At 41.0% G+C, this 249,913-nt stretch overlaps 3 protein-coding genes and 3 long non-coding RNA genes across 16 annotated transcripts; 3 read left to right on the forward strand and 3 right to left on the reverse strand.

Annotated features, from left to right (window-relative positions):
* Positions 1 to 1,296: 1,296 nt before the first annotated feature.
* On the reverse strand, positions 1,297 to 19,381 carry LOC120722833. Its single transcript, XR_005693608.1, has 3 exons — positions 19,365 to 19,381; positions 16,011 to 16,015; positions 1,297 to 1,689 (listed from the first exon to the last, which is right to left on the reverse strand). It is a non-coding gene; the product is annotated as an uncharacterized LOC120722833 (long non-coding RNA).
* Positions 16,153 to 28,902, forward strand: LOC120722838. The gene is made up of 3 exons (XR_005693613.1): positions 16,153 to 16,363; positions 18,850 to 18,851; positions 28,892 to 28,902. It is a non-coding gene; the product is annotated as an uncharacterized LOC120722838 (long non-coding RNA).
* A 40,300-nt stretch (positions 28,903 to 69,202) lies between these two features.
* Positions 69,203 to 74,923, reverse strand: LOC120722826 (mitotic spindle assembly checkpoint protein MAD2A-like). The gene is made up of 5 exons (XM_040013968.1): positions 74,739 to 74,923; positions 74,294 to 74,440; positions 72,646 to 72,766; positions 69,803 to 69,906; positions 69,203 to 69,729 (listed from the first exon to the last, which is right to left on the reverse strand). The coding sequence occupies exons 1-5, from the start codon at positions 74,800 to 74,802 to the stop codon at positions 69,557 to 69,559; spliced, it is 609 nt and encodes a 202-aa protein (XP_039869902.1). The 5' UTR covers positions 74,803 to 74,923; the 3' UTR covers positions 69,203 to 69,556.
* A 27,944-nt stretch (positions 74,924 to 102,867) lies between these two features.
* arsj (arylsulfatase family, member J) lies at positions 102,868 to 116,877 on the forward strand. Its single transcript, XM_040013969.1, has 2 exons — positions 102,868 to 103,737; positions 114,879 to 116,877. The coding sequence occupies exons 1-2, from the start codon at positions 103,427 to 103,429 to the stop codon at positions 116,266 to 116,268; spliced, it is 1,701 nt and encodes a 566-aa protein (XP_039869903.1). The 5' UTR covers positions 102,868 to 103,426; the 3' UTR covers positions 116,269 to 116,877.
* A 5,633-nt stretch (positions 116,878 to 122,510) lies between these two features.
* adam19a (ADAM metallopeptidase domain 19a) lies at positions 122,511 to 213,276 on the reverse strand. Of its 7 annotated transcripts, XM_040013961.1 has the most exons (23): positions 213,066 to 213,276; positions 198,446 to 198,525; positions 185,634 to 185,710; positions 172,797 to 172,878; positions 164,482 to 164,558; positions 159,945 to 160,128; positions 158,298 to 158,363; positions 157,560 to 157,631; positions 157,083 to 157,249; positions 154,245 to 154,329; positions 152,725 to 152,867; positions 150,715 to 150,892; positions 148,927 to 149,016; positions 147,955 to 148,150; positions 147,407 to 147,515; positions 143,093 to 143,297; positions 141,701 to 141,778; positions 137,930 to 138,038; positions 133,657 to 133,798; positions 132,218 to 132,317; positions 125,609 to 125,833; positions 123,977 to 124,182; positions 122,511 to 122,876 (listed from the first exon to the last, which is right to left on the reverse strand). In XM_040013961.1, the coding sequence occupies exons 1-23, from the start codon at positions 213,190 to 213,192 to the stop codon at positions 122,831 to 122,833; spliced, it is 2,844 nt and encodes a 947-aa protein (XP_039869895.1). In that variant the 5' UTR covers positions 213,193 to 213,276; the 3' UTR covers positions 122,511 to 122,830. The 7 variants fall into 7 exon arrangements, with proteins under 7 accessions (XP_039869895.1, XP_039869897.1, XP_039869899.1 ...); XM_040013963.1 differs by lacking the exons at positions 172,797 to 172,878; positions 185,634 to 185,710; positions 198,446 to 198,525; positions 213,066 to 213,276 and adding an exon at positions 164,675 to 167,131; XM_040013965.1 differs by lacking the exons at positions 159,945 to 160,128; positions 185,634 to 185,710; positions 198,446 to 198,525; positions 213,066 to 213,276.
* Positions 213,277 to 221,734: 8,458 nt separating this feature from the next.
* LOC120722839 lies at positions 221,735 to 224,542 on the forward strand. Of its 5 annotated transcripts, none has more exons than XR_005693615.1 (4): positions 221,735 to 222,016; positions 222,720 to 222,877; positions 223,305 to 223,362; positions 224,312 to 224,542. It is a non-coding gene; the product is annotated as an uncharacterized LOC120722839 (long non-coding RNA). The 5 variants fall into 5 exon arrangements; XR_005693616.1 differs by having other exon boundaries at positions 221,735 to 222,009; XR_005693617.1 differs by lacking the exon at positions 221,735 to 222,016 and adding an exon at positions 222,020 to 222,038.
* Positions 224,543 to 249,913: the final 25,371 nt, after the last annotated feature.

Below are 249,913 nucleotides of genomic sequence, written 5' to 3' on the forward strand. Positions count from 1 at the left end.
TTGTGTTTCCGGAGAGTCCAGGATGTGGACTTGAAACTCTGAGGTCAGTCAGCATGTTTTAGTTGTGCTGAGATGAATATGATGTGAGTTTTGCTGACACTAAACTGCAGACATCGGCTGATATTATACTGATCCCACCTGAGGATCTTCATGGTAAAGTCTGTTTTCTTCTTCTGTGTTTAGTCCATTGACTGCAGCAGAACATGTTCACATTTTCAAACAGTGAGACTCAACGTATTGGCCCGCGGCCCGCCACGCGGCCTGCCCACCTTTCCTGATTCAGAGAGGGGGACCCTGATTAACTGTGTAGTGTTCTTCCTCCACGTTCTAGTATCAGACACAACAATGATAATCCACAGCTGACTGTCTTTAGAGGTCAAAGGTCACGGCACACCACCTCTCTTACATTGTTGCTGCAGGTTCATTACTGAAGTTTAGAGGTTTTTCTTTGGACCAGTCACTCCTCATAGACACACAGCTGGATGCTGCAGATCCTGCTCCATCCTCTTCCTCCATCTTCTTGATGTCAGGGTGGAGTTAGTCTGAGAGGCAAACACACACACTCAGAGGTGCTGTTGTACTGGAAGCATCACACTGACGGGTTTCTAAAGTTCTCATTGATCATTTCATGGAGTTTCTGTGGTAAACACTGTCCTGTGACGTATGTGTTATGGTGAGGGTCATGAGGGCTAACCAGCCCCACTCCTTACTCCTCATATTTCAGCCTGAAGCACAATAACAGCCTAAACCTAACCAGGAGGCTGTAACCTCAAAGGGACTTCATGGTTAGAAATAAAGGTTCAATGAAATGAAGCAGATCATAAAGACATGAGTTCCAACTTTAAAAGAAGCATCCACACGATGACGGCACAGCAGAGGAGCACTTTCTCTAACACACTGATTCAGTTCCACTGACACAAGGACACACACAGGAAGGCACACACACACAAGCCTTTATAAGAAACAACACAATCATGTGCGCTTGACTTGTCAATCCAAGTCCTTAGCCCATGAGCCCGCGGTATCAGACCACAGATATTCCCTTACTTTGAAAAAATAAAGCCAGTTTTCAGAACAGACCTGATGTTTATGCTACAGCCTGTTTACCAATATAATCAATATCAGATATCAGAGCAACAGAAACCTCGGTGATCAGGACGCTGGGACTGAGAACAGGAAGTGGCTCAAACGTCACAGTTTCATAAGGTCACCTTGAACTCCACTCACGGAGTTTCTGTCGCCATTGTAGTTTTTAAAGTCCCGTGATAAAGGCGGGTCTTTCTGTGAATCCGCACGCTCATTGGCTAATAACTTGAGATTGACACATCGTTATCCAATGAGCGTGCGGGAACTTCCGACATAAAGTTGTTTCCTCTGAAAAACCAAAGTCTGATTATTTTTGCCTCCACTGACGGAGCCTGTTGTTCCCGCCACAGAGACACAGTAATGTCAGAGCGGTGTTAACACTCACCCTGCCTCAGCACAGCTCTCACTCTCCTCCTGCTCTCTCACACTAAACGGAGGCTCAGCTAAACTCACTTCCTCTCTACTTACAGGAAACCAGCGCTCAGAGGAGCCGACCGGCCTCACATTTCACCCACAGACACGAACAGCGTGGAATTATTTTATGTCATAAGAAGAAACATATTCATGTAAACACTCACCTGCCTCAGCTCCACCTTCCTCCTCCTGCTTTCACTTTCACTGCTGCTCCCTAAACACAGAGGATGCTGGGACTTGTAGTTTTTTCCTTCCGGTGCGGTCTTCCTCTTTGTTTGTTTGTGTTCAAGTTATTTCGATCATGTAAGCATCAACAGAACACGTGAGGCCACACAGAGTTTGTATGTCGAGGTAGGTAGGAGGGTTTGAGGGTTTGGGGAGGGGTCAGAGGGAAGAGGTCTCTGCAGTTGCAGGACCTCTAACATTAGAATCTAAAAATGTGTCTCATATAGGTGTTATTTTGGTACTTTACACATCACAGTTTCAACAACTCCTTATATGGTACAAGTTCCTCTTTTCTGTCTGGCTTCCTGTATTTATTAATATGCTTGTATATTTCTACACTAACTTCCTGTTTTTCAGTCTGGCTGAGCACTTAGTTTGTGAGTCAAAAGTGGCCTTGCTTTTCAAACCTTCATTATTAAAGTACATAAAACAATATAATCAGAAAATAAGCACTAAGAATATATTAATTACATGACAGTTCTCCCCCTTTTTGTGTTTCCTAAGAAACACGACATAATTCCTAATTTATCCCATTAAGTTTACTTGCATGTTAAAAGGCTAAAATATAACAAAAGAGATTATTAAATTAAATGAAACCTTTCAATTGCCCAACCCTGTCTGTCCCCTCAACAGGTTTTATGTTTTCAATGTTTCCTTATTATTCCATCATAATTACTTCTGTCCACAACAAATAAATCAAGCTCTAAGACAGCACCTGTGAAATGTGAAATGTCCTAAATCTACTTCCTACACCCCCTTTTTTTTACCCAGAATCCCAGTTTAAACCCACTTCTGACTTCCCTCAGTGCTCACTGTAAACTCCAAACAGATACCATTAGCTTTTCTGGTAAAAGGTCCTAGATTATTTTGTCAATCTTTGGAAACTTCCTCTATAGAGTTAACCCATTTCATCTTCAAAACGTAGTCCTGGTTTCTTCGCCCCCTTTAACGGGTAGAGCATATCCGGCCTGAAGACTGTGTTTGGGCAAGTTACATAACATAGAAATCCTGCAACTATTCCTAAAGTCCCTCTCATTACTCTTCATTACTTTTATGCTCACATTTAGCCTGTTTCTAATGAGCTTTTAATTTCCTAAACAACACATTTTCTGGAACAATGGTTCTCTGTGCTCTGTGTTTCTTTTGGTTCCCCTTTCTCTGGTTGGTTCCGTTCGGTCTGGGGCTTCCAGGATTCTCGCCACCAATGTGGTCGCTGTGGTCCTGAAATCTTCTCCTGTAAAGGATCCTATTCTAAAAATCCTTCTATCCTTTATATTAACTTTACTTAATCTTTAATTAATCTTAATTTACTTGATCTCAATGTTCTTTATGTGTGTGAGCAACACTTTTAATTTTATTAAACACACCCAGGGTAAGATATACACCATCACCATATCAGCATAAAAACAGACAGAGACGTTCCTCTTTCTGTCACATTCTTCCATAGCTGGCAATTTGTTTCACCCTCCAGATGATTCCTGGGGACTTACAATTTCTAGATTTCTTCTGTCATTTGTTACTAGGCAGCTCAACTGCAGTTAGAAGCTAAATGGATTCCAGGCCCTCGGCCTGGCCTATGTTTAAATCATTTGTGTTTGTAAGTGTGTATGCGGTTTAACCTTCTGCTGCTCCAAGTCACTTACACAATAGATCCTCAGGACATCGCACCCAACGAAGCTTAAGACCTTGAATATACTGAGCATCAACTCTTTCATGAGCACAATATGCAATGTGTGTATACAATGATTATAGCTGCACCTTTAATAAAAGTTTTAGGCTAATGCCAGTAGCTTTAATAAATGTCGGACCCAACTGTTCTGTGAACCCCTCCATGGCTCCAGGTTAGAGAGTCTCAGCACATTATAATGGACATAGTTTATGCGATCAACATTCTTATTTGGAGTTATCCATATGAACACACGTTCAAATCCTGAAGCTAGTTGGTCCACTAGTTTATACTTATCTGGAACTCCCCTGGGCCTTCCTATTGAGTCAATCCAGGTAGGCGAGTTCATTCTAGGGTCATAAGCATGTATCCCCTGTGTCCCTCTCTTTGCCAAAATGTGTCTCTTATGTCTGGCCACCAATGTGCGTGTGTTGCGTTGTGGTATGGCTTTTACTTTGTTCCCGATTAGCATGAGTGGAGCTCCGAGTCGCACCATTGTGCACGTCCCTTCACTTCCCATATGGGCACGAACCAAAAGGAGTTGTTACGTCCACAATAATAATAGAGCCCACTTCTTGCCCATGTTCCAAGTAAAGGGTTCGTTTGGCTTACATTGTTTGTGGTTTTCCCCGAGAGTGTGACAGAGCACCAACTTGGGTCAATCTCTCCCAACTTGTACTTTATCTTATCCGTTGAGAATTTAAAGCATGTGTAGTTGTTTCGTTTGGGCATGAATGGTCCTACTTGTGTTTGCTTGTGAATTAGGGGAAATAAGCTGGACAAGATAGTCCAGTTGCCAGTACTCACCGCTTCTCTAGTCAACCGCAACATGCAGTCATAGCCCCACTTGTCCTGTGGATACAGTGGTGCGGGCTCCGTGAACAATGGTCTAGCTGAAGCACAGGCAACACAATCAGATACATGTTGTTCTTTAGCATTTTGAGCCAGGTTACTGTCACTGAAGCCAGTGACATGCTCAATCAGGTCCTCAGGCTTCAACCTAGTGTAATCCACCGTCAGGACTTTTCTCCCTTTTGTTTTCTGCTTCTCTTAATGTAATGGTACATTTTATTTTACTTTATCAGACTTACCCAAAATATATATGCTTTCGTTACTTTGCTCCTGTCTCCCTCCAGTACCAGCTCTTTTAATAATTTACTGTTTTAAAGGAAAAAAACTTGGTCACTTGGACAAGTCTTTGTTATTCTATAACTGCATTTTATATGAAAAGTCTAGCGATCCCCTATGTGACTCATAAATATTACTTTGGTTGTAATTATTTTCCTCTATCAAATTTAATTGACTTCTAAAGTGGCCTGCTTTTGTTAATAGTAACATGAGTAACATCCAACATTTTCTCCTCTTTAGCATTTGGTATTTTCCCCACTATATAATGTACTACCATAATCTTAACCCAGTCAATAAAACAGAATTTTCTCAAAGCAAACATCAGCAGCCCCAGAATTAAGTCTTCTGCTCCTCCTGCTCATGGTAAAAGTAAAGCAAAGCAAAGCAAAGCAAAGCATCCCCTTTCTCTTGCCAGTGTGGTGAATTGTTTGTCAACATCTACTCATCCTACTCTTGGTCCAGTCTTTATCTCAGTGTCCAGTCAGTCCAACATTTAGTCCACATCGTCTGTCCAGTCACACGCATTCACACCAGATATTCCTGATAGTGGAGACTCCCGCGCAAATAATCAGATTCTCCACCCTCAGCAACGTGAGCTCATTCATGTGTTTTATTTTCTTTAGTTTTTTGTTATTTAGGAAAAGAGTTCTTTATGCTTTTGGACTGGATTGACTCGCTGCATTCATTTTAGACAGGGACTTACAACCTGATCAGGTCCCCACAGGTCGGCTTTTCCTCAGCCCATTGTAATCTGGAAAAGCTCACCTTATATTTGTTCTCCCGAAAATGTTTACAGCGCTGTTAATTCAATCTTGCAGGCCTGTTTAGAACAAAAATGAGAAAAAAAGAGCTGATTATTAGCTCATCAAAACACAAAACATCATCACCTGACAGGTTTTTTTCTTAAGTGCACTGTTACAATTTTTAAGGGCCCAATTCTAACCATGTCCATGTTTAGTAAAACTCCCTCTACTGCAATAAGAAAACTGTCTGAGGTCAACTGACATAACTTCACCTGCTAAATACACAGAAAATCTTGTTTAAGGCCGCACAGTTTTCACACCATTGATATTCTCATTAAGCCCTTTCTAAAGACGTTATTAGGGATGGGTACCGGTATCCGGTGCCATGATGGCACCGGTTCTGACATAAACGGTAGTAACCAGACCGAAAAGCAGCGTACATTTCGGTGCTTCTTTTTTTTCCTGAGCTGTTTTACACTTTAGATTCTAGCCAATCATTTTACGTTTCCGAGGATAGTAGGCGGGTCCAGGTACGTACATTCTTTTAGAGCAGAGTTACAGATTAAAAATGCCCAAGGCGAAGTGGTCAAAAGTCTGGCTGTACTTCACAGCAAAATATGCAAACTCAGCAGCCTGCAACAAGTGCTTTAAGCTGATACTGTGATACTGTCAAAGGAGGTAACACCTCGAATCCAATTAAACACTTGGCGACGCATAGCGTTTTTTTTAAAAGCCGAGAAATGCACCGTATTTGATAGCTTGCTGCGAGACCTCACACCGTGCACCTCTACTGCGGGTGTGGTGCCTGTTATCGAACCCGGAGTTTGCAACATCCCCCAAAAACCCGAAGAGGAGAGTCCTGGCCCCTAGCCCTGCCGGTGTAGCAGAAATGATGACGGATGATGATGGCAGCAGCGGCCGTTCTTCTCTGCGTGAGTAGCTTAATGTTGTTCATGTTTAATTTACGTTGAGTAGTGTAACAACCCTTTTGGGTTATAGCAAGTAGGTTACCCTACTATTGTAGTAGTTGTGTGAGTCTCCTAGTGAGTGTGTGTTGTTAGCGGCAGCCATTCCATGCTGCTCATGTTCCATTCTCCGAGGAAACACCTTACTGTTGTAATGGCCTGGCGCCGGCGACCACCGAACCCCGCACATGTATGTACGGACAGAGTAGAGCCGTGGAGACCTGGCTTGTATGGTCTTATGTTGCTGATAATGAATAAAGGTCTGTTGTTTAATTTAACTGACTGGCTTCGAGTTATCCGGCTAACCTCCACACCACATGCCCGCTGGACCTACTAGCCGCTCCTTCCTCGCCAGACTGCTGTTACAGTAGGCTAACCACGTTATTGACTATGTGCACGTTAGCATATGCTACTTCCGGTGCGGAAACTCCTGTGGGGAGCTTTTTTTCCGGTGTCCTATTCGCTCCTTGTTTACGGTCCAAAACAAGTTAAGCAAATGAATGAATCAAGCGGCGATTTACATTTCTATAGATGTCTTGGGCATTTACCCAATATATCTGTAAATGATGTTCATCGACTTGTCGATATTTTTTCCCCGCGCCCCAGAGCAAAAGAGAAAATGGATTCAAATGTTATATTTCTCAGCTGTCCCTCGTTTATCGCGGGTGTTATGTTCTAAAAATAACCAGCGATAGGTGAAATCAAGTAGCCAATTTTATTTTTTGACGGTGCAAAACGTTTGGTGGACATCGTGGACATACAGTACTGCACTTCAGAGTCACACTGCTAGCGATCGATGCAGCGATTCTGTACTGTACAGGAGAGACGTCACGGAGGAGATCGTCTGCAGCGATCTGGACGCAGGACACAATGTGATGTAAAAAAAAGCATGCAAACTTGCACTAAAAAATCTGTGAAACAGCGAGGTGAAATGTGAACCGTGTTATAGTGAGGGACCGCTGTAATTTTGAAGGTAAGTCACAACATACCCTTCGTGAATACTAATGTATAGAAACTGTTACCAGCAATCATTCATTTTTTGTGTGGCTTTTTTCACGGTTTGTTAACATGCTGTGTGGGTGTGTACCTGACTTGCTGATATCAACATAACGGGGGAAACATCTGGTTTGACTATTCTTCACCTGTAGTTTGAATGCTGAACATTTGCCTGTTTAGTCAAGTCAAGTCAAGTCAAGTTTATTTATAGAGCACATTTAAAAACAACCAAGGCTGACCAAAGTGCTGTACAGTAAATACAGATAAAATACAATAGAACACAATTTCGTAGTAACACCTCGCTGATAAAAATAAAATAAAAATAAATAAAACAAATAAATTAAACCTTTCTAAAAGCCAATGAAAAGAGGTGAGTTTTAAGAGCGGTTTTAAAAGTTTCTAGGCTTTTGGAGAGTCTGACGTGAGGAGGTAAGCTGTTCCACAGTCTGGGTGCAGCCACAGCAAACGCCCTCTCTCCCTTTGTCTTTAATTTATACCTGGGAACATCTAAAAGCATCAGGTCGGCTGACCTCAAAGATCTCCTGGGGCGATAAGTACTAAGGAGTTCTGACAGGTAAGAAGGTGCAGTGCCATTTAAAACCTTAAAAACCAGCAGTAAGATTTTAAAATCAATCCTAAAGGCAACTGGGAGCCAGTGGAGAGAGCAGAGAACCGGAGTGATGTGGTCTCTTTTTTTTGAACCGGTCAACAGGCGAGCGGCAGCATTCTGCACCAGTTGAAGGCGATGTAGACAGGAACGATCTAGGCCAGCATAGAGGGAATTGCAGTAGTCTAGCCGTGAAGTAATAAAAGCATGGACCACTCTTTCTAGATCGTTCCTGCAAAGGTAAGACTTGACTTTGGCTAAAATCCGCAAATGATAAAAAGATCCCTTAACTACAGAGCTGATTTGTTTATCAAGTTTAAAAGCATTGTCAAAAATAACACCAAGACTCTTAATGGAAGAAGTGCAATCGGAGGTTAGGGGTCCCAAGAAGTCAAGGGAGAAGTTGGGATCTTTGGGAAGCCCAAACACAATGACTTCAGTTTTGCTTTCATTAAGGTGTAAGAAGTTAAGAGTCATCCAAGTCTTAATGTCAGACAGGCAGGAGAGTAGCGGCTGCAAAGAAACATTGCAGTTCAACCTCAGAGGGAGGTAGATCTGAATATCATCGGCAAAGATGTGGAAGGACACATTATGTTTACGGAGCACATCGCCCAGAGGGAGCAAGTACAGAATAAACAACAGGGGGCCTAGTATGGACCCCTGAGGTACGCCACAGGTTAAAGGAGCTCTGGGAGATGACAGTTCACCAAGGTGAACAGAAAAACTCCTATTACTCAAATAGGACTGGAAAAACTTTAAGACAGTGCCCTTTAAAACCGACACAATGTTGAAGGCGGGATAGCAGTATGTTGTGATCAACAGTGTCAAAGGCTGCTGTCAGGTCCAGGGTTACTAGGACAGCAGCACAACCAGAGACAACAGTTAAAAGCAAATCATTAAAAACTCTCAGTAGGGCGGTTTCTGTGCTATGCCGAGCTCTAAAACCAGACTGGAACTTCTCATAGAGATTGTTATTGTCGAGAAATAGCTGGAGCTGCATGAGGGCGGCTCGTTCCAGTACTTTGGACAGAAAAGGGAGGTTGGAAATGGGCCTATAGTTAGAGAGTAGGGATGGATCTAGATTAGGCTTTTTAAGGAGAGGTTGAACAACAGCGTGCTTGAAGGGTGTTGGAAAACAACCAGAACTGAGGCAGGCATTGATCAGGACCAGAAGGAAAGGTCCGACTGAGTCCAGAACCTGCTTCAGAAGCCGAGAGGGGATAGCATCGGTGGAACAGTTTGTAGTCTTAACCTTGCAGACTATTTCATGCAGCTGAGAGAGAGAGATTGGTTCGAACTGATTAAAGGCAGAATGGCACAAAGATAAAACACAGGGATTGGAAGGTTTAAATCATAAGACCAGTCACTATACAGAGATGTGCTTCTGAATGTGGACGATGTGTCTTCTGCTGCAGTAATGCAGTTCTGCTTGTGTTGAGTGATGTAAACAACTGATCGATCTAAACTCTTTAAAAGTCAAAATTGATCATTAGATTTTTTTTATGACACAACAGCGGTGAGTATTCCCACCTTCTGCTCTTTGTAACTTAACGCCATCTTTCCGTTTTCGAGTTTTGGACATGATTTTGGAGTATATCTTCGCAGTAGCGATTGACTGCAAAGTAAAGCTACCGGAAATGTACAACCCCACATCCGGTGTCAAACCAGGAATTTAGCATTTTCTCGTGCACAGGGTCAATTACATTAATGCATGTAAGGTGAACTAGCAAACATCATCATAGCTACATGCGGCTGTCTTCTTGTTTGATGGCAGATACTCCCTTCACCCTGGCCAAAATGGCTAAAATGACCAAAGAAAAAGTGGAAAACAGTTAAACATGAGAGGTTTTTGGACAAAGTTTGTGTTTTTTCCATTGTTTAACCACTGCTTCCAGCCAAGAATGATATCATATATGCCCCATAGCTGCAGAAAAGGCTAACATTGTTATCTTTTTACAAAAAAACAGCTGAACATGAGAGGATTTTGGACCAATTTTGTGTTCTCCATTCTTTAAGCACTGGTTTGAGCACCGTTTAAGCACCGGCACCGTTTCAAAAGTACCGGTTTGGCACCGGTATCGCATAAAACCTAAACGATACCCATCCCTAGACGTTATAACCATCTATCATCACTAAATTCTAAATTTCTTTTCCAAATCTGGACTACTGCACTTAGTCACAGACCTGACCACTTTATTTAATTATCCTGTCTGTTACCAAGCCTTTCTCCTCACACAGTCACAGTGTGTCTTTCAGTGCAAGCTTCACTCATCCAGTCAGACAGGAAACTCAAGTTCTTCTTTTTCTTTTCCTGTCCCCAGTCATTCAACTAATTTGCATACTGAGTCATATCTCAAGAAGTTGCCGTGACAAGAGAAATGCATATTTAAACATCACCACATTATTGAATTATTTTTATTTTCTTTCTACAGTAATCACTTGTTTTGATCAATCTGTACAGGAGCACTCCTAATTCACTATTCTAAAAAACTACTTTAAGCTTTAATCACTTTTTCCTTTTCACAAACATCACTCTATTGTCATGGAAGTTCCCTGAGTTATTCCTCAACTTCAGGGTTTAAGTGTGTTAAATTCACACTATTTTAACACTAATGAGAGATAACAAGCTGATTTTCATTGCATGTGTGTTATTAATCAGGTTTAATTGATGTCTGTGCAGTGGAGCTGCAGATCCACCAGGGCATGTTCTCAAAGTTGCCTTTCCTACACATTTCTCTGCTATAATTGGATCATTTTTAACTACTTTGCTATGAGTCCAATGATCTTTGTATCACTTTTTCATCACACTAAGTGACTTGGACAAGATGATAAACAGACTCACATGCTGAAGATGCTGTCTAATCTTCATGAGCTCTCTTGTATTTGTAAGTGTTATTAAGGTTAATACATTTTCTGCTTGTGTGTGTGATTTTGTGTATGTTTCTTTTTTCAGTGTTTCAGACTCCTTCACAATTTTCCCACTTAAGCAGTCAGTTTTCTTTTCCCAGGTTTGCTAACCCAAATTTAGATTTCCCACATTAAATAACAGCGTTCCTCTGCGTTCTCACCTCCTGCTCCCACTCCGTTGTCCTCTCCCACTTCAACAGTCCAATAACAGGAAGTTCTCTTTCCGCTTTGTCCTGCATTCTCCACTGTCTCTCTTTAACTGCCATGTTATTGCTCTTTGGAACTGCATTCCTTGTCTTCAGCCAGCAGTTAGAGCTCGCTTGTCAGGTTTAGTGACACATGGCGCTGTAAATAATTCAACCAGAAACTTGGCCTGAACATTTCCAGTGATCTTAACCTATAACTTTCTTCCGACTGCTACATGTGGAAAATTGATCCAGATCTGCTTTGCACCTAAAAGTGACAAAACTAAGACATTTTCATTATTATCATCACTGTTTAAACAACACACTTCTCTCTCTCCGGCCAGAAACACCTATTTATGTCATGTATTCACATTCATGAGAGTAAGCGTGTCTTTGTTGCGTGTATGTTGTGTATTCATATTAATATTCAGTGTAAGCTGATCTTCATTGCCTCGATGTGTTTTTATAATCAGGTTTAATTCATGTATCTTTGCACTGAGCTGTGGATTCAAACTGTCTCACTTTTGATTCTCTCCAAAAATAATTTCACATTTAACAATTTGTGTCTGTGTGTTTTCTATTCATTCATGTAATTATTAGTTTATGTATTTCTTTCTCTCTCTCCTTTTAAAAAAACACCTTTCTGTTATGATGCTCTGGACATTTCTAAACCTCCACCAGTTCAGCCTCCATTTTCAATCCAATTCCCCAATCCAACGAAAGAACTCGTCCGGGCTTGACCTCTCACTGGTCCCTGTCCGTCTTCTCACAGTTTCCTGTGTGGACTTCAAATCTCCAGCAAACACAGGCCCAACTCAGCTGTTTCTTTTTCTCTGTTTCTTCTCTCTTAATCTTTTCAGGCTTTTCTTCAAGGTTAACTTCCAGCATGGCAAATATCACGTCCAGTGCCTTCAAACAGTCATTTCACTGGTTAAATTCCCAGCTTGTAATTCAAAGCTTATGTTCCATCAGTGGTACTCATACATGCTGCTGCTGGACCATTCAGTGTTATAGGTCAGTTGCACTGTCTTTTGCCTGCTGTTAACTCTTCAAGTCCACGGTGTTCTGTCTGTCTTCCGTCTTCTCTCTTCATCAGGAGATTAACTGTCCTTTAAGCTTCTTCTCCGGATATGGACAGAATGAGAGGTCAAGCTGTCAAATTCTAAGCCAAAGCGTGGCCTGTTTGTCGTCCCAATTCTGTTAATCTATCATTTTGCCGCTGTACTCATGTTTTGAGGTTGAGTAAGTCCATGGGCAGCTGTATTAACACACTAAAACACTTATTTAATATCATTTTCCCACACATCAGCCAGTTCCTTTTATGGGCATGCAAAGTTGTTCACTTCCAGCCAGACACACACACACTCTCTTCTCTCAGACTTCCTCTTTTCACGCACTCTGCTATGAACCCACGATCTTCACCCCAGTAGTGTTATTATTACTTATTTGTTATTTTGTACAAATCACACAGAATCACTCAGAGGCAGTACCCACAACATTCACACACTTAGAATCACCCAAAACATGCTTGTGATAAACTATTTTCATCAAACATGCTGTTTAGAATCGGAAAGAGGAAGTAGACCGCACCCTGTTAAGTGCGTATACGACCTCAAACTGAAAGAAAAACAATTAAAACCTCTAATCAATTCTCACATTACACACCAAAATCAAAAAATAAATCACACCAGCATTTATTACTGAAATTCTTGCCTAGTTATACTTGCTATTTAAACAGAGATATTTGTCTTCAATGCCTCAGGGTTTAGGCCCGACACAATATCTGCAGTATGCACAATTCATCGACTATAGACCAAAAAATAAATAATTTCATCAAAAGTCACTAAAAGAAACCCAAACTTTATTTATTATGTTCTAACATGCATAAGCCAGCGTCTAAAAACCCACAAATTCAGCGATGTTCACAACAATATATTTATAGAATCACCAATGATTAAAAGGATTTCACAACATGCATACTTTCATTTCAACACACACTCTCAGCATCCTTCCAGCCTTAAATCACTGTTAAATTGCAAAGTCTTTAAATGTAAAAATGTTTATTTTATATTACAAAGACGTCTTATAATCATAACAACAAAACAGGGATCCCTGACATACTCAACACAAAATCCTACTCAATTTTGACAAATTTTAGCAGCGTCCACTTGGAATCTGACCCGCACTATGGCAGCGTCTTTCACCAGAGTCTGACCTACTGTACGAAGCGTCCACCACTAGGGTCTGACCTTCTTTGTGATCAATTAACCAGTATCAGTCCCGGACTGTGGCCCGATTTCTAAAACACTAAGTCAATTTAAAAGCGTCAACCAACCCAAACTTCCACGCCCGAAACCCGGTTTCTCTCAGTCAAACAAGTGCATAAAATCGTCCCAGATGACAAGAAATGGTCCTGTGACCACTAGCTATTAACGAATGCCCCCAGTTTTTGCGGTGGCTAACCAAACTAACCCTCCCCGGAGGACTCTGACCCGCATCCGGGCACAGAGTTGAAGCGAAACCTTCTGAGCAAATGCACTTCTTAGAAAAATTTTAATCTCTTTGAAAACCCCACACAAAACCACACAAGCAATTTTATTGATGTCCAAGCCCGGCTTTATACTCAATAGGGACTTAAATCCCACAAACCAATGACCAATTCCCTATTATGCTATATTCTCTTAAACACACATTGTTTCTTTTTCTCTTTTACCATGAAATACCATATTACCTTTAACTCAGTACTGTCATTCTCAAAGTTTCATTATCATTACTTCAAAGCTTTACTTTATTCTTAAGAATTTAGTTCTACCACTACTGAGCCAATTTAATAGTTAAGATCATCAACTCAGCGAACAGATAATTTAGAATTCATCCAATATGCACAAATTTGCTTTTTCTTTGAACAGGTTTGTGCCTACCTTTAAATCTTTTTAGACCGGTCTCCTGTTCGCCTCATATCACATCCAACCTTCGGCCACATTTGTTCTCTCTGTTGCAAAGGGAACTGGGCGGAAACACCAAATATTCAATTCAATTCAATTCAATTTTATTTATATAGCGCCAAATCACAACAAAAGTTGCCTCAAGGCGCTTCATAGATACAGAGAAAAACCCAACAATCATATGACCCCCTATGAGCAAGCACTTTGGCGACAGTGGGAAGGAAAAACTCCCTTTTAACAGGAAGAAACCTCCAGCAGAACCAGGCTCATCTGCTGCGACCGGTTGGGGTGAGAGAAGGAAGACAGGATAAAAGACATGATGTGGAAGAGAGACAGAGGTTAATAACAGATATGATTCAATGCAGAGAGGTCTATTAATACATAGTGAGTGAGAAAGGAGACTGGAAAGGAAAAACTCAATGCATCATGGGAATCCCTGGCAGCCTACGTCTATTGCAGCATAACTAAGGGAGGATTCAGGGTCACCTGATCCAGCCCTAACTATATGCTTTAGCAAAAAGGAAAGTTTGAAGCCTAATCTTAAAAGTAGAGATAGTGTCTGTCTCCTGAATCCAAACTGGAAGCTGGTTCCACAGAAGAGGGGCCTGAAAACTGAAGGCTCTGCCTCCCATTCTACTTTTAAATACTCTAGGAACAACAAGTAGGCCTGCAGAGCGAGAGCGAAGTGCTCTAATAGGGTGATATGGTACTACAAGGTCATTAAGATAAGATGGGGCCTGATTATTTAAGACCTTGTATGTGTGGAGCAGGATTTTGAATTCTGGATTTAACAGGAAGCCAATGAAGGGAAACCAAAACAGGAGAAATCTGCTCTCTCTTTCTAGTCCCTGTCAGGACTCTTGCTGCAGCATTTTGGATTAGCTGAAGGCTTTTCAGTGAGTTTTTTGGACATCCTGATAATAATGAATTACAGTAGTCCAGCCTGGAAGTAATAATTGCATGAACTAGTTTTTCAGCGTCACTCTGAGACAGGATATTTCTAACTTTAGAGATGTTGCACAAATGGAAGAACGCAGTCTTACATATTTGTTTAATATGTGCATTGAAGGACATATTAAAACCTGATTCTTTGATCCCCATGATAGAACAGAGAAAACCCGACTCATAGTGGTCAAAACATTTATAATTCTTTTTATTCAATCATCTTCCGGAAGAGAGAGCCCTGCACAGCCCAACGGCAGTTGCAGGATCTCTAACATTAGAATCTAAGAACGTCTCACATATAGGTGTTATTTTGGTACTTTACACGTCACACAGTTTTGATACAAACACTCCTTATATGGTACAAGTTCCTCTATTCTGTCTGGCTTCCTGTATTTATTAATATGCTTGTATATTTCTACACTAACTTCCTGTTTTTCAGTCTGGCGGAGCACTTAGTTTGTGAGTCAAGAGTGGCCTTGCTTTGCAAACCTTCATTATTAAAGTACATAAAACAATATGATCAGAAAATAAGGACTAAGAATATAATAATTGAATGACAAAAGCAATGACCTGTTTGTATTCTCCTGCTGCCTATTTAACCCACTACTCCTCTTAACTTCTAATGTGTTTTGTACCCCATGTCTCCCTTTTGTTCCATTATCCTATGCCATTCTCCAGAAGTTCTTACTTTATGTCCAAACTATACTTTTCCCTCAGATTTCAACAATGGTATCTGCACATCTATGTCCACTTTTTTAACAGCTGCTTTAGCCAACCTATCTGCTCTTTCATTACCCACAATACCTAGGTTGAGGGGGTCAGACCAGCACAGTGTCTTTCAGCATACATGGATATTTCATCAGTCTCATAGACACTGAGAACAATTTGTGTATGAGACTAAAGAAACAGTCCACACATAATTGAACAAAAGGCCTCTAAAGTTCTGTGGTTGCCACATTTCCGCATGACTGTTTAATTACAGCAAAAACCATCATTATAATTATCTTGATTGATATTGTAATCTCAGTTTTCAACACAATTGTTCATTAACTTAAACAATGTTACAAGATAAATATATATTCTTAGTGCTTATTTTCTGATTAGATTGTTTTATGTATTTTAACAAGAGAGGCCTTTATAAACCAAGCCCAGACGTGAGACAAAACCTAGGTCAGAGGGTGACAGGTCGCCTAGCAACGGAGGCTTTAGTAAGGGGAAGTTAAGAAACAGGAAGTTTAGTGCAGAGCTGCAGAGGCATATAAAAAAAATATAGGAAACCAGACAGAAAAAGCAGAACTAAGTAACACACACACACATTAGTCTGAGCAGAAGGAGTTGTTTTGATGGAAACTGTGTGTGTCTGTGTGCGACCTATAGCAGAACTATGTATACCCATTCTGGCTTCTAATGCTTTCAGACCTGAGCGTGTGTCAGTGGGTACAGGTCTCCGTTTCTGGAAATGTACAATAAAGATCATTTTTTGAACTTGACCACTCTGAGTCGGAAGTCTTTCTCTGTCGCCAAAAGAATTCAAAAGAAGGGAATTTAATAGTCACATAGCATCGATTTGTCACATGGCATCGATTTGTCACATGGCATCGGTCTGTTAGGTTTTGGGATGAGAACGTGTTGGATGGTTACCTGTCTTGGTCTGGTGGAGGTCTCTTCCCATAAGAAGACTGATGACTTTTTCATTAACACTGAAGTGTTTCTTTCTTCTCTCTCCCCTCAGATGACTTCACACTATAACCAAGGACACCTCATAGAGGATCATCTGATTGTGGCTTCTCTAATAATCTTTCTAATAGTAATATTGTTCACTGTTATGTTACAGAGTGAAGTGAGATTAGTGCTGTAAAACTTCCATAACACTGAACAGATGCCACCACAGATATGTTGAAATCTCAGTCAAAACTAGCAAAAACAAATGAAATCCATGAATCAGAAATGCTAATTGTTGAACAGATAATTCAGTCTGTACATGAGGAGGATCCACTTTAGACTAAACTACATACAGAAACACAGGAACCAGGGCACAGTGTAAATCCAGGACCTCTGTGTGCAACAGCTGACCTGTATGAACACAAAATTGAAGTCCACGTTGATGCTTTCTGTCTGTTTAACTTTTACATTTGAAGCAACACATTTTACTTCAAACACACAGATCAGGTAGAAAACTGTGGATTAGAAAACAAATTCATCAAGAAGGTCCTGAAGCAAGAAGTTCATCATTGCATAGAGTAAGAAAAAGGACATGAATCATCCCACGGGTCTGTGCAGTCGTTATGTTATCATCACCTAAATCATGTCTGCATACTGTGTGTGTGTGTACGTGTGTGTGTGTGTGTGTGTGTGTGTGTGTGTGTGTGTGTGTGTGTGTGTGTGTGTGTGTGTGTGTGTGTGTATGTGTTGCTTAAACATGAGCAGATTCTCAGGCGATTTCTGTTTCCTAACCATTGTTTCAGTGCACACGTCCCATCACTACATGTGTGTTAAAGATTTCTTTGGGATCAAAATCATCCACTGACAGTTATCAGTTCAAACAGAATGCAAATATCAAAAGTTCAGACTTCAGAGTTACTAAAACAGAGATCTGAGGAAAACTGGTTCTTCACACGACATTTCATGTGTGAACAGTAGAGGTGGTTTCATTTTCAAATGTAGGTATTGCAGTGAGGATTGCAGGGAGACATTTGCTGAATAGCTGCAGCTCTGCTCCTGTAGACTGCCTCTAAATGTGTGTGTGGTAACAAAGTCACTTTAATTAAATGTCACCTGTCAGGGAAAACTTTGTGTTAACTGAAGAAAGTTCACTTCTCTTTCATTGCAGCTCCACTGTTATTTTTGATGCACTCATTTGTTTAATAAATGATTGGTGGTTCAATCCCTGACTGCTCCAGCTGGCACGCAAAGTATCCTTGAGCAAGACACTAACCCTCTCCGATGCATCCATCAGAGTATGAACGTGTTAAACAAGAATCAGTCCATTCACCATGGAAATATCAAAGTAGAAAGTGATGTCAGTTATGATTGGCTGCACAGCTGGATCACATGATAAAAACTAAAAAAGCCCTTTGCATAGCGGCTGATCCCACGCACCCAATGCAAAGCTTCTTCAAGCTGCTGCCGTCGGGGAGGAGACTGCGGAGTCTCCAGGCCAGGACCAGCAGGCTGAAGGACAGCTTCATCCATCAGGCTGTCAGGAAGCTTAACTCCCTCCCGATTCTGCCCCCTCTCCCCTCTCTCCTCCACGGTCTCACTGAACTCTGTCACACACACTCACACACACACACTCTCTGACTCACTCACTGGCCTGCACCAGTTACCAGTCACTTTGTGGAGCATTGGACTGCCATTACCTCATAAGACTTTGTTGTTACACTATCTCTTACCGTACATTACTATATCTCCATTTGCACTATTTGCCTATTTGCACTACTCTGCCTGGTTTGCACTCAATGTCATTTACCCTTATATTGTATATTGTATAGCTTTCTTGTTATATGTAAAATTGTATTATATTATTTAATTTTATTTAATTTTTTTTTTTTTTTTTTTTTTTTTTTTTTTACTTTAAAATATTTTACTTGCATTTTTAATCACTCTTATATTTAAATGTTCATTTTCTATTTTATCTAGGGATTGAGAGTAACGAAGTTTCTATTCTCTGTATGTCCTGTACATGTGGCAGAATTGACAATAAAGTTGACTTTGACTTTTGACTTTGACATGACCAGGTGAGTGGTACAAATAACAGGAAGCTTCTCTTGTGGCTTTAATAATCATTTGAATTGATAACTTATGATTTACAGACTGTTCTTTATCTTTTCATTATCGTCTGAAACACAGAAAAATATCAATGTTGGAAAATATGACATTTATATCTAGTTTCTAAAGGATGGTTTAATTCTCCAAAGGCTAACCAAACTAAAAATGTAATGATTTTTAAATATATTTAATGAATCACTTATTGACACATTTAATTAATTATTTAAGAATCTATTTATTTAATTCATTTGGCCCTTCTAGCCCTGCAGCTGTGCCTGTGCTTACATATCCACTGGTATGTATCCTACAGGTATTCTCACAGCAGTGCTGCTGAACATTAAATGACCAGCAGATGTCAGTTCTTCATAATAAGCAGTTAAACGAGGCTTTGTGTGATCTGCCTTTGGGTGAAGCAACAAAGCCGGAAAATTGGACACATTCACAGAGCTTTACCACACCATCACTAGACAACAATGGCATTATTTTAACTAAAAACAAATAATCAGAAAGTCTTCTGCCTGGTCGCGTACCTCTGTGTTTCTGTAACATGACTAATGAGCTGAAATTCTCCTCACGACACCACCAATCAGCTCAAAGGGCCCTCGAGTTTACCTGCATGCATCTGTTGCACCTTCAGAGAGACATTACTCCATTCTCTTTTTTCTTGCAACTTTATTCTCCTCAGTTCAGGTTTGGAGTTTACAGGCAGCATAGCGTATCATCAGCAAAACATCGCTCCCTCACGTCTCAGACACTGTTTTTTTTTTCTGTGCTTACTGATGACATCACACGTCTGAACTCTGACCTCCTGGAGCCTGTAAACTACAAAAATTAACTAGAAATTGTCCAAAAACAAAACACAATTAAATAAGAATAGTCTTTAAAGATTTTCCCAACAATTCAGAAAAATGTAAGTTTTATAACTACTTTTAGAGTGCAGCACCCTCCCCCACAAAAGAAAAATGTTGCCACACATTTTCTTTCTAATCTTTGACAATTTACCAAAAATAGAACATTTAACTGAAGATGAGCGAGCAAACAAGTATTTCCACACATATTACACATTACTGGGTGAGAGGCTATACCATCTCTTAGTATCTCAGGACAAGTCTCTCATGGTCACGATACCAAACTAAATGTTCATAGTCCTTTTGTACTGAAGGATGGGTTATCCCTCAAAGTATTGGTGGGCCCGCCGAATCTTCGCAGTGGGACAAGGAAAATGCCATTTACACCCCAACATCATGTGATTACACACTTCAAAACCATGAGTTCATTAAACCCATATTGTACCCACATCTTAGCTCTTTGACGCTAGAATGATAAACCTTTTCTCAATTTATAATAGTAATAATGCTCAGAGTACCTGTTTTTCTTTTAACTGTAACATGTGTCAACACCACATCAACATGAACTGCAACTGTAATGTTACGCTTAGATTAAACTCTCTTGTGAAATTGACTCTGTGTTTTCTGTTATATCTATTCATACTGTAAAGGATACATGAATGATGGTGGGACAGAGGAATGATGGATGGCACTTGAAGGGCTGTTCACACTGACAGGGCGCGTGCTCCATTGCTGGACCGTTGGCTGGCCTAGTTTTTCATATGTGTAGACACGCCGGGGCTGTCTCATTCTCTTTGATTTGTGCCTCCATGTCTCAGCATCACTCTGCTCACTCTCGGGTCCAACAGCTGGAGCTTCAACCTCCTCCTCCAAACTGCGTCTCTCCTCCACCTGTTCCTCTTCAGGATGCCCCTCTGCTCTGAAAGCAGGCTCAGACTTCATGCAGGAGCTCTCCTCTCTTCAGGAGAGATACAGGAGAGGTGGAGGAAGATCTCAGCCTGGGCGTCTATTGTCTTGTGCAGTCTGGAAGATAAGTGGATGACGGGGTGGGTGCAGTTTTCTCTGTGGAGGGGTCAGGTGGACTGTCCCGGGCTCTGTGGGGCCGGGCTGCGCTGCTGTTCTGGGCCCCCGGTCCGGATGGGCCTGGGCCCCCTTTCCCTGGTGGGTTGCGGAGTGTGGGGGTGCCTACTGGGGTCAGCGGGGGAGATGGCCCCAGGGAAAGGTCACTTGCCCCTCCCTTCCTTCCTCCCCATCTCCAGCTGCCTCCCTCTTCCCACTCCACCGCAATCACCCACACATGCAGGGCCTTGGGGTAAAGGTGTGTCACCAGGGTGTAGGGGAGGCATCCCCCCTTCTCTCCCCTTATGGCTTCTTGTGCCTCAATTTTATCTCACAACTTAGACATTCACATTACTCACACTCTCATAACACATACATATAGGACCTTGGGGGTGGGCACGCTACACGGACTCCAAATTACCATCAGGGTGTAGACCTCACCCCTGTGAGATTTTTCTGTTATCATATGTTATCTTACACCTGTAGTTAAAGTAGTTGAATTATGTTAACTGCTGTAGGTCATATATTATCATTTAGTTTAGATTGTGTGCTGTGTATGTAGTCTAGTCCTTATTATACTTTTGGGTTAAAAGAACATAATCATTTGTAGTTCATTAGATAAGTGTGCATCACTCTGTATCCTTGATCTGCTGGGAATGTGTTACACTGTTTTCTTGACATCCTTTATTGTTGAATCATAAAAAGAAGGTTGTAAGCAGGAGACTTGGTGTCTAAGACAGGGGAGATAGACCACATTCCCTACCCCCACCTTACAGAGAGCAGAGAAACAACTGCCGAGGTCATAACTTAGGAGAAGGAGAAAGAATGTGAATGTTTGGGCTTTTACGACTAGGTGGGGGCCACTAGCGGCTATAAGAAGCTGAGTAACACATCACCATTTCGAGACTTGCGGTGACCCTCTTCAGGCATGTCTCCCCATCATGATGGTCCTTGTGCTCTTAAGTGTTGAATTGTATGGAAATAAAGTATTGTTGATTGAGCATAAATACACCGAGTATTGTCCTTCCTTCAGCCCAAAGATTCAAAGAATTGGGAGATTTCAACACCCCTGGCGTCGTTGCCCACCTCTCAATTTTAAATACATGTAGACACTGAGGGCTATCAGGAGGGGCTATGCGCTTACCTGCTGCTCTCTGTGTTAAGAAATATATTCTAAAACACTTCTTCAGTAAAGACTCATAGAAGAGAAACACACAGAACTTCTTGCTAGCAAGGGCAGCCTCCAGATTGAGAGACTCGCGCTGAGAAACTGCCCCGGTCTTTTATTTATACTTCAGTGGGTGCTTGTGTGTGTGTGTGTGTGTGTGTGTGTGTGTGTGTGTGTGGGGTCAGAGTGTGACCCCATAAAGACTTCCCTAAACCTGCTGGTCTCGAAGTCCAGCAGTTCATCAAACCAAAAAGCACTTAGACTAAGACAGATATAGCTACGTTAATCCTACCGTAAAACAATAAAACAAGGTACGACCTCTCCCATGCTCCTAGGATGTGGGGGTGAACACCCTAGAATGTTACAGACCTCCTAGGATGAGACATTCTTTCAATATGCCACCAACTATATACTTCTACACACAAATAATTACATGCAGCATTCTACCATATGCAAACTTATATCATTAAAAGATTATACTGACTACTAAGTACAATTTTCCTATTAACATTCCCTCCTGTTGTCAGTAAAAACTTTAAATGAGATATCAGTATATAACATCTTGCTGTACATTTTCTGTCACATCGTCATTAATCACACAAAGTCTTCATGTTCCAACAGGTCGGGATCATCATCATCACTTGTCATGGCTATGTATGCAGCAACAGCAGAAAATATTATGCGGTTAATCATGAGTTTTAGACATGGCACGTTACAAAGACACAAAATAAAAGTAAAAATATCCCAACTCCGATGAGTAGTCTTTTTAGCACCTGTAACCAGGAGCCAGTGTAGAGCCAAGAAAATCACTTACATAGTCCTGATTTTGGGCCTGCTGGATCTGTCTCAAAGCATTCAGGGCGTCAGTCATGTTTAATGAGTGTGCGTCTTCTTTATGTAAATGCAGCATGTGTTGTTGAAGAGGACACAAATTCCCCTTTCTCTGCTAGTATCATAGAGTAGTTCTTCCCTGGGAGTTGGTCCAGGAACATATATAGTGTGGGGTGTGTTGCCGTGCTGGGTAGATGGGAACAGACATAATAGTCTGTATTTGCCGATTCTGCTTTTGTTCTGTCGTGGATATAACGGTACCAGGCATTGTTCATCCACGGATGGATGTGGTCAGACACAGGTCAGACGCAGGTCGACAGGTTCCAGAGGTGCCATAAAAACACTATAAAGTTAGCCATCCATAGCTGTGGAAAGAATGTTATTCACATCACCAAAGTAACCTTCACATTTTCCCAAAAACACAGTGTAAAAGCATCACCAACTCATAACCTGTAAACACAGTTTCCTTCACACATAAACCCAGAAATCCTGTAGTAGAAAAACATTAACTAATCCTCTTATAAATCACATGATCAAACACATGAAAAACTGTAATGCTGTAGAAAAGAAAATACAAATGTTAGCGCTGCGCAGGCGTATGCATACTTTGTCACAGTTACCTCTGTAAGCAACACAAGATAGTGAATAACACCCCTGGTAGATGCACAGACACAGAAAATGGCATTTAAAAGGTAAAACCATCACGCAACCTCGAATGTTGCTGTCATCTTTCTGCTCCTGTAACAGAAGACATAAATTCATCCACCCTTTGTCCTGTCTAGATGGAGGTTAACCTTGAGTCGTGGTCAAGTCTTGTCAGCTTTTACCAGTCAGTCAGTTTTTTTTTTTTTTATTTCCATTCATTCATTCATTCATTCTTTCTTTGCTGATAGTGGAAACCATCGTCGCATTTAGTTTCCACTTTCAGCAAAATGACGTCATTTCAAAAGAAAAAGAAGAACTTTTAGATCGGATTTCCTCGCTGAATCCTTCTTAGGGAGGGACTCTCATTTTCTAATTGTCCCAAATAAGTGGCTTTCTCCTGAGCCCATTTTAATGTGGAGAAACTCACTTGTAACGGTTTTCTCGACATGTCGTCTGTGCTTTTCACTCATTTAAGCCACAGATCTATTTTATTCAATTTTCCTTTTTTCCCGTCATCATAAAACGTGTGACATGTTGTCATGCACTTCACAAAAGAAGTTTATTCTTATGTATTCAGAGTTGTGTATCTGGGTACAGGATTCACTCGCACATCAAAACAGGAAACTCAGTGTTTTAGAGTCTCCACTCTAACAAACTCCAACACATCTCATTCACTCGTGCTAGAATTCAGTCACCTTTCATTAATCTAAGAACGATCAACTAATTTGCATATCAGCTATTAACCCACTAGGATGACAGGACAACAGAAATGCATGTTCAAAATGTTATCACAAAAATAGAATTTCCCTCATACAGTAAATTACTTGTGCTGCATCAATCAAGCAGGAAGCATCTCCCAATTTACTATATCAACAACTAAATTTATTGTCTTATCACTGGTTGGTCAAACCAGAATCTTTTTTCCCACAAAGTTAAACTGTTGTCCTGCAACCTAGAGAGTCAATTTGTTGCATTGGATAAATTCAGTATTTGATAAAAAGTGTCTGCTAAATTGACACTATTTTAACACTGATGAGAAATAACAAGCTAATTTTCATTGCATGTGTGTTTGTGTTATTAGGCAGGTTTAATCAATGTCTGTGGAGCTGCATATCCAGCAGAGCATGTTCTTAAAGCTGCCTGTCCTACACACTTCTCTGCTATTATTTGATCATTTCTTAACTAATGTGCTATGAGTCCACTGGTCTTTGCATCACACTAAGTGACTTGGACAAGATGGTAAACAGACTCACATGCTTAAGATGTTGTCTAATCTTCATGAGCTCTCTTGTGTTTGTGTTAGTAGGGTTAATGCATGTTCTGCTTGTGTGTGTGATTTTGTATATGTTTCTATTTTTGCAGTGTTTCAGACTCCTTCACAATTTTCCAACTTAAGCAGTCAGTTTTATTTTTCCCAGGTTTGCTAACCCAAATTTTGATTTCCCCACATTTAACACCAGGACTCCTCTGTGTTCTACTTACTCACTCTGTGTCCTCTCACTCTGTTGTCCTCTCACTCTTTTGTCCTCTCCCACTTCAACAGTCCAATAGCCGGCAGTTCTCCTTCAGCTTTGTCCTGTGTTTCACTGTCTCTTCTTGCCATTTTCTCCAAAGGTGGCAAATGTCAAACTCCAACAGTCTCCTCAAAGGTTTTCTTCACATGCACAGTGAAGTTGCAGCTTGTTGGAAACACAGTGCCATTCATCCGATCAGGCAGGATGATGGGTTTGCTCTTCTTCTCTGATGCTGTTTGTCCGCATTGCTGCTGCTTGCTGGGACTCTTTGCTCAGGACTTGCTGCTGTCTCTTTATCTGCCATGTTATTGCTCTTTGGAGCTGCATTCCTTGTCTTCAGGGAGGAGTGAGAGCTTGCTTGTGAGTTTGAGAGACACATGGTGCTGTAAATAAGTCAGCCAGAAACTTGGCCTGAATGTTTCCAATGATGTTATACTATGACTTTCTTCCGACCGCTGCATGTGGAAAATTGATTCAGGTCTGCTTTGCACCTGAAAGTGACAAAACTAAGACCTTTTTATTATTATCATCACTGCTTAATCAACACACATTTCTCTCTCTGTTTTTGTGAACAGTCCTTTCTTAAAAGCCGAAAATGAGATTGTAGTTGTTCTTGGCTGATCAACACAAAACCTTTTTCCTATGATTATTTCATCTACAAAGTAAATTCTCTCTTTTTCACTCTCTTTTTTTCTTCTTCTTTACAATAGCTGGTGACCTGCAGAATCACTGCTCTCACAATCAGAGGCAATTACTTTTACACAGCGCACAAAAACACTGTGACGTCAAACACATTCACACTCACTTTGTCATCTGCGTAAATAAATCACATGGCTGATGATATGTGCCATGGTGATCCATAAATATGATCACAAGCTTATTTAACTATTTTTCAACCCAACAAAACAAATAAACAAAAACATAATGCTGATGCTATGAACACTCTACACACATGAGTCAAGATGCAGAAAAACTGCTCACGGAAACTCTGCACACTCCAGTTATCACAGTTATCATAGTTCTGTTTCCCTCTCTTTGAGGAGTTCTCAGACAGCTCTCGATCTGATGATGTGTAGCTTGCTCATCAGCTCAGAAGAGACCACAACGCAACCTCACAGTGGTCGTGTGCTTTGCCCCACACAGTGGCAAAGTCTTGCACTTTCATATTCAATTCGGCGTCTCCATCATGTACCTTTAGATGTTTCATACAGGGTTCAACATATTAGTTGTTTTCACAGGTGTGCTCTATATCTCAACCATGGCTCATAATAAGACGACAGTCTTTCAAACAGGTCAAGTGCCTCTATGCACATCATTAGTTTAAATATTTACCTATTTTACTTCATCTCATATGTCATTATACTGAATTTGAGCAACCCTAAGCTTAATGCAGATTACTATTAACAACTGGTTAAATTAATGGTCTGGAGCACCGGCTGTTGTTGATCAGGGCAATCTAAAGAATCTGCGTTTTTTGTTTTGTTTTTTGCTTTTTGTGGATTTCTCCACCTATTTGCACTTATTTTACCTGCTCCGGTTTGTTGTTTTTCTAACCATTCCTCATCAGGTGTTAATTTTCCTTGTTTATTCCCCATTTTCAAAGATTTTGCTGGGCCGTCGCTGGCACGCTTGACTTCAGAGTGGTTTACTGATACGGCCTTCGACTTCACCCTAACGGTGAAGCGGTATCAGTTTTATGAGATGAAACTCAACCGTTCTCCTTTGTCACCAGTACGTGAGCCTCAGCAAAGAAAACAAAAATGGAAGTAGTTCAGCAGCGTATTGTGCTGTAAAATTAACTTACTTCCAGACACATACACACACATATAGACATTTGCGCGCTTTTACAATTTGTTACGAAGTAATTTTGGCTACCTCTAAAACCTAAGTCTAATTCAGCTCCTTTTGGCGAACCCAACCTATTTTATCACGTTACTTTAAACCTTTGCGGCCATTTTATATACCAAAATAGTGTTTCTCACCCCCGACGTCTCACTGACGGTTCGGATCATCAGACTGAATCCCACCGCCGTGGACCAGGCACCGGCCCAGACCCGAATTCAACGTCCTGGGGCTCTCTCCTCGTCCAAGAGGGCTGTGCACAGGCTTCGGTGCCGGCTCCCCACAGCGTCAGGAATCAGTGCTGGATCCTGGAACAGAGTCACAGATAACAGTTCTGATATTTTCTGCTCCGGCTACGAAGGACCAAATAATGTTAAGAAATATATTCTAAAACACTTCTTCAGTAAAGACTCAGAGAAGAGAAACACACAGAACTTCTTGCTAGCAAGGGCAGCCTCCAGACTGAGAGACTCGCGCTGAGAAACTGCCCCGGTCTTTTATTTATACTTCAGTGGGTGCTTGTGTGTGTGTGTGTGTGTGTGGGGTCAGAGTGTGACCCCATAAAGACTTCCCTAAACCTGCTGGTCTCGAAGTCCAGCAGTTCATCAAACCAAAAGGCACTTAGACTAAAACAGATATAGCTACGTTAATCCTACCGTAAAACAATAAGATAAGGTACGACCTCTCCCATGCTCCTAGGATGTGGGGGTGAACACCCTAGAATGTTACAGATCTCCTAGGATGAGACATTCTTTCAATATGCCACCAACTATATACTTCCACACACAAATAATTACATGCAGCATTTTACCATATGCAAACTTATATCATTAAAGGATTATACTGACTACTAAGTACAATTTTCCTATTAACACTCTGGCAGGTAGCTCCATGCCCTCCTGGGTTTTAAATGCACCTTAGAACACACATGCATCAACACTACATATCAGCGGGCGGAGGGAGGTTTGGAGTCTTCTCACACCCCCGTTCTCTACGACCTGCTGGAGCGGGGGGCCAGGAGGAGGAGTTGGCCGTCCGACTGGGGTCTGGAATGTGGGGCCTCCCTGCTTCTGCGGAGTCGGGGCGGTCTGCTTCTCCCCACCGCAGGGAAAAGGGTAACACCACCTGGGTCTGGGTGCAGTTTCCCCCTCCAGGGGCAAAGGTACCTAGACCCGGTTCTTAGAGTACGCTTGGGGAGTTTGATTGTGTGTACAGTGTCTCTCTATGTCTGTCTCCACGTTGGTTGAGTGTGGAGTAAGTGCATATGAGAGCATGAGGGTGGAATGGATGTTTGTATCTGTGTGTGCCTGTATGTCTGTGTCTATATGTCAGGTTGGGTATCAGACGCCACCTCTCTGGGGACATCTCAGGCCCTCTAAGGTATGGAGGCCTATCTCCCCCCACCACTCCCCCTGCCAGTGGCAGACGCCCTCAGACATCGGTGCATTGGTGGTTCTTTGTGTCCGGGGATGGGCGTCCAGGTACACACCAGCTCACTCCTTGGTGACTGCTTATTGGGGCCTGGAGCCTGGGGCTCGCTTGGGCCACTTCGGGGATGGGGTGCCCTCGGCCTCTCGGCCTGGGGCTCGGTTACTAGGGGCGCAGCTGGCTGCCGACGGAGCTCACGTGCACGTCACTGCAACCCCCCCTGGCTTCTGCTCCGCGGCTGCTGAGTGAGCCCTCATCTGGGACTCTCCTCAGCTCTTTCTGGGACAGTGGCGCGGCTGCCCCTCTGTTGGTCTTCCTTGGTCTCCTGTGTTCTGGGGGCCTCTGGATGTCTGGAGTCTTGATCTCCTCCATACCTGCTTCATGCCCTGGAGGACGGGGCTGTGGCCCCCCCACACCCTCTAGCAGATCATTACATGAAGGAACCTTTTAAAAACAAGCGCATTCATGCTCACAGGTGTACACACGGGTGCTCACACACACACAAACTACACCCTTTTTGGCTCCTACCTCAAAGCACACTGTGCGCTGTCGATATTATGTGCTGCACAATAATGTTTAATATTTAGTATTTACTGTTATATTCCCATATATCATCGTGATGTTGTTTATTGTATTACTCTCGTTTTCTTCTGCTTGTTTTCTTTTTTCTTTCTCAACAGGTCATCCAGGTGAAAAGAGAAAAGAAAGAAGAAGAAAAAAACAATGAAATGCAGTTTAATAAATTGGAATTAAAAAATGTTTTTTGAAATTCCGTTTTTAAAACGGGAATTCAAAAATGAATTTACAAATGCAGAATTGATTCTACAATTCATTATTTAGGCACAGAATTCATTATTTCGATGCGCGTGGCTCTTGTGGTCCTCCATACAGGAGTAGCAACGTCAATTAAATAAATACATCCCTCTGGTCTTGGTCTTGGTTTAGGCGGTCTTGACTGCAAGTCTAGTTGCACCAGTGGTGCCATGAGCAGTATCTATCTGCTGCTCATCAGCTGCTATGCTGTGGTTATTGTCACAATGTGGTGTATTTGGATCACTCAATCCTAAGTGGATATGATCCAGGACTGGATGTTTTGTATAAAATTTGAAAGGAACAATTGTTCCTTTCCCCTTTGCTGTGTTGTTACGACCCGGCTCTGCTAGGCGGCAGCGGACGTAACATAAACGAGCCCAGAGACCAAGGAGTTAGATAGGAGGACAAACATAAGGTTTATTAACACAACTGAAATCCGTTAGTGAAACAACACACTAGGCAGCAGAGTAACTTTAAACAAACACCACGATTAATAACACCAGTAGAGCACTGCTCTACTAAACGTCTCGCAGGAGGCAACACAAAACAAAGGCAAAAGGGAGGGACTCTCTGTACAGTCTGTTCGAATCAACAAGTCCCTCGACGAATGAAGACTCCTCAGCCTTTTATACTATCAGGTAACTGCAGTCAGCTGTGTCATAGTCCTAACTGCAGATAGCTGTGTCACTTGTCCGTCGTACTCCAGGCTCCTGCAGCAGCCAATGGTGTGCGCAGTCTGACAGGCTCGGATCCGGATGAAGGTGGGGCGGGCATATGTCCGGGCCAGCCAATCCCCCGTGAGTCCTGGAGCACCGTGAATTCCATGGAGGAAGGCGGGGCCACCTGAGGCCAGCGGCCGTAACATGTGTACTCTGCTGATGCTGTTTTCAAAACCTACCACACTCATGTACAGTATCAGTGTCACACTGAGATATTTCAAAGATAATAATAATACATTTTATTTGAAAGCGCCTTTCAAAACACTCAAGGTCACTGTACACATTAGAATAAAAAGCAACATAAAAGCAAGCAGTTCACACAATCGTAAAAGCATAAGACATAAACTAATAAAAGAGCAGAGTGGGAGGTTATGTGGGATAAGCTATTTTGAACAAGTGAGTTTTGAGTTGGGACTTAAAGAGAGAGAAGGAAGAGACGTTTCTTAAATCAGGAGGTCGGGAATTCCAGAGTGGTGGAGCAGAGCAGCTGAAAGCCCTGCTCCCCATGGTGACAAGACGGGGGGAGGGAACGGAGAGTGAAAGGGAAGAAGTAGATCTGAGACAACGAGATGGGGCGGTGATCTTAACCAGATCAGAGAGATATGGAGGGGAGAGATGATGAATAGCCTTAAATGTGTGCAAGAGTATTTTGAAATTGATGCGATATTTGACCGGGAGCCAGTGAAGCTGCTGCAGGACAGGAGTGATGTGGTGGACAGAAGGGGTCCTGGTGATGATACAGGCAGCAGAGTTCTGGACGCGTTGGAGCTTGTGGATGGATTTTTGAGTATAAAAATAACCTGAATAAATACAAATAAAGGGAAAGAGCTGTCCAAACCTCTGTCTCTGACCATCTGTGTTAACACTTGAAATCGGAAACATGTAAATGTAACAAACATGTTAAAACATAAGAAATCAGGAAGGGGCAAAAAAAGCATTTTGCTAAAAAAAGATTTAGAGCAGAAGTTTTTAAAATGAAGATATATTGCATTTATTTACAAATAAAAACACACAGAGCAGAAAGTGTGTTACTGTTTTACATCCACAGACACACAAGAAAAGAAGCAGGCAACATGAGGTCAAGTTATGGCAATTTTATTTTTGTATGTCAGTACATGTATTCAGAATAGAGTTTTTAAAAAACAAACAAAGGTCCCAAGTAAAGTTTGGGGGGATTTTTGTGAAAGAAAGGTTGAGAGAGGGGGGAGGAGGAAGATGCTGCTGGGTCAGTTCTTTCTCAGCAGTCTGCTCCAGAATTCCCTCCTGTCCTCGGCTTGCTTTTCTTTTGCCTTCAGCTCTTTTAAGGTTTTGTTGAGCTGCTCCTCGGCATCTTTAAATGTTTCTTTCAGCTGCTGTTTGGCCAGTTTCACTTTGTGTTTGAGGAGCTCTTTAGCTTCCTTTTTGTGCTTTTGTATTTCTTTAAGTTCATCTTTGCAGCCTTTCTTGGTCACCGTCGTTTCTTTCTTCAATACCTTCAACTCAATTTTCTCTTCTGCAAGTTCCTCTTGCACTTTCATCAGTTCCTTCTTCATGTTTTGAGTGTAACTCTTTGTATCTTCCATTTCTTTCTTTGCTTCCTGTATTTTAATTTTCTCTTCCTCCAACACTTTTTGAGCTTCCAACAATTCTTTCTTCATATTTTCAATCTCATTTTCTGCCTCGTCTTTACATTTTTTCTCCTCTTCAAGTTGTTGCTTCACATGCAGTAATTCCTTCCTTAGTGTTTCAGCTTCAGCCATTACATTTGCAGCTTCTTGTGTTGCCAACTGCACTTTCCTTTTTTCCTCTTCAAAAGCTTCCTGCACCTCCTGTAATTCCTGCATCACATTTCCTGCCTCCTTCTTTGCAGTTTGATATTTATTTTTGGCTTCTTGTGCTGTGCTTTTCTCTTCCTCCAATGCTTTTTGAGCTTCCAACAGTTCTTTCTTCATGTTTTCATTCTGGTTTTCTGCCTGTTGTTTTCTCATCTTCTCTCCTTTAAGTTTGAGACCCACATCCAGTAATTCCTGCAATACTACTTCAGTTTCAAACTTTGAATTTTTAGCTTCTCCTCTTGATTTTTCTGCCTCTTCTTTTAATTTGACATTTTCAGCCTGTATCATTTGAAATTTAAAATGAATCAGCTGTACTGTATTGTGAGGTGAAGCACTCGCCGATCCTCTTCTCGATCTCCCTTGATTCATTTTGGCCTTTTAAACAAAGGAACCAACGTTTTGTAGAGGAGTGAAGTGAAGTTTTCAATGTTTCTTCGTCAGCTGTCGTTTGTCCTGCACAGAGATGCTGCTGTAGATGTGTCTCTAGCTGTGTCTGGATACAATGAAACATGCTGTAACTAAGTGCTTGTGTTGCACAGTTCTACTAAACATTCCATTTCATGCATGCTCCGCCCACATGGTCAGGAATGTCAGGTGCTGCATCTCCAAATGCTGCTCCCGTTGCCTAGCAATAACAGCTGTTTACTTTTTGGGGTCTGGTTCATTGTTTAATAAAGAAAACATGTCCAAGTATTGGGTGCTGAGGCTCAGCGCATATTCTAGCCTGCTGTGTGGGTGGGCAGCTAGAAATCACTGGTGGGCAACATGAGTGAGGAGAAAACTGGAGCAGCCAAGCAGGGAGCTGCAGGTTGCTGGTTTGAGTCTCTGTTCAGATGCTGGTGTCTCCTCTCTCTGAGATGTCTGCAAACAGTCCCAGATAAAACAATAAGGATAATAAACAAACACGTGACTAAAATAACAATTATGACTCTGATGTGTTTCATGTGTAGCAGGATGGCCTCTATACAGCAGTCGCTGCAAGCATCCACATCGCCACACTTACTATTCTTTAAGCAGGCGTGCTGGGCTCCTCCTAAGGAAAGTTTGAAACTTCATTTCCTTCATGCTGGTGAACTTTTTACCAAATATTTTCATCAAAGCTTCTCCATCACTGACAGGGATTGTTTGGATCTTCACACTCATCTCCACCAACCCTAAAAAATGAGTCTCACTTTGCTCATATAATGCCAGGAGTGTCTCCATATTCCACAAAAGTCTATGCAAACATGTAACAGTATCCCATATTCATAGAAATATTATTGATATTATAACAAAAGCTGTCACCAACACAATTGTCCCAAGTGCGTTTTTTAAACAGGATTTTCAAACAGAGGATTTCCCTATAGCTTAATTTTTTTAAATATTTTGTACACAACAACAGAATCATTTCAGAAAAACTCAAAATGACTGGTGTCAATATTATTTGCCCCACAAAAAAGGTCAAATATAAAAAAATATTGCAAACATTGCACAGTGAAAGGCACTACAGCTCAGTTGTTCCCACTCGCCTTTGTCCTCCTGTCTCCCCTCCCTCTCCCCTCCAACGAGGAGTTAAACAGTTTGATGGCGTGTGGGACAAAGGAGTTTTTAAGCCTGTTGGTTCTTGACTTTGAGAGAAGCAACCTGTCGCTGAATAGGCTCCTCTGATTATTTACGAGCACGTGCAGAGGATGCCCAGCATTTTCCATAATGTCCATCAGTTTCTTTAATGTCCTTTTCTCTGCCACTGTCACCAAAGTGTCCAGCTTCATGCCAACCACAGAGCCAGCCTTCCTGATTCCTTTTTCCAGCCTGGATGAGTCCTTTGCTGTGCTGCTCCCCCAGCACACCACAGCATAGAACAGTACTCCTGCAACCACCGACTGATAAAACATCCTCAGGAGCTTCCTGCAGATGTTGAAGGACCTCAGCCTTCTGAGGAAGTACAGTCTGCTTTGGCCTTTTATGTACAGGTGCTGCGTGTTGCATGACCAAACAAAACTTTCAGTGCACTGTGAAAGTAAAAAAACAAACAGACAGGAAGGCCTAGTTAGGACATATCTAAGCATGCTCTTCATCTTGGAAGGGTAATTCAAACCAAAACTAATTGGCAGGTTCAACTTGGTGAACCTGTTGAATGATAAAACAGAAACGCATGCTTAAGATGTTATCTGGTCTTCATTGCATGTGTATATGTCTTAATAGGATTAATGCATTTTCTGTTTGTGTGTGTGATTTTTGTGTGCCTCTCCTCCTTGCAGTGTTTCAGACACTTTTCAATTCTCCACTCAAAGGCAGTCAGTTTTCCTCCCCAGGTTCCTTAGCCCAATTTGATCTCCCACACTAAACAACAGCGTTCTTCCATGTCTCCTCCCCCTCCTTCCACTGTAGTCTCGTCTCCCCCCTTGCAGCAGTCCATTGCATCTACATCCATCCAGTCATGATGATGATGTTTTCTCCTTGCTGATGCCTTTTGCACATACTGCTGTTGCTGCTGGACCCCTCGCTGCTCAGGATACTGCTGTTGTCTCTTGACCTGCCATGTTGTTGCTTTTGGATCTGCATTTCTTGTTTTCAGGGAGACGTTAACATCCTTGGAGCTTGCTTTTCGGGATGAGGAACACATGGAAGTGAAGCTGTAAAACAATTCAGCCAAAACTCGTCCTGGGTGTTTCTAATGATGTTAAGCTATTATTTTACTCCGACCGCCGCCTGTGGAGATTGATCCAGGTCTGCTTCCCACCTGCAACTGACACACTGAGACATTTTGATCATTCTCATCACTACTTAAATCACACATCTCCCCTCACTTTTGTTTTTGAGCCAACAGAACCACGTCATCTGCGAAAAGCAGAGATACGATTCGGAGATTCGGAGGCCCTGGGGCAGACCCAGGACACACTGGAGAGATTATATCTCTTAGCTGGCCTGGGAACGCCTTGGTGTTCCCCCAGACAAGCTGGAGGAGGTGGCAGGGGAGAGGGAAGTCTGGGCTTCTCTGCTTGGGCTGCTGCCCCCATGGTCCTGGATAAGCGGGAGAAGTTGGATGGATGTATGTTATATTTGAAGTGCTTACAACTCATAAACAATGATGTCTGGAGACCAGAGCTCCCTCACAGGTAGAGAAGTCTTAGTGACACCATCACACTCCTCGGGGTCCCAGACCAGGAACTAATTGTGCCAGTACTGCCACAGAAGTAATTGCAATTGTTTTTAAATCTCCAGTGTAACATTTAAATATGTGAGCAGCTTTTTACAGTGTCCATGGTTATTCCTGTTATAAATGTTACAGTTAGTGAGTACTTACCAGTCTCAGCCACAAGAAAGTAGTGAGTATCTGTGTTTTGTCATTCTGAAATACAGTGAATATTAGTAATCCTGTTACAGATTGAATTGAGCCTGGTTTGATGGAGATAAATGAGTAGGAAGCAGCCTCTCTGTTGCCAGAGAGCTCTAGCTTTAGTATTATATTAGAATCTCTTTAATTTCATCCATCTCTTTGAGGGGACTCCTGCAGATGGGTGAGCTGTAGCTAACCTGTATACAGTCATGGGGAGTTTTTTGTCTGGCCGAGGAGGGGAACGCCTGCCGACACCGGAGGCAAAATCCTGGGTGTTTGATTCCCCAGGCCTGTGTTCCAGTCCACTGTCTGGAACCATTTCTGCGTACCACAATGTTCGTGGAGTGGCGGTGTTCAAGCAAGGAACCTCACGGGGGACGCCTCGTGTAGCAAAATGGGATCTAGATCCAGTAAAGCGGCGGACGTTCCACTGGGCAGCCGGATGACAAACTCCTGTGTGACTGTATGGCAAGAACTGTGGGTAAAAGTATGTTGTGTTAGATGGCAGAGAATGGTTGTGTGGGAAAGGGTTCACTCAGCATGAGTCAGTTGAAAGTTAGAAGAGCAGTTGGAGAGAAAGGAAAAGAGATGTTGAAGAAGTGAGTTAATAGGTTGACGTGTGGTAGAGTTGGATGTCTCGAGACCACTTTTACGTGGTCTTAGTGCTGCAAAATCAACAGTAAAAAACTCTAAAGGATCTTTGCAGTTTTCTCCTGTTTTGGTTTCCCTTCATTGGCTTCCTGTTAAATCCAGAATTCAAAATCCTGCTCCTCTCATACAAGGTCTTAAATAATCAGGCCCCATCTTATCTTAATGACCTTGTAGTACCATATCACCCTATTAGAGCACTTCGCTCTCGCTCTGCAGGCCTACTTGTTGTTCCTAGAGTATTTAAAAGTAGAATGGGAGGCAGAGGTTTCTTCCTGTTAAAAGGGAGTTTTTCCTTCCCACTCTCGCCAAAGTGCTTGCTCATAGGGGGTCATATGATTGTTGGGTTTTTCTCTGTATCTATGGAGCGCCTTGAGGCGACTTTTGTTGTGATTTGGCGCTATATAAATAAAATTGAATTGAATTGAAATTGAATTGATAGTTGGAACTATTATCTGAGTGTCTGGGGAATGGAGTGATTTGTTACATGTGAAAAATATGTTTCAACTGGATTTTAATTACTATGTGTTAATCGGAAGTAAGCCAAATATAAAGTAAAAAGTAAATCAATAGTATACTTGTAAGTTTAGTATTGTGTTAGAGTAGAGTATATTTTAAGTATACTCTTATAGACTGGAAAGGACATTATGCTAGTACAGTTATAGTGAACAAAAAGTACATCTAAAAGTTAATTTCACGTATACTTCTATATACTAAAACGGGGGCCAATGTAGTCCCAAGAAGCATTTGTAGTATACTTACTAGGTAAAGTATACTTAGACTGATTTCCTTTCTATATGTTACATTTAGAGTAATGTTTAAAAGTTACTGCATTTAGCAGGGTGTAGCTTTTTCTCTTCTTATTCTTTTTTATACTGGAACTTCATTTTATTTTTTATAAGGTGGTACTTTTAAGACACCTCTGCTTAACTCCAGTGAACTAACCAGAAATCCCGGAATATGCTCTGGTGGTCATTTTACACAAGTTCAGGTGTCACATCCATGAAACCTACACCACTAACCAGCATCAGTCCTACAACTTCACTCTCAAATTTAATAAATTCTGGGACAAGCAGAAACTGTATTTTTAGCGGTGCATTTTGTGGCAGGACAGACTGCTATTAAATGCTCTCCTATAGAAATAATTCCCTTGTAGCACCACTTCATCTCGGTTCAGAAGAGATGTCCTGGATATACATGATAATGTAACACGGGTGTTTTTGTTTGTTCGTGTTTAGCGCGTTGGGTTGTGTTTTTAAAGCGAATGTTACGTTTTTAAAGCGTTTTATGCGACAGGTGTGTGTAGCACTTGTTACACATCTCAATGGGAGAGCCATAGTCGACACCACACCTTTACCTGACGTACAACGTGACGTATGGCGCACACTTTCAAAACAACAATGGCGGATAGAAGATATTGATCGAGGCGGTTAATGCTCCTTTCGCTGGTTGCCAACTACCATTAAATAACAACAAGAAGAAAATATTGATCTGCTTTTCTTAGTTGTGCGTGTTTAAGACGCGATTCAGACTCAAACAAAGCTGCAAAGCAGGAGAACAACATGACCATCAACTATTCTGTGCCACAGTCCCAGTTTGCTGCAGCACATAGAGATGATGAGATGGTGGAAGAACAACAGAGACAATTTACGGACCGTTAAGATGTGCAACTTAGAAGCAGTCAGAGGTAACTGGATGGAGTTCAATCAGGTCAAATGCACAGTTGGTTGGATTATATCTGAAGATCGTATGCTATTCGTGCTAACTCTGCTAGACTCCAAATTTCTCATCCAATTAATGCGGGAGTATCTCAAAGTAAATGAAACATCTAAACTTAACACTTTTTCCCTAAGACTGACTGACATGGGAAACATTGAAGTTGAATTGGAATCAGCGAATCAGTCTGAAGGTAAGTGTTTTTCACTTATTCCAGAGAAGTCAGAAATTGTCATGATCCTGGGCCATGTTGGCCCAGCAGTCTTAGTATTCATGTCTTTTTGTGTATTGTTCCTTATTTGATTTCCCCTTGTGACTTTTATCCCCTGTGTGCCCCTCCATGTATCTGTGAGCCCTCGTCTCCCCCTTGTGTTTCATTCCATGTTTCCCCAGCCCACTATGCCGTGCTCTCTCTCTCTCCTCCTGTCTGCACCTCTGTGTACTTCCTGTTTTACTTTGACAGTCTCCCGTCAGTGTTGTTTACTCCTGCCATGTCTTGTTATGTTTATCTGTGTCAGCTGTGCTCCCATGTGTGGCCACTTCCCCTGATCATCCCTCTTGTGTATTTAGTCTCTGTGTTTCATGTAGTCTGTGTCGCGTCGTCTGTGTTCCCACCCTCCGTGTTTCCATGCCCAGTCTTTGGTATCATAGCCATAACCATGATACCATAGCATAGTTTGTTCCCAGTTTAGGTTTGTTTAGTTACTGCTCTTGTGCTGCCCTCATTCTTGTTTGTTTCTTTCCTGATCATCAGCCACAATAAAAGGCTCGCTTTTGTTTAAGTGCACTCCCGTATCCTCACTTGTGTTCGCACCTGGGTACTCAACACACTCTCCACACGGTCTGCCACTGCGACCGTGACAGAAATGTGTTCTCATTACTGTTTGGTTTGATTTTTCAGCTACCGTGCCAGGTTATTTTCCAATCAAATGCTAAGACAAAATGTCCCCAAACGGTAAAAAAATATATTTTGAAATATATTTCAAAATATACAAAAATTGGCCAAAAAATATATACGCTAAAATACATTTCAAAATATATTTATATATTTTATATATGCGCATACTCTGCTCCGCTCATTAACCTTTACACTTTCACACAACCTACAGATCTAGAACGAAGACGCTGCATTTTTTGAATAATCTCTGGTGAGCATAGATTTCATAGAAAAAACATATTATATTGTTTTAAGTACCTTTTTTAAATTTAATCCTGTGACGTACAAAGACGGACGTTTTTGGGACTTTACGTTTAAGTTTTTAAAGTTTTTGTTAAGGTCTCCATTGCGTGTGCAGACGCTCGCGGAAGAAGACGCTGCAATTTTGCGAACTCCCTGGAAAACTGCTCGGTAAGCATATATTTCACAGTAACATGCTATATTTATTTTATATGTTGCAGTTTCTGTTTTACAATCCTCGATGTTTTCTTCAATGTGATTTTAATGTCATCAACAGGTCACGTGTGAGTCAAAATGAGCGAGCCTCCTGAAAGGGTTTCGTATAAACGTTATCTAACTGATCCTGAAGAGGAAATTCCTTCAAGAACCAAATGGAGATGGGCACAAAAAGAAAGGTGTGTTGGTAATGTAATATCCCTCACTCTTTAACATTAACGAATGCCATAGGGCCGCACAATCAATTAATCTAGTGGCAATCACTAAGGATGCCACAATTATGTAATCGTTCAAAGTGGCAAATAATCGTCCACTGCATGCTTAAGATGTTTGTTTGTTTTTTATCAAGAATAAACAAAGCCAATGTGTAATAGACATTTGGGGCTTAATACTCCAGAATAGTATTGAAGGATTTTCAATTAGTGTTTTCAGCTTATGTTCTTGTAAAAATAGGACATGCAGTTGCTTAAAACAATGGTATAAACATCATTCTAAGTAAATTTTATAAAATGTAATTAATAACCACAATGAAAATTGTAAGGAAAAAATGATCTTTATAAATTACCATACCATAAGGTACGATAAATGTACTCTGGCTCCCAAATGAATGATCTGGAGTTGGCTCTTTTAAACAGGGAATGTAGTGAGGCTATGTCTAATCTGCTTATTACTGATCAATAAACATCTTTATAAGTGATCACATCTTTATCGTGTTAATAGCAGTTCACTTAGAGTTCAAATATAGCAATAAGCAATTTCTATTTTCTTTATTGTATATTTTCTTTTTCAGAATTAAGGTTGCAGAAGAAGAATTTCAGAATGTTATCAAGGAATGTGAAAAGGTATGCTTTATGATATAATTGGTGGTTCAATTTGCATTTTTGTAAATTCATAAATGAACAGTTCAACCAAAAATGTAAATTCTCTAATCAATTGCTCACTCTTAAGTTGTTATAAACCTGTATGAATTTCTTTTGAACAAAATAATGTTGATAACCAAACAGTTGCTGGTCCCCATTGACATAGTATGGACATAGTATGAAATAACAACACTATGGAAGTCAGTAGGGACAAGAAACTGGTTATCAACATTCTTGAAAATATCTTCTTTTGTGTTCAACAGAACAAAGTAATAGGTTTAGAACAACTTGAGGGTGATGATTACCAAAATAACATTTTATTCCTTTTATCTTATCATCCATTTTATCTTATCTCTTAGCATAAAATACCTCAGTTATACCAAATAATAAATGCTTGATTCATATTAATATTAATAAATGATCTTATTGGTCTCTTTTTAAGGTTAGTGTTGGAACACAAACATTTTGGGTTAACTGTAATGAAAACGCTTTTAATGCATAAACCTAAATTAAATTTATTCTGAATATTGGACTATAGATTTGTCGAAATAAGTACACAATAGTTAGTTGAATTTTCAAGTCAAGAAATGAAATCAAGAAGATCATTACATTTCTAGACATTATTTTTTAAAGAATATTCATGAATTAGTGCATTGAACAAGAAAAAATAAAACAAGTAATCATTGTTCTAATTATGATTTTTACGGTAATTTCTACTTTCCACTGCAATCATATATTCTTACAGAATTTATCATGAAAGAAAGCACTAAGCATTCATTTTGACAGCCTAAGCACACTTACATTTTGGCAAGACTGAATGGACATGTCAAATAGTGCACAATTAGTGAATGAGACCAATTTCAAATGTCTGCTGTAATGTTAAAAAAAGAGATGCATAAATACAGTAGAGAGAAGACGGTTACAGGGCAGATCTCACCGATATAGACATAAATGCGTCTATGAGTCCACTAGGTTAATGCTCTTACACTGAAGATTTGTTTACATGACCCATAATTCTCTCTCTCGCTTCTCTTTTCAAGGAAATCCCAGACACCCTTCCAGAAGACAGAACTGATGATGACTAATGATGAAGAGTGCACTGCAGGTCCTGTTCAGATAGAGGTCCCAGTGGATTCAGGTCAAACTAAAGAGCAAAATCAACTACTACTTCTGGCACTTAAGCTCAAACACAGTTTGACCAATGACTGTCTTGAAGATATCATGAAAATCCTTAATGTTGTTGGTGGCAGTGATGCAGCATGCAGGACAAAATATTCATTTTACAAAGCTTTTGATGATACAAAAGACATCATGAAACTCTGTTATGTGTGTGAACAGTGCAGTAATATAATGTCAGCTGAACTGGACCAAGTTCATTGTGTTCAATGCAACAGCACCTATGACAAAGCAAGTAGGTTTACCAATAACTTTTTCATATACCTCTCCTTGGAAGATCAACTCAAAAATCTCTTGAGAATGCCAGGAATTACAGATGAATTAATAGGAAGGCAAACAGAAACATCTACTTCTCTCAGTGATATTTGTGATGGTTTTTTGTATCAGAAAGCTTTAAGTGGTTCAGAAACGGCCCTTCAAACCCTCAGCTTAACATTTAGCTGTGATGCTGTGCCAGTTTTTAAAAAGTCCCCTTGTAGTATTTGGCCCCTTTTTTGCACCATTAATGAATTGCCATTGAAAACAAGACAGGATAATGTACTCCTTTGTGCACTATGGTTCGGGGATGAGAAGCCTCACATGAGAAGTTTCTTAAAACCTTTCATTGATGAGTGTGTGGACCTACAGGACAGTGGTTTCACATGGGAAGATGACAAAGGCGTTTCTGTCAATACAAAAGTAATCCCTCTAATTCTAATGAGTGACTCAGTTGCCAGACCTCTGATCCAAAATTTTAAACAGTTTAATGGTGAATATGGATGCTCCTACTGCCTTCATGAAGGAAAGGTAGTTGACAAAGGCAGAGGATTCACTCGTGTATATCCTTTTCAGAAGGACATTCAGCTCCGCAATCAGGAACAAACTAATGAATTTGTAGAAGCTGCGCTACAGTCTGGTAAAGCTGTTATGGGTGTTAAAGGGCCACGTATGTTGTGTAGACTTCCCAGTTTTGATATTATCGCAGGGTCTGTCCCAGACTATATGCATTCAGTACTTCTGGGTGTTGCAAGAACTGTAACAGGGCTGTGGTTAAACAGTGAAAACCATGAAAAGCACTGGTATATAGGTAGGTCTACAAAACTGTTAGATGAAATGCTTTTAAAGATTAAACCGCCATGTAATGTACCCTGAAAGATGCCTCAAATGAATGCAAGGAGATATTTGAATCTCTAACAAGACCTAAACAGTTAAAAGATGTAACTCGCACACATGGTATCACTGCACTTAATCATCCTAAAGTGCGATTAATTCGGAGGGATGGCTATATGGCACTGAGTCGTTATGGGGTACAAAGGAGCAGAGTAAAGTACTTTCAACGAATCATTACAAATGGTGAGGTGTTTCACTCAGAAGATTACAGTCGTGTACTCAAACGTAATTCATTCACTGTTATGTTGAATGATGATGATCAAAATTTCTTTAACATTAAACGATTTGTAATATGTCAAAATGAAAGTGGAGAGACGTGTTATGCCATTGGAAGATTCTATGAACGAGCAAAGCATAGTCTCTGTGCCTCAAATCCAAGTTATTTTGAACCAGTATCAAAACGCCTTGGGCATCTGACAGGTATTCTTGCTGCAGAGATCAAATGCAAATGTCTGATCATTCACACTGAAAAACTAAAAGTCAGTTACATTTTTAGAAGCATTAATCAGTGTGAATTCCTTAAATAAGGTTAAACACGAGAAAACATGATTTTCTGCCATGTGGTATTTTTCTGAAGTGATTTTAAACCAGTTCATAAAAAAAACACACATAATTAAACATTAAATGGCAAAACGTCAGATATACATTACATTAAGTCATTAAGTGCTATATTATATTGCATCATTAAAGGAACACTCCCTCAGAGTTAATACGTTGAGTCTGACCATTTTGGAATCCATACAGTTGATTTGTATGGTGATAACACTTTTAACATAGCTTAGCATACATCATTGAATCCAAAGGGACCGTGAGCATCGCGTTGAAAAATGACCAAAGACTTAATGGTCAAACTCAACTTTTTAACTCTGAGCGAGATGGAGAATGAGCCTATTTCCAAAAAAAGTGGACTGTTTCTTTAAGTACTATATTGTATATATTGTCAAAAACTAAAGTGTACATAGCAGTTGTTGTATTTTGTGTACTGTATCAATGACTATTAATTTCAAAGTCAAGTGAATGCTAATATTGTGTAATGTGAAATGCTGTAAGCAAATGAATAAATAACCTAATTCTTGCTAGACCTTTGACTCTGTTTTGTTTGAATCCAACTGTTTTTGCAGATGTGATTAGATGCAGATGTTGTTACTTTTATTATTATTATTATTGCACTAAATACATTTTAACCTCCTAAGACCCGAACTCTTCCACGACATGCATTTTTAATTTCTCTTTGATATTTGGGCTGATTGGGACCCGATGAATGTAAAAACAAAGAATTACCAGATTTTTTTTTTTTTACCTTGTTTTTGTTTTTAAGAAAAATAAGAGCCACATATGAGGATATTTCTTTAAAATTTTGATAGAACAGTAGCAGTATAATGTCCTCGGAAGTGGATATCAGGCCCTTGTAGAGCAAAATTGAGTATTTTGGTCTAAATAACCCAAAATGTGACGTCAGCATATGTGGACACCAGGTCCTAGGAGGTTAAATAAGGGATACTTTGAAATATATTCTACTGAAAGGTTGGAAATGTATTTTCTTGAACGCAAATATCTTTTGAAATGTATTTTGGTTTGAAAGAAATATATTTTCAATTTCAAAAATATATTTTTTTGGAGCATCACAAGTACAAAATATATTTACCATATATTTGAAATATATTTTGGCCAGGAAAAATGTATTTTTTTTTACCGTATGGGAAAGTCTGAACAACACAAGAAGTCCAGTTTTCAGAAATGAGTCCATCAGCAGACAGATGTTCAGTCGTACTTTGTACACAGCTGCTCTGACTGGCTGTCTGCAGTCCAGCTGTGGTCCTGGATCTTTCTCCACACTGGGGACAGGAGGAGTCTCCTGATGAAGCAGACTGGTCCCAGTATGAGGAGATGCACTGTCTGCAGAACCAGTGTCCACAGCTGGTAGAGACTGGATCCTTCAGGACGTCCTGACACAAAGCACAGCAGGACAGCTGCTCCTCCTCACAAACACCACTCCTCTTCCTCTCTCTGTGAACACATTTCTTTATCACTAAAAACATTTACTGTCAGTGAAAAACATCCAGATGTGACCAAACTGCAGTTCCTCACAGTTCCTTTGATTTCATCAACACTAATGAGCTGCTCTTCCTGTCTGCCTGTCTCATTAAACACTGAGTGATGAATACAACTCAACACTTCCTGCAGACTTCCTGACTTCACAATAAAAGCTTTCCATCAGAGAGAGACAGTTATGACTTTCACTGTTTTACAGCCGCTGTGTGCAGATTATCTGGGTCAGTTCACTCTGAAGCAGCTTAGAAGTGTCCGTGTAGAGCCGTGGTCTGACACACAGAGACTTCTGATTTTCTCTATTTAAACAAACATGATGAAGATGAGCAGGTTTCTCTTCTAGTATAAACTCTGTGTCTCTCTGGCTGGCTCATGATGGCTTTTCAGGTTTTATGTTTTGCTCTCTCCTGCTAGCGTTTTGCCTGCCTGGGTGGAGCTTGTAATGGCCTTTCGCTCTTGGTCCACATAGTTATGATGATTACACCACCTGTTGCTGATTCACCTGGGCTTACTGGTAACCATTTAACGCTGCAGCATGGAGCAGTTCGTCTGTATGAAAAGCCTCTCACTGCCAGCATCCTTCCAGCCCCACGACAACAAGACCAACTCACATCTTCACAACACCAAGAATTTTTCCCCTTTTCTTTGGAGAAACTGAGAAGCCAATAGGATTGTAGCTCAAACTTGCCCACAGTCCTGCTTCATCACTGCTCACTCCTACCTGTGTTGGTGCTCAGTGGACAGTCATAGCCTGCTGCTAGCATGAATGCTAAATGTGCTGCTGTGGATGATCAGCAGAAAAAGATGTTGTCAGTTTGACTGTTTGCTGTATTTAAAGTGTTTTTCTCAGTTCATCTGTATTCAAAGTGCATTTGGGCTTTAGCTGACAGCTCTTTGTGCTAACAAACTAAACTCTCGTAGTTTAAGCCAACAGACAAAAACACTTTGATGTTCTCTTGTCAACTAACAAAGTCCAAACCCTGTGAACCATTTTAGCTTTAATAATTGTGGATTCAGGTATCCTGAACCCATCTTTGGACATTTGTAATTAAATATTTTAAAACTCCATCAAAGACTCCTGATGTGGCTGTTTGGAGAAGGAAAAGAGGGACAAAGTGGAGCGTCGAGCTGAGGCTTCATTCACTGCAAACCTACAGTTATGTTTTCTTATTTCTGCTGTTTGCATGTTCACAGCTGAAATAAAGCTGCCTCTTTGAGAAAACACAAACATGTAAAGGAGTCATCACAGTTCTCTGACCTCGTTGGTTCAGGTTCAGCACTGAAGAGTGGAGGGTGACCTTTGGACCAGTCACTTCTCACAGATGGACAGCTGGATCCTGCAGACTGTGACCTCTGACCTCTGCAGACACAAACATGTTTTATTCAATGATCAATTCTCTGATAAAGTGATTGAAGCAGCTGTGATCACACAGACTGCAGATAATGCAGCTGTTTCCTGTCAGTAACAGTCCTCTTAGATTAGAGTTCAGCTTTTTACAGGAAAACAAATGTCCCTGAATGCAACAGTGAGACACAGTCTGCCTGTGTGGCTGTGATAGCTGCCGTTAGGAGCGCTCATGTGTTTGCAGTTAGACGAGGAGATGTTACCATCATGGACACGTTAACAAATCCTGCAGCATCACGTGGCACAAACACTTTGTGTTCCTGTCATCTGCAAGCAACAGGAAGTTCATTAATAAAGGCGGGATGGAGACGCGACTGTGATGGTTCTCCTTCATCCAGCTGTTACACACATCTGGGCTCACACGACGAGCCTTTGTCTAATACAGCAGCTGCTCTCTGAACACTTTTCTGAAGAGGAGCTGCACAAACCTTTGTTTGCTTTCTAGAGCAGCGTATCAAAGTCAAACTACCCACTGCTAGCAGCTGTTTCTATCATAGTTTAGGACCCAGATGTGTGAGGTCTAAATTTACACCTCTGATTAAAATACATAGTTAAAAACAGCCAATTGTGTCTAAATGTGTCTTAAACCAGATAAACTGACAGTTACAGCTGAGCTTTAAGTTTAACTTAAAGAAATCCAGACGCTTTTCTTTTTGTCTCCATAATGTCTCCATAATGCTGCAATGTTATCTGCCCCAGAAACACACTGTGCAGAAGCTCTGATGGTGACACAGAAAAGTCACAGTGGAGACACTTCTGTCCACCTTTGATTAGACTCATTATAAAAAGGAAACAAAGTTTGAACACAGTCATGTTTCCAGACTGTTCTTCCCATTCTATGCAAGGCCACCTGGGTTGGCTGGAAGACTGTTTACTTAGCCTGGCAGGGCGAAGGACACTGTCTCAGCTGAACTCTGGACACACACACACACAGACACACACAGGCATATACACATGCTGATATACACTCATCCCCCCTCCAAACGCCTTCGATGCTTATTCCCTTCCGATGCTGACGGTGGATCATGGAGACCAGCGCATAGGCTGCAGGCCCGGATGTACTGTCTACACTGGCTGTCTCTCACCCTTTACCCATCCCTGTTGCTTGTCATGTGTTTCTTTGGTGTATTAAGAGTTTTTTCATGTGCAGAGGTGTTTTTTTCTGTTCTCAAACTGATCTCCCTGTTGGAGCTCAGTCTGGGGGGAGTTATTTTTTTCTCCTTATCTTTCCTCAGTGCTGAAACGTGGCTGTGCTTTTCCATGTTATAGATTAGATTAGATTAGATGAAACTTGAAGGATGAGAGTGATTTAAATGTAAGCATGGGTGAAGTATTGCTTCTTTCTTTCTTCCCTGGATCGCTGTAGTTGCAGGTTTACATCAGTTTCATTAAGGATTAAGCACACATTGAACTCCAGGAAATCATAAATTAAAATGTGGATATTACCTGTCCACAGATTCATGGTGACGTAACTGCTCTTTTAACTGTTTGGTGACTTTGCTTTGTTTGGCGATTGTAGAAATGGTTTACATGAGCTTATAGCTGAGATTCAGAGGTTTCTGCAGCTCTTATATTTCTGACCTCTTGTTATAACCGATTAAATGCGATCTCCTCCCTTTTGCCCCCATTTTTGGTGGTGTGGGTGCAAATGATCAGGCATGACATTCTCAAAATAAATCAGATAAGATACTGCAAATAATTATTTCTGCATTTGTGCGATTGAAATGAATTGAAAATGTGTATGCAATGACACAGTTTTAAAGATTTGGCCTAAATAATTTTTCGAGTGAATGAGCCTAAACATGATGACCTAACCAGTGACATCGTGTCACCTGTGACACACACACACACACACACACACACACACACACACACACACACACACACACACACAAACGTATGACTTTGCCGGTTTCAGCTGAAACAATTTCAGTGTTTCAAACCATGTTCCAGGATTTTTCCTTCACCATTTATGAGGTTTCAAGAAGAAGATAAACGACGGATATGAATGTTTGAAAAAGTTATAGATGAAAAATACTCAAAGGATAAATTCAATTGTTTATTGTTTTATAAATAAGTTGAAAAAGAAAAAGTTAACAAGTAAATAAAGAAACAAGGTAAAATGAAGTAAGAACAAAAAGTTAACAAGTAAATAATGAAACAAGGTAGAGGAGAGAAAACCCCAACAATCCCCTCTGAGCACGCACTAGGCGACAGTGGGGAGGAAAAACTGCCTTTAAACGGGCAGAAACCTCCGGCAGAACCAGGCTCAGGAGGGGACAGTCAACTGCCGGGACTGGTTGGGGAGGTGAACAGAGGTGGAGCAAGACGAGGCTACACCAGGTGAGGAAGCAGTAGAGTTCCTCCTCCAGGGCCAGCGGAAGCGTTTGTTCTTCTTTTTCATGCAGTTTTCTACAAGAGCTTTTTTTTCCAGGATGAGGGTTCTCAACTCATCGATGGTTTCTACGTTTTGTTTCTCAAGCTTCTTGCATGTTTTCTCCACCTCTTCCAATGTTGCTTGTTTTTCTTCAAGCTTTTCCTTGAGCTCTTTGGATGTTTCCTCCTGCATTATCTTGTCCTTGTGCATGTCTGCGTTTCTCTGTTGTACTTCTTTGTACATGTCTTGTAGCTCCTCATTTCTTCTGTGGATATCTTGGAGCGTACGCTGCAGGTCGTCATTTATGTTGTCTTGTTCTTGCTTTTGCGCCTGCATTTCAGTGTGTTTGCGCTTCAAGTTGTTGTATTCCAACAATATCCCCTTAGTGAGCTCGGAGTTGTTTCTCGCCATTTGATCCATCCTTTTCTGCATGTGTGAGCATTGTTTGTCCAGTTTTTCTTTTCCCCCTTCTAGTTGCTTTTTCTCTTGAAGAAGGTCTTTATTTTGGCGCAGAGTATCATCCACCTTTTCTTTCAGCATTGTGTATTTTTCCTCCGTGACTTTGAGTTTGTGCTCCATGTCTCTTTGCTTTTTCTCCTGTTCTTCCTTCTGTTGGAGGATTTCTTTATTTTTTTTCACAGCTTCATCGAAGTTTGTGTCACGGTTCTGGGTCCGTTGGACCCAGTATTTTGAGTTCATTATGTTTTGGTACTTTTGCATCATGGATTTTCCTTTATGTTTCTCTGGTACTTGGTGTTTCAGTTATCTTGGTGTTTTTCTATATTATGATTTATGATCTGATACTGTTGTGATTATGATTATCATTTAGTAGCCTTTGGTCAGTGTCAAGTCTGTCTCTGTCTAGTCTGTGTCTTAGTAAAGTGTGTTTTGTTTCCTGTTTTACTTTGAGGGTTCTTGTTCCTGTCTGATGTTAGTATGTGCAGCTTTGTTCCCCCTGTCTCGTTAGCCCTGATCTCTCCCAGCTGTGTCTCCCTCCTGTTGCCGATTTCCCCGTTACTACCCTGTGTATATAAGCCCTGTGTTTTCCCATGCTCAGTGTTGCGTCGTACCATCAGTTTATGCCTGTGTGTTCTTGGTCTCAGTGTTCCGTCCTCACTTTATGTTTGTTTTCCTGCCAGCAATAAAGCTGAGGTTTTTTGAGTTATATTCCATTTTCCGAGTCCTGCATTTGGATCCTCATCTCTGCCTGCCCGCACACAGAGCCTTGACAGAACGACGCGACCAGTAATGGATCCAGCGGACTCACCGTGGAAGCGCAGCTCCCGTTTTGACGGGACTCGGCTAGCGCTTGGAGGGCCTCCGTGCTGCCGTTCCTCGCTGGCAGCCTACCCTTCGGCCCACTCGTCTGCTTCCTCCCCGCGGACGCCCAGGTCTCGCAGAAAACGCTCCAGCCGGACCCAGGAGGATTACTACGAGCCTGCAAGCAATCAGCTCACGCCTGCACAAGCCTTTTACAAGATGTTAGGGATTATTATCGTGCCACCTGACTCACCCAGCATTTCCACATCACAGCAGGAGCAGCCACAGCAGAGTCCTCCCTCGTCACATTCCGCCAGCGCCGCTCCCTCTTCAACAGGGAGACAGCGAACACGCAGCCAGCACTCACAGCTCCAGCAGGAGCCTGGGATTCAGCTCAAACAACCGCCTAGGGTGAGTGACAGAGTCTCCCTTCATTCACCTTTTTTGTCAAGGGATAGACAGACTGTTTCCCCCAAAGCTGCGAACGCCAGCTACCTGAACACTACAGCTCGTGTTTCTCCGGTTCGGGAAAATAAGAGTTTTCGTTTTAAGAATGACTATTTTCCCATTGGTTCAGAAGACTGTGCGCCTGATGTTTTTTTAGATCTAGGAGTTAAGACTGTTCCGTCAGGATCTGTTTATTCTGGAGCTATGTTTATTCAGTCAGCTGCCCGTCCGCTTTCAGCTCAGTCTCCAGTGTCACCTGCTCAGCAGCCACCTGTAGCTCAGTGTCCTGTGTTTCCTGCTCAGAAGCCGCCTGTAGCCCAGACACCAACTCCACCACCACCACTTTCGCCTCAAGCTCAGTTAGCCGCCCGGGATCAAGCTCAGTTAGCTGCCCGGCCTCCTGTTCAGCAGCCACTAGCCCTGCACCCTGTGTCACTTGCTACTCCGGTACAACAAGCCCAGTCAAATCAATCTAAAAGGAACTGTGTTTCATCCGTTTGTTCTAAGCAGAGCGTCAAACCTAATGATAATGTCAACATTCCTCAAAGGCTGGCCAGTTCTGAGACTGAGATGCACTCCAGGGCCTCCCCAGAGGCTGGGTTTCAGCCCCCATCAGACTCTGGACCCCTGGAGTTTAAAAAGCCAGCTGAGGACTGCACCCGGCTGTCGCTGCCTGAGCAGGGTCAATGCTCTGCGCAGCTGCAGGCCGCTATGTGTTTGCCAGAGGCCTGTGTGCCTGCTGGTTCTGTTGCATCCCTGCCAGAGGTCTCCGCACCTGCTGGTTCTGTTGCGTCCCTGCCAGAGGTCTCCGCACCTGCTGGTTCTGTTGCGTCCCTGCCAGAGGCCCGTGTGCCTGCTGGTTCTGTTGCGTCCCTGCCAGAGGCCCGTGTGCCTGCTGGTTCTGTTGCGTCCCTGCCAGAGGCCCCCGCACCTGCTGGTTCTGTTGCGTCCCTGCCAGAGGCCCCCGCACCTGCTGGTTCTGTTGCGTTCCTGCCAGAGGCCCCCGCACCTGCTGGTTCTGTTGCGTTCCTGCCAGAGGCCCCCGCACCTGCTGGTTCTGTTGCGTTCCTGCCAGAGGCCCCCGCACCTGCTGGTTCTGTTGCGTTCCTGCCAGAGGTCTCCGCACCTGCTGGTTCTGTTCTGTGTGTGCCAGGGGCTCCAGTGCCCACTGGTTCTGAGACTGTTTTTGCTGGGGGGCCCGAGGAGCCCGTCCAGCCTTCTGCCTCGTCAGCTGGGGGGCCCGAGGAGCCCGTCCAGTCACCAGCTGCGGCCTCATCACCAGCTGCGGCCTCATCACCAGCTGCGGCCTCATCACCAGCTGCGGCCTCATCATCCTCGTCTGGTCCAGCTCCCGCATCACCTGCAGTGGCATCCTCACCAGCTGCTGCTTCGCCTGGTCCAGCTTCAGCATCCTCATCAGCTGCTGCCTCGCCTGGTCCAGCTTCAGCATCCTCATCAGCTCCGCCTGGTCCGGCCTCCTCATCAGTGTCATCAGCTTCGCCTGGTCCGGCATCCGCTTCAGCATCCTCCTCGTCTGCTTCAGCATCCTCCTCGTCTGATCCAGCCACTGCTTCATCCTCGTCTGGTCCGGGTCCAGCCTCCGTGTCTTCATCCTCGTCTGGTCCGGGTCCAGCCTCCGTGTCTTCATCCTCGTCTGGTCCGGGTCCAGCCTCCGTGTCTCCACCCACGCCAGCTGCAGCCTCCGTGTCTCCACCCACGCCAGCTGCAGCCTCCGTGTCTCCACCCACGCCAGCTGCAGCCTCCGTGTCTCCACCCACGCCGTCGCCTGGTCCGGCTCCGCCTTCAGCATCACCCACGCCTGGTCCGGCTCCGCCTTCAGCATCACCCACGCCTGGTCCGGCTCCGCCTTCAGCTTCGCCTGGTCCGGCTTCGCCTTCAGCCTCTGCCTCATCTGATCCAACCTCCGCTTCGCCTGGGGCTGCAGGGGCCACGCAGCCTTCGGGTCCCCTCCTACCACCTCCACATTGTCGGTCATCTGCCAGGCCGCTTGTTGGGCATCATCACCACCGTGGCCGCCCTCCGGACTTCTGTTGCCGCTGCTGCCTTCTGCATGGCCGGCCTCCAGGCTTGCATTCCCGCCACCGTTGCCGTCCGCACGGTCGGCCCCCAGAACTGCTTCCTCGCCGCCGTTGCCGTCCGCACGGTCGGCCCCCAGAACTGCTTCCTCGCCGCCGTTGCCGTCCGCACGGTCGGCCTCCAGAACTGTTTGCCCGCCGTCGCCATGTGCACGGTCGGCCTCCAGAACTGTTCGCACGTCGCCACCATTGCCGTGTGCACGGTCGGCCCCCTGGACTTTTTGTAGACTTTTGGTGAGCTCTGGTTTCGTTTTGTTTTTGATATGCTTTCCTGCGTTTTTTTGGACTCTGGTGCTCCTTGTTTTTTTTTTTGTTTTTTTTTTTTGCTTGGGCCTGTCCCTCCATCCTGGACCCCCTCCGCCCGCCCTGGCCTGGTGCTTTGTTGTGCTTTTTTTTGTTTGGGGCTGTCGGGAGTCAGCCCTTGGAGGGGGGGTACTGTCACGGTTCTGGGTCCGTTGGACCCAGTATTTTGAGTTCATTATGTTTTGGTACTTTTGCATCATGGATTTTCCTTTATGTTTCTCTGGTACTTGGTGTTTCAGTTATCTTGGTGTTTTTCTATATTATGATTTATGATCTGATACTGTTGTGATTATGATTATCATTTAGTAGCCTTTGGTCAGTGTCAAGTCTGTCTCTGTCTAGTCTGTGTCTTAGTAAAGTGTGTTTTGTTTCCTGTTTTACTTTGAGGGTTCTTGTTCCTGTCTGATGTTAGTATGTGCAGCTTTGTTCCCCCTGTCTCGTTAGCCCTGATCTCTCCCAGCTGTGTCTCCCTCCTGTTGCCGATTTCCCCGTTACTACCCTGTGTATATAAGCCCTGTGTTTTCCCATGCTCAGTGTTGCGTCGTACCATCAGTTTATGCCTGTGTGTTCTTGGTCTCAGTGTTCCGTCCTCACTTTATGTTTGTTTTCCTGCCAGCAATAAAGCTGAGGTTTTTTGAGTTATATTCCATTTTCCGAGTCCTGCATTTGGATCCTCATCTCTGCCTGCCCGCACACAGAGCCTTGACAGTTTGTTTGGAGTAGCCGATTCTTTTGGTCCATATATTGGAGATCCCATTCTGTCTTCTCAACCGTAGCTTTGCTGTCTTTAAGCTGGTTGGACATCTCCTTTAGTTCCGCGCTCTTTTGCTTGTTTTCCTTAATTAGGAAGACAATCTGGTCTCGGGCTTGTCCAAACTTGATTCCCCAACCCTCATTAATAATATTTATGTCGGGCTGGCGTTGTTGTCTTTCTTCCAGGTTTTTATATTTCACTTCCATCTGTCTACACTTCTCCTCCAGTTGAAGTTTCTCATCTTCAATCTGTTGAATTTTATTCTGGAGATGGTAGTTTTCCTTCTTACTGTCATGTAATGCCCTTTGGACGGCTAAGAGGTCATTTGGCCGGCCACGACAGGAAGGAGAAGCGGCGTAATCTTTTTGCCTTGGTTGGTGTCTTGTTGGATACATGTTGAAGATTGTGCACGACAACTCTGCAAAGGTTTCCAAAAGTTTCTGTGGTGAACGTGTGAAGGCTGCAAACACAAATGCTGCGAAGACACGAACTAAAAAACTGCTGTTTCTCACCCCTGTTTAAGGAAAAACTTCAAAGGATCAAAGTGTAGTGACATCATAACTCCGTGAGCCAATGAGATTGTCATGTGACATTTTGGAATGGGGATATTTTTTTTTAAACCGTTTTCAAATTTAACTTAATATTTGACTGTTTCTTAACTGACTTGTTTAGCTGATTAAGAAATGAATTGAAACGAGCATCACTAACGTTATATAACAGACAACAGAAAAAAAACAGGGTTTTTTTCTAAGTGATAGAGGTATAATACTTTTTTTTTTTTTAATTTTTAATTATCCTACTTTTTATAAGAGGGAACATTATTTAAAGAATATGTATTTAATTGGTGTGGAGCAGGGAAATTATTTTACTGCTATTGGTAAATAATCATCATCATTACCATTGCATTAATAATATAATCTGCAGCATTGATATTGTATTCAGAGGTTTAAACAGTGTGTGTGTGTGTTTCAGAAAGACCAAGTTGCAGGAGTTGACAGGAAGTTGCAGAGAGTTTGCAGGACTGAAACCGAAAGTCATTCTGAGGAGCAGGTTAGACGAGGCTATTTGAATTATTAGGTTATTCAAATTGTCTGTTATACTTTTATATTCTTTTACTAAGCTCTTAGTAGAGGTTCTTGATTAAAACATTTATTCAACATAGTACATATAGTTTCAGTTAGGTTATTACACATAAGGATGAGCCTCTGGTCTGGTAAAAGGTCAGAAGTGCAACGGGTGAGATGAGAGAGCATTTGAGGACGACACACACACACTCAGTTAGAGAGAATCATTTATAGGTGGAAGTTTAATCATGTTTTGCTTGGGGTTGCAAAAGAGCAGTTTGTCGCAGTACTGCTGCTGAGGTGTCAAGATGACAAGAGAGCATCCGGCAGTGACAGGAAGTACCGGCCATGAAGATAGAAGACAACGTTCCTTTAAACTGTGTTAAAAGTCATTGTGGTTTTGATTTGACGTATGTATATATTCTGTCTGTGACGTATGAAGGGGCGTCGTTAATTCAAACCCTGATGCTATAAAAATCTGTGTATGCTTTGATTAAGTTGAAGATTAATTCCTGTCTGCATACAGAATGGTCTTCCCACGCGTGTATTCATTAAAATCAATTGTTTGACCAAGATCTTCTGGACCTGGTTGTTTGTACTCTCCTTCCTCAATCATGTGAACCTTAACATTTGAGGGCTCGTCCGGTGGTTGAGGAGGGAGAGAATTGGAGGCGTAGACGGTGAAATTCGGTGGTCCGTTGTGGTCAGACAGGCAGGCGTGGCCCGGCAACCAAACTGAGGGGACAGGCGCCTTTAAAGAGAGGTAGGCACAGGCCTGTTGATTTTATCCGAAGTGTGCTGAATTGGATGATAAAATTAAATGTCTATTCAGTAAAAGTTGCCGGTAAATGTCTGCTTTGATTTTGATGAGAATCTCATGACAGTACTGAGGATTTAAAGCAGTTGGACTGCTGGAAATGATTTTAGTATGTTAGGGAATTTGGTTATTTTTTGGTTATAAGGTTGGACCTGCTTCAGTCATACACTTGGTTGGGTGTTTTACTGTTGTTCCAAAGTAGTATAAATTACTCAAGAACGCCAGTTGGACTGGTAAGAAGCGCATAGCCCGGAGTTTACGCTCCCTCCTTGTCGTGGACGCGCGACATTGTGGGGTACAGGGCATCCTGGAATAAGCTAGTGGTTGGACCACTTTACCGTTTGGAACGGTAGTCTGCGCTTTTTTGGGCAGCAAAGGTTGGACCTTGGGTGTTGGACACTCTTAAATTGATTTAGGGACTTTAGAGATGAGGCCAGAAACTGTTGGACAGATACTGGTTAATTGATTACAAAAAAGTTGGACTTTATCGGTTAGACCGTTAACTAAAATTTGTCGAAATTGGTTAGGCGCTAAAGCTGACAGATCTGACAGTGGTTGTAAATATAAGACGTCTTTGTAATATAAAATAAGAGAGTTTGGTGTGAGAGGAGGCTGTGTGTCGAGTCAGCAATGCACTGACTGCCTGCTGCTATTTTTTTTTTATTTTTATTTTTTTTTGCCTGCAAATGACCCCTCCCTGGGGCCAGCTCCCCCGCTGACCCCAGTAGGCACCCCCATACTCCAACACCCGCCAGGGAAAGGGGGCCCAAGCCCATCCAGACCGGGGCCCAGTGCAGCAGCGCCCCCCGGCCCCACAGGGCCCGGGACAGTCCACCCAACCCCACCACAGAGAAAACTGCACCCACCCCACCATCCACTCATCTTCCAGACTACATAAGACAATAAACACCCAGGCTGAGATCTTCCTCCACCTCTCCTGTATCTCCCCCTCCTGCAGAGAGAGCTCCTGAAGAGAGGAAAGCTCCTGCAAGATGTGACAATCTCCCCCACCAGTTGAAGAGCCCCCCAGGTGACTCGATGCACCGGCGGCACCCTGCTCCAGGGCTGGGCCCCCATGCACCCACCCGCCCACAACCCCGGCAACACACCAACCAAGACCCAAGCCCCCAAGGCCCGGCCCGGGCCCCAGCCCAGAGACGGAGCGCCCCCAGAACCTCACGCCCATCCCGGACCCATGCAGGGGCAGCCAGGCTACCAGGTCAGTAACCCACGTCCGTCAGCACAGACCCTCCCCTAGCCCCGCTGCACGCAGCCGCGAGGAAACAGTCACCTGAGAGCCAACAGAGCCCCTAACCGGACATGACCACTACCCCGGGTTGAGCCCCCCAAGGAAGATGCCTCCAGGGAACCCCCCGACGCCCTAAGCCTGTCCCTACCCCCACACCAATCACAACAGTGAAGGCGGGACCAAACTATGACCCCCCACCCCCACTAGGTGATGGAGCTGATCAAAGGAGCCCAGAGCAGTTGATCTGATGTGGTGGCAGAGGCTGTATCAAGACTAATGTAATCTAATAGATAATTTCTATATTGGTTAGAATTAAGATTGTTTTTATTTTTCCAGTTCATGAGGACTGTTTTCTTGGCTATGCATAGGGCAGTGAAAACCATATGGGCGATATTCTTTTCTGAAGTGACATTATCTAAGCTGCCCAACAAACACACTAAGGGGGAAGTTGGAATGTTACATTTCAGACACTTCGATAAGTCTTCACATATCTCGCGCCAAAACTTCTGAACTGGTGGACAGAACCAAATAGCGTGGATATAATTGTCCGGTGAATTGGTTTGGCAGTGTGAGCAGTTATTGGTAGACGTAAAGCCCATCTTGAACATCCGATGACCTGTATAGTGCACTCTATGTAATATTTTGTATTGAATTAATTGAAGACTGGGATTTCTAATTAGATGAAAGGTTTTTAAGCAAATCTGAGACCAGAAGTTTAGGTCTAAGTTAACTGATAAATCCGCTTCCCATTTTGCAATAGGAAGTGATATTGATTCATCTGTTTTAGAAAGCATTCTGTATATTTTGGATAGTAATTTGGGGGTTTTAAGAGTAAGAAATTGAACCACACTTGGTGGTGTTTGTAGTTCAACTTGACCCGGTTTAAATTTCTTTTTTACTATGGATTTAATTTGTTGATATTCTAAAAATCTTTTCTTGTTGATCCCATATTGTGTAACTAGTCCGTCAAATGAAATAAATTCTGTTCCTTCTAGTATATGTTCTAAATATTTGATTCCTTTACCACTCCAATCTGAAAAGTTTATCATATTATTGTTTTGTAATATGTCAGGGTTGTTCCAGATAGGTGTACGTTTGCATGGGATTAATGAAGACGCCGTCAATTTTAGAAACTCCCACCATGCTGTCAGAGAAGAGCTGATGTTGATGCTTTTAAAGCATTCATGTCGTTGGATGTTTGAGCTGATAAATGGTGTGATAATTGGTGTGATAAATGGTGTGATAATAAACTGGCACATCAATTTTATTGGAATTCCACGTGAAAGACCAACACAAAGTGGTGTACACGTGAGAAGTGGAACGAAAATCATACATGATTCCAAACATTTTTTTACAAATAAATAGCTGACAAGTGGGGTGTGTGTAATTATTCAGCCCCCTGAGTCAATACTTTGTAGAACCACCTTTTGCTGCAAGTACAGCTGCCAGTCAATAAAATTGATTCATGTTTGTGGCTGTAATGTGACAAAATGTGGAAAAGTTCAAGGGGGCCGAATACTTTTGCAAGCCACTGTATATATATCTATTATTTTGTGGGGGGTAGTCCTCCCCCCGCTGCAGGAGATGTTCACACCTATGCGTCCAAACTGCAAATGACCGAAGCCGCTGCTCCCACTCTGACTGTAACGCAGTCAGTTCTTCTTTTACTGTTATGCTGATTACAAGGTTTAAAACTACTTATAAACACGCACACACAAAGTAACTCCACCAGAGTGCCTCTTTCAGGTCACTTTTGCCGTTCCAAGCCCGGATAAAGGAGCAGGGATGGAATTGTGACATTAAAAAAAATTGCTAAAAGAAATTTAATTTGTTGATGTTACCACTTTGCGCCAGAAAGAAGAAACCAGCGCAGGTCGTTTAGGCTTGATCAGCTTTTGTTAGAATTTATTTAATATTAATTTCTAGTATCAGCTGATGTTTGCTGGAGCCACAGCTGTAAAAGCTGCTGGTCATGATGTCGGTTTGGATATGTGGTGAGAGGGAAACATGAGGATGAAAGCAGGAGATGTCCTTACTGAATCATCAGAGCTGAACAGGTGATGGAGAAACAGGTTTGCCTTTTAGGTGACATGAATGAGTTGAAGGGAAGTTATGAACCGTTTCTGAGAGACAAATAACACCAGGATCCTTTTTTACGCTGACAGCTGGTAACTGTGCAGGAGCAGGTCTAGCAAAGTTTTGCCAGGGGGGCCATGTAGGGCTAAAAGGGAAAGGGGGGCACAAAGAAATACTTTTCTTTCTTATTCTCATTTAACATATCTAGCTTTTATTAAATAATTATCTGAATCTCACAACCAAAGTTTTTATCTGACGTAAAATGTACAGAAATCATACATATACCAACAAGTCAGAACATTGCAGAGGCCTTATTGACAGTATTTGGCTCTACATATCTGTGTGAGCACATTTTCTCTCACATGAGTGTCCTCAGGTAGCCGTCTGAATGCTGGACACTCGGAGACCTGTGTCTCTGAGTGGGAGACCAGAGATCAGATTAACATGTGTATCCCTGTATTAACAAACATGCCATATTGGCCCAGTTTATTTTTCTTATCATTGTTGTGAGGAGACCATAAACAGCATTTGTATTTTCTGTTGTACAGTTCATTTGCTGTTATGGAGTTTTTATGTTTAAAGTGTCTTTTTTTGTTTCAAAATAGCTGATAACTATTCGCTGCTAGGTGACAAAATCTGCGAACGAATATAATTCTATAAGGGAGTTTTATATAGTGTGTTACTGTTAATATAGAACGTAAATAAATTTATTGCTAATGTGATCATATGGTAAATGGTAAATGAAATATGGCACACTGACTTCTGAGGAAATTTTAGATGGAACTCATCATCAGAAAGGTTGCCTACCCCTGCCTTAAGGAATTGAACCAGCAATATTTTGCTTGTTAGGTAAATGTATTCCAACAAGACAAGATTCCAACAGCACTGGCTGAAATTAAGCCTCAGAGCATAATGGAGGCTCCACTGTGTTTCACGGATGTCTGTAGACGTTGCACCTCTCTCCTGACATCCTCCACACTGACATACGAAATGATCTGACCCACTTCTTATGTAATCTGGAATTTTCTTTTGTCCTCCACAGTGATGATTCATCCTTTGAGTTAAGCACATTTCTAATGCTTAAACGATACAGAGGTTAGTGTTAGGTGATTTAACAAACAAGAAAATGCTCAGGCACAAGGACTGGACTGAAGTAAGTGAAAAAGCAGCCAAAGGTAAATTCTGAAAGACCTTCAGAAAGCCTGGAGATCTGTAGGTCAATGTTACGACCCGGCTCGAAATGACCGTAACAAGAGCGGGGTGTCCCGTGACTTCCCACGCCCAAACAGACACAGCCACAGCATCGGACTTTTAACAACAGTTTATTGACAACAATGGCACTCACGGTAGTGGGAGTGTATGATTTCGGGGTGAGCTAAGGCCAACACAACAAACAAAACTCAACCTAGGCTTCGGTTCCCCTCTGACCTGTTTACGGAAAAGAAAAGAAAAAAATAACACAGTCTGACCTTCCTGGTCTAAAAACACAGGAGAAAAGAAGGCTTCCCAAAATAATCGGCAGCTCACCCCTACTTGCCCCGCACTTCACACACATGCCCGACCCTTTAACCAAATAGCTATTGCTACGGCTGCTCCGTCTGGACCTGAGGTAAGTACACAGGAAGTCTGCCACACCCCCCGCACCGCAGCTGTTCGGTCGCCCTTTTATAGTTCACGTCCACAGCAGGAACCAGTTACATCAGGCCGTTCCTTAGGTCCACCAATCACAGCCGAGCCCCTGCACAGGTGAATTTGCATACACACATTAAGAAACAGATAACCCACCAACACTGGCGTGCACAGATAGAGGTGGTGCTGAAGCACTTGCCCTTTTGCCCTCAGTCCAAAAAAGTGCCCTTTTGAAAGACGTGATTTTTTTTTTTTTTAAAGCTGCGCGATTTAAAAAGGTGTGAAAATAATGGCTTGATTTGTGCCCCTTCTTCAAAGACACCCGAACCCTGTCGCTTTTTCACTGTCACCGTGTCATGTGAACACGCTTGCAGTTCATTTGTTGTGAGGCGTGTAGCAGCGGCATGACATAGGACTACTTGGAGTAGGCATAGTAGGCTAACTATAGCGACTGGGAGCCACGGCGGACAACACGGCAGCTCTTTCCCTTCCCAACCAGTCAGGTAACCCATGAATCGAGTGAAATTATTCTGTTTGCCCTCTAAGACCAACCTGCAATTGTTTTGTTGTGAAGTAGCCTGTCAGAAACTGCACATGACAAACTTTGCCAGCTTGCCCCCTCCATCCATCCATATGGATAAACAAAAAAACGACACATTTAAAATGTAACCTAAACCATTTAGGCAACCCCACTCTCCATCAATTCCGACCTTTTTGCATACACTATTGAAAATATCACGTTATGCTATAGGCTACATGCCGTTAGGCAGAGGGCTCTTTTGAGCCCATTTTTCGTTACAAATTTTAGGATGATCTCACGGAAATCTGTGAATAAATACAAAGTTTTCAAACTGAAGTCAGTGACGGGAAGACATCACACTTTTTAGAGATGGAACTGCAGAAAAACCTAAAACCTTGACATGATTATGAATAATAGAATTATGGACGTTTTCTCCGTTTTTGTGGATTAGCCTTTCCATAACTAACGTCAACTACTGTCCTACTTTGGTAAGATTGAAATTAATGTCTTTGACTGTCTTTAGTAGGTGTCTCCTGTGAGAAAGTTAGAACACCGTCCAACTGTCTAAAGATGCAGTCTTTAGCCTAACTGGTTGTTACTGACTCAGCGATGCTCGCAGACATTTACGCACTGTGTTGTGACCTGATTGTGACAGAACAGTGACGTTGTTATTGGTAGTTTGAAGGGTACGGTGTTGGGAGTGGTGCATGTTAAAAGTTTTGAGAAGCACTGGTTAGACATGTTAATTTTTTTTGGTGTAACATATTGGCAACATTAACACATTAATTTGCTAAAGGAAAAATAGGCAGTTCCCAATTGCCTGTGAAAACGACCATTCTGCCCTGTTCTTGTAATGACCACAGTCAGTCTTATTCGTTCTCATACATTTTGGTCTATTTATTTACTAATTTCAGCAAGCATAATGCCTAGGAAAGAGAGGCTGAGAAAGGAGAAAGAAAGGGATCTACAACAGGCAGCCCAGGGAAGCAGTTTTCTGCTCTCCTGGATGAAAGCAAAGGAAAATGAAGATGAAAGGTCAGAGTCAAGGGCAGAGTCAGGTTCTATTTTAATGTTTTAATGTAACCTGCTCCTTGCAGTTAATTCTATTGAAAAATCTTAAAAGCTGTTCACACTTAGTTTTTAATGAACTTAATCAGCAGGCATTGAGCTAACTATTATTTTGTACCTACGAAAGTTATTTCTATGTTACAAGACTTGCAGTATGGGTTATTATTAAAACTATCTGTTTAAGCTTATTATTATGATAAATAATAATACTATTATTATTATTATTGTTCCATTGTAGTCAGTCACAGCAGGGAAGCAGCTCTATGCCATCTACCAGCATAGCAGAAGAGGGAGATATAGAAACAGATGAAGCCGCGACCAATGCAGCAACAGGTTCAGTTAGGCCTACAGACACTGATGTAGTGCTCTCTGAAGACCACAATGAGGAAGAACAGATCGATCACATAATGTCAAAGTTAGCAGCTTTACAATACCCAACAGATCCAACACACATCCATACATTTAAAATAAAGCGCAATGACAGATACGTTTCAATGTGCTGCAATGTGGGCCCATGTCAGCCTGATATACCTTACCCAAAAACTGAGGGGAGATCATTCCAGAAACAGTGGTTTTCTGCTAATGTGTGGCTGGAATACTCACCCACTGCTAATTCAATGCATTGTTTTAGTTGTCGGCTTTTCCTCTCGGATGAAAAATATAAAAGCAGAACAGCCTGGACAACTGATGGCATCAGAAAGTGGAGTACTGCTCTTGAAAAAATCAAACAACACTCCAGCGCAGAGATGCACATGACAAGCATGGTTAGATGGATCAATTTCCAGAAAAAGGCCCTTCAGTCTGCATTTGATGTTTCAGACGTAAAAGGGGTGGAAGTTGGAGAGCGAGAGAGGCAGACAAACAAAGAAATCCTGACAAGATTAATTGACCTAACAGTGTATCTTGCACGTCAGGGACAAGCATTCCGAGGTCATGATGAGAGTGAGTCCAGTGATAACCGTGGCAATTTTCGTGAATTAGTCAATGTATTTTCCCGCTACGATAGTGTGCTGAAAATGCATTTGGAAAAAATTGCCACAGTTAAAGCCACCAAGACAAGGCCCCAGGTGTCACTGCTTTCCAACAGAAGTCAAAATGACATCGTTGCAGCACTAGGAACTTACATCAGGAAGGAGATACAACGTGAAATAAAAGAGGCTGAAATGTATTCCATTCTACTTGATGAAACCTCTGATGTTTCACACAAAGAGCAAGTGTCATTTGTTGTGCGATATTTTCATCATATGCAAATAAAGGAGAGATTCATCGAAGTGTGCAATGTTGATACAACTACAGGCCAGGAGCTGGAGAATACAGTGTTCTTGCTTCTGCAAAAGAATGGCCTAGAGATGAAGAACATGTATGGTCAAGGCTATGATGGAGCAGCCAACATGAGTGGCATGTATAAAGGTCTCCAAGCTAGAATCCGTGCACACAATGAGAAGGCCCTCTATGTGCACTGCAAAGCCCATTGCCTCAATTTGGTACTAGTGGAGGCATCAAAGTCCAGCAAGCATTTTGTGACATTTTTCAACTTGGTGGAGAAATTGTATGCCTTTTGCTCAGGCTCCCCAAAGCGTCATGCTGCCTTGGTCAAATTTCAGGAGTCTCTCTTTCCTGGACAACGTGTTATGGAGCTCCAGCAGCTGTCAGATACTCGATGGGCTTGCAGGGAAAAAGCACTGAAGGCACTTCAGAGAAATTTGAAAGCCATTTTGATGCTCCTTGATGACATCAGTGACAGTGACCCACCTAACCTGGCCCAAGGTGATGCTCAGATGTACAGAAATGCCATTAATTTTATGTTCATTCTCTGCATGGAAATCACCACACCAGTATTCGAAGTCACTGCTTTGGCATCAGATTCTCTGCAGGAAGAAGGGTTGGACCATTCCACTGCCTACAAGGTAATTGATGGTGTGCTTCACACATTGCAAACCATGAGGTCTGAGGAGAAATTTGGAGAGATATTTAGATGTGCATCAGAGAAGGCAGAGAGTTTCAACATTCCAGTACCTACCGTGGTGCCTGGTCAGGAGAGAAAGCGGAAAGTTCCAGTGCGTTTCCAACACAGCACCACAGTGTCTCAAGTAGGTGCTCAGTTTGAGTCAGTGGAGGCATATTTCAGGAGTGGTGTATATTTCACCTTTCTGGACATCATGACTGGGGAACTGAACAGGAGGTTCAAAGGGGACAATACTGGAAGCCCAACGGCCAGAATCATTCAGTCCTTCCAGCCCTTAACTGTGCATGCTAATTGGGTAGGCCCACCAAACCCAGAAGCCATTGAAGCTGTGCACATCCTCTGTGAATTCTATGGAGAAGATGAGGACCAGCTCAAAACAGAATTAAAGGTCTTCCACTCCAGCTTTAGTTCAAAAGACCTCAGAGAAATATTTCTGATACTGAGGGAAAACAATGGCCAGCTGATCTTTCCTGCCTTTGTCAAAATGATTCAGATCTACGCAACACTACCAGTGACAACTGCGACAGTTGAAAGATCCTTTTCAAAGCTAAAAATAATCAAAAATAAACTAAGAAGTTTGTGTGGAGAAGAAAGGTTGTCTGATCTCCTCTTGTTGGCCATTGAGAAAGATGTGGAGATCAATTACAACGAGGTCATCAACATCTACAAAGACATGGCACCAAGAAGGATGCTTCTTTAGAGCAGTACACTCCATTTAATGGACACTTGAGAATATGTATGTATGTAGTTTAGAGTTGGATACATATTTTATCTTTTTGTGGTGTGATTTTTGATTTTTAGAGAATGTTTTGAAATAAAAGTCAAATTGCATTTAACCTGTGCGATTTTTTTATTATAAAAAGAAAAGGTTTTCCACATATGCAAAAAGTGCCCTTTTTTCCCCCTGGAGCACTTGCCCCCCAAAATGTCTGTGCACGCCACTGCCCACCAACACAGGCACGTAACAGTCAATAACACTTTAAAAATAACAAGAGCACTCAGAAAGCACAACTCCTCACAAAGGTCAAAGGCTAGACTAAAACTTTGAGTCCTAGGAAATAAGGTAATAAAGACTTTTAGGCTGGCTTAAGGCTTTTTCACAGTACATTATCTTTTCATCCTCGTTCCTTTTTGTCAAGATGTTTGCCAAGATGCGATTATAGTGCAGACTTACACCTTGTTTTAGTGGAGCTGAGAAAAATATTGGAATGACTGAGAGTTTTTATACAAACCCATTTTCAGAGCCTATGATCAGGGCTGCAGGTCAACAGAGTCGTTCTCTACCAAATTTGACAGTAAGTGTGAAAATAAGGCACACACACACACACACACACACACACACACACTTCTGTCTAACTAACTGGCTTTTGGCAGTGTAGGTGTGAAAAACCACTGCCATCATCAGGTCAAATTTGAAATTGCTACATTTATGTTAAAATAAACCGAGGCTCTGTGATGACATGGCGTGCTCTCCTGGGTGCACCTACAACCATGACTGAATATGTTGCTAAGAAAATTAACATTATTATTATTTAATTATTTATTAAGTGGGTTATATACCCTGTAATGTTTATGGCTCTGAAAGAGGGGCACGTATCCAATATTCAGAAAATCAGTGGATCAGTCCCAGGTTCCTCCATTCTGCATTATAAAGTGCTCGTGGGTAAGACAGTACACGCCACCTAGCCCCCATGTTTGAAGCATTGAATGAATGTTTCATGAACACTTTAAGTGCTTAATATTAGAATATATATAAAGAAACCATGTCCTTGTAAAATATTATGGGTTAGTGCTGAAAAATTATGAAATGAATATACTACACAGTTGATTTGGGGTTCCCTGGTTTTTGGAGATTTGACTTTCATTTATATTTATATGTGATCAAGTTTGTGTGAAATAATTTATACTTTTAAAAAAAATAATTTATACATCATTTTACTACATATTGAAATACTTTCATTTGAAAATGCCCTAAAATAATTCATTTCAACTAAATAGGTCTATCTAGTTTCTAAACAATCCTGTAGCTGTCATAACATCTTTGTCCCAGCAGGTGGCAGTGTGACCATGGTTTGGCCAGATGATAGCAGACAGAGGCACATGCTCCTTCTTTTCTGATAGTCTGATCATTTCTCTCCTATTTCAGCATTTTTTTAAAACCAAAACAGAAGCAAAAAGGGGTAATGCCTGATATATTATATAGATTACTTATTTTACATTGGAACCTGAAAGAAATTAATTCTTATTTTCTCCTTAAATATTTAAATACCCACAGAAGATATAGTTGGGTTGTAAACTTATGGACATAAGGTCATTCATGTCATTCATTGAAGGAAACGGTTTCCAGGGCCTAATCCGTGGATCGGCTTCCTTCGAGGCGTGGACGTCTATCAGCAGAGATTGTACCTTCACCTATCAGCAGAGAATGTCCCTTAGTCTGTAACACAGTCAAATATATTCTCAAGTAATATTCAAGCATGCCATTCAGCGTGTTAGTACGAGCTCGGGAGCAGCTTGGGAGAACAAGAAAACAGAGACTGCTTCAGATTGTCTTCCCAAAGTGACTCAACTTTATTCACAAGTACAACAGTTTATATAGAGGGTAAAATTCATGAGACAGCAGATTCTCAGTTTAAACCAGTACAGACCAAGATAAGGGAGCGTCTTCCTGCCCTTGGGTGAAGAAGCATCCTTTGTGTAGTGTATCAGTTCAGCTACAATTATGATTATCTCAGCGACATATTTTCAAGGCACAAAACAAAGAGTTCTTACATTAGTGAAATCTGAAACAAACCATTTGGTCTTCAACAGGCATCTCCTAAAAGATTAAGAAACTAATGTAGCTGAGGGAGTGATCTCTGTGGTATTTCAACCTTGTACCAGCCTGTGATTCTCACACATCAATTCTTGGGTCAAAGAGAAAAATAACTAAAACAAAGGGGCCTTATTGAATGACAGAGTTTTCCTGCATAATGTCACTATAAAACAATATCCAGTAAATGCTCCCATGGTACTAAAATACCTAACATTCATGAATGACCTTGGGGCGACCGTGGCTCAGGGGGTTGGGAAGCGTATCTGTAACCGGAAGGTTGCCGGTTCGATCCCTGGGCTATCTGTCCTGGTCGTTGTGTCCTTGGGCAAGACACTTTACCCTACCGCCTACTGGTGTTGGCCAGAGGGGCCGATGGCGCGAAATGGCAGCCTCGCCTCTGTCAGTCTGCCCCAGGGCAGCTGTGGCTATAACTGTAGCTGCCTCCACCAGTGTATGAATGCGAGAGTAAATGAATAGTGGCATTGTAAAGCGCTTTGGGTGCCTTGAAAAGCGCTATATAAATCCAATCCATTATTATTATTATTCAGTTTCTCTCAGCAGCTCTGCAGCTCGTGATGTTACAGTGACACAACAGCCAAACACTCCTTACTGAGGAGATCAACATATGAGATATCCTTCTGGTAATGCTGGTTTCACTATTTATATCTAAAAACATAGATATCTATTATCTGTATCTATTATTATAGGATATACTGTACAACATAAAGCACCTTGAGGTAACTTTTGTTGTGATTTGGCGCTATAAATAAAATTGAATTGAATTGTGTGAATGTTAGTTAGAAAGCACTAAGGAAATGTGCTTGTGCGAATGGGTGTGAATGGGTGAATGCACAAGTTGTGTAAAGCGCTTTGAGTGCTCAGAAGAGCAGAAAAGCACTGTTAAGAACCATTTACTGCCATCTCCTCCAGCTTGCCCCGGGGAACACCAAGGCATTCCCAGGCCAGCCAAGAGATATAATCCCTCCAGTGGTCTTGGTCTCTCCTGGGGCCTCCTCCTGGTGGGACGTGCTCACGTAGGAGCCAAGGATTTAGGCCCTACCCACATCTCATACCCATAGGTGAGGGTAGGGACGTAGATTGACCGGTAAATTGAAAGCTTTGCTTTTACACTCAGCTCTCTCTTCACCACGTACAGGCAGCAAGCTGAGGGGAAACTAGGATACCCACTCCAGCTCGCCTCTCACCAGGGACAACTAGACTGGGACAGAGTCCAAGCCCTCTCCAGGGGACTGGTTCCAGAGCCCAAGCCGTGGGGTTGGTTGGTCTACAGGATGATGGGCCCGTGTCACTTTTTCGGGCTGTGACCGGACAGGCACCATGGACTAAGGTCTGGCCACCAGACTGTCGCCCGCGGGCACCCTCCCCAGGCCTGGCTCCAGGGCAGGGCCCCAGTGACCCTATCCCGGGCAGGGTGAACTGTTCCCTTGGTGTTCTGCTCATAGGGGTCTTCCGAATCGCTCTTTGTCTGATGCCTCAAAGTTCAGATTTCTAAACTGAAAACTATGCAAATAAAGAAATTTTTCCATGTTAAATTCACCAATTTCCCTATAAAATATAACACTTTAGAAAATTTTTAATTCAAAGAAATGTTCCTTATCTTCCTCATCATTTTGGGGCTACGCTGACAGATAGGCGGGCAGCATCAACATCCAAATTTGTGAATCAGATAACTTGTGTAGGATTCTGAAATTGATACCACAGGTGCAGCTACCTAAAATAGTGTATAAGTCTGAGTCCTGTGACCTTCTCAAGTCAAGGTGATCTCAAGGTCAGAGGTCAAGTTTCCTGTAAAATAAGAACAACCCCCAGGTTTCTCTTCAGTATCCGTAATTCTTGTGAGTACTTTTCACAACAGATAAACTATGAAACAACATCAAAGTTGTACCTTTCCACCCCCACTATCAAACATTCGTTAAAAAGTTGTATGCTAGTTTTACAGCTAAGCCCTACCATGAACAGAAAGGAATGAAATGTGTCCATAACAAGAAATCATGGTTTCTGAGGTCATGGTCATTTTATCCTGTCACCACCATTTTTTCTCACTCACCAGAGATAATAACAAAGTCAGCACTAAGCTATATTTATTACCATAGACATTGTTATTTTTGCATAGAGTGGCTTTCATATTGATGGTCTCACCTACACTATCTGTGACAGGTAGTGAACTTTAGGGAACACTGAATGGTTAAGCTGTATACACTGGAAGCTCTACATATTTACTTCCAGTTCATATGTATTCTTTATTCCTATTGGTAGTTGCTTCGGTTAAAAAAAGAAAAATCTTCCCTTAGCAAATAGGAAATGGTAAACGGACTGATTCTTATTTAGCACTTTTCTACTCTGCCTGAACAGTCAAAGAATTTGCCTGTGGTTATTTCATCTGTAATCACTTGAAGTTGTGGGATGTGATTCACTTTGAATGGTCTGTATTCAGTATGTCACTTCCAGTGTTCATGGAGCTTTAGCACCATTAGCACCATTCTAGTGGGATGAAAACAATGCAACTACTATATACTTAGTAGTATACTAGTGTCACAATAATCTTATAGACTTGTTATATGTCTTCACGGCACACACACACACACACACAACGTGGGTTTGAGTCTTTCGTACATTTTATTCACTGTCTTAACTATTGCATATTTATTTTTGTTTTATATATTTATTAGAGTCTATATTGTAAGGTCATTCTTTTGTCAAAGCACACAATTATCTAGAAAATGTTATCTAGAAATGCAGGTTTTTGCTGATCCGGCAAGAAGGAACAATTACTCCTCAGTAAAAGTGATTTCAGCATGTCCACACTAGGAATAAATAGAAAATGCAACATTACTATGACATTTTTCTCTACACCTAGAATGTTTAATATCTAGTTTTGAAGGATGCTACTGTTACCCTTCAGAACTTTTTTTTTTTTTATGCAGAAAAGAAAAAGTTCTGAAATGTTTTAGTAAATGAAACTGCTGAATCAGCAGAACTGGTAAAACAGTTAATTGTCCAGCCAATAAACTGTTGATGAGGAGTCACAGAGGTCTGGAAGCCACATAGGTTCATTTAATGAACAGCTTACTAATGGACATGACAGACTCATTTAAACTCAAGCACTTTTGTAGATGTACATGCTCAGAAAGTTAATTTGTGTCCGTGGTTGTCATTTGTACATTGAATAAGTCTCCAGGACTATTTTACTTGTGCCTGTAGCTTAGCCTCTGTGCTCTCTGGAGAAAAAAAAAAAAAAAAAAACCCTCTCTGCTTGGTTGTCAGTTTTTTCTTTTGCATGTATATGAGAGGGCATTACACGACAGATGGATGGATTTTTTTTTAGGTAAGAGAATTGTGGGTTTTCTTTTGCAAAATGTAATATGCTGATACGGTACTATGATGGTGTTACACATCTGCAACTGTCGACACCTTTCAACACTGTGAGCGAAGTGAATAGTATGTCCCATTAAATAATACTTATTTACTATGTCTCCTGTGTGCTGTCTATGATTTCTCAAATGTACTAAACAAGCAATGAATGAATGGATGGATGTCAGTGTGCTTTCCAGTTATTAAAACACATTACTAAAAGAGTGCATTCCAAACTAACTTCTCTTGACCTTGATGAAAAGATCAGCTTATACTATTGAAATGCACCCCAAGACGGCATCGTCTCAAGGCTCCAAAAACCATGTGATATCTTTTATATAATGCTCCAAAATAAATAACACGATGAAAAACCTTGGCACCTCCTGAACAAAAGAAAACCACAGAATCACTTCTTTGGGAAAAAGCAAAATGCATTTATTTATGTCATTTTATAAAAGTTCAACATATATACCACTATCTTCTAAAACAGACTGAAAGAATGAAAGAAAGCAAAAGACTAAAGAAAAGACAGTTGTTTTCTACAGACAAATGCCACTTGGCAGAAATATTTACATCAGTGTAGAAAGAACACATTTCCTTCATGTCCTTATCATATTGACAAATAAGACACAGTGAAGCTCAAAGGAAAACAGGTCCTCGTTGTCCAGTCACGCACAGGCAGTGAACAAAGACACGGCAGTGTTAGATCTACTGGTTTCTATGAGAATCAGTGGTCGGTGCTGTAACAGCTCATGTGGTTTAGAAGTTTAAGCTGACTCAGTCTTCTTGTACGCCACCATGCTGTTCACCTTGTGGATTGAAGTGGTAAAGGAATGCAAACGCACCTCCTCTGGCTGGTCAATGGTCTGCGGCCCTGATTCTTCCCATTTATCTGGAACCACCAGGTCCTTGTCTGTATAAACCAAGAGGTCAAAAGCACCTGAGGGGAGGAGTTGAAATTATTACCCAACCACCACATCAAAGGCTCAAATGTCAAAAGTCTCATTACTCACATGGCGTCTCCAGCAGGGGCAAGAAAGTAACAGTGGCTGTTATCTGTCTGATAACTGAGCGGATCTCATGCTGAATTGTCTTAATGGACTTCTCTCTGGGTGCACTGGGTGACACATGAGAACTCAGTTAACATGCATCATTTATTAGTCAAACAATAGTCAGTTGAGTGCAATGACAGATGCTCATTTAACCAAATGACATAATCTGTTGTAAAGACTCTTCTAAAGTACAAATTTCATGTCATTTTATTGCAAAAAACCAAAACAAAAAAACGAATCCACTGCAAACATACAAATTCAGATCTGTGTTGACAAATCAGCCAACCAACCCAAAGTCTGCACCATTCAACTCCTGTCAATAAGTGTAAGTAAACAGATCTGTCCAGATGCCTTAGAGCAGGGGTAGGCAACCTTTCTGATGATGAGTGCATCTAAAATGTCCTCAGAAGTCCGTGTGCCATATGATTGTATTAGCAAGAAATTGAATAACGCTCTATATTAACAGTTACACACTATAGAGAACCACTTTATAGTTCGCAGCTATCAGCAAATAGCTTTCAGCTATTTTGAAACAAAAAAAATAAAAAGACACTTTTTCATCCATAACAGCAAATGAACTGTACAAATGCTATTTATGGTCTCCTCGCAACAATGATAAGAAAAATAAACTGAGCCAATATGGTATGTTTGTTAATACACTCTGATCTCTGGTCTCCCACTCAGAGACACAGGGCTCCGAGCATCCAGCATTCAGACGGCTACCTGAGGACTCTCTTCATGTGAGAGGAAATCTGCTCACACAGATATGTAGAACCAAATACTGTCAATAAGGCCTCTGCAATGTTTTGAAGACAGTTAAACTTGTCAGGTAGTGATTTCCAGCAGGTGAAAATGCAGCTCCATGAACACGCACATATATGGATTCCAGCTGCTTTGACGTTGCATTAACTGGCATTAACTCAGCCAGTTAATGCGAGACAAGTCTAGCTGCTCATTAAAGCTTTCTGGTTTGATCAGAAAATAAAACATTGGTCCAAACACCTGAAAGTCCCAAAAACACACTGTGAATTCTGTCTCGAATCTACAGATGTATCTGTGTATTTCTTCCTTCCCTTATAACTTCCCTTCAACTCATTCATGTCACCTAAAAGGTAAACCTGTTTCTCCATCACCTGTTCAGCTCTGATGATCCAGTAAGGACATCTCCTGGTTTCATCTTCATGTTTCCCTCTCACCACATATCCAAACCGACACCATGACCAGCAGCTTTTACAGCTGTGGCTCCAGCAAACATCAGCTGATACTGGAAATTAATATTAAATAAATTCTAACAGCTGATCAAGCTTAAACATGCTGCTGTTGTTGTTTAACGCGACATCCGGCGGTTTCCTCTTTCTGGCGCAAAGTGGGCGATAAAAACAAACAAGAGAGACAATCAGCTGATCATTGATCAGTTTCATGATTGAAGTAGCAACAGGAGAGGGAGGGGGAGAGGATGAGAGAAGAAGAAACAGCTGTGCAGCGTAACGACAGAATAAATCCAGCTTTGTGTGTTTATTTTTTCCATTGTAGCTGAAGTACGGGACAAACTGTGGTCCTTTTCAGCTCAACACGAAACGGGGGACGATTCTCTAGATTCTCTAGACGATTCTTTTTTTTCGGGGCGTTTGGCAACTCTACTAACTAACCTTATGAAGAAAATAAAGTTCACTATGAGTAACATCATAGCATCCACCCAGCTGTATAAACTCCGTCATGCTAGCTAGTAGCAGTACGAGTTATTCTGATTTAAGAAACTAAACTACTGATCTAAAAGATCCAGTGCTAATGGAAGAGGTCAGAGGAGAATTACCAAATTGGGTGAAGTTGACTGAATGGCTATATTAATTCTATACAGTAGTGCCAAGCATAAAAGCAGTCAGACTCACAACACACCTAATGTTGAGGCTCATGGGATGCAACCTAAGAAGCCAACAATGGATTCTCTCTTGCAAGCCATGGAAATCTGACACTGCAGTGGAAAGGGCTTATATAAAACTGAACACAACCTGGTCAGATTGCTACTGAGGCTGCAGATGACACACAGCATGAGTTCATGCTGCTGCAGGGGTTGACCTTAATTTGCCAAATACCAGTGAGTTAAGGTTTTAATATCATTGCTTGAGTAACAACAGCATGAATGTGCATCTAAGAACTGTGCAACACAATCATGTCAAGATAGAGCAGATTCTCAAAAACTGTCCTTAAAGAGGAAGACGACTCCAGCAGAACCAGGCTCAGGAAGAGGCAGTCATCTGCTACAACTGATTGGAGAACAGCCTGGCAGCTCCTTCTCATACTGATCACACCAGCATTTGTTGTAAGTCAGCCAGCTTAATTGTGTTGATCACTTTAGCACAAACGGCACAAAACTAAACGACAATTGGTTAGACTGTAGGCAGACCATTGCATCCTCCCTACTCCCAAATTCTGGCGGTAGTTTGATAAACCACACTCTTCGGTGGGCTGAGCATTATCATCTTTCATGTCCCAGATTGCCACTGGTTGCAGAATCTCATCTCAATATCTCTCTGTAATGAGACAAGCTAATCACTGTTGCAGAGTCCATGCGCACAGGTACTGCCAATCAGGAACCTGATAGTCCACACCTGGGGTACCTGAAGCTCAAAACAATTTATATAATATATCACTCCACTCAAACTGACGGTGGGGGAAGTACAAGTGCAACATGCCAGGTGTTGGAATTAGGAGACAGCAAATTAATGACCATTAGCATGGAGCCTTTAAAACAAAACAAACAAACAAACAAACAAACAAACAAACAAGGTAATAGAGGTCCTGACCTGCTCTCTTTAGCAGACTTGTCACACTCAATGTCAAACTGCCATCTCTCGAGCACCTCGTTGGTTTCCAGACACGTGATCACCAACACCAGCTTTTGCACAGTGCACTCAAACAGCCACTCTGCAACACCAAAAGAGCAAACAACACTTATTAAAGTTTGTTATGCAAAGTGAGAGGTAGTTAAACACCCTAAAAACATAATACAAACATGTACAGAATTTTGTATCCACAATAGTTGTGGATACAAAATTGTGATCTCTTGGATATAGTATCCAAGAGACCACAATTTCTGTGAGAAAAATGATGATTGATTTGTATTCTGTAATTTCACTACTCTTAGCATTACACAACTGAGAGCTTGAGTGATTTGACATATGCACCCAAAAATATGAATATTCTGGTACGAATTACATTAAACTTGAACTGACAAGCCAGAGATATTTACTCCATTTAGCTTTATTTACATTGCACTAAAAATCACAACAGTTGCTTCAAGAGACTTTATACTTTAAAGTAAAGACCCCACAGGCTTAAAAAGAAAAACAATCAGATGATCCCAGAACAGCAAGCATGGGAATAAAAAAACAACAACTTCTTTTTAACAGGAAGAAACCTGAGGAGGCAGCCATCAACAGTTGCGGGCATTGGATTTAGGAAAAAAATAAAATAAAAAAATATTACAATGGCATCACCTTGGACAGAAAAGGGTGCACCGATCTCCTTCCTCATTCACATACATAAGTATTTATGGCAAAATCAAAAATTGGTGAATCAAAAATTAAAAATCCAGCGTTTTTAACCAGAAATAGCTTGTAGTTCACCTGACAAGAGCTAAGAGTAGCTTAACACAAATTTGTGTAACATGGGAATGGAAACTCACGTGTGCTGCTTTGTATGTTACTTAACATTGATCATAAGATGCCAGGTCATACCAATTAAAATCTCAGGCATGAGTCTCATAGGCATCTGAGTTCATCTTCAACATCATGCTGCTCTGCTGTACGTTAATTGCCCCTTGGGGATAAATAAAGTCTTTCCGATTCTGACTCTGATCTAATTCAACGCAACAAAAAGGGGAGGGGGAAATGCACCACCACGTGGCCCTACTCAGCAATCGCAACTAACAAGTTACTATTTATTGAGTAAAGACGATCACCGAATTAGCAAAATAAATTGACAAAATCATTCATTGTTCACAAACATCATCTTATTTTGTACTTCACTACGGCTTTTGCCTTTACTTTGTCTTCTCCATAAAAATCCAAAGTCACTCCCCACCAAGCTGTGAGCTCAGTTCTCACCAATTACGTTTTTTCTTTTCTATCTGCTGTTCAAGGAAATCCACTTAAAGTAAAGTAGACTGAAGTTTTGTTTGTTTTCTTAAGTACAATATGTCCACATTTTTTTCAAGGTCTAAGAGTAAATATGTAAAACGAAGGAAAAAAGCATCTCCATAGTGACCAAAATAACCGTGAGTAAGATTTCTTGCCGTAAGCCAGCAGCCTTGTAGATATAGCTACAGAACTCGAAGCCCAAAACTACAACTGGAGTGCCTTCAGACCGCAGTTGGTTAGCTCACTCAGTTCCACAGTTATTCCACTTTCTCCTTAGTTGTGTCACGAGTGGGGAAGCCCACTATTGAGATACCTTTAAGTTGAGACACCACGTTAGTCAGATAGCTCTTCAGCTTGGGGTCGGTAGTTAGTAGGAGACTCAGGTCATAGTGGGTAACTCTGGTGAATGTCTCTGGAGGATAGATGCCCCGTTGGTACAAGATGCTATTGATGCCGAAAGCTGTGAATGACAATGGGGAAATCAAAGGCTTCAAATACGCCGGAATTCCAGTATTCGTAAACTTTAGAGGCTTATATGATTCAGACTTGAAAGGCACAGAAGAGTACAAAAACAACTACACAAGAAAGGGAATAACACGAGAGAAAACTAACTGGGAATCAATTAGCTCGGTAGAATAGAAACGATGTATGGTGTACGTTCACGATTCTCAATACAAGGGCAGACAACAAGACAGTCTTTACAAATTATTCGGTGTCGAAAACGAGCGACTAAAAGACGAAATAAGAGAAATACTTACAAAAGAACTCGGCTACTAACTCCGCGCTTCCTTTGAGAGTAATTCCCTTCAACGTGCTTGTCATTTTCTTAACGCTTTGGTCTAGCTCTCAACAGTAAATATATTGTACTCTTTATTTTCTTCTTCTTCTACGTCTACCGACTTCAACTACCCGCCACCCAGTTTGAATTTTGTCAGCTTCCACACTATTGCGCATGCGTGTGAGATTGCGTCGCGATTTTGATGACGTTTTAGGTTACGCTTACAATTACAATTTTTTCGACACTAGAGAGCAGTGTAGAATAATTAAAAACCTTTCTATCTTGTAATTGACTGTATATTAATATAATGTGTCACTGCACAAATGACTGAATTAAAAAGTTAATATTGTAGATACCACGTTTTGTTAATCCTAAAGGGGTCCAAACAACCATTGTATGCAGACTTGGAAAAGTCACTCTGCAAAACAGAAAATTGCAAAACAAAAGAAAGACAACTTCAGTTAATGTTAGCTTTTAAGTCTTGTTGGCTCTGTACTTCTCTTTTTGCTATGTTTGTCTATGTGCTATTTTTTTATTATTATTATTATTATTTTATCATAGTTGGTTTTTTTCTCAGTCAGTAATTGTCTTTTTCTTTCAGGAGGAAAGCCATGCGGGACCTGCACGCCTCCAGGACCACTAAGTGGGCAGATGAGATTTGACAAACTTCTTCCAAAATTAATGAAAAGCTTCGAACCTTCTTTGGGAAACTTGTGATTCATGAAAAATGGCTTCTTTTCAGCTGCAGCTGGTGTCATTAACAAGGTCCCCAGACTGACACAGGATATGAACACCACACATCAAACTGTCAGAAAGTATTTTTATTTACACATCTTTTAAAATGAACTGTGGTAACTCGTGGGGACCAGCCAGGCTCCAACTGAATTATCCACATGGGCCCATCTTTCTAGTGGGCCCACCACCTGTAGGAGTCAGGCGCTATTTTGCTAAGGGAGGGGGTGGACTGGTTGTAGGAGGAGGAGAAACAGCTGGAACTTACACCACAGGTTGCAAGATAGGAAATACACATGTGTGGCCTCACCTCAGTGGAGATATTAGGTTCTGAAACTAATCTTTTTGTGAAGTACAGCCCACAACTAGAGTTCGTTTTAATGGAAGATAAATGCAGAAAAGTGTATGCTCATATGCCAGCAGTTAGGTGCCTATATGTTAGGGTTCTCTCCAGTGAATAAGACATTGCTTCCTGCATCTTCAGGTTGGGGAATGGGTCCTGACTGTTTTGGACATTTGCACATATGCTAAACAAACAAGTTGAGCTGCTGCTTTTCTACAGTTGAGCCATTTGAGGTGGTTTGGGCACCTGATCAGAATGACTACGTTCCTCATTCTGATCAGAATGAAGTTCCCAAAATACCTCCTAGGTAAAGTGTTTTGGGAACAACCAACTGAGAAGAGATCCTTAGGCAGACTAAGAACATACTGAAGCTGGCTTGAGAAGATCTCAGTGTCCCACCCAGAATACCTGGAGGAGATGGCCAAAGAAAGGGAGGTCCCAGGGTCTCTGCTTAGACTGAAACAAAGGCTGCAACTGGGACCCAGATTAGCAGGAGAAAATAAATTATATTCTCATTACTTGAGAATAGAATTTCTTGAAGCCACACAACTCTGCATTAATTGCAGTCACAGACTATGAGCCACAGACCCTTGCATGCATCCTCACATAAAAAGGCTCAAGAGGATTAAACACATTCAATGGACCCATAACAACACATCCTTCCATAAACGACCTTTTTCAAGTTCCCTGTAGATGTTCTAAAGCACTTCTTAATGCAATCCCTTCAGCTTTCCTCCTAGCTATAGGAAGTAACGAGTGTGTAAAACCACAGGAGTGAACTCATCACACATGTCATAGCCTGATGTCTTTTCCTCAACCACAAGCATGTTGCCATTCATCACTGGACTCTCCAAAAGCTCAGTAAAGTCTTTTTCTCTATGACACAATGTGCAGTATTCAACTTGTATATCTTGCATCAGCTGATTCAGCATCCAAAAAGTTGTGACGCAGTGTGAAACCAAAATACAATGATTTGAAACCCATATTTTATTCATAATAGATGATAATAGACATACAGAACCTGTAAACAGGAAAAAAATGAGAACATTTTGATTTTGATAGCAGCAACAAATTGGGGTGGAGAAGCAGTGATGACCTTCTTGCCAGTGAAATATTTATCATATTTAAAATTGACAGTATTTTGTGCTGTTGACATCTGATATTATTTTATAATTGTGGGCAGCTGTGTGTTTATGTTACACAAAGGATTACCGTAATGTTAGACAAAGCGTTAGAATAGCAATACTGTGTGAAAGTTAGCATTTGATATGTTGTTTATCATAAGTTAAATTTTGGGTTAAATTATATCCAAATGTTTAATTTCATCTTTCTTTATCTTTTCAGTTGTTACTCTGAGATGGTAGGATAAACGATCAATCTATATTCCAGGTTTGAATTAAACCAGTTGCAATCACAGTAATTAGCCACATGCAGGCAGTAAATCTAGAGACATAGTGTTAGGAGAACTGTAATCTCTCAAATAGTGTTGGTTGGCTTGAGGTCATTTGTAACTTCAGTCCAGCCCTCATCTTCGAGAGCCAAACTGGTATCACTTGCAAAGCCTCTGTTGGTCTGTATTAACAGCTCTCTGGTTTTGTATCAAAGGACTACAGTCCCAGTCATGTTTCATAATAGAGACTGTGGGTGCTGGCATCAAGCCCTCTCAGGAATTGTTCTGGCGCCATGAAACTCATACACTTCACTTGTTCTCTGTGCTTAAACATGTGATCAGACCTTAACCCTTAAGTCCCTACAGAACTGAAGAATCTGGCAAGAACACCAACAGATACTGGACTTTGATCAAAGCCTGTTAGCCATTTCGTTAGATGCGATCAGACAATTTAGCATTTTATAACTACTCTAAAAAACCTTACATAATCTTTTAAATGTAATGCAAATGTGTTAACAACTACACCACAGAGTCACTGATAATATTCAGCTCAGTTTTTAGCTAAATAAGCCAATGGAGAGACAATATTTTTATTGCTAAAATGAACATCTCTTAATTGAAAAAATATAGTACATTATATCTATATCAGATCTGCATCCGCTGAGCTGAATGCACTACGTTCATAATGGCTGATACCTGTGCCCAGCAAACCATGTGGGGCCTGTTGAGCTTTTCAGTCTGTTACTATTTTCAGAACCTGGTGGAGTAACTAGCAGATGCAGAGAAGGCCAGACTCAGTGGGGATGTCTGTTTAAAGGTCACCCCCACCTCCTGCATGCTGGTTGAAACATTTTTTATGCTAGGCCTCATTTCAGCTCAGAAACTATAACACAAACAGGTAATGACTTAAATTAATTTCAGAATTAGTAAATGTATAAATAAAACTGAATTGAAGTTTAGTCTATCACAACTGTTTGTTTATTTTGTGTTTCTACAAATATAGGAACACACATCCCACTGTGTTGTGAGTTGTGTGAGGGAAGGTGACTACATCCACAAAAAATGGGCCGTTCCTATTGAGGAAATAGCTTTCTAATAACCAGGTGTTATCTATCTTTTGCCTCCTAAGCTTCATCTGGTGGTTCTGGAACAAAGTCTTCACTTCTTAAATGAGATTAATAAACACCACAGTGAACAGTGACCAGGAAGTGCACATGGAATACATATTGTATTGTCTTTCATCAACATTCATAAATCCCATTGTTTGTGTGTTAGACCAGGCATACAGCCAGTTTCTTCATTTCAGTTGTGTTGAGGTACAGCTTAGCACTGAAGCACTGAACAAGATGACAAGGTTGTCTGGATCTTTACTTCTGAATTAATCACAGAAGTAATGCTTGGCTTCTATGGGGCACGCGAGAGTACAAGAAATGAACTGTTAGTCTCTGGGAAGGCTAACTTTAGACCCACTACAAAAGGATTTTTGTAAGAACAAAACACAGAAAGTTTAAAGAACCCTGAACTGTGCCTGCTGATCTAAGCTGTAAGTAGTTTTAGAAGTGATATCCAGGAGAAAAGAAAGTTGGTGAAATTGCTGCACTTTTAGAAAGTGAGTGTTTTGGTAGGCTTTTATGTACAGATTCTCAGCATATTTACTGGCCAGATCAGCTCTTACACTGGAACACACAACACTTTTTCACCTTTTTCACATTTCTCCTCTCCTGTAACCTGCAAGGGCATATTCGTTTCTTTGTCAAGTACATATTCACAGCAGAGAATATGATGAAATACTGCATAGTGTAATAATTTACCTTCACATTCTTCTCCTGTGTTATGGTTGTCTTACCTTAAAAGACTGGCTGCAGCAATTGGTGTGCAGCCCTCAGTGAGGCTGGCTCTGTGCCTCATATTTCTTGGCGCTCTTTGTGCAACAGCTGGAGTTCTGCAAGTGACATTTCATGTCTCATTCACACGCAGATGCACACATTCCTGTATTTCCTGTAGAAACCAAATGCAAGCATAGTTTTTACAGACACACAGTCAAGGTTGTTATAATTAGCTATAACACTAAACCGAAAACTAAATGTGAAATAACATTTTAGTTAACTAAAAAAAAAACAAAACTAAATTTCTGGAAAAAATGTAACCAAAAAAGGTTTGTTGAAAATAAGACCCTGTGTATGTAAGTTTATTTCTCCTTATCTACAACTATGGGTTCTGGTTTTTGTGCCAAGATAAACAAAGGTACCATCTTTCAATTAAAACCTTTCTTGTCAAGCTGGAGCTCCATCTTTCAGCTTGTTTATTTAGTCCAAGTGTCTTAAGTATATCCATTTGACCATTTAAAAGGTATTTTCTTGTAAAATCTGTGGTTGAGATCTTCTTTTAAAGATGCATAGTTCCTTGCTTTTACAAACGAGTTCATATGTTGGCCTACAGCCTTATTAGAAACCACCTGCACTATATCCAAAGACAATAACTTAGCCCTAAGCATATGTATATCGCCCCAAAGATGATTAGGTTTCAAAAATACCTCAAAGCTTTGACATTAAGAAATGGTAAACATGCACAGTTTGGTGAAGCATTTTTATTCCTGTAAAGGAATCACAAAGTTTCACTATGGATTTGTAAATTGAATCATCACCAAGTCTGAGTTGAAAGTGAAATGCTGGTAGGTGCTTGCATATGCATTTTTTAGTCTACATGTAAATGTTCTCACCATGCATGGCATGGCAAGCTTAGTTGTCCAGGGCTTATTTGTCAGTTAAGTACTACACATGTGTGTGTTTGCAGACTGAAACCAAATGAGAATTAGACTTGACAATGTGACAATGTTATCTTCTAGCTGTCCATTCAAGACAAGCGTGAACCACACTTTCTACCTATTTTTTCCCCCTTTTTTTAAAAAAAAACTTTTACTGTCCACTCATATGACTAAATTACAGTTTTAATGCTGCCTCGTCAATAAACTAGCTTTAGGATCCAGTCTGGCAATTGTCTTATTTATAACAGGTGAGAGAAAATATTTAATTGTCAGGGTAAACAGTAGGAACAGCAAACTAACATCTGCCTTTCCCAGCATCACTGTCTTATTGGGGTTAAGCCCTGAAAGTTTTCCCACAAAGTCCCAAATCTTTGACAAAGTACAAATACGTCTTTGCTTACTTTATTAGAGTTACTTGATTATTGAATGCTATTATTATTATTGTTGTTGTTGTTGTTGTTGTTGTTATTTATCCTACAGATATTTTTAAAGTATGTGTACTTTTTGCTCCTTACATTGTCAAAAATGCTCTCTACTTTAGTTTAATTTGAGTTGTTGTTGTTGTTGTTGTTGTTGTTGTTGCACATCACTGTGTGCCATCAAACATTAAGCTAAATGGAGAGAACAATAACACATAAAAGCTTATCACATCCACAGGGATAAAACAGGCACAACCATACCATATATTTACATATCATTTATAGGGCTATACTGAGGGGTTTTAAGCGAGCTAGAAAAAGTGCAGATGTCCCAAAATTGTCGCTGTGGTACTTCAGCAAGAGCTGCAGAAAAGCAGCATGCATAAAGGGAGTAAAACACTGTAGCATGTAATTTCAACATATCTAACAGCTCAACAAATATCAAAAATCACTCAAACGGTTTCTGTGCACTTTCACACAGTGTGTCTGGGAGAGGAAAGAGTGAGAAATAACTTTACTGGTGAAAGATGTAAGAAACACAGGGCAGGAAGGGAAGAAGAGGGGTAATATTTAAAAGTAAGGCACTTTATTGGTGGGAGCCGGTTTAGTTCGCCATCTGATCAGCCGACCATATGGCGTAAAGCAGCCACCCCGGGTTTGAATCTGACCCGCAGCCCTTTGCCTCATGTCTTCCCCTCTCTGGCAAACTGAAAATGACTCAGATTGGGTCTATATGAATTATTTTGATAAACTATGTATTTTTGTTTGTCAAACACCCTGCAGAACAAACTGAGGTATACTAACTAACCTAGCCTATATACCTAATAACTTTGTGGTAACGTTGGAAAAGCAGGTTAGCTTGCCGTACTGTAGTTAATTTATAGCAATCCACTATGTTGGTGTGGTGCACAGCAGCTGTGGTTTTCATGGTCAGTGCTAGATTCATTCACTGAATTCTACTTTATACTGCACTGTACTTTATACTAGTATAAATACTGTACATGGTCACTGAAGGGAACGGAAATCTGCCAATATAGCCTGGGAAACGTTCACTCTAATCTTGTTGCTCATTGAAATATTTTGAAAGCTATCAGCTGACACTAACTAACTTGCTGAGTGTTTGTGTTTTTGCAGGTAAAATCATTGTTAATCTTTAACTGTTTGGGGGGTTTATTTTAAGACTGTGTTAGAGGGTGTCAGGTTTTGTATTGTTGATTATCATTTATGATTAGAAATATCTACTTATATATGCTTAGAGTTTTGTAATTAGTATTAGATTGGTAGAGGTTTGATCCTCAATAGTCTGCAAACTTTGTGTGCATTCCAGAGCACTCTGGGAGCATGGGAGAGGTCGTACCTTGTCTTATTGTTTTATGGTAGGATAAACTTCCAGACCAGCAGGTTTAGGGAAGTCCTTATAGGGTCACACTCTGACCCCCCCCCCCCCACACACACACATACACATGCTTACACAACGCACAGGCAAGGTACTCTTTGTGTGTATGTATACGTCATATGTTAATGAACCTATGTATATTCATGTAACCTCAATAAAAGAGCAGTGTTACGGGAGAGCGGACAAGAGCAACTGGGGTCAAGTGAAGGAACGGCGCTTGTCCGGTTCTCTCCCGTGCACGAGAAACATGAAGAACTTTACCTACTCGTGTCTTGCTATGCAGTGTAATTATATTGTCTTCAACGTTCCAGCGAATAGGTTTAAGCTACAAACCTATCAGAGGGGAGATAAACTATAAAGACTAAAAAACAGGAACACTAGTTAGGTTCGGTTAGAAGATTTTGGGAGAATCCACTACAGACAGGTAAATGGTTTCAGTTCTAATCATCCAATCAAAAAAGATTATAGTAAAAGTCATCAACTGCTTCAACTGCCCAGGTTTGAACCACCTGTCTGCTGAAAACAAACCCACCAGTGAAAACTAACCCTGAAATGAATGTGCCAATCCAAATGCTCTGTCATTCCCGTGCATTTAATTTCACCAACAGCTGCCAACAGCTTTCAGTTGGACTGCAGCAAATACTGACATGCTGATACTCTGTGGCCCACCTGCTGAAAAACAGCTTCTAAATCCAAGACCGTAACTCAAAATACTTTTTGAATCACGAGGGTCTCAAGGACTTGTTCTACACAACAGTGTGTGTTTTATGTTCCTGGTGTAGAAAATGTGGTCACAGGAGCAATTTAAAGAGTGCAGTCTTTCCTGCTGTTGGGATGAACTCCTAACTGAAAATACAATGTATATCAATGGGTCTGTTAGAAGGTACTCCCTCCACTTGGATCCACACATTTCAAATAATCTCTTAGCACTGAGAGACATGTCATTGGAAAGACACAATGGTGGTTACGTTTTGAGGGTACAATGATGGCTGTAGAGCGAAAACTGTGGACACAGCAGCCCTGAAATACAAATGAATTACATTATAAATGTTTGTTGAATAAAGTTGAATATTTTAAAAAAATATAAAAGTTAGAAATGAGAAAAATACAAGCACACATTTCGAAAAGAAGAGATATCTAATGGTGGTTTAGTGGTGGCTGGACGGTATTGAAGGAGACAGCCGGCGAAAAATGTGTGAAATAAAACTAGAATCTCAGTCAGTGAATGCGGAATAAGCTTAATCAGCATTCACATTACTGAACAATCCATTCTATGTTCAAAGTCACTTAAATCACCTTTTCTTCCCACGATTTTGATGCTCAAGTTGGAAATCGGTGGGTCATCGTGACCATGTCTATACTGTCTGTACTTCCATGTGAGCCATGTTAGCGGCTGACTAGATATTTGTGTTAATGAGCACTTGAGCAAGTGTGCTTAACACGGTGGCCAGTCAATGTTAGTCATTAGGCCCTTTAATATTTTCATTTGTCCTCCAGCATTTGCAGAAGGCCTGCCTTTGGGTCTCTGTTGACTCTGGAATTGCCCCTGTAGCAGCTGCTATTTATCTTTCAGCCTGCAGCAGTTGAAAGAGTTCATTCTCAGAGTTTCCATTGTGTGTTGTCAAGACTCATCTAGGCTAGTGAGACAAGAAGGTGATATTTCACCTAGGTTTCTCTCTTCATGCACATTTCTCATGTTTTGTGGCCCTGGTTTGATAAATCCATATTTTTTGTAGAAATATATTCCTCATCTTTCCATCAGTCACTCTCTAAATCAAGCTATTCATGTGCGCATCTTGGTCTTCAAAGACTTTTCTACACGCCTTAGTAGTCACACTTCCCATGCATGGTTACACTCTTATATCGGCATTCTTCCCGGGGTGAACAAATCTGATTTATGTATGCTGCCCTCTGTTCTGTTAATGAACACAATAAATGTTTCATGAGAAACACATCTGTTGACCTCTGAGGGCATGGATAAACAGAGGGAGGATGAAATCGCCGGGCATAAGGAGCACAGGGGGAGGGGGAATGGGGAGGATCTCTGAAGGAGACAGAGGAAAGGAGGTTCCTTAACTTTTATGGCACATCTGTCTCTCTTCCGTCGCTGCAGCAATGATGCAACACACTCACACAAAAACATACTCAGCTGGCTCTGGTTTAGCCACGCAACTTGCATGTGGATCACTGCAGCTCTCATTGTGCTGCCATTATTTGATAGTAGGTTTGGTGCAACACAAAGTGACGTTTATGTGGCTAAATGTATCCTGGAACAGCAACTAATGAAATCATGCTTTGGAAAAAAAACGAGTTTAGGTGTCATTTGGGGGAGGCTTTTATCCAAGACTTCTAATAGAACAAGTTTTTACAAAGTGTCAAACACCCCCATAAGTAAAATGATTCTGTTGCTTATTATTTGAGATGTGCACAGACCTCATTAAGGTCACATGTCAGTTTTTCCTCAGTTTTAACAGCACATTACTCAACATAATGCACAACATGTGGCTCCACTGCAACACAGATTTTTAGCATTACTTGCTCAAAGAAGAACTGAATGACTAAGTGATGTGGAGCATTACAGCCACTATGACTTTGTCTGTTTTATTAAAGACATGTGTGGTGTTTTAGCATCACAAAAAACCCCAAAGAAACTTCAGTGTCAAAGTAGTGACATAAAAGAGAGAAATATCTTATCAGTTTTTAATGAAGGAGGATGCTACATTGACCAAAGGGACATTTGTAGTATTGTTTTGTTTTTTAACAATGTTGTTGTTATTGTTTTTACTTTTTGGTTGTTTTTCAGACCCCTTTTTTTTTCACAGCAAAATAAAAAAGTAGAATTCAAAACTGTCTGAGATCATGTTATAGAGACTGAAAACCAATTGGCATTTCAGGCACAGAACTTAAAAGGCTGTATAACTAAGAACATTTCACAAGCAAGCACCAGTCTGTGCTCATATTCTAAAATATATTAGCTATCCTAACTATCCTGCTACACTAACAAAAGATTCTTTGTAATGAAAGTGTCTTCAGGCCCGAAGCTTCTCTCTACTGCTCTCTATTTTACCATCTGTGCACTCTGCTGAAATGAAATCACCTTGCTCAATCGTGTTGTTTTTCATTTCACTTACAGTCTTTTAACATAAATGCAAAGATAATCAACAGCAAATGCAAATATGACAATATCAAAAACATATGAAATAAAGTTCATACTAAGACAGTACTCACTAGTCTAAAATGTTAAGTGTACCACAAATGTACCCCAATCAAAATTGTGTATATGTGTTTGTTTAAATTCAGGGATCTGTGTTTTTTCAGGAATATGTCATGCTCATACTCCGGTCTGACCAGAATCTCAACCACACATCCATAGATCCATCATAACCTGAGGTAGGCATATACACACAGAGCCGTGGTATCGTTGCAGTTTTGTGTATCCAGTGCGAGCAGGTGAGCGGCAATGAAAAAGCTCTTTTCAGCACAGTTCATGCATGGTGAAAGAAAGTCAGTGTGTTGCTTGAAACACTCCTCATCTTTTTTGTGTCAACGTGGGCTCACGCACACACATACCCACACACATCCATATATATAGCTATATGTGTACTGACTGCAGTGCCAAGTCCACTTCACACAACTCCAACTTCGACCAGCCAGCAAATAAGACTGCTAAAAATAACTGAGCAGGGCTACTGTGAGCGTCCTTTGTGTGAGTTTGGCTGGGATGTTATTAAATTGTGTGTGTGTGTGTGTGTGTGTGTGTGTGTGTGTGTGTGTGTGTGTGTGTGTGTGTGTGTGTGTGTGTGTGTGTGTGTGTGTGTGTGTGTGTTTGGGAGGGGTTGATTACCGACCAACCCTCAGACCTGTCTCAGTTAAATGCACCAGCAGGACTTCAAGAACTATCCCACAGAAAAAAAGAGTTATGTTATTAAAAAGTAATGATAAAATACTGACAATGCATCTGCAACATCAAAACTGGAACTGAAACTGAAACATTACAGCTGTTGTCATGCTGTCCCCAGAAAAAAATAAAATACCACTGGGGTTTTTGTGACCGGGTCCCAGATGGATGGATGGATTTTCTTTCATTCAAGATTTATGGAAACAACCAGAAATATAATCTTAATGTGAACATTAAGCAGCATTTAAAGTAGAATAAGAAAAGCAAAATAAAATAAAATATAGAATAAGAGTGATGTAATATTGTTTTCTTTTTCAAAATAATATAAATAAGTAAAGCTTTATTTACAGTTTCCAGTGCCCAGTACATAGTCGATATAATCTAAATGTGAGTGAAAAGTACACTGAATAGGTAGCTTTTTACTTTGCTTTGTTATTTACACAAGTTTAACTTCATGTTAGACTTGTTTAATGTAGTAACAAGCAACGTTCCCTCTAATGTTTCATGTGTCTGAGTGAACACACAAACTCCCTGAGCGGCCCCTTGGACCACTGTGAGCGACATCAGACGTGTGCACTGTGGTCACGCCGGCATCGAATCCATCCAAGTTTCATGGTTTATTAAAATAATCAAATTACAGTGTTTACATTTATGTTAGACTACTTTTAATTAAGTGCTTTAGCCCACTTACCATGAAATTTAAAAAAAATCTTGTTCATGACCTGTGTAGTATGTTAACAATATTGGAAGTAAAAATAACTTGAACTTCAGTAAAGCTCTGTCTTGTATTATGAGTCTGTGGTCTGGGAGAGAGTCCTGTAACTCTCTGTCTGCAAAATACAGTATATAATGACCAATGTTGGGTAATTAATTATATAGTTACTTCTGCATCAAATCTGATGCCACACAAATTATTTGTGTCACTCCAAAAAATAATTTCTGTCCACTATGAGATAAAGGAGAACAACAGCCTGATACCTGCAGGCCTGACAACAGATGTATCACTGCTGTAACACCTGTAACATTCAGCAGTTGCCTCATTGTTCTGACACACACAACAAAACTATTGACTACACTACACACTAACTACACAAGATTTGCGCTAAACGTGGCAAATCTCTCATCTCAAAACACCGCCGTCACTCCTAAAACTTCCCCCTTTCCTAAACAACTAAATGCCATGTTGCCATGTCATTTTTTGATTGGTCATCAGGGTACTTTTTCCAACGAATAGGAAAGGGTGGGGGGGGGGGTTTGGTTTTTCTCACAGGTGGAGAGTGTTTTCCTTATAAAATGCAGTTTTTACCGTTTCTTACCACAGTAAATATAAACAATAGTATTCAGGAAAAACAAACATTGCAGATATTTTTTTATCATAACTCTGGTTTTACGTGGCCGATCAACACAATTTAAAAACTGGTATAAAGTCCACACTTTTTCCGTCAATTTCCGTCTGTCCTGCTCACATCTCCAATGGTTGTACACGTTGCCATAAACTCCACATCAGCCACGCCGCTTTGCTAGCTAAAACACCGGTGTCGCACATAAGGACGCTGTCATAGCCTGTCAACGACGTTAATTAACTGCTTATATACGAATGTGAATCGCATTATTGGCTGGACTACAGGATAAGGTGGCTTCGTTCTAATCCGATGCGGGAGCAGCCAGTCACTTACTGACTAACACTGCAAAACAGAATTGTTAAAGTTTTATTTTCAAATCAGGTTAGATTTTTTTTTTCTTTTTTTGTGCGCAACGCATATTTTCTGTACGCAGAGGTCGTGCCACCAGTGCGCAATTGCGCACGCACGCAGCTTAGAGGGAACATTGGTAACAAGTTTGTGTGTCAGGTTCCTCTCCTGTTCACTAAATAATAATAAATAAATAATAATAAAAGCAGGTTTCATAATAAAGGCGTTTAACACTTGATTTCGAGATGTAATTCTCAAGTTTCTGCAAAAAACAAACTTATTTTACAATAAGAAGTGATTGCAAGAAAACAGGGACCTTTAAGAGACACTGAATCACCATCAAACTACTCTATGATTGGGACAATTGCTGATATGAAAACCTAGAAATGTAAAAGTCCACAATGAAAAGGAATGAATGTAAATAGAATATAAGCATAAAGAGTGTTTAATTAGAAAATCTGATGAAATGAGAGAATTTCTTGAAATGGCATATTTCAAGCTTAATGAAAATTACAGTGATTTAAACCCATACACTCAAATTAAAATGACTATGCTGACACCTATATTTATTTCAGTAAAGTAACACATCTAGCTTCTGAATCTTTATTTGGAGTCCTGTATGCAACTGAGCAGGGCTAGCTCAGTAGGTAGAGTGTTCGCCCCATGATTTGAAGGCTGGGGTCAGGGGGTTTGAATCCACCGAACGGCTACCCTGAGGTATGAGTTACCCTTGAGCAAGGTACCGTAAAGGTACCGTCTCTACACACTGCTCCCCAGTGAATGGGTTAAATGCAGAGGACTACAAAATTTCCCTGGCGTGGGCCTATAAGGGTTTAAAAATAAAAAATAAAATAAATCAAGTAAAAAGAAAAACTCAGGGACTCGGGATGTGTTAATGTCACTTTCCCAGTCTACACTGCTAAATTAGTGCTTCCTTTGTGAGGGACGATGTCCTTATTTCAACTCCTTCTCCATTTCCAAGCTAGCAAAATCCATTCTCCTCATCTATGGCTCCGAATCCAGAGCTGTCAGGTCAGCTTTTCCATAGCCGTATTTTAAGGTGTTCTTATTCCGAAATATGATCATTTGCAAAATTACACAAATACCCTTTTTTTCACTGCACATGTTGTTTGCCCACCATAGTGTTTTTTAACTATTCTTTTTCTTTCCTCTGCATCATATTTCACTGGCATTACAGCAAAGTTTTTCTTCTGACTGAATAATATCGACATTCACGTCATGTCAGCCAGTTACATATGTTGCTTTTGTTTGGTTGTTTGGTTTTTTGATTTTGATGCAGTGTTTTTATATTGTCTCTTTTAAATTTTGTTGTTTTGAAGTTTATTTTATTGTCATGTTTGAATCCATCTTGTCCTGTCTTTTATCTCACATGAATGCAATGTAGGATAAGAGTGAATAAGAATGTCTTAAAGTCAGCAATCTGACTCAGTAATGCCTCAGTGAATGCAGACTGACTTTAAAGGTTATCTATACTCAAATTCAGCTGTTTAAAACTGGAGCTCTAGGACATGTTTTGGTGTGACACAACAGAGTCTCTGTCTCTGTAGAGTCTTTGACCTCTGGCAGTCAGGGGGTGGAAGGAGAGGGAAAATGAAACTTCCCAAGAGACCAAGCCACTGCAGAGGACACCATTGTCTATAATGCTGAGCAGTAATTAGTTTCTTGCTGGCTGAACTATTTAAAACTCCAGTACCACTCTCCAGACTGCCTTCTTTTGTTATCAGTGCATAATTTGAGTGTATTTGCATTAACTGGAGCAAGACATTCTGTCAACAAATAGCCCCAAGTCCAAGTTATGACTAGGACATCTCATTACTTATAACATAGCAAGCACTGTAGCAGCTTATTTTTGAGGTATTTGGTCTTAGATGTTGGCCTTTTTATATTTTTATGTATTTAATATTTTTTTTTATATATTTTTCATATTTTAAAAATAAAATTGTGTGTTTTTCCTTGTTTTTGATCGCCACCATGCCCTGATAAATGTACTTTGTGGATAAAAATAATATCAATTTCTAATTAAATTTACTACACAAGAAATGTGCAAACTGTGGAGTGAAAATGTTACAGTCCAGAGGGCCCAAAATACACAGCCCTGTGCTGTGTATTTTGCTGTGTAAGGGCACTTGGTTCACTCTCAAGAGGATTTTTTTCTGTTGGACAGGTGGCATCAAAGTATAATTTTTCACAACATAGTGTAGTCATTCTGATCATAAATGTCATGCCGACTGTAAAATTAATAAACAAAAGGCAGCAAACTTAACACCAACCTTCAATTCTATTTTCAATTCATTTTATTTATATGGTGACAACGGACATCAACAGTCCCCTCAAGGCGCCTCATACCTTTTGATTATTAGATGACCTACTCTACCTCTTGAGCTCCAGTCACACTTAAAGTCCATGAGGCATATGCATAGTTGGTGTATTGTAATGTAAATTCTTTGCAGATGGCTGGGATTATACTTTCTGTGACTGCAAGTCCAGGGTTCGAACCCTCGACAGTGAGCATGAAAATTGATGCCAAGGTAGCTAAAGAACAGACCAGAAAACAGCCAACAGCTGTTGGAGACCCCCCTGGAACAGCAGGGGTGGAGACCAGGCTACGTCCACACTAATGGGTTTTCGTTTGAAAACACATCGTTTTCTCTTCATTTTAGCCTCCTGTCCACACTGAGACCGCGTTTTTGCTCTAACCCTATTAAAGATTAATATCAGTCTGTATATGCTCCAGATAGCTTTTCTTCAAATTCTTTAATTCTCTCTTGCTTTTGCAACTTTGTACTTTTGTGTTACTCGCAGCAACAACTCCACCTCATTGTTAGTCCATTTAAACAACTTGGTGCTTTTCCTCAACATTTTGCCGCAGCGTTTCAAAGAGCTGGAAAGTAAATAAGCGGCAGACAGAAATGAGGCAGGTCAAATCTTCTTGCGTTTCACGCATGCACAGTACTGGAACGGAAACGTTTTCGGCCGTTTCAATGTGGACGCGCAACTCTGTGAAAATAACTGAAAATGCTAGTGTGGACGCTAAGCATTTTCAGACGAAAACGCAATTTTATAAATCTATCCGGGCTAGTGTGGACGTAGCTGCAGTGAAGCTGACAGGCACTGCAGATTTAGTGGGGGGCCAGCAATGAAGATGTAGAAACCCAGGCTTGCTGGAGGCAAGCAGAGGAGTGGAGAGGGCAGCAGACCTGAATCAGGCAACATTGAACCTTCTCCCTCAGGTGACAGGAACCCTCAGGCCCCCACTGGTGGTGCAGGACCACAGGCAGAGGCTGTTAGAGCTGTACAGAGCACAATGGTTCCTCAGGGCCTGGCTGGAGCTCCACAGGACAGACTGGATTTACTAGCTGGGGCTGTGCAGGTCATTTTGGACTCACTGGGTTCAGGATAGTCCCGATTAGCAGGCACAAAAGATACAGTTAGCTGTCTCAGTAGAAGAGTCAGAACTAGGAAACTCAGAAGTGTCAGAACACTCAGTCATGGATGTGGCAAGCTCTGAGGAAGCAGCTTCAAGGTTAGGCTAATCTCAGGAAGCAGAACCTAAGGGGCAGAACTACAGTGAATGGGGTCTCAGGGGAGGCTGCATAGTTACCCTGATTGCTACCCGGTGCTGCACCCAGTGTGTGGGTGTGTATTTGGAGAATGAGTTGGATTAGAATCTAGGACAGCAAAGAGGTTGTTCCTAAGTGGGGACAGGTTAAAGAATAATGAAAGCAGATGTTTTTCTGATCAACCCTGCTGACTCATCATTCTTACTTGCACACAACTTGCAATTTTGTTTTTAGCTACAAAGGTAAGGAGCCCACAACTATTCATTTGTATGAATCTAATCACAAGGATTCAGCATCTGGTCAATGCAAAGGCATTTAAAAACTCAATTGACAGATTTGTCAACAAAGTTCATTTTAAGACACAAAGTTCTTAAAACTGAATTGAGAGTTGACTCTGACTGATGATTAGCAAAACAGTTATTTCACTTCACTTCCAGCATCTGATTTTATACCTTCATACCGTTACTTTCCATCACTCTACAGAAAACTACTTTCTGAAATGGCAAAATGATGAAACATGGAGAGAATGTTATGTTGAGCATAGTAAATATGCAAGAAAAACAAGATTATGATTAAGATTATGGTTTGCTCAAATCAAGGGATTCCATGCAATGATCGATGCAAAATGTTGACACAACTATCTGCAGGAGTCAGCCTGGAACCTCGTCCCACCTGATGGTGCAGCATCTTAAAGAGAAGTAAAATAAGGAAAATCTCAGTGCAAATCTCAGTTTTGTCCTTTACCAGTTGCTCTGTCTCATGTTTACTTGTTCACACATAAGGGATCACTAAGGGTTTTCGCTTAGGCAGCAATTGTCCTTCACTGGAGCTTTCTTTCCCAGCTTTGAAAAATGTCCAGCTGGGATAACCACTTTTACTCAGGGCCTTCTTGATGTGATCTTGATGCATTCTCAATCATTAAAGTAATTAAATCTCCAAAGGTTGTTTCTGTTCATCTGAACGTAATGCTTTCAGTGGGAGGGAGAATCTCTCTAAATGCTTCTCAGCTTTTAAGGAGAGATTCTCCCACTGAAAATCGTTACGTCCAGATGAACAGAATCAACCTTTGGAGATTCTTGATGTGATGTCCTTCTGCTTCCCTGGCCACTGTGTCTGTGGGGATGGTGTTCGCTCTATGTTCTAGTGTCCTGATGGCATCCAGTGTGTGCTCCAGTGGACAATGAGATTCAAATCTTAAATACTGAACCGTATGCCTAGATTTACAGTACACATAAACTTTTAAATGTCCCCCATTACCCGTGTTGGGACTAACGCGTTACAGTAACTACATTATTATTGTGGTAACGAGCACGGTAACTAGTTATTATTCCAAAATCAGGAACGCGTTAGTCGTTCCTAGGATTTAGATAGGGTCGTTACTCGTTACTTCGTGTGGTGACTATCGCGGAGCTTCCACAGATTCAGTGACATTAGCAAGTGGTGGAGGCCAGCAGGTGGATGAAGGAAAAGGGACGCAGAAGGAAAAGAGACCCGAGGCGGCCGGTGGTCCAAGTGTGAACTGAACTTCAGGTAAGAAGTTTCTACTATCAGCTGATGTTTGCTGGAGCCACAGCTGTAAAGCTGCTGGTCATGATATGGTTTGGTTATCTGGTGAGAGGGAAACATGAAGATGAAACCAGGAGATGTCCTTACTGAATCATCAGAGCTGAACAGGTGATGGAGAAACAGGTTTACCTTTTAGGTGACATGAATGAGTTGAAGAGAAGTTATGAACTGTTTCTGAGAGACAAATAACACCAGGATCCTTTTTTAGGTAGCTGACAGCTGGTAACTGTGCAGGGGCGGGTCTAGCAAAGTTTTGCCAGGGGTCCATGTAGGGCATTAAAAGGGAAAGGGGGGCACAAGGAAATACTTTTCTTTCTTATTCCCATTTAAAATGTCTAGCTTTTAAAAAATAATGATATGAATCTTACAACAAACGATTGATAGATTGATGCATATATACCATCAAGACAGTGTACATCACTGTCACAACAGTGTTTGTTTTCATTCAAAGGCTTTATGATTTTTCCTATAATGGTGGGCCGGTCTCTAGTCAAAATGCCCGGGCCAATTTTTTGTCCCAGTCCAGCCCTGTATGCAGCTCATCTGCAGTCTGGTGTTACCTACATCTTCCTATTCAGAAGGCAGAATTTCCGAGTTCTGAGTACAATCGAAAGCACCACGACTGCAGTTTTTGTGTTGGATGTAAAAGGCGCACATGACGCTGTGACGTAGGCTAGAATCATGGCAGCAGTCAATGACGGTCCAGGCGTGGGATTTCTCTCGTGGAAATATGCACATTATCTTTTCCTTTCTATTGGTAGGTGGCACAGTGCACTTGTGGCAAGTAAGCAAGCTAGAAGACTGGCAAAGTTATGGAAGCAACACATTAACAAGAGAATTCTGAGTAAAACCAAAGTTACTTTCCCTAGTAACTAGTTACTTTGAAAGTAACGAGTAACTTGAAGTAACTGGGTTACTTTTGATAGAAGTAACTAGTAATGTAACTAAGTTACTAATTTAAAGTAACTTACCCAACACTGCCCATTACTGATGGAAATCTCAAAGTCTAAGAAGGCTAACCTCCCACTTCATATCCTCCCTGGTGAATTTGATGTGTTGGTCCACCGAGTTGATCCGTGGTCAACTCCATGAATTGTTGTACATCATGAAATTTGATGTTCACCCAGGTTTTATCCACATCCGTGAACCATTGACTTGGTGGTGTTCCAGGGTAGGATAGCAAAGCATTCTTTTCCACTTCTTCCATGTACAATGGGTGAAACTGGGGAGCCCATGGCACACCAATGTTTCTGCCTCTAGTACTGACCCTTGCATGTGAAATAGGTGGAATTAAGACACAGTTCCAAAAGCAAACATACTTGGTCGGGGCTGAGAGTGGTCCTGTTGCTGAGGTTGGGGTCATCAGCGACTGGAACGCAAGTGAAGAGAGATGTAACATTGTACGAGATCATTGTTTTATCTGCCTCCATAATGACATCTCTCACCTTCTCAACAAAATCCAGGTGTTCTGGGTGTGGTTTTTAGAGCTGCCCACCAGTGTTGGTCAAGTTACTTGAAAAAAGTAATCAGTAACTAATTACTGATTACTTCCCCAAAAAAGTATTCCCGTTACTTTACTGATTACTTATTTTCAAAAGTATTTAATTACTTAGTTACTTAGTTACTTTTTAAAAACACGATTTACAACCTGAATAGGTGATAAAGCGATAGATCTTTCAGCCCAGTTCTATTTTTCTACATAATCCATCATCAATCAAATGGAAAAGTCTCCTTTTTTAAAACTTGTTTTATCAGTTTTAATCTTTTAACTTTATGCATCAAGCAAAAATTTAATTATATGCAACATTCTGACTTGAAGAAATTTGTTTAACATTTAAACCTATTTTCTGCACATTCCAGCACATAAAATAAAATATTTTTTGTGTTTACACTCACTCTTTCAAATAGATGCAAGTAAAACACAGCAGAAAATAAATAAAATCAAAGACTCAGCGGGCCTGTTGCTCTATTTTCACCTGTAAAGCAGGCGGAGGTTTGCCCTGGTGCAGGTGTGCCGCAGCGGTCAGTGGAAGAATCCGCGAGTTTCTCTGTGAATTTCCCATTACGTCGTAGCGCACTCGTGCTTGCTTTGGGTTTTTTTTCGCTGTAAAAAGAAGTTTTCTTCCCACGCACAACGGACGCTAATGTTTTTGTCACTTTTTATGGAATCAAACTCAAAGTAAGGTCAGTACTTCCACGCTTTAAACGCTGCATGCTCATACTCTCTCCCGCACTCGATATATGATCCATTGTTGATCTGCACACAGCTGTTGTCACTAACGTCGCACTCGCTTACGTCATTGTCATGAGACATTCTCGGAAAAAAATCACGGTTTTAGTAACGCAGTAACACAGCGTTCCTACGGGAAAGTAACGGTAATCTAATTACCGTTTTTGCAATAGTAATCCCTTACTTTACTCGTTACTTGAAAAAAGTAATCAGATTACAGTAACGCGTTACTGAGATGGGCAGTAACGCGTTACTTGTAACGCGTTACTGCCCATCTCTGCTGCCCACCAAGGGGTTGAGAACAGAAGCCAGAAATTTTGAAATGTTATAGGTGACCGAGTTTATCATACAGACAATTGGTCTTAAATGTACCAATTGTCTGTATGATAATTGGTACATTTATCATATGTGTATGTATCTTCAGTAAACCATACAGACTTGGTGTTGATTCCCCTGGGTATAGCCTGTGGTATGAGGTCCGATCAATAGCATTGTCTTGTTCTAAATGCTTCAGACAATCTATCACCCACTTCCTGGGTCTCGTTTCAGGGGCTCATAAGTATTTTTACTTGACAAAAGTTTATAATAATAGTCTTTCTTGTGCACCTACCTTTGTCTGCTGGAAGGATGATAATGTTATTGTAATTACTAAGTGATGTGAGTGCCTTCCTCTCCTCCATGCTGATGTTGGATGCTGGGGGCTTTGCATTGCTGAGATAGGCCGATAGTTGCTGTAGTTGCTCTGCTTCCACGTCTGTAATGATAATGTTTCAAATCACTGTTTCTGTAAAATAATTATACCATGAGGCCTCTGCCTTTCTAAATGGAGGGACAGTAACTGCGTGTGTGTGTAAGCATGTAAAACCTGAAGATAGAGACAAAATAGAAATATCCAAAATAAGACAGAATCTGCAATTCATCTCATGTAAACAATAATGTAGCGCACAGCATGACGTGAAAAAAGGCACATACCTTTGACGTTGCGTGACGAACTCTGTATTCCTCGTCCACTCGTAAATGCAAAAAAGGAGTTTTAAAAAATCTGTGTGTGTGTGCACGCGCGCGTGGGGGGGGGGGGAGATTTTTCTTGTAAAACAAAGGGGGGCCTAGCAAAAAAAGTTTGGGAACCACTGCACTAGCAGGATTTGGCTCAGCATCGAAGTGGCGTCGTTTTTCTCTGCTTGGGTGACTGGTGTGTCAAACAAATTTTTAACCCACTTGTCCCCATCCTCAGTGTGGCATCCTCCGCTCTCGTCTGGCCGCTTTGGACACTCTCCCTATATCACTGTGGTTTCTGACGCACAACAATTAAGTCAAGCTTCCTTTGTTACTGGGTCTTAGACTTTTCATACTGTTATAGACAAGCCTTCTCAGTGAATTCAACCACCTTTTTAAGAGTATTTTCATCTAGAAGCATGGTAAGTCCATGTTAGATCTGCTGCTTAGATTTTAGACTGTATCACAACAATTTGCATATTAATGATCAAGAAACTGACCTCATAGCCCATTGTTCATTCAGTGGGCTAGTTTCAGTCTTTGTGGAAATGTACTGTTTACTTGCTAGGTGATTGAGTAGGCATCAAGACACACTGTTAAATGTTTCCTGAATTGTACTTTCTTTGTTTTATTTAATTAAATACTAAATGAGCACCATGCAGGGGACCAGCCATACATAACAAATAGAAACCACTGTGGAATAATAGCAAAAGCTAAGACTGACAGAGATTACAGTCCCTGTTCTGTACATCACTGAGACACTAATTTATCGATTATCAGTGGTCTTGAAATATTGCTGGTTTTGTAGGACATAAGTTAGTTGGGGTTTGGTATGAATGTTAGACCATCTTTTGCCATAATGTCTGGCCAGAAAATTTGGGATCAAAAGTTAGGTTTAGGCTGGTTCCCGATTCAGATCGCTGCCGTCTTACAACTCTAATCTCCTGCTCATCCTTAGTGGGTTCAAATAATACAAAAGAACATTATATTACTTATGTGTAATTATTTCCTCTTAATCCACACACAGTGAAAGTACAGGTGGATAGCAAATTACAGTAGCAAGGGAACAGTTTTTTTAAAATAAATATTGTAGAGACCAATGAAACCAAAAAGATTAGCTGAAAACACAGTGTATCAAAGCATTTAAGTTGAATCTTCTCTTTCCTCTCTTCCCCCTCATCAACATTCCATGTTTGGATGAAGACTATCTTAACTATCTCTTTTTGCAATACACTATCTGCCTCACAATCTGTTTTGTCTGCCTTTGCCCTTGGCCCCAGTGGCCTGTGTGTGTAGCGTCTTCCCTCTAGCTGTGTTATGTACCTGAAAGTCAAGAACGAAATAAGGGTTTCCACTTACCATGCATACCTTTGCATCAACACTTGCCCACATTTCAAAAGGCAACAGGTCTGTGTGGAGGATTTTCTCAACAGCTCGTCCTTATCTGTTCTTCATCTGAACAGGGTGTCAAGGCCACCATTACAACTATCATCGTGTTCATCTCTCCAGCCTCTTTTGTGGCTTGGAATGTCCCCTTAATTTTAGTGGTTTTCACAAGTGAGTATAAGGAGACAATGGCACAGATCTTTCTTCTTGCTTCTTGCTCTTAGGGACTGTGTAAACATTCCTGGCATTGACCATGAAACTTGAATTTCAAAAATTAAATTAAGGACAAAAACTTCCTGTCACTTTTATTTTGTTTGGATTCATACATTACGTTTCACCTGTAAATTTAAGGCACACATCCTGGTATAAAACTAAACATAGTGGTATTTACTGACTGTTTTGGTCTGTGTGAGGAAACAAGCTTCGATCATGACTCCCCAAAATGATCTGAATAGAAAGCATTGAAACTGCTAAGCCATCTAAGCAATCTCCAAAAATTAAAATAAATTAAATATCGGGGGGAAAGTCACTTTACAATTACATGGTAATTGTATATGCTAAATGGTGACAGTATTTCTATGCTCTTTGACTGCTCTTGTGCTTTAAGAATTTTCACTCTGTCTTTTGTTCTCTGAATTTGCTTCACTTCAATCTATCATCCATCTGCATCCGCACAGACTAAAGCTGTTCAAACATCTGTACCTGTGGGTGACAGGTGAGAATTCTGATTCTTGTTCACCTGAGCAACATCATGGAAACCAAGCAGATAGCGATTGTATCTGAACAGAAGAGTATGTCTGAAGTCAGCCAAGCAGAAACAAACAGGGCCCCTTCTGTTAACCCAGTAAGGTTTCTTTGCTGTGGCTTGTCTGACGTGCAGACAATGCAGGCAACAGCAGGTTAGGACTGTGGCTTTGATGGAGCAATACACTGAATATCATTTTAAGATTGTGTTACAGCCATCATCATTTTACTGAATCTGGTTAATAAACACAACAGAACCTACACAACACAAGCTGGAAAAAGTGATCTTTTAAACAACACTGTCCTTTGTGTAAAATGGTGCAGCTTATTATTAAACTAAAATGGCTGGTAGACACGAAATGTTAGCAAGAAACAGCTTGTTTCTGCCCAGTCAGTCCCGTAAAACCCAGGAGCCTAGAGCTGAATACTAATTTATTGTGGAGGCGTCTGCTGTGTTGTTTTTCCTAATCACTCTTTATTGGGATCGCCTGCTGTTCATTATAACTTTTAACTCACCCCAGATTTGGAGTGGATCTGCTGAAAGGTCAAAGCATTGCCTTTAGCCTTTTAAGATAAGCTGACTCGCTAGATTGTTGTAGGGGAGAGAAAAAATTTCCAGATGGTGATAGATGAAGAAAATGAAGAAGAAGAAAATGCATCAAAGGTTGTACTAAAATATTGCAGAATCTCTCTTTCTTGACCATATATAGATGATCTCATTAAAACCCATCACTCAGCGCCCACTAGTGTCTCTGAGAAACACACAAAAGGTCCTCTGACATAGTTCCCTTGATGCCATACTTGTGACAAATTTGAGCACTGAAAGCAAACTCTGGTTTTAAAGAGAGACAAAGTTCAAATAAGGAGATAAACGGGGGAGGATTAGTGCAAATCACAAGGCTTCTAATGGTGTTTCCCATCCTTGAAGCTTAGTTGACTTGGTTTGTTTGTTTCTTGCTGCTTACTTTTGTTTAGATTGTTAACCCAGTACATTTAACATCGAAAATAACATTAAAGCGTGCATAACAGGTTCATATGTAATGCCAAGGTATCCTGACAAAAACAATCCTTATCCACAGATTTCATTTTATGATCAGCAGTTTCACTGTTTTGACGTAACCTAATTTACACTGCTGTACAAAGTTAAAACTCAGCAACTAGCCAGTGGATTATACTGTATAGTTTAAAAAAGTTAGCTGAAAACACAGTGTGTACTTCTAAACATTGTGTTTAGAAGTAGTGAAGACCAAACAGAATTAAAAGCAAAGAGTATATTAAAGCCATTCTCAACTTTCTAGAAAGGTCACTCAAAAAAGACTGACAACATTATTTATACATTTTTGGTTGGAAAGCCAGTCCAACCAGTCTCCACAGTTGTAGTGTGAACACAGCGTACCTGTTTGGATTATCCCCAGTGGCCCAAAATTGCTAATTCAGATTCTCCAAAAAGAGCTGAAAGTCTCTGTACAATGTTTTGCTTTTCAAACAGTTAATAAAGTTTAACATAAGTTAAATAGGCCAAAAGCTGAACTAAGGCAGCTCTCAGCATTGCTGACATTTCTCTTCTATCAGCTAATCATGGGTTCTCTCCACTGAGACACAGTTGCTTTGTAGACTCCATCTGGTTCACCATCAACTCACTCTGGAATGTGTGAGACAATAACAGAGCTGGGGTGGGAGCTCATATGGGTAATCCACTTCAGATCTCATTCTGCTCACACAATGAAATCATCCACTACATTGCTGTTGTATACAGGCAAAAGCACTCTAAAAGGTTACAGTTTTTACATGTGTTGGAAGTGTTTTTTTTAGTATTAAAATGTGGTTGTAGTTCGCACTTGGCACAAAAGGTTGCAGCTCCCTGACACCCCGCCACTCTTGATGAAAACACAGAATACATTTTACAAGATCTGACATTTGCTCTGATTTTACTTGCTTTTTGTTCATGGAAAAAATAAGAATAATGTTTTTCAGGAGAAAATGAAATAGCTTGGCGGCCTATATGGCACATGACCTCTAGGTAGGCATTTCCATTTGTAGGGTATGAGTACATTATGCCATGTTAATCCTTCCAAAGCATTATTTCCCATCAAACGATCGAAAAGTCACCTAATTTATAAGACTGAACACCTGTGCTATTGAGGTTTTGGTTAGACAAACTTAAAGTCAGCAAACTGCCTAACAAACTTCCACTTGGAAAACATAAGCTATGACTTGGTTGAACTGGGACGCCAGTATCTTCATTTTCATTTTCAGTGCCTGCAGCGCTCCAGGCTACTGCACTAGTGTTCATCGAATGGTAGTTATTTTAACTTAGTCATCTATATTTTCTTGGTCAGACTCCTGAACTATGTTCAAAGATAAAAACAACTTTCTAAACTGAACATTAAAGTATTTAATATCTGACTTCTCAGTGCTTTGTTGCAGTATAGATTATAAAGCCTGGTTAGATTTTCGGGGAAGAAGCAGTAAGTAAAAAAAATAAATACTGCATCTCAAATGCATTTATCATCATAATTAATAGCTGTGTCTGATAGCTCCTAAGCATAATGCAGTTGCAGAGACTCATGAAAACTTAGCAATTGCACATAATGTCCATTTAATGTGGCGAGACTGTTCTTTTTTGTAATCATTTATTATTTGTTTCAGACTATCAAATGAGGTGTTGCTTGAAAACTATCTCACCACATAGTAAAAGTGACTTTTGATGAGCTCAGTTCTTAAAACATTCTAAGAACTTGAGGTCACATCCTGTTTCTGAATCTTATATTCATCTCTTTGTAATAGCACGACTAAGTAATTGTACCTCTTTCAATGCTGAACATTAAGTTTGTGAATTGTGTTATTTAGGAAACTGAATACATTTGATTTTTATCATGGACTGATGATTCATAAATCATTTCTATTCTAGTAACACGTGCAGACATGCTAAATGAACTCTCCTGCACAATCTTTGCTCTGGATGCTTAAATCTATCAGCTTTTTTTCTAACAAGAAAAATAATTTGTCTACACACTACTCTGTTGACTGGTGTGTATGTGCATGTGAATATAATAATAATAATAATAATAATAATAATAATAATAATAATAATAATAATAATAATGGATTGCATTTATGTAGCGCTTTTCAAGACACTTAAAACACTTTACAATCCCACTATTCATTCACTGTCACATTCACACACTGGTGGAGGCAAGCTGCACTTGTAGCCACAGCTGCCCTGGGGCAGACTGACAGAAGCGAGGCTGCCATATTGCGCCATCAGCCCCTCTGGCCAACACCAGTAGGCGGTAGGTGAAGTATACTTTGTATACTTAAAGTTACAGAATGTGAGGGCCTTTCACAGCAGCTCCAGTCTTTCCTAACACCTCTGGCCCAGGTCATTGACTTACAGCAGGTTTCTTTACATAGCACAATTGGATCATATGGAGAGATTTAGGTCAGCACCAGATAGAGACTGCTGTATCACCTGGGAGCAAACAAACACCTTAAATGAGTCTCATATTTAGAAAAACGGTTTTAAAAAAACCCACTCCTATTTCTGTCAAGGTTACATTGAGGCTAAATTTATTCTTTTAAGATTTTTCAGCTTAGATACCTAAACATTTCTTTCTGGGATTTATGAGGGAACTATTAGCTTGCAAAGCTGCAACCTCTATTCAATTCGAAGGCCTTCTACCAACTTGTATGACATTTCTGCTTTTAATTCAGGTCCTGGTGACAGTGAAAGCAGGAAAAATCTTCATCCCCAACCTAACTTAACTGAGAGTAAGTGAATAATGTTTGAAGAACGCTACATCGCAAAAAATTTGATTGCACAAGCACATTACATGACAGTGCATCACCATGTGTCATGGATAATGGATTTATGGATAAGTTTAATGGCTTTTATATTTGGCAAATGAACAATTGCATGGTACAGTTAAGACCTTCTGCCTGCATCAGCACAGTCCTCACTTTTCTGTCAAACTCACAGCAACAATTTTACAAATAAACATATCAACTATTAGCCAGGTGCTTGGGTTTTTTTTCTTGCCTTTCTATAAGAGTGTTTTCAAGGTTCAGCCTCTTTTGGTTAGTCTAAGGTTACCGTACAAAAATAACTTTATAACATTAGAATGTTTTATTTTCTAATTAACCAGGCTGCCAAGTCCCACCTCATTTAGATGTCACAACACTATCGCACATTTTTCATAGAACTTTGAGCGCCTGCTAAAATGCAACGCTATTTCAATACCCTACTAGCTTGTTTTCTGAAAAAGGACACAGCCCTTTTCTATAATGGTCTTAATACAGAGATAAGAAATGTAAATGTAAAAATCATGTATTAATTTCAGAAACCTATCAGCAATTTGATGAAGCCAGATGTAACTGTCAGTGTAACATATTCACCATCTAAAATGTTTTTTGCAAGAATGCTGGCAACTTCAATACATCCATCAGAGTTTGAATGTGAGAATGTTAGACTGGAAGGATTTAAATAGAAAACCATCAAAACGTGCTTGTATGAATAGGTGTGAATGAGACGAGTTGTATCAAGCACTTTGAGTGCTCAAGAAGAGTAAGTAGAAATGGGTTGTATAAGAACCAGTCCTTTTATGTTTATCCCAGAATCCCAACAGTAGATGTTGCATGTGCATAAACATATTGCAACCAGACAGTCTCAGAACATTTTGATCGTATATTGTTGTTTCTGTAAGTGAAACACGGCACTTCAAAACCATTACTTACTTTTTTAGTTTACCTACAAAAGTCCTTCAAGTTATCAAATCCTCATTAGCTGTAGTTATACAGCTGAAAATACTGGTATTCATCAGTTTTTCTGTCGTCCTCGTGCCCTCATCTTGCTAGTCTCACTTGCATGTGATTTAACAGGGTTGAGCATTAACTTAAGATATAATTATTAATTATTCTTTGGGAGGGGGGGTTAATTTTTTCGAGTTTTAGTTCATCTTTAAAGATGAGTACTACGAACATAATTTTTGTAGTTGTGGCTAACACACACGGGGGTTAAGGGCCGCTCCTGGATGTTTCTTGATAAAACGTTGCTCTGGGAGCTGCAAAGAGAGAAGGACCTGCCTCCTCAGCGTGTGGATTCAGTCCTCAGAGCGCTGACAGCTTGGAAACGCGGCTCAGTCACAGGATGGAGAACATCTGCAGTGGAGCAGCTGTTACACGCTGCGAGTTAGCTCTGGAAGTCCAGCGCGTCTTCTGACAAAAACTACGCAACCGGAAGAATGACTAAAGCTGTGCTGCGACAAACCTCAGCATGGGCTTGTGTGTCTATCACGGTATGAACGTTTTCGCCCGCGGTAAAAGGAAAAAAGCAGCTACGCCAGATGTGTTTGTTTTCTGGGACCTTTCCTCAAATCCTGGAGCTCTCAGAGGATTGTTGGCGTGGAGAGAAAGACTGAACCCGATTTCCAAGTGTTGCCGTTCCCCCTGAACATGTGCAAAACGCCGCCGCCCGCATACACAGCGTTATGGGCCAACAGTTAACGCCGACTTGAATCTAAATCTGCCTGAAACATGTTTATCTTGTGGGTACCGTTAAGTTTATTCTTCGGTTGTATTATTTCGCAGACCTGGAGCGTTCAGATGTCGTGGGAAAACTGGAACGCTGAGCTGCACAACCAAGGGAATGAGTTTGGGAAATCGAGCTCTCAGCCACATATCATTTTTATCCTGGTGGATGATCAAGGCTTCCGGGATGTCGGGTACCACGGCTCGGAGATCAAAACCCCGACCTTGGACCGGTTGGCAGCAGAGGGAGTCAAACTGGAGAATTACTACGTCCAACCTCTCTGCAGCCCGTCCAGGAGCCAGCTCATGACGGGAAGGTAGAGTGCATTATAGAGACTGTTCTCTGCTCTGTCCCGGTTGTAGTAACCATGCGTCGTGGAGTTTAGAGGAGAAACTATTGGCGTCTGGGAAGATCAAGGACGTGTTTGGTCAGAAATAAATACACTAGAGGAAACGATCTCCAGGCTCATGTGCTGTCCGTGCCCTCATACAGATCTGTCACGCGAAAAGTGCACTGAAAAAGTGCTTTGTTTTGAGTGAGCGGTGATAAATACATATACACATTATACTATATTTATTGTTATAATCTTTATTGTTTTTATTACATTGTTGCTGCAGCTGGGGATCAATATAACTACTTATCTGCAGTGTAGCTTTAATTTATAATATTACAGTGTCATATTCGTATCTTAAAATCTGAAAAATAATAACTGACTAAAGCTTAAACATTGTGTGGGGTACAAAGTCCATTATTATAGTGCATTAGAAGCATATATCAGCATAAGAGAAACACCTAGAGTACATTATATAAAAAATTAAAGTACCTTAAAGTACCTTAAAGTACATTAAAGTTGTACCCCAAAACAATTACTGAAGTTACATTCATGCACTGGTCATATACATGCTCTTATCCAATCCATGCCTATGGCAAGATTACTCAAGTACTGTAGTCTAGAGACAAATCATCTTTCAGGAGGAATTAGGCCACCTGACCACCCCTTTCTGGGAACAGCATTTTCCCATTCTACATTTTTCTTAACTTTAAAGTGAAGTAAGTTGCTTCCAAGTACAAGATTACAGTAAGAGTAAAAAAAATTTATGGCATAAATCTTTTATTTCCAAACATTTTTAAATTTACAAAGAAGACACAAGGCAGGAAATTAAGCATCAGGAAATTAATCACACTTTGAAGAGCTTTGAAGATTAAAAGGATATGGCAAACAATTACATAGTTTGATGCTTTCTTTGAATTGTAACAATTTCATTACTACTCAACTATAACACTTTTTCAGACTTTCCACCTAAACATTGATTTGCAGATCTAACTATTGCTGTCTTTGAAGGCCCTGTTGGGCCCAAACCAAAAGAGCTAACAAAAGAGTTTATACAATGTTTTGCATCACATTGATGGGTAGCACCCCTGGCTGCTGCCCACTGCTCTGATCACCAAGTGGAGCCACGACCTTAGGATCCATCTAGGTGTAAATTCAGTTATGGTTCCATGCTTCTGATAATGAGCAGGTGGTCACAGATAGATTAGATTAGATTAGATTAGATGAAACTTTATTAATCCCTCGGGTGGGTTCCTCCGGGAAATTCAGTTTCCAGTAGCAAAGCACCGAAAGAAGTTGCATGTTACAGATACATTAAGGGGAATGAGAGTAAGGATATAAGCACAAATACACCATATATACACATATATAGATACAGAATATACAATATGGATAAATAGGATTGCTCATTTGAGTGAGTATATTGCACAGCGATTATTGCACAGTCAAATATAAGAAAAAAGACAAAACAAAAAACAAAAGACAAATATTGCAAATATTGCACAGTGTAGAAAAGCACCTACAACTCAGTTGTTCCCGCCCTCCCTTGTCCCCCTGTTTCTCCTCCCTCTCCCCTCCAGTGAGGAGTTAAACAGTTTGATGGCGAGATAAGCATGATGAGGTTGAATATGGGTGAAAGAAAAGCATCTCTTCCTGTGTTGAGACTAAAACATTACATGTCTGTGTAAACTGGATATTCACAAAAGCTCAGAAAACAAAATTGTCTCAAGTCTCACTGGCATACTTGGAGAGACTTGTCATGACAAATTTAAGTCACTAAAGGACTGAATCCAAAACATAAGACCTTCTTAAGCTCCTGACTGAGTTTTTACAGGTTGTTTAGACTGGTTACCTTGGCTACCAGCTGCATCTGAACCATCTTCTTGTTCACCATACTCGCATTATACACTATCAGTCAAAAGTTTGGGCAACCATTTAATGGTTTTTCCTTATTTTTATGACTATTTACATTGTAGATTCTCACTGAAGGCATCAAAACTATGAATGAACACATATAGAGTTATAAAGTAAACAGAAAAGTTAAAAATTACTCAAAACATTTTTTAGATTTTAGATTGTTCAAGAGAGCCACCCCTTTGATTACTGCTTTGCTCACTCTTGGCATTCTCTCAATGAGCTTCATGAGGTCGTCACCTGAAATGGTTTTCCAGCAGTCTTGAAGGAGTTCCTAGATATGCTGAGCACTTGTTGGCCCTTTTGCCTTCACTTTGCGGTCCATCTCATCCAAAACCATCTCAATTGGGTTTAGGTCAGGTGACTGTGGAGGCTAGGCCATCTGGCGCAGCTCTCCATCACTCTCCTTCTCGGTCAAATAGGCCTTATACAGCCTGGAGGTGTGTTTGGGGTCATTGTCCTGCTGAAAAATGAATGATGGTCCAACAAAGAACCGCCACACCACCACACCTCCTGCTCCATGCTTCACAGTGGAAACCATGAATGCAGTGACCATTCGTTCACCTTTTCTGCGCCACACAAAGATATGGCAGGTGGAACCAAACTCATTAGACCAAAGCACAGATTTCCATTGGTCTAATGTCCATTGTGTTTTTTGGCTCAAACAAATCTCTTCTGCTTGATGCTTTTCGTTAGTTGTGGTTTCTTAGCAGCTGTTTGACCATAAAGGTCTGATTCACACAGTCTCCTCTGAACATGTAGAGATGTGTTTGCTACTGGAACTCTGTGTGGCATTTATCTTGGCTCTAATCTGCGGTGCAGTTAACTTGCGATTTCTGAGGCTGGTGACTCAGATGAATTTATCTTCAGCAGAAGAGGTGACTCTTGGTTTTCCTTTCCCTTTCCCTTTTTGATGGTTTTTGTGACTGCACTTGGGGACACATTCAAAGTTTTAGCAATTTTCCTCACTGACTGACCTTCAGTTCTTAAAGTAATGATGGACAGCTGTTTCTCTTTACTTAGCTGATTGCTTCTTGCCTTTTGAATTCTAACAGTTGTCGAGAGCTGTTTAGAAACCTGACTTCTGCATGACACAAGAAGCTAACACTAGCTTACACTAGCTGCAGAGGTGGCCGAGTACATTGAATAGATTCGAAGAAAGCAGGGAACAATCCACATCACTGTAAAATGCTGTCCGTCTTGTCAGCCAAGGAGGAAAGTTTAATGGATCATGGCACTGATGTTATAATGCCAATGGATGATCTGTAGGTAGAGATTGCAAGTATTCAGGGATACCACGACCATAGTCTTGCATGGCAAGCTTGCACCAGTAGATTAATTCAGAAGGCGTGCAAATCTACGAGTGTACAGGGTAGTGATGCAAGTTCAAGTTCACTCAGGTCATCAGACAAACAATCAGTTATGTTGCTGATAGAAAAACAAGTTAGCGGCATGAATTCTGGTCTCAGTATAAAACAGTTATTCATAACAGTGATGTACTGTGTAAATGGGAGAAGCTATCTGACTGGAACATTAACAAGAGCGCCAACAGAACCTCTTCAGAACCAATAAACAAAATTCAGTACCCCAGTGAAAAAGTCGCCCTAAGGGCATACATAGAGCTACACACAGCAAATGGAGTTTATCACACTGGATATATTGTGCAAGTACAAACATGAAAGAGAATATTATCCAGAACATTCTGTGACTGCTCACAAAGAGGAAGCAAGAAAACTGGCATAGTGTTATGTCTGCCTTAACACATAGTGAAATTCTGCAGAGTTGAGTGTTTCACCTCCTGACATCATCAATTAGTTTGCGATCAAAAAGAAGTACATTTGAGTACTGATAGTAGCAGAACAAATGCTTTGGTGTCATTGCTTGCCAGATGGAGGCAGCCAAAAACGCATAGTTCATGAGAGCATAGTGAAAGAGCTAATGCTATCATTGCTGAGGCACAACTTCGGATCATCCACTCATGTGGGAGTGTCACTGGAAAATGTGGTGAATACACAGCAAAGAGTTGAAAAGGACAGAGCAGCTTGTTTGTTTCACAATAAAAGGCACTGAACTCTTATTATCAATAGGAGTGAATTATTAATGGCAAGTAGTGTGTTGCAAGGTTGAGAAAATAACAAAATCACTAATAGCTGTTGAAAGCAGTTTAGGATGTACATTGCTTGGACCACTTTCAGCATCAAGTGAGACAACTGGCAAACAGCCTGACTGTGAAATACTACATGCCACATTATGAGATAAATTAAGAGTGGTGTTTGATGCATCATTCTGATGTTTTAGGAGCATTACAATACAATATAAAGTATTCTGATTACCGCCCATTTAAACGGTAACTGTAACAGAATACAGTTACTCATATTTTGTATTTTAAATCCATAATGCCGGTACATGTATTCCGCTACTCCCCAACACTGGATTCCAGTGACAGTGCTGCTGCCTCAACATTGTGACTCAATTACAAAGTTTCACAAATCCAGAGCTGTGGTCACACTGTGCTAGCAAAAGCAATCCTGCTGAGCTAAACACCACATGACAGTGTTCAGAACCTTATTCAAAGTAAGCTGTGGTGGAATACATGTTTCACTGATGAAGTTAAAAAGGATTGATGTGTTCAAGATGAGGTGAACTCTGAGCTAAGATCTACCGTGTAGGCTACAGTATAGCTTACCAGCACTGAATGAGCTGAACCACAGCTAGACCTAGAGAAGTACAGAAGGTTAAAAACAGTACTGAGAATAACTATGGGTTAAAAGGCTCATGGTCAATTCCCACTGTAGTCAAACAATAAAAGGAGCACTAACTCCAGAGTAGCTCACTGTGGCAGATGTTTTTTAGAGGAAAGTTACCCAAGAACATAATTTCAGCAAAGGAAATCTTAAACCTGAAATACGAGCAAGATGTCAAGAGAGACTCAACAATCAAAGATTTGAAGCCATTATTAGATAAACACAGATAGTGGGAGACAGGCTGCAGTATCCTGATTTTAGTTTCAGCCAGTGGTACTGCCTACCAGTAATAGATACTCTCAGCTTCTTATTCAGTAGTGTATTGTGTGATGGGGGTCAGAGATACTCTTTTGCAAGTGAGGGAGATGTACTGGTTGTTAAGGGGCAGATGGTTAGTGTCATGTTGTTAGATTTGCAGGTGAATGAAGGTGAAACTAGCATAGCAAGTCTCCATTACCGAGCGACAATGCCAAAACGTTTGCTTGAGCAGACCAAGTTTTATGATTTAAGTTTTTGGAAGTCAATTAAAGAATCAGAGATTACAAGATTTTTCAGTGATAACAGGATCACCTAGAAATTTATTGTCATGCATGCTGCTTTGTGGGGCTGCTTGTGGGAAAGACTTTTGGGATCTATAAAAAAGTCTAAAGAGGGTCCTACGGAGGGCTTCACTAAACTTTGAGGAGTTAAATGGTAAATGGTATTTGTATAGCGCTTTACTAGTCCCTAAGGACCCCAAAGGGTTTTACACATCCAGTCATCCACCCACACATTCACACACACTGGTGATGGCAAGCCACAGCCACCCTGGGGCGCACTGACAGAGGCGAGGCTGCCGGACACTGGCGCCACCGGGCCCTCTGACCACCACCAGTAGGCAATGGGTGAAGTGTCTTGCCCAAGGAACAAGGCGAACTCCCAACTCTTAAGCCACGATCGCCCCTGATAGGATAGGATCCCCTGAGTTTGCTGATAGGAGGAAAGGCAGTTTTAAATCCCAGACCTCTGTTCTTTGTATACAGTGAAGCGTCAGAGCTCCAGTTACTTATACCCTCTCATTTCCTGGTTGGTGGGAGACTAATTTCTCTTCTGCCATCTCAGGTGACCAGCAAAAGCCAGGAGGACATGGGTCCAAGATGGGGGTGGAACTGCTGGTGGAAAAACTTCTTGATGGATGTAAAATCTAGTCACAAGTATGAAACTCCTACGCCTACTCTGGTGAATATAGGAGATGTTGTCCTAATTGGACAAGATAACCTACCCAGGCAAACTTGTAAAAAGGGCAGGATAATGGAGTTGTTTCTAGGGAAAGATGGGTGCATTTATTGATTTAATGTTCACATTTCTACAGAAAGTGTGCCGTCCCTTGGGCTGTATCGCTGGATTAAAAACATTCTGCCAAGGTTGACAGAATGTTTTTAATCCAACAAAACTGCCCAAGGGACTGCCAGCCATCACAGCTTTGCTCAAGTTAATCAAACAAAGGAAGTTAAATGATAACTGGGGATCGACTGGTCTGGAGCAAATATACAGCGTATGGGCAATATTAAAACATCGTCAGTGCCACAAGTTAACACTTTCAGTATGTGACTGTTATCTATGATAGTGCATGGTACAAGTGCATGGAACGACTCAGCAATGTTAGTTCCAAGAGTAATCTAAGATACACAACATAAAATCCAAGCCAACGGAGCAATAGAACTGCAGAGATAGCAAGGAAATTAACAAAGAAGCTGCTATAAGGAAGAGCAAAGTAAGATGAACTACTCGAGGCTGACTTTGATTAAATGCAGATCATTAGGCTGAGGCTTCTTATTTGAGCCATGTTTGATGAGAAAGTTGTGCAGAAACACTAGGAAAAGCTCCCAGTTTGGGCAGCTAGTCTGTCCGGGAACCTCCTCAACCTCAGTGGTTGAAGGAGTCACCAATTCACTTGCCATGTGGAACCTTAGCGATTGTCAGGGCTCTGTGATTCAAGTTTAATGACGTGTATGATTTGCTGGCGTTTTGGCTTAGTGGTTGTGTAAATAAACCAGAGAGATAGCATGATTATAGCTGTGTTTGAAAGCAGAACTTGCATTTTCCTGGGCAAATACAACAGCTGTCTGTACATGATAAGAACTGGAAGTCAGCCACTCTTTGCTGGAAATATTTTTCTGGCTATGTGAGGCTTGAGTCCAGGCTAGATAAAAGAGCCAGCCCCCAAAGCTTTAGATCCTCGGCTTATGCCCTGCTGGTCTCAAGAGAGCAGTAGTTACTGCAGTCATTATTTAAGTCCTTATAAACACTAAAGACCTAGAAATGTCCTTCAGGTGCTCCAAAACCTATAAAGTCAAATCATATTCACCCTCGTGTATGTCAAAAAGAAACAACACAGACATACTTTGAAAGTCTTTACCTCCACTCTGTAGCATTTTCCATCAAGACCTCAAGCTGGTTTTACTGATTTGTGGAGCGAGCCCAGGCTGCTCTTAGCATGACATGCCAATTACACGGCTGTAACCTTTTGGTATGTGAACACCATCAAACCTGCAGGAGCTGCTTTGGGGCTCTTTAGGGTCAAGTCTTAACGCACATGTATATGTCTAAATACATTTGACATTGTTGCTGAACATTCTTGTTCTTTCTTTTCACCTTCTAAGCTGTATCGCCCAGTTTTCTCTTTTGTTCTATCGGGACTGATTCAAAAGGCAGAAGGAGAAGAGTAATCTTTATTTAAATAGAATTAAAAGAGATTGAAGATAATTTAGAGTATTAGATCCAAGTTCTCAGTTAGTTTTTAACAATGCTAATATGATTATTTTTAGCTTGTGGAAAGTATTACAAGACTTTTGAGAGCAAGGTTTATAGGTTCTTGCTTTTCAGTGAGTTAATCATGTAATACAGATGGCGTAAACAAGCTTCTTTTGTCTTTTTTTGACTGTCCCATTCCAGGCTTAATTGACTTCTCATTGGTGATGTTATCTAACCCACAAGCCTACGCACCTCTCTCTCTGTTCAGTGTTTACTTTTTAGAGTATAGTATTGTTTTATATTCATTTTATTTTGTTTGTTCTTTTTAAATGTACTTTTACACTTAAAAGTTTCCAGTGTAATAAAAATTTGATAATGGTAGCATAACAGCATAACAATAACTGGATATGAATGACTTGAGGTTATATTACATGACAGTACATTCCTAAATCTTGGAATCTTGGAAGCTCACTTCTCTTGACAACTTTAAAGAAAAGCAGATGTGAAATAAAATGTGTGTGTATATATATATATATATATATATATATATATATATGAAAGAAATACCACTGTACTTTGGGGAAATACCACATATCAATCAATATATTCCTATATTTTCTCAATACAATGGCAGTAGGAAACATGGTTTTAATCAAACTTCAATAGCACTGTCAATATGCTATTTAAGAGCATAATGACAGTGCTATTATTATTGTTATTATTTTTTTTGACCTTCAGATTAATTTGTGACAATATATTTTATTTATTAGGCAGCAAAATGAATTCACATTTTATACCCAAATTTAAACTGGTACACTGGACTTCTCTGAGATGTCAGAAAGTATAACACTCAACCACAAATTTTTCTGTTTATTAATGCAAGTAACTGTATTTTGGCATCTAAGCAGTAAATCTGAAAAGTCACAGATAACAAAAATGACAAGGACTGTTTAAGGGAGTGGTTGCATAAATCATACCTTATGCAGTCGGCTGAACACTGAATGTAGCTGGGTTACAGTTACAGTGCTTCACCTGCCTAGACCACCAATTGACAAGAAAGTCGACCCATTGCCATATTATACAATAAGGTCTGGTATGGTCTCGTTTTAAATCCACCTCAAAGACTTGCAATGCCTAGAAACATCAGATTCAGATATGGGCCTTACTATTATCCTGTAAAGTTTGAAATTTCAAAAGTCATGGGAACCAGCTTTGGATATGAGTCAAAAATATTTTCTATGTTATAAAGATTGCATTTGCAATCCCCAGTAGTTTTGGAAAAGGGCCAAAAACACATTTTGAATTAGCAAAGCACAGTGTAAGGCCAAAAGCATAATTCTGCCAGCTGCAGCTGGCACTGAAACACTGGTGATGAGGTAGGTTAGGATTTCCCAGGAACAAGTTAGCAGAGATGGTGAGAAATAATCATACAAATATTCTCCACTTAAGCAAAATCCTTAGCATCTGAAGAGTATTTACTTCAGCTGTTGGCTCCATGAAACTGTATAACAGCTATAATCCCATCAATTCATCACACATGTGCTCAGCCTAGAAAGCTCTGTGCTTATGATCAAATGGCTGAAAGGTTACACCCATATGCAATGCAATATGCACAACTTTTTGTTTAATGATAAAATGAAAAGATCAGACAAATTTGAAAAGCAGTTCTACATAATACACAGAATGCTGTGTCGCAAGTTAAATGGTGTTAGATACAAAGTCAGTTTTTCATTGTACATCTGATTTAACATTTCTCTTTAGAACCACACCAGTTTTGCATGTAGGTCATGTAATAGTTTGTGTTCCAGTTGTGCTATAGCCAGCCAGAAGTACATTTTTATACGAAAAGGTCTGGTATTTTATGCTTGCAGGGAAGTACCATTTTTTCGTCCAACCATATCCCAGAAATCCCTTCATCCCAATCAATTTGCTACAAATATTCACTTGGACTGGTAGAGTAGTGCAGTGGTTTGTACTGTCACCTCTTCAAATCCACTTCCAGTTCCGTCACAATTAATATGATTGTGAGTTCCGTCACAATCATATTAAAGACATGTTATGGTTAGTTGCATGTTGCTTGTTAAGGTTAATTGTGACGCTACGGCCAAATGAACAGAATCGCTTTTGGAGATTTACTTACCTGGATGATTGAGCATGCATCAAGACATCTACAGTAGTGAAAGCCTAGCGATCTGAACAGACTATAATAGTGAACAGTGTACGCACTATGACAGAGACTATGCTATGCCAGTGTCCTAAAACTATAGCAGTAACCAGTGTGAGCATACGGTGAATGATTAGAATAAATGACAGTCATGATTGTGGTCATTGGGAGGGATAGGGGGGAGGAGCAGTGTAGACGGGTTAAGTTGAGTGTGAATGGAAAGGTTCAGTGGGGGACTGAGTTCAGTAGGGTGACAGCAGTTGGGAAGAAGCTGTTCCTAATCCTGCTGGTTTTAGTCTGTGAGGTCCTGTAGCGCCTTCTAGAGGGGAGGAGCTGGAAGACTTCATTGGCAGGATGAGAGGAATCCCTGAGAATGATGCGTGCTCGGCATAGACATCTCTTCTTGTAGACATCCTCAATGGCAGGAAAGTGGAGTCACTGTGATGTGTTAGGCAGTTTTCACCACCTGCCGGAATGCTTTGTGGTCAGCGACAGAGCAATTACCATACCAGACTGTGACATGCTCTCAATGCTCTCTATCGCACAGCGGTAGACATTACCCAGTATGTCAGTTGTTCTTCTTCAATGTCCTCAAGAAGAAGAGGCACCGATGGGTCTTCTTGACCAGGCTGGAGGTGTTAGTTGACCAGGACAGATTCTTAGAGATCTGGGGGTTCTGAAGAACTTGAAGCTGGGAACCTATTCAACAGCTCTGCTATTTATGTACCTGAGAAGAGAAGTACAAACTTACTGAAACTACATAGCAATAATAAGTGATTGCTATTTAAGCCATTGTCTGCTGAGTGTACATTATTGAAGTATACTGGAATGAAGCAATTATGAAGCAAACTGCTTTCATTTAAGGTGGAGTGTAGCATACTAAGGGAATTCAGATATAATAATTTATAGGACATATTACAATAACACTTTGTGTTTTCACTTATTTTTTAAGTGTATAAAGAAAGTGTTTATGTCACTTTGGAAACTTATGTCAAGCCTCCTCTGTTGTGATGTTTTCAATTGTTGAGTAACTGATTGTGTGGAGGCATATGACTGGGACATTCTTGGAAGTTCTGCACGTGGAAAATCTGTGTTTTGAGTTAGAACTTATAAACGATTCTATAAAACTCCTGCAGGTCCAAGTTTTTGCAAAGTAGCATTAAAAGTCAAATAAATCACCCATCTAAAAAAAATGAATTCCCTTGCACACCAAAATTAGGAGTTTATATTTGCATTTAGTATAGTATCTGTTCTTCATTTATCAGATGAAGTACAGGGTGACCTGCTGCCAAGTTGGCTGCAGGTCACCCTTTGCTACAAATCATAGTTTACTGTCTGGTCTTTGGTCTGTTATTTTTGCCTCCCATTACCCATCAACTTCTTTTCACTGGACTTCTCAACATTACCCTGCCCTTGCAGGCCTATAAGCCCTCTTCTGCTTTGGATAATAACATATTGGTGTAAAATTTTCAGTACAGAGATCCTCTCTGTGAAAATTCACCCTATTGGGGTGTGTAGGGCTACTGTGGTTAATATATGACAATTTATCTCTTTTTTCTTTTTTCCTTTAGATATCAGATCCACACAGGCCTTCAGCATTCTGTCATCCGAGCTGCTCAGCCCAACTGCCTACCCCTGGAAAATATCACTCTGCCCCAGAAGCTAAAGAACGCAGGCTACTCCACCCACATGGTAGGGAAGTGGCACCTGGGCTTCTACAAACGTGGATGCCTTCCTACCCAGCGTGGCTTTGACACGTTCTTTGGCTCCCTGCTAGGAAGTGGGGACTACTACAGTCATTACAAATGCCAAGGCCCTAGCATGTGTGGCTATGATCTGTATGAAGGGGAAGAAGCAGCTTGGGAACAGGACCGCGGCTTGTACTCTACTGTGATGTTTACACAAAAGGCTGTCAGTATTTTAGCAAATCACAACCCTCGTAAGCAACCTTTGTTTCTGTACTTGGCTTACCAGGCGGTTCATTCCCCACTGCAAGTTCCTGCTCGCTACCTCGAGCGATACAAGGGCATCCCAAACCCGTACCGTCGTAAATATGCTGCCATGGTTTCCTGCCTGGATGAAGCCATTCATAACCTCACATTAGCACTAAAACACTATGGTTATTATGACAACACAGTTATAGTGTACTCTTCTGACAATGGGGGTCAGCCTTTAGCAGGAGGAAGTAACTGGCCCTTGAGGGGTAGTAAGGCCACATACTGGGAAGGGGGGATCAAGGCAGTGGGCTTTGTTCACAGTCCCTTGTTAATGAACAAAGGAACAAAATGTCGATCTTTGATCCATATTACTGACTGGTTCCCTACACTGGTAACCCTAGGTGAGGGAACTTTAGATGAAGATCTGAATCTGGATGGGTATGACGTCTGGGAAACTATTAGTGAAGGCCGCCCATCACCTCGTCATGACATTCTCCATAATATTGACCCAATTTACATCAAAGCCAAAAATGGATCGTGGAAGGCTGGGTACGGCCTATGGAACACAGCTATTCAGGCTGCACTCCGAGTTGGCCACTGGAAGCTACTAACAGGTGTGCCTGGTTACAGTGACTGGGTGCCCCCACAAACTTTTTTGAATCAGCGGCTAACCACTCGCTTGCATAATGAACGTGTCCGCTGGGACCGAGGTAAGTCCATCTGGCTGTTCAACATTACAGCGGACCCCTATGAGAGAGTGGACTTGTCTCAGCGCTACCCGCATATAGTAAAGAAGATGCTAATGCGGCTAGCTCAGTACAACAAGACTGCTGTGCCGGTGTGCTACCCAACTAAAGACCTGCGTTCTAATCCTCAGTACAACGGTGGGGTGTGGGGACCCTGGCACAAAGACATGAGGGAGCAGCAGGAAGAGGATGAGATGTATAATAACTTATTCACCAACCATCTCGGTAAAAAAAGATGGGAAAAAAAATCAAAGAACGCAAAGTTGAGAAGAGAGTAGAAGAGTAGCACATTACATACCACGTTTGTGAATGCCTTAAGTTATATTTACTCAGGGATTAATGCTTCCTCTTACAGGATTGTGCTGTCAGACATTCTAATTCCAGGTAGTTTTAACTTGACTCCAGAAAATACTGTATGAACAAAATGCAGATGGACATTTTCAGAGTTCCTCGAGAGAACAATTAAAAGATCAGTTGTTCAAACACTACTGCTATGCCCAGACAAAACTAAGACCTCATGTAAGTGACAAGGGCATTTAAAGAATGTTTATTTTTCTAGATTCTGTTGCATGCTTGACCTGTTGTCAGATTTTTCTTATAGATTGACGTTTCACTTAGAGTAGAAAACAAATTTCACTAGACAGTTGCCATATATGTTTGGTGACAGACAAATAAAATAAAACATAGTTCTATTGTGTTGTTGATTGTAGCACTAAGGTACTGTGGAAACAGATGTGCAAGTAGATGTGTGTTGTTTTTTATAAGCATAGCCAGTGTGAACTTTAAGATAATAGCATTTGTTCCCTTATTCTTAGATGATATCTGGTTGAGCACAAACCAAACTGAATGTGAGACAAATAAACAAAATAAAAGCCCTAGACACAACATTTCAAGTTCTGTTTTACTTGCATTTTACTATATCCTGATTTTGTTTATTCTGCTAACAACTACGTTTGTAATTTGAAAACCTTGTGTATGTTTTTCATGTTTAGAAACTGAAAGGCAGCTTCTGGGTATAGTTATTTATAGAAAATACAGTAATTTTGGCTTTTACAGGTGAGTAAAAAGTGAATTGCTTTTGTGGAGTCCTTAAAAAATCTCTCCCTCATCACTTAGAGTGTACTGTACAAGAAGTTGGGATCGAAGAAAAACGAAGAATGCAGCTATTTATATGAAGTGAACACACATACATACAACCTTTACAGCAATATTTTCTTATACATCTGTTGCTTGGCACCCATGGAAACAGTTGGAAGTCTTACGACTGACTTGAGCTGATTGCAAGCTTTGCCAGTATATGATTGATCAAACTTTTATGAGCCACTTAACTATTTTAATAACAAAAAATGACCTCGAAGTACACCACTTCCTAGAAGATCCTCTGTTAACCAGATGCATGGATCTGGTACAATCTGAGGGATCAAAATAGGGCTTCCCCCAAGAAAGGCTGCCAGGTTGCTTTGCACATCCCCCTCTCTCTGCAAGCGCCAACTTGTGACCTCAGACTAACTCAATTTTTACAGCAGCATTTGTGTACACAGCTTATGCTGATATGAGCATGGTTCTTTTGATTCTTAATCCCCATAAATGTGAAGAAGGTGAGGTCAGTTTCAGTTTATGATACTGTTTTTCCTCAGCTCATTCACAGTCATTTATGTCTACAGGCAGATTGTACCCATGGGAACAGAATTTACCTGGCTAAGCTCAAATTTATTTCTCACCATAAAACGCAGGTGATGGCATCTCGAGTATCTCGAGCTACAGCTGAGAGTATAGAAAATCAGATTCTTATTTTCTCTGCAAAATTTCCCCTCCTGTGGGCCATGGGAACACTTAAACCCTGGATTCTCTTGGAATTCACATTTGCTTTCACTTATGGGCATTAGCATCCCGCTTATGGGAAAAAGAGCTGTAACTAAGCTATAAGGCAACACATCAAGCTGCTATCTCACTTTAAAAATGCCCATCAGTGCTCATTGGGAATGATAGGAGAAAATAAACCTTATGGATGGCAAAACCACAAGGCTTTGATCTGGCTGGAGTGTGGCAGGCAATTTTGCCTTATTGTGATGGTTTCCTTTCAGTCATGGCACTGTGTGAAACACACGGTTTAGGTTCTCGTATGCTTGATTGAGGTTCAAATTAGCTGAATTATGTGTAGCCAACTGGAGCTAGCTGACCACACGGCTGCCAAGAGCTACATGTGAAATACTATGATGCAGCCAGGCTTACATTCCCAAAGACATGAAATGAATGAATGTAATGAAAAAGAAGACTGATATCAAGCAGCTGTTAACCAAAAGAATCAGGATTAACACAAAATTTATGAACAATCTTGTTACCACTGCCCCATGTTTTCACTTAGACACCCAAATAACTCTGGAAAAAAAAAAAGAGTAGCTAAAGAATGTGGTTTTAGAGGTTGCTAAAAATAAAGCAAAGAGTTACTGTGCTTGTCTTACATGAGGATAAACCAGTAATATCATCTGGAGGCTAAATGAAGTAATTTGTGTACACAGGTTTTATTCTAACTGCTTTTTTTGCCAGGTGATCATTTTACAGCTGTTATTTTGCTCAGCCTCCTTGTGGAAGACATTCTTCAGTCCAGCTATTTATTATTTATGATTCATTTATTTTGATAGTCCACCACCAAACTATGTCATATAAAGCTGTTTTATTATTTAGTTGGCTCTGCTTTGTTCATCAGGGCCTTGTTTTCAAACGTTTCAGAAAAAACTATGACATTAAAGGAATCTACATGGAAATGGGTTGCCATCTTTATTTTATTTGGAGTGTGGTCTTATGTTCAGGTTCAAGGTTTCAAGGTTCTTTATTTGTCACATGCATAGTTATACAAGTATAACACACAGTGAAATGTAGCGACACACAGTGAAATGTAGTGAAATGAATGTAAATTAAATATGAGCCACGCACACCCACACCCATGCAGAATACTTGCCATTAATTACAGCTGAGCTCACCTGTGCATACCTGTTTGAAAATATTCCTGTTCTTGTTGCCACAAAGACTTTCTTTAGAGTTTAAGTCTGAGTTCGCCAGAATTAATCTGAACAAATTTTAGCTATAGGATCACATGAGGTCTGAACATGGTTACTCCAAATAGAAAAGGGATTCTGAAATCAGACTGGATTACATTCTACAGTCTCGGTTTTGCTTCTAATTAAAGCTTCATGATGTGTTGTTCACTGTGAATTGCATTTGGTTTTTATCTCCATTTTACTGTGCCCCAGCTTTTTTGGAAAAGGAGTTGTAATCAGTGCATCTCCAGCTGATTTCAACATTATGACAGACTGATCATAATATTAAATATTATCAGAGATGAATCAGTTTCTTTTTCATGGCAATCCATCTGTAATGAGTTCAGTGCAATGAACAAATTTTTACAGGGTAATTCACCAACTTTAGGTAAGGATTGTTAACTTTATGTGACCGTGTTAGCGGCCCTACTTCTGTTACTGTTATGTGATGTTAAAGGGTTTTCATTTCATATTTTATGTTATACAAGTTTTGTGGACGAATATAAAAAAAAATCTAAAAAAGACTGTTGCAGAAACCTGAAGAGAGAGGTTTAAGACTGCTGAAGGACCTGCAAATAAGGACACTGAGCAGTTGAGTGAATTGCTGACAGGAATAATAGAGAACCAACAACCTTTGGCGAACATATCCAATAATGGCCATCTAGACAGTTCAGATGAGGGATCAAGCACACCTGATTTGAGTATATTAGTGCATTGATTTAGCTATTCTCTCATTTCAGATTATTGTTTTTCATCAACAGGTGTCTCGTTTAATGTGTTCATTTGATCATATGAACTGTTCTTGTGTGTAGGTGGAAGTGAAATGGACAGAACTGCAGAGTTGCAAGGCATAGCTTCCTCAGAAGCTATGATGTGTGCCAGCACTGCTCACAGGAACAGAAGACTTACGATGAATGAAAAGCTGGCTATTGAATTTCATGAACACAAGTTGAAGTATCTAAAGGAGGAGCATGAAATGAAAATGAAGATACTCCAAGTAGAATTAGAAATGAAAATGTGAGATGCATCAGTCTCAATATACCAGCAATGAATAAAAAAAATACAGAGTAGAATGCAGCAATTTGACCATGACATGTTCAAGTCCTTGTCTGTGGTTTGTTGGAATTGAAGGCATCTTCTCGGCATGAATCAAAGTATATTCCAAAGGCACTGAAAATGACTCTTTCAAACACCAAACATGCACTCTACTAGACCCCTTGTGCATATATAAGCTTGGATATAGCACCTTTGATTAGGAGTAAGTGGGTACAAGCATTGTGTAAACAAAAATTTCCTTCCTTGTACTACCTTGACTGAGGAAGCAGATTTATGTTAGTCTCAATTAACGCTTCTAATTATTTTTTTAAGTAGACCCTACTACTAATACTTCTCAAAAGACTGGAGCTCAATGGACTAGCCAAAGACCTTACCCTAAGATATAAAACTCTGTATTCATACACTTTTTCTATGGGATTCTATTAACTTTTCCTGAAATAAAGCTTTGACAGCAGTGGTTATAAATATGTCATCTTGCTATGTCCTCTTCTGCTGCTAAGCCTAAATGACACCTGACTGCCATCAGCAGTTTATAATAATTACCTGATCCAATGGGAAATGTGTAAACATGAGAAACACTACATTGTATTTTCTTTTGTTGAACTTTGGCATGGTTACACATCTCAGGATGTGACAAAAGACCTCAGTGTTAACAGTCTACCACAATAGGAAAACAACCAACTTTCCTGTTTACTAAGCTCTGATCTTTAGGATTAGGATTCAACTTTATTGTCATTACACATGTATAAATACAGGGTAACGAAATACAATTTGCATCTAATCAGAAGTGCAAGAGAAGTAAGTGCAATAGGAGCAGATTATATACAGATAGGGGTAGTATAAAAGCCATCTACACTATATTTGGATTAGGCTGAAACAGAAGTAGATTTTGTCTCTGCATAAGTTTGAGGGCCATGGGAATTCGTGAAACAGATCTTACAAGCAGACAAAAGAGAGAAAAATCCTTTGTAATATTTCCACAAAATCTTTATTTTAGATTCATGAAAGTTAAAAAAAAAGGAGAAAAATAAACCTTGATAGTTTTGTAAAAAATATTTTATGTAATTTTATGATAGGAAAACAAATTTAAATCAAGAAAAACCACCCATGTGTGTCCTGCAGGCCTCATCTACCCCTCCAGCATGTAAACAGTGTTGATAAAAAGCTGCTGTGTCATTAGCTTTCCTATCAACTCATGTGCCAGTATTTCTGAATTTAGACCTCAAACATTGCTCTTATGATAGAATAAATTAGAAAACCTAGAAGTATAGATGAGGTGACTCATAGTAAACTATTTTTCAACTTATTTTCAAGCTTTCAGGACACCTCAGGAATAGGGATGGGTATCGTTTAGGATTTATCCAATACCAGTACCAAACTGGTACTTTTGAAACGGTGCCGGTGCTTAAACGGAGCTCAAACCGGTGCTTAAAGAATGAAGAACACAAACTTCTCATGTTTAGCTGTTTTTTTGTAAAAAGATAACAATGTTAGCCTTTTCTGCACCTATAGGGGATTTATGGTATCACTCTTGGCTGGAAGCAGTGCTTAATCAATGGGGGGAAAAAAACACCAACTTTGTCCAAAAACCTCTCATGTTTAGCGGTTTTTCACTTTTTCTTTGGTCATTTTAGCCTTTTTGGCCAGGGTGAAGGGAGCATCTGCCATCAAACAAGAAGACAGCCTCATGTAACTACAACTGTGTTTGCTAGTTCACCTTACATGCATTAATGTAATAACGTGGTTAGCCTACTCAACGTAAATTACACACGAACAACAATAAGCTACTCACGCAGAGAAGAACGGCTGCTGCTGCCATCATCATCCTCATCATTTCTGCTACACTGACAGGGCTAGGGGCTAGGACTCTCCTCTTCGGGTTCTTGGGGGATGTTGCTAACTCCGGGACCGATAACAGGCACCACACCCGCAGTAGATGTGCACGGTGTGAGGTCTTGCAGCAAGCTATCAAATACGGTGCATTTCTCTGCTTTTAAAAAAAACGCTATGTGTCGCCAGGTGTTTCATCAGATTCGAGGTGTTACCTCCTTTGACAGTATCACAGTATCAGCTTAAAGCACTTGTTGCTGCTGAGTTTGCATCTTTTGCTGTGAAGTACAGCCAGACTTTTGACCGCTTCGCCTTGGGCATTTTTAATCTGTAGCTCTGCTCTAAAAGAACGTACGTACCTGGGCCCGCCTACTATCCTCGGAAACGTAAAATGATTGGCTAGAATCTAAAGTGTATGACATCTCAGGAAAAGAAAGCACCGAAATAAAGCACCGAAATGTGCGCTGCTTTTCGGTCTGGTTACTACCGTTTATGTGATACCGGTACCCATCCCTACTCAGGAATGACGAGATCTCTTTGGTGGATATAATAAATCATACCATGTGACACGAAACAAACTGTAAACAAAACATAAGTCAGTACAAAATGCATTTTTATAGACGGACATTAGCAAAAACAAAACAAAATCCTAAAAATTAACTGGGTAAATTTGACCATCCCCCAACAATTACACTTGTGTTAGTCTGCAAGGCCTATTTGCACAACCACTTGACCACTTAATCATTGTGGTTAAGTTAGTTTGCTCCTCTGTCTCTCCATTTTCAGTTTTGTGTTTTGTTCTCCTCTAACTTCTGTGAGATCTCTGTGGTTCAACAGCCAAAGTCTCTTTAGTGCAAATAGGCTGTCAGCTACTGCCACCTCAAAACAGAGAGGAGAGGCCAGAAGAAGATCATTTTCATGCTGGATGTGAAGCTGTGTTTAATTTGGTGCCTGGAACCGGTCTGAAAAGAGCAGAGAAAAACAAAGATTGTGGTATAACTGATTATCTTTAAATTAATTTTTATTAGTATTTAAAGAAAAATAAAAACCTTTACTCCGTGCATTACTGTACTAACTGCCACTCTAAAATCGTGTACTGCTCAGTCTGCACTGCTGCTCAATCCTGCCACTTTATCCCATTTGTAATACCACCCCACCCACACCCAAATACATGTCAGCAGTCACATTTCTATTTAAGATTTCTTTATCTTCTACTTGATCCATTCTCAATCATCCAGGAAAGTAAATCTCCAAAAGTTGATTCTGTTCATCTGGACGTAGCATTTTGTGGGAGAAACGTTTCGTCATCATCCAAGTGACTTCTTCAGTCTCAGCTGACTGCAGGTTTCCCCAAACCTTATAAACAGTACATTTGCATAATGACTGAAACCAGCTCACTGAAGGGACAATGGGCTGGGAGGTCAGTTCCTTAATCATAATTATGCAAATTCTCATGACCATTGATCAACAACCACTGATCAATGGCCATGAGTACCATTTACAGAGAGTTGGGGAATGGCTGCAATCACAGCATGTAAGATGGTGACAGATGTACCCTTAGGCCCCCTCCTGGATTCAGAGATGGTCTTTCCTTTTTCACGTAAATGCCCTCCTTGACTCCGCCCTCAAACCAGCGTTCCTCCCTGTCCAGGATGTTACATACTCATCATTGAAAGAGTGTCCACTGGCCTGTAGGTGTAAATAGACTGCAGAATCCTGGCCTGACGAGGTGGCTCTTCTGTGTTTTACCCAGAGGTTGTTTGGTTTCCCCGATGTATAAATCCTGCCAATCCTCCTGCACTTAACAAGTGTACGCAAGTGTAAAACTAAGTGTACGCTGTTAAGCGGCCATTTACGTGAAAAGGGAAAGACCATCTCTGAATCGAGAGAGAGACTTTTTTTGACATTCAGTCTTTCCAATAAAATAAAACTGGATACAAATTAGAGACTGAGCCGCTGATTGTAAGTTTGCTCACTTATAAGTGGCCTGTATATACAGAAATGAACAAATAATTATTTTCCCCACTGTACGTGACTCTGCAGAATCATTGTGTTAACCCACCTGATAGCTCTCAAAGGTGGGATGGCAGAGACTTTGCCCACAGGTTTCGGTCCTGCTGCTGAGGGCATCATGACCAGTAGGCCTGGAGGGGCTTTGGAGAGTGAGGTCGGGACTGGACTCACTTGGGGGGAGACTGCTCTGGTAGGGCTCAAGGGGAGAGGCCTCTGAGGAGGGAATTTGGGTGTGGGCTGCAGCTCAGACACCAACTAAAAGAAAGATATTAGCTTTATGTACATTACTGAACAGTGACATGCAAAATGTTTTTGGAGGTTGGTAGCTTATATCCACTTATAAATCAAAAAAAATTACTGACTAAAGGTAAACATTATATAAAGTATATTTCTGTTCTTCTAATATGCTTTAATGCAGCACTATTAGCTCTTGCACTTAAAACAGCACTAAGATCTTCTCTCTCTCATATACATACATACATACGTATGTGTGTGTGTGTGTGTGTGTTTGTGTGTTTGTCTGTGTATGTATATGTACACGAGAAGCTAGAGAAGTACGAAGGGCTCAGAGAAGAGCTCGAGAAGATGTGGAGGGTGAAGGTAACAGTGGTCCCAGTGGTAATAAGAGCACTAGGCTCAGTGACTCCCAAGCTAGGTGAGTGGCTCCAGCAGATCCCAGGAACAGCATCCGAGATCTCTGTCCAGAAGAGTGCAGTCAGAACATCTAAGATACTGCACAGGACCATCGAGCTCCCAGGCCTCAGGTAGAGGACCCAAGCTTGAAGGACAGACCGCCCGCAGGAGCGAGAGGGGAATTTTTACTTTATGTGGGTTACAGTTGCTTCAATATAGTAAAACAGTAACAGACTAAACTATTTAACAATATAATACAATATGTTACAGCTTTACAAATTTAAGAAATAGCACAACATATACAAATCACTCAATAATAAGGAATCACGAATTGACGGAGGTGATTATAAATAAATATTCAAGAATGTTTACAAGAATATTACTGAGCAGAAAAGAGCGTGTGCAATAAAGGGTGTAACGATGTAATGATTTCCTGTTTCGTTCAGTGGTGCTTTTTTGGAATCTCAGTGTCCCACTGAATGTGCTCCTGTGACTAGCCGGCGCGTCGTGGAGTGGGTGGGAGGTATTATCAGATTTCAAACATATTAAAGTCGCAAGCAACAACATGGATGCCCTCTGGGTGCTCTCTCTGCTAAACAATGGTAATTATGGCTACTGTTAGCTTCCGAGGTCGAGAAAAGGGCCTGTACTGAATAGACAAAGCTTTTAAGTCCAGTGAGCAGTAAGGGTCTACAATTTTACTGTTAATACACCAGTCATGAAGCACAGAGCCCACCGCTCCTTCCATTGCCGGAGTTTTTATTGAGATTGCAGATACATGCGGCAGAAATTAGCTCTCTCCAAAGGTTGATTAGACACTCCCTTAGAGAGAGGGTGAAGAATTCAGTCATTTGAGAAGGCTACAGAAAAGAGCTGCTGCTCCTCCATATCAAAGGAGGCAATTGAGGTGCTTTGGGCATCTGTCTAGGATACCTTCCCTTGTCTAGGTAATTTTGCATTTTTGCTTGTCTAAAGCTCCTGTCCTCTGTAGACTATTTTGAGTTTATATGCCCTGACTTTTTCCTTACACTCTATAAAAGGGCCTTACCAGGGGAGATCGTGCTGGAGTAAGGGGTAGAGGTTTCTGTGGCGGGCTCAGTCTCTGAGGTGTTGATGGGGATTTGGGTGGTGCTACTGGATGCTTGCCAGTTGGAAGAGACCGTGGACCACCCTTGGCAAATGAGGCAGGTCTCAGAGGTCGCACTATGTTGACTGGGTGGGTGCCATTTGGGCCTGGTCTAAGAGATGGGACCTCTTTGCTGGTGTGAGAAATCTACAATTACAAGAAATTCAGTTAAATCCCATACATATATATATATACATATATATATATATATATATATATATAGAGCACCAAATCACAACAACAGTCACTTCAAGGCATTTATGTTAGCAAATGTTAACAAACCTAACAGAAAAACAGCTTCAAATCATTTCACAGAGAGAAGAACTCATATGGGCATTCATTTCCTACTTTGGTCATGAAGAGAAAGAATGCATACTTTACCAATAGGAGAATCTTATTCATAAAACAACAGTGAGATAATAGACTTCACATTAATTCATGACATTTTTTGGTTCTTTGCTTTTTCTTTAGACCTACAGTTATAAATAAAACTATTAAGAGATTAACTAGGATCTGTGAAAACACTTTTATGCAAAATAAGTCAACACAGAGACGTTTTTGCTTGTTTGATGAAGATAAGTGATCGATGTAAATTCCATTTCAAAGCCAGCAGAGGTTAGAGAATGAGCTTGTATGTGTGTACCAATGGGCCCCTGGACATGTTTCTGTCAGAGGCATTTGCTACATAATGAGATATCATCATGTAAGTAAAGTGTGCAGATTAAATTCATGACTTTCATGATAATGGTAATATTAATTATTTTTTTCTTTTTTTTTTTTTTACAATATTTTTAGTGCTTTTGCAACCACATGCAAAGATTTGTTTTCACAGTAATATGCCGCAGTAGTAAGAACACTTTTACCCCCTCAGCTCCCATCCCTGCTCTCACCCAAGCATACATCAAATAAAAACACATGAAATGTGCACACATTAGTATATTATGTGGCATTTATACATATTGAAGGAAACAAAAAGAAGGAAAAAAACCAAAAACAAAATAGAAATAGCTAGCACAAACTAAACAATGTTCACCTCATCCACACTCCTGCAGGAGTTGTCCGATGTTTGCTTCTTTTATAACGTTTTTAAATGGCTTCCAAATATCATCAAAATATGTTAAATTATATTTGAGAAAATACGTTATCCTTTCCATTGCCATACATTGTGCCAAAGAATTTATCCAAGCACCAGTGGCAGGAGGATCTGATTTTTTCCAGTTTAATGCAATTATACGTTTTGCCTGTAATGTACAATAATCCATAAACTGAATTTGACGGGCTCTTAGTTTAAGATTTTTAGAATAAATATGTAGTAGCAACATTTCTGCATCTAAAGCATTCTTTGTAGTTAAAATTTGGTTTATTTTGTTCATCACCTCCTGCCAAAATGCGCGGACAATTCTGCATTCCCATATACAGTGGAAAGATATCCCACAGGCTTCTCCACATTTAAAACATGTATTTGGAATTTTGTTGTTATATTTATTAAATTTCACCAGTGTTACATATGTCTGCATGATCCAGTTGTTTTGTAATAGCTTTAGGTTACTATTAACCGATTTTGTGATTTTAAGCAAATTGACTTCATGTCTCCTCAGAAATATTAATATTTAGATCATTTCTAACTGAGAAGCTGATGTTTCTGGAGAGGCAGAGACAATCCAGTTATAGAATGTTGAAATTAAGCCTTTGTTACAACATTTTTTCACCATTAACTCCTCTAAATTAGTTAACTGGGGAACATGCATGGAAGAAATGAAGCTTCTAATCTGTAAATACTTAAAGAAATGTTTTGTTGGAATTTGAAATTTTGAGACTAAATCCTCAAATGAAACCATTATTCCATCACAGAAAAGATCATTTTCCTGGTACAAATAAAGCATTTCCCCAAATAGGACTAAACTGAGAGAGATTATTCTTAATATTCACCATTTCTTTTATTGTAAATCAAACTTCAATCATATTTCAGACTATAGGATTATTTGTTTCTTTCTTTAATTGTTTTGGCTGTGCAGAGTATAAGTACAAGTTCAATGGCATTTTAAGAGAATTTGCTTCCATCCCCACCCAAGAAGGGATATTTTGGGATGAAAAATAACACATTATTGTCCTTAGTTGAATAGCCAGATAGTACCAGTAAAAGTTGGAGCATTTCAACCCCCCTGTATCGAAGGGAAGATACAACAAAGACAAGCGAATGCGGGGACGCTTCTTGTTCTAAATAAACTCTCTGATTAATCATGCTACTTTGGTAAACAATTCAGTCTGAAACATATACAAGAGTTTAGGTCAGGGGTCTGCAACCTTTTACACCCAGTTTCCATGCAAAAGAAAACACTGGGAGCCGCAAATACTTTTTAACATCTATAATGAAGATAACACTTTATATATTGTTTTTTACCTTTATGCTTTGTGTGAACAACTAAGGTGTGCTGCTTATGAAATCCATGAAGTGCTACAGAGAAAATTACATTTTATTTATGTAATTAACACATTTTGAACTCTTAAAGAAATATAACAAAAGAAAAAAGACACCCAGCTGAACTAAAATGATCCGTGTAGCAAACAAAAACTGTTGTGAGCTGCCACCCTTATATCGCCTTTGGGCTTTTGGAGCTTTGACCTGACTTTTAAAAAATAATTGGAAAAAAAAGACACTATGCTGCTAAAAAATGAAAAATAGATATTTGCAAAATTCTGCCTAAATATGTATTTTCCCTGGTTAATGTGTGCGGCGGGGCGTGGTCTGCGGCGCCGCTGCAGGGGAGGCGGACGCACCTGAGTGACAAAACGGCAATCACGCCTCGCTGCCTTTACGTCTGCGCTATCTGTGCTGTTGTGTTGTTGGTGGTGTATGTCGGCTGTGAGCTGAAAAGCTACAGCCGGCTGTATGCGTACAGCAACCGTGTGTGAAAAGTGGTCAGTATAGAGATGCTGAAAAGCGTGTTCATGCAAACATCGTCGGGTCTGCTGTGATATGTTTACAATGGGACTTCTGCTCCTGATCCTCTGCGCACAGCGTCTGCAAATGTACAAAGTCAGTTTACGCAGGACTGTAAGCTGTCATCTGTCAGGCTTCACGCCTGACAGATGACGGTGTTTGTCTTTAACATAGTTCACGGTGGAGAACAGCTACTGACATAATGTGGATCCGAAGATCCATAATTGGCCTATCTGTGGTTGAAAGTCTCGATAAATGCACGGCGTTTCGGCGGGTATACCGGCTTCCGTGAGTGTGACTAATTTTGAGCTATGAAAAAATAATAGAATATAATTTTATGTTTATATTTCAATATCACAATAATCTTCCAATTTAGAACTACAAGTTAAAAAGAACTAACATAAAGAAAATACACTTCAGCTAAATACTTCTAACTTATTTTCCCAAACCACGCGGGGCCGCAGTATAAGGACTAAAGAGCCGCAGGTTGCCGACACCTGGTTTAGGTAATACATTCATTTTAAGAATGTCACGGTCTGCAGAGGCAGGCCGTGCGGTGGTGTGTGTAATGGACCCAGGAGCGTACACAAGTGAGTAGACGGGAGTGAGTTTAACAGAAAGCGAGCCTTTAATATGACTGAAGACCAGGAATACAAACACAGCAGGGATAGCGTGGCTAAACTATAACTAAACTGGGAAAACTAATACTGTGACAAACTAAGAGAACTCTGAGACAAAGATGATCACAAAAGACTGATCGTGAAAACATGGGGGTGAGAACACAGACGACGCGACACAGACTACATGAAACACAGAGACTAAATACACAAGAGGGATGATCAGGGGAAGTGGCCACACATGGGAACACAGCTGACACAGATAAACATAACAAGACATGGCAGGAGTAAACAACACTGACGGGAGACTGTCAAAGTAAAACAGGAAGTACACAGAGGTGCAAACAGGAGGAGAGAGAGAGCACGGGCATAGTGGGCTGGGGAAACATGGAATGAAACACAAGGAGGGGAGATGAGGGCTCACAGATACATAGAGGGGCACACAGGGGATAAAAGTCACAAGGGGAAGTCAAATAAGGAACAACACAACAGGACAACTTAGGAAACATGGCCTAAATAAGGAACGAAATACAAAAATACAAGAAACTAAGAATACTGGGCCCACATGGCCCAGGACCATGACAAAGAACACTTATCCTTCCAATAATAGATAATGGTAAACTTATACAACGCTCCAGATAGTTGGAAATTTTCTGTAGAATTGTATTATAGTTAAGTAGGGCCACATCTTTTAGTGAAGGAACTATTTTAATGCCTAGATAAGTGAATTCAGAATTAACAGTAAAGCCAGTTATATTCTGACTTATGTTTTGACTATATTCTTGTTTAAGTACCATTAATGATGATTTTGTTACATTTATTTTCTACCCTGAGAAGGCCCCAAACCGGTCTATTAAATCCTTTACTGCAGGCACAGAAAATTTTAGTTGCTTTAAAAATAATATGACATCATCATCAAATAAAGCGATTCTATGGTCCTTTCTACCAATCTTAACACCTTGTATTTGTCCACTGGTGCTAACACCAATTGCCAAAGGTTCAATAGCTAAAAGGAATAAAAGTGGAGATAATGGTGAACCCTGCAGACACCCTCTTTTAATGTCAAATGGTTCAGAAATTATCTCATTAGTTAGAACCTGAGCAACAGAATGACAGTGCAGTAGCTTGATCCAATGCAAACATGATTTACCAAACCCAAATCTAACAATGACATCAAAGAGATATGGCCATTTGATTCTATCAAAATCTTTCTCCGCTATGTCAAGCGAGGGAATGGCTGTATCTTCCTGTTCACTTTGATTATGAAGAATGTTGAGGACTAGTCTTACATTATGAAAACCCTGCTTATATTTAACAAATCCATTTTGATCATCTCCTATAATAACTGGAAAAACATTTTCTAATCTTTTGGAGAGAATTTTACAGAGAATTTTATTATCTGTATTGACTAAGCTTATAGGACGCATGTTTTCACATGTCAACATTTTTTTTGCCTTCCACGATCTCTGTAACTTAAGCACTTAATTATGAAAGTTCTCGATCGGTTTGCAATAGAACTTTGACTTGTGGTTATCCTGTGTGCTCTCTCAAGGACAGGAGGGGGGATTTTCAAAATGTCCGCTATAAACTTCTCCATGAAAGTACACGCATCTGTACCTTCTTCTTTCTCAGGTTATATTAATTCTATGTATTATTGGGAAAACAAGCCAAAAATAATTTTGTTTGGCGATTTTGATTGTATTAACATTGTCTGTACTTTGATGTGCCCTGAATAGCAAAGCACAGAAAAACCAAAGTTGAACTTTTTTTCTCAAAATCTTAGACTTATATTCTCAATTGATATTTTTATTTCTGTCTACTGCCACTTGTCAATTCGTAGTCCTAGAAACACTCTGGAAACATAATTCCAATAATCTTAAATTAAAATTTGGATCACTAAATGATATCTACCATTCTGCTGCAAAATTTGTCCCATGATTCAGGAGGTTTTTTAATCTTATAATTTACTAGCTGCTTTTTTTTGCATATTATTTTTATTTATATATTGTTTTATGCACTCACTGGTGCCCTATATGTAATTGATATTTGGTTTATGACTCTTTGGTTTAATTTATACACTCCATGCTAATGTTTTTAGCCTTTCAGAGGTTAAAACTCCTTTTGTTTTTAGTCACTACTGGTATTATTGGAAAGAAATTGAAAAGTTTGCAACATTAAAAAAAAATGTAGTCATTTTAGTAACAAACCAAACACACGTTTGAAAAATAATTATTTTCATTTTTATTTTCTTGCTTCTTTTTCATTAAAGCAGTCCTTTTTGAAATGTTCTTTGTAGCTCCATCTCTTTCGGTGATGAATAATGCCACTGTCCTCTTTATCTACTCACCTTTGACGTTCTTCTTCACATCTCTCATGTAATTTTACCATTTCACCATTTTAAAGTATTTTTTTGTATACATTTTTGTGTTAGTATTTCCTAAGAGAAATTAAAGCTAGATAAAAGCAACATAAAACATAACAAAATGAAATCCATGCAGTGGAAGCTTTCATCATCAATCTTCTACTCACTCTGTATCAGTAAGGGAGTCTCCTTCTCCACTTTCCTATTTGAAACTCTTATACCACCTCATTCTCAAGTTACCACATTCACAAACTTGGGTGTTCATGCCGCCTGTTCATCCACCAACCTGACAGGGTGATGCCAAAACTCCATCGGCTATTTATGGCTGAGGGGTAAAAACTCTGAGATACCAATTTGTTATGTGTGCAGTACATGTGTGCATTTTGTATCTTATAAGTCAGATATTAAAATGTTAACTTTAGGCTGATATTAAGACATAGGATGCTTAAACAATAATTTGACAAACTGAATATTTAATTCAATATGAAGGTTAACCTCATGAACACTCAGTTATTCATTCACAGAAAAACAGTCATCACCCTACTCTCATTTCCTCCTTCCCTTTCTTTTGCTTTATTTTGTAACACACTAGAAACACACATATCACTCACCCCCTTGTGGCCATTAACTGTGTTGATTGGTCCTACAACTTTCAGGTGAAAGGCAGGATTAAGATGGCCATTCTTTCGCTTATCTGCTGATCCCTCCATCCTGAGCACAGAAAGACAAAATAATAAACAAGAGCCTGTTGCATGGAAGATGTACAGCTTCATCACTTCGCTCATTCTGACATTCTGGTTTTATGGCCCAAATTGAGAAATAAGAAAACTAGAACGGAACACGAAGCTTTTTATCCAGCTGATGTTAGTGGAAATGAAATTAAACAAATGCTTCCATCCAGTGATTAGACAAGTCTAACTGAGTGAGATGGTTCTTTGACTAAGCTACCATCTTAGAAATAATTTGTTCTAACCAGTCTATGGAATTTCTGTTTGTGTTTGTGATACTTTTACTGTTTGTTCATACTGAGCAACAAAAAGAGAGAAAAAAACCTCATTCTTAAAAATGCCCCATGCTATGTCACACTGACAACCTTCAGCTTACAAGTGAGACATTAGCGATTGATAAGTACGCCAATGGAGGGGGCAGCACTATGGTCTGTTACAAAGACAGAGGCGAACCAATCAACAAATCATATTAAAATGGTTTACTGGCACCATTTTGCCTCTCATTCTGTACAAGTCATCGACCCTGGATCAGCAAAACAGCCCAGACCATCACACTTCCTCCTCCATGTTTGTCAGTTGATGCCACACACTGTGGAATCACCCTACTCGACGGTGTACAAAGATCCTGTATGATGAATTGAAGACTACAAACTTTGATTCATTAGCCCATTATACTCTGGTCTTCAGTAGTCTAATTGCAGTGTTTCATGGCTGAGGCAAGCCTCTTTGTCTTATTCTGATGCCTTAGCAATGGCTTTCTTGCCGCAACTCGTCCTGTGAAACCCACAGCTTGAAGACCACTATTAAAGTGTACTTGAAGCTGTTTTCCTGTGAGCAACCTATTACGCAAGCTGTTAACTCTCAGAAACTTGTCCTCTGATTCATTTGTGGTTTTGGGTCTGCAGATCTCTTCCTGTCAGTTTGTTTCTGAGTGCCTTTTGATGGTGAAAGAAACCACAGTGTGTTCCAACACTACTTTTATGCAGACAGAGGGGGTTGGAAGTAATCCAGAAAAGTTGCGAACACCTGTAGGAATTAGTAGTACCAGCTTTTAACGCTCAATCAACCTCCACTGCTGCAGAACTGCTTTAAATTGGTAACCCATTTTGTGTTCCCTGAAAAAAGGCACTTTTCTGTCATTCTAAAATGTACATTATTTTTCAGTTTTGAGCATCATAATACACCAGTGCATATTATATAGTTTTACTTGCTAGACCCCAAAATGAAAATGCTACTTTTTTAAATTCTAGGCTTTCCTCTTTTTGTTGTATCAAGAAAATGTAGTGTTAAGAAACAGACAAACAGTGAAAGACAGACAGTACTTCTTGCATGTGTTCTTTTTTCTTTGGGAAAGCCACGTATGGTAATAAGAAGTCTTGATCCTGTGGCAGTAGAAGACCAGCAGCACTGCAGGTAAAACCACCAAGAAGGCAAACAACAGTCCAGCCACCAGCCCCACCTGACCTGTTGACATACACAAACACATATATACATACACACTAATGTGTTTACTAGTATATTTATATGGCAATTGAAACACTTTAATTTAGATCAGCAAGTATCAAGGAAAAAGGGCCATCCATGTCAAAATTTTCTGTTTACTTCTAGTGATCGAACATTCTGAGCCTGTCAGCGAGTCAGAGGGAAAAACAATGTTAACTATAAAGTTATGTTTTGTTTATTTTCAGAGTGAGTATTAAGCTGTAGCAGGCAGCGGGTAAAGCCCAGGCTTGTGAAAGACAGGAGAAAAAGGAGGAGGAATAGAAAAAAGAAATGGTCATGACAGAGAAAGAGAAAAGGAGAGAGAGAGAGACTTTGACTTTTAACACAACTTTATTTACACCACATTAAAAAGAAAAACCACGAAAAAGTCAAACCTAACACAAAGTTGCTACTACATCATCAGCAACATCAATATGCACTAACCATTTACTAACCCCAACCAAACTCATACACACATACTTAAAAATTAAGGACAAATGTCCCATCTGCTCCTATCGAACACAAAACCTGTCCAATCCCCCGCATAGTTGTAAAGGAGTCCAGATCTTTAGTCAGAGAGTTAAAATCATGCTGTACTGTCAGACGCAATGCCAACAATTTTTATCCTGTCTTCCTTCTCTCACCCCAACCAGTCGCAGCAGATGGCCCTGCCCCTCCCTGAGCCTGGTTCTGCCGGAGGTTTCTTCTTGTTAAAAGGGAGTTTTTCCTTCCCACTGTCGCCAAAGTGCTTGCTCATAGGGGGTCATATGATTGTTGGGATTGTTGGGTATCTACTTTGCAATATAAAGCGCCTTGAGGCGACTTTTGTTGTGATTTGGTGCTATATAAATAAAACTGAATTGAAATTGAACAATCCCTTTAAACTATGCACAGCATCAGTCCAACCCTGACCTAACTTCTGGTTCTTCCTAGTCTTCTATATTGCCAGCTTGGATGTACCAAACAAAAAATTAATCCGAACCAGAGTCCGTCCTTTCTTCACTGAATACTTAGGACCAAAGACAAACAAGGGTACAGAGAATTTCTCCTCCAGAGATTCCACCCACTCCTGCAACAAAGAAAATAAACCCACTAGCCGCAGACAACGAACCACTAAGTGCTCCAGCGTCTCCCTTTGTGAACAGAAAGGACATCCCTCCCCAGTGCTTGGATCCAGGTGGGCTCTGTGTCTGTTTGTGGCTATTGCTCAATGTATAATCCTCCACTGGAGGTCAGCCATCCGTTTTTCAACAGGAGGCTTATATGGACCCTCCACCTGCAGGTAACACAGCTGTAATATAGCTGCTTCTTTCCACAAGAGCTGAAACTATCTAGCACTGATGTTCTCGGGGAGAGAAGTAGGCTCCCCTCAGGCTGCTCCTTAAAGACAGGACTGACCATCAAGGAGAGAAAAACATATCCGCTGTCATCAGCCCATTGATCGGCTAGGACACAGTTTCCAGTAAACTCTCCCAGTGATGCCGACAGGGATTGCCAAGTTTCCTCCACAATCCTTCCCAGCACTCTGGAGGCCTGTGACACACCCAAGAGTTCCCATTGACATCCTTGTGAGATGGCCCAGTTTGATAATACCAGTCTCCACAAACTTGCTCCTTATAGTGGCAGTAGAAAACACAGTACTTGGAAAAAAGTCATTAAAAAACAGCGGCTCTTCAAAAAGCCACATCCCAGGTCAGGAATCAGTGAGAAAGTCATCACTCCCCAAGTAAAACCCAAGAGTTTTAATAGCCCTTTAACCCCATCAAAGATTCCCAGGGAGTCTAGTAATACATGCCAAACTCCACTGCCCCACTAAACACACCTCACTCTTCTCCCAATTAACCCTGGCTGAAGAAGCTTTTTCATATAAAACCAAGATTTCCTTTAATTCCTGAACATCATCTTGATCCTTAACAAAAACATTAACATCATCAGCGTATGCTGACACAATAACAGGAGGGCTCTGAGGCAGATCTGGCAAAGAGAAACCCCTCAGCTTGTTCCTCAACCTGCACAGAAAAGGCTCAATAGCAATGCCATAGAGCTGGCTGAGATAGCGCAACCCTGCATAATCCCTCTCCTAACTGGCACAGGGCAACTCAACCCTCCTCCCACCTTCACAACACAGCAAGTGTCGCTATACCACAGCTTCACCCATGTCTGGAACCCCTGCCCAACAACAAAGGTCTTCTGGGTGGAAAAAAGAAAAGCATGGTCTACACGGTCAAAAGCCAACTCTAGTATAGTATAGTTTACATATGTCAAATACATCTCTCATTAAGAATAAATTATCTATCATAGACCTATCTGGAATACAATAAGATTGATCCACACCAGTCAACAGTTAAATGACCATTTTCAGTCTATCTGATAGGACCTTGGAAAGTATCTTATAATCTGTACCAGGGCCACTCGTCTCCAGTTTTTAAGAAAGGTTCAATCTCCCTTTTTTGGTATGAGAGAAATAACTGCATGCCTACAGGAAGCTGGAAGTTTCCCTTCTTTAAAACATTCCTTAAACACTTCTAGAAGGTCCAGACCCAGAAGACTCCAGAAGTGCTTAAAAAAGTCTGACGGGAAACCATCTATTCCTGGAGCTTTGCCTGAAGCCATCTGAGATACAGCAGCAGACGGCTCATTCAAAGTTATATCCATGCTTAAGATGTCCCGATCCTCTGGACCGAGTTGAGGAAGCCCCTGCAGAAGTTCTGAAGCAGAGTCTACATCGCTGCTATCTGCCCTGAACAAGTCTGTGTAAAAGTCCACCGCATGCCTTCTCATCTCAGCTGGATCTGTGATCACATTTTCATTCGAAAGACGAAGACACACCATTTGTTTTCTCTGGGCTACAGACTTCCCCAAATTAAAGAAAAGGTTGAGGCGTCCATGTCCTGGAGTCTGGTGAAGCATGCTCGAACCAAAGCTCCTTTAGCTCTTGTCTTTTAGAATTTAAACAGTCATTACATTACAACAGTCATTATTCTGCTGATCTAACTGTGAACCAGAGACATTCTTTTTATGTTTTATCACTTCTTTAACTCCTGCAGAGTTCTCTTGATATTGGCTGTCAAATTAAAACCATATTGCTGCTGCAAAACACACAAATCTGGGCCTTTCCTACTTCCCACTATTGAGTAAGGGAATTAAAATCTTCCCTCCTTGATCTCCAGTAATCCCTCCCAAAAACTGAAATTTTCACAGAAAATCCGATCATGAAATAATTTTACATTAAATCGCCAAAAGGATTTGGATTTGTTGGTGGGAGATAGAAACAGCTCCATTAAAACTAAGTGACGATCTGTAAAAATAACAGGAAAACAGTGACAGTTAACAATTCGAGCAGTAAACAAAGAAGACACATAAAACCTGGCCAATTTCACTACACTAACTCTGCCATCAGTTACTTTCACCCATACTTCAACCCGTGGTTGAAAGATGCTTCATCCTCAACGCATCAACCAAGTTAATTTTTTGTAGAACATCTGATAAAGCAGAAGACGACTGAAGATGCGGCTCCTCCCCAGTCCCATCCAAAGTAAAATCAAGACAACAATTCCAGTCCCCACCCAATACAACACAGTCCCCTTGATCAGCACCTCTTAATTTCTCTTTTAATGTTTAAAAACAAAACCTTACGCTCAGACCCTAAGTTTGGTGCATAGACATTAATCAAAGTAAAAATAAAAACTTCTATTTCAGCTCTGCGCTTTACTCCATGCTGAAAGTAATATTTGCATTTAGAGAAGGAGAAAATAAAATAGCAACACCTGTGCTAAAATTTGTCCCATGGCTAAAAAACTGCTACCCCACCACAGACCCGTCTACTTCATTTGTACTGTCAGTATGTGTTTCTTGAAGACTATATCTAGTCTCTTCTGCTTGATTACTTCTTATTTGCATCCCTGCACCCATTCACATTCAAGGAGGCTACCCTCAACCCCTGCACATAAGAGGAAGCCATCAAGAAAGGAAACAGCAAACAGAGATGAAACACCCAGTGTTGCAGGATCATGGCGATAATGCTTTTTACCATCCAGCACACCAAAAATGTTCAAATATATTGAAGGTGAAAAAACATTTTCTTTAAGGCATAGGTTTATGTTGTATACTCACTGCCATACTGAACCGGCCCACTGTCCACACTGCCACCAAGTCCTGGCTTCTCACAGAAGGGTGGTGCCCAGCCTTGATTACAGTGGCAGTTCCCATTGCTGTTACACACCTGAATATTATACACACAAAAGAAATGTCTTAAGTTGGTCTCTGACCCCTTTCTCTCCCTTTGTATACATGTCTGTGTGTGTGATTGTGTGCATGCTTGGATGTTTGTGACTACCTGGAGGTGTATTAGTCAATGCATTAAGGCATTGTGTGCTTGTATTTATTTATATGAGCATTTATCTCAACACTATGAAATTTTCATACTGGAGAAAAAACTGCATATTGAATATTTTAAATATTCCTGACTTCAGCTAATTTCTAATATTTTCACTGACAGCGGGGAAGAAAGAGATTAAAGGAGACTCTATGCTTGCATTTTCTTGTTACTCATATTGTTTCAAATACTAATTCAATCCTGATATAATAGACTCTGTCAGGTAAGACAGGATCCACTTCGAACAAGCTGCTGAGCAGTTCAAAACACAAACTAGGCTGTGCCAACTAGGGTTATTCTCATAACATATGTGTAAAACAGGGCATTGGAAAAACTTTGCCCTGGTCAAGACACACCAAGCTACAATCAAGCACGGGTACACAAATACCAGCTCCAGCCTCCATTCTCTGCCAGATTGTCTGCTAATCACTGGCAACTTGGCCTCCAAATGATTTTGTTTTTGACAAGTCTGGACTAAGCTACCTTGCAGTCACCTATTTGCCTGCCCTCTGGACTCAATTCACCTCTAGGCTCGCTAACAAAATCTATCAAACACCTTCATTATGCAACCATAACACACCAGACAGAACCTGTCCACTTGGACCTAGTCTCTGGCAATCACAGGGAATCTGTCACCTTTGTCACCTTTTCTGTTTCCAAGACTCCTTGGTTAGCAAGACATAACCCCCATACTGACTGGTCAAAAGGGCGAGTGCAGAGCTGGAGTTTGTTTTGCCTGGCTCACTATTTAAAATCAGCTCTGCCTCCTGCTTTAAATAGTCCCCAGACAGAACCCGAGCCTAAGCCTGATTTATCCTCTGTGCCACTAGCATATCATGACTTACATGAGGTTTTTAATAAAGATAAAACATTATTTCTTCCTCTGCACAGGCTCTATGATTGTGCCATAGACCTCCTCCCTGGTGCTCCGTTGCCTCCGTCCTGTAAAGACTGAAGGTGCTGCCTCCCATTCTATTGTACTTTTAAATATCCTAGGAACAACAAGTAAACAAGTGGTCTCCGAGAGAAGTACTGTATTGGGGTGATATAGTACTTGAGGTCTCAAGGATAAGATGGGGCTTGACAATTCAAGACCTTGTATGTCAGGAGAAGAATTTTTAATAAGATAAGATAAGATAAGATAAGATAGAACTTTATTAATCCCTCGGGTGGGTTCCTCTGGGAAATTCGACTTCCAAAAAAAGCACAGCAACGACCGAAGTTACAGTTACAGAATTGTTATATATATATATATATATATATATATATATTAGGGGTGCAACGATATTCGTATCGATATTGAACCGTTCGATACAGTGCTTTCGGTTCGGTACGCATATGTATCGAACAATACAACATTTGTAATTTATTTTATCAATTTTCCTTCTGACGATGCTGTCTGTGTTGAGCGCTCAGTGAATCTGTGTTCGACTACTCCGCCTAGGCTGCACTGTCGAGCGCAGATCCACTGAGCGCTCAACACAGACAGCATAGTCAGAAGGAAGAGCGCAGGGCAAGCTAGCGAGACAGAAGTTAAGCTCTACTTGCAACATTCAGATCTGGCGTTTGGAATTATTTTGGTTTTCATGTGACGTATGACCCTGAAGGTAAGCGAGTCATGGACTAAAGTAAAACAGTATGTTGGATGTGCCATGCAATGCTCAATTACATTGGTGTGAACTAGTGTGTTAGCGCAGTTAGCTCGTTAACGTGTTTGCCGTGTAGCCCCATGCACGGAGCGATCGGCGGTAGCTCGTTAACGGAGATTTGCCGTGTTGTGGCGTTAAGGTCATTTCAACGAGATTAACCTGAAAGCACTAGTGGGAACACAACGAATATGACTGCACATTTACGCCGACATCATCCTAGTGCAAAGACAAAAACAACAAGCATGCTACTAACTTTAGCCGAGTCATTTAGACAGCTGTTAGCACATGATTCTCCTTATGCTGCTGAGAATATAGCCCAGAAGAAGCGGATAGTATAGCTTTTATTTTGGAAAGAGCCATTTCTCTGTAATAAACTCTCTTTTCCAAAGATGAGTGATTCCTCAATCAGATACAGGGCTTGCAATATCGCTAGCCCGACGTCCCGGAGCTAGCGATTTTTTCAGTCGGGCTACCAAAATCTATCTCTTCCCTGCCCGTCGGGCTATTGTAGGAAAAATATATGTCAATGCTTTTGCATTCTTTCAGAAATGTAGCTGGGTAATTATGTCATTGGCATCGGTGAGCCACTGTCAATATGTGACATATTGAAGTCGCGTTTGAATTTGCGCTTGTTTTTTTGCTTTCACTTTGCAATCGTGCGAACTGTGTATAGAGAGCGACAGCACTGATCTGTGAGTGATGATAATTTGTGCACCAATTCCTCTGACATCGTCTTATTAATCGTTAGCTTACTATGCAAACATGACAAGTGAAATCTCCCGCAGCAAGCTTAAACATGTGAGAGGTTGATCGCGCAGAGAATCGCTGAGCTTATGTGAGTGAGCGTGTAAAAGCATTTCAGTTCTGCTGAGCCAAATAAGACAGGTCAGGGTGAAGAAGTGACAGCCAAAGAAAAGCTTACCACAAAACGGAGAAGTTATGACAAATCAGACTATAAGGCAAAAAGAAAGTGCAGCTTTATGGTTTCATGGACAAAAGAATTTCTGTGGCTGCAATATGATGAGCTAAATAACCAGGGCTGCACATAAGTGGTCCACAGGTGCGCATTCGCTGTCAAAATAAAAAACATGCACAAGGGTTAGGGTTAAATTTAAAAACTGTACTTTTGAGTTAAAATATATATTTATAATTTTAATAAATGACAAATTAAAAAGGCATGAACATTTTTTTTGTATCGAAAAAATATCGAACCGTGACACCAAAGTATCGAACCGAACCGAACCGTGAATTTTGTGTATCGTTGCACCCCTAATATATATATATATATATATATATATATATATATATATATATATATATATATATATATATATATATACACACACACACACACACACACACACACATATATAAATACAGAGACAAATATAAATAAAATATACAAAGGGGATAAATAGAATAAATAGGAATAAAAAATAAAAATACAAGTACAATAATCTTACTGAATTTAACAGGGGGCCAGTATGGGTGAAATATAGTCTCTCTCTCTAGACCCTGTCAGTACTCTCGCTGCAGCATTTTTTTAAATCAAACTGAAGGCTTTTCAGGGAGCTTTTAGGAGTGCATGATAATAATGAATTATTAGAAGTGCAGGAACTAGTTTTTCAGCATCAGGATGTTTTTAGTTTTAAGATGTTGCACACATGGAAGAAGACAGTGTTTCATATGCACACTGAAGGACAATCAAAATTGACTCCAAGACTTCTTACAGTGTTACTGGAGGCCAAGGTAATGCCATCCAGAGTAAGCATCTGTTTTGACACCATGTTTTGTTGTGTGACTCTGTGTGATTATTGTGTATATATACATTTATATTGGTGTGTGTGTCTGTATGCTTACCCCATTGTTGTGACAGCGTGCAAGGCAAGTCTCTAACTCAGTAAAAGAGGCATTTTGGCATCTGCGGTCTCTGCACACCTTTGGCAACAGAAGGACAAAGATTACATAACGATTACAGAGCAGGTACACGCAGAGTTTAACGGGGCTCCTTGGCTAACTCTTGTGGGGATACTACAGAGAGAAAGCAATATATACAGAAAGACAATTTGCAGATGGGTACATTTTCATCCATTTGTATCTCACACATAATTCAGCTCTTATTTTGTAGGGTGTATGTGGGGGATTTACTTACAACTTTATATTCCATTCGACAAAGTGCCAAATAAACAAGATACACAAACAGGCCTCCTTAACCCCCAGTAGCCCTTTTTATTAGATCAATAATATGCATTGATCGAATGATCAGTGCATTATATTAGATCAGTAAATTTTGACAGAGGGAACAGGTGACAACTATAAACCATGCTCCTTTACACAGTAAATAAAAGCCGCAAACAGCTTATACTTAAAGAGTCAGAGATATCAAACTTTCCTTGAAGTTTCAGTTACATTCAGACCACATCTGAATGAGTCTGTTAACTTAGGCCTATAAGGGAGCCAGGAATGACAAAATGATGAACTAAATATGCTACTTACTAATTAATTACAATTTTATTAACTAATAAAAAATGGAATTCATTAATTAAATATTTCAATAATGATTTAAATGCTCGTTAATTTCATTTAAAACATTTAATAAATTATTTATTACCTAATACCGTTATATTATATCTGGGTATAAAGTGTAATCTCGAAATTACAAAATATTTAATTCAGTTCAATTCAGAAGCCAACATCAAAGAGATGTAAGTGACATTAAAGCCATATTAGTCAACGTGTAGGCCATTTGGGGCCAGACTAACCGGCTCTAAACATTTAACTTTATATTTGGCAGGAGGTTATATTAAAACTGATAAATATATGGCAATTTACACTTATTTCCTTGTTCTAACAATGCTTCTTGGCAATGAATCTTCTACCGTTGGAAAGCCTGTTTATTTCTTCTTGAATGTTGCCATATTCTTAAGGAAAATACATCTATGTATTAAGGAATAGAGGTGAGTATGTGGTTTGCCAAATCTTTTGTGGTTATACTAAACAACTTATCCTGCTATTGTTTTGGGCTTCTGGTACTCTAGGTTGTGACAAGTGGGTGCATGCTTGGCACCTCAATAGCAACACCACAGACCATGACCCAGTGATCCGTTGATGTCTGCTCCATGCATGCCACATTTGACTGATCTGGATAGGGCCCCAGCCACAGGGCAACTTCAACATGCAGTAAGTATCAAGTTTTCATGTTTTCAATCAATATTTGCCTGACCACAAAATTCCAGCTTGGTCTGAACCCACCTTGCCCTCTCCGCACTTGGTGCCGGTCATGACAAGACCCGGGTCAGGCAGGTCACCCTGGCCATCCTGGGTGCTGTAGACGTATGTGCCACGACATTTCACCTCTGTTCCTCCAGTCTTGATGGTAGTGTCAATTGACACAGCATTGGTGCCTTTTGGCTTTGTGGCAGCACTGTGGCACTGAATCTTCCCACACTTGGCATCGCTAAACAAAGATACAAGCACATAAGACTTAATTTTTCAATGGCTAGTCATTTAACCACTGAGAAACCATTTCAAATAACCTCTGAATGTTGATGAACAGCCACAGTAGCGCAGTTGGGTTCAAAAATACATCAATTATCCACTGCCTGAGATATAATGGTAGGGGAGATGCCATATGGTACGAATAGCTCTGTACATGGGATTAAAACTAGCCCTGGATAAAAAAGTAAATATAGTGGAAGTAGTGGTGAGAACTAGTTTCTTTTAGCAACAAATGAGGAAAGGCTCAGAGTCTTTCACCAAAGGACATGGTTATAAACTAAATGTGACAACTTGGAATAAAGATTAAGACACAACCTATGAATAAATGAATGAATATGTCCTCGAGGGATTGAAAAAAAAAAGATATAGCGGTACTTGTGATTAACTTTACTTGCTCATCACTGTAAATTTATGATGATGTGGATATCTACGTATTGAAAGTGTATAATGTTCATAGACGAGTTAACCCAAAGAATAAGCTCCACCATGTGCAATATTGTTTACTTTCTAATCTAACAAATGGCAGAACATGTTATCCAAGCATGGAAAGGAAACATCATCTATGTAGCTTATTGCTCCTATTGTTAGCACATGGCATTGAAGAAGTTATACATCCTCTCTGATTACACAGAATGACTTTGAACACTTATGGTAAATAACACACTATTAGCAAAACACAGTGTGAAATAATTACTAGAGATGGCACGATACCACTTTTTTATGTCCGATACCGATATCACAAATTTGGATATCTGCCGATACCAATGTGAATCCGATATAGTGTTTTTTTAATCAATAAAACAGTTTTTTTAATATCTTGCTGCTTTTTATATAAGTTCATACTCAAGTAAAAACAAACAAAAAAACCACTAAAGCTATTCTGTTATACCTGTATGCAGAAAATACACTGCACCCAAAATATTTCATAGTTCAGCAACACTGATCAATCTAATAAACTTAAACCTGCACCATCCTCCCTATTCTGGTATTTTAAAGAGTAAGCAACCTAACTAATAGGGTTCTAAACCCCCCCCCCCCAAAATAGGGAACCACCCCTCACGCTCCACCTCATGATGCTTAATTGACGTAATCAACTTTAATTTGATGCAGTGTGAAAAAAATGCACAGAAATCAATTATTTTTGAAGAATAATTAAATAGATTCAACATCTTTCTTCAACAGATTGCACAGATGGTATCTTCCCAAAGGAAAGAGTACTATAGCTTACTACGGTATATTAGACTTAATAGTTACTATATACAGTAATGGACTTCTATACATTTTACATCAGATTAAATCTTTGGGTGTAAGATTCGGATAATTATTTATTAAAAGCTCGACATTTTAAATGAGAATAAGAAAGAAAAGTATGTCTTTGTGCCCCCTTTTCCCTGTTAATGCCCTATCGGCCCCCCTGGCTAAACTTTGCTAGATCCACCCCTGCACAGTTACCAGCCGTCAGCTAGAAAAGGATCCTGGTGTAGAACGTAAATAAATTCCAACAACAGCTTATCAAGGTCAAACGTGCTGCTGTTGTTCAGCCGCTGGTTTCCTCTTTCTGGCGCGAAGTGGGCCAAAAACAAACAAGAGAGACGGACTCACGACAGAAAAGCCGATCAGCTGATCATTGATCAGTTTCATGATTGAAGTAGCAGCAGGAGAGGGAGCGAGAGAAGAGGCAGTCGCTCCATATATCGTTTGTTAAGCTTAACGCAGGAATGCTTTACAAACATTCAGAGATGAACTTACACACTTGCTTTACTTCTCTCTGGGATAACTTCCTCGGAGATGAAATGCCGCATTGGTAACGAGGCTACAAAAACACACAGCCGCTCTATCACGTGAGGCACACTGCTGCAACGTGCTACGGTTATGAGCCGAGTTACGCCATGTCACAAGTTTTGTGAGGTGCTTTTTTGATATTTAATGGATCGGATTACATTTTTTATTTCTCTCCGATATCCGATCCAGTAATTTACGTCAGTATCGGACCGATACCGATACGTAATATCGGATCGGTCCATCTCTAATAATTACAGATCAACATACAAGTGAAGATCGTTAACTACATTTAGTGTTTAAAGCAGATGCTGTGCAGGTTTGAGATCAGCAGCTTTCTTAAAGAGTCCAAGGATCCTGTTGACCTTGTAAAGTTCAATGCAATCTAGTATCCATGCGTGGGGCATTATGTCATAGGCTTTCTTGTAATCAATCCAGGAGGCGCACAGGTTGGTCAATCTGGTCTTAGAGTCTAAAGTAACTGCTCTATCTACTACTATATGCTGAAGGCCTGTGCTAGCCAGCTGTGTGGAATACTTCATCACCTATACAACCTGAGCATGCACCTCCAGAGAGTCCCAGTGCTATGGAAAACATCACGAGTGGTCCCAGAGCCTAAGAAAATCATCCAGGGCACTAAATGACTACAGGACTGTAACACTAACCTCTCATGTTATGAAAGTTACAGAGAGCTTATCCTGGAACACCTCAGACTCCTTGTGAGCAAGACCCTCTGCACTTTGCATACCAGCCCCACTTAGGGGTGGATGATGCAGTGATACATCTGCTGCAGAGAGGGTATTCCTCCCCCGACAGACCCAACACCACGGTTCGGATAATGTTCTTCCACTTCTCTAGTGCCTGTAATACGATCCAGGCAGGGCTGCTGAGAGAAGTTGGAGAACATGCAGGTGGAGGCTCCACTGGTCCAGTGGATCACCGACTACCTGACAGGCAGACGACAGTTTGTGAGACTGCAGAGCTGTGTGTCAGAGAGTCTTAACAGCAAAATAGGAGCATCCCAATCAACTGTTCTGTCCCCTTTCCTCTTCACCATCTACTCGGCCAACTTCAAGTACATCACAGAAACTTGTCTCCTCCAGAAAGCCTCTGATGACACGGCCATTACTGGACTGGACACGGAGCTGCCCACAAAAAGGGTCTGAGCCGGCTTTACTTTTTACGAAAGTTCAGCTCCTTCAATGTATGCAGCAGCCTGCTCTATATGTTTTATCCGTCTGTTGTTGGCATGAGGAGGAGGTGATCAGTGACAGAATGCTGGCAATCATGGACAATGACTCCCACCCCCTCGATAACACACCTGACAATCTGAAGAGCAGTTTCGGCAACAGTTTCCTTCAACCTCGCAGTCTCGCAGGAACATTACAGGAGTTCGTTCTTCTGCTGCCATCAGACTCTTTAACTCATCCACAGATCCACACATGTGGAACAGTATTAATGACACTTTGATGCACCCCGTCACTTTTGTACACCATGACATATTTGCCCACATGTTTTTACCTATATTGCTATATTCATCTATTTATTTTAATATTTATCTTAATATTCATCATAACTCTGTTTCTACCCTCATATCTGGCTTTGCACCCATTTAAGTTCAAGATGGTCCACAGGTCGGGAAGGCAGATGGTCGTGGCCGATTTCCTCCCGGTGGGGGAGTAGGTTCGGCAGGATCTAGCCCCAGCCTCAGTCAGGTGGTGGGGGTGGGTGGCAGGGGTGTGGTCCCTGGCTCTGCTGCAGTGGAGGCGTGCTGCAGCAGGGAACAGGAAAGCTGAGGGCCAGGTAGAGGGGATTTCACTAACGAACGCTCTCGCTTTTTGTAGTGATGCTGAGGACCAGAGAGGAAGTGTGTGTGTGTGTGTGTGTGTGTGTGTGTGTGTGTGTGTGTGTGTGTGTGTGTGTGTGTGTGTGTGTGTGTGTGTGTGTGTGTGTGCAGAAACAGCTGGAAAGCTGTCCAAAGGCGTCGAGTTGCCGACCAGGAAGCTATGTGGCTGAGCTCCCAGGACGAAAGGCTGTCTGAGGAAACGTTACAGCAGGTTGTTCCTTCTGCTGCCATCAGACTCTTTGACACACTAAAAATAAACTGTTACACTACATTTGAAAGCTGTGTGGCTCCATGATGTGTCAAAGTATAGTACTGTAAAGATATGTTCAACAAAAGCATTTCCAATATTAGTTGTATCTGTTATCAGTGTGGATAACCCTACGGTAAATAGCTGATGCTATTTAACACATGCGGTGATACCTGATATGTGAAGCTTCACTTACCTTTTCTTACACTTCACATAGGTGCCATATTCATCTTTCCCACAATTTCCAAAATCATTTCCTGCTGCATTGACATCTTCAAAGCAGACATCATGGGCCGGTTGAGCTCCTGGAAACACATCATACCCAATTAACTCCATTTTCCCAAAATATCCCAAAGGCAAAAGTCACTACATCAAAAGTTGAGTAACATTAGAAATGTAAGGATATGTGAATGTGTGGTGCTTTGAGTGCTTTGTGAAAGTAAGGATAGACCTTTCCAAGTACCAGGCTATTTACTATGTACTAAACTTCCTAAGAAGAGAACACAGATGTTTGGATGACTAGACGGAAGAGTTACAAGAAATTGAAGACATCACTTTTAGGAAACATAAGTTGGAATACAATGTCAACTAACTAACCTTGGTAAGCTGACAGTATAGACATTTCATTTGTAGTTTTATTAAATACTGACCTTCAACAAAGACTTAGTGGTTTATAGGTATGTGCAGTAAATTAATGTCATATTGAGGGAGGTGATGAAGTGCATGTAAAACCATTTTCATTACCGTAGCCCCAGAGCTGCAAGCACTGCTGTTCATGGGTGAGGCACATGCCATTGTAGCAGTAGGCCATTCCGTATTGACAAGAGGAGCCATCCAGCAGGTAAACGTTGGCAGGGCAGTAAGGAGAAGCCCCAGTGCAGTATTCTGGAAGGTCACATGCTCCTGCTGGGCGCCGGCACATGGTACCCGCCTGCTTCAACTGACACGCATAGGGAACAGAGGGTGAGGACGGAGGAAAGGAGCACAAGACATGGAGCATCTTTAGTTTAGTGATACTTAGCAAAATGATGCACACTGAAGCCTTCTACATATAAGGATTAAAGTGTAAATATCTGCCTACAAATACTTCAAATTTGATTTCTGATGCGTTTAACTAGAATTTTCCCAAAGCAAACAGATTTTCCCAAGCAAATGACAGCTCTACCTCCCATCACCATAGGGGTAGGTAATATACAGAAGGGTTATGAAAGCTTTTTTCTAGAAAATATCTTTGTGTGTTCATTGTTGATATAAAAAACAAAATCCTGGAGGTGGTTTAAATCTAAAAGCACACTTACACATTACAAATAGTTATTTGAACCAATGTTTATATGAAATACTCTTTAGTCTAAATGAGAAGAAAAACTAAAAACAGTATTAAAAGAGTTTTTAAGTAAAACCATTAGGTTTAAAATGCAAACGTATAAAGGAGAACAAACAAATTGTTGTCACAATGGATGGACCAGCACATCTGATTTGGACCTGATTTTTAACCCACATCCCCTGACACAGCCCTACCATTTATCCAACCTCGGGACCTGCACTTGGAGTACACGAGATTATCTTGCAACACTAATCCTTCACTTGTAAGGCGAGTGTGTTAACCATTATACTCACAAGACAACAAATATATAGAATAATATTATTTATAACTTATTTTTATTATAAAACACCCCCACTTTCTTGCTTTTAGTGACAGCAAGGGTTGTCTCTTACTTTGCACCCCTCGCAGCACATTCCATGGGCACACTGGACCGCCTCCTTCAAGGTACAGTTATTGGGATTGCAGCAGTCGTTTTCACATTCCTGTTGACAATCATACAATAACACACAATATCAAGGTTTAAACACTGAAGCGTACATAACGAAAAACAATAATAATAAAATAATAACCTCTGCTTTAACTTTAATGATTCAAATAAAACGGACTTCATAAATGATTTGAAGGTTATGTTTAATCACCTTTTTTACAGAGTAAGCTCAGTTATCTAAAAAGAACTATATTTAACCAATAAGCAAAAGCAACTACACACACACACACACACACACATACTTCTCTGTTCAGAGTATCTGTCTGAGCTGCTGCCTTGTCCTGCCTCGTTCTCTCAGGTCAGCAGACCAAATGCTTTTCCTTGTTCTAAAGACATAATGGATACTCGAGGGGACAGGCCTTCGCAGTTGCGGCTCCAAAATTGTTGAGCAATGTGTGACTGCAATGTGTATGACAAAAGAATTTCCCTCGGGATAAATAAAGTTCTTCTTATCTTATCTGCACATAAGGAAGGCTTAAAAACGCACTTTTAATCCACTCACCGAAATCAGGACTCGTGTCTTGATTTCCACTTTGACATTCAGATGACGGGATCAATATTTGGTGTAAATAACATGAACTAGCTGCATTAGTACTAGCATAGTGGTGAATAAGTATAGAAGTGTGTGTGAAGTCTCCTTATTTTCTTTCAAGACTGTCAGTGGACCACCGCTTTTGGCACCAGTAGAAAACAACAGTGATTGCAGTACATTCATACTCCCTAACAAAGGCTTGTATGCTGAATCACAATGGGCACAAGCACTATTTCTATGCAGAAGTGCTTTCTATCTAACATTACTCCTTACTCCAATGGATGCATCGGAAACAGACTTGGGGTTAACCTCATGCCCAAGGCATGCCAACTTTAGGGTTAGGGATAACCTAACCCACCAACCTTCTGGTTAGTAGATGATCTGCTCTACCTCCTGAGGTACAGCCACCGCAGTGGGCGTCGTATCACAGTCTCAAAAAAGTGCTGTTTAATTTTTTTAAACAATACAGTAAATAAATGCATCTGAAATGCAGTGATGTGAAGTCATTACTTTCATAATAAGAATACTCTGGCTTTTCTCTTCTATTTAAACCTACATTCGACAAAGATGAGAACTCTGCACAGTGGTATGACAATTAAAAATCAGAGTATCTATAACAACATAGCATAGCATTTCATCTGTTTTTAAAAGCTGAAAAAACTACAGAATGGACATGATGATGAGATGGTTTTGTCAAAAGTTGGATATTTTCTCTTCAGCTAAGTTTTGTGTGAAAATCAGCTGATAATTGTCTGCAAAATAATTTAATAATAGGACAAATAAATCATAACCAAGGTTTAAAGCTGTTACAAAAAGTAAATGAGCATCAAAAAAGTTTTTTAACTTACGAGAATTAAACATAATGCATTACTTTATTGCAGGGGTCAGGCCTGTGTCCTGCAGGTTTTAGATGCGTCCTTGGTCCAACACAGCTGATTCAAATGGCTAAATGACCTCCACAACATGTCATGAAGTTCTCCAGAGGCCTGGTAATGAACAAATCATTCGATGCAGGTGTATTGACCCAGGGTGATATATCTGCAACCTACAGGACACCAGCCCTTGAGGCCTGGAGTTTCCCACCTCTGCTTTATTGCTTTAATGCCCCTTTTATCTGGTAGGGAAAGTTAATATAAGTTCAAATTGAATACTTGTCCTCACATCTGGTTCTCCACAATCACACTCTTCTCCGTCCTCCACAAAGCCGTTGCCACACTTCTTGCCCCCCACCAGATTGTTCATGTTGGGAATGTTATATAAGCACATGCCCCCTCCCTTCTGGAAATAGCGGTCCAAATCGCGTTTGCTGCAGTGACTGAAGACTCGAGGAAATGGGTGCCTGGACAGGGACATTATCATATTATTAACATTGAACAGAAAGTAAAAGAATATCAATGTTATGCATGCATTTGAACATTTTACAATTATTCAATCTGTAAGTATTTTGACTGATATACTATTTAAGTCATTAGCAATTAGCAGAGGGAGAGAGAGAGAGCATGTGAGAGACAGAGGTTCTGAATGAGCTGTGTGTTACTGCTTTGTATAACTTGAACTATTTTTTTTTCAAAGATAAAAAAAACAAAGGTGAAGCTGTGAATGATGAAGTATTTTAATATATTTTGCAGTTAGGCTTAAACATGGCTCTTTACCATCCCTGCTCCCATCACAGAAACCATTAATATTGAATGTACGACAACCACAGTAATCTTGGACATGGGTGTAAGAAAAAAAGAAGGAAAAAGCTTGCGTGGGCAAAACACCTTCCAAGTACTATTCAGCTACCTCCCTCTTCTCAACATAGATGCTCATCTAGAGGCTAAATCCATGGTCATCATAATCATCAAGGTGATATATAAAGAAGATGCACTGACTCTAGAACAGTTCTGCACTTATCTTAATCCCGTGGCCTTCTCAGCTATTGCCTAGACTTTTAAGCCACTTCCTTTGTAAACTAGTCACGTGTATAAGCTGACAGACCAGGGATCTCAAACTCAGAGGAGCTGGGGGCCACTGCTGGCACTGTCATCTCATCAGAGGGAAAGTCCACAAATATTTCCAAAAATTTAGTGTTTTTGTTTATTTTAAATATGACAAAAAAACCTATGACTGAACGTTATTGGAAAACACAAACAGTGTATAGACGAGTCTTAACAGTTTACTTACAACTGGGCTCGTCAGGCGCTCTACACTTGCAGTGGTTATTATTATATTTACATGCTTTCATCTTCTGTTTCTCGCCAGTAGCAACTTGTACTTTTCAACTCTCCTTTTCCTCCGTGCCTCGCACACACACACACACACAAAGGGAGGGGCAGTCCCACACATTCTCGCTGCAGCACGGACTACACTGTCCATACACTGTCACAAAGGGCTATGCCTGTAACGCTGCTCATATTGCCTTCATGTTAAATCTTTTTTTTTTAAATAATATATTTATATATATATTTCTTCACCTCAATATGCGGGCTGCAAGTAGGGGTGACGTGGGCTGCAAATGGTCCCCGGGCCGTGGGTTTGAGACCCCTGTCTTAGACAGTGCTGGAGGAAAGCAATCCTTAGGTTTCAGTTTAGCTCCACTATAGCCACTGCTACTTATTGTAAACCGTGAAAAGCTTACATGATATTTTGATTCTACGCTTTCTGTCTGATATTGTATTGTATTATGTCAGTATGTTATATTGTAATTTTTATTGAACCAAGTTGTTTATCATGTTTATCAAGGAACAAAGTCTTTCACACAAATACTTGTTTTCCTTCATTCAGATTTGTAGTACCTATTTACAGGACAACACAAGAAAAACAAATTCAAAGGCAAAATATAAAACTCTAATAAAAAATTATCAAGGGAATAGTTTGTTAAACAGCCATGCTAGTATTTCAGCAGCTAGAACTGTTTTTCATGTGTCAAGTAATGTAATGTGTCAGTGTGTTATGGCTGCTTCGTTCTATCAAACATTTCTTCCTGTTAAAAGGTTTTTTCCTTTCGTTGTTGCCACGTCCTTGTCATGTTTACTATATTATTGTAGGGTCTTTATAAGGAAGCTTGAGGGAATTGCTGTTGTGGTGCTATATAAATAAAATTGACTTGAGTTGAAATCAAGGTGTTAGTAACAACATCTGAGGGTGACTAGGATGTTTCTTTAGTCCCTGTGCAGAGCTCAGGCTAACCCGGTGGCAGCAGCCATCACACAGCCTCCTTGATCGGCAGTGGCCTCCACACAGCAGCTGTCATGGTCATGGCTCATCCCAAAGTTGTGGCCAATCTCGTGGGCCATGGTGGCTGCAGCACCAATGGACAGCTCTGAGTGGTCCTGTAGAGGAATAACAAAAGGAGCTGTCACTTATGTGATGCAGTCTATCAACAATATGTTCAAACTAATTTAATATGGTTGTGTCAAAGTAAGCTGACTTAATGGTTGGGCCAGGTTATTATGGTTATTGTTAAGTCTATTAAAATGATTTTAGTGCATCTAAGTTAAAAGTTGAACTGTGGATTTGTATGTTGTATCTCAAAACTCCTGGTTATAAATTTGTATTTGTTTGACTGATTGTCTAACTTTGTGTTCCTTTTTCAGTGATATATAATTTTTTTGATTGTTAACTTTTCAAACTGACATGTTTAAAGAATGAATTTGTTACTTTTAACATACATTAAATTATATGTTTATTAAAGTAACAAAATGAGTGAGTGTTTTTCCAGCATGGCCAGAGGGGTGCTAAGCCTAGAAGACTCACAACACACAGAGCTCTTGATTTTTTTAAAACTTCTATATTACAGTTCGTTAATACCAAAGAACCATCTCCAGTACTTTCTCCTGTCTCAAAATTTCATGTCAGAAAATAATGTAGACATCAACAGGCATAACACGCACATACTATTTACACACGGTTTACACATGCCTCAATTCGTGGGCATGTCCATGTCCCATTAACAATAGCTTGATAAACAAAATAAAATTATTTTTCTAGTGTCTAAATGGATGCTCAGTCATCCAGGTACGGAAATGGTCATGACAATTTGCATATTAATGAAGAAACTGACCTCATAGCCCATTTTTTGCCAGTTGTACTAGTTTCAGTCAGTATGTATGGTTTAAAAGGTTAGGGAAACCTGCAGTCAGCTGAGACTGAGCGGCTCATTTATCATCACTTCGATGAGTGACAAAATGTTTCTCCCACTTAAAACGCTACATCCAGGTGAACAGAATAAACTTTTTTGGGATTTTTATTCCATTATTTCAGACTGCAGTGATCCCAATAATATGTGGGGTACATCAACAACATTTATTTTGAGTCAAATACTAAAGGCTTCTCTAGGAGCAGCGGCTGTCTCGCTATCTCAGCAGTACAGCCAGTACAGCAAGTTTTTCTTTTGAATTCAGCTGTTGCTAGAAAGCAGAATGATGTCAGCTGTGAATTATTATAAGAAAATGAAAAAGCTAAAAATTAGAAAAAAAACCCCTCTGGATTTGTAATTTACCTGTTTATATAAGCCTGTTAATTAGTGGGCTTTTAACCTGGATCATTGACCATCTGATAATACAAATAAGATGGTCAGTGATATTTCAGTGGATACTCTCCATGCCCAAAAACAGACAGTGAAGTGAGCAGGAAAAAATTACATGATGTGAAGACAGAGAAAAAGAGGAGGAAGAAGGAAAGAAAAGTAGAAATGTATTTCCACATACCACATTGATGCCTCCAGAGTTTTCCAGGCTGCACATCCCCTCCAGTGGTGCCATGCCGATAGTTGTCCCCTTGAATGTCACACCCCTTTCACACAGAGAAAAAACACGAGAAACAGAGTGAATTATGACTTAACCTCAAACTTCTTCCTGTTCACTTCGGGGTCCACAGTGGATGCACTGAATGCAGTTGGTCTCTTGGCATGCTAAAACAGAATCAAGCTCTGACTGAATAATGAAAACAAAACAGATCCTAATGTATCAGCACATCTAATCACAGAGTCTACATTTTTCTAAGCTCCTGCTACTATTTTGAGTTTTTTGCTCTATTGGAAGCAAAATCTTTTGTTTGTTTTATAAGCATTTGTTAGTTTATATATTAACCAACTGCCAGAGGCTCATCATACAATGGTGAGTGCAGAGACACATGGCACTATGCTAATTATCAGCCCAGGTCTAAACATCACAGAGGTTGAGCGCAACTGCTTTAATACAATTCTCCTGAGCTTGATATTCAGTGAAACAATTACAGATCAATCCTGTTACATCGGATGCTTTCACAGTATAATGCATGGATGGGTAATTCATTTTCCCAAGTAACCACATGGGAAAGTGGGAGTGTTACACCAAGGTTACACCAATGTTATGATGCTTAGGCAGCAATTGTCCTTCTCTCCTGGATCACCTGGTGCTTTCTCTGGTGCCAAGCAACGGGGCTGTGACAGCCGGAATAGCTCTTTGGGTCCGGCAGCAGGTACCTACCAGGTGTAGACCGGGAAGGAAAGAGGCGATGAGCCAATCCATAAGCAGACGAAGATGTCCACTTTCGAGCTTACCACTGCGTTTCCCCCGTGAATGGTGATCCAATATTATTGATTTTACAATTTGAGTAACAAGTGCCAGAAACAGCACAAACACAAACACAAACGGCAGTGACAGACGGCAGGCCACTTTAGAGTCGCTGTGAAAATGCTTAACAACAAAAATGTAATAATTAAATGTATTACATTCAGACATGCTGCTGAACCTGCACCTGCTCAACTTCCCTGATTTATTGGACTGAACATGGTCAGAGATGCCATCACCTCTCCATCATGATTAAAGTTTTGCTTGTGTTTTCTAATCTGGTCTAAAGACCGACCTTTTCGGTTTGGCTTTTAAACCCAGTCTAGAATGTTAATTTTGATATTGATGTTCTATAATTTTACTGGGGTTTTTTTTACTATGTATTTTATTTATAGTACTTATATTTTATTAATCTTTTGGCTCTCTTCCACAGCATTTCTTTTATCCTGGCTTACTTCTCTTGAACCTTGAGGCTGCTGTTGTTGTGTATAAATAAAATTGAATTGAACTGAATTATGTTCAGCACTTTGGTCAGTACTCCCTGTTTTTAAAGTGCTTTATAAATAAAGTTGGCTTGGCTCAATTGCTCAATACTGGCATCCATCCATCCATCCATCCATTCGCTTCCGCTTATCCTTTTCAGGGTCGCGGGGGGTGCTGGAGCCTATCCCAGCTGTCATAGGGCGAGAGGCAGGGTACACCCTGGACAGGTCGCCAGTCTGTCGCAGGGCCAACACACAGGGACAGACAACCATTTGCACTCACATTCATTCGAACATTCACACCAATACTGGCATGTTGAATATAAATAAAATACATAAAAAATAAATATGTTGAATTAAAAATGAAGAATAACAGTGATTTTAATCACAGGCCTCACTGAGAGAGCCTCTACAGAGTCTGAGTCCTGGATGTTGTTTTTCTCCTCTTGTTTTTTTGTTTTGTCGTCTTGTGATAGGAGCAGTAAATTCTAAGAATACTAAAAATATAATTTGCAGGTGATTGAAATAAGAGATATTACTTCCTGCCATTGCAGTATTGTATCACAACACTGTAAAGCCTTGCTGGAAATACTCCACTTAGTCTGCTGACACTGTGACCCAGTTTCAGATAAACAAAAGATAAACGTTGGAGCCTAATCAGTTTCACAGCCACCCCAATTCTTGACTTATTTGACAAAAGAAAGTCACACATTCTTTCATAGACCTTTAACAAATAATTTTTTTTTTTAAACTTCTCGTCAATGAAAAAAAGGTCACATTTTCTGTCATGCAAGTCCATGTAAAGTCACTAAGAATATGAAAAAGTGAACAAATGTCTATTATGTAAACCACTTGAATGGATTTATAAAATAAATTTAGCATTTATTCCGCAGACAGCAATGAAGCCATACTGAATTTGTATACTAAAGTCATGAAAATGTGTTTTCACGGGACCTTATGCAGAGGCATATATGTGAGAAACTGAGTACACAGGAATTTAAAGGATAAGTAACAGCCAGGTGCTGATAATCATTTCATTAATTCTTTTTGAGAAAATGTAGTCACCTCGATAGAAGCTGAATTTTTGGCATTCAGTGGTATGTTAACAAAATGTCACAATCTTCCTGAGTGACTGTAAAACATTTCTTCACAATGATGTGAGAGTCATTCAGAAAGTGATTACTGCAAGTTACTACTTGCTACTGGTTTTACACACTGTTAAATCACTGGGTATACTTGAAACATTATTTTTCCCTTGACTGTATAGTATAACTATTTTTTTAATGAAAAACCACAGTCGGCATATCCACTCTGCTTCCAACTGATCACTGAAAAGGTAGCTGTGAACTGACAAGAAAAATATTATTTTGATTCCAACAGGTATGAAAATGATTTAAAGTTCCTGCTTGAAATACAAAAATGCTTCAGACAGAGGTGAAAGACCCGATGTAAACAACATGATTTTGTTTTCTACATGTCTGGTGTTGGCTCAGTGCTGTGGTATGTTTCTTACGTAAGCAACTGGGCATTGTCATGCTTCTTGCGTGATTTTAGCTTCTGTCTCCATTGGAGGAAGGACCAAAGGGTTGCATTTGGCTCCTCGGTGATGATGCACTGATCTCTTTCAGTCCAAACCTCCAGACCAATGAGAGGCACACGGATGTTCAGAGCCCTGTAGAACTGAACATAGACACAACAGATATTATTTTTCTACATTTTCTACATTTTTCCAAATGGCAAATAAAAAAAAAACAACAACAACTATTACTAGTGACTGTCACAATATTAAAACTACTGACAGGTGAAGTCATATTAAGTACTGTATTTGTGTGTTTTCAATCACTACGGATTTAGAACATAAAAGTTATCTCAAAGTAGATAACTAATACATGACAAGGAAATATATGTGGAGCCAGCAACAACAGCTTGTTGAATCAAACTGTTTGTTCTCTGGAGAACAGGAGTGAACAGCAGAAGCCCTCATCCTTACCTTATCCACATAATTAGCAATTTCCATTATCCTCGCCTTAGTCTTTTCATAATCTTGATTCTGCCGTTGAAACTGCACGATTACATAAATGAATGTTAGCCATGAGGGGAAAATGTAAAACATTTTAGAAACAATTAATCCCGACTGATACCAATTAGAGTGGGAGAGGACTTCAGTCTTCTTATTGGTAAATATATTTTATAACACTTTGCCCAACTTAGAATCTCTGAACATTGTATACACTGCTGGATCTTAGTAAAAGCTAAAACAACAAGCATCATGCTGATGGTGGTTTACAACTAAAATGTGTTTTTCCCTTTAATAAACATCAAGAAGAATACTGGCGAGAATACTGTCAGTATTTTTTTAATGAATTGTGTTCCAGTTGCCTTAAATGTGGCAGGAGCCCAAAGTGTACTTCAATTGAGACATAGTATTTAATTACTGCAGAACAACCATTTGAAAGTCCGTCCACCTGGCAATTCAACCCAAATCTATCCCCACATTAAGCAGACAAATACTAACTCCACTTACTTTTGCCTCAGTACAACTACTAGATAAGCTTAGAATTGTCCATATAAAAGAGCCATATTATCTTGAATTACATAATTGTTTAGTATGTAACTGAGTGTCCATCCTGCTGTGTGAGTTTGATCTCAGCAGACAAATGTAGTAGTTTGACTGTGCACAGGAATAATCGGCTTGGGCATGAATAAGGCAGGTGATGAGTCATCTTACCAATGTATTATCCGCCACAATGTACAGTTCGATGTACTTAGTCGTACCCAAGGTATTCCTTTTAACCTGCCATTAAAGAGAACAAGGAAGGAGCAACATGTTTATAAATACAGTAACATAAACTGATGGGCTAAAACACTCAAACAAAGATAGGAGATAGGGAATACCTAAAATGTTAAGAGACACATACTTGTCAGTCCATTAGAGTGGACGAATGTGCAGAAAAGGTGTAAAAAGGCTGTCACAGACTTGACATAAAATATTATACATATTTAGACAGTGAACTATGGGAAAAACACTGGATGAAGATATAACTGCTCAGCACTAAAAGAGATCCTTTAAAGCAGTAAACAAAAACAAAATATTGAATCAATCAATTGTATTTATATGATTATATTATATTATATTATATTATATGAAATAGCAACAACAGTCAACAGTTAACCCCCTATGATCAAGCAGTTGAAGGCTGCCAACTGCCCTGTTGGGGCTGACAGGAGGATGACAAAACTAAACATAACATACACTGTGGAAGAGACCCAGAGCCCCGGCCTTATTGGGCAGTGGGGGTGTGAGGCAGGGGTGTGGTCTCTGCATTCCACATTTCTCGTATTAGTCTCGTCTCCGTGTTCCATTTAAAGTTTTCCACAGCAAATAAAACCTGCCTCTCTGCCTCTCTCAGTTGAACCGTTTCATTGGAGTCCTGTATTTAAGTCCTACCTCTGACTGCTACACAGCACCTCCATGGTAGCTTTAGAAATGTACAAAAAGACAACATGGTTTGACAAGAACAAAATATGATTGAATCTAAGCAAAACTAAAATCATGTTATTTGGGAATTTTCAAATTAACTCATAAGCACAGATTCACAAAGATGGTGTGGAAATAGAAAAAGATCATGAGTTTCTTGGTTTCTGGTTCATTTTTACACTGAACAAATTATGTATTAAGCAATATACAACCTTCCTGACAATATTATAAATCTGTTTTCTAAAAGGAATGTGGGATACAATTTGAGGGAAGAATTACATTTAAAATATTCCTGTTTTCCTTATGCTTTGTTTGATTGTGTTTTTTCTTTTCTTTGTTGTTGCATCACAAACAAACAAACAAACTTGACTTGCCTGCAGTGAGTCCTGGCCTTAGTCCAATGAAACATCTTTGAAATAAATTAGGTCTTATTGTCTAACATCAGTGTCACACCCCTAAACCTCGTAAAAAGCTTTCCTAGAAGAACTGAATCTGTTATAGCTGCAAAGGGATGGCCAACGTTTTATTAGACCCTATGGATTAAGAATGAGATGTCACTCAAGTCATTCGTGTGTGAAGGCAGATAAGTAAATACTTTTAGCAAGAGAACATAGACGCCAATGGTACCTTTAGAGAAAGTGCTTTGACACAGACATGAAAGCTACAAAATAGATTGAATGGTGGTGGAGTGGTTTAGAAATTCGCTCACAGAGAGAAGGTTTCTGGTTTAAATCCTGTTTGGCTACACATATTCTGGTTGTGCTTTCTCCCTTTTGGGGGAGTAATTCATTATTTTTCTCTGTTCCAGATCTGTCTACATAAACCTAATTTAATTTTTGACTTAATCAACCCAATTTGGTTTAGAAAAGGTGTACCACTGATTTCTGGAAGACTCACCCTTGAATGAAATGATGAGAGCAGATTAGAGATAAGGTTGGGCTGTGTGGTGTGATGCGTGTGGTAGCAGTTTCCACCCTTAATTGGCAGCTTCATGGTACTCAACAGTGAGTGGTAGACTGGATCTACACTGCTGATTGGCTCCAGGTAGTAGGTGTCACTAGAATTCAGTGATATCAGCCCTCTGTGTAAAAGGGGAAAAAAGTGTTGCAGTTTGAATTGAAGCACAAAGATAGACAAAAAATACAGACTTGTTTTGCCTCCCATAGCAGTCTGACTGCTGAAGACCTGTGTGAGTTACAAAATGTGATCCCCAGATAACACAACCAGCAAATGCAAAGCAGGGGCAGGATTCACATTAACATGTACATCCCTGTATTAACCAATGTCATATAGGCCCAGTTTATTTTTTCGTGTCACTGTTGTGATGAGACCTTAAATAGCATTTGCATTTTCTGTTGTATACTTCCTTTGGTGTTCTTGTTATGTATAAAAACGTGTTTTTTGAAAATAGCTGATCTGCACTTTGCCAACATGTGTCAAAAAATATAGTTCAATAAAGTTGCTCTATATAGTGTTTAACTGTTGATATGCAGCGTTATTAAATTTATTGTTTATGCAACTGTTGATATAGCACATTTGCTTTTGAGAATATTTTAGATGGCACTCATCATCAGAAAGGTTGCCGACCCCTGTTGTAGCCAAAAGGATTTTAATTGCCATATCTTCACAACAGCTGCTCATATCACAGCCACGGGAATAAGGATTAATAAACTAGTACGGCGTGAAGCAGAACAAATTAGGATGAAGTATCTGTGGCTCTCTTCAGACCTCCCTCCAATCTTGCCATTTAGGAAAAGAAGGATATCACATCCCAGACTAAAGACTAAAGCATCACCATACTACCAGCAAATAAAAGGAGATGCATCATCGTTCTTAAGGCTAAGCTAATTTGACCTGCTACTAGCCTACTCAGTTAACTTGGGCTTGTAGCCAGGTAATGCATGCAAGAAGTGAAGCAGTTACATGTGAGTGAAACTTCCAGCCAACTCAGACATTAAAATACAGACATTTATCACTACATCCAATCCAAAAGATTGATATAAGTTTCAAAATGATTAAAACTAAGCTTATTATTAATCTTAGAAATATGGTATCTAACCAGATTCTTACTCTTGATGGCATTACCTTGGCCTCCAGTAACACTGTGAGGAACCTTGGAGTCATTTTTGACCAGGACATGTCCTTCAATGCACATATTAAACAAATATGCAGGACTACTTTCTTTCACTTGTGCAAAATCTCTAAAATTAGAAATATCCTGTCTCAGAGTGACGCTAAAAACTAGTTCATGCATTTATTAAGTCTATGTTGGACTACTGTAATTCATTATTATCAGGATTTCCTAAAAACTCCCTGAAAAGCCTTCAGTTGATGCAAAATGTTGCAGCAGGAGTACTGACAGGGACTAGAAAAAGCAGATTTTTCCTATATTGGCTTCTCTTCATTGGCTCCCTGTTAAATCCAGAACTGAATTCAAAATCCTGCTCCTCACATACAAGGTCCTGAATAATCAGTCCCCATCTTATCTTAACCCTTTAAACCCTAACCCCTTTTTAGCAAGGGTGTCCAACTCCAGGCCTCGAGGGCCGGTGTCCTGCAGGTTTGGGTTTAAAGGGCTAATGACCTTATAGCAGCAGTCCCCAACCTTTTTTGTGCCACGGACAGATTTAACATCAGACAATATTTTCACGGACCGCCCTTTAAGGTGTCACGGATAATTACAACAAAATAAAATGATACGACCAAGACAAAAACTGTGGTATTTTGTAAATATAATAATAACCGCGAAATCACTGTGTAATTGTGTAACTCCATTAGCAGCGTCCTCCTGAAATGCGGCAACAACATTGAGAGTAACATCCTCTTCTTGCCCTTTAATGCTCTCTGGTTGCTATGGTAACATGCAAATATTTCTTTCAAAATAAGACACACAATTACAACATGGGAAAGACCCAGGGAAACCAAGTTAACGATAAAAACCCTGAAAACCATATATTTCACACTCGAGCCTCAACTTTTGCGGCCCGGTACCAAACGACTCATGGACCGGTATCGGTCCTTGGCCCGGGGGTTGGGAACAGCTGCCTTATAGTACCAAATCACCCCATTAAGGCACTTTGGTCTCACACTGCAGGGTTACTTGTTGTTTCTAGAGTATTTAAAAGTAGAATGGGAGGGAGAGCCTCCAGTTTTCAGGCCCCTCTTCTGTGGAATCAGCTTCCACATTGGATTCAGGAGACAGACACTATCTCTACTTTTAAGATTAGGCTTCAAACTTTCCTTTTTGCTAAAGCGTATAATTAGGGCTGGATCAGGTGACCCTGAATCCTCCCTTAGTTATGCTCTGGCTCTTTTCCACAGCATGTCTTTATCCTGTCTTCCTTCTCTCACCCCAACGGGTCATCGCAGAAGGCCGTTTTTCTCTGTATGAGTTATTGTAGGGTCTACCTTACAATATAAAGTACCTTAAAGCAACTGTTGTTGTGATTTGGTGCTGTATAAATAAAATAATTTGAAAAATTGAAAAATAAAATTATTAGACAATCATTCACTGGACCTAGAAGAAGCATTCTGTGCAAAAGTAAAAATCTGTAATCTGCCCTTCCTCATCTCCAGTATTAAGCAGCATAACTACTTTAAAAGCCTCAACATAAACACTTCTCTGACAGCCTGGTGGGAATTCCTAAAAACAACTAAGTCTTCGCTTATTCCATGTAAACTAACACCCTTTTGGAACAATCCAGTTATTTATCAGAAAAAGGGTATACTAAGTTTTTTATCATGGTATGAGAAAGGGATTTAAAAAATCTAGAACGTGTTATACAAGATGGAAAATTCATTTCATTTGAAGAACTATCAAAACATAGACTGAGCAAATGTGACATTCTTGAATATCATCAACTGAAATCCATCATAGAAGAAACATTCAATCCTGGTCAACTGAATCAAGAAATACCTACTTGGGTAACAAAATGTTTTAAATACCTGCCCAAACGGTGATCAAAAATGCTATAAGCTATTGTTTAAAAATGACTAAATGCCCCAACTTACAACTTACACAATAATCTCTACAGAACACACTACACGGGACAAAGGTTGTTCCCAATGGGTCTTACACAATCGAACATATGCACCTATTGCAAAGACAACTCTGTTGAGAGCTATGTGCATGCTATATGGTTCTGCATGCCTGTCCAACAGTTCTTGCAGAAGATATGTGAAGACCTAACCACATGGTTTAGTTGCTATATCTCAACCTCACTGTGCAACATAACATAGTTAACATAAGTGAACTAGATATGGAAGCAAATACATCATGTATACTCCTTACTTCCTTATGCATCACCAAGAAAAGCCTGATGCTTATGTGTTCAATATAAAGATTTAGTTCTTGACCACATTGGTCTGGAGAAAATGTCTGCCTCCTCAAAACACCAACTGGATGAATTTGTCTCTCTCTGGTTCCCACTGATCAATTCCATTACTTAGTGGGGGTGATCTGCTGTAGTCTCGTTTCCCTATTTGAATTGGAGGTGGATGGTGGTGGTCTCCTGGGCTGCAGGTGACTGGCGGTCTTCCTGAGGGCTGGAGAGCTGCGGTTGCTGTTTGGCCTGTGCATCTACCTCAGTTGGTGGTGGTGGAGGACTGGGGTGGGTGCTGCTTGACGGTCTTGAGATGTGGCCCTGGGGTGCTAGTGGTGGTCTTTGGTACTCTTGGAAGCTGCGGATAGCGTGGTTGTACTGGTTTTATCTCTGTCTGCCCCAGGTTTCTGCAGGGCATTGCTGCAGCTTCTCACCCTTATTATCAAGTACATTTGTCACAAAGACACAGGCATTCTCACACTCACTCTCTCCCTCTCACACACACACACACACACACACACACACACACACACACACTATAGGAATATTGTAGATTTATGTATCTCTGTATTTTTTTGTGTACATTTGTTTTGTTTTGCTTTTTCTGTCTCTTACAGGTGCAGCAATAGGCAATACAATGTGCATTCCTATTTGTGGAATACATGATTGCTTTTGTAATTGTATCATCGGATCTATACCCATAAGTTCTGGACACAGATGAAGAAAAGAGCTGAACTGTCAGCTGATCCCAACCAGGTGGTGAGTTGGATCAGGTGGCGGATAGTATGCCAGCACGCCTAAAGGTGGAGGTTATCCCCACTGTTATGTTTTCCCCTGTTTGTGTCATTAACTAAGCAGGAGTTATACAGAGCCAGACAGATAAACACGTTAGCTGTTTACATTCAGTCTTCTTCTTTTTATTCATTATACCTCAGGAAGATACACACACATTACATGGTGACCACTACTGGCGATAGCTTGTATAACACATATATAACACCAGTGACGTGGCACCAGATAAGTGAAAAAAAGATAGATTAATGTTTGTTTATGTTCACCTAATAACACTTGATACAGTGTAACAACAATTAATCATGAGGTAGGGACAGTACCTGAATCCTGAGCATGTGCGGAGTGCAACCCAGGAATCTGGATGTTTTCTTACATGGCCATGGTAAAAGCAATGATCCTGAAAGAGAAAAGATTTAGAAACATTATCTCCATCTTTCATTAGCAAAAAAGCTCTACAAAAATACAGAATTGTTTCTTCGGTGTGATGGATTGACCTGTTGGAGATTAGATTACTTTTGTTAGAGAGACTTCTGGATGTTATTCAGGATGTCACCATAGACAAAGTTGAACAGCTCCTCCTTTCACTTGGTTGCATCTGGCTGCACAACATCAGAGAAGTCTTTTAAGTCTTCACTGTTTTGAGTTTTGAGAAGTCATTTATGCTTGTAGTTTCTATAAATATAATTTGTTTTCCTTGTGGTTATGATTTTTCCTGATTCCTATATTGTTCTATTTCTGTATTGTTCTGTATGATTGATTTTAGGTTTGTTAGTTTCCTTTAACTCAGAAAATTTGCAACCTCGCCCATTCCTGTCCTGTATATGGACATATTACCAGTACAGTTAAGGGTATCTTTCACCAGCTTCCATCCTCACCACTGCCAGCCAGCTCCTGTCCGCAGCCATCCTTCTTTCTGTCTGTTCAGGAAGGCAGGTCTCACAGCAGTGGATTAAGAGTAGCAATTCCTCACCTGAGCAAGTGTTTGCTCCCATTCTCGTAAAAAAACTGTTCTTGTGACGCCACAGTTTTCCCCAGTGTTTTCCATCAACCGGAACAGTTTTCCCTCTGGTTACGTCTGGTTTATGTTGATTTCCCTTCAATACTTTTTCTGTCATTTCCTACTATTACACATTTTTACAGATATCTATGGTTTTGTTTGGGGTTTTTTTGTATGTGTGGATGTATGGGTTTTTTACTTACATCTGGTGAGAATTTAATACCAATAGCACATTTGGAAAGATATATACTTAGACAATTGAAATACACACACACACACACACACACACACACACACACACACACACACACACACACACTCTTAAATAAATACATATTGATTTATGTATGCCCACAAAAATTACAGGAAGTCCTTGTCTGACTTGGACATAATTGACATTTGGCAAGTTGGGAGGGTGTGTTTTATTAATTTACATTAAACTCTGATCCAGATCATGCGAAACATTTCCTGTATTTCCTGCATCTTTTCAACAATTCAAATCACGTAACAAGGAAGTCACATCAACCAGGGCCTCGTTTGTCTTTACCAATGACTGTAGAAAACATGGATGACGCGACAGCACCTCCTCCCATTGTGCAAAAATGAAGCCAAAATATCCCGCATGGTGGATTTTTGAAGCCAGAGTCTGTGCAGCAGTGACTTGAGTTGGAGCGACTGTGTCATGCTCCCGCCCACACACCCGCTGGATGTGACCGCAAACACGCCCCCCTACACTTTTTACATAGCCCTGTTGCTCCAGTATATGCTGATGGGTATAACTGCGACTGACGACTCGTTCAATTAAGGTAAATACAACCATGTCACTGTTATGAAAAAGACACACAGTTTAACATCTTATAGACACAGCTTTGACTAAGAACCCTCTTTTTATTCTTACTTTATGGCTTTAAAAAAATATTGAGATATATATCATATGTTGCCATCCAGTTAAAGAATATCAAGATATGATTTTTGGGTCATATCGCCCAGTCCTAATAGAGATTAGTAGTGGATTTCCAGTGTTTCCCTGTGTTTCAACAGCACAGTTGTATTTCTGAAAGCATAAGAATGGCCTACCTGGTGGAATTACTACAAAGAAGAGCTTTAGGGTGGGCCAAGAAGTGTTAAAAACTAAGCCCTGCTCACACCTCTAATTCTCGGGGACCCTTGGCTTTGTATTCACAATCCTAACCTTGACTAGTTTCACACTGGCATCTCTGGTTTGAGGACATGGCAGTGGTTTTCCATCAAGACAAGTAATCAGAATCGGAATATTTTATTAATCACCAAGGAAATTATGTGGCTACAGTTGCTCCAAGACAATATCAGGAAAAGACTGAACTAAAATAAATGATACCAATATATTACAAAGTTTACAAAATATAACAAATAGCTCAAATAGATATAAATAGCTAAATTATTAATATCAAGAATATTACAGAGGTGAATATATGATTGACATTTTACTCTAAACTATAAGCTTGTTATTTGTTATTTTCCCTGTAGAGCATATGCAATAGGGTGTAACTACTGCACTGTGCATTAGGTGGAGGAGTTGTACAGGGTTAGAGTTAGCATTGATAGCCACAGGCAGGAATGATTTCATGTGTCATTTAGTGGTGCATTTGGGTGATCTTAGGCTACGTTCACACTGCAGGCGAAAGCGCATCAAATCCGACTTTTTTGACCCTATGTGACCCATGGTATGACAGTGATCATGGTATGACAGTGTGAACAGCACAAATCCGATATTTTCAAATCCGACCTGGGTCACTTTCGTATGTGGTACTGAATCCGATACACATCTGATGTTTTAGAAAGCGACTGCTGTTTGAATGGCCATGTCACAACTGACAGACGGCAATTATCAGCGCCCGAGAAGACATTGTGAATGCTTCCTGGCCATCCCGTGTAGATGTTAGTGAAACTGCTGGGAAGACAGCGCTGGAGAAACGTGAACATTTTATTTGTACTGTATAATCTGCAGATTCTGACAGAAATCTGCAGCTATCCTTTGAAGCACCGCTCCTCTAAAACAGCAATAAGGATAGTAGTAGTAGTATAGTAGTATGCCATATGTAAATAACAAAATAACTTTATAACTTAAAATTTGGGAAATTGGGAAACGTAAAGTCCGCAACAAGTCTGTATATTAAGGGCCATCAGTCAAACAATACTGTTTGGTCTGGGTCTAAACAGAGCGTGTTGTGTGTGATGTCTTCTTTTGGGCATGTGGGCCGCTTTGAGGGTTCACACTAGAGCGCGTTTGCTGTCACATTTTATTTGTAGTGTGAACAAGCAGACAAAAAAAGTCAGATTTGATCAAAACAATCTGAATTGAGCATTAAGACCTGCAGTGTGAACGTAGCCTTTGTCTCTCACTGAACGTTCTGCTATGACTGTCCTGCATATCATGAAGTGGGTGGGAGGTTTTGTCCAGCATTGTCCTTGTCTTAGACAACATCCACCTCTCCAACATCACCTTAAGGGAGTCCAGCTCTGTCCCCACAACATTCTTGGCCTTGTGAATTAGTTTACTGAGTCTATTGGCATCTGAGACCGTCAACCTGCCGCCCCAGCATGCAACAGCATAGAGGATGGCACTGGCCACAACAGACTCATAAAGAAATCTCCTGAGCATTGTCTGATAGATATTAATGGACCCCAGCACAGCTGGACTGGCCATCGGGCATTTTCCTGGTGGGCCATTGGTGATTTTTTTGTTGTTATGGGCCGATGTTTTTTGTTTGTTTTTTTTTGTTTTTTTTGGGGGGGGGGGGGGGGGGGGGGGTGTAACGGTTTAAAAAATGAAAGGTGGTGGATTGGCTAATTGGTCATGATCGACTCTGGGCTGGCACAATTACAGCCCCCCCCCTTGCTCGGGCAACGGCTCTGAAAGCAATCTTATCACAGACAAAGAGAAGAAAATGGAGAACAAAAAGTGAAAAGGAGGTGCGGAAAAAATAAGGGCCAATAAGTAACAAGCCCTTCAGGCAGGTGGTGGCTATGGCGGAGCTTCCACAGATTCAGTAACATTAGTAAGTGGTGGAGGCCAAGAGGTAGATGAGGGAAAGGGAAGGCAGGAGGAGGAGAGACCCAAGGTCGCTGGGCAGAGGGGCAGGGGAACTGAACTTCAGGTAAGAAGTTATGAACTGCAGCCAATCTGGGTCAGATATAAACCAAGCTTAGGTGTATTTTATTTCGCTGTGCTAACGTTTTACAGTCAGTTACAATGACTCGTACTGTGTAGTAGCTAGCATGACGGAGTTATATATATATATTTATATATATTTATATATATATATATATATATATATATATATATATATATATAGGGCTGCTCGATTATGGCAAAAATGATAATCACGATTATTTTCACTGAAATTGAGATCTCGATTATTTGACGATTATTATTTAACAATAACAATGTATTGAATAATGACAGTGCAAATGTTTGCAATATAAAAAATAAATGAAAAATGTAAACATCTATGTTTAGTGAACTTGGCAGTGTTGCTCTGTGGTGCAGCTACGACACTGTAGCAAAGTTTACACACTGTGTCTACTTGATCCACGTCTGACTCCGCGAACCCATAATGTTTCCACACCACTGAAGTTTTTTTTACCTCTCTTTTCAACCAGCGGCAGTCACTCTCCTCTCCAAATAACTTTCCGAGCTTCCCTCGGGTCCTCTTAATCAGCGGTCCCCGGACCGGTACCGGTCCGTGAGTCGTTTGGTACCGGGCCGCGAGAGTTGAGGCTCAGGTGTGAAATGTATAGTTTTCAGGGTTTTTATCGGTTTTCAGCGTTATCTTGTTATCATTTTTATAATTTACTCGGTTTTCCTGGGTCTTTTCACGTGTGTTATGAATAAATTTTCTTTTTTTCGGTACTGGTACTAGTTTTATTTTGTTGTATTTATACGCGACACCTTAAAGGCCGGTCCATGAAAATATTGTCGGGCATAAACCGGTCCGTGGCGCAAAAAAGGTTGTGGACCGCTGCTCTGACACGTGTTCGAAATGCGGAGAGGTGCGCTCGATTTGTCACACGGAGCAGCGCGAGAGTAAAGCACGAGGGAGGGGCTAATAATCGGCTCAGTCATTTTTAATGATCGTTGAAAGCCCAGATCGTAATCGTGATTAAAATTCGATTAATTGAGCAGCCCTATATATATATATATATATTTATATTAGGGGTGCAACAATACTCGTATCGATATTGAACCGTTCGATACAGTGCTTTCGGTTCGGTACGCATATGTATCGAACAATACAAAATTTTTAATTTATTTTATCAACTTTCCTTCTGACGATGCTGTCTGTGTTGAGCGCTCAGTGGATCTGCGCTCGACAGTGCAGCCTAGGCGGAGTAGTCGAACGCAGATTCACTGAGCGCAGGGCAAGCTAGGAGACCGAAGTTAAGCTCTCCTTGCAACATGGCAAATTGAACCTCCCCCACCCCTCATTCAGATCTGGCATTTGGAACTATTTTGGTTTTCATGTGACGTATGACCCTGAAGGTAAGCGCGTCATGGACAAAAGTAAAACACTATGTCGGATGTGCCACGCAATTATATTGGTGGGAACTAGTGCCTTAGCGCATTTTTTTTTGTATCGAAAAAATATCGAACCGTGACACCAAAGTCTATATGTTTTCGATACAAAAAAATGTTCATGCTTTTTTAATTTGTCATTTATTAAAATAATAAATATATATTTTAACTCAAACGTACAGTTTTTAAATTTAATGTTGCTGAAACAACAAAAGGATAAAATAATAAGTCAATCTAATCGAGACATCACTCATCTTTGGAAAAGAGAGTTTATTACAGAGAAATGTCTCTTTCCAAAATAAAAGCTATACTATACGCTTCTTCTGGGCTATATTCTCAGCAGCATATTAAACATATCAGGTCCCCATAAGGAGAATCACATGCTAACGGCTGTCTAAATGACTCGGGTAAAGTTTGTAGCATGCGTGCTTGTTGTTTTTGTCTGCTTCCACTTGTCTTTGCACTAGGATGATGTCGGCGTAAATGTGCAGTCATATTCATTTTGTTCCCACTAGTGACGTTAACGCCACAACACGGCAAATCTCCGTTAACGAGCTACCGCGTATCGCCCCGTGCGTGGGGCTGGACGACGTCAACACATTAACGAGCAAACTGCGCTAACGCAGTAGTTCCCACTCATGTAATTGAGCATTGCGTGGCACATCCGACATATTGTTTTACTTTTGTCCACGACATGCTTACCTTCAGGGTCATGCTTCACATGAAGACCAAAATAGTCCCAAAGGCCAGATCTGAATGAGGGTGGGGGAGGTTCAATTTGCCATGTTGCAACGAGCTTAGCTTCTGTCTTGTTAGCTTGCCCTGCACTCAATGGATCTGCGCTCGACAGTGCAGCCAAGGCGGAGTAGTCGAACGCAGATCCACCACCCGCGCTCAACACAGACAGCATCGTCAGAAGAAAAGTTAATCAATTAAAAATGTTGTATTGTTCGATACATATGCGTAGCAAACCGAAAGCACTGTATGGAACGGTTCAATATCGATACGAGTATCATTGCACCCCTAATATATATATATATATATATATATATATATATATATATATATATATATATATATATATATATATATATATATATATATATATATATGCTTCCCAAACAAATACACATTGTGCGGCTTGGCACTTGTGCTGTACGTAACAAGTCACGTCACGTGACGCTGCGGCTGTGATTGGTTCGGCTCTGCGCTACTTAATTTGGATTGGCTGTTCTTTTTTTTTTTTTTTTTTAAGAGGACAAGAGAGATGAGGCCTATCGCAATAGTTTAACTTTTCTATCGAGAAAAAGTTATTTCACAATACATATCGTTATCGTTCTATCGCCCAGCTCTAACGGAGCAGTACAGTGTTCAAGGAGTCCTATCACAGGGTTAATCTGTAGGAGAAACAAACCCAAGAAGAGACAAGACACAGATGCTTCAATCCAATAGGTGAGACATGGTGGTGCGCCAAGCATGATGCCCTCCAAAAAATCTTTGTGGACATTTTGGAAAACCAGATGATGATGCCCTCTTTGTTGATGCAGTGCTCACGCTGGAAGATTAAAAAGAGGGAAAAAGAAAAGCCAGCTGTTTATGCCAAAGCACAAGGCTTTAAAGAGTGTCTCTTGAAGCATGAAACTGTGTTAACAGCACAGATTTCTTAGAGTGTTTGAGCATACAACTCTTCTGTTGAAGTACCTCCAGTCAAATGGGATAGACATTTTCTCTGCCCATCATATGATGACCACCACACAAGATAGCCTCAAAAGTATCGCCAGGTACTTCGCAACTGTGAAGGCAGCTGCAGACACATTTGTAAAACAGACAAGTCAGAGGGAGGACAACACAGACATGGAAGCAAAGCACACCATTGTTTTTCTTGTGACATTACCAATAAGTTTGATGTGTGACATGGCCCTCTTCCAATTGAAAAAACAAAAGTTGTATCCAAGATGGCCGACTTCTAAATGGCCACCATGGTCACCACCCATCTTGAGGGTTTTGCCCCCTCACATATACTAATGTGCCACAAACAGGACTTTGATATCACCAACCATTCCCATTTTATTATGGTGTATCCATATAAATGGCCCACCCTGTAGATAGTTCAGGAGGTTAACTTAACAAAGCAGTCTTTTGGTTTCCACTAAGTACGGGTTAGAATACCAGAATAGGGAGGATGGTGTAGGTCTAAGTTTATTAGGCTTCATGGCTTTTCCTATAATACCTGGTGAGCTAATCTCTAGTCAAAATGCTCAGGCCAATTTTTTGTCCAAGTCCAACCCTCTCAGCCACCTCAGAAAATAGAGTTGACTCTGGCCCTTCCTTGAGAATGCAGTGGTATTTTTAACCCACTCCAGTTTATTATCTATGTGTACTCCGAGCTATTTATAGTCCTCAACAATGACCCCCTGGATTGTACCAGAGGTTACAGTCCACAATAATTTTTTTGGTCTTTGTCACGCTGACCTGCAGATGATTCTGCTTGCACCACGTGACAAAGAAGTCAACCACAGCCCGGTACACTGTGTCATCACAGACAATCAACAATCCAGGAAACAAGAAAGGCATCCACCCACATCACTCTCAGCTTATCACCCAGGAGGGTCAGCCTGGTGGTACTGAACGCGCTGGAAAAGTAAAGAACATGACCCTCACAGTGCTCGCCAGCTGGTCCAAGGGAAGCAGTGCGTGCATTGTCAAATCTAAAAATACACAAATTCAAACATACCAAAGTAAAGTGATCTCACCCTCTCGCTCTCCTATAATCTCAGACTGCCCTTCAAATAGAAACAGGAAGTAAACAAGTTTCAGTACTTTAGCACCATTACCAGAGTCTGTTTGTTTATATAGTTTTATCTCAAAAATCTGGGTTAAAAGAATCATTCTATGAAGAGAGGGAACTGATCTGCCTGCTTTTTGGAACAATGAACTTCACAAACAGAGACCCAAGTTTAGAGCACACAAATTGAGTTTATGTTAGAATCAGGAGATTCTTTACGATGAGTTAGCCTGAATAGATTGATAATATAACTGAAATTTTCTTAGGCATCTACCCCTTCTTGTTTCTTTATACTTACAGTGTAATTGTGATTAGTAAGAGTAACAGGTTTCCCATCCTCTGTGTAGTATGTCTCTGTAAAGTCTTGACCCAAAAGCTCACTGAGAGAGGGGGGGGGGGAGAGAAGAAAGAGAAACAGAGGAAAGTGTAAGTAATTATAAAATACATAATTTTTTAAAATTCCTTTTGAATGCAAGTGTCAGCATCAGTGGCAGACAGCAAATCAAACACACAACCTGAAGCCAAGATCACACAGAATACTTTCTTGTTATAAACTTTTTTTTCACTCTTTATATGTGAAAATTGATAATTGTTTATACCAACAAAACAATGTGTACAAAAAGAATGTGAATGAGACACTGGAATATAGCAGGGGTTTTTAGGAGACCAAAGCACATAACTGTGCTACAGAAAATGATAGTGACACACAAAATCTGAGACACATGTAGTTAAATGAACTCGCTAATAATCCTTTGATAAGTCAAGGTTGGTGACAGATTTTTACTGCATTGACCCTATCCACACAGTCTTCCTGCAGGAACCATACTTGGAGGCAGGATTTCAATGTTTTAACTATTAAAACACTGCAAGGATTTTGGTTTGAACTAAAGGTAAGGTTTTACCAAACACACTTGTATCAGCAATCACAAACTTAACATTTGAATAGCAGAAAGAATTTTCATTACAGCTGAACCATGAGAGATTTAAACAGCAAAGAGAGTTGGAGATGATGAAAGAAAAAACTGAAAAGGATCGCTCCTAACTCTTGGTAGCACTGTCACTTGGTGTTCGCTCTCTCTGCGGTAGAGTATCACTTCCTGTTCCTGCTCAAACACAGTGGTGTTTTTGAGTAGCTTATCTGCTTAGCAATTTAATTAAAAACTTTTATATACATTCATTTTTCATAGTATAATTTTCATGTTTCATCCGAAGCACAGTTTCTGTGTACTCACTACCTAATTTATAGCCAACGTATTCACTCACTGTGTCTGTACTGTTTCGCTAGCTTAGCTTAGCTCGTAGCCGACTCGTTAGCACCATGGCTACTTCACCTGTCCCTCCTGCACTTTCCTGCTCATTGTGTCAGATGTTTAGTTATTCCTCGGCCTCCTTTAGCAGTAATGATATCTGTAACAAATGTAGCATATTTGCAGCTCTGGAGGCCAGGATTACTGAATTAGAGACTCGGCTTCATTCACCTGTAGCTAGCCAGGCCCCTGTAGCTGGTGCAGCCGAAGATAGCGTAGGCCCCGCTAGCTGTTCCCCGGCAGACCCCAAGCAGCTGGGGAAAGAGGGCGGCTGGGTGACGGTGAGGAGGAAGCATAGTCCTAAACAGAAGCCCCAGGTACACCACCAACCCGTTCATGTGTCTAACCGTTTTTCCCCACTCGGCGACACACCCGTCGGGGGTCAAACTCTGGTAATTGGTGATTCTGTTCTCAGACATGTGAAGCTAGAGACACCGGCAACCATAGTCAATTGTCTTCCAGGGGCCAGAGCAGGCGACATTGAGGGAAATTTAAAACTGCTGGCTAAGGGTAAACGTAAATTCAGTAAAATCATAATTCACGTCGGCAGTAATGACACCCGGTTACGCCAATCGGAGGTCACTAAAATCAATATTGAATCGTGTGCAACTTTGTCAAAACAATGTTGGACTCTGTAGTTTTCTCTGGTGCCCTCCCCAATCAGACCAGGAGTGACATGTTTAGCAGCATGTTCTCCTTAAATTGCTGGCTATCTGAGTGGTGTCCAGAAAACGATGTGGGCTTCATAGATAATTGGCAAACCTTCTGGAGGCAACCTAGTCTTGTTAGGAGAGACGGCATCCATCCTACTTTGGATGGAGCAGCTCTCATTTCTAGAAATATGGACAAATTTATTAAAACCCCCAAAATATGACTATCCAGAGTTGGGACCAGGAAGCAGAGTTGCAGTCTTACACGCCTTTCTGCAGCTTCTCTCCTCCTGCTACCCCCCCAAAAACCCATCTCCATTGAGACTGTGTCAGCTCCCAAACAGACAAAAAACAAACTAAAAACCAGCAATAAACAATTTAAACATAAAAAAATCACAAAGAAAGAACAATACAGTATCCACATCTGAACCAAAGAGTAAAACAGTGAAATGTGTATTATTAAATATTAGGTCTCTCTCCTCCAAGTCTCTGTTAGTACATGACTTAATAATTGATCAACAAATCGATTTACTTTGCCTTACAGAAACCTGGTTGCAGCAGGATGAGTATGTCAGTTTAAATGAATCAACAACCCCCGAGTCATTCTAACTACCAGAAATCTCGAAGCACAGGCCGAGGGGGCGGTGTGGCAGCAATTTTTCACACCAGCCTATTAATTAATGAAAGACCAAGACAGACTTTTAATTCATTTGAAAGCCTGATGCTTAACCTTGTCCACCCCAGCTGTAAAACTCAGAAACCAGTCTTATTTGTTATCATCCAAGGGCGTAGATTTGGCATAGACGGAAGGGACATGTCCCTACCAATATCCAACGATTATTGAATTGTCCCCACCAATAATTTGATCTCTTTGAGTAAAGAAAAACAAACCCGATAGAAAGAAAAAAAAAAGATCTGTCAACATCTCATTCACCTAGCGGTGCAGAAAGAGTTAAATTACGTTCGCTACTGGAGTCCTACCTCATGTGACAAATATGGCCAATGTGATTGGCTGTGCCTCTCAGGGAGCTCTGTTTAGTTTTAGCAGCGGCAAGCCTGCGCTGCAAGGCCCTGCAAGGAGGAGAGGAGGATGCCACAAAAAGGAAGAACCTGGATATAAGAAAGCACTTTTCAAAGAAACCTGTAAGTCATTTAAAGTCAAGTTCACTCATAAAATGTGTCCGTCATAATAACGTTACAGGCTATCCTAGGCTTTGGCCCACAGTCTAAAATTGTAACAATGAATAACGTGTTTTGGAAACTGACTGCACCACAGGCAGCACTATTAGTTATCTCAGTCTCAGAGTAGCATTTCTAATTTTGATTGAAACTGTCAGAGAAAACGGCAGCCTTGAGCAAGCCAGGATATTAGTTTACAGAGGCTGTTAAAATTATATGTCTAATGTTATAATGTTGGTGACACAATAATTTCATCCTAATGGTACTGACATATTCATAGGGTTGATTTTTGAGACAAAATATCACGAGGTAGGCATGATTTTGCAAATATTCCACCTTGTAGTGCAGTTTGCACAAATTGTTTTAAAAATGCACTCACCCTACAAACATTACAGATGAGGCAAGATCTGCACAAATTGACAGAAACACTGAAGCAGCTACCCATTTTATTCTTATTGTCATGTATGTCCTATTTGTCAGATGACAGAAGAACCAACACAAAGCTTAGAGAGTAATGGTGATACAAGATCACACGTGAAATTGGACGATGACCTATTTGTTCATGACTGTATTTGAAGCACATGTGTGACTGCATGTATTTGGAATGTCTCACTGTTATTTATCAGGTGACAGAGGCAGCTCTGCCATGTTGTAGCTCGGACAGAGGTGAAGAGGCAAGGTAACTGGTACCTGACTGATGTTTTGGTGCTAGACCTTGTGTTAACTCTGACCTTCCCAAAGTGTGGGGCCCGCCCCCTAGGGGGGGGGGGCACAGAGCCATTGCAGGGGAGGCGCAGTATGAAAAGGGGAAAAAAATAAAATACCATACAAGTAAATAATAGCATAATTGACAGGTTTTTGACGGGGCTCCCACACAAACGCAAACCAGAAGATGAAGCATCGCTGAATATGTTTTCAAACCAACTTCATTCTAAGCCAAAGACTAGAAAATATTGTGAAGCATATCTTCCCTTTGGTTTCACCTGCACAAGTGCCAAGGTAGGTCTCCCCTGCAGAATTGCTTTTCCCTTCGTCGGGATCACACGCTGGGCTCTTCAAATCACGGACAAACAGTATCCCACATTCTTGATTTTTAGTTCACAAACACTTGTTGTAATGACTAACTACTCCTGACATTTTGGAGATGTTAGGTCTTTATACAGTAAAGTTACCGTGGGATACAAATAATATTAGGCTGATCCTGCCACGATTTGTTCCCTCGGTTCAAATCAAGGACAAACAGTATCCCACAGTTTTTTATGTTTTTAAACCAATTTCCACAGAAAGGCATTTTTTGAAAAATGTATTGATAGCAATGTTGAATATTATTACACAGGGAAAAAAACAACTACATATAAAATAATTACACCATGACGCCTCTGCCTTTCTAAATGGAGGGACAGTAACTGGGTGTGTGTATGTAAGCGTGTAAAACCTGAGACAAAATACTGTTAATCTGACTATCTGCCAGTCTGCAATTCATCTCATGTAAACAATAATGTGACGTACAGCGTGATGTGAAAAAAGGCACATACCTTTGACATTGAGTGACGAACTCTGTATTTCTCGTCCACACGTAAACGCAAAAAATGAGTTTTAAAAAAAAAAAATCGCAGTTTTCGGTGATTCGAAACGCCGTTTACGTGTGGACGAAACAGCTGCGTTTTCAAAAATACCCGTGTAGGTGTGAATGTAGCATAAACGAGTTAGTAGTTTATTTTCTTACTACCTGTAATTTATTGCTTTTTACTTGTATTTACTTAATTGTCTACTAAATGCTAAATGTTTGAGGTGTGAAATAAACCGCAATGGAGAAAAATATGGGTGTGTGTGGTTGGAGGATGTGTTTGTGTGTGTTTGTGTGTGTTTGTGTGTGCGTGTGCGTGTGTGTGTGCATGGGGGGGGGGGGACATTTGTCTTGTAAAACAAAGGGGGGCCTAGAAAAAAAAGGTTTGGGAACCACTGTGTTAACATATGAAATAGAAACTGAACATTTAACAGTGTTTCCTGAAAACCCTCTCCTGTCTGATCATTTCCTGATAACATTTACATTTACAATAATTGATTACACAGCGGTGGACTTTAGTAGACTTTATCAAAGTAGATGTCTTTCTGAAAGCGCTGTAACTAAGTTTAAGAATATAATCCACTCACTGTTATCATCTTCAATGACCTGTACCAACATAGAGCAGAGCAGCTACCTGAACGCTACTCCAACGGAGGTCGATTATCTTGTTAATAATTTTACCTCCTCACTACGTACGACTCTGGATACTGTAGCTCCTGTGAAAACTAAGGCCTCAAAACAGATGTACCTGACTCCGTGGTATAATTCTCAAACGCATAGCCTAAAGCAGATAACCCGTAAGCTGGAGAGGAAATGGCATGTGACAAATTTAGAGGATCATCATTTAGCCTGGAGAAATAGTTTGTTGCTTTATAAGAAAGCCCTCTGCAAAGCCAGAACATCTTACTATTCTAAAGACCTTCTATGACTGGACCCAGTGGAGGTGGTGAGTGACAGGAGAATGGTGGCTAAGCTGTCATCCCTGTTGGACAACATCTCCCACCCCATGCAGGTGACTGTGACAGCAATGAGCAGCTCCTTCAGTGGCTGCGGCACCCACGGTGTGGGACAGAGAGATTTTGCAGGTCTTTCCTCCCCACTGCTGTCAGACTCCAACTTCAAGACTTCAACTGATCAAACACACACATCCACACATGTGCAATAACACTAAGTGCAATACTCTTTTCTGGCATCGTTGTATTTTTACTCAGTTTTATACAGCATTTGTATTCTATTTTTATCCTATTGTATATTTTATTCTATTTTATTCTACTGTATATAGTATTTTATTTTATTCTATTCTGTACAGTTGTGTACTGTATTTATTCTTATTATATTCTAATTTTTGCTTCATAACTTTTGCACTGTCCACTTCCTGTTGTGACAAAACAAATTTCCCACGTGTGGGACTAATAAAGGTTATCTTATCTTATTCGTCACTGATTGAAGAAAATAAGAACAACCCCAGGTTTCTCTTCAGCTCTGTAGCCAGGCTGACAAAAAGTCAGAGCTCTGTTGAGCCAACCATCCCTTTAACGTTAACTAGTAATGACTTCATGAACTTCTTCACAAATAAAATTTTTATCATTAGAGAAAAAATTACCAATAATCATCCTACAGATGTAATATTATCTAGAGCTCCTCTTAATACCATTGATGTTAAGTTAGACTCTTTTTCTCCAATTGATCTTTCTGAGTTAACGTCAATAATTACTTCCTCCAAACCATCAACGTGTCTTTTAGACCCCATTCCTACAAAACCGCTCAAAGAAGTCCTGCCATTAATTAATGCTTCACTCTTAAAGATGATCAACCTATCTCTAATAATCGGCTATGTACCACAGGCCTTCAAGCTGGCCGTAGTTAAACCTTTACTCAAAAAGCATCTCTAGACCCAGCAGTCTTAGCTAATTATAGGCCAATCTCCAACCTTCCTTTCATATCAAAAATCATTGAAAGAGTAGTTGTCAAACAGCTAACAGATCATCTGCAGAGGAATGGTTTATTTGAAGAGTTTCAGTCAGGTTTCAGAGCTCATCACAGCACAGAAACAGCTTTAGTGAAGGTTACAAATGATCTTCTTATGGCCTCTGACAGTGGACTCATCTCTGTGCTTGTCCTGCTAGACCTTAGTGCAGCGTTCGATACTGTCGACCATAATATCCTATTAGAGCGATTAGAACATGTTGTAGGTATTACAGGTACTGCACTGCAGTGGTTTGTATCATATCTATCTAATAGACTCCAATTTGTACATGTAATTGGAGAGTCCTCTTCACACACTGAGGTTAATTATGGCATTCCATGGGGTTCAGTGCTAGGACCAATTCTGTTTACATTATACATGCTTCCCCTAGGCAGCATCATTAGAAGACATAGTACAGGGTGGGCCATTTATATGGATACACCATAATAAAATGGGAATGGTTGGTGATATTAAAGTCCTGTTTGTGGCAGACTAGTATATGTGAGGGGGCAAACCCCTCAAGATGGGTGGTGAGTTTCTCACCACTTATAAAATGTATTCAATGTGCTGCCCATTGTGTTGGATTGTCAATGCAACCCTCTTCTCCCACTCTTCACAAACTGATAGCAACACCGCAGGAGAAATGCCAGCACAGGCATCCAATATCCATAGTTTCAGGTGCTACACATCTCGTATCTTCACACCATAGACAATTGCCTTCAGATTACCCCAAAGATAAAAGTCTAAGGGGGTCAGATCTGGAGACCTTGGGGGCCATTCAACTGGTCCACGACGACAATCGACTTTCCAGGAAACTGTTCATCTAGGAATGCTCGGACCTGGCACCCATAATGTGGTGGTGCACCATCTTGCTGGAAAAACTCAGGTAACGTGCAAGCTTCAGTGCACAAAGAGGGAAACACATCATCATGTAGCAATTTCAAATATCCAGTGGCCTTGAGGTTTCCATTGATGAAGAATGGGCCCACTATCGTTGTACCCCATATACCACACCAAACCATCACTTTTGTTGTTCCAACAGTCTTGGAGGGATCCATCCAATGTGGGTTAGTGTCAGACCAATAGCGGTGGTTTTGTTTGTTAACTTCACCGTTCACATAAAAGTTTGCCTCATCACTGAACACAATCTTCTGCATGAACTGAGGGTCCTGTTCCAATTTTTGTTTTGCCCATTCTGCAAATTCTGTGCGCCGATCTGGGTCATCCTCGTTAAGATGCTGCAGTAGCTGGAGTTTGTAAGGGTGCATAAGAATAAAGTTACGTTGAAACCAAGCACACCATTGTTTTTCTTGTGACATTACCAATAAGTTTGATGTGTCACATGGCCCTCTTCCTATTTAAAAAACAAAAGTTGTAACCAAGATGGCCGACTTCTAAATGGCCACCATGGTCACCACCCATCTTGACGAGTTTGCCCCCTCACATATACTAATGTGCCACAAACAGGACTTTAATATCACCAACCATTCCCATGTTATTACGGTGTATTCATATAAATGGCCCACCCTGTAATTCAAACCTCCTTTGTTGCCTGATCTTAGACTTTCTGTGCTGTGCTAGACAAGCATTCTCAGTGAAGTCAAACACCTTTTTTAAGAGTACTCTCATCTAGAATAGACTGTATGGGTCCTCTTCCCCCTTTAAAATCTGGTTCTCTGTATTTATTGATTGTAATGTGTAAAGCAGCCAGATATCCAGCCACTTATCCATTACATTCAATCACTGCTAAGGCAGATCTACAGGTCCTAGCCAATTATTTTCTGTGTTCAGATTTTAGAGTTAGCAAGGCTTTAATTTTATGTCTAGATCATTGGTTCTCAAACTGTGATACACGTACCACTGGTGGTACTTGGGCTCCCTGTAGTGGTAAGTGGGAAATCTAACAGAACTTTTCAGATTAAATAATAATCCATTCTGGAGGTATGCAAAGATCACACGAGAGTTCCCGAGGCTCTTCTGGGAGCTGGAGTCAACCAGAAGACATCTCCCCAAGCGAGTCCTCTATGAAAAGCAGCCTTTCCTTATCGCCAGTGGTCGCAGCCGCTACAGAGTGCTGGCGGGCTCGTTTCCCTGAGCCTTAAAACTGCAAGTCGGCAGACAGTGCCGCAGTGTTGACAACTTAGCGACTTTGTCGCTATATTTAGCGAGTTTTCAAACCCCCTTAGTAACTTTTTTCTAAAAAGCGACTAGCGACAAATCTGGCGACTTTTTCTGGTCTTATCGGGAGACTTATGACGACTTTTTGACGTGGAAGCAAGTATCGCTCTTACTGTCAGTGGGGCTCACAGGCGGCAGATAGTCCTCACGCAGAAGTCCACCCGAGCTGCTGTCAGAGCAGGAGATGGTCACACCTATAGGTCCAAACTGCAAATAAATCGCGCATGAGCAAAGCTCCTGCTCCTGCCCTGACTGCAATGCAGTCAGTTCTTGTTTTACTCTTACTTTTTGTGGATCACAAGGTTTAAAACGACTTAAAAACACACACAAACAAAACAGTAACTCCGCCAGAGTGCCCATTTTGGGTCACTTTTGCCGGTCACAAGACTGGATAAAGGAAGTGGGTTGGAAATGTGACAAAAAAAACTAGAGAGCGAAAATTTCAGAAGAAATTTTAAGTGTGCCTATGCCGCTGCCAATGAGTGCAGTTTGCCATTCATACGGCTACAGGGAGCAAAACGCAGCAGAGCAGCTATTCTCCACCATGAACTACGGTAAAAACAAACACCGCTCGCTCCTCACAGATGACAGCTTACAGTCTTGCGTAAAGATGAAGTGACTTCGTACAGCCCCGATTTGCAGATGCTGTGCGCAGAGGTTCAGGAGCAGAAGTCCCATTGTACCATGGCAGACATGGCGATGTTTGCATGAACACGCTTTGTAGCATTTCTTTATTGACCCACACAGTCCGACACACCAACACAACAGCCGAGAGTCTCTAAGCCGGAGAGGCGTGATTGCAGATGCCGCTCAGGTGGGTCCGCCTCCCCTGCAGCAGCACTGCAGACCACGCCCCGCCACACACATCAAACCCATAAAATAAATATTTATCCAGATATTTCGCAAATATTTATTTTTCATTTTTTAGCAGCATAGTGCTTTTTGCCAAATATTTTTAAAATTCAGGTCAAGGCGCTAATCATAGTAAACTGTATTTTGATCTCTCCTATATGCAGCGCAGCATACAGAGAGACGAGAGGACGAGGCTGCAGGTACATCACAGCCAAAAAAACTAATAAATAGAAATAAAAGAAGTAAGAAAATAAATATATGCTTAAGTCTCAGGGGATAAAGACAAGGCACAATTTAGAATTTACCATTTAAATTTGGAGTGGTTTAAAGTAAACAGTGTAGCAGATTGATTTTCTTGGGAGTAAAGAAATGTTTTGCATGCACCTTTTTGTTTTTTGTTATTTTTACACAGCGTCCTGATTGACTGACAATGATCTACAGTCAATTTCATACATTATTATAAAAACTTTGGTTGAAAGATCCACATAACTATTTAATAAAAGCTAGATATTTTAAATGAGAATAAGAAAGAAAATTATTTGTTTGCGCCCCCCTTTCCCTGTAAATGCCCTACCTGGCCCCCTGGCAAAGATTTTGCTAGACCCGCCCCTGCACAGTTACCAGCTGTCAGCTACTCAGAAAAGGATCCTGGTGTTATCTGTCTCTCAGAAACAGTTCATAACTTCCCTTCAACTCATTCATGTCACCTAAAAGGTAAACCTGTTTCTCCATCACCTGTTCAGCTCTGATGATTCAGTAAGGACATCTCCTGGTTTCATCTTCACGTTTCCCTCTCACTAGGATATCCAAACTGACATAATGTTCAACAGCTTTTACAGCTGTGGCTCCAGCAAACATCAGCTGATACTGGAAATTAATATCAAATAAATTCTAACAACAGCTGATCAAGCTTAAACGTGCTGCTGTTGTTTAGCGCGACATCCGCTGGTTTCCTCGTTCTGGCGCAAAGTGGGCGATAAATAAACAAGAAAGAAAAGCCGATCAGCTGATCATTGATCAGTTTCATGATTTTAGTAGCAACAGGCGAGAGAGGGGGAGAGAATGAGAGAAGAAGAGGCAGCTGTGCAGCAAAGACAGAGTAGACAGACAGAACCTGAAAATTGTGCTGAAAAGAGCAGAAGAGGCTGAAAATTGTGCTAAAAAGAGGTGAAGCGTGCTATATCTTTTGGTGCACATAACTTTTATACTTTTTCAGATATTAAGCTTTTTATGTCATTTTTGGCCCATTTTACTGAATGGGACAACATTATCAGTGTGATCACCAGCTTTGCTTGCTGGGCTGAGCCATGTTTTTTCTCTGTACCCTCACCAATTTCACATCAAAACATAGGTATTTTCTATGGCTTTCAAAAAATGTCACTATCATTGTTGTGGGAGTTAGAGATTTTTGGAAAATCTCCTCAGAGCAACACAAAGTCTGAAAACTCTCCATAGAAACTCAATGGACACTTTGTTCAAAATCAGCGCTAGAATTCTCCAATGAGACACATTTTCTAATTGTCATGTCCCCTTAACGAAACGAAGTTAAGACATGAGGCTTGTGTCAATATATCTTCAGACACTCCTGACGCTCATGATTCAACAATTTTTTTCTTACCTATTACCGTTTGGCCATGAATTACATTTGTTTGAGGGTAGGAAATTTCTGCCCGTGGTATGGCAAAATGCCCACGTTACGAAACAGATAAAATAGAAAACTGCCACTCCTCCTCCACCAAGAACCTCATCTTCAGCCAGCATTGCCTCACTCAAAAGGCGATGGAAAAAGGTGCTTCGACTTACGAAAATTTTGACTTACGAAAGACCCTCCGGAACAAATTAATTTTTTAAGTCGGGGTTCCACTGTATTTGTTTTAAATTATAGTATTTGTGCTAAATGGTAGTATTTGTCCTAAAACATAGTATTTCTGCCAAATCATAGTATTTCTGCAATGTTATAGTATTTGTGCTAAAGCATAGTATTTGTGACAAATCATAGTACTTCTGCTATGTTATAGTATTTCTGCTAAAAAATAGTATTTCTGCTATTTTGTAGTACTTTTGTGTTGTGATATTTTGATACCATGGTAGCATTTACAGGATATTGTTTTATAGTGATATTATACAGGAAAACTGTTACTCAATAAGGCCCATTTACTAGTTGTTTTTCTCTTTCTCTGTGACCCAAGAATTAATGTGTAAGAATCACAGGATGGTACCTCAAGGTTGAAAACACCACAGAGATCACTCCCTTACTCCCATCCTCCCTTCTTTATCTCCTAGAAAAGAGCTTGTTAAAGGCCAGGTGGTTTGTTTCAGAATTCACTAATGAAAGAACTCTGTATTCTATGTCTAGGAGTGTATTTTGCTGGGATAATCATAAATTGTAGCTGAACTGATAAACTATACAAAGGATACTTCTTTGCTCAGAGGGCAGGAAGACGCTTCCTTATTTGGTCTGTACCGGTTTGAACTGAGAATCTGCTGACACACGAACCTTTTTCCTCTATATATACTGTTGTATGATGAATAAACCTTTGAGTTGATTTTGGGAAAGCAACCTGAAGCAGTCTGTGTTTCCTTGTTCTCCCAAGCTACTCCCGGCGCTGTAACTAACCTGCTGAACGGCATACCTGAGTGTTACTTTGAATAATTTTGAATCTTATAGGGTAAAGACAAAACTCTGCTTATAGGTGCCCACGCCTCGGAGGAAACCCGATCCACGGAGAAACCCGGGACGGAGATTTCTTTCATTTTGATAAATAAAAATATTTATACACAGCATTCACACTGCATTTTCGAAGGAAATGCAACCTTTTCTAGTTATTATTTGGTATTAAAACTACTTTTAATTAGATTTGTGCTGTGTGTTTTATTATTAATGTATTTTATGTATTTCTGTTTTATATTACAAGCACTTTGTGGTTTTTATCCTGTGAAAAAATCCTGTGCTATATAAATAAATTGATTTGATTTGATTTTAGTGTGCATCAGCACCAGACCGACAGAGGGTGTGATGGAGTGACGGCAAGTCACAAGGAAAAGTGAGTGCTGGTGAGGCAGTGTGTGTTGAGCACAGAAAAGGTAACCGTAGCTGGCTCCAGGTTGACTTCTTTCTGGCTAAGTCAAAGACACCTAAGCAACCAGAAGTAAAGGTAACTAGAGGCACTGGTGACAGCTGATATTGCTCTACCTCTGGAGTAGAATTCATTTGTGTTTACCAACAGCTAGAGTCATCAGAGCAAAAGACGACTAACAGGCCCGTTAAATCTTAGCAGTCTAATTATTCAGATAATAAACCAAAGGCAAGCAAAAAAATAAATAAATAAAACAGCTAGACAACAAATGGACAGCAGTCAACCAGATAGCACTGTGTACCAATAACATCAGAGGCACAGGAGGATATATGAGAGATTAGGCTGACATGAGAACTTACTGATTATGTTCCACTTGTAGCACCAGCTGGAGGTCACTGGACGAGAGCAAGATCTTTCCTCTGACTGGATATTCCTCCTGTAAGGTCATGATGAAAACTGGGTTAGCTCCAGATGCTTTGGCTTCTTTTCACTATGCAAAGCCATGCCTATTGGGTTAACTTGTGATTTTAAATATACTATGAATTAGAGGTAGATAAAGTGCTTGAAGTTTATAGTGGTCAGTATGATTACAATAGTGCTATATGAATGAAAAAACATCTCTGATTGCTAGAACATGTTAGTAGCCTTGCCGGTGCATTTTGTATGGCTTGGAGGCGAGAGAGATGATTTGTCCAAGCTGGTAAACAGGGCATTACAATAATCTAAACGCGATGACACAAATGCATGAACATTTTTTCCAGTTCAGCTGAGGAGACCATATATCTCCTCAGCTGACCTGGCATTTTCTCCATCTTCTTGGAACTATAGGCCTTTGGAGTTGATGCCGCAATGCATTGTGGGAGCGCGGTGCCATTTTCCGGGTCCACAATCAAAACAAACACACTATGTTGGAACGACGAATACAAGAAAGATACTTAAAAGCAGCTCAAAAGAGAATCAACTATATAGAGACCAATTGCGTCCAGAGGTGAAGCGGCAGTACTTGCAGAAAATGTGGACCAGTATGAAATACGGCTGTGGAGTAGAAACCCTGAAGACCAACCGCTATTGACATAGCCTGACATATTTCGTACCTTGTCTGTGGAGTCAGCGTGTACAAGTCGTCATTCAAACAAAGGTAAGTCAGCTTGAGTACTGCGAGTGAAATGCATTTGATTTTCCCCCGAACATTCAAATTAGTGCAGCATAAATTCACTCATGAGGGGGAAATTACAGTGAGAACATGTGGAGGCTCTGTTAGATGGAAAACAGAACTCACTATGTAACATTGTCCTGGAGGATTTAGTTTTTCTTTATGGTTAAAGAAATGGCAATGATTTATTCATATTTATTATAAATAATTCTAATTATACATCTTGCTTCCATGTTTGCATCCTGTGTCACAAAAAATACATTTTATTTTAGTTTTATACATTGATTAATGACCTGCAGAATCTCCTTATCATATTAAGTGATTCATAATTGTCACTTTATGCTTTCTCCATCTTGAAAGTGATGACATCCTTGCATTACATACTTTAGGTTCATTTCCTGCAGGCAGGTTTCTGAGAGATAACAGGCAGATTTAGAATATAACATGCAGCGTTCTATAGATGGACACATAAAAAAATGAAAAATCACATGTATGTGCTAACTTTCTAAACACTTTGTTACATTTATGATAAAGTAGATAAAACACATTTGTGTCGGCCTTGGCTCATAGTTCTTGTCTTTAAATAAACTTTGTGTGTGTTTCAGGTCCTGCACTCACACTTTTGGCGGCGAAGAAAAACTCATGGCTCAAAGTGGTCTAACTCAAAAAATGATCTTTATTTTATATTTCCGGAAAAGGAGACTGAGCACACAGAGACACCAGCTCAAGTCTAAAGCAGCAGCAGCCAGCCTGATTATTATATACTTCCTCTACACGTCACGCACACTTTAAGTTCCGATCAAACACTCTGCTTAGTTTCACTTTCTGTCTGCACCTCATATGCTCTGCAAAAGCATGCAGTTTCCTGTCAGCCTGCAACCTAGTTCTTTGTCACCTCTGGGCCTGGTTTATAAAGGCCTATACATAAAACAATATAACCAGCAAATAAGCATTAAGAATATATATTAAATACATGACAACTTTCAAAGACTGAATGAACCAGCATTGCAGTCATGGGTCACTGTGAGCATCACAGGGAAGGTTGAAGCCGCCCACTGCACCTGTATGGCCGGAGTCGCGGAGACCTGCAGCCATGTCACTGCTCTTCTGTTTAATGTAGAAGCAACAGTGCAGATCCGTGGCACAAGGACTGTTACAGATGAACATGCATACTAGGTTTTGCTGGGTAATATGACCAAGATACAGCCAGAGGTTGGCCATAATACTTCTCCTCTTCAGCTGCCCAAAAAGGCTCTTGATCAAAACATAAACAGACCATCCATATTGAAAGGTAAAAGGAGCCATCCTCAAAACAGAAAAATCCCACCTGCTACTGTGGAGGAGTTGTCACTGCTACTGGATACTTTGCTGGAACACAGTAAAGCTGTGGGTCGTGGGAATTACCCATAATGTTTTATCTAGGGGTCTAGATTTATGCCTGAAGTGCACTGCCATGTAAATAATTTGCATTTACCGAATATGTCCTGACTGAGTACCACTGTTCAAAAGTGGAATAAAGAAACAAACTAATTTTTGCCTCTTTTTTAAAAAAAATTAAAACCACTTTATAGAACATCACATCAGTTACAGTGTAGAATCCATGTCATTTATAGTTTACAAATGACAAAATGTTTACACAAAATCATGACAGTGTTTACATGATGTCACCCACTACCAGCACTTTATTTACTGTATCTTTTGAAAAAATACCGCTATTTATACAGCAAAAGACTTAAGAATATTTAACATGAGCAAGTTTCATTTTCCCTGGTTTTACTACCACACTGTTCACCAAAACGCAGCAAACCTTCACCATCTTATCCAGAAGGGTCACCTCTTCACCCTCACATGGAAGAAGTAATCTGACTGGCATGGTAGTATGTTTGAAGCAGGTCCCTTGTGTAGCGCTGGAACCCAGTCACGATGTCATCCTTGTCATAGGCTGGTTTGCTGCAATAATGCCAAATAATTAGCAACTCTATAAATAGAAGGTAGTTCTGCAAAATCACTCAGTTGGATGTTTGTTCTAATTTGCTGTGACCTCAGAGTGCATTGAAAATAAAACTAATAGGCTATAAAGAGTGATATGAACATAGTTAGAACTTACCGGAATGCAAATGTCTGGAGCACCAACAGATATTTGGAGATAGAAGAGAACTGGATATCAGCTCGTCTCACAGCTGCTATCCAGACTAGACGCCTTCGTTTGGTAACATCGATACACGAGCTGCCTCATGTTGCTTCCAGGTTGGGAAAGAGTGAAAAGATAAACCATTTTCAAGCTTATTCTCTTGCCGGTCGTGCGATCGAACTGTGCAGCCAATACAGCAAATACGAACCATGGCTGTTGTGTGTGCCTTCGCTCTTTTTTCGCTTGCGCTTTGGACCCGGAAAATGGCGCATCAGGCCAAAATCCTTTCCACGCCCACCCCCGTGACATCACGCTCCAAAGCCCTAAATATACTTAGATAGGTTAATTGATTAATCCAAATTGCCCACAGGTGTGAATGTGGGAGTAAATGCGAGCGCGAATGGTTGTCAGCCTCTGTGTGTTGGCCCCGCGACAGACTGGCGACCTGTCCAGGGTGGTACCCCGCCTCTCGCCCTATGACAGCTGGGATAGGCTCCAGCGCCCCCTCTGACCCTGAAAAGGATAAGCGGAAGCGAATGGATGGATGGATAAAATTCCAACTATAGTGGGGGAGGAGAATCTGAACACCTCACTCAGGAGTAAACTAGACCCTGTGTCACTATATTCTCTTGCTAAACAACTTAAATTGGAAGATGCTCAAACATTAATAAGGGGGATTTCCAAGGACGATGGGTTCACACCAGGGATGTATGATGAGAAAGAGTTTGGTAGGCTTTTGTGTGGCTACTAAAAACATGCGGTGGAGGACATTTAACTGGAAATGTGTCATTAGGAATTTTATCACTCCACATGTGAGGAGTAAACTGCTTCAAATGCAACAGACCTGCTATGTCTTGGAATATGTCATTTACATAGATCTCACCTGTACCCACATCTTCTATGTTAGCATTGGCCACTCGTTAGTATGCTGGTTACGTGGGCCTGACTTATAATTTCATGCATAATTTTATTGTTCAGTTTCCAACTGTAATGCATAATCATGAGCATTACAGTTTTTCCTAATTGTTTACACACATTTTCCAAAAGCATATTGTCAGAATTCAACACACAAATCAAAAAACACACACACAATGGGCAAAACCCTTCAATTCACCTGCAAAATAAAGTCATCATATTGACTTACTATAAGCCTTTTTATGTTCAGTGTAACACTTACTACAGACAGTACATAGGCCTACATGAGTGCATTGTAAAAGATTACAGAATGTTTGTATACAAAACTCACAAATACATGGTACCAAATATATTTTTACTGTATTCTCCCACAAAAACAATGTACAGTGTTCATCCCAACCAAAACAAAATTGCGCATACCATCAGTGTTGGCCAAGTTACTTTGAAAAGTAATTAATTATAGTTACTTCTTCAAAAAAGTAACTGAGTTAGTTACTGAGTTACAATATTCTAAAAGTAATTAATTACTTGAAAAGTAACTATTGCGTTACTTTAAAAAAACGTTTAACCCTCTGGGGTCCAGGCTATAATTGGCCATTTTTTACTACTTTTGATTCTCCCTCCACATTTCACCTTTAAAAACTATTTCCTTTGCCTTTTTTGGTATCATCCTTTTCAGCACAACCTCATGTGTCTGAATTTACAGTCATGCTTTCATTTTGACATACTGTATTAACGCAATTGATCTAAAATCAGACAAAAAACATAAAATCAGAGTAGAAAAGGTTATATTTTTTACTGTAACAACCACAAACATGTTTAATGAATCATATTTCATAACTTTAAATGCAAATATAAATTGTCAGTTTTAAAATCCTATGCACAAGTTTTGCAAACAACAAAGTTATTTGCATCCATTTACCTTTTACCTTGATTTTTTAAATAACCATTTCAAACTATTTACAGAACAATCAGCTGTTCTGCATTCAATAAGATGCCACACAAATTATTTGCGCCACTCCAAAAAAATAATTTCTGTCCACTATAAAGGAGAACATCACAGCCTGATACCTGCAGGTCTGACAGCAGCAGGTGTATCACTCCTGTTTCTACCTGGAGACAGCAGTCGCCTCATTGTTCTGACACACAACACAAAACTATCCACAACACTACACACTAACTACACAAGACAACACATTAACTACACACTCAAACACGCTAAACGTCACAAATCTCTCACATCGCAAAACTTGCTCTCCTTCTTTTTCTGCTCTCTCCCTCTCTCTCTCTCCCTCCGTCACTCCTAAAACTTCCCCTGTTTTGTTTTTTTTACTCATAAGCAGAGAGTGCTCGCTGCGCTGTCCTTAGACAGTAAACGTGTTAGTCCAATAATCACACAACTGGTATGTTAACTCCAACTTTAATGGTTGCCTTCTTTCGTTCCTCCACACAAGAAAAAACTGACACTCCAAAAACTCCTACTTCCCCTTCCCGCTTGCGCGTAGCCATGCCCCCCCTTCACTGGACACTTGCGCAGTGGGACAGATACATCTTAACAATCTCCCCTTTTTCTTTTAAGGAAAGGAAAACAGATTAGAACTTTTTTTTTTTTGAACAATATAACATAAACATAATATAACACTACAAACTAGTGTTTAAAAGAAACATTTTTATGAGTGTTAATTTTTTATTTTTTGTCATTGTGGACTTGACAGCATCAAGAAGGGAATGGTTGTCTGTTACACAGACGATTGGCAAGATGTTGTGTGTACCATCACCAGTGGTGAGCTCAGAATAGAGTGCAGCCAGAAAAATAGCAGAGTCGATCCCATCTGCAAGGGCCAAAGTCTCTCCTGCTAGTGTACTCCGTACCACCCTCCTGATCCGTTTCGACTGCCAACATATGGGCGAAAACTTTCCTCCTTCTCCCATCAACATGATAAAATGTCCACCTTGTGTGCCTCTGTCTGAAAGGTTTCCCATGGAGGAATCACTAAACACCACTAATTTGAGGGAGTTGCTTTCACCCAAGAACTGAAACCTCAGCGTAACCTCCTACGATTTAAGTTTTCTGATCAGTTTGTTTGTGCAGTGCATTGTCTGAATAGTATATGTTTTGTGCTTGATGCCAGGATGGAAATGTCACACATGATGTCGGGTCTGCTCTGTCTTGCTACCCACAGTATCTGTCCAATCTCTGATTTTAACATGTCCATCTCTGTATCTGACAAAGGAGCCTCCTGCTGTGGTGCCCTGGTGGGATCAATAGGAATAGGCTGAAGGTTTTTTATGTACGCATCTTGTTGTAGTTGTATTTCATTCTGAAGAGAGTGAACCTCCATCCCAATGTAGTTGAAGCGTTTATGTTCTTCTCGTCCAACTTGAAAAGCAGCTTTCAGTTTGGGGATGACTACTGTGGAGAACATGTCTGAACCACCCCACATAAAGTCATCTACATGACATGCAAGTACTCCTGTCACTTTACAGAGATCATCTAGCCAGTAGAAGACAGCCGGATCAACATTTTGCCCCCGAGCTTCTGCATGGTTTCTTTCACCTTGTTGTACCAGAATAGTGAGGCATCTGCCAGGCCATAAACACATTTGTTCAACTTCCATATAGTTCCTTTGCTCTGTGCTTCTTCAGGTGGTCGGATGTACACGTCTCGGGTTAAATCTTTACCTTGCAGAAAAGCTGCTTTAATGTCCATAGAGTTCAGTTTCCATTGATTTTGACATATTACTGCTATGGCCATCTTCAGGGACTCGGAGGAACATGTTGGTGAGTCTTTGGAAAGTTCTTGCGTGTTTCGTTCTTCAAAGCCTCTTGCAACCAGTCTAGCTTTGGGTACAATGCCCCCTGGTGTTTCCTTGAGTGTGCATATCCACCTTGTTGATATACATTTCTGACCTTTATCTTTCTCCACTTCAAACACATTGTTTCTTTTCCAGTTGTCAAGTTCAATTTGTTTGGCTTGTGAGAAGATGTCTTCCTTCACCACTAATATTTCATCTCTGTTTTTATCTGTGCATGACTTGGCATGTTCAGCTAGTGTCACTTGAAGGTTGTTTACTTGCTCCACATTAATGGAACCCATGGATCCAGCAATTTCCTCTGGCTCACTGTATTCCACGTTGTACCACTTTCTGTTTTTCCCAGTGGCTTTTCCTGCTCGACTGATTATTTTTCCAGCATATGTTTGACCTGTTTCTTTGTCTGTGTATTTAATTATTTGTCCAACTTTAAGTTTTGATCCTTCTATATCTGTGGTTGAGTGAGACAGTGTGGGATCTCTTTCTCCAGGTTGTATTGGATCAGAGGACTCGCTGTTTTTTGCAGTACCGAGCAGTTCATTTTCTGCACTGCCAAGTGGTTCACCGTTAGTTGGTGCCATCTCCCCATTTTCATTTTCAAAATCTTGTTCCTCACCAAGCACTGCTGCTGGGGTCTTTAAAAGATTTTCATCTGTTTTACTCTGATTTTCCTCTTCGGTTTCTTCCATGTTCAATTGTGGTTCATCCACTTTTCTGAGCCTAGACTGGTGTACTTTGACATAGGTTCCTCCATACCTGACAAATATTACTACACCATCTTGGCCAATGACCACCCCTGGACCTTTCCACTCATGACAGTCAGTCCTTTTATAATAGACTTTGTCCCCCGTTTCATATTTGTCATCAATAGATCGCAGCTGTTTGCGAAGGGCTCCTCGTATCCTCTCAGAGCATTCAGCCTCTGTGAAAGCTCGTCTCATGGCATGCAACGTCGTAGTGTGCTGGGCTATCCATGTACTCATTTCACTTTCCAAAGCTGGGGGTCTGTCAGTAAGGACTGAAGGCAGATTTGGATTTTGTCCAAAGACAAGTTGGTAGGGTTCTTTGCACAGTTCTTTCAGTTCATACAGTTCTTTGCCATCAAAGCCCAGTCCAGAGCAGTTTTCCAGTCACACTCATTATCTCTCTTTACCTTCAGTAACATTTCAGTAAGGATTTGATTGTGCCTTTCAAGCAAGCCATTGCTCCATGGACTGTACACTGCAGTGGTTTTAACATCAATGTTAAATTTCTCCGCCATGTCTCTTATTTCTTCATTATTAAATTCACCGCCATTGTCACTGAATAGTCTGCGCGGTGGACCGTGAATGCTTATCCAGCAGTGGATAAAGTGCTTCACTATCTCCCTGGGTCTTTTTGTGGTGATGATACTTCCTGCACTGAATCTTGTGAAATGATCAATGGCATGTAGATACCACAGTCCTGGCTCAAGCTCATGCAGGTCCACTGCAACAGTTTCATTGTATGTTGAAGCCATGGGTAAACCCACTGCAGGCTTATGTTTTGGTTTACCGTATCGGATGCATGTTTCCCAGTTTTTTATAATATTCTTCAGGATTGTAATGCTTTCATCATCACTATTGCCTGAGCAAGACAGAAGTTTTTGCAGTCTGTCAACTGATGCATGTCCAAATTGTTTGTGTAGTTTAAGAAGGACTGTCTTTTTATCCTTTGTTGTCATGTTTTCTGTCACAATGAGAATTTCATCCTCATCACTAGGTGTCTCACTTTTCTCTAGCTGGTTTTTATTAAGGTTGCTCTCATTTCTCAAGTTTACACAATAGTGTCCAGAAGATGTCAGTTCAAGTTTTAGAGGTTGATCAAACATTGTTGCTTTGTCTTGAGCAATATCCAAGACTGCACTTGCTCTCTTTAACGAAGTCTTGCTTAAAAGCATCGGTATATCTGCTGGAACAACTTCTGTTTCTATTTTGCATCTAGTTTGTCCGATTTTTGCTGGAATTATCACTTTCCTTGTGGATTGCACAATTTTTCCATCACCAAAGTGGAATGGCCTTGTGCTCTTTTCATCTTTTATTTTTTCCAACTCTTTCTGAGGTAACTCACTTACATAATCTGCGAGCCATTTTTCTCCACACACAGTTCTTGTACAAGCAGTGTCAATTACGGCAGACCCCAAAGCTTCCATCATGAAGATTTGTGTATCAGAGGGTGATTCGTTTGAAAACCGAGTAATATTACATTCTTCAACATCACTCTTTGATCCCTCAGCTTTTGCTAACTTCACATGTTCTGTTTTGTTATGGCAATCTTTTACCCAGTGATAAGTACTTTGGCATACTGCACATCTTGTTCTCCTCCCATACTTGTCAAGTGGATTAGTCCCTGCAGCTATTCTTTGGGGTTGCTCTGAGTTTGAACTACATTCACGCTTGCCTGTGTACTTTGTGAAGTAAGCGGAATCGCCCTCTTGTGGCGAAGACACGTTATCGCCGAAAATCCTTTTCAAGGCTGATTTCATATTATCAAAAGAGATGGTGGAACAAGCAGTAAGTGTTAGCTGTTTGTCTTTAGTATTTAGCCCCGCGGTGTCTAGCAGCTTAAATGCTAACACTGCATCTGGTAATTCCATTTTGAACTTACGTATCTTGTTGTACCGTCGTTCAAATTCGATAATGTAATCCACCATCGACATGTTGATCCGATCAAATTCCGTGTAAGCATCGTACTGTCGATCTTTTTCTTCTTTTCAGTTTGGTTAGAAGAACATCCATCCCCGTGTCCGTGTTGAGGTCGTGGGCTGCGATTTCCAGTGCGCTTTCCCTCGCTCTTCCCGATAGCGAGTAATTGCTAGAGCCTGCTTTTTTTTGTCCAAGTCTGTAACGAGTCTCCAGATTTCAATTTCATTTTTCCAACTTTCAGAAGACGTCTTCTCATCGAACGATGGTGGCACTTTGTAATTCCCAGCAGCAGCCATCCTCTGCTACCAATGTTAGTCCAATAATCACACAACTGGTATGTTAATTCCAACTTTAATGGTTGCCTTCTTTCGTTCCTCCACACAAGAAAAAACTGACACTCCAAAAACTCCTACTTCCCCTTCCCGCCTGCGTGTAGCCATGCCCCCCTTCACTGGACACTTGCGCAGTGGGACAGATACATCTTAACAAACGTGACGAAACTATTGAGGAAAAAAAGCCGCGTATATATTGATTATCATGACTCTGGTTTTACGTGGCCTATCAACACTATTTAAAAACTGGTATATATCACCTTTTTGCTTTGTCTTTAAGTGGTCATGTGATTGGCTTAACACGACTACTTTATTCTTTCACAGTCAAACAGCATCACTCATGCCAGCACTGTCTAGCACAACACCTGGAGCTCAGTTTTGCCCCCTGAGCTCCAGGTGTTGTGCTAGACAGTGATCATGATTACCGTCCTTGGGAGCGTGCGCAGCTGCTTAAAGCTGTAGCGTCCAGATTACTTACGTAGTCAGCTACTTCCGTACAACCGATATAAGATGCGGTAAGCTGAACACAGCTTCAACCGTCTGTTTGTTGAAAAATAGTAATGGACCGCATTTTCTTGTTAGTAACTGTAACGGCGTTGTAACGATAGGAATAGTAATTAGTTAGATTACCCGTTACTGAAAAAAGTAACGGCATTACTTGTAACTTACTTGTACTCGTTACTTGTACTCCCATCACTGCATACCGTGGTCTGCATATACAACAGAGGAACCTACTGCATAGAGTTACAGTAAAAAAACAACTTTGCTGCATCCTCTCTTCTGTTTCAGTCTGCCAGAGCACCTCATCCACATCACAATCAACATGCTTGTAATGCAATATGCTCCCCACCCCAGTTACCTATAGCTGCATGTTATGACCAGGTCATTGTTGCCGTGTGGTACTGTTACTTGCCACACCATGCGGGGGGCATTGTTTGTACTCTGTGATGTCTGTTATGTAAGTTTCCAGGTGGAGGCTGACCATTGGTGGAAGAGGGAATGAGGCCAGCTACAAATTGGGACCTGACTGGGCTGCCAGCCCCTCCTACTACTTCCTGTTTCCAGTGAGCTGCGCGTTTGGGGCCCTGGCGTGTGACAGAGCTGGGCTGCAGTAAAAACAGTTTAGTTTCGTATCTGGACATGGTAGCTGTGGGGTGGGAAGCCGTTTCTTTTACAACCTTTTTCTCCTGTTTCGGGTAGGGAGACAGGTTAGAGGTTTGTATTTTCTTTTGGGGTTGATTCACTATAGGTAAGTTAGTTCTGATTCATTTCCAGTGTGTTTTGTTTGTTGTTTTGGCCATGCCCACCCTGACGCTCGCTACCTGTCAAGTTAATAAAACGACTAGTCATTGTAAAACTGTCGCTGTGTGATTTACTTCTTTTTATTATTTTTCTTGTGTTGCACTCCAGCCCCCCTAGGCCGGTGTGTAACATGCACAAAGGGTACAATTGCCAGTACGTTGGTCAGGGATTTGGCCAGGGACATTGACCAGTTATGTTCCTGCCTCTCCACCTCCTTTTTGCCAGATTGAACCCTACTTCATCTATGGAAAATATATTCATGGGGCTTTTCTATGTAATCCATAGATTTTCTATGTAATACACGCTCTATAAAAATAAGTGTGTACTGTAAGTGATGCAGAAAGAGACTTATGAAATAGTGTATTTACAGTATATGCACTCCAGATATATGTGCATTACAATATAGACTACAGTACTGCAAGAGTACCATCTGTAACAATCTAGAATACAAACAGTAGGCCTATGGGCATAGAATTGTACTCGAAGAGTCGCTGCTGAAAGTATGTGTAGGTTACACTTGCACATACTGATATTGTAGATCTTTAACTCTTGCAGTTTCGTTCAAAGGGGTTGAACACATCATTAGAAACGTGTTTTCAATTGTGAGTTGCTGTGTGTAAAGATGACAGCTGTGTTGAAGTTGTGTTCACGTTTTGCTGCCAGCGTTTACAGTTTTGCAACATTCCTACCTCTTACTCAATGTGTACTACCACTGATGACATTGCTTCTTATATTTTATTTATTTTATATATATATATATATAACTTTTTTTGGTTTGTTTATTTTAAAGGATTTTTAATGTAAAAATCTACACGCAGCTAATGAAGAGATCCCATACTGTGTTTTGTTGTTCTTGTAACAGTGACGGATCTATTCTATTTATTTCTAAGAGGTGCGGACTAAATACAGCTGACGCTAATAAGAGTAGGACAAACTGTAAATTAACTATTTTTTTACAATAATTTTTTCCTCCTTGGTTGCCATCAAGGTACCATCAGGCCAAACAGAGATTGAGTACAGCAAGTCACTGAAAACCGTTTCCAAACTACCAATTTCATGCAAACAAGATGAGCAGATGAGTTTAAAACTTTAGTGGCTTCATTCTCCCACCTGAATGTGTATCTTTTAGTATGTTTGTGTCCATCTGAAACAGTAAAGGTTGTGGAGGTTGAAACAATGTGTCGGCTGGCAATGAAGACAGTAAAAACTTTCAAGTGACTAAAGAATCCACAGCGGAAAGCATCCCATCATGATAACAGATGTCCTTAATGACAGAGGTGGTTTAAAAAAACAACAACAACACTGCTGCCACTAACATCCATGGCCATGCTTAAATATTCAAAGTCAAAAATCAGGTACAAGTACAGATACCAAGCAATTGTGCAGTCATTATGTACATATATTTGGACATAAGTATAGATAATGTTTTTGGACTTTTTGTTTCATCTTCATACATTAGATCCCACCTGTGGCGGAGTCCAGCAACAGACATACTTACCAAGTACAACTACAAACTGATCTATAATTAGCAATATGAGGCTGGACTAAGACATGGACTTTCATTCTACAGTAGTTACCAGCCACATAAACTGGCCTAATAATAAACAGTTAAATGACTGGCCATGGACAACAGACCAATTATTATACCACTTCTTTAGCCTCATTTTAAGCTGCCATGGAGCTTAGTGACAGCAAATAAAAGGTAAGTGAAAGGTTAATGAGATATTTTCCCTTCAATTTAACTTTATTAATATGGTGTCAAATCACAACAACAGTTGTCTCATATAGGGCAGGGTGTACGGTAAAAACGAATATTTTATATATATATATATATATATATATATATTAAACACGCATCTGACCTTTGTGGCAGGTTCTGTATGCCTCTTCGTTTGACTTGGAGAAATCCATTCCACCATCACGGTCCTTCCCTGCTGCAGTCCTTGGAGACACAAAAGAATTAGGGAGATTAATATAATGTGGGATTGCTTACATAGACTGGGTCAGCTTGCTGACAGTGTAGCATCACTACATCTCTAAGAAAAAAAATAGCAGTCAGACTGCATAAAAGATATCATTCCTTTCCAATTTAGGAAAGTTGAATAAGACAAACTTCAGTATTCTGTTTTATTGTTTGAGGTCAGGTGACAGTGTCACGGCTGTCGAGACGAGGCCGTGTTGTGTTGGATGGAAAAGGACCCAAAATGCAGGCAGTTGACTGATAATGCAAGTGACGTTTATTTACAAGTAATAGGGTGATGGAAGAGGCAGTGAGGAATGACAAATGACAAAAGAAACCTAAACTGGGAAAACTAAATAATAGTGATGGCCCGCTTGAAGCTGACGCTCCGGTGTGCGTGTCAAAAAAAAATCAACACATTGCTTCAGAAGCACTGTGTCGAAGCTTGATTCGTTTAGCCAGAGTCACGTGATCAGTGACGTCCGAAGCTTCATTTAGAACCTAACTGCTTCGGTATCTGATTCAATGCTTTATAAGGAAGCGAATCATTCGCGGGATTTGTGGAGTGTTTTGATGGTGATAGACATTGCTTTTGTTTTGTGCGTGTTTATTTTATCTGTGCTTTCCAGCCTCTTCTGTTTCATGTGAAGGGATTATATCTAAATATAAAAGGAACAGGTTCGGCCATCGCACAGTGGAACAAATTTTCTTCTTAAATACAAATGGAAAAGGCTTACCTTAAATGCATCATGTTTTTAATATGCAAGTTCATAAGCATTTTCCCTTTCCAGTTCACAATCAATTCTACCCCCAGGTCAAAAATATGCATAGGGAAATTTCCCTAATGTAATATTATTTATAAAAATAACCGTCTAGCGATTAACTGCATAAGTACATGGAGGCGGGATCTCACAGCAGAAGCATACTCCATAATGTGTTTTACATTATTATATGTAACGTGGTATTTTTCAATGATTGTATTTACCAACATCAAGACGTCACAAGCAAAGAAAGACCACACCATGATGCATGTTTAAACAAGGAAAGTTTACTGGTCAAAATTATTTATTAAAGAAATAAATAACATTTTTGTCACCCCCAAAAAAAACACGTTTAAAGCAACACAACGGTGGCCCAATATCAGACAGAATTCCACTCTGTAGAGTGGGCAATCATTCCGAAGCAGTTGGTTTTATTTTGTGGATTCAAGCTGCTCTTCATATTTTTGGCCACCAGATGTCACCAGAGAGGACTGTGTTGAAAAGCTTCGAAAACTGAACACACTCACATGAGACGGGGACCTTCAGAATAAAACAGGAAACTCAGACACAGAGAACCAGACAAGCAGTGAACTAAACAGACAGGTTCACAAACAGACAGTGTGACACCATAGACAGACAGAACACAGAAGTGGGGCCAGGGCAGGCACAGAACAGAAACCTAACAAATGGCAAATCATAACAGAATACATACTCAGAATAAACAAAAGCATAAAGAAACACAAAACACTGAGCCGGCAGACTCAAGACCAGTGTTGGTCAAGTTACTTGAAAAAAGTAATCAGTAACTAATTACTGATTACTTCCCCAAAAAAGTAATGCCGTTACTTGTGCCTGCCAGCTGCTTGTATGGATGGTAAGACAGAAAAAAATTCTGGGTTTAATTCTATCCATACCCCAGCTACAGCTGCATGCTGCTTTCATGTTCACTCTCTTTGACTTTGGAATTGTGGCAAGGATTGTGATTTAGCCAGCAGGAGGTGAGTCCTGAACAGTGTTGGTCAAGTTACTTGAAAAAAGTAATCAGTAACTAATAACTGATTGCTTCCCCAAAAAAGTAATCCCGTTACTTTACTGATTACTTATTTTCAAAAGTAATTAATTACTTAGTTACTTAGTTACTTTTTAAAAACACGATTTACAACCTGAGTAGGTGATAAAGGGATAGATCATTCAGCCCAATTCTACTTTTTCTACATAATCCATCATACAAAATGTAATCAGATGAAAAGTCTCTTTTTAAAACTTGTTTTATTAGTTTTAACCTTTTAACTTTATGCATCAAGCAAAAATTTAATTATATGCAACATTCTCTGACTGGAAGAAATTTGTTTAACATTTAAACTTATTTTCTGCACTTTCTAGCACATAAAATATTTTTTTGTGTGTGTGTTTACACACAGTCTTTCAAATACATGCAAGTAAAACACAGCAGAAAATAAATAAAGTCAAAGACTAGCGGTCCTGTTGCTCTATTTTCACCTGTAAAGCAGCAGTGGGGTAGGCGGAGGTTTACCCTGGTGCAGCGTTTCTCTGTGAGTTTCCCATTACGTCGTAGCGCACTCGGAGCTTGCTTGGAAGTTTAGGGGGGTTTTTTCGCTGTAAAAAGAAGTTTTCTTCCCACGCATAACGGACACTAATATTTTTGTCACTTTTTATGGAATCAAACTCAAAGTAAGGTCAGCACTTCCACGCTTAAACGCTGCACGCTCATACTCTCTCCCGCACTCGATATGTGATCCATTGTTGATCTGCACACTGCTGTTGTCACGAACGTTGCACTCGCTTACGTCACTGTCATGAGACATTCTCGCAAAAAAAAAAAAAAAAAATCACGGCTTTAGTAACGCAGCATTCCTACGGGAAAGTAACGGTAATCTGATTACCGTTTTTGCAATAGTAATCCCTTACTTTACTCGTTACCTGAAAAAAGTAATCAGATTACAGTAATGCATTACTGCCCATCTCTGCTCCGGACCATGAGAGTAAGTGTGTTTGCAATGTAGATTATAAGATATTCAAAGCTATACCAGCATGCAGACTGGAAAAAGTTGCACCTGACGTATACTTTTGGACTAGATGGGATTTATCAAACAAAGAAACTATGGTTGATATAACATGAACAATACAAATACAACAACAACCAAGATAGGAGCAGTGGCTTTCTGGCAGGATAAGCAAGGTAAGCAATGCTCATCTTGTTGAAACTAAAAATAGACAAATGAAAAAATAACAAAGTAAAGTGATCTCTCTCCTTTGATCTTAGACAACAGTGTCACTCGGGTGCATGCATCTAGCCTATACTAAATCCAGTATAAATTACTGCCATCTTGTGATCAGGGTCTGCTACTGTTGTTGTCATTTATGTGAACTGGGAAAGACCATCTCTGAATCGAGGAGCTGGCCTAAGGGTACATCTTTCACAATCCTGTGACTGCAGCCATTCCTCAACTCTCTGTGAACGGTACTCATGGTCATTGATCAATAACCACTGATCGATGGTCATGACAATTTGCATATGAATCATCATGAAACTGACCTCTCTGCCCAATAGTGGTGATAGTGTCAGTCATTAGGTAAATGTGAAGTTTGCGTTACAATGTAACGCAATGTACTTGCGTTACATTGTAAAATAACTGAACTCGCTGAAAATCATTATTTAATTTCAATAATTTATCTTCTAAAGGTAAAAATAAACTCTGCCGCTTTAACATCACTGTAGTGCAGCTGTACGTCATTTCGCGCCAGTTTGCCGCATAGTCGTATCCTACAGCGGAAGATGTCGGACTCGGCTGAAGCGGGGGCCTGTTTTATGAAATGGAAATATTCCCGTCACTTCACTTTTCTAAAACAAGCAGACAAGAACATTACGGTAATATGTAAGCTGTGTCCTGGGGAGAAAAAAATGATCGGCCGCTGTCAATAGCACGAGTAATCTGCTGAAGCACCTGACACGGCAGCAGAGACAAAGCCTTCTGAGTGAGCCATCTTCATCATCCATGGATAACACCGCGGCAACTACTGCTAAGCAGACGAAACTTGATTTCACTTCAGCAACACAGAAAGTGTCTGAAGGTGAGCTTAAGAAAATGATTGCAGGCTACGTTGTGGAAGAGATGCTACCGCTGCGTACTGTAGAGTCTCTGTCTTTTAGGTGCATATTAAACAAAATACCTGTGTGTGGCAAAAAAGCAGCACTGCATGATCGAAAAACGTTTTCTACTTACTTAGATAAGTGTTATGCTGACATGGAAATGGAGCTTAAAGAGACATTCGAGAGTTTGGAATATATTTCCACGACTGCTGACATTTGGACCAGCCATAACAAAAGTTTTCTCGGAATGACAGCACACGGGATTGATCCTTCTACTTTTGTACGAGGTACATGCAGCGCTAGCATGTAAAAGAGTTCGAGGGAGGCACACATATGATGTCATCAGCAATGAAATCGAGCAAGTACATTCGGCTTCAAAGTGTTCTGCAATGTGGACAAAAGCAAACCGTTCTTCTGTTGCTTCAGAGTTGGTAGATAATTTTTTCATGAAAAAACTCATAGTACCTGTTTCAACACGATGGAATTCATTTCACGACGCTCTGTCCAGGATCACTGACATTCCCCTTGCTGAATTAAATACTGTCTGCACTCAGTTTGGAATCAAATGCTTCACTGATCGGGAGTATCTGTTCGTAAAGGAGCATTGTATCGTGTTGAAGCCACTCACTGTTGCACTAGACATATTGCAAGGAGAAGAGAACTGCTATTTTGGAATCCTTCTTCCAACTCTGGAGATTCTAATGTCCAGGACGCTGGCACTGCAGGACGAGCTTAAGCTGACAGCATCCCTCCCTGATATCATTGTTAAGTTAATCTATATATAGCCCTACCCTAAAATAAACTTTTGTTTTATTTATCATGCTCTTATGTGAAGTGTCTGATGTATTTTTTTCTCATAGGCGATCAAGGTGCACTTTTCCTCAATGATGGACAATAAAGAAGCTCTCCTGGCTGCAGTCACTTTGCCTAAATTTAAGTTACGCTGGATCAGAGAAGAAGAGAAAAAAGACATGGTTAGGGCAACGCTTACTACAGAGTGCCGTGGGTTGTCTCTTGAAGACCAACAACCTGCTCAAGATCACAAGAACCCTGTTAACTCCACTGATGACTTTTTTTCATTTCAGGAGGACGACTGTACCTACTCAAGCGCACCAGCCGAAAGGCTTTTTAGCCTCGGCAATCTTGTGCTTACACCCAGAAGGAACAGACTGTCAAGTGAACGCTTTGAGAGACTTACATTAATGAGATACAATAACTTTTTCAAAAACAACGCAGCTAAGTAGTACAAAAAATGTTTTGGAAAACATGAGTGCATACAGCATGCAGGAAATATGGTGCTCATTGGTTTGAGGAAGTTTCAGAGGAATTCTGTTTGTTAACCAAAGTTCAGAGTTAACTTCACTTTGTTGAATCACATGACATGATTACATACATCATGTATGAATATGTTACTCATTGCTTTGAAAATGTAAAAATTTTAATGTTTACTGCATGAAATATGTCATGTTTAACATTTCTTAAGTTAAGCTTTTTTGTTATTCAGATATGTTGCAGAAAAATATATTTGTTATTCTGGAATTGTGTTTCTTAGCTAAAGAAAGTCAAATTTCTTACTAAAAAATGTAATTATTAAAGAATGTTTGTTAATAGACCTCTCTGCATTGAGTCATACTTGTTATTAATCTCTGGCTCTCTTAAATCTGCTCTAAAGACCTACCTTTTGGGTTTGGCTTTTAAACCCAGTATAATTTTTTTTTTTTTTTACTATGTATTTTATATTATTCTTTTTATGTTATTAATATCTGTCTCTCTTCCACAGCATGTCTTTTATCCTGTCTTCCTTCTCTCACCCCAACTGGTCGTGGCGGATGGGAGATCCTCCCTGAGCCTGTTTCTGCAGGTCTCTTCCTGTTAAAAGGGAGTTTTTCCTTCCCACTGTCAACAAAGTGCTTGCTAATTGGGGGTCATATGATTGTTGGGTTTTTCTCTGTAGGTATTATTGTAGTGTCGACCTTACAATGTAAAGTGCCTTGAGGCGACTGATGCTGTGATTTGGTTCTATATAAACAAAACCGCATTGAAAGTGAATTACACAAAATTTCCTCCTAATTTAAAAAAGGCCTTACAACTGAAACTATGTAAAGGGAGTACTAGATAGTTTCCAAACACAGAGACAGATATAATCTGGAACAGGACTTTTCCCAAATACGGGAATACTATAACCAGAATTGGAAGGTTACAGCCTTTAAAGCTTTGTCAACAACATAATCAAGCATTTTTATCAATCTGAGCTCAGCCTTTAACTGCACCCCAAATGAAGTAATCACGAAGCTGTATGAAACACCAAAGCCAGGAAAATGGGGAAAAGATGCAGGAATTCAATTATTTATTCCATTTTTATTACCGACAAATCAGAACAATAGGTATCTCAAGGTAACTGTTGTTGTAAGATAAAAACCCTACAATAATATAAAGAAACAGAGAAAACCCCAACAAACATATGACCCCTATGAGCAAGCGCTTTGGTGACAATGGGAAGGAAAAACTCCCTTTTAACAGAAAGAAACCTCTAGCAGAACCAGGAAGACTGGACAACGAGATGCTGTGGAAGCGAGTCAGAGATTAATGATAACTAATAACACAGGTCAACAGGTCAAAATCATCAGAGACAAAATTCATCTGGGCTTTGTAGTGTTTTTCCATGCTGATTTCAGATCTGTGTTTAGTTTTTTCCTAGCACGTACAGTTTTTGTGATGAAGCTAGTTATAAATTGCATGATTGTTAGTATATTTAGTTAAGCATAATACCAGATTTAACGACGGTTCCCTTTTATTTATGTTTCAGGCAGCATTAATTGCAATTGATTTCAGTTGTTACAATGCCTAGAAATTGTATTAATCATCCAGACAGTTTCTATTACATGTGTGGTAATTCACAAAGAAAGCATGTTGTGAATTCCCACACAGACAATTACCACAGACCTAAGAAGATATACAAATTGTACTTAGGCTATCTACTGGGTGACCAGGATAAATCTTGGGCTCCAAATGTCATCTGCAACAGCTGTTCCAATAGACCAGGGGTCGGCAACCCTAGGCACGCGTGATGGCATGACCATAGCTGGACTGGCCATTGGACAAACTCGGTGGGCCGATTTTTTTTTTTTTTTTTGTAACGGTATAAACAATGAGAGGTGGTGGATTGGCCAGATGCTGGCTGGTGTGTAAAAACAACTCAGTTGTTTGGTGGTGGCTATGGCGGAGCTTCCACAGATTCAGTAACATTAGCAAGTGGTGGAGGCCAGCAGGTGGATGAGGGAGAGGGGAGGCAAGAGGAGGAGAGACCCGAGGCAGCACGGGTCCGAGTGTCAGGTGAACTGAACTTCAGGTAAGAAGTTATGACCTGCAGTCCATCTGGGTCAGATATAAACCAAGTTTAGGTGGAGTTTATTTTCGTTGTGCTGACTTTTTACAGTCAGTTACAATAACTCGTACTGCGTACTAGCTAGCATGACGGAGTTTTCATCAGAATTGTTGCAGCGAACTTTATTTTATTCATAAGGTTAGTTAGTAGAGTTGCAAACCGTCCTGTAAAAAGACGGAATCGTCCCGCATTCAGAGAAAATATTACGCGCTTCGTATTGAGGTGAAAAGGAACAGTTTGTCCCGGACTTCAGCTAGAATGGAAAAAGACACAAAGCTGGAGTTATTCTGTCGTTACGCTGCACAGCTGCCTCTTCTTCTCTCATTCTGTCCCCCTCCTCTCCTGTTGCTACTTCAATCATGAAACCGATCAATGATCAGCTGATCGGTTTTTCTGGAGCAAGTTCTGTCTCTCTTGTTTGTTTATCGCCCACTTTGCGCCAGAAAGAGGAAATCACCGGACAACAGCAACAGCAGCACGTTTAAGCTTGATCAGCTGTTGTTAGAATTTATTTAATATTAATTTCTAGTATCAGCTGATGTTTGCTGGAGCGGAGCCACAGCTGTAAAGCTGCTGGTCATGATATCGTTTGGTTATCTGGTGAGAGGGAAACATGAAGATGAAACCAGGAGATGTCCTTACTGAATCATCAGAGCTGAACAGGTGATGGAGAAACAGGTTTACCTTTTAGGTGACATGAATGAGTTGAAGGGAAGTTATGAACTGTTTCTGAGAGACAAATAACACCAGGATACTTTTCTAAGTAGCTGACAGCTGGTAACTGTGCAGGTGCGGATCTAGCAAAGTTTTGCCAGGGGGCCAGGTAGGGCATTAACAGGGAGAGGTGGGCACAAGGAAATACTTTCTTATTCTCATTTAAAATGTCTCGCTTTTATTAAATAATTATCTGAAGCTTACAACCAAAGTTTTTATCTGACGTAAAATGTATAGAAATAATACCACAAAACTGTACATCACTGTCACAACAGCGTTTATTTTCATTCAAAGGCTTTATGGCTTTAAAGAGAAGGTTTTCAGGAAACACTGTTAAATCATCAAAGACCCCAGTCACCCAGCACATGGACTCTTCACCCTCCTGCCCTCTGGGAGGCGCTACAGGAGCCTCCGGACTAAGACCACCAAGTACCGGAACAGCTTCTTCCCCACAGCTGTCAGATTCCTGAACTCTGCCTCCTGACATCTGACCCACATTAGACACATGGACTGGACACACACACACACACACACACACACACACACACACACACAAACACACACACACAACGGACAACTGTATCCTCATACACACAATAATAACATGGTCTGAACCACCAATCTCAACCACTAGCACTTTATATAGCCTCTGTAGAAATTATCCACATATCTCACTTATCTTAACTGCACTACTGTATAATTCTGTATAAATAATAATTCTGTAAAATACGATAATTTTTAATTCTACAACTGTTTATTACTTGCATAGTTCACATTTATGTATAGCTGTACATCTCATATTTCTGTATAGTTTTTCATATTTATATCCTGTTCATAGCTTGTACTCACTACAGCCTGTACATACTTATAGTTATAGCATATTCATAACATACCTTCATACCGTGTACATTATAACATACCATAATAGACCCATTTCTGTAATATACTTACATATCTATATTATTGCTAATATATATTTTAGGGATGTAAGAAAATATCGATACATTAAAATATCGCGATATTTCGTGTAATGATACTGAATCGATATTCAAAATCAGTGTTATCGATTTTTTAATTGAAAAATTACATGCATTTACTGTGTATTTCTTTTGTATGTTGCAATTCAAACTCCGGCCACTTGTTTGCAGTTTTTACCGCCTTTACGTTACGGAAAAATGAGGTCTCACGATAACTGTAGAAGCGTCTAGTTTGCCAAAAACCAACGAAGTAGAACAGTGGATGTGTGGCCAATTGTGCTAGCTAACTGATGACCGAAGAGGAGAGGATACAGCCGGCCCCAGCAGCTTTCAAAGCTGATGTGTGGACTTATTTTGGATTTATGACAAATAGAGTCAAATATTCGGGTAACACCACAAATTTACGAACACACGCGTGTAGACACCATAGCGATGTAGCGTCAAATGCTAATTTTAAAACGAAACGAGGTGATCCCGCTCAACGGACAATTGAAGAAGTTAACTTTTTGAAACTACCAGCAACTTCAACTCGTGCAACAAAAATAACGCAGTCAGTACTTGTTTTTATTTGCAAAGACATGCGCCCTCTGAGTGTTGTGGAGAATAAAGGATTTCGTAATAGGATTAAAACGCTGGAGCCCCGTTACACCGTTCCTTCCCGACAACACAAGAAGTCAAAGCGACAGTGCTGGACTCTCTCAGCTCGGCAGAGACAGTTGCTTTGACATGCGATTCTTGGACTTCGAGAGCCACTGAATCGTACGCAACTGTTACAGCTCATCACATAACGGACCAGTGGAACCTTCAGTCTCATGTACTACAAACCCGAGCCATGCATGACAGTCACACAGGTGAACACATTGCAGCGTTACTAACTGACGCTGTGGCTGAATGGGGATTGAACGCAAAGGACCTTGTTGTTGTTACCGATAATGCACCAAACATGGCTCTCGCGGCTAGACTTGCAGGCATAACGCACATACAATGTTGTGCACACAGTCTGAATCTCGCCTCACAGAAACCACTGAAAATACAATCCGTGGTGCGACTTCTCGGGAGGATCCGACGTGTAACAGCCTTTTTTAGGCGCAGCACCACAGCCAGCAATCAGCTGAAGCAGAAACAGTGCCTCCTTCAGCTACCAGCTCACAGATTGATCACGGACGTAATTACAAGATGGAACAGCTCCTATGATATGATAGATCGATTTTTAGAACAGCAACCAGCCATCTGTGCGGCTCTGCTTTCTGCAGAAGTTAGGAAGAGTGAAAAAGAAATTTTCACATTAAGTGAGTCTGACATCATATGTGCAGAAGAAGTTGTCAGGGCACTCAAGCCTATGAAGGACGCCACCCTGGTGAGAGAGGGGAGCATGCCAACCCTGTCCATCATTGCTCCTCTTCATGCCAAGCTTGTGATGGGTGCACAAGAAAGTGTTGATGATACACCGACAGTAAGGGACATTAAGACTGCCATAGCAGAAGATCTGGGAAAGAGATATGTAAATGAGACACTATGGATGGCATCAACTGTTGATCCTCGGTTTAAGGACCTGCCCTTCCTGTCTGAAGCAGAGGCCAGTGAGACCTATTCCAGACTGTTGGACACTGTGGTGGCTGTGATAAAGAAGGGGGGGAAAAGGAAGTAAATAAATGAATGAATTTACTTGGAAAAATTCAACTGAAGTTATAAGAAAGTGAATAAAGTTAAAAAAAAAAAAAGTATATTGATGACATTTGTCATCAGATATTAGAGCAGAACAGGGTGAATCTTGGTTTTAAATTTTGACTTTGTGACATTAATACTATTTTAATTTAATGTTTTTAAGGAGCAAAAGAATAAGGAGACTGACAAACAAGTGGAGGAAGAGAATACCACAGAGGAGGCTTATCACCCACATAACAAAAACAGCTTTGACTCGATCCCTCTGCCACCTCTAAAGAGACAGAGGACCTCATGTGCATTGGTGGACTTGCTTGGAGCTATGTTTGCCTCTACTAGTGACAATACTGCACCAAAATCAGAACATGATGTTGCTGCAGCTGAGATCAAGAGGTATAGAGATGAGACCCCTTTGCCTCTCACAGGAAATCCTCTCAGTTGGTGGAAGGACCATGAACAGGAATACCCTCAACTATCCAAAGTAGCAAGGAGTTTTCTATGCATTCCTGGAACAAGTGTCTCTGCAGAGAGAGTTTTCTCCTCTGCAGGAGACATGGTAAATGCACAGAGAAGTGTCCTGAGAGCTGACCATGTCGACCAGCTTGTATTCCTGCACAAAAATCTGGAAATTGAAAAATAAGCACTGAGAAAACACTATAACATGTAAAATCTCAGATTTGAGAATGCTTGGTATTTTGGTTGAGTCCCATAAGCACTTATTTAAATGAGTAAATTCCCTTTTTCAGCTTTTACTAAAAGTGTTCCATTGATGGACATTGCAGAGCTGTACTTTATTTTATTAACACTTAATTTTAATAGCACTTTACATTGTTTGTTAATGTTTACTTGGATTCTTCAAGCAGTTTCATTTTTGATTTATATTTGTTTATGTTAAGGTCACATAAAAAGTGCTTTGTTTTGATGCTTCATAGAGCAGTTTTTGGATAAGTATTTTACAATCATAGTACTTAGTAAGTAAGACCTCAGTGTTACATTGTTTACCTTTTTTCATGTTAAAGAAATAGTTGATATTTCAGTAAAGTAGTTTTTGTTTGTTTATTTGACATGACTTCTCATAAGGCAGATGTTAATTTCTCCATTCATTTTGAACTTAGAGAGAGTGTTTTTGTTTTAGATGGCTCATGTCAAGCATTTAACAGTTTGGACTGTTTACTGTGAGTTTTCCTAATTAAATTCAGTCCTAAACACAAATATCGCCTGGCTTTTAGTATCGCAATATATCGTATCGTCTCCCCTGTATTATGACAGATATTGTATCGCCAGATTCTTGCCAATACACACCCCTAATATATTTGTAATATATCTATATCATGGCTAAAGCACTTCTGGATGGATGCAAACTGCATTTTGTTGCCTTGTACCTGTGACATGTGCAATGACAATAAAGTTCAATTCTATTCTATTCTAAATGTTCAGTTTCTATATCATATGTTAAAACAATGTGTGATTAAAGTGGTGGGTAGGTTCTTTTAAATCCCTTTCATTCTTGCTGTTACCCTTCTCTCACCAATCAACACTGGCACTCGTCTCCACCCACTCAACTCTGCCTGCACTTTCTTTTTCACCTCTCTGTTGCTTTAAATGGTTGACCCAGATATTTAAACATCTAACTTCACTCTCTCCACTCCTTTGGTGTTCACTTTTACAACCATTTCCCTTGCATGCACAAACATAAGTATTCTGTCTTGCTTCTGTTAACATTCATTCCTCTTCTGTCCAGTAAATCTGATCCAGTATGGAAATCTAGTTCTTTATGACCTGCATGTTGTTGTTTTGTTCTTTTTGTTTCTTTATTTGTATTACCTGTAGACATGCTGATAGATGTTAGGATTTTCCTACCGGGTATATGTATTTGCTAGAGTTTCCCTTTCAGAGCCCACAGGGGAGCCAATTAAGATATTTTTAAGTGAGCTTTTAGTGATTTGTTACAGGATTTAAGATTTTTAGTCATAAATCAGCACTTAATGAACAGAAGTGCAGTCATCCAGCTCTGCAACATCACAAATCATTTTCATATAGCTCCTTCCCTTCTTCTCTCAGATCCGTGATATGACAGATATGATATGATATCTCTGTACCTGTGATGTTAACTCTGTGAAAAGTAATTCAAAATTCATGAGAGAATAAGTGAGGGTCTGAGAGGGCACCAGAGTTAGAGAGGAAGTGGGTGACTCTCCTGCAGAAAAGAATTCCAAACAGAAGACATAAGCAGGGATGAGAGCTGTAAGCAGCACGCAAGAACTGATTAAAGGCACTTAGACCGGTGACTTTACATGTTCTTTAGATTGACACTTTATCACTTATAATCAGTTGCAGGTGAAGAATCTAAACTTGCCACAGTGATGTAAATGCCACGTTTACACCACACAAAAAAGAAAGAAAAAACTCAGACATCAAAGACTGAATCACCCGGTTACTCAACGAAATACCACTAACTCAACCACTCCCATACCACTTTACTAAAGTGGCAGCTACACTGTATTAATAACTTATCATTCATGATTGTTATCATCATCATTAATAATTTTATTTCAGTTACTATTGTTACTTCTAAAATTAGTAGTAGCAGTGGATGCATCATATCATCATCATCATTGATTTATTTACCAATAAATTCGCCGTTTCTTCTCTCATATCATCCTTAATCATACATAAATCCAGTGTGGGAGCCAGCCTGTTGGCTCTGGGCTGCATCAGTCTGCCTATCCTCCAGCGACTCTCTGAGCCTGCCTTTTATGGGCAGCGCACGAAGATGGACCGGCCTCATACTGAACTCACACACGTGAGTTCCCCTAAAGACATTACTGAGTTGTAACAAACTTAACACACTTGTAAAAGAGGTCATGGATAAATTCCCTCGCTGTGTTGGGGAGACGCAGACGATGCCACAGTTAGAATCTGGCCTGCTCACAATAACTCGTTAATGCTGGGCTTACACTGTGCGATTTTTGGCCCATTTTGAGCCGATTTTTGAGTCGTGCGATCATCAATCGCTTGGTCGCGAGGGTGTCGTCGCAGCTTCTCACACTGCGCACGCGCAAACACAAATGTCAGCGAAAAAGACGGCGCAGCACGGCAGTGCGGCGTGTGATCTGGACACAAGCGATGGAGGCACAACTTGTAGAACTATGGCAAGCTCACCCGAGCCTTTTCGATGTGGCCTCACAAAATTATCACGACCACAACAACCGTGAAAATAGTTGGATCTACACTGCTGCTCAATCACAGCTGCCTGATCAATGTTTTTCATTAGCAATTTAACAAAGTTGATGGTGGTGCTGTGTCTGTGTGAGTGAAAGACAGAGAGGGAGAGCGAGCGACAGAATTTCTGTTATAACCTTCATTTTATGGACGCACAGTGTGAGCACTCAGGTCGCATCAGAGCATCGGGTCGTATAGTGTGAGACCCTGCGCCGTGATCTACGAACTTCTAACTCCTGCGAGTCAATCGTGCAGTTTGAGCAGGAGCTGAATCGCGCGACTGAAAAAAATCGCACAGTGTCTGCCCAGCATAACGCCTGGAACACATCTGGCCTCTGATTTCCTAAACATGGCGAGTCTTTGGTAGATTTCAGTAGAAGATCCCCCTCCCCCATTAACATCACAGTAACATCACATCTAACAGATATCGCACTGCTGCTGCAGTCAGTGGCGTACTCTTGAGTACAGGACACCCAGCAAAGGTCTGCAGGTCATGTGCTGGCCGTTAATAACAGCTTTGATAACATCTTTTTTCACTGAAACGTCATCACACAGACCAAAAATACGGTCTTCCGTGTGTCAAAGTGACACATTTCTTGCTTAAACTAAAGCCTTCTCACAGAGGCAGGCGCTTTTGCGGGTCAACAGCAACTGTTAAGCACAAGAAGTTTCTTCGGCGGTACTCTTACCTCGCTCTCCGTGTCTGGGGGCTCCTTCCACTGCGCCGTTCAGCACCAAGAAACAAAGAAGAGCGAGCACACGTCCACACTGTGCCGGGGATGTGTGGGTATTTTTCTGCCTGTGTTTACTATACATTCCTGTGACCCTCGACACTGCCAGCGTTCTTCAACTGTGCCTCCCTCACAGACTCATCCGAGCGTCAAATACTCAGGAAAAGAAACCACTTCCGGTCCGAACCACCAAAGTAAAACCGAGCTCCAAACCAAACAGCCACGAATACAGGAAAGAATAAACTGATTAAAGCCAATCATTTTCACCATCCAATAAAATTTGCCCTACAGCCACCAAGTTTCTTCAAGATCAAAATAAAACAAAATAAACACAATCAAAAAACTTTTTTTTACTTCATAATACAAAACATTTAAACATATTTTACCAAATAATTACATTAATTCTAAACACGTACATACATAAAAATATAATTTAATAAAATAATTATAATCAAAATTATGACAAGTATAATAAAATGCTTTTCAACAGGGGAAATAGCTTTCACCACAATTAAGTTTTATTTGTATGGTGCCAAATCATAACATCGTGAAAGAATGTCACTCCAACTTAGTGGAGTTCGAATATCTGTTTCTTTCAGAAGATTCAGATCATGTGCCTGCCAGCTGCTTGTATGGATGGTAAGACAGAAAAAAATTCTGGGTTTAATTCTATCCATACCCCAGCTACAGCTGCATGCCGCTTTCATGTTCACTCTCTTTGACTTTGGAATTGTGGCAAGGATTGTGATTTAGCCAGCAGGAGGTGAGTCCTGAACAGTGTTGGTCAAGTTACTTGAAAAAAGTAATCAGTAACTAATAACTGATTGCTTCCCCAAAAAAGTAATCCCGTTACTTTACTGATTACTTATTTTCAAAAGTAATTAATTACTTAGTTACTTAGTTACTTTTTAAAAACACGATTTACAACCTGAGTAGGTGATAAAGCGATAGATCTTTCAGCCCAATTCTACCTTTTCTACATAATCCATCATACAAAATGTAATCAGATGAAAAGTCTCTTTTTAAAACTTGTTTTATTAGTTTTAATCTTTTAACTTTATGCATCAAGCAAAAATTTAATTATATGCAACATTCTCTGACTGGAAGAAATTTGTTTAATATTTAAACCTATTTTCTGCACATTCCAGCACATAAAATATATATTTTTTGTGTGTTTACACACAGTCTTTCAACTAGATGCAAGTAAAACACAGCAGAAAATAAATAAAGTAAAAGACTAGCGGTCCTTTTGCTCTATTTTCACCTGTAAAGAGGGAGTAGGGTAGGTGGAGGATTATCCTGGTGCAGGTGTGCCGCAGCGGTCAGTGGAAGAATCCGCGAGTTTCTCTGTGAGTTTCCCATTACGTCATAGCGCACTCGGTGCTTGCTTGGAAGTTTAGGGGTTTTTTTTCACTGTAAAAAGAAGTTTTCTTCCCACGCACAATGCTAATGGACGCTAATGTTTTTGTCACTTTTTATGGAATCAAACTCAAAGTAAGGTCAGTACTTCCACGCTTTAAACGCTGCACGCTCATACTCTCTCCCGCACTTGATATGTGATCCATTGTTGATCTGCACACAGCTGTTGTCACAAACGTCGCACTCGCTTACGTCACTGTCATGAGACATTCTCGCAAAAAATCACGGTTTTAGTAATGCAGTAACACAGCGTTCCTACGGGAAAGTAACGGTAATCTAATTAGTCAAAGGAGCTTGCAAAGAAAAGCGTCTGGACTTCTTTAAGTTGCTTGAAGACGTTTCACCTCTCATCCGAGAAGCTTCTTCAGTTCTAAGGTCAAATGGTGGAGAGTCCCAGATATAAACCTAGTGGGAGTGACCCCCCACAGAGGGACAAAAGGACCCCCTGATGATCCTCTAATCGCCTGAGCCAAGGTGTGAAATTGGGTGTGGGACCCAATCAGCCAGAGTTTCGGGTGTGTTCATTGTGAAACCTGGCCCCACCTTATCATGCGAATTCCTGAGGTCAGATGGCCCAGGATGTGAGTGGGCGTTAAGGCGTCTGGGAAGGGATCTCAAAACTGGATTATAGATGGCAGAGAGTTGGTGTCGTAAACCCCCGCCTCTGTTCAAAGATGGTCGCTCACAGTGGACATAGATGGCTTCTTTCACTCCTCTTTCAAACCATCTGTCCTCTCTGTCCAAAATGTGAACATTGGCAACAACAACAAATACAGTAAGAGCAAGAACAAGAATAGAATTGTATATACTTTGAGGTAAAGGGTAAATGACATTTTAAAAGTTACAATCATGATTTAAAGTGGCTTTGAAGTGTTTCAGATGGCCAACATAGCAGCTTTACAGTTTACAATGTGAGTGAAAGTGACCTTGAGTGAGATAAAGTAAAGTGACCAGCATGAGCAGGATTCCTGAGAGTGGGATTGTCTATAGAGCAGCATGTGATGTGGATGGTAGAAGCCAGCATCACAGTCCCTGGTGTAATGTGGATGGCCTCAGACAGCAGCACAGGCCCTGGTGTAATGTGGATGGCCTCAGCCAACAGCACAGGCCCTGGTGTGGTGAAGATGGCCTCACAGGGAGCACTGGCCCTGGTGTAATGTGGATGGCATCAGCAAGTAGCACAGGCATTTGTGTATTGTGGATGGGATCAGCCAGCAACAAAGGCCCTGGCGAAATGTTGTTGGCCTCAGCCATGAACACAGGCCCTGGTGAAATGTAGATGGCCTCAGCTGGCAACATACACCCTGGTGAAATGTAGTTGGTCTCAGCCAGTAGCACAGGCCCTGTTGTAATGTGGATGGCCTCATCTAACAACACTGGCCCTGGCGAAATATGGATGGTATTGGTCAGCAACACACACCCTGGTGTAATGTGGATGGCATCAACAAGCAGCAGAGGCCCTGGTGGGGTGAAGATGGCCTCACAGGAAGCACTGTCACTGGTGTAATGTGGATGGTAGAAGCCGGCATCACAGTCCCTGGTGTAATGTGGATGGCCTCAGCCAACAGCACAGGCCCTGGTGTGGTGAATATGGCCTCACAGGGACCACTGGCCCTGGTGTAATGTGGATTGCATCAGCCAGTAGCACAGGCCTTTGTATATTGTGGATGGGATCAGCCACCAACACAGGCCCTGGTGAAATGTGGATAGCATCATCTAACACCACTGGCCCTGGTGAAATGTGCATGATATCGGTCAGCACCACAGGCCCAGGTGTAATGTGGATGGCATCAACGAGCACCAGAGGCCCTGGTGGGGTGAAGATGGCCTCACAGGGAGCACTGGCCGTGGTGAAATGTGGATGGCATTAGGGCTGCTCAATTAATCGAATTTTAATCACGATTACGATCTGGGCTTTCAACGATCATTAAAAGTGACTGAGCCGATTATTAGGCCCTCCCTCGTGCTTTACTCTCGCGCTGCTCCGTGTGGCAAATCGAGCGCACCTCTCGTTTCGAACATGCGTCACAACAATTAAGAGGACCCGAGGGAAGGTCGGAAAGCTAAGCAGAAGTTACAGTGGGGCAAAAAAGTATTTAGTCAGCCACCGATTGTGCAAGTTCCCCCACCTAAAATGATGACAGAGGTCAGTAATTTGCACCAGAGGTACACTTCAACTGTGAGAGACAGAATGTGAAAAAGAAAATCCATGAATCCACATGGTAGGATTTGTAAAGAATTTATTCGTAAATCAGGGTGGAAAATAAGTATTTGGTCAATAACAAAAGTACAACTCAATACTTTGTAACATAACCTTTGTTGGCAATAACAGAGGTCAAACGTTTACTATAGGTCTTTACCAGGTTTGCACACACAGTAGCTGGTATTTTGGCCCATTCCTCCATGCAGATCTTCTCGAGAGCAGTGATGTTTTGGGGCTGTCGCCGAGCAACACGGACTTTCAACTCCCGCCACAGATTTTCTATGGGGTTGAGGTCTGGAGACTGGCTAGGCCACTCCAGGACTTTCAAATGCTTCTTACGGAGCCACTCCTTTGTTGCCCGGGCGGTGTGTTTTGGATCATTGTCATGTTGGAAGACCCAGCCTCGTTTCATCTTCAAAGTTCTCACTGATGGAAGGAGGTTTTGGCTCAAAATCTCACGATACATGGCCCCATTCATTCTGTCCTTAACACGGATCAGTCGTCCTGTCCCCTTGGCAGAAAAACAGCCCCATGATGTTTCCACCCCCATGCTTCACAGTAGGTATGGTGTTCTTGGGATGCAACTCTGTATTCTTCTTCCTCCAAACACGACGAGTTGAGTTTATACCAAAAAGTTCTATTTTGGTTTCATCTGACCACATGACATTCTCCCAATCCTCTGCTGTATCATCCATGTGCTCTCTGGCAAACTTCAGACGGGCCTGGACACGCACTGGCTTCAGCAGCGGAACACGTCTGGCACTGCGGGATTTGATTCCCTGCCGTTGTAGTGTGTTACTGATGGTGACCTTTGTTACTTTGGTCCCAGCTCTCTGCAGGTCATTCACCAGGTCCCCCCGTGTGGTTCTGGGATCTTTGCTCACCGTTCTCATGATCATTTTGACCCCACGGGATGAGATCTTGCGTGGAGCCCCAGATCGAGGGAGATTATCAGTGGTCTTGTATGTCTTCCATTTTCTGATGATTGCTCCCACAGTTGATTTTTTCACACCAAGCTGCTTGCCTATTGTAGATACACTCTTCCCAGTCTGGTGCAGGTCTACAATACTTTTCCTGGTGTCCTTCAAAAGCTCTTTGGTCTTGGCCATGGCGGAGTTTGGAGTCTGACTGTTTGAGGCTGTGGACAGGTGTCTTTTATACAGATGATGAGTTCAAACAGGTGCCATTCATACAGGTAACGAGTGGGGGACAGAAAAGCTTCTTACAGAAGACGTTACAGGTCTGTGAGAGCCAGAGATTTTCCTTGTTTGAGGTGACCAAATACTTATTTTCCACCCTAATTTACGAATAAATTCTTTACAAATCCTACCATGTGAATTCATGGATTTTTTTTTCACATTCTGTCTCTCACAGTTGAAGTGTACCTCTGGTGCAAATTACTGACCTCTGTCATCATTTTAAGTGGGGGAACTTGCACAATCGGTGGCTGACTAAATACTTTTTTGCCCCACTGTATTTGGAGAGGAGAGTGACTGCCGTTGGTTGAAAAGAAGGGTAAAAAAAAAACTTCAGTGGTGTGGAAACATTATGGGTTCGCGGAGTCAGACGTGGATCAAGTAGACACAGTGTGTAAACTTTGCTACGGTGTCGTAGCTGTACCACAGAGCAACACTGCAAAGTTCACTAAACATAGATGTTTACATTTTTCATTTATTTCTTATATTGCAAACATTTGCACTGTTATCAATATTTGCACACTATTTTATATTATTTTTTAAAGTCATTATTCAATACATTTTTATTGTTAACCCTTTAAAGCCAGTCAGAGCAGCACCCTCCATTTTGTGTAACTATTTTTAAATCCCTGTAGAACCTGAACCGTGTAAGCTGGCGCAATAATTTTTCTTTGCATATGAAACCGGAGGAGTTGTACTTACATCTTATGCCATCAGCTTGTCCTCGGTCACGGTTTCCTTCCACATAAAGCTTTGCAAAAATTGCATAAAAAGCACTTGCAGGAACAAAAACATAATATTCCAGAAACACGCTTTGCCGATCCGATCAGCTGTTCGTAACACTTCCCACAGTGAAACAGACGTCAGCGTGAACGATCGCATGTCCGCCATTTCCTGCCAGAAACCGGAAGTGACGTCATCTTCGCGGAAAATGTAGTTTTTTACTTGTAGGCCTTAAAAGCCTATACTGGTGTTTTTATAAGTCATGTTTGACTTTTCTGAATAGTTTCTGTGATGCTTAGAACTCATATTGCACTGCTGGAAATAGTTTATTTTGATGCACATGCTGTTTTCTTTGCAAATTTGAATCATGGGATTGTTTTTTTGTTTTTCCTGCAGTATATAAAAATTGCTTTATCGCCAAAAGAAAACTATGAAGACACTCAAAATAAATCTCCTGTTGTTGTAAACTATTTTTTGTATTTAAAGTTTTGAGGGATAAACCTCTTAAATTTCTCCAAGTAGAAATATATGTAAAAAACAAAAACAAAAATGATTTTCAATTTTTTTGTAGTTTATTGCACTTTTTTGCAATTAATGTAGTTACTATGGACTTAATGCATACATATTATTAAAATATGGGCTATAACAGTTGTATTGATGTATAGCAACTTGAAATGCTCCCAATGGCACTATAACATGTAAAAAAATAATATAAGCTCTGGCGGACTTGGTTCTATAGTAGGTCTTAAAGGGTTAAATAAATATCGTCAAATAATCGAGATCTCAATTTCAGTGAAAATAATCGTGATTATCATTTTTGCCATAATTGAGCAGCCCTAGATGGCATCAGCAACTAGCAGAGGCCCTTGTTCATTGTGGATGCCAACAGCCAGCAACATACTCCCTTGTGTATTGTCGATGGCAACAGCCAGCAACACAGGCCCAGGTGAAATTTAGCTGGCCTCAGCCAGTAACACAAGACCTGGTGTAATATGGATGGCCTCAGACAGCAGCACAAGCCCCGGTGAATTGTAGATGGCCTCAGCCGGCAACATACTCCCTGGTGAAATGTACATGGTATCAGCCAGGAGCACAGGCCCTGGAGTGGTGAATATGGCCTCACAGGGAGCAGTGGCAATGATGCAATGTGGATGGCCTCAGCCAGCACCACTGGCCCTGGTGTGGTGATGATGGCCTCACAGGAAACACTGGCAGTAGTGTAATGTGGATTGCCTCAGCCAACAACACTGGCCCTGGTGAAATGTACATGATATCGACCAGCACCACAAGCCCTAATGTGGATGGCATCAACAAGCAGGCCCTGGTGGGGGTGAAGATGGCCTCACAGGAAGCACTGTCCCTGGTGTAATGCGGATTGTAGAAGCTGGCATCACAGTCCCCTGTTGTCCTGTTGTCCCCGGTTTTGCAGCTGTTTGAGCTAAGATTTTCAAGTTATTCACATAATGAAAACCTATACTTTGTTTCGGGCGAGTTCCCCATTCAAATGCATGTAATAGTGAGAAACGCACTGTCTTGACGAAATAAAGCGTTTTTGTACAACTTCATATAAATAGCTGTAACTTTTGATAGAAGACTCAGACACACATATTTATGGCTTTATCCAACACGTTCTCACTCCCAACTCGTCAAACGTGTGACGCATGGTCAGGCTCCCTCTGCTTCACTTATCGACGCACAGGGTACCCCCCTCGCGTCGAGAATTGACGTGCAGGGTCCTCTCATTGAATACTATAGAGCTCCCTCAACGTTGCTCATTGACGAAAACAGATTGCCGCGGTAGAGCCTGTTGTATGTATATTTATATATTTCCTAAATCACATTGTAGTGACGTGAGGTATACTGAACACAATAAATTATATAATGTAAAAAGGTACCTGAAAAACAGGTAGAAAGATACTTTTGTATCGTTTATTACATTTATGGAGGGAGTGATGTATGCTGGGTAATGGCACAGCTAGCGACTGGGTGACTTTATTCACCCGCTTCGGCTGTTATCAGTCCATACAATGGGCGTTATTAGCACAAATCAGTCCCATAGATATGGACCATCTCCTGCTAGATTGTTCAGAAGGTTGTTATCATCCATCCAGATGGAGGATCACTAACAGGAGCGTGGGAAGACTCCAGAATTCACTCTGGCTGGAATCCGGTGGATATGCAGTGTGTACAGGTAAGACCATTTAAACGCACAGCATTTATAGAATGACTATTAAAAGTCAGCGAGTGTCAGTAATGTTAATGTGGTTATGTTAGTAATACACAGAGTGCTAATATAACAGCTTTAAGATGCATTTGTAGATGTTATTACGTGTTTTACTGTCTTTATGGTGCTAGCTTAAAGTTACGGTGTAAACGTTAGCTTATATTGGAGTAAAGCTGTTACTGTTTAAACGATGCTAGCACAGAAATATTAGCTTCTGTCATGACGGATGAAGTTACTAGTTAATAAAGTTTCCAGTAAAGTGATTAATCGCAGCCACAGATTGACAGCAAATATCTCGATTAGCTTCAGTACATCTGTAATAAATATGTGCAAGTTTCAGTGCTTCGTTTAAACTGTATGATACTTATACTGACCCAGGGTCAGTGTAAAATACAATCCCAGCTGTGTGAACAAAGCCTGGCTCCTTTAATCCTGCATGACAAACCTCAGGATGCAGGTTATTATTACTCTTTCCTGCTGGCACACCTGTCACACCTGAGAGTCAGCTAGAAACTTACAGTGACGTGGACATCATGCAAAGACTGCCAGACTCTGTAATACTGCAAATGATCAGTGACTCAGGTTAACACTAAACTTTAAACGGCACCTCTGTGTGCTGAACATCTAGGATTGAGTCAGGCTGCATTGACTGTGGGACTTGAATGTGTTAAAAGCAGGTTGAAGACGGCTCAGAAACATTTGAAGATTAAAATTTAGCATTATGGCTGCTGGTAGTTTGTAAAGCCTCTACTCAGCTGTATTTTTGTTACTAATTTATGTTTATTGTTGTTTAACACAGATTTCAGAAGAGCAAATATGCTTAATAGTTTTACTAGATTGCATTTGTCAGTGTGGGACTGTTGAGTCACCTGAAGAACTCATTTCATTCATTCTCCACATGATGTTCATTTACAGAAATGTTTCACAGGAACTGATTCCTCCCAAAGGGTGAACTAGTGTGTTTCCATAGATTATCTCTGTATGAATGTACTTTTAAATGAAGGCAAGTGTTTGTCCTTTTTTGTTCCTCAGTTACAGTACGTGATATCAAGGGCAGGCGGTCAACACTGAGGGAAGACAAGAAGCAGACGTACTTCCAAGAGGGAGCTGCAGTGAGGACACAGCCAGGTCACTGAGGTCAGAGGTCAGAATCTGAAACAGCTCAGGTTTATATTTTAGGTGTTATAAAAAAATCAAAATGTATTTATAAAGAAACCTTTAAATAATAGTCATAATTATGATTATTATAAGAAATATCAAACATTTAAGTGTTAGCCCTGCAATAAACTGGCAGCCTGTCTTTGTCCTGTATCAGCTGGGATAGGCTTCATCCTCCCGCAATCCTGAATTGGATACATTGTATTCCAATTATGTAATCTGATCATTTACAAACTCAAGGTATCTAATCAAATTGTAAGTAATAATTATAAAATGGGAAAGCAGAAATAAGCGTGACATGAATGTAAATGTGTGAGCTGACATAGAGGACAGCTACATGCAGTCTGAAAAACCTTTGTTGTCAAGTTTGCAGGTATATCAGCACGAGACATTCTTACATAGAAGAGACGTTAAAGTCTCTAACTCAGTGAAGCATTATTGGTCCCGTCTGTTTGGATAAATATAGGAAGTTGATGTACGTCCATTTATTGACACATTTTCTTAAGTGCTTATCCAGTTCAGGATCACAGTGGAGCTGCAGCTGGATATGTTCAGTAAATAAACCTTACAAAAGTTAACAATAAACCTGCATCCCTGTATGTTGTTGTCCACAGGATGAGAAAATCAAACTGGAACACTGTGGAACATGTTAATAAATGTTTGTGTGTTTATGCCTGCGTCTTTCACAGGAGGCGCTGGAAGGTTTCCCTAATAGTTCCTGGTGAATCAAAGCAGAACCATAAAGGTTGCTGGACTGCATGATGGCCTTACCCCTGAGCAGTCATCCTGTTAAAGGAGGAACCAGTTAGAAGCTGTTTTCAAAGTAGCTGAGCAGATTTCATCTCAAGTAAGCAATTAACTGTTTGTTCATCTGTTCTGCCACTTAAAGAGCATTTAAGGACGTCTTTTGAGTGTCCAGTTGAATTAATTCTACTGGCTCTCATGGTCATTTGTTATTATAGACATATTTTTCATCTTCATCCAGCTATTTAGTAAATTCTATCTATTTAGTAATATCCGTCAGCTATAAAATGTAATATAAATATAAAAATATCTAAATATCTACTGTCCTTTATGTTTTAATGATGTAAGTCTGTTATCGTGTTACATTAGCATTCCTCACATATCAATGAGATGCTGTACAGTACAATCCTACTGACACAGCAGAGGGATAACGACGGCTATTCAACATCGTTACATGACACATTTTGAGCTGCATGACGCAGACAAAGTGACTAAATCATCTTTTTTGTGGTTTATTGTCTTCAAACCAGCAGACAAAGCTGATGGCAGAAGATGTCAGAGAAGAACTTCAGGCCGTGGACTGAAAAGGTATTTTTTTCTTGTTATCAAAGACATTTGGAGTGACGGCTTCTACAACTGGTTGTGCTAAAGTAAAGGTTACAGTCTAAGAAATCACAGTGTTGATATTCAGCACAAAGAGAAAAGCTCACTTGTTTGAATTTATTTACAATCATAGTTTTATAAATTCTGACTGTAAACACCTTTTACAGCTTTGATATTGTTTGACACTCGATATCAGGTTTAATTTAAAGGTTTCTGTGTCCCAATGAGCCATTTACACTGACCAGTGTCACTTTAACTGTAACACATTCATTATTTAGATTCAACATTTCTAAGAGAAATAACTGAATGTAAAAAATGGCAGCCCTCAGGCAGGTTTAATTGATAGAGATATATGCATGCATTATGAAATTTATGTATCCCAGATAATTGTTATTCATCTAGTCATGGCATACCCACCTCTTCCTCCCTAGTTAACTGCAACCCAAAAGAACTAGTGGGGCTATTTACACACTCACAACCAGTGTGGGGTAAAAAGAGCCACCAAAAAGCTGTCAGCCACAGATGTGCTAGAAGAGTTAGAAACTCTACTTATGGAGAAACTTTCTAAGTCTAACAGGGGACAGGTACTCCTGCCCAAATAACATGATATAACCCCACATACAGCCCAGCCATAAAATGAACCAAGTCATTTAGTTAAAGACAGCATGGGACCAAATGCATGTAACCAGCCTGCATCAACCTGACATTTCTTCCTCCTGAGTTAAATGAATGAATGGATGAAAGTTAAATGACTACAAACCTAAAGCCACTAGTTCCCACACTGGAGCTCCCTGACACTGTGTGTTAACCGTATTTAGCTTGTATCAACAGTTGTAACAGGCTAAGCCACCTGAGACACTGCATTGAATTTGTTCCTGTCTTAATGATTTCAGCTGACTGGTTTCAGCTCAGATGTTCTGTTTTTTCCTTTCAGTAGATCAAATCAGCTCGTGCTCCTTCTGCTTCCAATTTAATGGCAAGAAGAATAAGAAGAAGAATGCTTCAGCGAAGTGGCGTTCATGGTCTCAGTGAACAGTCACGGTCACACACTGCATGTGGTTTTAAAAGCAACATGTCTGTTCACCACAACAATGGAGATGTGTAATATTAGTGCAGCTACGGTTTGTTCTTGAACATCAGTTCTGTTTTCTACTTTGATCACTTACAAATGAAACTAATGACAAACATGAACAGCTGTGCTTATTTCTGAGACATGAGTTTTTGAATGTGTTCATATTTAGACAGTGTGCATCTGTCTGCTGAAACTGTGATGGTGAACCTGAGGTGATGGTCAACAGAAGGCAAATATATATCAATATAAAACAATATTGAAGTAATGTCTTTACCCTCTGCAGAGTGTGGACGCTGTGCACGCAATCACCTTATTTACTGTAGTAAACATGCACCGCTAGCTCACGTGACTGACTGTCTCCATGGTTACATCGTATATTATTAGCTATGTAAACAGCTTCCAAAGATACCGCCATAGCTCTCTGCAGCTGTAACACTTTCACACTTTGCAAATCATTTCATGTTTTGTTTTTTTGTTTTTTTTTTAAACGTATGTTTATTTGTTTTTTCAACAGTATCAACACCAACATAAAATGAACGTATGGCAGTCATTAAAATAATAATAATAACAACACTAATAATAATAATGATAATAATAATAATATTAATAGTAAGAACGATAATTGAAGTGTTAATCCTAAAAGATTCCAAATAAATGCATGATTAAATAAATTAAGATAGCAAACCATACAAATAAATACAATTTAAAAAAAAAAAATCATAATATAGGTTACACAGTACATTCCCAACAGCAAGTCAGACATTATTCATTATCTAGTTGTCTTATTCACTCCCCCCCCCCCCCCCCACATCCCCACTCCTCAGTAGATCCAAAAATATCTTCCAGATGTTGTAAAATTCAGAAGCCTTCTTTCTAACAATATAGGTCAGTTTCTCAAGAGCTAAACTCGATGTTAAGTTATTTAACCAGTGGTTAAAAGAGGGGCAACCAACATTCTTCCAGCATAAGGCAATACAGCGTTTGGCCTGTAGCAAACAAAGATCGACCAGAGTGCAGTCATCTGGATACAAGCCTAAAATGCATAACTTAGGGCAAAGCGGTACAGGAGAAGGTGTGATCTGAGAGATATATTTTAACACAGAGCTCCAAAATTTTTGGATCTCTTCACATTTCCACAGGCAGTGATATAGTGTACCCTGATGTCTATTACACTTATAGCATAGATCAATTATCCATCCATCCATTCACTTCCGCTTATCCTTTTCAGGGTCGCGGGGGGGTGCTGGAGCCTATCCCAGCTGTCATAGGGCGAGAGGCGGGGTACACCCTGGACAGGTCGCCAGTCTGTCGCAGGGCTAACACACAGGGACAGACAACCATTCGCACTCACATATTTACAGCTAGTGGCAATTTGGATTATCCAATTAACCTATCCCCACAAGCTGCATGTCTTTGGACGGTGGGAGGAAGCCGGAGTACCCGGAGAGAACCCACACAGAAAGACCCCGGCCTGATTTTGGAATTGAACTCAGGACCTTCTTGCTGTGCGGCAACAGTGCTAACCACCGTGCCACCGTGCTGATCAATTATATTAGGATCAAATTTATTTCATTATACAGAGGATATGTATGTTCGCATTATCCAATTAAATTGTATCATCCTCAAATGAGTGTTAATGGTTTGAGTGTGTGTTTTTGAACATATTTTACCCCATTCAGTATATGAAATATCTTCTTGTAAGTCACTAATCCACTCCCGTCTTTTACTATCAGAGTTGTCCTTATGGTTTTCAACTAACATGCTATAAAACTGGGACACCAGTCTTTTACCAAAACAGTTTTTTGTAACATGAGTTTCTAGGATGGAGAGTGGGGGTTGATGCACTGCATTGTTTAAGTGTGCCAGAATAAAACTTCTAAGTTGTAGATACTTAAAAAAGTGTTTCTGCGGTAAATCAAACTTTGCCCTTAATTCACTGAATGGCATTAGAGAATATTCCTCATATACATCCTGTAGTTTCGCAATGCCCTTGTTCAGCCAAGCTTTAAAGCCCATGTCATTCTTAGCCGGGGCAAAGAGTTCATTACCCCAAATTGGGGAGAAACAGGACAACCCAGGAGAGTCATTCAACATTTTTTGTACTTCATGCCAAACAACAACAGTGTTTTTTTTACAAAGGGATTAGTAGTAATTCTCTTTAAAGTTTTGAAGGGTGCTGAGTATAAATAGCTATTTAACGACAGACCCTTTGAGGACATTCTTTCAGTTGCTAACCAGGGAAGGGAAATATCGTTTGAAAACCAAAACATAGTGGTCCTCAGCTGAGCAGCCCAATAGTACCATTTTAAATTTGGAAACTGTAGTCCTCCCCTATCATATGGTAAATACAAGAGGGAGAGTCTGAGTCTTGGCTTCCGATTGTTCCAGATGAAATTAGAAAGAAGCTTTCTGGTCTTGGAAAAAAAAGAAGGAGGAGGGGCCAGCGGAATTGACTGAAAGATATATAGGAATTTAGGTAACATAGTCATTTTTACTATGTTTATTCTTCCCAGTAAAGAAAGAGGCAATGATATTAATCTAGTGATCTCATCCGACAACCCTTTGACCAAGGGCTCATAATTGGCTGAACTAAGATTGCTTATCGTTGGGGTTACTCTGATGCCTAAATATTTAAATCCCTCTGCGGCATTCACAAATGGGTGGGATACAACTGGTTTCAGCCTCTCGTTCATATTTAAAAACATAATGGATGATTTTTCTTCGTTCACTTTGAACCCAGAGAAACTGCCAAATTGATCGAATAGCTTCAGGAGAGATGGTATTGATTCTGCAAGGTGTGATAGAAACACAATAGTATCATCAGCGTACATTGCAATTTTGTGTAGCATCTCCCCGATTACACATCCAACATGGCGCCGCGTATGGATGCCCTGGTGCTTCAGTGCGTTACTTCTGTTTTGTTTTTGTGCATAACTTCTGTGTCTGGGCACTCCTCTGGATATTCTTACACCAGAGAAGAGCTTCTTAACTACAGGACTACAACACCTGTGGATTTACTTCCAATATTTGTCGCATCTGCAGCAGATTTACTGCAGACTCTGATCAGGAAAGTGAGACGCCGAAAGAGAGGGAAGCGAGCCGGCGCACTCGTGCGTCTGAGGAGACGCGGACTGCGAACTGCTCTTCCTGGGATCTTCCTTTCCAATGTACGCTCACTCAGGAATAAGATAGACGAGCTGGCCCTGATGAGAAGCATGAACAGAGACTTTTCCTCCTCCTGTGTCTTATGTTTTACGGAGTCGTGGCTCTGTGAGGACATCCCGGACTGCGCGCTCAAGCTGGAGGGCTTCCATCTGCTGCGCGCGGACCGGCAGGCCTCTCTCTCTGGTAAGACCAAAGGTGGAGGTGTCTGCTTCTACATTAATAGTGGCTGGTGCACAGATGTAACAGTGATTGCTCAGCACTGCCCTTCCTCTCTGGAATACCTTTTTATTCACTGCAAACCGTTTTATTCTCCGCGGGAGTTTGCTTCATTCATCCTGGCCGCTGTTTACATCCCGCCAGATGCGGATGTGCAGGCAGCTCAGTGCGCACTCGCGGAGCAGATACTGCACATGGAGCGGACATTCCCGGACTCTCTCGTTATAGCCCTTGGGGACTTTAACAAAGCCAATCTGAGCCATGAGCTTCCCAAATACAAGCAGTATATTAAATGCCCGACCAGAGAGGAGAGGACATTAGACCACTAATACAGCACGATCAGCGGGGCCTATCGCGCGGTGCCCTGCGCTTCACTCGGACTTTGTGACCACGTCATGATCCACCTGATCCCCGCGTACAGACAGACGCTGAAGCTCTCCAAACCTGTCGTGAGGACCAAAAAACTGTGGAGCAACGAGGCTGTGGAGGAGCTTCGCACGTGTTTGGAGTCTACAGACTGGGACACAATGAAGGCTGCTTCTAACAGCTTGGATGAGTTTACAGACACTGTCACCTCCTATATCCACTTCTGTGAGGACAGCATTGTGCCATCACACACCAGGGTGAGTTATAACAACAACAAACCCTGGTTTACTCCTAAACTCAAAAAGCTGTGGCTGGAAAAGAGAAAGGCGTTCAGAAGTGGAGACAGGGACTGCTACAGAGAGGCCAAGTACAGGTTCACTAAAGAAGTGGACATTGCTAAACATCAGCACTCTGAGAAGATGCAGCAGCAGATCTCAGAGAATGACTCGGCCTCTGTGTGGAAAGGTTTTAGGAATATCACCAACTACAAGCCTAAAACCCCCCACTCCACTGATGACTTGCTCTTGGCCAACACCCTCAACGACTTTTACTGCCGTTTTGACGAGCCATCAGGCAGCCTTCACACCTCCAACGGCCCCAACAATAGAGGCACTTTGGACACTAATTCCCCCACCTCTCCCCCCTCCATAGAGCCATCACCACCTTCAAACACTTCACCTACAACACCCCCCTCCTCACCCCACACAAAAGAGGATTTCACACCACCTCCTCCCACCACAACTCTTCATATTCATGAAGCAGGTGTGAGGAAGCAGTTTAAGAGTCTGAATGCTCGAAAAGCTCCTGGCCCAGACAGTGTGTCTCCTGCCACCCTCAGACACTGTGCAAACGAGCTGGCCCCAGTGTTTTCTGGCATTTTCAACTCCTCACTGCAGGCATGTCATGTGCCTGCCTGCTTCAAGTCCTCTACCATAATCCCTGTCCTCAAGAAACCTAGGATCACTAGACTAAATGACTACAGACCTGTGGCTCTGACATCTGTGGTCATGAAGTCATTTGAGCGCCTGGTTCTCTCCTATCTCAAGACCCTCACGGCCCCCCTCCTGGACCCCCTGCAGTTTGCATACAGAGCCAACAGGTCTGTAGATGACGCCATCAACATGGCCCTACACTTCATCCTGCAGCATCTGGACTCCCCAGGAACCTACGCCAGGATCCTGTTTGTGGACTTCAGCTCTGCCTTCAACGCCATCCTTCCAGACCATCTCCAAGGCAAGCTTTCCCAGATGAATGTGCCTGATCCCATCTACCGGTGGATCATTGACTTCCTGACGGACAGGAAGCAGCATGTGAGGCTGGGAAAGAATGTCTCGGACTCCCGGACCATCAGCACCGGCTCCCCTCAGGGCTGTGTTCTGTCTCCTCTGCTCTTCTCCCTGTATACCAACTGCTGCACCTCCACCCACCAGTCTGTCAAGCTAATCAAGTTTGCAGATGACACCACCGTTATTGGACTCATCTCGGACGGGGATGAGTCTGCCTACAGGAGGGAGGTTGAACGTCTGGTGTCCTGGTGCAGCCACAACAACCTGGTGCTGAATGCCCAGAAGACAGTGGAGATTATTGTGGACTTCAGGAAGCACACAGCCCCACTCCCCCCCATCATTCTGACTGACACCCCCATCACCTCTGTGGACTCATTCTGCTTCCTGGGTACCACCATCACCCAGGACCTGAAATGGGAGCCCACCATCACCTCCGTCATTAAGAAAGCCCAGCAGAGGATGTACTTCCTGAGGCAGCTGAAGAAATTCAACCTGCCAACACGGACGATGATGCAATTCTACACTGCAATCATCGAGTCCATCCTCACCTCCTCCATCACCGTGTGGTACGCTGGAGCCACTATCAGGGACAAACAGAGACTGCAGCGTGTTGTGCGCTCTGCCGAGAAGGTGATTGGCTGCAGACTCCCATCTCTGCAGGACCTGTACACCTCCAGGACACTGGGGCGTGCAGCTCGGATCTCAGCTGACCCTTCTCACCCTGGACACAGTCTGTTTGACCTGCTCCCCTCAGGCAGGAGGCTCCATTCACACCAGAACCTCTTGCCATAAGAACAGTTTCTTCCCCTCTGCTGTTGAACACATGAACAATAACCGTATGACTGTTCCCACCACTAACACATGACCCTACGCTGTGTTCACTGCATCATTCCATGTTTGGCACTGATCACCACCTGCACTCATGTATATATCTATCTACTTAGCACTCTTAATTCTTATTCTTATTTTTTCATGTCTATTTAAGCGTAATTTATGACAGTATGTTTGCACTGAAGCACCACAGCAATTTCCTAATGTTGTAAACCTGCTCAACATTTGGCAATAAAACCCTTTCTGATTCTGATTCTGATTTTAATACCATGGATCGAGGGATGTGATCTAATTGCTATCGCTAAAGGTTCCATGGCTAGTACAAAAAGCAGAGGTGAAATCGGAGACCCTTGCCTGGTGCCTCGAGATAGCTCAAAAGGACTAGAGATGAGATTATTGGTAGATACCATTGCAACTGAATCAGCAAGTAAAATTTCAATCCATCAGCGGAAGTGATCACCAAATCCAAAACGCTTAAGCACCTCAATTAGATAGGGCCATTCAACTCGATCGAACGCCTTCTCCGCGTCGAGTGATAGTATTGCAGTATCAGGTGACTCTTCACATTCGTGGATTATATTGAGAACTCTCCTCACGTTGTGGAACCCCTGACGATTTTGAACGAAACCATTTTGATCTCCGTGTATAATGGCTGGAAGAGCCCTCTCCAGCCTCATAGCCAGAGCCTTAGCTATGATTTTGGAGTCAGAATTTAACAGCGATATGGGTCTGTAAGAACCGCTTTCGGCTGGTGCTCTGCTCGGTTTTAGAATGAGAGTGATCAGGGCACTACGTAATGTAGCAGGGAGGTGACCTGTTTCACAGGATTCCAAATAAACATCTAATAATGGTACTATCTGTGTATTAATTTATACTGAGTAAATTTACCCCTGGCCTCTCTCATATATTTATCAGAGAATGACAAAATTCTACACCAGTCTTCTTTAGAAATTGCACAACTCAGATCTCTCTGCCATATAATCCTCAAGTTTTCACATATCTCTTTTTTTGGATTGTTAAACAGTTTGTAGAAAACAGCTGCTCTATGTGCCGTACTGGACAATTCTAAAAACTCCACCACCATATTTGAGCTTTGAGTAAATTTTCCTTTGGTAATAAAATCCCTTATTTGTAAATATTTCCAAAAATTATTTTCTCTTATCAAACCATATTTTTGGGTTATTTCAGCGAATGACATAAACACTCCCCCTGAGTAAAGATCACTTATCCTGTGTATGCCTTTGACAAGCCATTCCTTCCAGAACACTGTTTTTCGCCCAATCTGTACAGCAGTGTTGTTCCATAGCGAGGTATAAGGTTGTCTTAAATGAGATGCTCCACACATCTTGTGCACCTCTACCCAGACAGCTTTAGAATACCCGAGCACTGGGTTATTATGAAAGTCTTGTCCATTAATTGCTGAGCCCTGTGAGAGAACATCCAAGGGTGTAAAAGGGCTCACTAGTTCCTGTTCGATCTTCATCCAGCTCAGCTCAGAGTCCGATCCTGTCCAGTGCTTGTCCAGTCTTGACATTTCAAAAGCTAAATTATACAACTTCACATTTGGGAGGGCCATTACCCCAATGTCTTTAGAGGCCCACATTTTCTTTATATTCACTCTTGGCTTCTTGTTATTCCACAAAAAATCTTTAATTAACTTCTCAAATTGACTAAATATGTGTAAAGGAATTCTTCATGGAAACATAATTGAACTGTGGGGCCACCATGATTTTAATCACATTAATTTTACCCCATAGTGTAAGATTCAATTTACCCCATTTATCCAGATTTGTTTTTATCTTTAGGAGGAGAGGTTCCATATTTGAAAGCATAATATCCTCCAGTTTGGGTTTTAATAATATTCCTAAATACTTCATACCTGAAGGTAAGTACTTAAAATTGAATGGAGTAATGCATCTAGAATGACATGATGCTGATAGTGGCATGCCTTCCAATTTGTACCAGTTTATCTTATAACCTGACAACCTTGAAAATGACTCAACACATGTGAGTAGCGCTGGTAGAGACTGCATGGGATCCGTTAATACTGCTAAGATATCATCAGCATATAGAAATAACTTGTGCTCCATACCCCTGCATGAACACCTCTGACATCCCTGTTAGCTCGAATAGCCAAGGCCAGTGGTTCCAGAAATATTGTAAAAAGCAGCGGGGACAAAGAGCACCCCTGCCGGGTCCCGCGAGTAAGGTGGAAAAACTCTGACACCAATCCATTTGTCAAAACCGCTGCCCTTGGACTTGCATATACAGTTTTGACCCAATTACAAAATCCAGGCCCAAACCCGAACCTTGCAAGGGTTGTCATAAGGAAGCCCCATTCTACCCGATCAAAAGCCTTCTCAGCATCCAGCGAGAAGGCCGCAACCGGGGCTAGACTAGATTTGCTTTTGTGCATGAGATGAAGAAGTCTTCTAATGTTATCACCTGAGGACCTATTCTTAATAAAGCCAACCTGATCACCATTGATGATATCTGGTAATATTTGATCCAGGCGGAAGGCCAAAACCTTTGTCAAAATTTTGCAATCGACGCCCAAAAGGCTTACTGGCCGGTAATTTGCTGGGTCCGATAGATCCCTATCCTTTTTAGGAATAAGGGAGATTAGTGCCTCATTAAACGTACTCAGTAAGGAACCTATTTCTAATGCCTCAAGGTAAACTTTATGCAAGACTGGAGCTAAAATATCAATATATTTCTTATAATACTCAATCGGGAAGCCATCCAAGCCTGGCGATTTCCCATTTTTCATTGATGAGATCGCAGCTCTGACCTCTTCTTCAGTTATAGGCTCATCCAGTCTTGTTTTCTGTTCCCCAGAAAGAGTAGGTAATTGTAGACCTGAAAAAAATGTCTTCACCTCCCCCTCATTAAGTGCACCAGCAGAGGTATACAAATCTTGATAAAATGATTGGAAAATTGAATTTATTTCTTTTGATGAGGTTACCACTTGGCCGTCTTTCTTAATCATAGATATATTATTTAAATTATCTTGCTGCTTCAGTTGCCTTGCCAATACTCTTCCATTCTTTTCGCCACCTTCATAAAATTTTGTTCTAAGCCTAAATAAGGCATATTCTACCTTTTTGTTATAAATGTCATTCAGCTGGTATTTTAATTTACATATAGTCTGGTATTTATAATTTGAGTATTGTCTCGCTAAATCCTTCTCCAATTCTCGTATTTCTTTATCTAAGGTTTTTTCCCGTTCTAGATCACTTTTCTTAACTTTTGTTGCATATGCAATTATCTTTCCTCTTATATATGCTTTAGATGCTTCCCAAACTGTGGCTACTTTATCTGTGGAACCCATATTGATTTTGAAGAAAATTTTAAGATCCTTTGTTAACTCCTCACTAAAACTTTTGTTCTGCAACAACATCGTGTTAAGCCTCCAGCGACCCCTCTTTGTTCTATCTGTGTTTAAATCAATTTGCAACTTTACTGTCGCATGATCACTAATGGCAATGGCACCAATCTCACAGTCGACAACTGAATCGACCAAAGACTTTGATATTAAGGCGAAATCTATCCTCGAATATGTTTTATGACAATTGGAGTAAAATGTATATTCCCTTGAACTAGGATTAACTAACCTCCAAATGTCTGCTAGGCAAAGATCCTCTGTCAGTAAATGAACAGCCTCTCTGTCCCTGGGTGTAGACCTACCCCTGGGTTTGCTCTTATCAATTATCCCATCCATCACCTGGTTGAAATCCCCAGTCAATATTACCTGCCCCTCATGATCCCCTATTATCTTGTTAATTTTGTGAAAAAAATCTGGCTCTTCTTTATTAGGTGCTTAAATATTACACAAAACTGTTCGAACCCCATTAATTAAGGCTTCCAAGCATATAATGCGCCCTTCTTTATCATTATATTTTTTCAGCAATACGAAGCTGAATTTTTTATTAATAAGGATCAAAACACCATTTTGTTTACTCGAATATGAACTATGAAAAACGGAGCCCACCCAGTCTCATTTAAACTTTTTTGCCTCTTCTTCCCCAGCAATGTGGGATTCCTGAATAAACGCTATATCTGTATTTTTCGTTTTTAAGTATGTTAGAACCTTCTTCCTCTTAATTGGGTCCCCACATCCGTTTATGTTCCACGATATTATTTTAGTATACCTGTTCATCGCTTTCTAATAGAAATGGGGTAAGGCACGCCTGTGCGCTTTACAACACAACACAAATATATACATAGGCACTCAATATTACAAAACCCATCTGGTCCTATCAAACTAGCTGTCATTAAAAAAATACAAACAAACCTGAACAAAACGAACACCCTTCTTTGCATAGCAACCCAAAACAACGTTGCTAAGCGCCCCCTCCCTCCCCTCCTACCCAAGCCTAACTAACTTTAGCTTGAGACACTAAACTGTCCTTGGTTCGTGAGACATACTAATCGTCCGACAGCAGCACCGCCGCAGCCCCGTTGTGCCCATTGTTTATTTGTTACCTTATTTTAAAATTCACATACACTTCTCCGATCTGTTACATCATGTCCCGCACTCCTCTAAGTCGACTCCTGCAGGAATTTCTCGGCCTCCTTTCCGTCTTTGAATGCTTTCTTTTGTCCGTTCCACGTAAAAATGAGTGTTGCAGGATACATCAGCCTATGCTTCACTTGTAGCTCTCGGAGTCGCTTCTTCACTGGGTTGAATGCCTTCCTCTTCTCCACCAGCTCCCTTGTAACATCTTCAAAGAAGGAAAGCTTGGCGCCTTGCCAGTCGACTCCACGCTTCTCTCTGGCCACCCGTAGTACTTTCTCCCTAGCAGATGAATGTAGAATGCGGACATGTATCGCCCTGGGAGGCTCGATAGATTCCGGCATTGGTACAGGGGAACGATGCGCACGTTCAATTTCAAAGTCACTTCCAGAAAGCTCAAGGGCTTTGGCCAGAATCTCCGTCACATATTTGTCCACGTTCCCGGGTGTCTCCACACCTTCTTTAAGTCCAATAATCCGTACGTTGTTTCTCCTACTACGGTTTTCAAGGTCCTCCACTCGTGACCACAACACCTCCATCCTTTTCTGGAATTTGTCCACTTTTGCCTCGGTAAGCACGCTGGCATCTTCCATATCTGAGATACGTTGTTCCGCCTCTCCTAACCTCACTTTTATATCTTCCACCGAATCTTTTAGTTCTTTAGTGGCTTCTTTAATAGTGGTGACATCTTTTGCTACGACCTGAAGAGTAGCATTCATTTTCTTAATTTCCTCAAAAATGTCCCTTTTGCTCTCGCTCCCCATACATTCCTCCACTACTGCTGGAGAGGCGGCATCAGATGCATGATGATGTATTTTCGGGCGGCTCCGGAGCGAGGCTAATGCTAGCTTGCTTCTTCCTCGTGGTAGCTCCCTTAAAAAAGTTTGCTTTGTTATTACCTGCCATTTTCCAAAGACGGTAATTCTTGAAAAACTTCAAAGTCGACAAGGGGTGCCCAATTTATGACTACAGCTGGAGTGTATGTTTCCAAATTCAGAACATTAATCAACAGGCTTTAGGAGCGCCTCTAGTGTGCGGCCATCTTCCACGGCGGTCCCACGTGACTCCGAAAAGTCATTTCTGATTCCGTCGAGTATTTGAATAACATCCATGTTATGGGCCATTCCAGTACTCACGTCCAGGAGACTCCCAGGGCTAGCATCACCTGCAGAGTTAGCTTGACTGCTAGCATCAGAGACATCATCTTCCTCACTCAGAGAAGAGTGTGCCTTAGATTTATTTTGTGATTTCTTAGCCGGCATAATGTCGCGGATATACGATAATAACTCGTTACTGTCAGGGTCCTGGGACTGGGCGACCCAGGATCCCTGGGCAGTCATGGACCTGTGTATTATTATGTATTTTTGGTGTCGTTTCCCCTTCTCTGTGCATGTACATATGTGTGTTTCTCTGTGCTGTGTTAGTCTGTGTCCCACTCATATGTTTAGGCGAGGTATGGGTGTGTATGTCTGCGGGTGTGCCTGGAGGATGGAGCTCGGCCACCTGCAGGCCTGAGGGGTGTGGCCCTGCGGAGGGACTGGCCACACACCTGCCGCTGATCAGGGCTCGTCGGGGGAGCTACTTAGGAGAGTCTTGGAGCTCCCACCGACGCGGGATCATTGCATGAGACTCCACGTTAGTCTTCTGTTCAGTTAAGTTAGTGTGCGTGTATGCCCGCAGTTGTATGTGTCCTGACGGCTGCGTCTATTGTTTCCCCACAGGAGGAGCGTGGAAGACACGAGAGCAGCGAGCACCGGGGGGTGCTGACACGGGAGCGGAGAGCACAAAGACACGGACTATTCACGGAGAGACACAACACGGGAGTCTGGGAAAACACGGGGATTTATTGTTACTTTGTTGCACACTGTAAATAAACACACTGTTTATACATAGAGCACCGCGCCTGGGTCCTCCTTCCCCACACATCCCCATGGTCTGCCAGCCAGACCGTGACAGAATGATCCCGCCCCGTATGGACCCAGCGGTCTCCGAGGAGAGGCTCAGGAGGGAGATTACGGACAAAGTGTACCGCATGTGTGAATTATGGTGGGAGAAGCCTGCGGAAGGTTTGCGTCACGCCGTGGAGAGGCAGCTGCAGGAGATGCTTTTTAAATCCCCCTGGCTGGTGGACTCCCTTAATGCGGTGGTCCTGGACTTCCTGCTTTCCACCCTCCACCTCCACTCTCCTCCTCAGGCTGCCCACCAGCTCGGACAGCTGGTGGATTCACTGCCTGAGACGCCGGCCCCGACGTCAACACGGAAACGACGTTCGCGCCGCCGGCGTTCCTCACCTCAGCCACATCCACAGACATCTCAACAGCCGGCCGAGGTGAGTCATATGGACAATTCATCGTCACTCACCTCTACTGTTTACTCCGGGGCTATGTTTATACGGTCAGCTGCCCAGCCGGTAGCTGAAGCGCTGCCCGCAGCCCAGCTGGTCGCTGTACCACAGCCAATCGCCCAGCTAGTAATCCAGCTGTCACCTGCTGAATCATCCCCCGCGACATCTACCTCACCGCTTACCGTTTCATCCTGTTCACCATCCACATCACCCGCTCAGCCTTCTTCTCCACCAGCAGCGGCCTCCATTCCACTACCCACTCCAGCGGCCCTGTCCGGAGAGAGCGACCTCACACGCGTCCAACGCCTGTTTGACTGGGTGACTCACACCACCAACACAAGGGCAAGAGTGGTGGGGTTAAACGCCATCGAGGCGATCCTGGAGGGAAATCCCTACCTCGGCCAGCTCAAGGGAGTTTCCGCCTGCCTTCGCACCCTGCGTAAAGCCCGGGGGGTAGTGCCAGCTCGGGAATCCACAGACTTCGTCCAGCAGCTACGGGAGCTCAGCATGCCCGAGCAGGAGCTCAGCATGCCCGAGCAGGAGCTCAGCATGCCCGAGCAGGAGCTGGAGGAGCTCGCGCTGCCGGAGCAGGAGCCCGGCGAACCTGAGCTCGGCGAGGAGCCCGGCGAGCCGGAGGAGCTCAGCGAGCGGGAGCCGGAGCTCGGCGAGGAGCCCGGCGAGCGGAAGGAACAACCGGCGCTGCCAGCCGAGGAGGAGCTCGGCGAGCCAGGGGAGCCCGCACCGCCAGCTGCGGAGCTAGGCGAGCCGGAGCAGGAGCACTGCGAGCCGGAACGGCTCAGCGAGCGGGAGCAGCTCAGCGAGCAGGGGCAGCTCAGCGAACCACCAGCAGAGGAGCTCGGCGAGCGGAAGGAACAACCGGCGCTGTCAGCCGAGGAGGAGCTCGGCGAGCCGGGGGAGCTCTCGCTGCCAGCGGCCGAGGAGGAGCTCTCGCTGCCAGCGGCCGAGGAGGAGCTCTCGCTGCCAGCGGCCGAGGAGGAGCTCTCGCTGCCAGCGGCCGAGGGGGAGCTCTCGCTGCCAGCAGCCGAGGAGGGACCCGCTCAGCTTGAGCCGGAGGTCAGCGAACCGGAGGGACCTCCACGTCTGGCGCGGCCTCCACGCCATCCACGCCATCCACGTCCTCTGCATCCACGTCAGCGACCAGCGCGTCATGAACTGTGTGCCACACCTCGCTGTTGCTCACCGGAGGCGCAGCGCCGCCACTGGACCCGTGGCAGGCCGCCTGGGGAGCAGCGCCGCCGCCGCCGGACCCGGGGCAGGCTGCTGGAGGAGCAGCAGCGCCGCTACCGCCACCGGATCCCGGGCAGGCCGCCTGGGGAGCAGTGCCGCCGCCGTCGGACCCGGGGCAGGCCGCCGGAGGAGCAGCAGCGGCGCTATTGCCACTGGATCCCGGGCAGGCCGCCTGGGGAGCAGCGCCACCGCTACTGGGCCCGGGCCTCGCCACCGGAGGGGCAGCAGTGCTGCCGCCACTGGAGCAGTGGCAGACCCCCAGAACTGTTTTTCTGCTGTTGCCGGACCCGTGGCCGTCCGCCGGAGCTGCAATGTCGCCACCATTGGACTCGAGGTAGGCCCCCTGAACTCTTTTGTTATGTTGATGGGCCGCCTGAGACTGTTTTGTGGCGTTTTTTCTTTTTGTTGCTCCGCTGCGGGATGCGCGGTCGGCCTCTGGGACTGTGACCTTGGGGGGGTTGTTTTGTTTTGGTTCTGCCCTCCGTCCTGGACCTCCCGCCGCCCGCCCTGGGTTGGTTGTGCTGTTTTTGGTTTGTGTTTTTGGGTCGTCGGGTGCCGACCCTTAGAGGGGGGGTACTGTCAGGGTCCTGGGTCTGGGCGACCCAGGATCCCTGGGCAGTCATGGACCTGTGTATTATTATGTATTTTTGGTGTCGTTTCCCCTTCTCTGTGCATGTACATATGTGTGTTTCTCTGTGCTGTGTTAGTCTGTGTCCCACTCATATGTTTAGGCGAGGTATGGGTGTGTATGTCTGCGGGTGTGCCTGGAGGATGGAGCTCGGCCACCTGCAGGCCTGAGGGGTGTGGCCCTGCGGAGGGACTGGCCACACACCTGCCGCTGATCAGGGCTCGTCGGGGGAGCTACTTAGGAGAGTCTTGGAGCTCCCACCGACGCGGGATCATTGCATGAGACTCCACGTTAGTCTTCTGTTCAGTTAAGTTAGTGTGCGTGTATGCCCGCAGTTGTATGTGTCCTGACGGCTGCGTCTATTGTTTCCCCACAGGAGGAGCGTGGAAGACACGAGAGCAGCGAGCACCGGGGGGTGCTGACACGGGAGCGGAGAGCACAAAGACACGGACTATTCACGGAGAGACACAACACGGGAGTCTGGGAAAACACGGGGATTTATTGTTACTTTGTTGCACACTGTAAATAAACACACTGTTTATACATAGAGCACCGCGCCTGGGTCCTCCTTCCCCACACATCCCCACGGTCTGCCAGCCAGACCGTGACAGTTACAAGCAATAGTTATCACTGTTCACGCAGTTAAAGGACAGTTTTCAGGAACTTACTAAAATATCGCCAGGAGCTCACAAAAATACGTGTGCCTAGTTCAGCGCCATAACCACACCCCCCTCATTTCATGTTTTTGATAGTTATGAAGACAGAATATGTTTTTAAGGTCATGCTAGGCGGTTACTATGGTGGTTGCTGTGGACTTGGGTGGACTGCGTCCGATTCCTGTTATTAGCTGTCCGCCGTAGGAAGGCTGCGTTCCATTTACAAGTAGTGACAGTCTGCCGCAACTCGAACTCAAACCCCGCTTTGTTCTTTAATTATAGGCCTTTTATAGCTGTTCATGACACGCACACACACACATAAAGCACTTTGCCTCACCATGAGAATGCAAGTTTACCTAACCTAACCTTTAAAGTATCTGATATAGGATAGAAAAATGAAGCAACCAGAAATTTAATGATGAAGACTCTGGGTTCTGTAGTTCACGTTTTACAGTCCTGAATGACTCTTTGCATATGATTTATTGAAGAGGAGTTTAGAATGCACTTTACATTTAGACTGTTGCTGTTTCATTTTTTACATTGTTGCCGTGTTATGTCATGAATAAGGTTCACCTGCTGGGGGTTTGATGGATCAGCTGGACAATACAGTCAAAGACAGACTTCATTCATCATATGCAAGAATCCTAGTTGGATTTTTGTTGTCACTCGTGTTTTTGAACCAAATATTGAAAACAATTCTGACAGACTGGATACCTGGTCAGGGTGTACATTACCTTGTACTCAAGCATCCCAGGACAGAGCCCTGCCCCACCATGAGCCTGGGTGGATACGTGGTTATAATATAAAAGGACCGATACTGAATATGAATATTTCATGAAAATTGAATTATAATACAAATTAGTAATAAGGGTTTCTCTGCGCCCTTATCTACCCCATACTCAAAGAGCTGCGGGTAGAGAGGGTGACAGGAGAGGATGGCACTGAAGAGAAGATGCTCGGTTTCTGGAGTCTCCTGGTCCTGTCAGTATTAGTAGGATGCATCTGCTGTGTCTTCTCGTGGATGCTCACCTACCTTGACTCGTTCCAGCCTGGTATGGATTTCCTAACACTGCAAAGACGTTTAATATTGATTACATATGTCTGAATTGCTAACCCTAACCCTAACCCTAGCTCAACAGACCACAATGCCCGGGACTGTCAGTATTATTACATGCTATGAACATAAGTAGCTTTGATCACAGTTCATGTTGTAAAAGAGAAGGAATATTGGAAAAAACGATCAACACTGTGATATTATTTCTTCCAATCTGACCAGAAACATGCTTGTCAGACTCTCACAGCAAAGGATCAGACTCACTGTGCATGACAGCTCAGGCCAATGATGTCTGTTAGATTGTCAGTTGTTTAGTGCTTCTGTACAGTTAGGGTCACCATCTCTATTTCAGAATAATTAATATGGGGAAAACACTAAAAGTTGATTGTCTTCCAATATTCTAGCATAATTAAAAAACTTTGACCTTGTAAGTACATATTGTTACAGTCCTAATGCCAGTATGATTCTTCATAACTCCTGCTTTGAAATACTGAACTTTAAAATTTACCTGATGAAAGATTCTTTAATATACCAGACACAAATACAGAGTAGAATGCAGTAATTTGACCATGACATGTTCAAGTCCTTGTCTGTGGTTTGTTGGAATTGAAGGCATCTTCTTGGCATGAATCAAAGTGTATTCCAAAGGCACTGAAAATGACTCTTTCAAACACCAAACATGCACTCTACTAGACCCCTTGTGCATATATAAGCTTGGATATAGCACCTTTGATTAGGAGTAAGTGGGTACAAGCATTGTGTAAACAAAAATTTCCTTCCTTGTACTCATTTATACCTTGACTGAGGAAGCAGATTTATGTTAGTCTCAATTAACGCTTCTAATTATTCACAAAATGAAGAAGTGTTTTTCTTTAGTCGAGAAAGTTTGCTTATAACCCATTGCAAGTGCATGTATACATGTGTTTCTCACCATTATAATGGCGAGAAATGCATTGACTCGGTGACATCAGTTGTTTTTGTTCAACTTAATAAGGATAGCTGTAATTATTTAAACAAGGCACAGACAAACAAATTTATGCATAAATACTATAGAATTCAGAAAAAAAGTTTTAAAAAACTATTTTTATTTGAAATTCAACTGATAACCTTTTTCTTAAAAAAACGATTATTTGTTAAAAAAAAAATTAACTTGACACATACAATAGGTGGATGGACCTTGATGCGTCACGGCAGACAACACCGACAACCCAGGTTACAAAATACTTACGGGAATGATCCTCACCACAACATCACCTGGCTGCAATCCACTCTACCAAATTGTTTTTTGTTAAGTTGCCTAATAATTATGCACAGTAATAGTCACCTGCACACACAGATATCCCCCTAAAATAGCTAAAACTAAAAACAAACTAAAAACTACTTCCAAAAACATTCAGCTTTGATATTAATGACTTTTTTGGGTTCATTGAGAACATGGTTGTTGTTCAACAATAAAATTATTCCTCAAAAATACAACTTGCCTAATAATTCTGTACTCCCTGTACAGTGGTTTCAACGCATACACACATTTAGTGCACAAATGTTGCCACTTTATGTAAAATTTACATTATTATGACATTAAATTTAGTTGGAGATTAGTCACTATATGAGCAGCTGTTGCAGCAGTTGAAGCTGTTGTTCCTGTCAACATATTCACATTTCTCTTCTGTTTTTCAGACCTCACCACAATTGATGAGGTAGCGGACAGAGTAGTGATGGTAAATTCGATTCTTTTCACTGAGTCGAGTTTGAATGAGTCATCCACCAAAGTGAATCGGGTTTTTTGTGTCATTTGAGCCACTGAGTCCGTTGACCAGAAAGTGCAAAAAATTTACATTTTCTCTTTTCATGTATATCCTACTGCTAAGATGAGTGATTGAAAAAGAAAAACAACAATTTTTATAGAGCAAAAAAGAACATTTATTTTATTTATTTTTATTTTATTGTATTAGTATTTTCCTCAAATGTGTCAAATATATATTTTCTCATCTAAATGTCCACTGAGCTGTAAGCCAGGGGGCGGTAATGCGCCTTAACATTGGTTGCCAATCAAGAAGAAGAAGAAGAAGCTGTGAAGTAGGAGAGAGGGGTGAGTGAGTGAGTGAGGGTGTCCAAATTCATGGGCTACATCCTGAGGACGCATTTGTAGACCGATTACGTCACAGTGGGGCGATTGTGGCTCAAGAGTTGGGAGTTTGCCTTGTAATCGGAAGGTTGCCGGTTCGAGCCCCGGCTTGGACAGTCTCGGTCGTTGTGTCCTTGGGCAAGACACTTCACCCGTTACCTACTGGTGGTGGTCAGAGGGCCCGGTGGCGCCAGTGTCCGCCAGCCTCCCCTCTGTCAGTGCGCCCCAGGGTGGCTGTGGCTGCAATGTAGCTTGCCATCACCAGTGTGTGAATGTGTGGATGACTGGATATGTAAAGCGCTTTGGGGTCCTTAGGGACTAGTAAAGTGCTATATAAATACAGGCCATTTACAGTGATGCGCCGAAGGCTGTCCAAATTTGTAGACTCCTCTGACTGCAGCCGACAAATGTGTCCTCCTTTTCCCCGAATTTGAAGGATGGGTTGGGTGTGTCCTTCGTGGCCCACCATATCCCATAATTCATAGTTTTCTGAGACGTCTGTTACCCTCCAGTTCGATAGCTAGCCGAGAGGTCGAGGGTTCACTAGAGCCGCAGAGAACGGCACAACTCCCGGCAAATCATTTTCAGATAACCGTGGACATTCGCTACTCAGGTTAAACGTGATATAGAAGTCACTTAGACAACCTAAAAATGTTATTGTTTGGCTTTTTTCAGTGTTTTATTTGTTTGTGAGGAAATTGGTTTGGCTGAGATTAAAGTTATTAGATTAGATTAGATAAAATAAAACTTTATTAATCCCCCGGGTGGGTTCCTCCTTGGTTTTCACACAGCTGAATAAACGTCAAACAGAAAACTGATTAAACAGAAGTGTGAGACGGTCGAGAATTTACGCCAGTGTTATATTTTAGATTGCAAGGAGCAGACGGACAAGTTTATTAAACTTATTAAAGCGGTGACGCAAATCAGAAGGCTAGACCGTCCAATTGTTGTCATCCCCCCTCACACACACACACACACACACACACACACACACAATTTTAATTATAAGCTAGATATATTTCTACTAATGAAATTAGTTTGCTAATAGCAACAGGGATGAGTCAGTGAGTCAGTTGGGCTTCAGTAAAGTGATTTTCGAGTACTGAACAATTTGTTCATGATTCGCACATCACTAGGACAGAGTGTGACACCTGCTGGTCATCTTTCAAATATTCCTGGTGTGCTTGTAGTTCTGACAAATTGATCTCTTTCAAATGTCAGGGAACAGACCTTCTACACTACTTCAAAAGCGAAACTTTTTAACTACAGTTCAATTAAAGGGCGATCGTGGCTCAAGAGTTGGCAGTTTGTCTTGTAATTATTATTATTAATTATTTTCTAAAAAGATTCCTTTAAAGATAAGAATGAAAGATAGCACATTTTAGTTTATCCATAGTTCTGTTGCACTGACTAAGATCGTAGATATTACATACAAAAAAGCAGGTAACAGGAATCCATACACTTGTATCATTAACTCAAGGTCTACAACAAATCAGTTTGGCTTCCCTTGGGCCATAAATGGATAAATATTGGGTATAATATCAAAATTATTTTGATGATCTAACACATTTAAGCGTGACAAATATGCAAACAACTAAGTTGTCAGAAAGGAGGCAAATAATTTTTTTCATGGCACTATATGTAAAGATACGTAGTGCCTTCTTTAATGTTATGAATCAAACTGAAGACAAGAAAAAAATAATAATTAATTTGTAATAAAGTTATGAGTTATGGCATCTTTACTTTGGATATTTAATCGTATAATATGTATCTGTTTAATTAACCAGAAGTAAATCTTGTTGGTTTTACGGAAAGCAAATTTATATGAAAAAAAATGAGCTTAACAACGTACGCCATTTGAATGTGATTTGGTTACACAAAAGTTTCACTTGAACATGCCTTCTTCTAAAGCTCAGAAGAGAGCCAACATGATAAAGTGGAGTGTGCTACTTCTAAAAATGTAACCTTATAGATATACCCATCCCTATAAGATGGTTCAACAAAGTCTCATGACTTTATCATCTTAAAAGGCTATGCAGCTCTTGAGGTCAAAGTGAAAACTTAAAATGTAATCCATGTGTTTGTTACATCTAGGCTGGATTACTGCAGTTGCTCATTATCAGGTGCCCCTGAAAGCTCCCTAAAAAACCTTTGGCTGAATCAAAACATGGATGTGGGATTATTGACAGAGACAAGCGTGAAGGATGATGTTGCTTTCATATCAACTTATCTTCATTGGCTTGAATTCAGAATTTAATTCTCCTTATATGTAACATCCTGAATATTCTGGTGCTAAGACTTAATCTAATTGATTACCCCACAATTAAAAGGCAGGCTTGACTGTTGTTTTTAGGGTTTTAAAAATGAAAATATGAATTGTATACAATGCAATATTAGAATACTCAATTATCATGCAGCGCCTTATGAGCAAACACTTTGTAGCAGTGGGGAGAAAACTCATTAACTGTTCTGCTCAACTCCCCAAAATTGTCAGTTGCTACACTTACCTATAGTGTCTAAATGAAAGAATGGCAGGTATAATTTAGGTAAGTATACTAAAAACCACATCGATCTTGCAGTGTTTACAACACTGAAAACTGCTACATGGTCAGGAATACATGTGCTCTTATGAAAAAGTGCTCAATGAAACAAATATCCAACTTAACTGTTTTTTCCCCCACAGATGTTATTGTCAGTTTTGTCAGTCATAAATACTGCTGTTCTTGGTCATGAGATAAAACATTTACATAACCACTGAAGCATACTTAAGAATGTAAGTCATTTGAATGTGATTTGGTTAGACAAAACACACATTTAGTATTGACATGCCTTGTTGTAAAATATCACAACCTGTCTGCACAACTGCCAACTGGATTTACTTTACCAAATGGATCATCATGGCCTTGCCATATTGGTCCATTTGATTGACCTTTATTATGATTATGTATTTATTTTATTTTTGTTTTTTAAAGACGGGACAGACATGACTGGGGGATGGGACAGGGAGAAAGAATGAAAGAAAAAGAGGGAGAAAAACAAAAATAGAGCGGAGAAGAGATGGTGAGAAAGGGTGGAAGAAAAAAAAGAGGAAAAACAAACAAAACACCTGGATCACCTGTATGGAGATAGAAAACCAGAAGAGAAAACAGACAACAAAGAGCAACATAATAAAAACAACTCCATCACAATAAACTAGCTAATAATAGATAACAGTAGATACTTTTTTAATTTTTAAAACAAGCAGAAGAAAATGAGAGCAATAGAATAAACAACATCATGATGATCTATGTGAATATATCTGTAAATGCTAAATATTAAACATTATTGTGCAGCACGTAAGATCGACAGCGCACAGTGTGCTTTGAGGTAGGAGCCAAAAAGGGTGTTGTTTGTGTGTGTGAGCACCCGTGTGTACACCTGTGAGCATGAACGCGCTTGTTTTTAAAAGGTTCCTTCATGTAATGATCTGCTAGAGAGTGTGGGGGGGCCACAGCTCCGTCCTCCAGGGCATGAAGCAAGTATGGAGGAGATCAAGACTCCAGACATCCAGAGGCCCTCAGAACACAAGAGACCAAGGAAGACCAACAGAGGGGCAGCCGCGCCACTGTCCCAGAAAGAGCTGAGGAGAGTCCCAGATGAGGGCTCACTCAGCAGACATACAGGCACACACAGATACAAACATCCATTCCACCCTCATGCTCTCATATGCAATTACTCAACACTCACCCAACGTGGAGACAGACATAGAGAAACACTGTACACACAATCACACTCCCCAGGCGTACTCTAAGCCCCGGGTCTAGGTACCCTTGCCCCTGGAGGGGGAAACTGCACCCAGACCCAGGTGGTGTTACCCTTTTCCCTGGGGTGGGGAGAAGCAGACCGCCCCGACTCCGCAGCAGCAGGGAGGCCCCACATTCCAGACCCCAGTCGGACGGCCAACTCCTCCTCCTGGCCCCCCGCTCCAACAGGTCGCAGAGAACGGGGGTGTGTGAAGACTCCAAACCTCCCTCCGCCCGCTCATATGTAGTGTTGATGCATGTGTGTTCTAAGGTGCATTTAAAACCCAGGAGGGCATGGAGCTATACCTGCCAGAGAGCAGCAGGTAAGCGCATAGCCCCTCCTGCTAGCCCTCAATGTCTACGTGTATTTAAAATTGGGAGGTGGGCAACAACGCCAGGGGTGAGGTGTACACCCTGATGGTCTTTTGGAGTGCGTGTAGCATGCCCACCCCCATGATCCTATATGTATGTGTTGTGAGAGTGTGAGTTATGTGAACGTCTAAGTTGTGAGATAAAATTGAGGCACAAGCAGCCAGAAGGGGACAGAGGGGGGGATGCCTCCCCTGCACCCTGGTGACACAACCTTACCCCAAGGCCCTGCATGTGTGGGTGATTGTGGTGGAGCGGGAAGAGGGAGTCAGCTGGAGATGGGGAGGGAAGGAAGGGAGGGGCAAGTGACCCCTCCCTGGGGCCAGCTCCTCCGCTGACCCCAGTAGGCACCCCCATACTCTGCAACCCGCTAGGGAAAGGGGGCCCAAGCCCATCCGGACCAGGGCCCAGTACAGCAGCGCCAAAGAGTACGATTTGAACACAAGTATCGGGTCACGCCACTTAATTTTTAAATTCAAGTGTTTTCAGCAAACAACTAGTCATGCATTCTGCCTTTACAAACATTTCTAAATGAATATGTGATTCTCACAGCATTTGAATTTTTTGCTGTCAAAATAATTAGGAAATTGTGGAATAATATTTTTAGAAACAGCAACCATGGAAACCATGGAAAATGTGTCCAAGTGGAAGAAGGTAGATGATGAAAAGAAGGGGCTCCAGGACAGATCCCTGGAGCACGCCAGTGGTCAGAGGAAGGGCTGAGAAGTAAAGGATTTGAGTTGAATAAACTGAGTGCGATCAGACAGGTATGATTTAAACCAGGCTAGTGGAGTATGGGAGAGACCGATGGAGGCTAGCCTACTGAGAAGAACAGAGTGAGAAATAGTGTCGAAAGCAGCACTCAGATCGAGGAAAATAGGAATGGAAAGTAAACCGGAGTCAGCTGCCATAAAAAGATCATTGGTTACTTTTATAAGTGCTGTTTCAGTGGAGGGGCAAAAACCAGACTGGAACTGTTCATACAGATTATTATTAATCTGTATGAACGGCTGTATGGCATTGTAGGGCAACTATTTTCTCAAGAATTTTTGAAAGGAATGGTAGATTGGAAATAGGCCAAAAATTCTCAAAATTATTGGGATCTAGACCATGTTTTTTTTTTTTCAATATTGGGGTGATGGCAGCAATTTTCAGGGAAGCAGGAACAGTTCCAGTGGTAAGTGAAGAATAGATGATAGCAGATATGAGGGGAAGCAAAGAAGGTAGACATGCCTTAACCAAAGCTGTAGGAATGGGGTCTAGCTGACAAGTAGAAGGTTTTGACTTACAGATGAGATCTGAACCGAGGGGAGCTGGAAAGCAGAAAAACAGTGTGATGGGAGATGAATTACAAAGGAAGAGCTAAATGGAACATCGGAAACCAGGTCTTGGTGTATTTTGTGAATTTTCTCGATGAAAAATAACATTAGAGAATCACAGAAGGAAGACTAGTAAAGGTGAGCAGGTAAAACTTACCATGCCAGAAGTCAGCCAGCAGCACTCGCCTGACACCAGATCTGGGCCAGACCTGTCTGCTATGTGGGCAGCTGAAGGACTTCTACTGGGCTTGGTTAGTTTGTGGGAATTCAGAAGCAGCTGATAGGTACTGGGGAACTGAATGAAGTGGGGCTTGGGCATTGGCTGAAGCAAACACTTGGGTATGGGAGGAGTTCAGTGAGGCAATGGAAAAAGACTTTGGGACTAATATCAAAGGAATTCTGGGAAACCATAAACTTCTTACATGATGTACAGTGCAGATGGGGTGCGGCTGACTTCAAATGAGGATATAGGCAGGCAGTGAAAGCAATACTTCGAGGACCTACCTTAATCCCACTGATATGTTTTAGATAAAGCAGAATCTGAGCCAATGCCTCAGGCATTTTTTCGTAGAACTATTTAAAACTGTGACTAAAATTATAGTAACAGTCAGGTGAGACATGAAAATACCACACAAAAAATCTGTGCCACTTCACATAATAGTTTGTCCACCACAAGATGGAGGAGCAACAGTGACATTCAGTAGTGGCCTCATTGTTTTGACACACAAAACAAAAACACACTAACTACACAAGACACACTGGCTATACACTCCAAACATGCCACGTGTCACAAATCTCACATCTCAAAACTCGCTATTGATATCGCCTTTACTTTTTCTTGTTGCTTTCACTCCAAAAACGTTTTGCTTCACCATGGCTGCAATTTCCTGGTACATCATCTGTAAATTAGTCGTGTGATTTGGGAGCACCAGCGTGTCCACGGTCAGCGCATCTGAGAATGTGGTTTTCATCCTGGTCACAGAACGCTGGACCAGTTCTTTATCGTCCTAAGGATATTCATGTATTGGAGTTTTCCCAAGCAGTCTACATGGGTTTTGTAGACTTGGAGACACTTCACTGCATCCCTCAGAGAATCCTGTGGGCCACGTTGTCAAAGTATGGGGTGTCTTGCTTGTTGCTACAAGTCATTCAATCTCTGTATAACTGTATACAGGCTTGTCTGCAATAAGTTGGACTGGTTAACGATGGGTATTGGACTTCACCAGGGCTGCCCTTTGTCACAGATTATATTCACAATTTTTTACTGAAAGAATTTCTAGGTGTAGCCAGAAGCGCCTCAGAGTCTCATGTCTGTCTTTTGGTTCTATTGGATCCATCTGGTGGTGGCCTTCAGCATTCACTGGAGCGGTTCACCTTACACCTCCAAGTCTGAGGCCATGGTCTTCAACTGGAAAAGGGTGGCGTGCCCACTCTGGGTCAGGGATGAGTTGCTTCTCCAAGTGAAGGAGTTTAAGTATCTCTGGGTCTCGTTCACGTGTTGGGCGAGAGGCTAGTCAGAAAATGAAAGATGGATTTGGGAGGAATTTGCAGTGATGCAG

Source organism: Simochromis diagramma, unplaced genomic scaffold (genome assembly GCF_900408965.1).
Source record: "Simochromis diagramma unplaced genomic scaffold, fSimDia1.1 OVJJ01000621.1, whole genome shotgun sequence".
NCBI lineage: Eukaryota > Metazoa > Chordata > Actinopteri > Cichliformes > Cichlidae > Simochromis > Simochromis diagramma.

What these genes read in the sequence shown, in the direction of transcription:
- arsj (XM_040013969.1), top strand. Translation starts at nt 103,427, where the DNA reads ATGTTTATCTTGTGGGTACCGTTAAGTTTATTCTTCGGTTGTATTATT. An exon ending in AGCCAGCTCATGACGGGAAG is followed by an intron (nt 103,738 to 114,878) that starts GTAGAGTGCATT and finishes TTTTTCCTTTAG; the next exon opens with ATATCAGATCCACACAGGCC.
- adam19a (XM_040013961.1), bottom strand. Translation starts at nt 213,192, where the DNA reads ATGTATAGTAAACACAGGCAGAAAAATACCCACACATCCCCGGCACAG. An exon ending in CTCCAGCACGATCTCCCCTG is followed by an intron (nt 124,183 to 125,608) that starts GTAAGGCCCTTT and finishes TCTTTCTTTTAG; the next exon opens with TTGGTGTCTGAGCTGCAGCC. An exon ending in CCACCTTTGAGAGCTATCAG is followed by an intron (nt 122,877 to 123,976) that starts GTGGGTTAACAC and finishes TGCTCTTTTCAG; the next exon opens with ACCGGTTCCAGGCACCAAAT.
- LOC120722826 (XM_040013968.1), bottom strand. Translation starts at nt 74,802, where the DNA reads ATGACAAGCACGTTGAAGGGAATTACTCTCAAAGGAAGCGCGGAGTTA. An exon ending in GTTAGTAGCCGAGTTCTTTT is followed by an intron (nt 74,441 to 74,738) that starts GTAAGTATTTCT and finishes TGTCATTCACAG; the next exon opens with CTTTCGGCATCAATAGCATC. An exon ending in GCCCCTGCTGGAGACGCCAT is followed by an intron (nt 69,730 to 69,802) that starts GTGAGTAATGAG and finishes TCCTCCCCTCAG; the next exon opens with GTGCTTTTGACCTCTTGGTT.